The sequence below is a fragment of the Mesoplodon mirus genome (genome assembly GCF_964341445.2).
Source record: "Mesoplodon mirus genome assembly, chromosome: 4".
Classification (NCBI taxonomy): Eukaryota; Metazoa; Chordata; class Mammalia; order Artiodactyla; family Ziphiidae; genus Mesoplodon; species Mesoplodon mirus.
The window spans coordinates 67,425,546-67,667,286 of NC_138979.1; the positions used below are offsets into that span (position 1 = coordinate 67,425,546).

Here is a 241,741-nt window from a genome sequence, read left to right on the forward strand (position 1 = left end):
AAAGACAAAGCCATCAGCACAAAGATATTCATTATAGGATTATCTATAATTTTTAAAATTAAAACAGAAACAGACTAGATAATTACAAGGAAATGGTTATGTAATTTAGGGTAAATGAATTGAATGGAACACCACACAGCCCTCAAAAGTGATCACTGTGAACACTCTTTAGGGTCTCGGTGTCTATGGTTTAGTGTTCAGGAAAAAAATATCAAATTTAAAATGTTTGCTCTGCTATAACTTCTTGCTATACGTGAGCAGAGACTAGCAGGGAAACTACTTCCTCCCACAGTCTTCCCTCGCTCGATAAAATCCAGCTGCAATCTCCCAGTTGCTCAGACCACAAGACTTGAAGGTGAGCTCTATTTTCCAGATAGATCCAGAATTGGACACTTCTTCCCACCTCCACAGCTCCCATTCTGGTCCAAGCCAAAGTCATCTCTTGCCTGAATCAATGCAGTAGCCTCCAAACCCATCTCCCTGCTTCCACCCTTGCCTTCTTACAGTCCATCTCCTGCCTTAGGGATTCTGTTAAAACATAAGACAAATACATCCTCCACTGGCTCAAAATAGCCAGTGTTATCTCGTCTCCCTCCAAGTAAAAGCCGACACTCTGACAGTGGCCCACAAGGCCCTACACAGTCTGGTCTTACTACTGATGCCAACAACTCAGCCTCTGTTCACTGGTGCCAAATCAAATCTCAGAGACAGAGTTTTGGGTGAAGTAGAAAAGAATATCTTTATTAGTTTGCCAGGCAAAGGGCAACACAGCAGGTTCCTGCCCTTGAAAACTGTGTGTCGCCACCTGGGAAGATTTGGTGAGGAGTTTTATAGCAATGGTTCAAGGGTGGGGTTGCTGATAAGATTAGGGTGTGTGCAGGGCCTGCATTCCTTTAATCTGGTCTCAGGTAATTTTTTTTTTTTTTTTTTTTTGGCCATGCAGCATGCGGGATCTTCGTTCCCCAACCAGGGATCAAACCCATGCCCCCTGCAGTGGAAGCCTGGAGTCTTAACCACTGGTCCATCAGAGAAGTCCCTCAGGTAATCTTTTGATGAGTTTCTCTGGCTCCTTTACTCTGGACTCAGGTGGTCTTCTCTGGTATGAAGAATGCTGACATCTTCCATTTGTTGTGTTTTAGTTCTATAAAGAGCTCAAAGATGTTGTTATGTGTATCCTTTGAGGCAGAACCAGAACCCTGACCCAAGGGTGCACTATTGTTTCTTGGCTCCTCCTCCCTTGTCACTGCATCCCCTTCCTTCCCTGATTAGCAACTGTCTGAATCTGCCCTTTGGAACTCAGGGAAGGTCATGGAGGCTGGAGTTTGTTCCCTACAAACAAGCAACGGGGGACGCAGAAAGTCTCCCGTGCCCAGGAGCCCCACAGGGTCCTGCTCAGTTTCACTACCCCCTCTCTTTTCTCATCTCCCACCACTTTCCCCTTCATCACTCTCTTTTAGATATATGTGCCTCCTTGCTGTTCTTTGATCAGACCACACTTTGTCCCACCTCAGGGCCTTTGCACTTGCTGTTCCCAGTGCCTGGAATGCTCTTCCTCATGGCTTGCTCCCTTGGCTACTCCTCATCCCCCTACCACCCCAGACCCTGGTAACCACCAATCTACTTTATGTCTCTATGTCTTTGCCTACACTGGGCATTTCATATAAATAGAATCATATAATTTGTGCTCTCTTGTGATTGGCTTCTTTCACTTAGAAATTAAATAACGTTTTCAAGATTTATCCATGTGTATTGGAAAAACCTTGGTTCTTTTCCTCCTGTGTCTTTCCTAACTCTTACACTACTGCCACACTCACAACACTTCTGACACTTCCAGTCACCAAATGTGTGTGGGGGGGTGTGTTCCCCACCAAGCAATTCTCTGTGACACCAGCTGGGTGTCCTACAATTTAACTCAATTTTGACACTATATACCTCGAGACAGTGTCAGATCCCACAAGTTAAGGGCTCAGTCCTACAAGATTGCTCCCACCCCACTTCAGATGACAGTCACAAGTCCAGGTTGTCACCTGTGCTTCTGACCCATGGGCTTTAAATGTGAAGTTACTATGACCTTCTCCTCAGTTTTGATTAATTTGCTGGAGTGGCTTCACAGAACTCTGGAATATATTTACATTCATCTACTAGTTTATTAAAGGATATGATAAAGAATACAGATGAACAGCCAGATGAAGAGACACATAGGGTAAGGTCTGGGAGGGTCCCGAGCACAGGAGCTTCTGTCCCTGTGGATTTGGGGTGCATCATCCTCCCAGTACACAGATGTGTTCACCAACCTGGAAACTCTGTGAACACCACACTTTCAGGATTTGTATGGAGGCGTCATCACATAGGCATGATGGATCTTAATTCCATTTCCAGCCCTTCTCTCTTCCCAAGAGAATGGGGAGCAGGGCTGAAAATTCCAAGCTCTAATCATGGTGCCAAAATACAAAATTCAACTGAGGAAATTTGAAAATCTAATTGACTCTATTCAATGATTCATGAATCAGGCAGCATCCCATCTAGGAAATCCCATCTAGGAAATAGAAAGTATAGGTGTGTGTCTCCTCCACAAGAGGAGACACACACCTGTACTGTGAGCCTCTCAGCCCCTGCTGATCTGTCCATCCCACACAGAGCCACTCACAATGTTTACTGACCAAACAGATGAACTGACTGACACTCTGACTGTACTTCCCACTCTTCAGTGGCATTTGGAGAGCAGTTCTGCACAACCACTGCCCCTCAAAGTTCCAGGGCTCGCCAGGCTTCTACACTGAAAACTGAACTCATCACTCTCCCCACTAAACTGCCCTCCCTCCTCTGTTCCCCATCTCAGCCAAGGGGTCACCCTCAACCCCTTCATCATTCAGAAAAGATTCTCTGTGCAGCTACCGTATTCCTGGCCTGTGCTAGGCACAAGGGAGGAAGCGGTGGCACAGGGGAGGTGACGTCCCTGCCCTCTAAGGCTTTAGCGTGGTTCTCAACACTGCCAGCTAGGATCCCCCCACGCCCTTTAATAAATATTTTGAATATCCTCCGCTTTAAATTCATGGATATTATAACCTACTTATACATGTAATGAAAAGACAAAATCAATATAATATAACGAATATAAAAGGGAAATAAAAGGAGCATTAGAATAAAATGTGTTTCAATCTGTAAATGCTTAGGCCTAATACACCAGAGATGTAATAAAGCAGTCACGTGCTTGCACCTACTTAGGACAAAGAAATCTGGATTTAAGGGAGGTAAGACGATATTCAGGCAATACTTTATTTTTGGCATTTGAAAGTAAGAGCTTAAAAAGTAGAGTTTTATATACCATGAAACACGGCGACCGTGACATCAACAAATGCAGACGGATCCAGGCTTGTCGTATGGGGACTCATCCCATGGTCAAGCAAAATCCTCAAACAATTAGATTTGCCAGCAGGTATCTGGGTGAATTTCTTCTTTCTCTATCATGAGTCATGTTGCCATCACAGGTGTGATTTTCCAAAATGGTGATAAGTCCTTGCTAAAGCTCTTGAGCAAAGCAAAACTTGGTCTTCCCTTGATTTACACAGTAGTTGCATTCCTGGAAAAGTCAGCATATGTTAAAACCATGCCAAAAAAAAATTGAGTTTATTTGTAAAATTACTAGTTTCCAAGCTCGCTTAATTACAGGGTGTGTTACCTATAGGAGCGTCTGGTTGGACTTCTGTTTTTTGTGTGTGTGTGGTACGCGGGCCTCTCACTGTTGTGGCCTCTCCCATTGCGGAGCACAGGCTCCGGACGCGCAGGCTCAGCGGCCATGGCTCATGGGCCCAGCCGCTCTGCGGCATGTGGGATCTTCCCGTTCCGGGGCACGAACCCGTGTCCCCTGCATTGGCAGGCGGACTCCCAACCACTGCGCCACCAGGGAAGCCCTGGTTGGACTTCTTAAAGCCCTGTGAGACAAGAAACATTCTCCGCTGGGCAGGACTGTCGCTACATTGCAGGACAGCCAGCGTCCCCAGCCCCCTGTCCACCACATGGAAATAGCACCCTCCTGTCACTGCATCCACTGAAATATCCCATGCAGTTCAAAGCATTCCTTGGGAAGCGTTATCCCTTCCATGAAGAACATTGGTCTAGAGGGTCAATATTCAAACAGTTGATCCCAACCCAGTGTAACATGTGCGGCAATACAGATTCCAGGGTCTGTGGGTGCTCCAAACCTGGGGTATCTCAGGAACTGGGGGTTCAAAGTGGACAGATTACTATAAGCAGACAAGACCTAAGGGAGGCCAATTTTGTAGACAGGAAGAAGGGAAGGCAAAGGGGTGCCAGGCAGAAGGGACAGCATAAGCCAAGGCCTGGAGATGAATGACAATCCATGAGGTATGTGGGAAATGCAAGGGTTAGAGCCCAAAGGGCCAGGTGGTGAGAGGCTGGAGGAAGAGGCAGGGTCCAGACCCTCCCACGCCTATTACAGGAAGCAGCATGGACTCTGTCCTGGGAGGTAATGGGGAGCCATCTCACATACGATGCATTTACTCGTAAGTGCATTATTTTTTTAAGGGACTCTGCTCAAAAGATTTGTCCCCCTGAGGACTGTTTTGGGAGTAGTATCTTACTTCTCCAGAAGTAAAGCCTGGAAAGCAAACCAGGGATGTTGATCGAATCAAATTGACCTGATCTATTCCTATTTGCTTAGACTGTGGGGCCTGGCTGTGCTCGATCTGCCTGAGTCTATAGGTTAAGTTCAGAGAAGCTACATAAACAGTGACAAGCCTTCCCTGAAAGCAGATCATGACTCCCAGCACAGCCCTTCCCCTAGAGAAATCCAGCCTGTGGGCTGCGCAGTTAATGGCATGAGCTTTTGAAAGCCAATTCCCACAGTCCCCACAGTGGACAGAGGGGCTGAAAGGAACAATCCCCAGGCAAACCTGGTCCCCAGTCTCACCCCACAGAGGGTTCTGAAGATTTTATGATTAATATGACACCTTATAACATCTTTAAAAATGCTTGAGCAAGCAGAAGCTAACATATTGGCAAAACACCTGTTGAATCCCCCATTCTTCTGGATTAATCAAAAAGATGCAGGGAAATGAACGAAATCAGAATCTTCCCTACACAGACTTCCAAATAATCCTCCAAACACAGAAATGAATATTCAATAATTCAGGGCCTGCCTTTGAGGAATGCACACGCAGCTGGGGAGCTATACAGATAGTTCTAGGAGACAGTTTGTGTTAGGGTGATGGGGCTTGTCGGGGGGTGAGGTGTTCCCAAACAGATTCCTTTGTTCTTTTTCTGTAAATCATGATCCCAGGGCCTCTTTACGGTCACAAAAACCCCCAGCTCACCAGGGCTCTCCAAGAGGTCTTCCAGAACCATCTTTCTGTGTGATTTAACCCTCCTCCCAGTGACGGTGAAAGCCACCTGACTTTAAAAAGTATGGAATCTAAGGCATTTGAGCATCATTTTTACCCCACAGGCAACACCCTCGCCTCCCTCTCTGATGCTGAAAGCTTGGAGGGACCATAAAGTTTATTTCACTGCTGAAAAAATTGATGCTTGGAGAGGGACAATGACTTGCCCAAGGTCACAGTGAGCAAGCAGGGATTGGAAACCCAAGCCCAGGCTTACCACTTACATGCAAGACCTCATGTAAATATGTTTATGAAAGTCCTCCTCCCCAGGGCAGTGACTAATCAAACCGTCTCTAAGAGGGAGTTGTTCATACACTCACAAAATGAATGTTCTAGGCCCACGTTCAGTGCTGAAGCCACTGACCATGTGTGGCTATTAAGCACTTGAAATGTGGCAAGTTCAAACTGAGAAGGGTGTTAAGTGTGAAATGCACACCTGATTCCAAAGGCTTAGACTGAACAAAAGAATGTAAAATATCTCCTTAGTAATTTGTTATATTGATTACTTGTCGAAATAACAATGTTTTAGATATATCTGGTTAAATAAAAATATTATTAAAATGAACTTCATCTGTTTCCTCCTTCTTTTTTCACTTTTTTTGGCTACTAGAAAGTTTAACATTACATGGATCGCACTCTGTTTCCATTGGACAGAGCTTTTACAGGCATTGAGGATATGGCAGAGCACAGAACAGACAAAAATCGTGCCCTCCTGGAGTTTATCCCTTGAGGGAGGAGAGAGACAACAAATAAACAAATAAGTGAAATAAGTGCTATAGAAAAATAAAGCAGGGAAGTGGGGGAGGGGGGTAGAGAATGGAGGACGGGTTGACATTTAAAATAGGATGGGGCTTCCCTGGTGGCACAGTGGTTGAGAGTCCGCCTGCTGATGCAGGGGACACGGGTTTGTGCCCCGGTCCGGGAAGATCCCACATGCCGCGGAGCGGCTGGGCCCGTGAGCCATGGCCGCTGAGCCTGCGCGTCCGGAGCCTGTGCTCCGCAACGGGAGAGGCCACAACAGTGAGAGGCCCACGTACCGCAAAAAACAAAACAAAACAAAAAACTATTATAGGGCTTCCCTGGTGGCGCAGTGGTTGAGAGTCTGCCTGCGAATGCAGGGGACACGGGTTCGAGCCCTGGTCTGGGAGGATCCCACATGCCGTGGAGCAACTGGACCCATGGGCCACAGCTGCTGAGCCTGTGCGTCTGGAGCCTGTGCTCCACAACAAGAGGGGCCGCGGTGGTGGGAGGCCCGTGCACCGCGATGAAGAGTGGCCCCCGCTTGCCACAACTAGAGAAAGCCCTCGTACAGAAATGAAGACCCAACACAGCAAAAATAAATAATAAATAAATTACTAAAAAACTCCTACCCCCAACATCTTAAAAAAAAAAAAAAACTATTATAAAAAAAAGAAAACAAAGACTTCACTGAGAAGTGATATTTGAGCAGACATTTGAGTGAATTAATTGGCTATTTGGGGGAAGGACATTCCAGGCAGAGGAAACAGCAAGTGCAAAGGCCCTGAGGAAAGAGCAGGCTTTTTCAAGGAACAGGCTAGAGCAGAATGAGAGGGAGAGAAGAAGGAATTGAGTCAGAGGGATGGGGCAGCAGATCATGTAGGGCCTTCCAAGCCATGGGAAGGACTTTGGCTTCTCTGCTGAATAAGATAAGTCACTGGTGGCTTTAGAGCAAAGAGGCATCAGTGTGGCTGCTGTGTTGAGAATAGCCTTCAGGGGTCATGTGCAGAAACAATGAGAAAGCTGTTATATTGTCTGAACGTTTCAGTTGAACTAACATGATGTATATGCGTGTGTTATTGGTTTGAACCCCCTAGAACAGGGAGGGATTGGCAAATTGCAACCCGGGGGTCAAATCTGGCCCACCATCTATTTTTGGACAGCCTGTGAACTAAGAATTGCTTTTACATTTTTTTAAAATCATAAGAATAATACTTTGTGAGACATGAAAAATCATATGAAATTCAAATTTCAGTGTCCATAAGTAAAGTTTTACTGGAACACTTCCAGGCCCATTTGTGTGTATGGATGCTTTCACAGCAGAGGTGAGTAGATGCAACAGGGACAAGAGACTGCATGGCTCACAAAGCCTAAAATACTTCCCATTTGGCTCTCAACAGAATAAGTTTGCTGAACCATGGAACAATTCCCAAACATTTTGGTCTCAGGACTGTTTTTCATCTTAAAAACTGAGGATCTCAGGCTTCCCTGGTGGCACAGTGGTTGAGAGTCTGCCTGCCAATGCAGGGGACACGGGGTCGTGCCTGGGTCTGGGAAGATCCCATACGCCATGGAGCGGCTGGGCCCGTGAGCCATGGCCGCTGAGCCTGCACGTCCAGAGCCTGTGCTCTGCAATGGGAGAGGCCACAACAGTGAGAGGCCCGCGTACTGCAAAGAAAAAAAAAACTGAGGATCCCAGATTTTGTTAATAGAGATTATTAATATTCACCATTTAGGAATTAGAAGTGCATGTGACCCTGTGAAAGTATTTTTAAAATATGTGTTAAATAATTTTTAAAAAAATAATAAATCCACTACGTATGTTAGCTTGGTCAACAGTTTTATGAAAAATGATATATATTTTAAAAATAAATTTATTTATTTATTTATTATTTATTTTTGGCTGCATTGGGTCTTTGTTGCTGCACAGGGGCGTTCTGTAGTTGCAGTGAGCAGGGGATACTCTTCGTTGCGGTGCACGGGTTTCTTATTGCGGTGGCTTCTCTTGTTGCAGAGCACGGGCTCTAGACATGCAGGCTTCAGTAGTTGAAGCATGCGGACTCAGGACTTGTGGCTCACGGGCTCTAGAGTGCAGGCTCAGTAGTTGTGGCACATGGGCTTAGTTGCTCCAGGGCATGTGGGATCTTCCCGGACCAGGGATCAAACCCGTGTCCCTGCATTGGCAGGCGGATTCTTAACCACTTCACCACCAGGGAAGTCCTGAAAAATGATATATTTGAAAACAAAAAATATTTAGTGAGAAGAGTGGCATTGTTTTACAGTCAGCCCTCCTCTGCAGAACCCGTGGATATGGAGGGCCGACTATGGGACTCAGATTTTGGTATGAGGGCAGGTCCTGGAAGCAATCTTCTGCAGATCCTGAGAAGCCACTGTACATGTTTGTAAATGTCTTTAAAGTCTGGCTTGGACTTCCCTGGTGGTGCAGTGGTTAAGAATCCGCCTGCCAATGCAGGGGACATGGGTTCGAGCGCTGCTCTGGGAAGATCCCACATGCCACAGAGCAACTAAGCCTGTGCGCCACAACTACTGAGCCTGTGCTCTAGAGCCCGTGAGCCACAACTACTGAGCCCATGTGCCACAACTACTGAAGCCCGCGCGCCTACAGCCTGTGCTCCGCAACAAGAGAAGCCGCCTCAAAGAGAAGCCTGCGCACCGCAATGAAGAGTAGTCCCCACTCCCTGCAACTGGAGAGAACCCGTGCGCAGCAACCAGGACCCAATGCAGCCAAAAAAATAATTAATTAATTAATTAAAAAAGAAAAGTTACTTATAAGTATTTTTTTAAAAAGTCTGGCTTATTAGAAGACAGCTGCATTCTCATATCTGATTCTTCCTTCAACCTGTGGCAATACTACACATGTAACTTCTGGAAAACTCTCCTCTGTGCTTGGGAGAAAATGAGAGTGAAAAACGAAAATAATGTCCTAGTATTATTATGAAAACAATAATAGTGCTGACCTCACAGACCCTCTGAAAAGGTCCCAGGGACCACACTTTGAGAGCCGCTCCCGTGGAGGCATCAGGGACTTTACCCAGAAGCCACACTCCAGAGGCACTTCCACAAGTGCTTCAATTGTCTTAATGCCATTTCAGCAGAGGGTCTGCTCATTAGCAAACTGATGGCCAAAATAATTGTCCATTAGTCAAACAGGCAGTGTTCCAGATGTGCGATGTGCTGTCCATGTGCCTCTGCTCTTGCACCACAAGGCATAAGAATCTAGTGAGCTCCAATGGGCTCTAGGTCTTAGGAATCCGTCTGGTCTGGGGTTCAAGCTGCTGAGTAAGGATGCCATCGCTTGACCCTGAATTGAAGCTTGTTCCTCAAATATTGTTGCTTCTGCCTTGGACTTAATCTTTTCAAGAAGGAAGTTTTTTGGAACACCCAGGACATATATCTGGGCCTTCATTGAGCTCACAGAGGAGGTCATATAACTCGAGGACATGCTTGCTAATCAGTGATGGTCCGTGGCACAGAATTCAGGCTAAAACTGGCTTGCATTGCCTCAGCGCCCCCTGCTAGTAGCAAGGTACGCTCATCTACCACTCATTACTGGAGATTACTGAGATCTACAGCAACACTGAACCCAGTTGCAATGAACTGGCTTAGTCGTGTCATGATGTAGTCTACCACAGTAATCCAGGAGAGAGGTAAGGGGGACTTGGACCACAAGATAGTGATAGAGTGCTACAGAGTGGTTGGATTCTAGACATAACAGGCTGTGCTAATGAACCAAGTGTGGAGTGTGAGGAAAAGAGGGCAATCGAGGATGCCTCCAAGGATTTTAAAGGCACTTGAAAGGATGGATGGGGCAGCCTGCAGGACAAACAGGTTTGTGGGGGAGACTGACCCCTCCCTCCCTCAACAGGACAGTCACCATCAGGTTGGGGTCTCATTCTAGGCCGTCCGGGAACTTCCCACATCCAGAGTAGCTTCTGGGGAAGGGTCTAGAACAGGTCAAAAGAGGTGGTTCATGAAGGGAGAAGGTGCGTTCATTCTGTTTGCTCTGTATGAAAGGGCTTGGTCAGAAATTCCCTGGTGGTCCAGTGGTTAGGACTCTGTGCTTCCACTGCAGGGGGGAACAGGTTCAATCCCTGGTCCAGGAACTAAGAGTCTGCATGCCGTGCAATGCGGCCACAAAAAAAAAGAAGAAAGGGCTTGGTCACTCAGTCCTCCAGGAGGAAAATCTATTCCAAGTCAGAACATTTGGGGAGCTACTTGAATCAATGTGTAAACAGGTCCAGAAAATGTATTCTTTTAAAGAATGTTGATTCAGTATTTACTAAGACCTTGTCATAGAGCCTGGGGATAGAACCAAATAAAATGTGGTGCCAGCCCTCCTGAATCTTAGTATTCAAGAGGAAATAATTTCCCTCCTTCACAAAAGATAGCCCCAGGCTATGTATTCGGGCTTCCCTGGTGGCACAGTGGTTGATAGTCTGCCTGCCAATGCAGGGGACGCGGGTTCGTGCCCCGGTCTGGGAAGATCCCACATGCCGTGGAGTGGCTGGGCCCGTGAGCCATGGCCGCTGAGCCTGTGCTCCACAGGGGAGAGGCCACAACAGTGAGAGGCCCGAGTAACGCAAAAAAAAAAAAAAAAAAAGATAGCCCCAGGCTATGTATTCATTCATCCACCAAATATTCATGAAGAATCTACTATAGTAAAGTGCTGGAGATGCAGGAAAGTTACAAGACAAGCTGTTCAGTGCTAGAATATAGGCCAGATTTAAAAAGGGGTTGTGAGGTGTCTTGTGTGTATGAGATGAGGTTGACCAAGGTACAGCTCACAGAATATAAACAGCAGCTATGTCAGGGGAGCGGCCAAGATAAGTGCTCTCTAAGCAAAGATAAGACTTCAGGAGGAATGAGGTTTAAATTGCCCCTAAGATAGAGAAGACTCAGATGAGCCAAGATAGCTAGCAGGTCCTACTAGGAGGTGGTGTGAAGCTGATATAAAGTTAGAGGTAGGTTAGCAAAAGATTTGAGTGTAGGACCAGAGAGTGACTCACTGGGCACATGGGGCTGCTAGAAGGAAGATTTACTATAGATGTTCCCGCCCAGGCTTTGGGCCCAGAGCACCTTATCTCTGCCATCAAGATCCATTTAGATTCTAAGTCCTAGACTAACAACTTGCACATCAGTGACATTTCAACACAAAGAATAGCTAGTCAATGAGGAAGGACCTTGAAAAGAAGGAAAGAAATCAATGTTTTATTATATTTACTGACCCTTTATCTCCTATCAAGTTTACTCCTTGGGCATTTTGTAGTATTTATCCCCCCTGTTTTTCTTCCAAATTTTGCAAAGTGCCAGGAATCCCCAAACTACCCCTTGTTGCTACCTTCTGATGTTACATCATTTACAAAGACTGCAACTGCCTAGGAGTTGGCCCCCTTTAAACAGCAGTAACCGTATGTTCCCCTGCCCCTAGACAGTGTGATCAAGACAGCCAGGACCCAGATTTAAGTCACCAGCTGCATGCCCTTGGGCAAGTCACCTTTTCTGAGATTATTTCTTCATCTGTGAAATGGGATAATAACGCCAAACTCTACAGACTTAAGAGGTGTTCATAGAATAATCATATTCAGTAAATGTAAAGCAACCAACAATCCTGGGCGCCGAGTAGGTAATCAATGCTTCTTTCTTCTCCCTCGGTCCACTCTCCCCTCAACAAACACATACTCTTGTCTTTTTCACACCCAACAGCTGGAAGCAGCAAAAGCATGATTTGGAATCAGAGAAGGAGGTGAGAGTCACGCTTTGCCCCTTCCCAGCTGGATGGCATTGGACAGGTCACTTTGCATCTCTGAGCTGGGAATTTCTTATCTGTAACTTGTAAATTGTATGCCATGCCCCTCCTCACAGCATTGTTGTAATAGCTCAAGAGAGAGAGGGCCTCACCCTCTTAAGGCAATGGCAATAGCTATCACAAAGGATTTGTTAAGGGAATACTCTAGCCAGGTTGGTTGCTTCTATTTATCACCTGTGAGAGGAGGGACTCCCAGAACTGAAAATACGGTCCTCTTTGTAGAAGTTCTGGCTTTTCTGCCAGGAATACCTGGAATGCAAATGAGTAGCATGTTAGCAACCGTAAAGGAATGTAACAGAGCAAGATATGAGTACACAGAATTCTGGCCAATTCATGGGCAATGGGGAATCTAAGATGTTTGTTAATAGTGATTGTGTGGTTTGGAGAAGGTTTCAGTTTCCCCAACTCTAATAATGGGAGAAAGACGAATTGCAGATGGAAAGAATCTTATAAAGGCCTGTCTCTGCTCTAAAATTCCACATTCTCTGAATCTGCTTCCTTTCCCACAGCTGTCCGCTATAAATGTCCAATATAAATGAAGGATGGTGAGGCGGTCTCTGAAGGCTTGTCAGCAATCCCCTGGGCTTCTGAATTGTTTCCTGCCCGTCTGATAGCAATTGATTATGCCTCTGATGACTCTTGCAATATCATCAGGGAGACTTGTCTGTTTAGCTGATGGCTGCTATTCTCACCAGAGGGTGGCAAAATAATGTCGGAAAACCCCAACCAGGAACCTCAGGTATAAAAGGAAAATGTAAAAACACCAGGGATCATCTGCCAAACTTGGACCCCTGCTCCTCTTGGAACCCCCAACCTTCAGCCGAAGCAACGATTCTCAAAGCGTGGTCCTGGGGCCAGCAGCATCAGCATCACCTGGGAACCTGTTGGCCCCCCACATTCTTGGCCACCCAGACTTAAACCGGAAGCTCTGGAGGTGGAGGCTACCAAGTGATTCTGATGCACTGCTCTCAGTGGTTAAAGAAACAAATCACCTATTTTAAAGCATAAAGTCTTGGTCTCCTCATCAGAGTCCAGGTGTGAGCTGAGCCAGTGCTGGAGTCCAGCTCAGGTTCTGCTACCTCCCAGCTATGGAACCCTGGGCAAGTTACTAAACCACTCTCAGTCTCAGTTTCTTCACCTGTAAAATGGAGATAATACCTATAGCATCAGCGGTCCTGGGGTGAGAAATAACAAAGGTGTGAGCTGGACCCTTCAAAGGTAGTTAGCAGTGGCTCCATTTGCTGCAATGGATGGCATCTGTTTAAAAGCCCCGCGAAACCTCCTGGCATTTGTCACAGTAAGTCTCTGGACACAGTAAGTCTTTTAAATCCTCTCAAGCCTCACGTATCCAAGGGCTCAAAGAAAGGCAAGCAAGTCCCGTCCTCCTCCCCGAGGGACCCAGAGGGTCTGAGATACTCTGACCAGGCCGTGGTCAAAGACCAGATCAGCCTCCCCGGGCCTGGCCCGGGAGGGGCCTTAGAGGGCATCTCGATTGACCCCCTGCTTTTCCGCGGAGGAACGGGGCCCAAGGTCGCGCGGTGAGACGCTGGCGGAGCTGGGCCCCAGGCTGGATCCCCGCACTCACAGTTCAGGGCTCTCCCCCTGCTCCTCACTGACGCCCAGCGCCCCAGCTCAAGGGGAGCCAAGATCACCCAGTCGCCCCCACTGCACCCCTCGAATGGATCTGCCCAGGCCCCGCACCCTCAGCCCCGCGCCATCTGGGCTCCCGGCGGCCGGAAGTTCCTGGGTCCGCCCAGCCGACGCGGTCGCGGGCGCCAGACGGGCCAGACAGCGCCTCCCGCGGCCAGGCCGCCCCCTGGCGGGCCCGGGGCGCTCGGCAGCTGGGAGCCGGGTGCCCGCCCTCTCCCCGCCGCGGGGCGGAGTCGCCACGCTTGGGGTCCGCTCCCCTCCTCCCAGGCTCCCGCCCCGCCCCCGCCGGGTGGGCTGCGGGGCGCGGCGCCTTGAGGCCGGGCGGCGGGTCCGGCGGCCGTCGGAAGCTGCCCGCCGAGGGGCTGAAGAGGGCCGCGGGCGTGGGGCTCCGGCGCCCGCTGATGGGAGGCGGCCTCCGGGAGAGCAAGCGACGGCGCCGCAGCCACCATGGGGAACAAGCAGACCATCTTCACCGAAGAGCAGCTGGACAACTACCAGGTGAGCCCGCCGCCCGGCCCCCGAAGCGTCGCCCCTCAGCTCCTCCTTTCTTTTTCCCGTCGCTTGCCGCGGCCTCCCGACAGCCGTTTCACCGGGTTCAAACCTTGCCTCTGCTTTCAGCTCGACGCTTGACCTTGGGCTGGTGACTTCTCCGAGCCTCAGTTTACCTACCCGAGGAATGAGAGCGCTTTCCACTTAAAAGATTCTCGCAGGCGTCCCTCGTTCCAGCTTCCCCCCTCCCCTCTCTCTCATTCAGACTTCTTGCTCTTGGCCCCAGGCTGGACCCGAACCCCTCCCCGACTACTCCTCCCATCGCCCACCTTGGCTCAGAGATGGAGTCCTTAAACGTAGGCTGGAGGGAGGACCCTCCCCCCCCCAAAACCTGGGAAGCAGCCCAGGAGAGTGAGTCTTTGTAAAGTAGAAATTAGCTGTTAGCTGGGTAGGGAGTGAAGTGCATCAGCACCCAAATGCCATTCTAGGTTGGGGTCTCTCCGTATGGCCCCAGTATGGAAATAATTGGAGCAAAAAGGCAAGTCAGGTACCAGTCTTACGTGGTCACCTCTCCAAGCTCCTTCAGGCCCCCAGCAGCCGCCCCCTTAGACCCTCCTGAGTCCCTCTGCCTCCAGAGTCAGGGAGCTGTCCAGATCAGATCCCAATACCCTCCCACTCATGTACAAACTTTTCTGTGGTTGCAGGATGGAGGAGCCCAGCCTCCTGGCTTGCCCAGAGCCCTGGCCAGCCTGCCCAGGCCCCTTCCCTGCCTTGCGCACTGCAGCTGCGCCAGAACTATCCGCGTTCCCTTGACACGCCGAGCTCTTTCCTCCCTCTCTTTGCCCGTGCTCGGGGATGCCGCTCCCCGGTCTCCAAATGATTTCACTTACCCTCCCAGGCCCAGCTCTGATGCTTCTTTCCTGACTCTGCCAGGCAGAGGGGGCTGGACTGTGTTGTGGCCTGTGTGGAGTGTGCTTGGGGGAGATGAACACCAGCAGGGTCTCCACAGCTGCCTGTTGCCTTCGTGAATATTTATTTTGGAATCGAGCTTGAAGTGTGGGTCCTCTGATGTGGGCGCAAATAAAATAAAGGCCCTTTTCCCCCTGGAAGTGCTGGTTGTCAATAACACTGCTTTCTCAGGGACTCACGTGGAGGTGCCTTCTGTGTACCCAGCGCTATAATGGAGGCTCTCTATGCATCAACTCATCTGATCATCACAGGGAGGTGGGTTATTTAGCCCCATTTTACAGTAGAGTAAACAAAGGCTGAAGAGGCATTCGGTACCCTGCACAGTGAAGGTCCACACAAGAATTTGAACTGTGAATCCAAGGCTCACTCCTTTTGGAGGCTGGGGGCTGTGTGTGCTGTATGTCCTCAAGGCCCTCACTGTCTGCCGAGACAGCTCCTCGCCTCCAGTGAAAGGCAGGCAGTGAGTGTGCTCGAGGGGAGGGCACTAGGGGGCAGTGGGAGACCTGGAGGGAAGGGGGTCTTTGCTTCGACTGGTAGGTTCAGAAATAATGCAGCGCTTGCAGACCCTTGAAAGATCAGTAGGATTTTGCCCATCAGGGCCCTGAAGGAGGCATTCCAGGCAGAGGGGACAGCTTGGGTAAAGACTTGGAGGTGGGTCCAGGCAAGCAGGTAGACCACGCTCAGAAGAGTAGCCTCGTGGGCATGGGGAGCCTGGGTTCCCACTCAGTCCGGCCTGGCATTGAGTTACCGTTCGGAGTCAGGCCCAGTGCTGGGTTCTGATCCTTTGCCAGAGGCTGGGCCTGGTGGGAGAAACGAGAGCTGTGAAACCTGAGAGCCCCACGTCTCCCTCCCTGAGACTCTCCAGCTGGCCAGGGCCAGCGAAGGCCAGCTGGGGGTGACCCCGAGTAACAGCCACCCCCTCCCCCCAACTGATCTCCAGGGTTTCCTGCCCTCTTCCCCAGTCCCCAGGTGCCAGTGATTCCCAAAGTTCAGATTTCTTCCCAGACCACTTCTCTGCCTTCCAGATCCAGCCCCTAGACCCCTCAAACAACCGAGAGCTCACCGCCTTCCCCAGGACCCTCCACTGCTCTTTGCTCTACTGTGGCCTATGTTTTCAGTCAAGAACAAGTCCTGTAACTCTCATCCTCTTTGGGGGCTCACCTGGGGATCCCATCCTCGATGTCCATAGCCAGGGCCCCGGGCGAGGCCTCTCAGTGTCGTGTAACGGAAAATGTACGTGCTGCCTCCCCACGCCACCCCGTTCTGCACCCTCCAGCCCCCCGCGTGCTGCTGCCACAACCTCTCAGTTTCTCACTCCATCCCCTTCTCACTCCTTCCCGTTTTCTTCCAACAGACACAATGTGCGTCACCAATGTAAAACAATTGTTTCTTTAAAAAGAATCTCTGGACCAAGAGTTGCATCGTATGTGTATTAACTAATCCCCCACTGTGGTGGGAGACCCTAGGGAGTTGTCCATATATAGGTCACGAATGCCTGGAGCAGAAGTACAGAGTCAAAGATGTGAAGGATCTTTCTAAAACATGGGTGTGACCCTCTCCTCTCCCAGGAATTCCACAGTGTCTTGGGATAATAGCCTGAGCGGAGTGCAGAGCAGACCTCACCCTGGCCTGGTCTGAGCTCAGCCAGCCTCCAGCCTCATTTTTAGCCCCTCCCCTGGCACCCCAAGTTCCAGGCACACTGAAGGGCTTCTAGCCAAGCATGGCCTCACCTCTGGCCTTGTTCTCCTGGCGCCCTCCCCTCACTTCTTCATCAGCGCCGTCTGGCCTATCTTTCTGTCTGTGCCAGGCCTCACCTCTTTTGGACAGGCCCCCTGATGCCCTCCCCCAATCCTTCTTGTGGCCACAGAATGGTTTATACCCAGTCATCACTGTCTGTTTCCCCTCCGTCCCACTTCCTGTGTGTCCCCTGCTCAGGCACAGAAGAGGCAGTGGAGAATGTTGTCTGAATGAATGAATACCTGTTAAAGCACGGCTCTAAGGAGGGGAAAGGACTCCAGGGATTCTGAAGTCCTGGGTTCAAGTCATGCCTGGGCCATAGATGCTGTAGGCCTTAGTAAGCCATTGTCCTCTTCTGGGTCTCAGTGTCCCCACCTCTAAAATGGGAATGATCACTAGCCCTGCTGTGCTCATGTCACAGGGCTCTTGCAGGGATCAGCTGAGCTGTGTGATGGTCAGCTGGACGGTGCTGAGGCTTGAGCTGGCAGAGCTGGATGGACAGTCCACTCCAGCTGGGACTGGCTATGGCTCGGCTCAGGACCACTGGCACAGGCAGACCAGGCATGTGGGAGATGGGAGGCAGGGAGGCTACCTGGACAAAGTACCCTTGAGTTGAGCTTTGGAGCATGGAAAGGATTGGACAAGCTGGACAAGGTGGGGAAGGCACTCCAGGTGGGAGAACAGGATGAATATAAGCTTAGAGGAGGAACTGTAGCCTTAACTGGCATAACATCTGAACTTCTGCTATAAAAGCCCAGCCTGCCCTGTCTTCTGCTGCCAGAGTCCTGAGGGCCCATCTCTCCTGGGCTAGGCCCCCTCCCTCCCTCCCACCCCTCATGACCCTAACTTGAGCTGGGACTCTTCCCTGAAGACCTATCCCTGTGAACTCTCAGGGACCAAGCAGTGACCGGACATTGGTTCTCAGTGGAGTATAGGGAAGAGTTCCTGCAGACCTATGGCTGTAGCTCCCTGGGCAGCTGAGTAGATGGAGGGGGGCAGGGTTTTTGTTTGGTGTCTTCAGGGTGGGAACAGACACAGAGCTGCGGGCTCTGAAGGGATGCCTTTGGGACATGGGGTACTGGGTGGAGCTGTTGCACAGAACAGGGTAAGCTGTGGCCTATAGGCTTCCTGCATCTTATCTCATTTGCTCCTCTCACTGCCCCTTTCCAAGAGGCAGTATCCCCATCTTACGGATGTGGAAACTGAGGTTCCAACAGGAGACTGAACTTGCCTAAGGGTGCAAAGCAAGACGAGAATTTGCATCTGACTACTAAACCTTTTCCTCTGCCACGCTGCCGGGCTACTCAGAGCCCTGAGAAGCTTTTAAGGCACCTGCCATGTTCCTCCCCTATGAGCTGCCTCCCTGGGTTGAGTTGCAGGGAAGTAAGTCAGCAGAAGGAAAAGCAAAACATCAGTCGACGAGCAGGTTCATGGTAGCTTTATTGGTAATGTTGAAAACCTAGAAATGGCTGTGGCTAAATGTTCAGAAAGATGAGAAAGTTTAGGTTAAGCAGGGCCAATGCCTTCAGTGAGATATTCCCCAGCCAGTGAAATGATGTTAACTGCTGTGGAAGGTTTATATGGAAAAGTCTGGCCATTCATTCCACCAGTCTCTATTGAGCATGCACCATGTACCAGATATGGGAATACACAGTGGAAGCAGGACGTGGAGTGGTTGGTGTACGATGGTGCTGGGTGGACTGTGGCTGTGTTTCCACTCAGTGGGCAGTGGTCAAGAAGCACATAGGGGGCTTCCCTGGTGGCGCAGTGGTTAAGAATCTGCCTGCCAATGCAGCGGACACGGGTTCAAGCCCTGACGCAGGAAGATCCCACATGCTGCGGAGCAACGAAGCCCATGCGCCACAACTACTGAGCCTGCGCTCTAGAGCTCATGTGCCACAACTACTGAGCCCACGTGCCACAACTACTGAAGCCCACACACCTAGAGCCCGTGCTTCGCAACAAGAGAAGCCACTGCAGTGAGAAGCCTGCGCACCGCAACAAAGAGTAGCCCCCACATGCCGCAACCAGAGAAAGCCCCTGCACAGCAACAAAGACCCAATGCAGCCAAAAATAAAATTATTTATTTATTTATTTATTTATTTATTTTTTAAAAAGCACATAGGCCTGAGTTCCAGCCCAGCCCAGATCTGCGTGTGCAATTTAGGGCAAGCTGTTCAACTTTGTTGAACCTTGGTTTTCCCATCTATAAAATGGGGAGGTAATGCCTGCCCCCCCACCCCCACCCCCGCCCATAGGCTAGTGATGAGGATTAAACAAAATTGGATATTCAGAGCCCCCACGGACCAGCCCATGGTAATTATGGACTGGTTGTGGTGTGGTTCTCAGGCTGGGCTGCACATTGCAATCACCTGATGGCTCTGAAAACTGCTGATGCCTGGATCCACCCTCAGGGATTCTGATATAATTGATCTGGGGTCCATTGGTGGTGATGGGAGGGGACACAGGGAGTTTAAACAGCTCCCCAGGTGATTCTGCTCTAGAGCAGAGGCCCTCACACTTTAGCAAGCATCAGCATCTCTAGAAGGACTTTTTAAAATGCAGATTGCTGGGCCTCATCCCCAGAGTTTCTGATTGTAGTTCTGGAGAGAAGCCTGAGAATCTAAAGTTCCACTAAGTCCCCAGGTGATGGCGATGCTGCTGGTCTAGGAACCACACCTTGAGGACCACTGATGTGGACAGATGTAAGTAGTTGTGATAAGGGACTGGAGTCATGTGAGAAGCTTTCACATTTAATGCCAATAAAACCCTCAGGTCAGGACCCATATACTTCCTTTCCAACCCAGGGGATAGGAGAGAGGAGAGAAGAGAGGGGAGGGGGAAGAGGATAGGCCAGGGGGAAAGAGAGCAGAAGCCAGGACCTCTCCCCATCCCGTTATGCCAACACCCCCACCATGCTGGTTGGAAGCGCTCTCGCCCTCTCGCTGGCAGCTTCAGGCCGTAGAACCAGCTGTGGGACTGAGAGAGGTCTGTGCCTGGAAGGCCCAGCTGGGCGGCCTTTGCTGCCTGCTCCAGGTTTCTGGGGTTTGCTGAGAAATCAGCCCACACGGTCTTCAGCCCGTCTGAGTCTTAGGCCTGTGGGGCATGGAGTTCTTTGCCCATTCTGGGTGGGGAGGGGGCACTGCTTCCCCAGCCTGAGCCTCTCCGGCCCCCTACAGAGGAGCTATCACCGAAAGCAAAGTCTAGCCCCCCAGGAGAAGCCCCTCTGTTTCCAAGAAGGGCCAGACTATGCGGGTCCTTAGTCTAACTCCCACCGAGCAGCAGGTAGCTCAGGACAGACTTGTGGGGCTAACTGGGGCCTGGAAATTGCCACCAACTCTCCCCTCTTCGGCTCTCCTTCAGGCGCCCACTGGAAACCCTAGATATGCATCCTGTGGGCCTGCTTTCTTGGGTCCTCCTCAATGTGCAGTGCAATTGCCCTGGGGCCAGGGTCTCCAGGTCTCATCCAGTGCGAGCCGGGCTGTCTGCAAGCCTGTACCGTGGCCATTAGTCCCTCGTCGGAGCCAGCTCTGGTCAGCATACCTCCCCAGGAGGCCCCACCAGCTCTGGGCTCTGGGCTCCCTTGTGCTTCAACAGTAGGCCAAGGTGGAGGGGCCAAACGGCAGGGGAGGAGCACAAAAGCCCTTTACGGTTGGGCATTTTATGAAGTGCTGGGTCCTTTTCACCCCCATACTTCCCACAAGGCCTGGCATAGTAGCATCATCACCAGGCAGGCAGAGCTGTGGACAGAGGCGTGACTGTAGGAGGTGGGTTATCCAGACAAAGGCAGGATCCCCAAGATGAGTTTATAATCTGGGTGAACTCAGGATCCGAGTGCTGCCCCAACCCTGAGTCATGCCTACCTGGGGGTCCCCAGCAGCCTCCACCCTGGCCTCCGTCCAGATGCTGCCAGTTCCTCCCTGCCCACCTTCCTCCCCCGCCTCTCCTCCTCGGCCCCTTCTTTCCCTGCACCCCAGCCTCTTCACTGCCTTCTCCAACCTCATCTATTCCTGTGGCTTCAGATACCAGTTAGATGCTGGTGCTTCCCCAGTCTTTGTGCCTGGAACTCTCAGCCTCTGACCACGGGGCTGCTGCCTGCGACCACTCAGGACACACACCACCCATGACTCCACGAGGCGCCATTCTTAGGGGCTGCAGCATGGACCGTGCCCCCTGCCTCTGGGCAATGCGGTGACCCTGTCAGTCCTCACTCTTGTTTTGTCTCCCGAGTTGTCTCCCACCCACTTCCCCCCGGGTGTCCCACAGGGTATCTCCTAGCCCCTCAAATCAATGGCATCCATCTCTGAACTCTCCACCTGCCTCCCAAATGCCCTCCCCTACGCATGCCTCCCAGCCCCCCACACCACGCACTCACTTCCCTGGCTCAGGTCAAAAGCTTCAGAAGGCAGCTTCTGGACCCACTAGACTGCTCCCCGCAGTGGGCTGGGGCAGGGAGGGGTGGTAGTGACTCTGCTGCCCCCAGTCCAGAGCTGGCTGTTCCTGTGTGGCTCCGAGGGAGGAAGGACAACCAACTAAATGTGCGTTTTCCTTCCACAGGACTGCACCTTCTTCAATAAGAAGGACATCCTCAAGTAAGTGTGGCTCTTGTTCACCCCTCTGGAGCTGGGGCAGGGGCAGGGGTGGGGCCGGGGACCCCGGGGCGGAGGCAGGGGGTTGGGGGGTGCTGCACCGGCTGAGGACTAGCTTTTCCACCCCCATCAGCAGCCGAGCGCAGGCTGCTGTGGGAACTCGAGACGTCCCACCCCCGGCTCACATCCTTCTGCCAAGAATCGAACGTCTGCTTACTGCATGCCAGGCTCCGTGGTGGGCGGTTTCAGGAACATTCTCATTTAATCCTCACTGTGCCCTTGTAACAGGAGAATCCTTTTATCCTCACTTTACAGGTGGGGCTTAGCAACTTGGCCAAAGTCGCCCAGCCAGGGACTGAAGACTTGGCCTCTGACTCCAGGGTCCTCGTTATTTCATTGCACCCTGGGACCTGTCAGACTAAGGGGGGACCCTGTCTGTTAGACTAGGGATCCCTAAGAGCCTTCTGGCTCTGATGTCCTGCCACTCCTGGGAGGTCCTAAAGGCAGGGGCATGGCAGGCAGTGCCACCACCGCCCCTGAGCTGTCCACCAGGGGTCTCTTCCCTTTCTTTGGGGGTGGGGTGGGCCTAGACCGGAGAAATGAAGGGGGTTGGCAGACTCAGAGCCCCAGGACCAGATGGTGAGCAGGACTCACAGAATGCCAGGAAACCTGGCCCCACAGGCCTTGCCAGGCCCCCCTCTCTGGGCTATCAGGTGGCACTAAAAGCCAGCAAGGTCTCAGGATCACTTTCGCTGGAGGTCGATGGGCAGGCTGGGGCTAGAGCCTGTTACACTTCCCAAGGGAGCTATGGTCTGTCACTGCCATGACCACTCTGCTCAGATGGTGTCCCTCAGTCCTTCCTTTCTGCCCAGGCTGCTCTTCCAGCCTGTCTCCTGGGTGGGCAGGGATGCCCACTCCTACCACCTAGGAGAAGCAGGGTGAGGGGCAAAGCCCCCAGGCCTTGGCATCAGCAGACCTGGGCTCTACTTCCCGGCTCTGACCTTGGACAAGCTTTGAGCCTCGCTGAGCCTCTGTTTCTTTTATAAAACGGGGATAATGATACCTCCCCCGTTGCTGAGAGGCAGGAACGCCAGGGTGTGGTGTTTGATAAATTGAATTTGGTCTGTAGCTTGAGTGAGGTGTGGGGTGCGTTTCGCATTTGGACAGATGGTCCTCAGAACTGTAGTAACACAGCGGTCACCCCAGCATGCCCGAGGCACCTCTTACCTTTCAGAGTTCTTGGCCCAAATCCTCGTTGAAGCCTCACCACGTTTGGCCTCTGTAACAGGGAGCTCCCTCCACCCTGACTTCCCACCTTTGTAGACGCCGGGCCCAGACTGCTTGTCCTGGGAGGCCCACCACCATTTCTGTTCTGGCAGCAAAAGCTTGTCCCCAGGCCTTGGCACTGGATGCCCCGCTGCCTTTCTCATCTTCCCGCTGCATTCCTGCATGTCCTTCAAGACCCACTCCAGGGTCATCTACTCTGTGAGCCCCCAACTCCCTGTCCCCCAGCTCTCACACAGCCTCTTTTGCAGCCTTTTAGGGGCTCTGTGGGCTCATGGCTCAGGTGCCCAGCTCCCTCCGGACTTGCAGTCAGGCAGGACACAGGCTCCCCATGCCTGGCACTGGGCACGGCACCAGTAAGCGCTTGAAGAGTGTGTGGGTGAAGGGTGGGTAGGGTTGGCCAAGGGGAGAACATTGCAGGCTAGGAGCAGTGGGGTCAAGGGCACAGACCTGCTTCACCCTGCCCCATCCCCAGTTGCCCATGGGGGAGGAGAGTGGTTCAAAGGCCAGGCCAGAAATTGGATTCAACCTGAGGGGCCTTTGAGGGTGACCCTGGTCTCTTGGCAAATGATCAGCCCCGGGCAGGTGGGTGGTCTGAGCAGGGGTAGGGGGTCTCCTGGCTCCCCACAGCCCTGGCCTGCCCAGCTCTGGATCCTTCAGTGCCGGCCTCTGTAGTTCATCCCAGGCCTGGAGTCCACAAAGGGGGGAAAGGACCCCTTCTGGCAGCTGGACACGCTTTCTGAGTCCCCCGCTGCCTGCTCTGTCACTGGTTCCTTCAGGCTCCACCTCTGTGTTAACACTCAGTGGGCACCAGAGCCGGTGCTTTTTCTGCAGAGTGGTCATGTGGGGAGGGGGAGGGGGTAAAGCCCCACTGGGAGCAGGGGCCCTGGGATCTGGTCCCCACTGTGTAGCACCTGCCATGTCTCAGTTGCCACCTCTGCAGCATGAGGATGACAGTGCCCCCTGGGGCTGTTTTTCCACAGACTTCAGTGGCTGGGAGGGCAGGGGTGACAGTGTTGTTCAGCACAACACAGGCTGCTTGGAGTTTTGTTGCCCACCCGCCCACCCTCAGGAAGGGTCGTGAGGCCAGGCCGCCTGTGGGATTACATGTCCCTGGGGGACCAGGCGTGGCCTCGATGGCTCGACTCTAGTTTCAGCCCCCTCGATTTTCTCCAACCTTCTCTCTGGGCCCCAGCAAGAGCCAGTGTGACTGATCACCCCTGCCAGGGGAGCCCTCTCCACACTGTTCACATCTCAGGTCCAGGCGGGACGACCGAGGCCCTGAGCCCAGAGAGGGCCAGGAGCGAGGACCCGGCCGGCAACACAGAGCAGGTCAATGGCAGAGCTAGGCCCGAGGCCCAGGGCCCTCCTCCCAGGGGCCTTCCAGCACTGTTACCCCACCCCCACCCGGATGGTTTTCTGGGTGGGCTGCACCCTGAGAACTGACCAGATGGCGAGGAGGAAACGTGAGCAGCAGGTTCTTCTTTACAGCTTGGGGCCCAGCTCTCTGGTAGCCTTGGGTGAGTGATACTGAGTCACAGATACCCGTCTGGGCAGTTTTCCCCTCCCCTCCCCCGCTCCCCTCCTTCCTCTGTACTCACATACACACACACAAACCCGCGTGGATCCAGTTGCTCCCCAGGGCACAGCTCTTCCAGCCCGACGCTGAGCCTGAGTGGGCAGCCCCCCATTCAGCCACCTTCTTTGCTATAGGTAACTCCCCTGCCCCCAGTTAGCCTATGCTCCTAAGCACAGAGAGGCCCAGCTAGCACCCCGGGGTGTTTGCCTATTTGTTACTTTATCATCTATTTTATTTTCTCAACCATTTAAAAACTCTGTGTAATCTATTTTAATTACTTTTAATTTTTTATTTCACCTGTGATACATGATGACTGTAGAAAAATTAGAAAATAAAGCCAGTCAAAAGAGAAAAAAATTGTCTGTAATCCTGCCACCCAGAAATAATGGCTATTAATCTTTCGGTATTTCTAACCTCTGGGTAAATAATGTTTAAATATTTTCCCTTTGTGTGTGTTTATCGGAAATTTGGATCAGGTTCTGTAATTTGCTTTAAATTGCTTTTCCTTAGGCAACTTGTAAAAATAGATAGGATAAAAAATGATCTCACCACCTCTTCATTTGGTTGGACATTTAGATTTTCAGCTTTTCACCATTATAATTAGCACTGCAGTGCACATCCTTGGGACACCGTGACGTATAGCCCTCACGTCTGGGATTATTTCCTTAGAATACATTTCTAACAGAGATTTCTGGCCCAAAAGCCCTGGGCGTTTTTAAGGCTTTTGATTTTTATTGCTAAATTGCCCTCCAGCAGCCATGCATGAGTCTCCATTTCCCTACTTCCTCAATCACACTGGCTGTTACATCTCTTTTGTCTTCTGTCCCCAAATCGTTTATTGACTATCCCAAGGGTCTCAAACTCAGCTGTCTGTGGGGGCCAACATGCACTGCAAATAAATGAAGCCGTGTAACCCGACGGGAATGTTTTAGGACAAAATGTTTTAGGACAGAAATTGCTGTTCCTGAGCCCCAGCTGGTTGTGGCCTTGGGGAAATCCAGGTTTTTCATGTAAAATTGTTTAATTTGTAAATGTTGGCAGCTAAGTTTTAAATCATTATTTTACATGAAAGCTAGACATGAATGTGGACCACCAACCAGTCTGTGACTTCCAGAAGAATCCATCTTCTCCCCGCTGATTTCAAATGCTGTTTGTCTTGGACTAATTCTCATTTATATTTGGGTCTGCCTCTTCTACACCAATGTCTATTCCATATGGTTTTACTTAAATAGCTTTAAACTACGTTTTAACATCTGACGGGACAAACGTCTCCCCGGTGACTCTTTTTTCAGGGTTTTTCCCCCACTCTCCAATGTTTATTCTTCCAAACAAACTTTTGAATCAGGTTGGCAAGATCTCAAATAAATCTTTTGCAGATTTCAATAAAGAGTGTATTCATCTTACAGGAGAATGAAGAGAAGATTGCCATCATTACAGTAGTAAGCCTTTCCAATCAGGAAAGTTATCTAACTCCCTAAATATTTTACATCCTTTGGTAAAGCTTCATGGTTTTCTTTGTGCACATTTCATATTTATTTTATACTTCGTTGTTTGGGGGTTTTTGGAGGGGGATTTTGTGTTGTGAATTAGATCGTCTGTTATATAATATTTTTGAATAGGTGAACGCTGGTAGAAAAACTATTGTGTAGAAGAGCTACTGAGCTCTTTCTCATTCAAATAGTTTTTGGGGTTTTTTTTACTAACTTTTTTTTTTTGGCTGTGCTGCGTAGCATGTGGTATCCTAGTTCCCCAACCAGGGATCGGACCTGTGCCCCCTGCAGTGGAAGCACGGAGTCCAAACCACTGGACTGCCAGGGAAGTCCTCATTCAAATAGTTTTTAAACTGATTATTTTTGGTTTTCCAGCAAATAATAATTTGCATCCTCCTTTCCGATATTTAGATATACTATTTTATTTTTCTGACTAATTACATTGACTAGCACTCATGGGGGAAATGTTATATAATGATGGTGACGGTAGGAATCCCACTTTTATGGGAATGTCTGTAGTACTTTTATCATTTAAGTATAATGTTAGGTGTTGATTTCAGGTAGAGAGTATCCTTTTGTTTATGTTTGAATAAGGATTTTAAGTTTTTTGTTGAAAAATTAATATATACCTTAAGAATACTTTTTATTTTTATTAATAAATACTCTAAAAACTCAGTTCAGAAGTAGGTAAAGTAATAAGTGAAAGTTGGCCTTCTCTTATCACTCCTCTCCACTCCTGCCTCACAGAGACCATCAGTGTAAACACGTGGTGTACACTTTTCAGATATTTTTCTGTGTACATACAACCATCTAGTCATAAGTGCAGCTACCAAGTTGATCAAAATATTTTTTTTGCTGCCTATTAATGTGATTTATAGTCACAGATTTCCAAACATTGATCCATCCATGCATTCCTGGAATAAATCCTACTTGGTCCCAATGATTTACTCTTTCAAATGCTGTTGGACCTGATTTACTAATATGTTATTTTATAAGATATTTGCATCTGTATGTGTAAGTGCCATTGGTCCATTTTGGATGCTACCTACTAGGTTCTGGTAGCAGGGTTCTTATTAACTTCCTAGAATAAACTGGGAGGCTTTCACTTTTTTGCCCCATGCTCTGGAACAATTCAAGTAGCATAGGTATTGTTTCTGCCCCTGGAACTTATGATAGGACTAATATGTACATCTTTGTGAATTCAGTAGTGCCCTTTATTGGGAGGAGGGGTACAGGAATGCAGTTCTGTGACAGTTTTTGGAGTTTTTCCCAAAGGAATTCATCTTTCCAAATTCTCCTTGAGCTTTCCTTAAAAAACAAATTACAATATCACTATAGGCATAGAGTCAGAACACATCTCTGTCCCAGGGCAGAAGCTGGCCTTTGTACCCCAGAAGACACCTCCTCAATTCCACTAATACGCACAGGCCTTCTCCCAAATCCTCGCCCCTTGCAGGGAGCCCGTGACATGGCAGGCAAAACGCTAATAGCTACCAGTTGAGGCCAGGTGGTTTTAAATACTAACGCCATCCTTTTTAATCCTCACAAGTGTGAGGAGGGTAGGACAATCCTCATTTAACTGATAGGGAAATCTGTTCTCCAATGGGTTAACCCACTTGCCCAAGGCCACGCAGCTAGTGAGAGGTGTAGGCGGGGCTCCAACCTCAGTCTGACTCACGTCCCTGCTGCAGCCACCCCACAAAACTTCGAAGGTGTAAACACCTCAAACACCCCAACATCACATCCCAAATGTCAAAGTCAAGTGGGAAATGTAACCGTTGCAAATACTATGGTCCTGTCAAAAGCGCATGAAACCAGATGCATAAAGTGTGATATATAGTCCAGGTTCCATGTTTGGGGACAATATAAAAAAAGGGCAAATTTTTCCTCAATGCTGAAAGTAAGAGCAAAGAAAGTCCTTGAATGCCCCCTCATGGAGGGTCCCAGCTTGATCCTGTCACTCTGTTATCCACTGCCCCCCTTTGACCCAAAGGACAGGGTTTGGGTTTTCCCCTCCAGGTCTGTTTCCAAGCCTTGGAACTTCCTTGTGATTTCAGGCCCTTTTATAGGAGCATGTGACTGGCCAAGTGGGCTCATGGCATTTGCTTTGCGTTTACTGTACAGGTGCTCTGAACCAGGTGCTGATATGCTGGCCTGGGTGGCCTGACTTACAGGGAGGGCCTGGACCCACCGCTGTTGGCTCTGGAAGCTGGGGCAGACACTTAACCCCTTAGCCTCAGCTTCCTCACCGGAAAAACAGGGGTGGGGGGTACTAATAGCTACCTCTCGGGGTGATTAGGGATTAAACTGAGTAAAGCAGTGCACACGGGGTTAACCCAAAGCCCAGCACAGAGTGAGCATTTGCTAAACAGTGGCTGACATTTTGTGTGTGAGCTGGGCAAGCAGTGACCTGCTCCACTGGAGAGGGCTGGGCGGCAGGGCGACAAGAGTTGGGTGAACCCTGATGGGGGATTGGGTGGCTATGCTGAAGGGCCTGCTAAGGATGGGCCTAGGAGCATGTCACTGGGCCAGGCCACTTAGAAGAAGACCAGGGTTGATCCGGCCTTGGGGGTAGCAGGGAAGGTGGGCCCCGGAGATGTGGGGTCACCCCTCCATCCAGGCCCCAGCAGCCCTGGGCCTCATCACAGCCCCCCGTCAATACCCCTGACACCTGTCCCCCTGTCTGGCAGCACTTCCTGGACACAATTTCATCTGAACCTAATTTGTACCTGCCTGGGGTTAGGAGGGGAGGGCTGTTCTTCGGGATATCAGAGACCTGGACAACAGGACACAGGGCCGCAGAGGAATAATGGAGGAGGGGCTTGCAACTGAGACAGGGTCAGGATGTCTCACATCCTTGAGGGTCCATGCAGCATGTAGGTGGGCTTGTGTCCCAGGGCCCACCCGAGCAAGGTGGGAGGGTGAGAGGGAGCTGGGGACCTGGCACGTCAGCGAGGAGGGCCAGGCCCAGGGCTGTGGGCTCCATCCCGACCGCCCCCAGCTGGAGAGAGGTTGTGGATGGCCGTTCTCAGGGGCTTCACAGGATGTGAGGGCTTCTGGAAGCTCTTCCAGAGACCCAACCCTCAGGGCCTAGCCTGGGGGCAGGGGTAGCAAACTGGGCCAGGACTTCAGCGAGGTCAGGAGTGGGGAGCGGCAGGGGCAGCATGGGGAGGAGGGCTTAAGAGCCTCTGTTCTGTATTTCCGGTCCCGGGTTCCAGCCATGGTCCCTGAGACTTCCTAGTTGTGTGGTGTTAGACAAATCACTCTTTTAACCTCTTCAGGCCTCAGTTCGCTGAGCTGTAAGAGGTGACGTGCCTGGCACATAGAAGATTCTTAAGAGAGTCCAAAGAGGAAAAAAATAAGATCAGATGGCAAGCCCTTGTGGGTGGGGGGATGGGCAGTGGCAGCAGTGGCCGTGGTGTTGGTGGTCATGGGAATGGCCAGGACGCAATCTAGTCATCAGCATAGGGGTCTGGGCAGAACTTGCCTCCCTTACAAATCCCCCATCCTGTGGGCAGAGCAGATGGTCTCCCCAGGGCCCTGGCCAAAGTGGGTCTCCAGCGTGAGGGGCCAGGGTGCAGGCAGGGTGGCGCTAGGCCTCTGAGGGCCCGGGGACTGCATCCCCTCCAGCACTTTTTCTCTGCTTCCCTCGCAGGCTCCACGCGCGCTTCTATGAGCTGGCCCCCAACCTCGTCCCGATGGACTACAGGAAGAGCCCCATCGTCCACGTGCCCATGAGCCTCATCATCCAGATGCCGGAGCTCCGGGTACGTGAGAGGCTGCTGCTCGGCAGAGCCGGGGGGATCAGCTAGAGGAGGCCGGGCAGGGGGGCCGGGAGTTTGGGGAATATGCCCCTCTGGATGGGCAGGGCAGCAGGGGCACCCAGACCTGAGTTGAACCCCAGCTGTACCTCAGTTTCCTCATCTGCACCCTGTGAATAAATGAGCTACGTGTGTAAGTAAATGAGCTTACTCGGTAAGGGTGCCGTGATTGGTGCTGCCCTATAGTCTGCAGGGCTGTCGACCTGTGCTCACCTGCTTGCCCCTGTATTAAGTGGCCCGTCTGCTGTCCTGCTGTTTGTGTCTTCTTTTTTTTTTTTTTTGCGGTACGCGGGCCTCTCACTGTTATGGCCTCTCCCGTTGTGGAGCACAGGCTCCGGACGTGCAGGCTCAGTGGCCATGGCTCACGGGCCCAGCCGCTCCGCAGCATGTGGGATCTTCCCGGACCGGGGCACAAACCCGTGTCCCCTGCATCGGCAGGTGGACTCTCAACCACTGCGCCACCAGGGAAGCCCCTTGGCAGATCTTGTTTGTGTCTTCTTTTTAAGGTAATTTTTTTAGCCTCGTCCTCGCATGGCTGTTGTTTCTCATAGCAGGGTCATCCATAGCATCTCCTCTCACATTTTAACGTGCGCAGGAATCACCTAGGGATCTTGTCAAAATGCCGATTCAGGTTCAGCAGGTCTGGGGGTGGGTCCAAGATTCTAACAGGCTCCCAGGTGAGGCTGATGCTGTTGTCCTCAAACCATATATATCCTCGACATAAGAGTTTCATTTCCGAGTTCCTCACACATAAAATACTCCAACGGTAAGAAAGCATTTGGGTTTTCAGGGCACATTGCTGTGGGTCTTTTTTGCAAAGAGCCCCTTGCCAGACCTCAGGTGTGTGACTCTGGCGTCAGGGTGTCCACTTGGGGTCCACATGGTATCCACTTGGGGCCTGTATCCTGGTTATGACCTCAGTCCTGGGGGACAGTGAGCCAGAGGCTCAGCCCTGACAAGCGTCCAGCCTGGCCTAGAGAGGGGCTTGATTCCAGGCTCAGAGGATCACTAGAGGGTATGAAGCACTTCGGCAGGAACCATGGGATTGTCTCTCAGCCCCCCGTGCTGGCCTGAGCTGGGCACAGAGTGGTGTGGTCCAGTGCTGGCCCAGCTGGGGCGGAGGACTCCAGGAGAGGTGGGCCCTGAGTGAGTTGGGGTCAGAGGAAGGAGTCATTGGTATAATTCCCCACCTACCTGTGGGCTGGTCCCGGCCCAGTTCTCCCACCTCTGGGGCCCCACTTCTGCCCACTGTGATCTTGGTCTGAGCTGAGAGCTGCCCAGGCCCTGGGCTCTTGTTGTAATAGGGAAGAACCTTTTGTATTCTATTCCAAATTATTCACTAAAGGGATGTTTCCTCTAAGCTTAAATTATACATAATGGCCCATCTCTGGGAACCCTGCCTCCCAGGTATTGAGCGTTAAGCTAAAATACCTCTGTTTAGCTCACAGGAAACATCCTGACCAGGCCCACCTGTGGGGAAGGGAGGAAGAAATTAACACCTCCCCTCCGGAGGCTGATGGGAAACAGGAAGTGTTTGACTGAAACAGGAAGTGTTTGACTTTACTCCCTCCCCTTTTAGTATAAAAGAAACCTGAATTCTAACTCAGGCAAGATGGTTCTTTGGGGCAGGAGCCCACCATCTTCTCGGTTAGCTGGCTTTCCAAATAACATCACTGTTCCTTGCCCAAACAACTCGTTTCTCTATGTTTTGGCCTCTCGTGTGGTGAGCAGTACGAACGTGGACTCAGTAACATTGTCTTCCCTTGCATGTCAAGGCAGGAGCCTCCATGTACTCCCTGGGCAATAGGACTAATCCCTGCTCCTGCCTCAGAAGAGGTGATGCCTCCAGTGGGCACACCTTGGTTCTGCTGAGCCCTCCGTGCTGATCTGAACAATATAACAAGACATGATGCTTGCAGAGCTCTCACTGGTGCCAGGCTTTGTACCAACACCTTACATACTTTAACTTATTCAACCATCTCACAACCCAAGTAAGTAGGTGCAATTATTATCCCCATTTTACAGATGGGGAAACTGGGGCCCAGGGTGATTAGGTCACTCATTCAAGGTCACATAGGCCATAGCTGTCGGGCTCTGGGTTCCTCCCAGTGAACCTTCACCTATGGTGACTGCTGTGGTTGTTTTCTTCAGGAGAATCCCTTCAAGGAAAGGATTGTGGAGGCTTTTTCTGAGGATGGCGAGGGGAACCTCACCTTCAACGACTTTGTCGACATGTTTTCTGTGCTCTGTGAGTCGGCTCCTCGTGACCTCAAGGCAAACTACGCCTTCAAGATCTACGGTAACAAGGGCCTGGAGGAGGGGCTGTGATGCTGGGTGCGGGTGGTGGCATTCCATAGGCCATCTACGTACTGCTGGTTCCCACCGTGGGGATGCTGGGGACACCAAGAACACTCTGTAGAGTGCATGTCCAGCAGAGTGGCCAGTGGGGACAACTAGTGCATAAGAGACATCTGCAGGGTCCTGAGAGCAGAGGAGGGAGGGACCCACTCCACCTAGGGCAGGTGGTTAGCGTGAGGAGAATTCACATGTGGTGACATTTCAGCATGGCCTCGGAGGACAAGAGGAGACTTGTCAACAGGAGAATGGGGGTGGGCATACCTGGTAGAGGGAGCACCACAAAGCACAGGGCGTGGTGAGAAGATGGGGAGACGAATGTGGTGGGATGAGGGCGGTGTGATTCTGGAGAGCTAACTGGGGCTGGGCTGTGAGGAGCCAGCCAAGGAGTTTGGGGGCCACTGCAGGGTTTCAGGTGAGGCCAGGAAGCCCTGTGTTCTAGAAAGATCACTCGGCATCCTGGAGGAGCTAGACTGGCAGACGCCAGGGTTCTGGAGAGGAGGCCTCTGCTAGGTGGTGAGGCTGGGCTGAGAAGTAGGCTCCTAGGTACCCCCTCCCACCTCTGCAATTGCTGCCAGGGGTAGGGTGGCCTCATTTCACCCCAGCCCAGCCCAGGACCCACTGTCCCACTGGCCACCAGAGGGCGCCGAGTACCTGCGAAGCTTTTGGTTTCTCCTGTGGCGATAGGAGAGAACTTCATGCTGCAGAGCTCGTAGGCTCTGAGCCTGACAGCAGCTGGGGCTGGTGTCAAACCCTCAGACAGTGCTCAGATGGGAACTTTGAGGCCCAGGGAAGGTCCGTCCTGGACCAGAGGAGCCACAGACAAACCTCCTGTGCCCAGCATCTTTCATCAGCCAGGGGATCCCAAGGCAATGGGGCCCATTGGGCTGTTTTTTCATTTTGCAGTTGTCACGTTTATTTCAGGGGACTTTGGTCTACATATATCTCTGCACCCACATTGTGTTTGCACGTCAGAGGCATGGTACCAGCCTTGTCTACCCTTAACAAACTGTGCCCACAAGGTTCAAGTAAAAAGCTTCTCGAATTCCAACCATGATCCCCCTAATGTTGGACCCCATGGCATGGCTTCTGGGAAGGCTGTAGTCTGCCAGAGAGGGGAAGTGCAGGGCACACAGCCAAGCAGGTGTGGGGACAAGTGAAGGGAGAACCAGGGCTCCCCTACCACCCTGGACTGGCGGGTGGAATGGAGAAAGGCAACTGGGACCTGGGGTTTGGTGCTGGGGGTAACTGGGGCCTGACCTCTAGCAAGGATCACCCACTTCCTTGACCTTAGTTTCCCTGAAGAATGAATGGAGTCTGCTGGACAGATAAATGGGAAGGGCGCTCCAGACAGAAGAAATAGCACTTGCAAAGATCTGATAGTTGGGTTGAAAGGCAGTCAGAAGGGTGTTCGAGTTCCCTGTGATGAGCCTGTGTGTGGCTCGGCCCTCTGAGCATCTTGCTGAGCTGTGGACAGTGGTAGTGCCTTTTGCCGAGTAGACTCAAACCATGTTCCCTGCTCTTTCTTCACAAAAGCCAGCCACAGGGCCTCTCTCTGGGGGGGCTTCTGAGTCTTCTGACCTCCATGTCTGGCTTGGGACCAGAGGCAACATGGTGCAATTTAGAAAACATGGGTCTTAGCGTCGAACAGGCCCTGGTCAGCATCCCAGCTTCCCCTCCAACAGCCATCTGACCTTGATTCAGTCACTCAGCCTTGCCAGGTCTTGGTTTCCTTAGCTTTAGAGGGAACACAGGGTCCACCATGGGGCAAGGCCAGGAGAGCCGTTTAGCCTGGGCCCAAAGTTCCCAGGAGGCCTCAGATTTGGACGTTCGAAGCGTCTCAGACCAAGGCTGGGCTTGCCGTCATGGTGGGGTTTTGTGCAGATTGTGAATGCGGATTTGTTGAATGTGGTGTTAAGAGGTGCCTCGTGAGTGAGACCCCCTGGTCCCTGTCGGCTGAGGACAAGGATCCAGTGTCCCCAGAGTGTGCACAGAGGGGCCAGGGAGGTATCTGGTGTGACCAGCTCAGAGGAGAGTGGCCTGAGCGTCCCTGACACCACCCCACAGACTTCAACACCGACAACTTCATCTGCAAGGAGGACCTGGAGATGACGCTGGCCCGGCTCACCAAGTCAGAGCTGGACGAGGACGAGGTGGTGCTCGTGTGTGACAAGGTCATTGAGGAGGCCGATCTGGACGGCGATGGCAAGCTGGGCTTCTCCGACTTCGAGGACATGATCGCCAAGGCCCCCGACTTCCTCAGGTGCCTTCCCGAGGGGCTGGCATGGGCAGGGCGGGCCTGAATGGGGGCCGCAGCCAGGAGGCCCCGTGGGGCTGAGGCACTGTCACTGCCCCTGAGAGCAGTGGTCCCGGCAGGCCCTGTGTGGGCCGGGAGGCAGGTCACGTTCCAGGCCCAGCTGCCCTCAGGGTGTGACTGGGGAGTCCTCTGTCCCCAGCAGGGCCAGTCTCTGGTGAAGGATAGAGACTGGGGGCCCTTTGGTTATGTCAGGGGTTGGATGCCCTGGGCACAGCTGGTCCTCCAGGCCTTCCTTCCCTCATGCAGATTGTTTGCATCCTCCGCACCCTTCTGGAGGAACTGTCCAGGGTTAGGTGCGGGGCCTGGTTGGCTTTCTGCTGAGGACCTTTACCCACCCAGTCCAGAGCCTCTCAGCCCCTCTTGCTCTTTCTCTTTCCAGCACTTTCCACATCCGGATCTGAGGACAGTGCCGAGGTTGCAGGGGCAAGAAGCCGACCATCCAGCTCTGCTGCCTACACGAGTGTGACCTCCAGGCTCCTCAGGAGAGGAGCTGTGGCCTCTGGGGTTTACACCCATGCACATTTCCTTGGCCCTTTCAGCAAAAAATCCTTAACCAGGGAAGGGGGTATGTGAGGGGCAGGGCCTTTCCCAGCCCCCCTGTGGTCCCTCCACGGGCCTTCCCTCTCTCCCCCCAACCTTCCCCACACCCTGGTCCTCTCCCCATCAGAAATGGCCCTACTGGGAGGGGAAGACAGAACCCCTGACAGGGCAGGGGTGCTGACTTGTCCAAGTGCTGGGCAGGCACCCTGGTTGCCCAGGGCAAAGTGAAAAAAAAAGGACAAGGTTTAACGAGCTATGCAATCTTTCTCCAAAACCCACAGCTGGGCTACACCCGACCCCGCCTGTTCCTTCTCCCCTGACCCTTCCCAATGTGAAGCTGTGTGAACAGTGGGTCCAAGGGCTCTGTCCCTGTCTCTGTCCAGGACCTGAGCACCACCCCATCTTCTCTCCCCAATGACGTGGAATCCTCACTGGTGTGTGCTGTCCACAGATTTGTGAACTCCTGGTACAGTAAAACACTTTCATGTCCCCGTGTTCTCTGTGTCTGCCAAGGTTAAGAAATGTTCACTGGTCCCTTTTCTCCTTGAAATTCCACCATTAGCAATTCACGTCTCTAAGCATTGCCTTCCCACTTTAGGCACCAACTTTTATTTCAGTGCTTTAAGTCCTTGAGGGGAAGACACATCTGTGCCCCAAAGCTTCGAGTGACCACCATGAAGAGATGTTGGGTGAAAACCGTTTCCATTTCCCTCATAGTGATAGTCATTCCGGTGAAGATTTATGGAGTACGAACCATGTATCAGGTACAGGGTGACCAGATCACATAGGGATGGCCAGCAAGCGCCCACTGGCTGGCTCCAAAAACTGCCCAGCAGCGCCCAGGCTGACCCAGGCGGCCAGCCAGACTTGGGCCTGCCTTAGGAGGGGTGACCAACTGTACAGTCTTGAGCAGGCTGCTGATTTACTGTCAATCCCTACAACCCCCCCTGGGAGGTAGGGACTCTTAGAGCCCCATTTCTCAGAGGGAGACACTGCATAGCCAAGAGGCCGCTGTGGGTAGGTTTTCCCCACAAATGTGAACTGAGCCAACTCTGCCCAGGGAGGGGGCCCGAGGGGGGCTGCGGTGTTCTCTCTGTTGAGGGTTAGTTGCCTGGGGGCAGTGGGCAGGGGGCAGCAGCCCACTTGCTCACCCTTATGGAGGTGGGGACGCATGGGTGTGAGGGGGAGTGGAATCCCAAGGGAAGGGGACGGAGGAGCCAGGCTGACCTGAGAGAATGGCTGTAGTGAGAGGCCTGAGGGCCCCGTGTGGAGAGCTGATGCCTGGGCAAGGCCTAAGGGCCACCAGGTGGGGTCTGGGTCTCATGGGAGGAGTCTGAGAGCCACCCCTAAAGGCCAAGGCTGGCTGGAGGCAGAGGGCAGATGAGGGTGACCTGGTCAGATAGGGACGCCAGCAAGTACCCACTGGCTGGCTCCAGAAACGGACCAGCAATGCCCAGGCTGACTGACTGGCAGGTGGCTGCTCCTCTCCGGATCTCCATCTCCCCGATCTGCAGCAAAAAGGGTCAGACTAGGGTCTGCCCATCTTGCATTATGAGGCTGGGATGAAGGTGGGGGCAGAGAGGGGCTGAGGGGATGGTCCCTAGGAGCCCAGGTGCCCCAGGGTCAGAACCATCACCTCCGAGAACGGGGCTTTGCCGCTACTTCCTTGGTTTCTTGCCCCAACCCCCCTGGGGCAGGAGCAGGGATGTGGCCCTGGGCCCTCCCTCCTTTCTGCTGATGGAGCCACGAGGAGGGGGACTGGTTTTGGTCTCAAGAGCAACTGAATGACATCACTCAGCCAGTTAGGAAAATGTCAGCGCTGCCACAGGGCCTGCCCCACGCTCAGTAAGTGTTCAGTGGTGGGAGGTCAGCACGGTCAATCCGTCCAGGCCCAGCCTGCTCACCTTGGAAATGCGGGTGGCCTTTGGCCAGTCCCCACTCCTCTCGGGCCTTGATTTCCTCTGGATGGGTGGGAGGCACTGGGGAAGCAGGGCACAGCCCTGAGCTTCAGGCAGCTGGAAGGTCCCCTCCCATCCTGTCCCCTAGGCTGTCTCGGAGCCTTGTTCCAGAGCAGGCTGGTTCGATCTGAGGGTGCAAGGGGTGCCTTCAAGCAAGCTGAGAGCTTTCCAGTAAGCCCTGGCATAGCCCAGATACCGGGAAACCCGCTGGTGAACTTCAGAAAGCCAGGCCTCCTCAGGATTTGTGCTTCTTGTCTGTGAAGAAGAGCCTCCGGAGCTTGTCAGGCTGCAAGGAGGGAGAAGATGCTAGAGCCTGGGTCCCTGGACGGGGAGGGGAGAGCCAGGCTCAGAGCATCCCTTGGCAGCAACTGGGGGCTGGGGCTCAAGGCCGGAGAAGGGCCAGGGTGGAATACTGATAGTTGCTCCACCACCCCTTGCAGTGCCAGAAATTCCACTCCAGCCCTCTGGTTTGGATGAAGGATTCGCCCTCTCTGGCTAAGGAGGCTAGGGGAAAGGAGAGAAGAAACGCCAAGTCCCCCCTTCCCTCACTGGGTCCCCTGGGGTCCCCAGCCCCAGCACTGTCTGCCTCAGCCATGCCCTAGGTAGAATGGGGGTGGGGATGTACATGGTGCCACCAGGGACCGGAAGGACTTTGCAGCTAGAGGAAGAGCAGACATGGGTGTGGCTTCTGTGGTTCTTAGAAGGGCTGTCTGCAGGTAGGATCTGTGGTCCCGGGCATCAGGAAGGACCTCAGAGGCAGCCTTGCACCAGGCGAGCTCCCTGTCCTGGGGTGTGTGGGCACAGCCCTGCCCTGCGGGAGGAGCTGGCAGAGCTTCTGGTGAAGGCCTTTCAGCTGGGAGCTCGGGGTTTTGCTGTTCAAGCGGAAGAGGAGGTCTGCACGTGCCCGAGGCCTGAGGCTGTGCCCTCGGGGAGTGGGCTCTCCCAGCTCATTGGCTCCAGGCGTAGACAAATACACTGAGGCTGAGGGCCCAGGAGGGTTCCACTGCCTCCCTGGGAATCCTGACCACCTCCCTCTGCCCTCCTGATCCCTGCTTCCCCTTTTCTCCTTTCTTATCAGAAATCCCCAGGAATAACACCTGCTCACTGACAGCCATCTCTGGGCTGTGTCCTGAGCACATAAGGATGTCTAGCTTCACCTCCTGGGCAGCCGCCCCTGGACACAGCCACAGGACCAGCCCATTTTACAGATGAGGAAATGGAGATCCTGGGTAGATGCTAAATAAGAATACAGGATGCCCGCTTAAATTTGAACTTCAGATAAATGAGGAATAATTGCACTATTGGGGACATAGTTATGCTTAAAAAAATTACTCATTGTTTATCTGAAATTCAAATTAACTGGGCGTCTTGTATTTTATCTTGCTAAATCTGGCAATCTTAGTTGCTGGGGAAACTATCTTGCCCAAAGCCATGTGGCTAGGGAGTGGCTGAGCCATGAAAAGGGCCAAGGCAAGTCAGACCTGGAGCCAGGGCCGTTTTCCACCTCTCTGAGGCTCTGAGACGCTTGCAGTGGCCAAGAGGGAGGGACAGGAGTCCTAGTTTGCCACGGAGAAAGACATCAGAAGGGCCTGGAAGCCTCCATCTTACATCCAAACCTAACATCTGCCTCTCCCACCATCTCTAAGCAGAAGTTAGGGCTGGAAAGTTCTGGGCAGTGGCAGTGACCTGACCTGCCCATGCCTGAGGGCCACAGGTCCCTCCTACCACCCCACCCATGGAGCCCACCTTATGTGTCCGTCCAGTCTCCTTGCTCCTGGCTGCCGGGATTTGTTCATAGGTGTTCCTGGGCTCTGGGAGCTCCGGGGCCCCCAGTATCCTCTCATAGCCACAGTCTGTGGACCCTGAAAGCTTGCTATATGTGGGACTTGCTCCAGGATAGGGGGGCCTGGCTGGGCCACCCCAGCAGACTGTGATCTGCTCGTAGGTACTGCTGCCTTCTTGGTCTGGCACATCCCTGGCCTCCTCTAGGAGGTCTTCTGGCCGGATGAGCTCATAGATGTCTGCAGAACGGCTCAGTTTTGGAGACCCCTGATCCCAGGTAGCAGCTGAGGATCCTAGAGCCTCAGAACTGGGGGGCAGGAGAAGGCCCCAAGAAGTGGGAGACACTCTAGGGCCCTGGTCTGGGCTCACCCCAGAGAGGGCAGGTCCCGGGCCATCAGGCTTGTTCTGGCTTCCATCTGAGAGTCTCCTCAGGGCCTCCTTGCCTGGGGAGAAGGCCCGGCTGCTGGCTGGAACTGGCTCCTGCCTGCCAGACACATCTGTGCCCCGGTCTAGCCGTGCCTGGTTCATCTTTCTCAGGTCTGCATAGATGATGTTGTTGGGGCCTCCAAAAGACTTGTCCAGAAGGGAAGCACTCCTCTCCGGGAGGGGAGGCACCTTGACGGGGGCCTGGGGAGAGAACGACAGAACCTCTTAGAGGTTACCCTGTCACTAAGTTGCCTTCTGGTAAACTGCAGGTCTCTCAGAGAAGCTGAGGCCCCTTGTCTTGGGCTCAGTTTACCTGACTGTTACGTGCAGGGGTTGGTTGACATTCGGGGTCCCTGCCAGCTTCATGCTCTAGGACTCTGAGTATGGTCCTTATGTTGGCATTCAAGGCCAGGGGTCACGAAATCTACCTCCCACCCAAGATCATCCTGCCCTGCTCCTCTCCCCTCCAGAGTGGTGGTCCCTCAGAGCCCCTTGAGCCCACTCACTCACTGCTCCCTTCCCCTTCAGAAGGGTCCACCCCCAAGTCCATCAATTGTGTATTTATTCAACAAATATTTAGTAAGCACTGTGTAGACACCATCCTGGGTGCCAAGGGCTCAATGATGAGCAAGACCACCTCTTGGGAGTTTACATTCTAACCTGGAGATGGGCAACATACTGCTCTGTTGTATAGTTTAATGTGGTTGATGTAATATATGATACAATAATATATCACAAGATAATATACTGTCAGCTCATGATCAGTACTATGAAGAAGAACAATGGGATAGGGAGAATGGCTGGTAGGAGGGGATATTTTCTATAGTTTAGGGGGTCCTCTCTGAGGAAATGACATTTAAGCAGAGCATGGAATGCAGTGAGAGTAGAAGCCATGCAGATGTCTGGTGGGGAGAGCATTCCAGGCAGTGGGTACAGCAAGAGCAAGGGCCCTGAGGTGGGAACGAGGTTGATGTGTTCAAGGGAGACCCAAAGGCCAATAAGGTTAGAGAAAAGTGAAGAAGGGGGACAGGTGGCAGGGCACCTGGTGAGGATCTCGTGGACCCTGGTGAAGATTTCAGATTTTATTTTAAACATGAGGAGAAGCCCTCGCTGTGATCTGATACATATTAAGAAAAATCTCCATGAGTCCCTCTTGTGAGTTGCTGTGGAGGAAAATAAAGTATTGATTCACAGGCATCCCACTCTACAGTTTACAAAGGGATTTTTCTGACATTTCATATCCATTCCCTCATTCAAGCATCACAGGAACCTCAAGATTGGTAAACTGAGGCTCAGAGAGGTTATGTGACTTGCCCAAAGTCACTCAGCTAGAAAGGCCAAGCCAAGGTTTGAACCAAATCCACCGGTCAGAGGCAGGCCACAGCATGGGCGAACCACTGGGTAATTCCAAGCTGAGCTGCTCCTCTCTGGGCCTGGCACTCACCCTCCGCAGCCTGAGGGGATGGCCAGTGTGGCCTCTCCAGGCCTGATGGTGGACGTGGCACCCACATTCCTGGTCTAGCAACCCTGACTCTGGGTAGCCCAGAATCCTCCTCACCTCCATGCTTTCTTCCTTGGGGAGGTTCCAGGGACTTGCATCCAGGCTCTTCTTTTTGTAGAGGAAGGAGACCTGGGGCTTTGGAGAGGGGCAGGGGCTGGCATCCTTGTCTGGGACCACCGTGGGGGACACTGCAGCAGGCGGGTTTTCCAGGCCCAGATTGGTCTGATGGAGGTCCAGGGTGATGGCGTCATATAGATCACTGTTCTCTAGCTGGAGGTGGTGGGGACACAGCAGGTGTGTGGTCATACACCCCTGGCCAGCCTCTAGCCTGCTGCCCGAGACTGCTGGCCAGAGATTGAAACATTCCCACCAGGTCCCTGACCTCAGGTAGAATGCTTCCTCCATCTCCCCTTCTCAAATAAGGACCATGACCCTGCACTGAGTGCCCCTGGGTGGCAGGAAATAGGGAAGGCAAGGAAAGGCATGTGGTCGAGTGGTGGACACCCCTGGCCTGGGCACCCTGCCCCACCCCCCAGGGAAGAGAGGTACCTACCCGGGGGCAGGCAGCAGCCAGGGTCTCCCCGAAGGGCTCAAACTGCACCTCCTGGTAATGGCGCACGAGCTCGGCCAGGGTGCCCTGGCTCTGGGTGTCCCCTGAGATGAGGTAGCGCCGGTTTTGGAGCTGGTTGATGACAAAATGCCGGCAGCGGTCGCTGCCCCTGCAACACAAGCGCTTGTGGCCTGGGGCTGCTGACAACCGGCAGCCCTGCCTTGGCCCAGGGCCGGAGCTGACCCGGGGCCATGCTACCCACTTGGGCCTTGACGTGTTCCTCTATAAACTGGAACTTGACATCCAGCAAACACAGCCTTGCAGGTGATAGGGAGCGGTTTTTCAACGCGCACCCGCCCCTGCCCCCCCACGTCAGTCAGGGAGGAAAGGGCCAGGGCCGGGGTTAAGGGGGAGTGAGGCACTCAGCTTGGAGCATGGATGCAAATTAAAAGGGAAGCCACAAAACTCAGTAATCAAGATAACTCATAATGCAATATTTTAGAAAATCAAAATTAATACCAAAATATCCATGATGAGCAAAATATCTAAGGCTTAAAAGATGAGTTCCGAGCCCACACTTGCACAACTCAGCCTCACTCATCTCACCCAAACCCCGGCCAGGCCAAAAAGATGGAGTTCCAGCTCCCATCTCCACTCCAGCCTGTAAAGTCCCACCCTCTTCATTTTCCTTTTTTATGGAAGAGTAACGTAAACACAGTGAAGTGCACACGTCCTAAGTGTGCAGCTCGATGAACTTCCACATATGAACGTTCCCAGGTAACCACCGCTTAGAGCAGAACAAAACATTTTCCTGCTCCCCAGAAGACTCCCTCGTGGCCCCTTCCAGTCAAACGTAGCCACCACTCTGACCCCCATCACCATAGATCAGTTTTGCTTGTTATGGAATTTCACCTAAATGGAATCATACAGTATTTCTTTTTTGTGTCTGGCTTCTTTCACGCAACATATCTTTGAGATTGATTCATGTCCATGTAGAATTAGCTTCTTTTTTCCCCCCCATTGAGAGGTAGTATTCCATTTAATTAAATCCACAATTTATCCATTCTGCTGATGGACATTTAGATTATTTCCACATCTGGGCAATTATAAATAAAGCTGCTCTGAACATTCTTGTACATGGCTTTTGCTGAATATATGTATTCATTGCTATTGAGAATATCCCAGGAAGGAGAATTGGGTGAGGGATACACACGTATGTTTAGCTTTAGTAGATTATGCCGAATTGTTTTCTAAAATCATTGCCAAGTATGAGAGTTACAGTTGCTCTGAATCTTCATCAACTATTAGGTAGCCTCTGTCTTTCCACTGTAGCCATTCATTGTGGTTTTAGTTTCTATTTCCCTGATTGCTAAAGCTGCTGAACACCAGTATGCTCACTGTCCTTTTGGACCCCCTTTTAGGAAGTGCCTTTATTTTGCCTGTGTCATCTTTGTCTTATTGATTTGCAGGAGTTCTTCATATAGTCTGGATATGAGTCTTTTTATTAGGTGTATGTATTACAATACAAAACCTCTCCAGCACTGCAGCTTGTCCTTTTATTCACTGAATGGTATCTTCTGATTAACAAAAGTTCTTAATTTTAAAGAAATCCAATTTGTTAATCTTCTCTTTTATGGTCAGTACTCTTGTGTCTCGTTTAAGAAATCTTTGCCTGTCTCAAAGTCATGAAGAATATTTCCTATGTTTTCTTTTCCTATGTTTTCTTTTGCTTTTCTCACTTGGGTCTGTGAACCATCTAGAATTAATTTTTGTGTATGGTGTGAGGTGGGGGTCATTTTTTTCCATTTGGATATCCAATTGCTCCTGTACCACTTATTGAAAACACCAGCCTCCCCATACTCCTCCCTGTCCCACGACCCCCACCCTCCCCCCCGCTGAATTGCACTGGCGCCTCTGTTGCAAATCAGGTAACCAAATGTGGGGGACTGTTTCTGGATTCCACTGGGCTATTTGTATATCTTTGTGAAGCCCCACTTTGATCTCTTTAATAAGCTGGCACTCCACCTAAGATCATGTTTGAAAAAAAAAAGCCCTGATGCTTAAAATACATTTGAAAACTGCTGAGTTTGTATATTTCAAAGTGCTGAGGACCATACCTGGCACATAGAATAACAATAACTATTTTAATAATGACTAACATTTATTTATTTACTATGTTCTGGACACTGTACCAAGCAGTTTTAAAGGTATAAACTCATCAAACCCATTCAACAATCCTATGCAATATTCCCATTTTACAGATGAGGAAATGTAGGTGCGGAGAGGCAAAGTGACTTGCTCAAGATCAGAATTTGGACTGGGACAATCTGAACAGATGATAATTTTGAATCTGAATCTGAGGACTTTGAGATTTGCCCTGGAGCCCCAGCCTCCCTCCCTCCCTAACTAGGGGTGGGGGAGGGAACTTCTTCCTTTTTCTGCCTTCCCCCACCCAACCTACCCTTGGGACAGGCTCTGACGTCACCACCTCTGACTTCATCCTGGCCATCTTGTCTCTTCTTCTCCATGCCCACTGCCTTACCCTAGCCCAAGCTTCCTCATCTAGCCCAGACCTCACCCCTCAGTGGTCCCCACTGCCCCCACACCTCCAGCACCTGTCTTGAGTCCTCCTTCCATAGGCTGCCTGAAGTAGCCTTGCAAAACTTAAGTCTGACCAGATGACCCTTCATTGTCTACAGACATAGCCAGGCATCCAAGGCCATCCTGAGCTTCCCTCGGCCTTCCTCTCCAGGCATTGTTCCACTGGTACCATGTGTCCTTCTGCACCCAGCAACTTGTGGCTCCCAACACCTTAGTCTGCCCTGTCTCTGTTCTTTTGCATATGCAGTTCAATCTAATGGAAATGCCTTCCTAAACCCCAATCACACCTCCTTTTCTGCCCAGCAAGTTGCTGTTCTTCCTTCTATCCTGTGCTCAAAATCCACCTCTGTGAAGCCTTCCCCAGCCTCCCATCAGGAGGAGGTTCTCCGCTGCCCCCCACCAACTCACCCCCTTGAAGGTGGGTGCTTCATCCTAGTATATGGCTGGTGCTGTTCAGAAAATGTCTGATGGACATGGATGGATGACTGAGGGAGTGAGGGAGTCAGGGCCCAGGGAAAGCCCAACAGTGTGGGCTGGTGGGGATTCCAAGCTTATCTGCAAGTCTGGCTTGTGGAGCCAGAGCCTGCCTGCCCTTTGCAGAGGGCTTCCTTTCTTACCTGTAGGACAAGATGTAGCCGGTGGCCCGGTCGCTGAGGCGGATGAGGAAGGAGCCAAGAGCTTTGTCCCTGAGCAGCTGCTCTGTCTGCCTGGGCAGAGGACATGCCATTAGCTGAGGTTGCGTCCCCACAACAGCAGGAGCAGCCTGACTTAGACCTGCCAGCCATGCCCCAGACCCAGTGCACAGATCTCCAACCCTTTATAGAGAACTCCCTCAGACTTTCGTCTGGTTCTGTGGTCAGTCTGGGTTCATTCAAGCAAACTCAAGACTCAGTCTGGGGCTGGCTGGGTTGGAATCCTGAGGTCACACACACACACACACACACACACACACACCCCACCACACTACTGCCTCACCAGCAGGCACAATAGCCACTGACCCTCTCCACCTGAATGTCCCTGCAGCAAGAAGGAATCCATATAGCTGGAGATTTTTAAGTTTGTGGGATCCTTGCCTCAGGACTGCTGTGTACAGTTGTGCAGGATGTGTACTACACTGTAGTTTCTGCAGGGAGAAGGCGTTGGTATGTCTGGAGCCTGACCACAATGGCAACTCATGGGTTCTCATCCCCTTCCCTTGCATGTCCCCTTCAGCCTCAGGCAGCTACGGATAATTCTAAATGATGCCAAGGAGTTTGGAGGCATGGTGGAAATTCCAGCTGTCTTCTGGTTTGGCAGTACATAGACCAGATATTTCCTCACCCACTTATTCATCAAATACTTTCTGAGTGCCTGCTCTATGCGGGACCAGCTACAAATTTTGCAGGGGTCAGTACTAAATAAAAACCTGGAGCCCCTTACTCAAAAAGTAAGAATTTCAACAGAGCAGAGGGCCCTGTGTTACAGCACACGTCAATGCCTGTGAAGCTGTGCCTGCTTCAATGCTAGGTGCTGGGCCAGGAGGACCTAATGAGTGGCTGCATTTGTCATTCCTTCAGCTAGTGCTTTGGCAGCTTGGAGATCCAGCCCAATCAGAAAGCCAGCCTCCACATCTTGGCCTTTATTCCTAGAGTAACAGTATATCCAGGTTCGCCTGGGAGAGTCCCCACTTAGAACAGTTCTCCTAGTTAAGTCCTCTTACTAACAGTGCTCTGGTTTGGATGATGAATGAAACAGTCCCCCTAGTAATTCATCAGGTTATCCGGAGCTGTTCTGAACACATACTGCTCCGGCCTGCCCCTCTCTGTTTCTCTGGCAGCCTGACAGCCCCAGCCATCCCAGCCCTACACTCAGAGCCGGGGCCCGTGCCTTCGCCCACCTTGCCCACAGAAGCGGCTGTCAGAGAACTCGGCATTCCTCAGTCTGTTCCCCCACCCACTGCTTGCTGGGGTCCCCGCCTAGCCCAGGGAAAGGGGCTAGCCCCTCGGCCCTAGGGGGCTAGGGGCCACGCTGGGCACGTGGACAGGGGCAGCCTTACTTGCGGGTGATGAATCCGTGAAACCAGGGGGGCAGGGCTCCATTCTGCAGAATGAGGGGGGCCTGCGTCTCTGTGAACCACATCAGGGCCAGCTCCTGCAGCTTAGCCAGGGCCTGGCTGTCCCCGGCCCCCTCGGGCCCCCTGACCAGGTTGAGCTGCCTCAGGTGGCCCTCCATTCTGGCGAGCACTGATGTGGAAGCAGAGCCCAGACCACCCGTACGCCTCTATATCTGTGGGCACCCCGGCTCATTTGCCTGAGCCCATGCCCTCTCCAACCACCCGCCGCACACAGGAGCTCTATTGTCACTTCTGACAACATGCGGCTGGTTCTCTTCTCTGATGCTCTGAGGCGGGGCACCTTGGCTGTCTGGGGACATTGGGGGAGGGTCACATTAGCAGTCAGAGAGGGGCAGGAGAGGGATCCCTGACTTCCTGGCTAGCAGATGAGCTGCCCCACTGGGTTTGGCCCCTTCACCCAACCTCCGGTCTTTGTCTCAGCTAAAGACCAGACTCTGGCTAAAGTCCAGGCACTGCCACTGTTAGCAAAGTGGTGAATTTAAATTCTACTTATCCTTCCTTCATGGCGGCCACTTGTGTCTTGGTGAAGTTCCGTGCTGATGAATTCCTCTTTCCACTCAAGATTTATTGTCTACTGTGTGCCACGTACATCTGGGCCTTGGGAAAAAAGCAGCAACCAAAACAGCATTTTGCCTCATGGCACATATGTTCTAGTGGAAGGAAACAGATAATAAACAAATACATATATAGAATATGGGGTCAAGTGTAATAAGCACTCCAAGAAAAAGGGAGAGGAAGAAGAGGGCATGGATTGTGTTATTTAGATAGGGGGTCAGATAGGGTGTCAGGGTTGGGGGAAGCCTTGCCCAGGAGGTGCCACTGGAACAGTGAAAGAGAATGCCAGGCAGGTACCTGGGGGAAGAGATGCTGCTCCCAGTAGAGGGAAGAGCAAGTACAAAGACTGTGAGGTGGGACTCTGCTGGAGATCCTGAAAAACAACCTAGAAGCTCATGGGGCTGGAGGAAGAGCCCTTTGGAGTAGACGGATCCCCTAGAAGGGCTGCCGTAAGGCTTTTGAGAGGAAGCACTGCACCAGTTAGGGCCCAGGATATTTGTTCACGCAAACATCCCTGAATCTCTAATGTGTTTCTGAGTTTCACAGCAGAAATCCAGGCTCGGGTGACAGTGAGGCAGGGGATGTTGCAAACAGTCAACCCCAAGGATCTGGGTTAGAATTGCGCTTCCATCACACTGACACAGGCCTCAAGGCAGTTTCTAAGTGGTTGCAGACAGCTCAATTTCTTCATCTGTAGAATGGGAATAATTTTTAAAAAGCTACTTTCTAGACTCTAGGGTCATTATGACAAGTAAACGAGATAGCATAATGGTTAAGAATGAGGGAACATATATATAAATTCCAAAACAGGCAGAACTGACCAATACCAATAAAAGTTAGAATAGTGTTTACCTTGGGGAGTGTATGACCAGGAAAGGGTGAGGAGCGGCTAGGTGCTGACCATGTTCTATTTCCTGATCTGGGTGGTGTGTTAGATGAGTGTGTTCACTTTGTGAAAATTCATTGAACTCTGTGCTCATGATCTATGCATTTTTCTATGTATATGTTCTACTTCAACAAAACAGCTCATTTGTAAAAAATGAGGGCGCTACAGCCATAGTTCTTTGGTTCCAGTTCCAGCTCACCAGCTATGGGACCTTGAGCAAATGACTTCATTTTTCTGGTCTTCAGTGTCATCATCTTTGAAACAGGGAGGAAGAACATGACCTGTTGTTTGAAAGGTAAAATGCGTTCAGTCTTCAGAACAGAGTTTGGAATGTAAGCTATCAGCATTAGCTATCACTCATGGTGATGATGATGATGATGATGATGATGATGATGATGATGATGATGATGTAATGACTGAAATACAGTGGGTCCTCCCCTATTGGTAACTATTTTTGTTATTACTATTATTATTATAATTTCATCATGGTCATTCTCAAATAAAAATAAAAATACCAGTGGCAAGTGTGTGATACATATGATTTAGAGGAAAGGTCAGGGCATGACCTCAACCTGGACAGCTCATTCCCTGTTTTTGAGATTCATTTTCCACCTCTGTAGAAAGGGTTGCAGGGCAACCTTGCCTCACCTGTCGATGGAGTGAAATACTGCAGGTCATGCTCTTCACACAGGGACAGGCCCACGGGCACATAGCAAGTGTTCCCGAGGGTCAGCTACCGGGAACATCACTTTTATAAACAATTTCCAGCCTTGACAGAGAGGAATCAACTCCAGCCAGGGGACACCGAGAGGGATTCACATACTTGCGAAATGGTCTTCCTGTCACAGATGTAAGCCAGGGATACACTGGGGTCATAATGGAAATCCCAGGGCCAAACTAGAAAGGACTGGAATTTCCCAATATGGGATGGGGGAGGCGTAGGAGTGGATTACATCTTTATCTTCCCCAATCTCTAACTGAAATTCAGCATTTCCTTCCATGGGGAGTGCAGAGAACAAATCTTTTTTTTTTTTTTTTTAACATCTTTATTGGAGTATAATTGCTTAACAATGGTGTGTTAGTTTCTGCTTTATAACAAAGTGAATCAGTTATACATATACATATGTTCCCATATCCCCTCCCTCTTGCGTCTCCCTCCCACCCTCCCTATCCCACCCCTCCAGGTGGTCACAAAGCACCGAGGTGATCTCCCTGTGCTATGTGGCTGCTTCCCACCTTACGTTTGGTAGTGTATATATGTCCATGCCTCTCTTTCGCTTTGTCACAGCTTACCCTTCCCCCTCCCCATATCCTCAAGTCCATTCTCTAGTAGGTCTGTGTCTTTATTCCTGTCTTACCCCTAGGAGAACAAATCTTATTAGTGTTCGTAACACCTGTGACTTTGTCACCAAAGGAAATCACAGGTATTTTCATATCACATTACAGCTGCTGCAGACATCCTGAGATATTGATTTTGCTCATTACCCCAAAATTATAATAATTAGACCCAAAGCTGGATCTTGATATTTAACATGCTAATAAAGAAGCACATCGTATTACTACATCACAGATATTTAGATAACCTTATTTCAATATGATTGATTTCCACTGTAATTCTGTGTATTTTATTTCGTGCATTTAAAAATATTATTCTGAGAAAAAGTTCATGAGCTTTACCAGATACCAAAGAGGTCCATGGCCCAAAAAAGGCCAAGGAAGCTGGGGTCTGACCCAGAGTTGGTTTGCTGCCAACATGAGGTCTTGGAGGTATTCAAATACAAAGAAATGTGTTTCTATAATTTTCCATGAGGTGTTCTCTCTCCACCTCCTGTTTAGGTGGGGCACTTTTATGAGCAGAACCTGGCCATTTGCATAAGAAGACAAAGGCTTTGTATACTGGAAGGGGGAGCCAAGGATGGTTGCAGGACAGATGTGAAGATTCCAAGGTCAGGCAAATAAAGGAGAGTCTATTTTTATACTCAGAGGAAATGGGCTTGAGGAGGGGTTGAAGCCAGGTTTGCAGGCATCAAGAGAGCTCTGTGAAAGACTGGGGATGGGTTTTCTCTGACAGTGTTCCACATCCCACTGTTCAGTTCATCACCTGTGTTCACCTACTAAGGGCTGGGTCCTGGGACAGGGAGAGGACCCGGGAGCAGCCCCGTCCTCCTTCTCCAGCCCTGGGTGCCCAGAGGTGTCCAGAGAGGAACTAAGAGGTTTCAGGCTCTGCAGTCAGACTAAGCGACTTAAGTAAGAATCCTGGTTCCCCCTTTGCCGGCTTTGTGAGTTTGGAGGAGGTACTTCACTTTGCTGTGTCTCAGGTTCTCATCTGTATAAATGAAAGGGAGAAAAAGTACGCACCTGGTAGGGTTTGGGGATCCAGTGAGCTGACCCGATGCAAGGGAGTAGTGGGGAAGCATGGTGCACATGCAATAAACATCAGACCCAGCTCCAAGTCAATCCCCTTGCTGGTAAGTCCCCAGAATTCGAAGTCTCTGTCTGTCTCATCGAAACTTTCTTGTCCTAGGTTCTCCATCAAGGTCATGCTTCTCCTGTAGGACCAAGAGATGGTAATGGATTATCCATTAAATTACTCTCTCCCGAGGATGCTCAGTCTGGCATGCCTTCTCAGGAGGAGAGTGCTCAGATTTCTCCAGAAAGATGCTCAGGGTCAGTGTCTTTCCCGCTGTTTTGATGGAAACCCACTGAGTATGGCCAGAACCCCAGCACTAACGCTGCCACTCCTTCTTTCTTGAGCCTGTGCAGTGGGAACATAGTACGTGGCCAAGTGCTGCTGGCAGCCAGCCTCCTGGGTAGAATGACAAAGTGGGCTTTTCAGTAAATTCTAGTCATATGTTCATTTTAGTTTATGAACACTGCATTTTCGTGCCCCTTAGTTAGTTATTCCGTTAGAATTTGTTCCACAATCATAGTGAGTGGAGAATGAATGATCCTATTTCTTTTTTCTCAGGTTGTCTGCCTTATTCTCCACTGTATTCTGTCCCTAGAATAGTGCTTGGCACAGTTAAATGCTCAATAGGTATATTTTATTTTATTTTATTTTTTGATGTGGACCATTTTTGTTAGTCTTTATTGAATTTGTTACACTATTGCTTCTGTTTTATGTTTTGGTTTCTTGGTTGTGAGGCATGTGGGATCTTAGCTCCCCGACCAGGGATCGAACCGGTACCCCCTGCACTGGAAGGTGGAGTTCTAACCACTGGACCACCAGGAAAGTCCTGGTATATTTTAAATTATTCAAATTCGTGATACATCCACATGGTTTTTAAAAATAAAAAGTGTAAAAAAGGTATCAGTAAAAATGTTCTCCTTCTAGGCATTAACCCCCATCTACCAAGTTCCATCTCATTCCCACAAGGAACTGCTGTTATTCATTTCTTGAATGTTCTTCCTGGGTTTCTTTATGCATATTCAAGTAAATATGTATATTCTTATTTTCCTCCCTTTGTTATATAAGGGTAGAATCTTATGCAGTGTTCTGTACCTTGCTTTGTAAAACTATTTAGTAATATATCTTAGAGTTCCTTTCATAAGAGTACATAGAGGGATGTCATTCTTTTTGTTACAGCTGCATGGCTGCACCATAATTTTTGTAACCGGTCCCCTACTGACGATCATTTGGGTTGTTTCCAGTGTTTTTATATTTCCAACAATGCAGCAGTGGATGACCTTATACAGATTTGATTAAACATAAGAGTGAGTACATCCATGGAACACATTCCCAGAAGAGAGACTGCTCAGTCAAAAGGGTATTTGCATTTGTCATTTTGATAGATGTTACCAAATTGCGTTCTTTAGGGGTTGTAGTCATTTACGCTCAGGAAATATTGAATGAACAGATAGACGAATAAATAATATATCCAAGCTCAGACATTGGGGCCCCCCAGCTTGCAAGAGGGGGCTGATGCTGACTCAGAGAGGTCACCCATTTTATTGTGACTCTTTCGGCCCCTTGCTGTCACTGAGCAAGCTCATCTTTTCACCTATAGATCATGGCTGTTGGGGTAGGAGGGCAGTACCCAGAGATGTTCCCTACAGACGTCTTCCCACCAAACAGGCAGCTCTGTTTCGTTCACAGGACAATGGCCAGGTACTGAGAACTTTATAAGGGCTGATTAAAATGCCTGAGACCTAGGGCTTCCCTGGTGGCACAGTGGTTGAGAGTCCGCCTGCCGATGCAGGGGACGCGGGTTCATGCCCCGGTCCGGGAAGATCTCACATGCTGCGGAGCGGCTGGGCCCGTGAGCCATGGCCGCTGAGCCTGGGCGTCCGGAGCCTGTGCTCCGCAAGGGGAGAGGCCACAACGGTGAGAGGCCCGCGTGCCGCAAAAATAAATAAATAAAATGTCTGAGACCTGAAAAACAACAACAACAACAAAAAAACAACTCTACCACTATTGGCTCCAAAGTCCAAATGGAGAAAACTGCAAAATCACAACAAATGCATAATAAATGTCTATACAATATATTGTTGCATCAGCTTCATTTAGTATTCATAAAAGTTTCATCATATCTGAAAATGGTTTGGAGGTCAGATTGTCCTACCTCACAAGAATCCCCAAGTGTTCAGGAAAACTACCAACAGATTGTTACCAATTGTCAATTAAATGAATTCTCAGAGCCAAATCATTCCAAAGGAAAATCATAGAGGTTATCATTTCTAAAAAGTTCAAAGTAAAGAAAAATTATATATAGTATTATACATAAGATATCTAGAATGTTATGTCATATATAATATACATATGTAATGTTAATTAATACTATAATTATATATAATATTAATTAATATTATATTGTATATAATTTTAAAATTTCAAATGTGGATGTGTCATTAAATTTATTCATTTATTTATTTGCTACATAGTGAGTTGCAGACTCCAAAAGCAAGAGTGCCTTGGACCTACCAAGGTCTTAAGAAAACTGCCAGTCCCACCTACTCCACAGAATACCCCTGCTCTGGGACTGTGGGGTCCTGACAACCCCAGAGGAAAGGGAACCCACCCCTCAGATCAGAGGTGCTCCCTCGTCTGGTGTACCTCTCAGTTTTAGCAGCAAGAACAAGACGTAAATTTATCTCTCTATAGATTATCTGGCCTCACCAGTGAGTAGTTCTGAGTCCCATGCAAAAATGAAAATCTACAGAATTGCATGCTGTCTGCTCATGAGAACTAAAGGAGGGACGGGTATGTAGGGATCAGTTTAGGGCCCGTTGGGAAGATCAGGGGCCAAGGACCATATGTTGGAACTCTTGTTCTATAGTTTCTTGGAGGCCAGATGGCCGCCATGGGTCCTGGCACACCTGACAGCTTGGACAGCTGCGGCTGCCCCTCCCTTAGTCCTTTCCCCGTCTCCCCTCCCCTCACTTCACAGCTGTGAAATGGAGGCCCACAGTAGATCTGTTACGATGTGGAGCCCCTATCATGTGCCAAACACTTCAAATACATACATATGCTTGCCTTTCCTCTTTATAACAGGTAGACGAGGTAGCATTACTGTCTCCATTTGTCCCCATTGTAAAGCTGGGAAACTGAGACTCAGGACTGGAAATGGCCTGCTTGAGACAAAGAGTAAGTCAGTGGCAGGGCTGGGACCAGAACCTGGGTGTCCCACCCCGGTTCCTAGTAAATATGCTGCATCTGCCTTCCATGCCTTTGCTCTTGACATCTCCCCTGCCTGGGGCTCCTTTCCTTGCTACTCAAATTCTATAAGTACCTAAAAAATGCTCTGAATCAAAATTAATAAATATTTTGTCAATATATTCAAACTTCAAAATACAAAACAAATCTTAAAACATTCTCCTCTTCACTCCAAAATCGGCTCTTTCTTGATTTCCTCACTGCCCCTTATCACATCCTGACTGCCTTCTGGGACCTTCCCTCCAAGGTCTTGTCTCCTTATTGCTTTGCTTGCATGAGCACCTTTTAAACTCCTTTGGAAACCCCTTTACCCAACCAGGATGATGTCTAAACTTCTATCATTAGAACAGCATCTCTTTAAGGCTTCAATGAAAATGCTCCCACCTCCCAGGCTGGGCCTCACAGTGGAGGCTGCAGTCCTAGCGCTCGTGTGAGCAGAGGAAGAATCTGAGCTCAAGTTTGGCTGAGGGATGGGGATCCTGGGAAGGGGACGGCAAGAGGGCCCCTGGGAAAGGTGAGTGGGGAAGGCAGAAGGGCTTACAGTGTCCTGGGCACAGTGCCAGGCCCAGAAACAGGACAGTGACCAGAAAGGACAGGGCCTCTGCAGCTACAGCCCCATTGCCTCCCCTGGGGTCCAGTTCTCACCTGCTTCCTGGGCAATGTGGCTTTCCCTAACTCTTATGTGGGCCTCACACGCAGCCCCTGCAAGCCTTCCACTCCCCATCAGCTCCCAGGGGCACCTAAGCCTCTACCTATCTGAGCCCTGGCTACCTGGTCCTGGGGCTGGGAGCTTGCCCAGCACCCCAGATGCCTTCCCTCCAGGAAAGAGAACCACAGGTGTGTAGATTTGTCTGCCAATTTGGTAGGGAAATGAGGCCTCCTGGAAGCTGGAGACGAGAGGGTTCCCTTGGGGGGCTCCCCTGTCTGAAGCTCCTCCACCTGCCTAGACCAAGAGCTTCCTGCAGCAGGGGCCAGGCCCACTCCTTTTCGGAGTTTCAGTGTCACTCAACACCGGGCGGAGGCAAAGAGGAGGGGCTGGGGATGTTTGCTAAATGAATCAGCTACCATTCTGAGGCCTTACCACCCATCAGGGGCTGTGTCAGATGCTTGGCATTTGTTATCTCGTTTAAGCCTCGCAACAGCTCTAGGAGGTAAATGCTATTATTATGCCCCATTCTATAGATGAGGAGACTGAGGCGACGGGAGGCTGGGTGATCCACCTAATGTCACACAGCCCCTCCTTTATTTGGGAAACCGTCCCCCCCAGCTGCCAGAGGGCAGGCAGCGTGGTGCAGGGCTGTGTGGAAGCACGTGGACAGCCCTCTCCCTGGTGGTGGTGGGGTCTCCCTGTGGGAGCTGTTCACCCTGGTCAGTGCAGCCTCTGCTCTGAAGATGGTCTGGCTCTCCCTGTTCCCTCTGCCACCCTCCAGTGCTCCGCCCATTCACAGCTCCAGTACACCAGCCTTGCCCCATGAACTCTAGTTCCCTCCCCATCCAGGCCAACTTCCTCCAGATGTGCTCCGGGTTGAGCAAGGCCCCACCAAGGTTGCACTGTGTCCCCCCCATCCCCCCAAAACGGAGCCAGCTCTGCCAGTACTCTCTGCCTCAGGCACAGAAGGCCTCCATTGGTGCCATCTGTGTGTGGCAGTATGGTTAAGGCAGCTTCTCCAGCAGGGCTGGGGAAGATGCAAAGTGGTAATGCTTGCACTGACCAGAGTGGGCTGCCAGGCCTGCAGGATGACTTAGCACTCTGAAGGGAAGGGTTAGGTCGGTTGTAATGGCTGGAAGAATCAAGAGACCTTTGAGCATGGAGGCTCAAAAAAACAGAGCCTCTGCTGGCCTGGGGAGCTATAGGGAGAATGACCACAGACCCTCACAGCTGTGCCTCATGCCACTGATCCATTTCAGAGCAGGTGGGGCAGGGCTCTTGGAGATCACCTTGCCATGCATTCCCTTGTGGAATAGGTGGGAAACTGCAGCCCAGAGAGGGCACAGACACACGGAAGGACACACAGCATACCAGGTGGTAAGGTCTACGTTCCTCTCTGGGCTCCCCATGGGATTGTGGGCTCCTCCTGTGGCAGGTTGGTGTCTTAGCCAGTTCTGTCCCGTGGGGTCTGAGAGATGCAAAGGCAATGCGGCTGGGTGCTTCCTCAGAGGCCTCTTACCCTGTCCGTCTCTGGGGAAACTGGAGTAGGATGAGTCACTGGCTCTGTGTTCCCTGGGGTTCGCCCAGAGGCTGGCCATGTGGGACCAAGTTCACTGCTCAAATTTCCTCTTTTTAGTAAACAGCAGCCACTTCCTCCTGGGTTGGCCATTTCCTTCTGGTCGCTGGTTCCTGAGAGGCTCAAGGGGGCAGGGGCTCACATGGGCAGGCAAGGCAGACCCTCTGGCACCAAGCTCACCCATACTGGACACGGGGGAAGCATGCAGGCTGTGTAAAGCTGGTGTCTGACCACAGGACATTGACCTTTAATCTAAGAGACTTTGGAAACTGCAAAATGTCAATAAGCCATCAAAGAAGGGTGCCAAGGAATTAGGAACCACCAGGGGCAGGCCCAGAAGGTCCATGTAGGAGGGCCTGGACGGGGGTGATCTGGTTAGAAAAGGGTGGAAACTGAAGCTGCATTTGTTTAGCATTTTACATAAAATATAAAAATTTATCAAAAATAAAGTTGGAGAGAGGTGTTTAGAGAGACGAGATGAAGGTTCACTGTCCAGCCCCCTTCAGCTTGTAGCTTTAGGAGTGGGGGGTGACACAATGCAGGATTTGCTCATGAAACAACCGGCATCCCAGGGTGGCTAGGAGAGAACTGGCAGGGCAGGGGGGCCTGGGAGAAGTCTGGAGGATCCAGAGGGTGTTGGGGTCTGTCCTGGAGCCTTGGGCCTCTTCTGCTTGGCTCTGCAGAGATGTGGGGCCCTCCAGAGGCCTCTGCTGAGATGTTGCCACCGGCTTTGAGGCCTCCACACTTTGCCTTTCTCATTGGGGTCTCTGGGCTTGTGGCTGAGCAGCCTCCTCAGAATGCCACATTCTGGGCCTGGCCAGAGCCTGGCAAAGGGCCAGGAGAGTTTAGATATAGAGTTTTTATCAATAGATAGTGTAGGTCCAGGACCCGGGTCTGCCAGCTTTCAAGGGGCCTAGGAAATGTTTGTAGCCTAAGAAAAGGATATTGGCTGCAAAACCCAAGAAAAAGAGGAAAATCAAAATTAATAAATATTTCATTAAATGTCTACAAAGTGTAACATTATGTCAACTTCATAGTTATCATAAAAATGTCACTCCCTTTGAAAACAATTTATAGGTTGGGTCTTTTCTTACTCAGCCAGGATTCCCAATAGACATGATGACTGCCAAGATATGGTAGCCAAATGTAAATTAAAATGAATTCCTCGTAGTCAGATACTATCCAGAGCATAATTCTAGAAATTCCTTCAAACATTTTTAGAGCAAAAATTATGTTTATTAGGGGATGTGGAGCATTTTAATATGTTTGATATGATACGGGGTGTGGCCTCCATAAGGAAGAGGGCAGGGCCTGCAAGCATGTTAAAATGACAGGGAGAGAGTGGAAGTTCAAGTGCAGGAGGGTCAGGCTTGAGGCCAGCTTGCCCACTGAGAAGCACACACACCAGCTCTGGGAGGGACGGCAAAGGTCTCTTGTCTAGTACCATCTGCCCAGACCCGGCCAGCCAGGCCAAACTCTTGCCCAGGGTGGGGGGCTCACTCTTGCCACCCGTGAAGGATGCCTTCCTCCTGCCTAGCAGGTATCTGCCTCTACCAGATACTCCACAAGGCTTAGTTCTGTCCTCTCAGTCGACAGTCTCCGGTCACCCCTACTTTTGCACAACTCACTGACAGAGCTGAGGGCGGAGGTGGGCTGTACCCGACTCCCACCCTGCGGCCTCCCGTATACCTCCTGTGTGTAGCTGTGTACGGCAGTCTCAGTTCTCCCGGCTCTTCCCCTTTCCATAGGATTTCCCGGTCACATCCCACCCTGGCTGCCTTCCCCACAAACCAACTAATCACAGCCCCTCTTGCCCATGGCAAGGCCCAAATTAAACATGGTTCCCTCACTCCTGAGGGTGGCCCATCCCATCCCTGCAGTGCATTCTCTGGCCTCCCATGTGTTGGGGCTGCTAGAGCCCCCTCTCCGAACCTGCTGATTTCAAAGGACATCAATGCTAACTGTGTAATAATAATAATTGATATACTGAGTGCTTACTATGTAAGCACTTTTACATGATCTTGTAATCCTTACAAGAACAATGGTATGAAGTAGCTTCTTATACTGTCCCCATTTTATAGATGAAGAGACTGAGGCTCAGAGAGGTAAAATAACTTGCCCAAAGTCACACCCCTGGTTAGTGGCAGAGCTAGGAGACAAATTCCATCAGTCTGCACTCAAAGAGAACCAAAGGGCACTAAGGTAGAGGTGTCCTTGCTGTGGCCAGCCAGCCAGATTCTTGACGGACCCTGGGGAAAGGGGTGGTCATGTGGCAGCTAACATAGAGCCCGTAGCTGGTTGGCTGGTGGGGTAAGCTCACTCTTGCTACCTTACTCCAAGTAAGCAGTCTAATTTGGTATCCCTCTCCATTTCAGAAAGCTCGATTTTCCACCTGCGTCTCTTAGTGTGTCTGTGTAAAAACATGCAAAACGAAGATGAGATATTGTTTTGATTTGGTCCTTTCACAAACGTAGCTATGACCTTCCTTTTTTCTTCAAGTAAAGTGAACTTTTGTATTTGCTTCTCCCTCACATCATCCAGGTCTCTGCGCCATGTCACCTCCTCAGAGGGGCCTCCCTGACCCTCTGGAACGTAGCCTGCCACTCCTGCCCTACATCCCCCCATCCTCTTACTTTGCTTTTTTGTGAAACAATGGCACTTGCCTCTTGAAGTTATTGTGAGAATTCAAATGAGTTAATATATAAAGCACTGGTAAGTAATACATGCTATTTAAGTGGTAGTCCTTTTTAAAATTTCATCACAGCGTGTATACAACACAGTATATATTTATCTGTCTTCTTTATGTAGTTTGTATTATCTCTCTCCCTTACTAGACTATTATCTCCATGAGGGCAGAAAAACGATTGGCTTGTTCACTGCTGTGTCCTCCATTGTCTGGAACTGTACCTGGCACATAGAAGGCGTTCAGTAAATATTTGTTGAAATCGGTGAACGAACTGAGGTCTGGAGAGGTGGGAAGTGCTTTGGCTTTCATTCACGCATTCTATAAACATTTACTGAGCACCCACTCAGCGCCAAGCAATAGGCTCTCTCATTTTTGTGATGCTAGCCTGTGAACCTGGCAGGGCAAAGATTTAAAAATAAAGTTTTGTAGTGAGGTATAATTTACATAGAGTGAAATGTACAGTTTTAAGGGGACCCCTGATGAATTTTGAGAAATGCGTGTTCAAAGTAACCCACACTCCCATAAAGAAATAGAACAATGTTTCAGCCCGGCAGCGCGAGGTTTTGCGCCCCAGGTTACACAAAGGAACAGAGGGCAGGGGTGATTCTTCCGGACCAGCCGCTGGGGCTCCTGCGGGACCGCCCCGGGTGCGGGCCGGCACTCCCGGGGGCGGGCGGGGGCGGGACTACAAGTCCCAGGCTGCTTTGCGCGTCCGCCAGCCGTACGGAGCGGCGGGGTTGAAGGGAGGGGGCTCAGCGGCGGCGCCGAGGCGCTGGGGGCCGCGGCGCTGGCGGTTGCAGCGCGGGCTGGCGATGTTGGGGCCCGGGGCCCGGGCGGAGGACGGTAGCACTGGCGAGGGCGCGGCCCCGGGGGCCGCGGCGGAGCCTGGGGCAGGGCCGGGGCGGGAGCCAGCGCGGCTGTGCGGCTACCTGCAGAAGCTGTCGGGCAAGGGCCCGCTGCGCGGCTACCGCAGCCGCTGGTTCGTGTTCGACGCGCGCCGCTGCTACCTCTACTATTTCAAGAACCCGCAGGACGCGCAGCCCCTCGGCCACCTGGACATCGCGGACGCCTGCTTCAGCTACACGGGCCCCGACGAGGCGGCCGAGCCCGGCGCGGAGCCGCCCGCTCACTTCCAGGTGCACAGCGCGGGATCCGTCACGGTGCTCAAGGTGGGACAGCGCGCCCCGCAGCCCCGCACCTGCCTCCCGGGAACCCGCACACACGCCCTTCCCCTGCTCCCCCTGCTCCCCCTGCCTAGCCTCTGGGGCTGCCCCCGATGCCCAGCTCAGCCTAGCTTCTCTGACCATCGAACTTTTTGCATACCTTCCTTTCTCTAAAGCCCTTCTGCCTTTCTGTCCCCACTTCTTCCTCAGACTCTGTCCCCGTCCCCATCTCAAGCCCTTTACCTGGGTTTAGGCCAGAGTGGCTGGGGGCTACTCAGTCCCTTAACCCGTTATCTCCCTCTGTGCCTTGCCTTGGGCCCTTCTCTGTCCATCTCCCTTCCCCTCCCCACCCCTCTCCTGTGGATGTCCTGTGTAACCCTCCCAGGCATTCATTACTGTAGACTTCCTCCCCTTGGGTAAGTTATTACCCTCTTCAGCTGCCTCTTCTGTAAAATGAGGATAGCAGTAGTATCTACTTCGTGGGGGTGTTGGAATTACATGAAATATACTCTAACCTCTCCTAAGTGTTACTGCATTCAGGGCTATAGACCGAGAGAGTCAGAGTTGGCAGGGCCCTTAAAGATAATCCACTGCAGTCTCCTCCAGAGTGGGCAGAGACACTCCAGCTAAGGTCACACAGACAGTAAGTAGCAGAGACTGTTTGCTTGCTCCGTATTTTGGCTGGGAGAGGAGGGAAACATTTGCTTCAACCAGTTCTGCCTTGCTCATTTGAGGCTTCCGTAATCTTTTTTCTACACAGTGTGTAGAAGCATGGGACTAGAGTCGGAAGTCCTGATTCTGGTGCTGAGAAGCCTTCCCTGTCCTTGGGGGGTCCCATCATCTCCTAGGGGCCCTCCTGCTTCCAGCACCTGGGCGTCTGGGCCCTGGCCTGGAGTTGGGTCTCTCTCCCAGCCTCCTTCCCTGCCTGGTTCCTGTGAGCCTCCACCCTCACTCCTCTCTCTTTCGCTTCTCTTCCGTATTACAAGCTGGGCTTTCTCCAGAGCAGCAGGGCTGGGCTGGGATGTATGAAAACTCTCTGCAAAGCTGGCCAAGTGGAGAGCAGAGTGGGCTGAGCCTGACGCCCTTGGCCTTGTGAGCACAGGGCTGTTCCCAGGATCTCCGAAACCAGCAACAGTTGGAGCTGCTCCCCAGGTCGTTTTTAGAGCTTTGTCAGCTCAGTTCTTGCTGCTTCAGGCAGAGTCTGATTACTGTGTTCTTTTAGGCTCTTCCATCCCTTCTTTAAGTGGGTGCAGACAGCCTTTTTCTGCAAAGGAAGCCAAGCAGAGTTGCAGTTCAACTCGGGCTTACTTAGAAAGCATTTGTATAAACTTGGGAGTGATCTGAGCGAGTACACAGGGACTTTTGCCAAAGAAAGGCTTGTCCTCACTGTATATATGGACTGTCCCTGTGTACAAAAGAATTTCTGGTGGAATTGTTTGTTAAAACAGAAAATAGAGCATCCTGTTTCAGATTTTCACAAATGACTTTGGAGCCCTCCATCAGGTTTTTCATTAAAATCTTTTGAATGATGGAGGTATCTACCTAAGTGGGGCTGCAAGATGCAGTGTCAGGAGTGTGACTCTAGACTTGGATTGACTTGAACTTGTGGCCTGAATCTGCCACTCACAGGTGTTGAGCAAACTATACCACCTCTCTGTCCCAGTTTCCTCTTCACTCTAGTGGGAATCTTACCTTCCTCATTGGTTAGTTTTGAGAATTCTGGAAAATAGCTGGCACAGAGTAGGCACTACATGGCAGCCATATGAAACAATAAGTAGTGTCTTTGGCCAATTATGTAGTACATTCATATAATGGAATATTATGCAGCCGTGAACATAAAGGAATGGGAGCTATAGGTGTCAACATGGATGACTCATAAACATAAAATTGAGAAAGAAAAACAAAGTTACAGATTGATTGCATACAGAGGTACCATTTATGTAAAGACTAAGAAGATCATGCAAACACATATGCTGCATGGGGATTGGGAGAGCTGTGTGGGCGTGATGAGCCCTGGATTCAGGATGGTGGTTCCCACTTGGGAAGAGAGGGGAACGTGAGTGGGAATGGGTGCTCAGGGGGGTTCTAGTGTCTTTGCAGTGTTTTATTTCTAGTACTGGGTGGTGTTTGTTATATTATTCTATCTATCTTTTTGTATGTTCAGAATATTTCTTTAAAAAAAAAGGAAACTGATTTTCATGTAGGTTACTGACTGTGGAATATTTTGGTATGTAAAGTTGAATTAGTCACAGAATAAGACAGCATGCCCGAGACAAAGTGTTTGCTTTATAAAAACAATGGAAATGGAAACATAGGCAAGCCTTTTCAAAGGAAGGGAGCAGTCAGAATGTAAGGTTTCAGAGTAGGGGTGTGTTTTAAGAAGGATTTTTTAAATTTTAATTTAAATTTTTTAATTTCTAAAAAATTAATTTTATTTATTTTATTTTTGGCTGTGTTGTGTCTTCATTGTTGCATGGGGGCTTTCTCTAGTTGCGGCGAGCGGGGGATACTCTTTGTTGCGGTGTGTGGGCTTCTCATTGTGGTGGCTTCTCTTGTCGCGGAGCATGGGCTCTAGGCGCGCGGGCTTCAGTAGTTGTGGTGTGTGGGCTCAGTAGTAGTGGCTTGCGGGCTCTAGAGCGCAGGCTCAGTAGTTGTGGCACACAGGCTTAGTTGCTCCGTGACATGTGGGATCTTCCCAGACCAGGGCTCGAACCCGTGTCCCCTGCATTGGCAGGCAGATTCTTAACCACTGCTCCACCAGGGAAGCCTGAAGAAGGATGAATTTTATTGTACAGTGATTCCTTCTGAATTGTGGGAGTAAAAATTTTATGGTGGTAAAAGTGGAAATTAGCAATTTATCTTCCTTTTCACCTTTCAGATCTAAGAACTGACTCCCGTAAGCTTTAATGCTTCCCTTTAGGGCTGCTCAGCGGTAGGGCAGACCCTGATTTCTAAGGGGGATTGTAGGTTAGTGAGGATTAAACCCTGCTCAAGCTTCAGCTAGTTGTATATAATTTTATAGATACCATTTCTTTTGACGGGTTAAAAAGAAAAAAAAAATCAGCAGTTTGCTTATTGTATTATCATATGGTTCTTATTTTAAAGTGACTTTCTGCCTTCTCTGGAGGAGCTGTGGTTTTGTTGAAGTTTTCCAAAATGTTTTACTGCTTGAGTCTTAATGAAAGCTGATACTGGAATTTCTTGGTAGACTTTTCTACTCATAAACTCAGGGATGTGGGCCTGACTTTACAGATGAGGGAATGGAGACCGGAGAGGGAATGTGATTTGTCTGAGATCTTGAAGATAGACTCAGATGCTCTTGGCTAGTAGAGACTCTGAGAACAGTGAGTGTCCAAAATGCCAAGTATCTAATTCTATTATCAGTTTTGACAAGTCTCCCTTTTTTTTTTTTGCTTTGGATTTCAGTGGTTTGGGATTAGATAAGATGTAGTGGTTTTTCCCTTACTGCATTTGATTTCTGTCCTTTTCATGCAGAATGAAAGCACCAGGAACATTTTACCTACCGATTCTTTACCAGGATGTATGGTACCTGTTACTAGACATTTGGAAACTGCTACAACAGACAGAAACTGATGCTTCCTCTGTGTGTGTGTGTGCGTAGAGGTGCTGGAGGCTTCTCACTGAGCTTTCCTGGATTCTGAGGCACAGGAGACCGTTCTGGAGTGAGCTGGCACTTAGGGAAGAGAGAGCATGTGACTGACTGGGGGTAAAGCTTGAATGACCCTGCTCTGCCAGATCTCCACAGTCCCTGGAGCAAGGAGCATCATCAGACTGTCAGCAGATGCACTCCGCTCCCTCTCCTCCCTTTTCTTGAAGGCATATGGTGCACAAATGGACATGTGTGTTGGTTTCTGAGTCGCACGTAACGGAACAATCATGCATCCCTCTTCTTAACGCACTTTTGTGGGAAGGATGCACATTCTCTGGTGTTGAAACTGCTCTCAGCTTAATGACAAACATTTGCTAGCTTGGGTAATCATAGTGTGTGCAGTACAAAATAGATGTGGTGAACCAGCCTTCTTGGCTAAATGGTTCTGCTAAGCTATTCTTCCCTGGGGCGTCTGCTCAGGGGTCTTGAAATGTTATTTAAATCTTTTATCGAGACCTGACTTCCCATGGATTTTTCCTGGCTTCCCAATGTGTAAGTTCCTTAAAGGCAGGTATAGTCTCACAGGTGTGATGTCGCAGTGGCTTTCTGTCTCCCACTGTCTGTCACACAGGCCTCATGGTAGTGTGGCCTCCACACTGTTTCCTGCTCAGGAGGCCCCAAGCACTGCTGTTTGCATCCTTGCCCTCCCAGAACAGCACCTGCACAAAGTAGGTGCCCAGGCAGACGTTTGTTGAACGAATGAGTAGAAGGTCGTCACCCAATAAGCGCTGATTTTGGTGTGAGCTCCAACCCTTTAGAAGTGATCAGCCAGAATTCACAAATGTATTAAATGACATTCTCACCACACGTCATGGAGGTGCCTGCCATTCAAGGAATGCCCAGTAAATATGACAGGCATCAGGGGTTCAAAAGACGGATTACCCTCGGTCCTTAATTTTCAGGTCTCTTGTATTTCATGCCCACAGTCTTGACTCTGAGGACACTGTTGTAGCAGTGGGTGAATGTTTTATGTAAAAGGCCATGTAGTAAATATTTTAGGTCTTGCATCAGTGCCATCTCTGTGACTACTCTGCTCTGCTGTTATAGCACAGAAACAACTGTAGAATGAGTGTAGCTGTGTTCCCATAATTTTTGTTTATGGATTCTGGAATTCGAATTTCATGTAATTTTCACACGTCACAAAATACTGTTCTTTTGGGTTTTTTTTTTTCCGTCATCTGAAAATATAGAGACCATTCTTGGCTTGTAGCTGTGTAAAAATAGACAGTAGGCTGGATCTGGCCCTCAGCCTGTAGTTCACTGGCTCTGGTGTTTTAGAAAGGCCTGGACACTTCTCATTCATTCTGTCACTTACCCATTCTGTGTGCTTAGGCACTGGGGGTATAGACTGAACAAGGTGAACACAGTTCCTGTCCTTGGGGAGCTTTCTGTGTAGCCCAGAGACAGACGTTAATAAAAACAAAAGCAACACCAACCAGTGCTGTGAAGTTTAAAAGGAAAGAGATGGGATGCATGTATAATAGGGGGTCCTAATTTAGTTTGGAAGGAGGAGGGCTAGGGAAGACTTCCTGAGGAAGTGACATTTGAGCTGAGGCTGAAGGGCACATTGGTGTTGACTGGAGAAATGGAGAGGGGAGTAGAGAGTTCTAGGGAGAGGAAATGGCAGGGGCAGAGCCCCTTAGGTGTGTAGGGGACTCAAGGAATGCCCGATGGCAGCTGGGGTGGAGGGGAGGGCCTTGGGGCCCGAGTTGTAGGAATCAGCAAAGAATTTTCAGCAGGGCTTAACAAATAATTGGCGTTTTATGTTTCCTCCCCAACTGATGATTGGGTTATATCCAGTATTTTCATCTAATTATGTTGGAGGATTGTCTTGTGTTTTAAGAGTTGAAATATTAATATGTTACCCACTGGAAAACAGGTTTTAAAGTTGATAAATGCAGAGTTGAAGATCTCGTGGTCCATTGCCTCTTAAGCACCATTGTTTCTGAGCAGGGGTTGCTGGCTCGGGGGCTGTGTGGCTACAGCCTGCCCCACCCCTCTCGGTGGACTGCCTTTCCCAAAGCATTCCTCATGACCACCTTCCCTGACTTCTCTCATGTCCCACTTGCTTTGCTCATATGCGTGTTACCAGTTTCCTTCCCCTTTGGAGGAAACCGTTGCTTGAGAAATGGAGGGAGGGGTCACATGCATTCAGGGTTGAGATGTGAACACAGCTCTCGCATCTCACTGAAGCTTCTGAGGGGTGGACGGCTCTCCTTGTTCAGGTGCCTGCATCCATCATCAGCCTTCCCATCCCTGGGCAGAACAAAATATAGATAATAACCCTCCTTCCAAAGAAAGAAAAGAACCCCGTTATTGTAGAAATGACTCTCCGGTTGGTGGAGTGGAAGGGGTTTTGATTAGGAATTTTCAGTTCTTTAAGAGATTTATGTAGTAGGGTCTTAATGACATTTGAGTGGGTGTTTAGCTACATCCTGGCAGGCCCAGTCCTAAGTGGATTTTGTTCACTTTCACAGAATGAATGCAATATGGAATGTGAATTAGGAAGTAGTGATGCTTCTAACCAGCGTCCTGCTAAATACTCTTCTTGGTGAAGTGAACGTGCCGGGTGCGTGGATGTGCGAGGCCTTCAGGGGTGGGAGGCCGAGGTGGTCCCCGGAGAGGCTGCAGGTGTCATGATCACGCAATGAACAGTAGCTCACCAAGCTGCACAGGAAACCCCAAATGGACAGATTCAGGGTGGTGGTGCTCCCTGAAATGGGTCTAGTCCTGTCCTGGTTTTTGAGCATCTGATGCCGTGTCCTACTAGAGCCCAACTCCCTGAGGGCAGAGTTTTGTCCCTGGTTCACCGCTTCAGCCTTAATGCTGAGCAGAGTGTCAGGCACGGATTATATGCTCTGTATATACTATGTAGCCGAATGAATACTTCATACCCTCATGTCATCTTGGGGTGGGTGTGTGGTATGCTCTTGTTGCACGGTCAGAAGGAGATCTGCAGTGTCCATTTCTTCCTTTAGCAAATAGTTTTGAGCATCCACCATGTTGTAAGCATTATGCTTTTTCTGCATATACAGCAGTGAAATTTTTCCGTTCATTTCAGAAACTACAGTGTCAAGACTTTAAAAATAGATTAGCACCTGATAGCTTTGAAAAAAACTTTGGAGAGAAACCATTTTTGTCTGTAGTATTCAGAGTTGGGAGTAAATATCAAATGTCTGCAAGTTTTTTGATCCTGAGGGAGGTTTGGCATCTTTCCATAGTAAATAAAGAGGGGGGCAGGGAATCCTGAATGTAAAGTACTGATTTGGATATCACCCAGAGCCAGAAATCTGTGGTTTGTACGATAATTTCTATGGGCATTGTGGAATTGGGGAGATCTGTGTGATTGATCACCAAGAAGAGCTCCCTGGAGAAGTGGGCTGGGGGGTTGGTTAGGTTTTGGTATAATTGTATAGCTGTTCAAAGGTTTAGCTCCTTTTGGATCAACAAGAAGTGTTCCCAGTCTGATGGGAATCAGCATCTTTTCATGAGTTTGCATGCTTGGCCAGTGCTTAACTTCTTCTGACTGATTGTGTGGGAAAACTGGAATCTGGGGGAGAAGGGGGCACTCAGGAGCTAAGATCCTTTGGCCTCCTCTCTGGCCCTTTCCAGGGCCAGCCGTCCTGGAAAGAGCAGACTTCCTCTGAGCAGTCTGCCCTCAGGTGAGAACTTGTCTGGGTGTCGGATGGCAGGCCTGGCGGTGGACTGGAGGCGGACAGGCCAGTGTTATCAGAGATGTTGATCTTGGATTATAGGAATTATTTCTAGGCAGCGAGCCCAGTTTTCATTTCCCTTTCCAGCTCTGTGATGTCCAGGGGAGACTGTGCTTGCAGAGAAGGAGCCTGTGTTTGGAAATCTGATGCAGCCAGCCAGCCATTCACCTAACAGTCTTGGTGGGGCAAGGCCGTGATGGACATCTAGCGGGAGTCAGGTGTTGCCTCTGGCCTCTCGGAGCTGTCCTGTTCTGGGGTTTCATTAGGGCATTGTCATCAAGTGGCTCTGTGAGGTGGAGGAAGTCGTTTGGTGTTTTTGTTCCAAGGGTCATTATCCCTGAGTCAGAACTGACGAGACCCTCAGATGAGCCCGCCCTGCCCCTTGTGTGATAGAGTGAGAAACAGAGTCCCACAGCTAGTTAGCAGCAGCTCTGGCACTAAAACCTCCCCCAGACGCCTGAGTGATGTTTAGCCATTTTAAACCCAGCAGTTTGATGCTATTTGCCATCTTACTCCCTTAGTAGGAAATTAGGCTTATTCTGTTTTTAGTTGTTGTACACAGATTCTGAAATTGGACATTTACCTCTTTGGTGCTGCAGCATAGATGTAAGATGTTCAAGTCACATGAAGATTGGAAATTAACAGTATAGATGATAAGCTTCCAGTGGGGGTTGATTGATTATAGACATTAGTGATGTTTCCCTGGCAGGGACTAGACCTGCACATCCCTGTTCAGGAGCCTTCTCTTTGGAGGTGTGCAGAGGAAAACTGACCCTTGGTGTGATTTCTCTTGCTGCTCTGTAAGCCATGCCCTCTAGCTTCAGAAGTGAACCAGTTTTGGGGCTTCCCTGGTGGCGCAGTGGTTAAGAATCCGCCTGCCAATGCAGGGGACACGGGTTTGAGCCCTGGTCCTGGAAGATCCCGTGTGCCGCGGAGCAGCTAAGCCCATGCGCCACAACTACTGAGCCTGTGCTCTAGAGCCTGCGAGCCACAACTGCTGAAGCCCGTGTGCCTAGAGCCTGTGCTGTGCAACAAGAGAAGCCACCGCAATGAGAAGCCCGTGTACCACAACGAAGAATAGCCCCCGCTTGCCACAACTAGAGAAAAGCCCGCACGCAGCAACGAAGACCCAACGCAGCCAAAAATAAATAAATAAAATAAATAAATTTAAAAAAAAAAAGAAGTGAACCAGTTTTTTAAGCTTCACAGTTTACACAGCTCTCTCACATATACTATCCCAGAGGTAACATGATGATAAGGCTATCTTTCATTTCTGTCCTTTAAAGGGAAGCATCTCCTTGAGAATTGTGGTTCTCAGATTGGTGTGGGGAAGGAGCCTCCTGGGATCCTGTTAACATGCAGGTTGTGGGGTTCCCCCCTAGAGATTCTGGTTCGGTTGGTAGGCCAGGGTGGACCTCAGGAATCTGCATCTTTATCCATTGTGCCGACCCTTCTGCTGCAGACCTTTGTGGTCCTCTCTTTGAGAAACATCACTCTCCGCCAGATCATGAATTACTGCTCTCTTTGACTGTGAAGTAAAGACTGGCCCTATTTGAGGATGGTTTTTTAAGCAGACTAGAAATAACTAAACTGCGTGGGTGGAGACCAGTGAAGTGTGAGCCATTTATCCTTAGGTTGACACTCTGTGGTTTATATCTGCTACCTTCTTTGCATTCTGAGTTTCCGTGCTCCAGAGCAATGGTTTGGGCCTGTGACTCCCTCCTCCCAATGGCCCTGAAGTTTCTGTCTCCTGAGCTGATCACTCAGTCACTGGCACAGCACCACATGCCAGTGTTCCTCCAGGGCCATTCAGAGGGAAGCTCCTGGAGGGCGACAGTGTTCGCTTGCCATCCTTAGGGTGATTCTGGGAGAGTGAGTTTTGATGATTACCACCACCAAAGAGCTGATAAGGACTTTCCGAGCCCCCAGCTTTTCACCCAGAGGGGTGAATAACCGATTGATATAGGAGAACCATCTGGTACTTTCTGGAGGTACCAGCTCTATCTTAAAAGATTGTTAGAAATCAACATGCTTCCCAAACACTCTTGTAAATTCACTGAAAGCTTAGGCAGATTTCTGGTCCAGGCTCCCATGTTCCTCCTCATCTCTGATGGGCGGTGCCTGGGAATCTGCCCCTCCCAAACCCCAGTTCATAAAACTTCCTATTAAGTCAGTCATTCCTGTGTCCTACTTTTAAGTTAAAAACCATCAAGCCAAAACACTGTAGTGTTGCACGGTGTGTGGAAACCATCGCAGACAGAGGTGACGTGGGGCTCTCCACCAGTCTGCTGGCTGTTGCTGCAGGAGTTTTTATTTATCCTGAGCTCATAAAACCCTGGCGCTCTCTTATTGTGCAATGGCAGAGCTGATAGGCAGCCATAGGAATGTAGCCCTGTGGTCACTCAGAGGCCGCGTGCTCCCCTTCCCTCTGAAACAGAAAGCGTTTTGACAGGCTTCCACACTTCCTGCAGGGAAGAGCAGGCCCAGAGACTGGCCTTGTCCTTGCCCTTGCCTTGGTGAAATCTGTCATCTAGGCCAGGCCCCTCACAAGCCCAGTTATCTTTATTGTCCTCTTTTCTAGAACACGCATTTGCTTGTCCTTGTTCTGTTTGTAGTCTTCTCCTAGTTTGTAATCTTCATTAAATTGTTAGAGGTGGGTTTAAGGAGTGGCTGATCTCTCAAGGTGTGTGCTTTTTAAAAGAAGATGCATGAATATCAGAGATGGCAAAACTCCTCAGATTGCTGCCTCCCAGAATGTGGGTGAGAATTGGGGCGCCTTCCTGAGGAGAGGCTGCCCCCCACTGCCACATGCCCAGGGAAAGTGATGGCGGGGGAAGTCTAGGTTCTTGCTCAGCCTTTGAAAAGTATTTAGATTAGAATTCATGTAATTATTTTGCCAAATAAGTTATATGAAAATGCTGACTTCAGGATAGCCAGTTAAAAAGACAAAAAAATAAGAACTTATCGTGTTAGAGGAACGGAGGTCTGTACAATTGCACTCCATTTTCCGAGGCGCCAGGAGATCCAGCATTATTTCCCTTCTCAGCATCTGTCACTGGGCTGAAACAGAAGATTTCAAAACTTTCCCAAGGAAAAACTACTTTTTTTTTTTCATTGGTACTGGGCCAGATCCCTTGAGATTGTTTCCAGGCCCATGGTTTTGAAATGTTCAGAAGAATATTTGGAACCTAAAGTTATTTATCAGATATGGGGTTGTAGTCTGTTTTTCATCTGAGTTTTGTTTTGTATTATCAGGCTGTTTACAATGTTCTTGTGCTATTTATTGCTTATGGAAGAATTACCTTGGAAATCCAGATATGCTTCTTTCTTTCTTTGTTTGGCCACGCCTTGGGGCTTGTGGTGTCTTACTTCCCTGACCAGGAATTGAACCCAGGCTACAGCAGTGAAAGTACTGAGTCGTAACCACTGAGCTGCCAGGGAATCCCCCAGATATCCTTCTTTAGATTTAAGAAATGAAAATTCCTTCATTATGAACAGGCATTGCATCCTTTTAAGATATGACTGAGTCAAACCATGCATGCAGTTTAAATTGCTTTCTATGACGTGTGCAAACTTAGCCCATCTGTATTCTCTTCTCGTGGCTCTCTCGTGACCGTTGGTTATTCTGTTCTTCTGGCTTATAAACATGGTAGGCGCTGACACTTTGGGGAGGAGCCCAGAGTTCACACCCTAAGTGGGTGACTGAAGTGCTCTCTCATCACCATATAGCACGATTGGTTCTGTAAGGGATGTCGGATGGCCTCATAGATGGGGTGTTTGAACTGGGTCTTGAGGGGTGAGTAGGCGTTTGCAAATGGGTTTAATTAGTGCAGTAGGAGGAGGGGTCGTTGAAGCTGAGCTGGCTTCTGTGTGCCTGTTGTGTGGGCAAAAGGCTATGGTCCTGTGGAGTGTGGGGCAGTGTAGGCCAGGTGACCATGCCAAATTGCCCAGCACTTAGAAGCCACCAGAGAGTTTTAAGCATGGGATAAATATGGCTTAGGTGGCTATGTGTAAGAAGGGGGTTTGGGGAGGGGCGAGAGGACAGCAAGACCAGTTAAGACGCTCTTGCAAAGGCCTGAGGTTGATGAACCAGGACAGTGTCAGGGAGCGGGAATCTGAGAGACTGATAAAGGGATTCTTTGGACTTGAAGACTTGGTGATCCTATTATGCTGGAGAACGGTTCCTCTCTTCTCTACATTTGTTTATGTGTGGTCTTATTATTGCTCACTACAGTCTATTTTTAAAGAAATGTCTTTAGAGAAGAATTGTGGCTCAGAGCAGCCGGTGGGAGCACCTTATAGCCGATTGATGGTCATGCTCTCTCCAGCCCGGTGAAGCTGTGCTGAGCCCCTTTCGATGTCCTGAGGACCTTCTGTACTGTCAAAAAGACCAGCCTCTGATGTGGGAGTTGTCCTTGCCCATGAAGCCAACACACTTTAAATTGAACTTGGCTGTTGGTTGGGGTCATCAACATTTCAGTATCTGAGAAAGACCATAGAGGAACTTCTGATTCCTGCTGACATGCTGAGGGGATGGATTTTGTCTTGGACGTGCACTTCTCCGTCTTCCCATTAATAGCAAGGCACACAGACCCAGGTTTGAATTTTGATGTGCCAGCTGGCTGTGAGATCATGATAATATGGATGGTTGACGCCTAATGAGTGTGCCAGGCACTGTTTTGAGCTTAACACGCATTAACTCATTTAATCCTCATAACCACGTCACATGAAGTAGGTTCCTGTTATTCACATTTTGCCAATGAGAAGTCCGAGACACATTAAGTAACTTGCCTAATACAGCTAGCAAATGGCAGAGCTGGGATTTGAACTCAGTTAGGCTCCTGAGTCCAAGTAGGTAATACTTTGGGAAAGTGGATGATACTATCTTGTGAGATTGTTATGAGCTTTAAATGATAGCGTGTATAAAGTGTTCAGCACAATGTCTGGCAGATAGTAATTGTTTACATAATGGTATTTAATATTATTACTAATATGCACGTATACATTATGAAATAGTCTATATAATTTTATTCCATTTTTGTAAAGAAAATTGCTACATGTATTTATGGATAGAAAAGTATCTGAAAGGATGTACTCCAAAGTGCTGATTGAAGTTATTACTGGGGATGTGGTTATGTTCATTTTATTTTCTTCTTTGTTTTTCTGCATTTTTCAGATTTTCCACAGCAAACATGGGTTATTATTATTATTGAAATAGAAGTCTAAAATATGTTGTTGGGTTTTGTTTTTGTTTATTTTTTTAAAGCTGAATAGGAGCTCCCAGGCAAACAGGAGCTCCCTAAGTGCTGGCAGAGTGAGGTGCCTCTGCAAAGCTATGGAACTCCACACTATGTTTAGTGACTTAGAATTTGTTTGGTCTTTTTCTCAGTTTGTCTTTTAATTTTGTATGGTGGTTTTGGACACACATCCAGATATTTTTCTCTGCTGTCTTTCTTTTTGGGTTTAGACAGGCTTTTACATTCCAAGAGAATAGAAATGTTACAGCAGAGACTTTTTTCCGTGTTGCTGGGGTAAATAATCAATGCAGTGAAAATCAACGCCTCCCTGCCCCTCCTCAGCGTGGAGTCAGCCCCCTAGAGTTGCCCGTGCGAGAAGCAGCTCTGTGGATTACAGTCTGAAGATCTGCCCTTCGAGCCTTCAATCTGGAGCTCAGTCCTGAAAGAGCGTTGGTTTTCCTTGTCCACAGCGTCAGGACGCACAGGGCATTTGTTGTCACAGGGCATTCGTCGTGGCCGTTGATTGCACTTCAGTGTGAACTGTTCAGGAGATCTCTGCACAGACCTTCCATGTGAAGTGCTGCTATGCTGATGGTTGGATGTAAAGTCAGATCATCCCCTGTGTACATTTAAAATTTGGCAGAAATCTACGCAACTGTTGTTACAAGATGCAGAGACAGAAACTTAATTTTAATTTACATAGGCATCTTCTACTAATTTAAATGGTTTTTATCTTACATTCAAATCTTGAATCAATTTTGAATTTATTTTCTTTTATATTGTGACTTAGATTTCACACCTAGGTCGTAATTCATAATACTTTTATTTCTTTCCAAATTTTTAGCCAGTTGTCCTAATGTCATTGTTTAATAATTAATGATTTTCCCACTGATTTGATTTGAAATGCCACATAAGTATTTTGTATCTATTTAGCCCTTTTTTTTTTTTTTTTGCGGTACGCGGGCCTCTCACTGTTGCGGCCTCTCCCGTTGCGGAGCACAGGCTCCGGACGCGCAGGTTCAGCGGCCATGGCTCACGGGCCCAGCCGCTCCGCGGCATGTGGGATCTTCCTGGACCGGGGCACGAACCCGTGTCCCCTGCATCGGCAGGCGGACTCTCAACCACTGCACCACCAGGGAAGCCCGTTTAGCCCTGTATTTTGATCCTCTGGTAGTAGAGTGCTGGTTTAATTATTGTGGCTTTATAATATGCTTACTTATTTGGTAGGGCAAAGCCTCATGCCTCATTTACTTTTTCAGAATTCTCAAAGGTTAAACTTCAGATGAATTTTATAATTTCTTTGCCATGCTTTGAAGAACTTTTTAGAATTTTGGCTGGATTTTTTTGTTTCTATAATGCATACAGATTTCTTAAATGTATAACTATGCATTTTGTGTTTTATTTGTAATTGTGAACATGTTTCTAACTGTCTGTTGCTGGTATAAAGGAAACGTTTGCTCACTGGGAGGGTCTGAGAGCTGAAAATTGACCAGGTCTCACCCAGTTCTGTACCCCTAGTGTTGACTGCTGCATTGGCCTAAGTCAGGCTCTTAATAAATATTTGCCAAGTGAATGAACAAACATTTCTATGTATATGGTGTTCCTCCTTTTTCTTCTTTTGGATTACTTTAGATAGATTCCCAGGAATGGAGTTTTTGGTTAAAGGAAATGAGCATTATTATAGCTTCTAAAATGTGCTGAGTCTTTTTAGATGGAGATTCTTTACCAAAGGGCTGGAGACCCAGGGAATAAGAGTGCTTGGGTCAGTTGGTGGTATAGTGAGAATGTAGTTAGGAGATGAGGCCTGACTCCCTGTGTGTGCTGCAAGATTGTGGCTCCAGCCCCCATCCCCAGTAATGCACTTGCCTGCAAGAGTGGGCCCTTAATAAATGTGTGTTGAGATGAATTAACTTTACTGTGGGACTTTTCTGAGCACCAAGGAAAGAGCTGGTGTTGGAGAGAGGGAAGTCCCTGGGACCCAAGAGGAGGGACAGGTGTCTGGGGCCCATTTCCCCAAGAGTGGACTTGTTTTGGGCTACTAGAGGTCTGGGTGCAAAGGCTTGTGGGAACAGCTGGAGTATCGCATGGTTCTTCTCAGCCAGCTTTCAGGGGCTGAATTCCACCTCAAGCTGGATGAGGCACGGCCTGGTTTCCATTCTTTGAACTGGCACCTCACGTCATGGTGCCTAAATGCAGCAGATGTCTGTCATATCAGGACTGTGCCCACCCAGTCCTTGTCTGCCCCCAGCTCCCCAGGGCATTCATGCAGCTGTGTAGGGGACAACCAGAATGGCTTTCCAAGATGTTTGGCATGGTCTCTCATGTTGGGATTTGGTGCCATATTTGAACTATAGTTTTAGCAGTTTTGAGGCAGCAGCAGTAGCTGAACATAGGAAAGAATGAGTCAGATATATGAATGCTTAACTGCATTCCAGTCACTGTGCTGTGCATCTTGGGCCATATTGAGGCCAGCAGGTTTTGCCTTTGTCTTGAAAGAACACACCTGCTGTGGGAAGCTGTCCTGGGCTACATGGTGTTATGAGTTCCCCATTCTGAGGATGGAAAGAGCATGTAGGTCAGGAGAACCTTATTTGGGTTTTGAAGGATGAGTAGGAGTTGGAGAGAATGGTGTCATGGGAGACTCAGGATATGGTCCCAGTGAGACTTCAGACAGTAGATGCTGACACTGACCTGTTGGATGCCTGCCTGGCATCGGCTCTTACTGTCTGCTGAGCTGTGAAGCTTTGCCTTGTCTTTGCTCCTTCCAGCATGATTGGGAATGTCTGTCTGGCTTTCCAGAATGTGGGACTAAAGCATTTAAAATGGTGATTTGGGGTAGGGTGGGGCAGATATTGATTCTCTCCAGGTTATGCTGGTGGTGGTGATAAGCTTCAGCCCTGACTGGCTCATTTGTCACCAGCTGGGCTGCAGCTCAGTGGAGCGAGCTCCGGTGATAGACTCCTTGAGGTGCTGTCTGTGAAGCCAGGTCACTCGAGGGTCCTTGCCTTCCTTTGGGAGGGGGCAGTGAAGACACTGAAACTGTGAGCCATCAGCCAGACCAGCCAGACCCATTCTTTAGGGTCCCCAAATAATGTTGGCATCTCCATGGACATTAACAGAGCATGGGGTGGTTGGAGATATGGAGGTACCTAGTTAAAGAAGAAAGTTATTTGAGTCATAAAGTCCTTTGGGAGGTGAATAATGTTGGCTGCCCCACACTCTCAAGAACCCCATGCCCTTGGTCATCCCCAAGGCCATTTCCCACCCGCTGGGCTTCCCACCTAGCCAGATCTCCCACCAACCTTGGCTCTCAAAATGGAATTTGTTTGCCATCATGATCTAGACCAGCACTGTTCAATAAAGACAGTGTGAATCAGTTATATACTTTAAAAAAATTATTTATTTATTTTTGGCTGCGTTGGGTCTTCGTTGCTGCACGTGGACTTTCTCTAGTTGCGGTGAGCGGGGGCTACTCTTCATTGCGGTGCGTGGGCTTCGCATTGTGGTGGCTTCTGTTGTTGCAGAGCACAGGCTCTAGGGTGCACGGGCTTCAGTAGTTGTGGCACGCAGCGTCAGTAGTTGTGGCACGTGGGCTCAGTAGTTGTGGCTCGCGGGCTTAGTTGCTCTGCGGCATGTGGGATCTTCCCGGACCAGGGCTCAAACCTGTGTCCCCTGCACTGGCAGACGGATTCTTAACCACTGCGCCACCAGGGAAGTCCCACCAGTTATATACTTTTAAGTTTTCAGATACCCACATTAAACAGGTGAAATTAGTTTTAATAAATATATTTTATTTAACCCAATGTGTCTATAATATTTCATCATGTGGTAGTAGCCGTATTTCACGTGCTCACGAGCCATGTGTGGCTAGCGGCTACTGTGTTTGGATGGGGCAGATCTAGACTAACTTTACGTGACTAACCAGGACTGGGGCAATGAAGACACTAGTTTGTGATTCTACATCTAATTAGGACTGAACAAGACCAAATCTCAGTTCAGTCTCTGTTTAAAAGATATCAAATGGGAAACACAGAGACTTTGTGGATCGATGCTGATTGTGCTGTTCTACTTTTTTTTTTTTTTTTTTTTCGATACGCGGGCCTCTCACTGTTGTGGCCTCTCCCGTTGGGGAGCACAGGCTCCAGACGCGCAGGCTCAGCGGCCATGGCTCACGGGCCCAGCCGCTCCGCGGCATGTGGGATCCTCCCGGACCGGGGCACGAACCCGTGTCCCCTGCATCGGCAGGCGGACTCTCAACCACTGCGCCACCAGGGAAGCCCCCTGTGCTGTTCTACTTTTAATCCTGCCCTGTCTCATGGGTCTCAGCTCCCTGAGGGAAGGGCCTCTGGGGGCTTTTCCGCCTCCTTGATCATAGCACATGCCCTGGAGCCATGTGCCCCCAACAGCCTTTCACAGCTGCTTGGGGATTGAATTCGAGATGCTTTTAGTGGTTGCTAGATTTTTTTTTTTTTAAAGGAAATGAACCCCAGTTAATCATTGTCTCGAGGTAGTTTTGCCTGCCTTATTGACCAGATTTCTGTAACATGAATAATATGTCAGACTTTGAGAGCATGTGATCTAAAAGTTTTTTTGCCCGAGGAATTTAGTGAGAGATGATTAAGAAGTTACTAACTGTTCCTCAGTCAGAATTTAATACTCAGAGATTTAAAGGGAAAAGGTTTTCTTGTAACAAGCAGCTTTCTCATGGTGTTTGCATTTCAGGAAACAGCTAGAGAGGTTAGTGATGGATCTGACACAGTATGGTCTTCTCCCTGGGATGGGGACGGGGGCCAGGCAGGGGAGCTGGTGGGAGGACCAGAACACACGCACACATGTGCACACACATGCACCCACTGTCAAAACACACACTTTCCCCTAAGCTGGGGGTCGGGAGACTAGGGGCTCAGTATGGATTCTGTGAAAGGAGGAAGGAGGAGGGATTCGGTGGGCTTTGGGTTCTGATTTGGCTGTCTCCCAGCCCCTTACTCTTCCAGCCACTCTCTCCCCTCGTCTGGGAATGCTGGGGTCTCTTGTCCTGTCTCGGAGCCAGACTGAGCCCCCAGTGTCCACCCTGCAACCAAACTGCCACTCAGATGCCAGCTGTGCTTTAGGGCTCCTGGGCCTGAGCAAATCTCCTCTTCTACCTGAATCCTGCTTCCCCCGACCCCCCAACTTTCCAAGAGCAATGACTTTGTCTCATCTCATCATTGCCCTGCCAAGAATCCAGGAAGGCACTCGAGTCCCTTTGGGCATGGTCCCTGCTTATCCCAGCTCCATCCCTCCTCCACCCCACTGCCAGCCTCCCCTTTCCTGTGCTCTCTTGCCTCTGGGCCTTTGCATATACTCTTGTCTCTGCCTGGAGCTTCTTTTTTGTCTTGTCCTTCTGGCCACCACCTGCTTCCCCTTTAAGACCAAGCTCCTGCATCATTTTATGATTACTTGTTCATTCATTTCTTCACTTATTTATTCAGCCAATATGTACCTGGCACTGAGCTGGATGTTAGAAAAATGGAGACATCTCAGAGTTTATGTTTATTGAAGAAGAGAGACATTAAGCCAATACTGTGAACGTTTTGAATCCACAGGTAGCAGTTTTCCTAAACTTTCAGTACCTGACCCTTGCCCCATCTCCTCTGCACCCTCCAGTCACACCAGCCCCACTTCACCCACTCTGACCTCTGTCATAGCACTTAACACACTCTTGAAACTACTGATTTATTTTTCCTATCTTTCTCACAAGCCCTGATTCCAGGTTCCTGATAGATAAATATTAATAGTAAATGTTGGTTGAATGTATGGATGAAATGATGGCTTGGCTGATAGCTGGAGGGCTTTTCTGTAAGATACCCAGAGATCATGTAGTGAATGGTTTTCCTTACCAGGGCTGTGCCTGCAAGTGTCACTAAAAAGACTCCAGGTTGTAGCAAGAGCACTTTGCTTGTGGACAGTAGAGGTTTGGTTTCTGGCTTGTCACTTGCTGTCGGGCCTACAAAGCAGTTTTCCAGATTGCCTCTGACCCTGGGGTAGAATTTATAGGTGCTGAAACCACTGTGTCTGATGTCTATACACCTTACTGGATGCCACTGGTTCCCATAATCATGCCATGGCATCCTTCTCCTTGGGACTCCTTTTTGGGGGCAGGCTGGAGACCTGTGACCCACACCTGCCATCTAGTTTGTTTGTTTATAGCTAGGTTCATTGTTTTGGGCTCCCTCTGTATCTTGGTTGATTTTTTTTTTTTAATGTTTATAGTGAAATTCACTCTTTGTGGTATATAGTTCTTTGAGTTTGGACAGATGCGTAGAATCATGTATCTACCTCCACAGTCATGGTGCAGAATAGGTTGATTACCCAAAAATCCGCTTGTGCTGCCCCTTTGTAGTCAGTCACTCCCTTCACCCAAGCCCTGGAAACCACAGATTTGTCTTCTGTCCCTGTAATTTTGCCTTTTTAAGAATGTCACATAAATGGTATTGTACAGTATGTAGCCTTTTGGGACTGGCTTCTTTCACATATTCATGTAATATTCATCCATGTTGTGTGAATCAATCGTTGGCTCCTTTTTATTGCTGAATAGTATTTCATGGTATGGATGTGCCACAGTTTATCTGTTCACCAGATGAAGGACATTTGGCTTGTTTTCACTTTTTGGCGATTATGAATAAAGCCTCTGAACACTTGCATGCAGGTTTTTGTGTGAATGTATATTTTTATTCCTCTTCATTAAATACCTAGGAGTGGGGTTGCTGGGTCACTTGGTAAGTGTATGTTTATAAGGAACTGCCAAACTGTTTTCCAAAGAGCTGCACCATTTTACATTCCCACCAGCAATGAATGAAAGTTCCAGTTGCTCTGTATCCTTTCCAGCCTTTGGTATTATCAATTTTAAAAAATTTTAGCCATTGTAATAGATGTCCTCTCTAGTTTTTATTTTATTTTTTTAATTTATTTTATTTTATTATTATTTTTTTTTGCGGTACGCGGGCCTCTCACTGTTGTGGCCTCTCCCGTTGTGGAGCACAGGCTTCGGATGCACAGGCTCAGCGGCCATGGCTCACGGGCCCAGCCGCTCCGCGGCATGTGGGATCCTCCCGGACCAGGGCATGAGCCCGCGTCGCCTGCATCGGCAGGCGGACCCTCAACCACTGCGCCACCAGGGAAGCCTCCTCTCTAGTTTTTAATCTGCAGTTTTCTTTGCTCACTCTCCCAGTTGCTGACAGGATCTATATACCATTATTTGATTTGATTTGGCAGGGATGTTATCCATACCCATGTGAGATTTGACTTCTTAAGAGAATTTATAGGTGCTCAGAGTGAAAGGGCACTGGGGATATCAAGCCTTCCTAAAACCTTTTGAGGAAAATGTTATATTGTATCATTCTGTAATTTTAGAATTTAAAAAGATTTCTTATTATTAGGGTTAAATTCTTTATGTAAAAATTGCTATTTTCATGACCAATTGTAGTGAACAAAAGTTACTAATCTTGAAATTGAAATTTCTCTGACCTGTTCTTTTTACCTCTCCCTTTCATGTGGCAAGGTGTTCAGTCTGTCCTCACAAAACATAATTATTTTTTTAAGCTCTCTATGTTATTGGTGGCCATAACACTTTTTCCCCTTCCTTCTTTTTAGGCCCCTAATCGTCAACTCATGACTTACTGGTTACAAGAGCTTCAGCAGAAGAGATGGGAATATTGCAACAGTCTCGACATGGTAAAGTGGGACAGCAGGACCTCCCCGACTCCAGGGGATTTTTCTAAGGGTCTTGTGGCCAGAGATAACACAGGTAGGTCAGAAAGGGAGGGCACCTGTGTCAGTGCTTTGTGTATCACCGTTTGACGTAGCAAGTCAGCTTAGCAGAGGAATTGAGAATGAAAATAATGGTGATGATCCCTTATAAATGGGCTGCATCCTATAGTTATTGAGGGCTTCTGTCTCCATGTACAGAATTGTATTCAAGCCCAATGACAACCTCAGGAGTAAGGCAAGGCTGGTGCTAAGCATCCTAAAGAGATGGTACGGCTGAGAGCAGTGGGTAGTGAGTTGTGGTGCTGAAGTCCAGTCTGACTCCAGGGCCAGCCTGCTCTCTACCCTGTCTGAAGGTGAAGCACCCACACCCGCAGCCCTGTGCACAGATATGTGTGCACACTGGGAAGATGTTCTCAAAGCACTCAACGTGATTCAGTGATGCTTCTTGGGAAGATTTTAACTATCAGACGCTAATTCCATTTTATCCTGGATCTGTGGTATTTCCATAACTCATGCTAATCCCTGGCTGATTGCAGTGTGGAGATGATGTGGTTTTATATTTGAATATCAAAAATTAAAACCCTGTGATCTTCTCATGACTGTCTGGTGGTGCTGAGCCTTGTTAACTGAAAGAACAGGACTATGGTTATACACAGACCATCCCCTGACCCGGCGCCTGCAGGGGCTACTGAGGTGGGGCTGTATTTGTGGTCCCTCTCTTCACACAGGGAGAAGAGCAGGCCCAGAAAAACCTGACCCCTGGGCCTTGAAGTAAGGCATGAAAAGGCCAGGCCATCACACCAGCATTTCTTAAGGATTGAAGGAGTGCATATTGGAATTTAGCCAGCATGGGCTAGTTCTCATGCCTGTTGGTCCAAGCTTTGTAACGCCTGCGGGACCTTTGCTCAGGAGAACACAGGCTACAGTCAAGCTTCCTGTAAATGAACGGTGGCGTTGGCACGTGTGCAGCCAACTTGTTTTTGGAAACAAACGCCTTCTTGGACTTCTTAAATTATTTCTTCCCTCCAAATCCCTGTTTTCCTGCCAGCCTTGTTTTTACCAATCAGCAGGTTAACCCTCTGGTCAGTGAGAAATGACTATGTGTGCTTCATTCCTCTTCCTATGCCGTGCTGTGAGAGTTCTCAGGTCATTTTCATGGATGTCTTAACACGAATGACAGCAGGAGCTGAGAGGATGCCAGAACCCCCTCTATGTTTAGTTTGTACTTCTGCTCATTGATGACGGAGTTATTTAAAAAAACACTGTTATAGTGCTTTTGATCAAAAGAAGCTCTATAACTCAGTATCAGTCACTTGGAACGGTTGGAAACCCTGCAGGGAAACCAGCAGTATTCATGGTGGTAGCTAGTGCCTTTGGCACAGATGATATTCACTTTGCCCCTGTTCCTTCTTTCTGAGGACACCAAGCACTTCTCTCTAAGGGAGACTCAGGCATTAGACCGAGAGGAGGACCAAAGGAATGAAGCCCTGTGGTCTCTTTATAACACGCATCCTTCCTTCTTTTAAGCCAAAGTGCTGAGGCTAGGGTGCCGGCAAAAGCACCTGCAGCCTGCATTTGGTTCTCTGCATTTGGTTTTGGGACTCTAGCATGGGAATTTGGAGCTGGCACCCTCTGGTGTTTACTCATTCATTGAGCAAGTAGATGCCCGTGATGGGCTTGGATCTCTCCCCTCACAGAGTTTCTAGTCAAGCAGAGTGAAGAAAAAGCGAGATCACATGAGAGGGAAGGTACAGGGTACCAAGAGCCATGAATGGGTTGAGCACAGCTTTGGGGTGGGTGGTTTCTGTCTCTGAGATCTGAAGATGACCCGGAGTCAGGCCGGGTAAGAGGAGCGCAGCGCCCTCCAGGAGCTGGAAGGAGGGTGTGGCCAGAGGGGGCCCGGCAGTGAGCTGAGCCTCGAGGCACACCCAGGGCCAGGGTGGGAAGGGCCTGGACCTCTGGGCTTGGGGTTTTGGACTCTCCTAAGAACAGTGGAATGCCCTTGAAGATTTTATGTGCAGAACCGACTGTAATTTTGAACTTCTGCCGATTTTTATGTAGCTTCTAAGAACAAATAATGAAACTGTGGACAACCAGGCAATTTGCAAGACTATAATTATTCAGGAAGTCAGATAGTCTAAAGGGGGAAGACAAGAAGAAAAGGCTAGATTTTAGTCACTCTCCTTTTTTATCATCATTTTAGATAAAAATCTGTTAAAAGATAAAATGAGTTAAGGTATGTGGTGGTGCTCTGTTGTGTTTCTGAAGCCATGCCTGTAGTTATCTGCTCAGCTTATCCTAAATTGTGTGAACTCTAACTAGGATTGAAGACAAATATTTTTATTACTCTGATTTACATTAAAAAATAAAACTTTTCCTACTGGCCTCTCCTTGTTACCCAGTTTTTGGTAACATTTTCATTTGTTGTCTAATGGGTGTCACCCATCAGTACCCTCCTAGCCCCGAAATTCAACATGGGAAAAGATATAGGGAATTAACATTTGACAGGCAGTTGTGTCTTGGAAGGCAGCTCTGTCTGATGGAAGGATCCCTGTGGGCCTGGGTTTGAGTCTTGGCTCTGTTATTTACTATTTGTCAGACTCTGAGTGAGTCATTTTCTCTCTAGTAAAGGGTAGCAAACTGCAGCCTGTGGGAATGAAGTTTTATCAGAATAAAGCGCCACTCATTTATTTGCATATTGTCTGTGGCTGCTTTTGCACACCAGTGGTAGAGATGAATAGTTGTCACAGAGACCATTTGGCTCACCAGTCTAAAATATCTACTACTATCTGGGCCTTTAAGAAGAAGTTTGCTGACCCTTGCTGTGATGTCTTGAGCGTACCTCTCTTTTTGAGCCTCAGTTTCTTTATCCGTAAAATAGACATTGTTCATTCAGTCTTTCACTCCAGGAATTCTTGTATTCTAGGCATTGTGCCAGTGCCTGGGATGTAAAGACAAATAAGTCATGGGTCATGTTCTCAAGGAGTGTGTGGTCTAGTGAGGGACCCAGACAGGTAAAGAGGCCTGCACAATGCAGTCTGGTAAGCACAGGGCCAGAGGTGAGCACAGGAAGCTTACCTGCGTGCGGGTGTTGGAGGGTAGGGTGTTGGTGGTGTCTGAGAAGGCTTCCTGGACTAGGAGAGGGCTGAACTGAGTCCTGAAGAGCTGGCCTTGTGAAGCAGGCAAAGGAAAGGCCTGGAGACCCTAGAGACCAGGGCCTGACTTGAAGGTAGAGAGTGTGGACAGGAGTGACAAAGAGAAAGTTGGATGGATGATCAGGGACCAGACCTGGAAGGGCTTATGCATTTGAGATGATTAACCGAGTGGGAGAGAATGGATTCCTTGGCAAGACAAGAGAAAGAGAGACCAGTTAGAAGGCTGGTTGAGCCTAGAAATCATAGTGTCCTTGAGTAGGGTTGCATCAGAGAAGATGGAAAAAAGTGGGCAGAGTTGGGAGATTGTATGGTGGGAGAACTGGTGGATTAAAAGGTGGGATTAGCTTTGAGGGAGAGGGAAGGCAGACTGTGCCGTCCAGGTCCCAGGCCCAGGCAGTTGGCTGGATGGGATTGGAAGGAATACTAACAACAACTTTGTCCCCCACCCGTCCCCATCCCGCCAGTATTTCTGTTTTGAGGATCAGATGGGAAACTGCATTGTTAAGTGTAAAGTGTCAAGTGTATTATATATACACATGTATACATACATATATGATATTACCATTTTGAATCGGTTAGGATTATGTTCAGCCGCAATTAACAGGAAACCTGATAGGGACTTACAAATAGAGATTTATTTGTCTCATGATGGCAGTTCATAGCTGGCGAACCTCCTCCCCAGTGCCACTGAGGGACCCATTCTGTTCTCCAGCCTTAGAGTATTAGCTTCCCTCCTCATGCAAGCTGCCTTTGGGAGCGGCACCTATATCAAAAAGGAGAAAGCTTTCCCAGAAACCTTTGCTTTATGCCTGATTAACTAGAACTGTGTTGTGGAGACTCTGGAATGGAGTTTGAGGAGGCCAATGTTTTAGCTGAGCATGTGGCCACCATCAAAACCAGGGTCTGTAAGGAAGAGCTAGAATGGGTATCAGATAGGCAGCTGGCAGTGTCACATAATTGCCTACATTAAATTTGTTTTCAAGAGTTCATGTTTCTAGAGTAAGAATCTGTTCATCTGTGTGACTGAAATTTGCAGCTTTATATTAGTCAATCAAGTGTTAGAAAGTGAGATGAGTTTGTTTTATCTGATCTGTCTGCCTTCCATCTGCAGCCTGGCCTCTGAAAGTATGCCACGCCTCAGACACCACTCTGCTTGTCTTCCGTGTTTGGATAGATAAAGACTTAGTTTCAACACAAAGGAATAATTTGCAAAGATAAAATCAAGAGTCTGCAGACCTTCATAGCTGTTGGGAATGAGGCAGCCAGAACCCAAAGGAGGCTTGTAGCGAGCTAACAGCCTCATTACAAGCTGTGTGTCCAGCACATTCTGTTCACTTCATTTCCCATGTAAACTAATAGGCAAACAAGTCAGGGATAACAAGACTTTGTTTTTTTAAGACTTCCTGAGAGTTCAGGAGTACAAAAGCCCTCACCATCACAGGAGGAAAATGGTACAGTGAAGATGGTTTGAGGGATGACCACACCTTTCCTTCTCTGAAGCAGCCTCGAGAGTAACTGCCGCCCTCTCGGCTTGTGTGGGAGCAGGGGGAGGGGAAGGGAAGTGGCTGCTTGTTCCAGTCCTCCCCCAGTTTGAGCCGCGCTCTCTGTGCAAGTGCTGGAACTGGTGGGAGGGAAACCGTCGGGTGGGACGCAGACCCCACATTAGCAAAGCCACAGGAATTCCATGGAATCATTTCATGTCACAGTTCCCTAAAGTCATCAAAGAAGCTGTGCTTTTATGTTATCCTGTTTGTAAAATACTACAAAATGCCATGTGTTGTTTTAAAGTGTAAGTCACGGTGATTATCAGCCTTGTAGCTGAGGGGCAGCCTGATCCAGTGCAGAAAGCCGATGGAATGAAGGGCACACACCGTCTCCCCCTCTGGGAGCAAGATGCCGCCTCTGATTCCTTCTGGATGGAAGGTTCTGTGATTCCTAACGTCAGGCTGTGAAAGCGGGGGAGCCGATGAGCAGGGTCAGATTCCAGCTGTGTCTCTGGGGGAGCCTGGAGGAGCCTCCTGAAGAAGGTCCGGAGGAGACGGTCGGTGGTGGGCTGGAGTGTGGTGCCTGTGGAGGCAGGCTGGGCCTGGCTCTGGGTGGGATGTGGCGCAGTGAACGTGGTGGGGGTGGTGGTGATGTGCTGGGGTGCTGAGCCGCTGCCGGAGTGCAGGGCGGTGGGAGAGGGGAACAGAGGGAAGCCCTGGAGTCAGGTGTGCTCCCCGCCCCTAATGCAGGGGGTCTGAGAGGCGAGGTGGCAGGAGAGGGGCAGCCAGGAGGGCTGATGGGCGTCGTTCCTTAGAGAACTGCAGGGGTCTGCCGCCTCCTGCCTGATTTCCTCAGCCTCCAGAAGGCCCTCCCTGCCGCACCACGGCAGTCATTTAGTCATTCCTTCAACCATCTTACCAGCATTTATTGAGTCCCTCCCCTGTGGCTGCTGTTGGCTACGCAGCTGTTAGCAAATCAGGCTGGGGTCCAGGTCTCACAAGATGTACGTCCTTGGTGAGGCATGGGAGAGAGCAGACAGATGCGTCATTAACCAGACACGTGGACTGGCCCGCTGGGGACGCTCAGACCCGGTGGCTTGCTGCCTCTTCCTTTTGGGCTTAGATGCACACTGTGCCCTTACTTGGAAGTTAACTGTACCGCTCCTGACCACGCCTTCACAATCTGGGTTAAACTCACTTTGTTAAAGGGAAAAAAAGCTTTTTCAGGTTAACCCTGCTCTGAGTGCCCTCCACCAGCTCCCACTGGAGACTTGCAGGCTCTCTTTTGCGGTATCTTTGACAGCATGGCAATGGCCTTTTCCCAGTGCTTTTCCCTCCTTTCTTGGAGGATGCTGCATCTTGGGCACTCTGTTCTGCCCTCTGCGAGGTTGCTCGTGGTGGAGCTAGGAGCCGGAGAGGAGGGCAGACTCACGGAGGTGTCCAGATGTGAGCAGGAGCCTCCCTCTGTGGGTCCCACAGGGCCCCTGGTGTTAGAATGCGTTCAGTGGGAAGGACTCCTGGAGATCTGGGAATGGCCACGCCAGAATGATAGAGGTCGTGCTGGAATCAGAACCCAGGAAATCTGTAGTCTAAAAGTCGCTCAGAGGTGTCATTTAGGCATTGGGAAATGTTCAGAAATAACAGAGAAGGTCTGAACACCAAAACTCTTCAAGCACAGACTTTCTCTCCCCACTGCAGCTGCAAGATAAAGCACATGTTCGTGAATCCAATCCATCCTCTTAAGGATTTCAAGGAAATACTGCCCTGTCCTAGTTTGTATCCTTCTTGAGGCGGTTCCCTGAATGCTAATGTTAGGACATGTATTGAGGGGAAGCCAGCAGCTCCGCTTTTAATTAAGGAAATCTCACGTGGTCTATTAACAACAAAAAACCAGACAAAACAATCTAGCTAAAACTGGGAAATGGCTTCTTTTTCACGTCAAATGATGACTTTTAGAAACGGTTTGTTTTGCCAACATCCTCCCTGGCCTCCGGTCCCTTTTCTGCACCCCACCCCCAGGGCCTGAGTTCCTCAGGAACAGTTTCCAGTGTGGGCCCAGGGCTGCTGCCAGGCCTGGGCGTCCTGGTAACAGGTGCTTGGCTATGCGAGAGCACTTGACAGTCTCACCCGCAGAGGGGCCGCTCCTCACCTTGCTGCCAGCCCACACAGGAAGAAGGGGCTGGACTCTGCTCGAAACAGAAACAGGTGCAGTGCACTGTGTTTATTTCCTGGTTTGGTTTAGAGTTGTAATGCTTTGCCTGTGAGGGGTCTGCGGAAGACTAGCCTCCGGGAAGCCTGGGTGTCGGCTTTACCTTTGTCTGATATAGAGGCGGTGCACCCGTGTGCCCAATGACCGACACACACTCACAGATGTCGGATGCCTGCCTCTACCCGGTACAGTCACTGCACCCGCCATGAGGCTGTTGTCACTGCAGGAGCAGGTGACTGCCTTCTAGCCCCAGCTCAGGGCTTCTGTGTCAAATAAAGTAGGTAGAGGAAACTGGACCCGGTTAGTGGTGTTTGAACTTGTTTTTTGTTTGTTTATTGGAACTCTTTTTTTCCAAATGAAATCTCAAGAGGAACTCCAAGATATAAAAGAGTGAAAAGAGGAACCACCCTGGTTGAAGCTGAGAGTGGGACCCCTTCCTTCTCTCCCTCTGAAAATTCCCAAGGCATCTGCTGGACCCTAAGGCTCAGGGGAAAGTCTGGATACCAGGGACTCGATGCATTCGGTGGTGACTTGGAGCTTAACATTTTATTATTTTATATCTTTCTCCTAGATGTGTTCTCCTTTAGGACAAGAACTCTCTTATTTTTTGTTGTACCCTGAGCACCTAGTGCTTCATACACAGTGGTAGCTTGAACCAAGAATCAGGAACCAGTGGTGGTTTGTAACTTCTGGCCTTCTTGACTTAATCTTATAATCCATTGCCAAGCCTATAGTTCTTCTGTCTCCCAACACACCCTCTTGCCTTTTCTACTTAGAACGCTACTATGAGCCAGGTGTTGACTCTCCTGGGCAGGTACCAGTTCCCCTCATGGATACACAGCAGTCATTTCGTGTCACAGCCAGCATACTTTTCCCAGTGTGTTCCCGGAGCCCTTGCCATGCTGACTGTGGTCAAGTTAGTGACCTGCCAACAAAGTGTGAGCACATCATAAGGTGTTCGCGTTTGGAACATCAATTTTCAAGGGCCCCTGAGTCCAGGATTCCCTGTGCTCTGCCTTCTCTACAAGTGCTCGATGACCTTCACAGTGACCTGTTCTAAGTGAACTCATGTTGTGTGCCCTGCTCATCTGATTAGAAAGTAATTTTTTTCTTGGTTATCAGTGTTCAGTGTTCCATTCTGATTCTGTTTCCACTGAAGGAGTGACGGTTGATATTGCCAATGTAGGGATGCTTTATTCAAGGGGAGTATAGATCAAATTGATTATTGTAAAACAATGTTAAATTCTGTTTACAAACATACATATTCTCAGAGAGATTATATCATTTGGAAGAATACAAAGTATTTATTGTTGGATACATTTTATCAAAACTTTAGAAAAGTAAGTTTTTATTATGGGTCTTATGGGAAATTTTAAGCTATGCAAAGAGAGAATAACATAATATTACCCACATGTTTATTAGGTAGTTTCAACAATTAGTATTTCATGACCCATCTTGTTTCATTGATATGTTTACCCACTTAATTTTGTTATTTGGAAGCAAATAACATGTTATTTGAGGCAACTATTACTTATTTGTTAAATAACAAAATGTTATCTTTTTTCTTTTTTTGAATTTTATTTATTTTTTTATACAGCAGCTTCTTATTATCCATTTTATACATATTAATGTATATATGTCAATCCCAATCTAAAAATACAGAACGCTTCATGAATTTGCGTGTCATCCTTGTGCAGGGGCCATGCTAATCTTCTCTGTATCGTTCTAGTTTTAGTGTATGTGCTGCTGAAGCGAGCACCAAAATGTTATCTTGAAGCAAATTCTGGGCATCATATCATTGCAACCTTAAATATTTCAAGCATTTACATTTTATTTTAAGATGTTTTTGATGTGGACCATTTTTAAAGTCTTTATTGAATTTGTTGCAGTATTGCTTCTGTTTTTTAATGTTTTTTGGTTTTTTGGCCACAAGGCATGTGGGATATTAGCTCCCTGACCAGGGATCGAACCCACACACCCCCTGCATTGGAAGGCAAAGTCTTAACCACTGGACCCCCAGGGAAGTCCCTCAACCACTTAGATTTTAAAGATACATTCCGAAATTTGATAATGCTTTAGCATCAATGCATTTGTCTATGAATTTACTGAACTGCTATCCTTTATATGCAAACTTATTTTTTCAGTGTCACTATTTGCGATCAGCAAGTATATATATATATTCTATTCCTCTCACTTTCTTACAGAAAAGGGCATTAATGTAATCTGGTCTGCACTTTGCTTTTTTCACCTAACGGTTTATCCTGGAAATTGTTCCTTATCAGTATAGGTGAGTGGACCATGATCACAGCTTTATACCAGGTTTACTGATCTACAAGACAGCAGAGAAGAGCCCTAGCTTCTTCTTTCCCTGGGCCGATGCTGTTAACTTTGTGATTTGAAGCATGTACCACCTTCCTTTGAGGACCATGGGTCTACTTTAGATGAAAATGGTTGCAGAACACGCTAGCCACCTACAGATTGTGTTTTCATGTAGTACACATTAAAAATATACTATAATATATACTATATAGATTTTTTTTTTTTTTTTTTTTTTGTGGTACGCGGGCCTCTCACTGTTGTGGCCTCTCCCGTTGTGGAGCACAGGCTCCGGATGCGCAGGCTCAGCGGCCATGGCTCACAGGCCCAGCCGCTCCGCGGCATGTGGGATCTTCCCGGACCGGGGCACGAACCCATGTCACCTGCATCGGCAGACGGACTCTCAACCACTGCGCCACCAGCGAAGCCCTATATAGATTTTTATATAGTATATCAAGACAGTGAACTATGTAGGATATCAAGTTCCCTGTGGAAACTTTGAATAACTGACACTTGTTTGCCTTTCTTTCAGATTTAATTAACCCGCACCCAAATGCTTCTGCAGAAAAAGCCAGAAATGTCCTAGCTGTGGAAACTGCCCCTGGAGAGCTGGTGGGAGAGCAAGCTGCAAATCAGCCCGCCCCAGGGCATCCAAATTCCATTAACTTCTCTTTAAAACAGTGGGGCACTGAGCTCAAGTGAGTCTTTGGAAAGCAGCATGTGAAACTGAAAACGGCTTATTTCTGATAATGTATGTTATAATTTTATGTATGAAATTATAAAACCACCTGACATTTGTGAAGGCATTTATCACAAGGTACTTTTGCATATTTCGTTATTTTTTTAGCTTGTATGGAATGCCTATTATGTGCCTGTTGCTGTGAAACACTTTCACACTCATGGTTTAATTGCTTGACTCTGTGAGGTAGGTCATATGGTTGACATTTTACAGAGAGAGCAGTTGGCTCAGGAAGAGTCCTTGTCTAAGGTCACAAGTCTCCCAGGCTGCAGAGTTGAATGAGCATCACCACAATCAATTTGAGAACATTTTCATTACCCCAAAAAGAAACCCCAGTACCCGTTAGCAGTCCCTTCCCCTTTCCCCCAAACCTCTTCCTATCCGGCCCTTGGTAACCACTAATCTACTTTTTGTGTCAATGGATTTGACTGTTTGGATATTTCATATAAATGACATCATACGGTATGTGGTCCTCTGTGTCTTGCTTCTTTCACCGAGCGTAATGTTTTTAAGGTTCATCCATGTTGTAGTACATATTAGTACTTCATTTCTTTTTTTGTTGTTATAAATTTATTTTATTTATTTTTAGCTGCATTGGGTCTTCGTTGCTGCACGTGGGCTTCCTCTAGTTGTGGCGAGTGGGGGCTACTCTTCGTTGCAGTGCGCGGGCTTTTCATTGTGTTGGCTTCTCTTGTTGAGGAGCATGGGCTCTAGGCACATGGGCTTCAGTAGTTGTGGATCGTGGGCTCTAGAGTGCAGGCTCAGTAGTTGTGGCGCATGGGCTTAGTTGCTCCATGGCATGTGGGATCTTCCCAGACCAGGGCTCCAACCCGTGTCCTCTGCATTGGCAGGCAGATTCTTAACAACTGCACCACCAGGGAAGTCCCCATTTCTTTTTATTGAACAATAAGTTTCCATTATGCGGGTATACCACATTTTGTTTATCCATTCTTCAGTTAAGGGAAATTTGGGTTCTTTCCACTTTTCGGCTACTATGAATACAGCTGCTATAAATATCTTTGCAGGTTTTATGTGGACATAATTTTTCAACTTCTTTGAGTAAATACCAAGGAACACGATTGCTGGATCATATGGTAAGAGTATGTTTAGTTTTGTAAGAAACTGGCAGTCTTCTGAAATGTACCACTTTGCCTTCATTTCTACCAGCGATGAATGAGAGTTCCTGTTGCTCCACATCCTTGCCAGCATTTCGTGTTGTCAGATTTTTGTCATATCATGACATATGATGTGATGCATTTTTCATGTGCTTATTTGCCACCTCTGTATCTTCTTTGGTGGAGTGTCTGTTAAGGTCTTTGGCCATTTCTTAATTGGGTTGTTTGTTTTCTTATTATTGAGTTTTAAGAGTTCTTTGTATATTTTGGGTAGCAGTCCTTTATCAGATGTGTTTTCTGTAAATATATTTTCATAGTCTGTGGCTGTCATTTAATTCTCTTATATTGCCTTTCACAGAGCAGAAGTTTTTAATTTTAATCAAGTCCAGCTTATCAATTATTTCTTTCAAGATTGTGTCTTTGGTATTATATCTCATACCTTCACCATATGCAAGGTTGTGTAGGTTTTCTTCTGTGCTAACTTGTAGGAGTTCTGTAATTTTGAGTTTTACATTTATGTCTATGATCCATTTTGAGTGAATTTTTGTGATGTGTGTAAGGTTTGTGTCTAGATTCTTTATTTTGCATGTCGATGTCTAGTTGTTCCAGCACTGTTTCTTGAAGAGGTTATCTTTGCTCCATTGTATTGTCTTTGCTTTTTTGTCAAAGATCAGTTGACTGTATTTATATGATTCTATTTCTTGATTCTCTGTTATGTTCCATTAAGGTATTTGTCTATTCTTTTGCCAATACCACACTGGCTTGATTACCATAGCTTTATAGTAAGCCTCAAAGTAGAGTAGTGTCAGTCTTCCAGCTTTGTTATTCTTCAGTATTGTGTTGGATATTCTGGGTCTTTCCCCTCTCCATGTAAACTTTAGAATCAGTTTGTCAATAACCACAAAATAACTTGCTAGGATTTTGATTGGGGTTGCATTGAATCTATAGATAAAATTGGGACAAACTGACAATGTTGAGTCTTTCTATTCATGAGTGTGGAATATCTCTCCATTTATTCTGTTGTTCTTTGATTTCATTCATCAGAGTTTTGTGGTTTTCCTCATACAGATCATATATATATATATATATATATATATATATATATATATATATGTGTGTGTGTGTATACTTAGATTTATACTTAAGTACTTTTCTTTCTTGGGTGCTATTGTAAATGACATGGTGTTTTTAATTTCAAATTCCACTTGTTCATTGTTGGTATATAGGAAAACAGTTGAATTTTGTATATTAATCTTATATTGTGCAACCTTGATGTAATCACTTATTATTTCCAAGAGTTTTTTGGTTAATTCTTTCAGATTTTCTACATAGATGGTTGTCATCTATGAACAATTTTATGTCTTCCTTCCCAATATTTTTAATTTCTTTTCTTTGCCTTATTGCATTAGCAAGGACTTCCAGTACGGAGTTGAAAAGGAGTGGTGAGAAGGTACATCGTTGCCTTGTACCTGATCTTAGTGGAAATGCTTCAGGTTTCTTACCATTAAGTATGATGTTAGCTGTAGGCTTTTTGTAGATAGTCTTTATCAAGTTGAGAAAGTTCCCTCTATTCCGAGTTTACTGAGAGTTTTTATCATGAATGGGTGTTGGATTTTGTCAGATGCATTTTCTGCATCTGTTGATATGATTATGTGATTTTCCTTTTCTAGTCTGTGATGTGATGGATTACAATAATTGCTTTTATTTTTTAAATTTATTTATTATTTTTGGCTGTGTTGGGTCTTTGTTGCTGCACACGTGCTTTCTTTAGTTGCAGCGAGTGGGGGCTACTCTTCGTTGTGGTGCATGGGCTTCTCATCGTGGTGGCTTCTCTTGTTGCGGAGCACAGGCTCTAGAGCGCGGGGGCTTGAGTAGATGCGGCGCATAGGCTCAGTAGTTGTGGCTTGTGGGCTCTAGAGCACAGGCTCAGTAGTTGTGGCACACAGGCTTAGTTGCTCCGCGGCATGTGGGATCTTCCCGGACCAGGGCTCAACCCGTGTCCCCTGCATTGGCAGGCGGACTCTTAACCACTGCACCACCAGGGAAGCCCCCAATAATTGATTTTAGAATGTTGAATGAGTCTTGCATACCTTGGATAAATCTCACTTCATTGTGAAGTATAGTTTTTTTATACATTTTTGAATTTGATTTGCTAATACTTTGTTGAGGATTTTTGTATCTGTGTTCATACGACACATTGGTCTGTAGTTTCTTTTTTTATTCTTTTTTTGGTTTGCCATTAGGGGAATGCTGCTCTCATAGAATGAGTTAGCAAGTATTCTCTCTGTTTCTATCCCCTGAAAGAGATTGTAGATAATTAATATAACTTCTTGGGACTTCCCTGGTGGTCCAGTGGTTAAGACTCTGCGCTCCCAGTGCAGGGGCCCGGGTTCGATCCCTGGTCAGGGAACGAGATCCTGCATGCCACAACTAAAGATCCCACATGCCGCAACTAAAGGTGCCGTATGTGGCAACAAAGATCTCATGTGCTGCAACTAGGACCTGGTGCAGCCAAATAAATAAATAAATATTTTAAAAATTAGTATAATTTTTTTCTTTAATGTTTGGTAGAATTCATCAATGAACCCATTTGGGCCTGTACTTTCTGTTTTGGAAGGTTATTATTGATTCCATTTTAAAAATAGATATAGGCCTATTCAGATCTTTTATTTCTTCTTGTGTGAGTTTTGGCAGATTGTGTCTTTCAAGGGATTGGTCCATTTCATCTAAGTTATCAAATTTATGGGCATAGAGTTTGTTGTATTTCTTGCATATCCTTTTAATTTCCATGGAATCTGTAGTGATTTTCCCTCTTTAATCTCTGATATTAGTAATTAGAATCATTTCTTTTTTCCTTAGTTAGTCTGGCTAGAGGCTTACCACACTGATTGATCTTTTCAAATAACCAGCTTTGGTTTCATGTTTTTTTTTTAACATTTATTTAATTTATTTTTTGGCTGCATTGTGTCTTAGTTGCGGGACTAGGGATCTTTTGTTGTGGTGCACGGGCTCTTCGTTGCGGTGCGCGGGCTTCTCTCTAGTTGTGGCACGCAGGCTTCTCTCTAGTTGTGGCCTGCGGGCTCCAGAGCATGTGGGCTCTGTAGTTGCGGCACGTGGGCTCTTTAGTTGTGCCGTGTGGGCTCAGTAGTTGTGGCACATGGGCTCAGTAGTTGAGGTGCACGGGCTTAGTTGCCCAACGGCATGTGGATCTTAGTTCCCTGACCAGGGATCGAACAGGCATCCCCTGCATTGCAAGACGGATTCTTAAGCACTGGACCACCAGATAAGTCTCTGGTTTCATTTTTTTCTGTATTGATTTTCTGTTTTCAATTTTATTGATTTCTGCTTTACTTCTTATTATTTATTTTCTTCTGCTTACTTTGGATTTAATTTGCTCTTCTTTTTCTAGTATCCTATGGTAGAAACTTGGATTATTAATTTTAGATCTTTTTTCTTTTCTATTATATGCATTCAATGCTATAAATTTCCCTCTAAGCTCTGCTTTTGCTGCATCCCACAGATTTTGATAATTGATGTTTTCCTGTAGTTCAGAATATTTTAGACTTTCCCTTGAGATGTCTTCTTTGGCTCCTGTTCGTTGGAAATGTTGTTTGTAGTGTTAGTTGTAGTGTTGTTTAATCCCCGCATACTTGAGGATTTTCCTGTTACCTTCTGTTACTGATTTCTGGTTTAATTCCACTGTCGTCTGAAAGCAGATGTTAATTCCACTGTGGTCTGAAAGAAGATGTTGTATGATTTCTGTTCTTTAAATTTGTTAAGGTGTGTTTTATGGCCCAGAATGTGGTTTGTCTTGATGAATGGTCCATGTGAGGAAAATGTATATTCTGCTCTTGTTGGCTGAAGTAATTTATAGATATCATTTACATGAAGTTGATGGATGGTGTTGAGTTTGACTGTGTCCTTATTGATTTTTTGCCTGCTGGATTTGTCTGTTTTGGTTAGAGGGCTGTTGAAGTCTCCATCTATGATAGTGGATTCATCTATTTCTCCTTTCAGTTCTATCAGTTTTTGCCTCACATAGTTTGATGCTCTGTTGTTAGGCACATACACATTAAGAATCGTTATGTCTTCTTGGAGGATTGACTGCTTTATCATTATGTCATGCCCTTCTTTATCCCTGATAACTTCCCTTACTTTGAAGTCTACTCTATATGAATTTAATATAGCTCTCCTGCTTTCTTTTGATTAGTGTTATTTAGCACAATATATTTTTCTCTATTTACTTTAATCTATTTGTGTCTTTATTTAAAAGTGGGTTTCTTGTAGACAACATATAGTTGTGTGCTGATTTTTGATCCATTCTGACAATTTCTGTATTTTAATTGGTACATTTACACCATTGACATTCAAAGTGGTTATTGATATAGTTGGATAAATATAGACTGTATTTGTTACTGTTTTCTATTTGTTGTCCTTTTTCTTTATTGCTATTTTTGTCTTCCACTCTCTTAACTGCCTTTTGTGGTTTTAACTGAGCATTTTATATGATTCCATTTTCTCTCCTTTCTTGGCATATCAGTTATACTTTTTCTTTCTTTTTTTTTTTTTTACTTTTTTAGTGGTTGCCCTAGAGTTTCCAATATGCATTTACGACTAATCCAAGTCCACTTTGAAATAATGCTATCCACTTCACAGGTTGTGTGTGTACCTTATAACAACAAAATAATCCCAATATCCACCTCTAGACCCTTATATCATTGCTGTTATTCATTTCACTTATATATAAAGCATATATAGCACATATATACATAATATGTATACATAAGCATACATAACATATGCATAATATAAGCTTGTACATATATAAAATGTACATCAGTATACCATACATAACATGTATACATAAGCATACATTGTTGGTATTTTTATTTTGAACAAACTGTTACCTATTAGATCAATTAGAATAAGAAAAATAAAAGTTTTCATTTTACTTTCACTTATTCCTTCTTCAATAATCTTCCTTTCTTTATGTTAGATCTGAGTTTCTGACCTATATTATTTTTCTTCTCTCTAAAGAACTTAATACTTCTTGCAAGGCAAATCTACTAGCAACAGATTCCCTCAATTTTTTTTTTTTTTGGTCTGAGAAAGTCTTTATTTTTTTAATTCTCTTTTACACTTGAAGGATAATTTCACAGTTTACAGAATTCTAAGTTGGTGGGATTTTTTTTCTCTCAACACTTTACATATTTCAGTCTACTATTATTTGCATGGTTTCTGAGGAGAGGTCAGATGTAATTATCTTTGTTCCTCTATAGGTAAGGTAGTTTTTTTCCTCCGACTTCTTTCAGAATTTTTTATCTTTGATTTTCTGTAATTTGAAAATGGTATGCCAAGGTATGGCTTTTTGGCATTTATCCTGCTTGGTGTTCTATGAGCTTCCTGGAGCTGTGGTTTGGTATCTGAGGTTAATTTGGGAAATAATCCATCATTATTGTTTCAAATATTTCTTCTTTTCCCCTCTTTTTCTTCTACTTCTGATATTCCCTTTATGCATATGTTACACCTTTTGTGGTTGTCCCATAGACCTCAGATATTCTGTTCTTTGTTCTCTCCTTTTTCTTTTTTTTTCCCAGTCTTTGTTCTCTTTGCCTTTTAGTTTTGGAGGATTCTATTGAGATATCTGTATGCTCAGAGATACTTTCCTCAGCTGTGTGCAGTCTACTAATAAGCCCGTCAAAGGCATCCTTCATTTTTTCTGCAGTGTTTTTTTTCTCTGGCATTTCTTTTTGGTTCTTTCTTAGAATTTCCATCTCTGCTTACACTTCCCATCTGTTCTTGCATGCGGTCTACTTAATCCATCAGGGCCCTGAGCATATTAATCATAGATGTTTTAAATTTCCCGCTTGATACTTCCAACATCCCTGCCATGTCTGGTTCTGATGGTTGCTTGTCTCTTCAAACTGTGGAGGTTTTTGCCTTTTGGTATGCCTTGTAATTTTTTGCTGGTAGCTGAACATGATGTTCTAAGTGAAAGGTAACTGCTGTAAATAGGCTTTTAGTAATATGGTGATGAGGTGTGGGAGGTGAGGAAGTGTTGTATAGTCCTATGATGAGGGCTCAGTCTTTTTTTTTTTTTCACGTTACACCGGCCTCTCACTGCTGTGGCCTCTCTCGCTGCGGAGCACAGGCTCTGGACGTGCAGGCCCAGCAGCCATGGCTCACGGGCCCAGCCACTCCACGGCATGAGGGATCTTCCCAGACCAGGGCACAAACCCGCGTCCCCTGCATCAGCAGGCGGACTCTCAACCACTGCGCCACCAGAGAAGCCCAGGGCTCAGTCTTTTAGTGAGCTTGTGCCTCTGGAGTTTGAACTTCGCAAGTGTTTCTCCGTGTTTTTATTCCTCCCTTAGGTGGGCCAGGATGGCTAGAATGGGCTGGAGTTGAGTATTCCCCTTCCCACAGGTCAGTTAGGCTCTGATAATACACAGGTTAGGCTCTGGTTAATAGTTTTCCTGGAAGGCAGGCCTTGTTGAGAACAGAGTACTCTGGAGTATTTAAAAATTATTCCTTTTCCCCTCTCCCTGCCAGAAGTCAGAGGGAATTTTTCTCTGGTATTCACTGTGGGAACCTGGTCAAGCTCCTGGAGGTAACTCTCACAATATTGTGGGGACCCCTATGACAGGCCCCCTGGAGTTTTTAACTCGCAGTTGTCTGTACTGAGCCTCCAGCGAGTCATCAGTTACGGTGAGTTTTCCTACCCTGGCACTGGTTCCTTAGGTGATCCTCCGCTATAGGAAGCTGCGACTCCCTGTATTGGCCTGTCCTTCCAGTATTGGGGATAGCAGTTTGCCCTGTGTCCTCCCCTCTCTTATGGATCCAGGAAGTGGCTTGTTCCTTAGGTCACCATTTCCCCATATTCTCACTCCCTGAGCTGCCGTGTTCCGGCCATTCCGTACCTTGCTCCTCACCCAGGACCTTCACTCATGGTGTGTCCTTCTGCTCGGGGTGCCCCATGTCATCTGATTCAGTCCTTTGCCAGCCAGTGCCGAAGGTAAGGTGGGAGGGAGGAGGCAAGGTGGGGCTGTCTCCCTGGGTGCCTGAAACTGGAGCAGCACTGCTTTCATTGATTTCAACCTGTTGGACTTCTCCTTAAAGAAAGGGTTCTATGCTCCTAAAAATGTTGGAGAGCCACCAAGAGGTTATCCCTTTCTTTTACAGGTTAAGAAGCTGAGGCTTAAGAGAGGTAATGAAACCACAGAAATGCATCTTGGTGGGGGGCTCTGAGGAGCTCCGGTTCTTTATGTCTCAGCACAGGAAGAATTCTGTGAGAGGCAAAGTGATAGATAAGAAGTGGTTTATTAGAATAGGACACTTGTGAGGTTTACAAGTGGGTGGGCAAGAGGGTGCCCCCCCAAGAACTTAGTGGGCTACAGTTTTATAATCAAAGGAAAAGAGGGGAGGGGGAAAAGACCACCTTATTCCTCACTCTTTGAGCCTTCCATCGTTAACTCCTCCGACATGTTGGGAGGGGGAGTTTTTGACCCTATATGGCCCATCCAGGACTGTCACGGTGCTATGGAAAAATTATTTCAGGTCTCAGTATAATGAGTGTCTTTCACTTTGAAATGTCACCTTTCCCAAATTATTACTTTTTATGTGTACAGAGCACGTCCTAGGGGTCATTAACTTACTGACATCACAGGGCAGGATGTGGGTCTCATCCCACCATTGTTTTGTTTTGGGACATGTCTCATGCTTCTGTTGCATGGTTTTGTTGCTAAGCAAGCCTGCTTGGCTTTGTTGCTAGGGAGGCCTGCTTTCTTGAGTGATCATTAACTTACAGGGGTCTCCTATACTTTTTTCTTTACTTACAATCCTTTAGTGGAATTAACTATTTAATCACCTACTTTGTCCCTTTACTCTGTCCCTATCAGTAAAGTGACTTGCTCAAGACACATAGCAGGTGTATGGCAGATCTGAAAGGCACCTTGGGTGCCTCAATTGGAGCCCAGTGTTCCTTCCACCTCTCATTGTAAGAACATATTCGGGAAACTGTTGATTTGCCAGATTTTCACACCTAACTAGCCTCAACTGCCCTCAAAGTTAGATAATGGAAAGCGGGAGAGACAGACCTGTAACACTGGAGACTTTCTGATTATGGAGTGTGTCCAACCTAGGAAAGTGAGCATGTGTCACCTTTGCTTGTAACAACTGACTGTTCACTTTCAGGGTTAAAGGTCACTTGGAGATAGCTTCTGTCAGCTGTGCCTTCCCACTGTAGCCCAGTAATTAAGAGCCAGACAGCTGGTTCAATTACCAGATCTACAACTTAAAAGCTGGATAACTCAGGCAAATTACTTAAGTTTCATTTGTAAAATGGGGATAATAATCACACATACTTCGGGAGAGCAACGTGATGATGACAACTTAAGCTGACCCTCACTGAGTACTAGATGAGGGCTAGTTGTTGCCATTTTTGGGGGAGACACAGCTCATGGCAAAGCCATTCTCCACGGAGGTCCAGGGGGCCAATTCCTGTAGAAACCCTGATGTTTATGGATTGGCATATGGATCTTAGGTGTTTATGATTTTTGTTTTCTTTTTTTTACTTATGGCGTGCTTAACGAAGGTTTAAATAAGATGCTTTAGGTACGTAGAGAGATTTTAATGACCATAGAAGTATTAAAACAATATTTCTATATTATAAATTCGTGGCTCAAAAATTACATATATTTTATATAAATTTAAAATGGTGTTTTTTTTGTTTTTTTTTTTTTTTTTTTTTTTTTTTTTCTGTACGCGGGCCTCTCACTGCTGTGGCCTCTCCCGTTGCGGAGCACAGGCTCCGGACACACAGGCTCCGCGGCCATGGCTCGCGGGCCCAGCCGCTCCGCGGCATGTGGGATCTTCCGGGATCGGGGCACGAACCCGTGTCCCCTGCATCGGCAGGCGGACTCTCAACCACTGCGCCACCAGGGAAGCCCTAAAATGGTGTTTTAATTAAAGTGTAGTCATGGATTAAGGGATAATTTTTTGTTTAAGTTTTTTTTTTAAATTTATTTAATTTATTTTATTTTTGGCTGCATTGGGTCTTCACTGTTGCCCATGGGCTACTCTAGTTGCGGCGAGTGGGCTTCTCATTGCAGTGGCTTCTCTTGTTGCGGAGCACGGGCTCTAGGTGCGTCGGCTCAGTAGTTGTGGCACACGGGCTCAGTAGTTGTGGCTCATGGGCTCTAGAGAGCAGGCTCCATAGTTGTGGCACATGGGCTTAGCTGCTCCGTGGCACGTGGGATCTTCCTGGACCAGGGCTCAAACCCGTGTCCCCTGCATTGGCAGGCGGATTCTTAACCACTGTGCCTCCAGGGAAGCCCCTTAAGGGATAATTGAATGCTTGTCTGCTGTGCTTTTATTGTGTTTATCAATGCAGTTGAAACTCTCTTAACCAGATTCCATTGCACCAGCTCCCCTATTTAACTGACATTCTAAATTCCCTCTGTAGAGCTGTGGTCTGCAATGACCGCAGGAGACTAATGGGCTACTGCAGGGCACCCTGTGCCTCTGCTCCCACCAGCCACCTGCAAACTTAGCAATAATCGGCTGGCTTTGTTCCTAACTAGTTGTACTTGTTCTTGTAATTACATAATTCAGTGAAATACTTAGTAAACCCATAACATATTAACATGAAACGTTTTTTCTGTGAAAAGTAAGTTGAACGCTTGGGGGAAATTTGATAAAGGTGAGTCACTAAAAAATTGCCAGGATGTGAGTGGCACAGTTGTGAAAGATAGGAGAAAAAAAATTGTTCAAAACCTATAAAGATTCTATACTTAGATTGTTTCACAACTGTAAGTCCCCATTCTACTTTTAAAAAGAAGCAAAACAAATTTGGAAAAGTTAGATAATGTCTTATGGGTGTGATTTATCCAAAAAAGATACCAGGGAACTGTGGTCAGTAGCCTCAGACTCAGGAAGAAGCCTTGGCTGGCCTACATCAGGAGGCTGGCACACCAGCGCACACTTACTTGTGCCTTTATAGGTACATGTGTTTGTTTTAAGTTACTGTGAAATGGTTTCCTGCTTTAACCAACGTTTTCATTAATCTACTAACAGTCCAGATCACTTCAGATAAAAGAATTCAGGTAAAAGCTCTCATGTGCAGTTCTGGCTGGTCCACGTGTGAGTGTGCATGCTTGGGGCTGGGAGTGGGAGTGTGTGCCCTGGAGGCCGTGCAGAGTTTGAACAAGATGGGTAGGCGTGGGAGGTGTGCTTAGGCTGCAGCAGTGCTGCAGGTTATATGATGGCGGTGAGCATTGCCCTGTGGTTCTGTGGGCCTGGACTGCGAGTCCATTGCCAGGTGCTCAGCCATGCCTGACGTGTGGCTGGCAGCTCCCAGCGTCTAGCTCTACCTCTGCTCAGGAGTGGGGTCACGCCGTGGCTAGTGCTCTTTGTAGTCAGCCTGGGTTTTGGACTCACAGTCCTGCTACTCGTTAGCTGTGTGATGTTGAGCCAGTAACTTAACTTCTCTGAGCTTTATATTCTCCATTAGTAAATTGGCGTGTGTGTGTGTGTGTGTGTGTGTGTGTGTGTGTGAATACCCTTCCTCAGTGGGTGGGTGTGTTAAGGTTATAAATAAGAACTGCCTCGCTCAGTGTCTAACTCATTGTAAGTGCTCAGTAAAAAGTGGTCACACGATCCAGTTGCTGCCACTGTTGTTACCCTGCCTCCGTTGAGCCAGTAAGTGAAGTGGATCTTTACTTTATTATCCATAAATAAAGTAGAGGGTGCTTTTCTGGAGGATGGGTGTGAAGACCGGGGTGACTGGGAAGGTGTGCTTATCCTTCTGGGCTTGCCTCTGATAGGTCTTGTGCTAGCCGCTAACCTGCTCTGACTCTTTGTTTTTTGCTTCCCTCTTGACCCCTCAGGCCAGGTATAGTTATTTGTGTGCATGGCTGGTGTTCTCAGGAGACTGTTCTGGTTTTGCTGGCTAGGACCATGCCTGGTGGCTCATCCCCAGTTTGTAGCAGAGGGTGCGGCCCAGACCAAAGCAGGCAGATAGTTGGTGAATTGGGGGAAGTCGTTCATGGCCAGTAACTGTAACATGGTACTTATTTGTGGTTTTCCTTGTAAGGCACAGCTCTGTCTATACCAAGACAGAATTTACTCACCATTGCTACTGCCCCACGCTGATGTTTTAAAGCCAAGCCTCCTGGAGAGCGAAGCATGAAGGAAGGTGACCGGCTTCCTGGCTGGCAGAGTTTCAGTGATTGCGGGAGTTGGCTGGGCTTTCTGCGCCTTGCTGCATTAGCGCCCAGTCCTCTCCGACAGCTCCTTGGGGAGCAAGGGTCATGCTCAGCAGCTCTGTCCCAGCAGTCCTCTCCATCTCCACTGGCCACACACTTCTGGGGGCCCACGAATCAGAAGGGCCACGGTTGCGTGACACCGCTCCATGAAAACTGCTGCAGTGGTGAGAGGAGCGATGGCCGTGGCTTATAACCTTGGCTGGGATGTGTGGTCATCCTAGTCAGCATGGGAAACAGGCCCAGAGAACTTTGGTGCCTTGTTCAGGGCCACCGAGGGCGAGAGTAGTTGGCCCACGTCTGCCATTGTATTTAGAGTTGGGGGCTGGGAAGGGGAAGCTGCCTGCACCCTGTACTGTCTGCCGGTCCTGGGCCCACCTATGGCAGGGGCCCTATTCTCTCAGTGACCCGAATCAGTTCTTGCCACTAGTTCAAGCCTTTCGGGAGGCGTCTCATTGCCTTAGGCCGCAGGCTGCGCTGCTGAACGTGGCATTAGAGGGCCAGTGTGCTCATCTCCCCTATCTCAGGCCTGCTTGGCCTCTTTCAGTTCTTCAAACGCACTGTCTTCCCTATAGGCCCTGGTCAGGCTGACCTTTGCTGGGAGGGCTCTCTCCTCCTGGTGACTCCCGGTCACCCTTCAGGGGAGCCTCGTTCCGCCCACCCCCGTGCTTTTCCTTCACAGCCCTTACTACCACTTGGAATTATTCTGTTTCTTTGCATCCTTGTCTGTGGTCCACCTCCCTGGTGGGGCTGGGGGCTCCATGGGGGGGCAGGGACCCTGTCTGTCCTGGCTGGGTGTGTCCCCAGCACCTCACTTGGTACTTGGCATGTGCTGGGTGTCTGGAGCCTGCTTGAGGAAGGAATGATGAGCGAAGGGCTCGGTACCCCTCCCAGGGCAGAAGCACTCTGTTCCTGCTCCTCGGGGTTTGTCTGTCCTCACCCTGTGCACACGTGCGGGTGGCACTGTCCACACCCTCCTGCCAGGGCCTGCAGTTCCGTGGGTGCTGTCTTTGCTCTTTGGCCTCCTGGGAAGGGGTTTCCTTCTCATGAAGTGTTGTTCACCTTCTTGACTGGGAATCCACAGCAAATAATATACATTCACACATAAATGTATACTGTTTGTAAGCACACAAAACTGAAACAGAAATTTCATACAATTTTAACTGTTATATCTAGTAAAGCTGAGTACTAATTTCTCTTCCAGTGTATTAAAAAAATTCCCATCATGACCCTCGAAATTGATTTCATGGCTCTTTAATTCTATCTCCTGGCCCGCTAATGGGTTGCCACCCATAGTTTGAGAAGCACTGCTTGGAAGGCTGCCTCTGGTTGTGTAGCCTGGCTACCCCCCACCCCAGTCATCTTTGCATCTTCCTCTCCCCCCTCCTCTGTGGCCTGGGTGCTCCATTGGATAAGAGGTAGTCTCTCCCTGCCTTTGAGGTACTTAAAGTCCTCAGGGGTGACAGGCAGGTAAGGAGTCCTGTCCTAAGGCACTGTAGGGTGCAGTTGAGGGCTGAACCCAGCATGTCATGCCTCCCCGGGTGCACTGAGGGGGTGGTCGGGGAGAAGGTCGGGGAGGGCAGGCTGTGCCATGGAAGATGAGGTGGGACCTGCCAAAGGGAAAGGTAAGTACAGAGACTCACTTGTGCAAAGGTGTGGAAGTCAGAACAGGGTTTCATGAGTTCACAGATTCATGTGCTGGGAACTTAGGGTGCTGGGTGGAGGTGATGATCAAACAGTTGCTGAAGAGGCCGGGAGGCCCAGGGTGAAGGGATGGGGTAGTGTCTGTCCTTTGGGCAACAGGAAGCCAGTAGAGCTGTACCCGCCTGGAAATTCTATGATGAGATTAGTTTTACTTTGATTCTTTTTTTTTCTTTTGAGGCAATGCACATTTTATTAGATGTGTGTTCTTTAGAACAGGTGGACTCATTATCCACATTAAATATATAGGATATGGGCTTCCCTGGTGGCGCAGTGGTTGAGAGTCCACCTGCCGATGCAGGGGACACGGGTTCGTGCCCCGGTCCGGGAGGATCCCACATGCCGCGGAGCGGCTGGGCCCGTGAGCCATGGCCGCTGAGCCTGCGCGTCCGGAGCCTGTGCTCCGCAGAGGGAGAGGCCACAGCAGTGAGAGGCCTGCGTACCGCAAAAAAAAAAAAAAAAAAAATGTATAGGATATTTTGGAAAGGGCCTTTCTTTTTAAAAAATTATTTATTTATTTATTTATTTATTAAGGCTGCCCGGGTCTTAGTTGCGGCACACGGGATCTTCGTTGTGGCATGAGGGATCTTTAGTTACGGCATGAGGACTTCTTAGTTGTGGCATGCATGTAGGATCTAGTTCCCCAACCAGGGATCGAACCTGAGCCCCTTGCGTTGGGAGTGCAGAGTCTTAACCCACTGGACCATGAGGGAAGTCCCTGGAAAGGGCCTTCCTGATGACACTTCTTTCCCATTATGTCAACAATAAATATATTTTAACTTTAGATATAATGCTCCAAGCTTGAATGCCTGTTGAAATACGGACTGTAACAAAAAGTAGTCTTGCAAAGCCCATGGTTCGAAGGGCAGTAGCTTATTGGAGAGTGGTTGTGTTCATTTTCTCTGGCTGCTGTAACAAATTACCATAAACTTGGTGGGTTAAAACAACATAAATTCATTCTGTTAGAGTTCTGGAGGCCAGAAGTCCAAATCAGTCTCACTGGGCTAAAGTCAAGGTGTCAGCTGGGCTGGTTCCTTCTGGAGGCTCCAGGTGGGAACGCGTCCCTGGCCTCTTCCAGCTCCTGGTGGCTGCCAGCATTCCTCGGCCTGTGGCCGCATCACTCTAATCTGCCTCCCCAGTTACGTCACTTGCTTCCCTTCTTATAGTGATAGCTTCCTCTGCCTCTCTCTTATAAGGACACTCGTGGTGACATTTAGGGCCCTCTCAGATCATCCAGGGTCATCTCCCCATCTCAAGATCTTAATATAATCACATCTGCAAGTCCTTTTTGGTTATTTTTCCTTTTTTTTTTTTTTTAAATCATTTCAAATAACATTGTCCTGGTATCCCTGTACATACGTCTCCATGTCCTTGTGAGAATCTATCTGAAGAATTGATATGTGCGAGAGGAGATACTGCATCATCTTTATTAGGATAGCTATTGCCAATCAGAGCCCCCCCGCCCCCACTTTTTGTTTCTCTTGCCAGGGCTTGTAGTTAGGAGGGACGGAGCCGATTGGCTGCCCTGGGGGTAGCCTGCTCTCCTTCTGCCCCTGTCTTCCTGACACGTACAAGGTAGTAGCAGAGGCCAAAACTTGGCTGGGCAGGGTGTTTGTAGAGCTGTGAGCTCTTGAAGGATTTAATGGGGCATTTTCCAGCCGTTCTGTCAACTTCTAAAATTCTAGCTGATTATCAGAGTTGAAATGAATGTTGAAAAAATTATTACTGTTTTAGGTGGACATTTTAAACTGTATGAGAACGGCCTCGAGCATCAGCCAGCAGAACCCCGTTTACACTGGCAGTGAATTCTAATTAGTGCACAGGCAGGACACCTGGTCAGTGCAGAGGCCTCTGCTGACTGGAGTGGACAGGACGAGTGGTTTGAGAAGCATATACTTTACTGACCCCCATGTTGCACAGTCACAGAATTGGGTTTTACCACTAAGATCTAAAGCAGGAATTGGCTCTATAGTGTTTCAGCTTAAAGAGGTTTTCGCTTTGAGCCAGATCTGGTTTCTTCATCACCTAAGGCTTGGCAGGTGGTACCTCCCCCAACCGAGGCTCAGTCCCTCAGCCACAGGTGAGAGCATGGCATTTGTGCAGGTGGGCCTCGTGACAAGGCAGGGATGGCAAGACCATGTTGGGGAGAAGGAGGGCGTGTGGAAGTTCTGAGTCATTTAAGTTGCTGTTCTATCTCCCCAGGCATGTTCTGTTCTTCCCTGTTCTCTCATTCCTCCCTCCTGTATCCACTGTTTAAGGACCAGGGCTGAGTAGCACAGTTTGAAGGCTCTGGCAAATGGCAAGGAGAATTTAACTCCTCAAATCGATGGTGATGGTAATAACATGCCACATGTGAGTGAAGGCTGCTGTGAGACCCTGGCCATAAGTGGGGCAACTGAAATTTTATAGTGTAGTGGGTCCAGTGTACTCAGCTAACTGTATCAAAGAAATGAGCAAAAGTATATGGAGCATTTGTGAAAGTTTCTTTTTTTTCCTGAGCAACTATTCTGAAATAGCTTTCTCCACAGTTTTGTAATTTTTATAAAATCAGACTTTACTTCAACATTGCTCATTGGGTTATAGTGGGGATTTTACTAGCATTCCTCTATGCAGTTCTCTGGGAAGATGTGTAGCACGGTTGCCAGGCACTAGAAGAGACTTAGGAAATAAACAGTACATGTAACAAGTTCTACATTGTTTGTTTGCCAGTTCGCTCTTGGTCCCAGTAAATAAACCATAAGAAAACTTTTATCAGGTGTAAACATATAAGCAGGTATAATTGCCAGGTTCCTGGTGACTCCTTGTTAAAACAGAGTGATGGGAACATAAATGTTTTAGGTAATTTCTCTGCATTCTTCTAAATTCTTAAAGCACTTTTTTTTTTTTTTTTTTTTTTTTTTGCGGTACGCGAGCCTCTCACTGTTGTGGCCTCTCCCGTCGCGGAGCACAGGCTCCAGATGCGCAGGCTCAGCGGCCATGGCTCACGGGCCCAGCCACTCCGCGGCATGTGGGATCTTCCCGGACTGGGGCATGAACCCGCGTCCCCTGCATTGGCAGGTGGACTCTCAACCACTGTGCCACCAGGGAAGCCCCCTAGGTTATTTTTAATTGAAGTATAGTTGATTTACAATGTTATGTTAGTTTCAGGTATACAGCAGAGTGCTTCAGTTATATATTCTTTTTCAGATTCTTTTCTATTATAGGTTATTACAAGATATTGAATATAGTTCCCTGTGCTATATAGTAGGTCCTCATTGTTTATTTTATATATAGTAGTGTGTATATGTTAATCCCAAACTCCTAATTTAGCCCTCCCCATCCCCTTCCCCCTTTGTAACCATAAATTTGCTTACCATAAGTTTGCTTTCTATGTCTGTGAGTCTGTTTCTATTTCATAGGTAAGTTCATTTGTGTCAGTTTCTTCAATTCCACATATAAATGATATCATATGATATTTGTCTTTCTCTGCCTGACTTACTTCAGTTAGTATGATAATCTCTAGGTCCAAACATATTGCTGCTAATGGCAGTGTTTCATTCTTTTTTATGGCTGAGTAATATTCCATTGTATATATGTACCACCTCTTCTTTAACCATCCATCTGTTGACAGGCATTTAGGTTGCTTCCATGTCTTGGCTATTGTAAATAGTGCTGCAGTGAACATTGAGGTGCATGTATCTTTTCAAATTAGAGTTTTCGTCTTTTCTGGGTATATGCCCAGGAGGGGGATTGCTGGATCATATGGTAACTCTATTTTTAGTCTTTGAAGGAACCTGCATACTGTTCCCCATAGTGGCTGTACCAATTTACATTCCCATCAGCAGTGCAAGAGGGTTCCCTTTTCTCCACACCCTCTCCAGCATTTATTGGTTTTAGACTTTTTGTCGATGGCCATTCTGACTGGTGTGAGGTGATACCTCATTGTAGTTTTGATTTGCCTTGCTCTAATAATTAGCAATGTTGAGCATTTTTTCACATGCCTGTTGGCCATCTGTATGTCTTCTTTGTAGAAATGTCTTATTTAGGTCTTCTGCCCATTTTTTTGATTGTGTTGGGGTTTTTTTGTTTTTTGTTTTTAAATATTGAGCTGTGTAAGCTGTTTGTATATTTTGGAAGTTAATCTCTTGTTGGTTGTGTCGTTTGCAAATATTTTCTCCCATTCTGTAAGTTGTCTTTTCATTTTGTTTCTGGTTTCCTTTGCTGCGTAAAAGCTTTTAAGTTTAATTAGGTTCCATTTGTTTATTTTTGCTTTTGTTTCCATTACTCTAAAAAATATTGCTGTGATTTATGTCAAAGAATGTTCTGCCTGTGTTTTCCTCTATCTCTAGAAGTTTTGATTTGGATCTTTTTCTCACATCTTCCATATCTCTATTTAACATGTTCAGTCTTTATTCTAGCTTCTCAAACATGGCGAAACAGTTATAGTAACTTTTAAAATCCTTGTTTACTAATTTTATTATTTGTCATTTCTGAGTCTGTTTCTGTTTAGTGATTTTTCTCCTTAGAATGAGTTGTATTTTCCTACTTCTTTGCATGCCTGATAATTTTTTATTGCATGCCCGATATGAGTTTTACCTTTCTGGGTGCTAGATCTTCGTGTGTGTTCCTGTACATATATTCTTAAGCTTTGTTCTGGAATGTAGTTTAATTACTCAGAAACAGTTTGATACTTTTGAAGTTCACTTTTAAGCTTTTTTAGGTAGTATGAGAGCAGGCTTTAGTCTAGGGATAATGTCAGTAGCCTTTTTCCAAGTACCAGTCTACCGTACTCCATGACGTGTGAGGTTTTCCACTCTGGCCGGTGGGACTAGACACTATTGTGTGAGCAGAGGGATGGTTCCCTCTGCTCCTCTCAGGGGGTTCTTTCCCCATTCTTGGATAGCTTTCTTACACACAAGCCTGATAGTACTCTTCTGGAGACTTGGGAACCCTCTGATGTTTCTGCAGCCCTCCATACAGCTCTCTTCTCTCCAGTACTGTGCCCTGTGAACTCCACCCGCCTTGGGATTCCCAGCTCTGTCTTATCAATTCATGGGAGAGCTCCACCTGGGTTCCCCCTGCCTGCACCGTGGCCTGGAAAGTGTCTAGGCAGTAAGCTTGGGCAGGGGTGGGGCTTACCTCATTTGTTTTCCACCTCTCAGGGATCACTGCCCGGTGTAGCCTGATGTCCAATATCTGAAAGTCATTGTTTCCTGTATTTTGTTCAGTTTTTCAGTTGTTTCAGATGACTGTAAATCCAGTCCCTCTTAGTCTGTCTTCACTGGAAGTAGAAATCCCAACCTAGTTTTTAAAAGTTTAATGAAATAATTTTAGCACACAGGCAAGTGTAAAGTATAGTAAATTGATTACCTGGGTAACCGCTACTAAAGTGCATAATTTTGTCATATTTCTGCTGCACTTTTTTTTTTTTTTTTTTTTTTTTTTTGCGGTATGCGGGCCTTTCAGTGTTGTGGCCTCTCCCATTGCGGAGCACAGGCTCCGGACGCGCAGGCTCAGCAGCCATGGTTCATGGGCCCAGCCGCTCCACGGCATGTGGGATCTTCCCGGACCGGGGCACGAACCTGTGTCCCCTGCATTGGCAGGCGGACTCTCAACCACTGTGCCACCAGGGAAGCCCTGCTGCACTTTTTAAAACACAAACTAAAACATTACAGATATGGTTCAAATCCTTTCTTGTCTCCATGATGCCATTCTTTTCTTGCCCTTCACAGGAGTAACCAGTGTTCTGTATTTGGTAATTACCATTCTTGTGTGGATTTTTAAGTTTTACTACATATGTATGTATCTATAAGTGATATCTATTAATAGTATTATCTTGAAGATTTAAAAAAATATCATGTTGTACATGTCATTCTTCAGTTTTCTTTCTTTTCTTATTCAGCATTTAAAAAATATTTGTCAGGCTTCCCTGGTGGCACAGTGGTTGAGAGTCCGCTTGCTAATGCAGGGGACACGGGTTCGTGCCCCGGTCCGGGAAGATCCCACATGCCGCGGAGCGGCTGGGCCCATGAGCCATGGCCTCCGAGCCTGCGCGTCTGGAGCCTGTGCTCCGCAATGGGAGAGGCCACAACGGTGAGAGGCCCACATAGCGCGCAAAAAAAAAAAAGAAAAAAAAATTTGTCCATATGATCCATGTAGCTTTAGATAGAATGTACATTCCACAAGGACAGGAATATTTGTTCACTAGCATATCCCAAACATTTAGAACAGTGCCTGGCACATTGTAGGCACTTAATTAATATTTGTTGAATGAATGAATTCACTTTAAGTGATGTATAGTATTTGATCGTATGAATATGCTACAGTTTATTTATCTGTTCTCTTGTCAATAGATGTTTAGGTTGTTGAGGGTTTTTGCTAATATGAATAGTGCTGCAGTGGATGTTCTTGTTTGTGTCTCCTTGTGCAAATGTTGAAGAATCTAAGAAATGCTGGGTCGCTGGGTCTTAGGGCAAAAACTTCTTCACCTTATCTGTATGTTGCTGAATTGTTCTCCATGGTAATAGTTCCAATTTATACTCCCACCAGCAGTGTATGAGAGTTCTCATTTCTCCATATCCTCACCAACATTTGCTATTATCAGATTTTAGTTTTTGCCAAGCGTATGTATGTGACATTACGTTTCACGTTACCATTTTTTTAAAAAATAAAACATTTCATTTTTCCCAATAGAAATTCAATGTCTTCTTTTCGTCCTGGAAGAGGGCATAACGACAGTCGGAGGAGTGTGTTTTACACCAATGAAGAGTGGGAGCTTTTAGAGCCAAGCCCTAAGGACCTGGAGGAGTCCCTGGTACAGGAAGAAAGGAAGAAGCAGATCCCTGAAGGAAACAAAGGTATGGATGTGGTTCCTGCTGTCTTTCATTCTCTCCGCTGCCATCTGTTAACCACTGGTGATGTGGGAGACCCTTTGGTAGCAGGTATCACGGGGAGCATGAGACCCAACGGGAGTTGTATTCTCTTTGTGGGAAATAAAACATAAAGGCTTGAAAATGAAATGTCACAAGAAATAAATAACTGCCCAATCCTGTGGTTCTGAAACTTTTTCAGGAGATAGAAGATCTGGAAGTCATGGTGCTCTTTACAGAAATACTGATTTAAAAAACACTAAAACTTTTTATTTATAGAAATTTGTTAATGCACACACAAGTAGAAGCTGTAGTGTCACATTCCACAGTTTTGAACTTATGGCCTCTCTTTTTTCCTCTGTATCTCCTCTGAGCTCCTGCCCCTCCTGGCACCCACCACCAGCTGGGTTTTTTTAAAGGAAGTTCTAGATATTAATCCTTTGCATCTGTAAACATTTTAGTAGGTATCTCCAAGAGATGACTCTTTAAAAGAACCACAGCTTCATAGTTATACCTAAACACTTACAGTAAATCCTTCTTGTCTACTTCCCCAGTTGTTCCATAAATGTCTGCATGCAGTTGGCATGAGCAAATGAGGGGCTAACAGGCCCCCAAGTGTGTTTAGTTGTGTGTCTTCTTGGGTCTCTTTCAGTCTGAACAGTTCTCTGTTTGTTTTTTGTCTTCCATTTCCCTTGCCACGCCTGTTGAAGAAACAGGGTCTACATGTCAAGGAATTGCCCACATTCTGGATTTTGTTAATTATATTTTGCGGGGTCACAGTATATGCTCCTCCATCCCTGTATTTCCTATACACTTGTCGCTAGAGTAGAGGCCTGCCCAAATTCAGGGTTGACTTTTAATTATGACAAGAATATTTTGGGGTGGGGTGGGGGCTAGGGATGCTGTGTATTTCTTGTTGCATCATATCTGGAACCACATCATATCTGGTTTTCCCTCTTTTTGTGATATTAAGGTCAATCAGGATTTAGGGTGTCGGCCTGACCTGTTCATACATCTCTCCATTGGCATTTTGCCTAATGCGTTAAGCAGCCCTTCATGATCCTACATCCATTGATCCACTGAGGGAATATTGATGTTTGAAATGTAAAATAACAATAAATAATTTTGAAATTCTGCCTTATGCTTCATTCTGGCTCGAGCTGGCAGGATTAGGAGGCAGGATTTTAGGAAGTCTTTACTGAGGGCACATACTTACTGAAGGTAATATTTTTTTCTGTCCCCTGGGAAAGGACCACATGACTTACTTTGGTGGGGGGTTTACTTGTGATCCCCAGGATGGTAGCATGGAACCCTAAGGTCCAGTGTGACGTGGTGAAGATGTGGGTCACGTGCCTCGTGACCCAGCACGTGGCACAGCCAGCGGGGCACCCAGGAGAGGGGCTCATTGTCAACTGGGAAGGCCTTCTGAGGAACAGGGATTTGTGTTGGGGATTTGGATTGTTGAAGGTAAACATTGTTGGCTCTGACTTCCCCATAGAGACTCTAGGAATGAAATGGAAGGGTGAATAGTAGCAAGATTGGGAAGGAAGAATCAGTAAGGCTTAGTGACTCGGATGGGGCAAGAAACTCCCAGCACCCCTGGACAGCAGCTTCTTGTCTGGGAGCAGCCTTCTCAGCCTCTGCCCAGCCCCTGATCCCTTTGAGAGGGAGCCTGTGTGGAAGACATGGAGGGACGAGGATGTCTCTGGATTTTTATCTTGATGATTCATGGATATTTCCTGTAACGGCTCCAAGAATCAGTCTGCTAGCTTCTTGTCCATGTCATTCATGGGAAGTAAGCTAATCTTCATACACACAGAAAAGTCCCCCAATCAGAAATGTATAGCTCAATGGATTTTCACAAAGTGAACATATCCATGTAGCCAGCACTTACTTGAAGAAACAGGACAGTACCAGGAGTCACAGCCTCTATCCCCAAACCCCTTCCAGTCACTGCCTCACCTCCCACCCCCGCCCCCGAAACCACTGTCCTGACTCCTAACATCATAGATTTATTTTGCCTGTTTTCTAAAGTTATATAAATGGAATCTATATAGTATGTACTCTCCTCTTTATATTTTTAATATATATTTGAATCCATTTATACTAAAATTTATTTGGATCCCTCAATATTTTTAAATACTCGTTTTTAAGGAAGAGAATAAAATGTGTTTACAATTAAGAGAACATAAACTCGGGGTTTTTTTGGCTTGTTTTTTTAGTAAGGACAGATTAGCTAAAAATAAGCAGCCGGGGATCCCTAGTGTATCTCTAAGTCCTACCCACTAACTTTATAGATGCAGGCCCTGTCCTTACTAAGGTGCCCGGTGGAAGGGACATCTTGTGTTCAGGATGCTGTAGGAACTTGGAGCAACCATGTTCTTCCCTGGTCTGTGTCTCTGTTCTCTTTGGTCCTCAAAGTACCTGAAATAGGAAAATAATGATATGAACACATAGGCTTAGAACTGATCTTTTGGAAAATAAACTTAACATTACAAAAGAATCTTGAGAGAGTTTAGTACAGTTTTGTCATAAATTCCTCATTAGTACTAATGTATAGTCTGACATTTTTTCGTCTGTCTTAATGCAAAAATTGAGCAAATAGAGAAAGTTTTCTTTAAAAGTGATCACATGAAATATCATCTTTGATTTTAAGCTTGGTTATTATCAAGAATGAGGTAGGAGCAGAGAGTGACGCATGCAGAACTCCTTAGAGGATGATGAATGGAATGTTAATGTATTTTACTGGAATTTCCGAAAGGAAAATTTGACCTGAACTTAAACAAGTTTTGTTTTTATGTAGGAGTAACTGGCTCAGGATTTCCCTTTGATTTTGGACGTATTCCCTACAAAGGAAAACGCCCTTTGAAAGACATGATTGGATCGTATAAAAATCGCCACAGTAGTGGTGACCCTTCAGCCGAGGGGCCATCGGGCAGTGGTAGCACCAGCAAGTTGGCCTCCGAGATGCAGCTGCAGGTCCAGAACCAGCAGGAAGAGCTGGAAAGGTTAAGGAAAGACTTAGCCAGTCAGAAGGTAATTCTTCTTCCTCACATTTCTATCTCATCTCATGTCAGCAGGCCAAGGACCAGAGGAGCAGAACCCGGCTTTCATGTTTCTCTGACTCCATTATTTCCCAGAAGGTGCTTTTCCCCTAAGAGCTGTATGTTGCCACGGCCACCGACCTAGGCACTGCTGTTCTGCTTGGTCATTTGTTCATAGACAGTTGAAATTCCGAAGAGAGTGAAGACCCCTCAGAGTGGGTCGGGGAGGGTGTTGTTTGCACCTTGCCCACGCCTGCTCTGATGTCAGATCTCTCTGAGCATAGCTTCAGCCCAAGGCCCATGAACAGTTGTTAAAAGAGTTTCCACATCCTGTTAAAACAGCAGCTTCCTTTTGAGCTGATCACACCTAATTATACTTAATTCCTCAGCAGGTCAGTGAACTTAGACCTCAGATTTTTTAATACGGATGAACGTTTACTGGGAGCCATTGCTAATTGCAGTCTGCCTGTCCACTATTTCCTGTTTCCTACTATTGTTCTCTACAGACAGCCTTTATGGAATAAATATTTTTCCTTCTCTATTTTTGAGATCCTTTAAGAGGAAGTTGGTTATTAAAATATTTCCAGTAAAGTTTCTGCATTTGCTCAAATACCAATGGTTGCTCCATGCAGGGTTGCCATGATTTCTGCTTTTTCTCCCGCCCCTGCTCCCCACTCCATCCTCCCCTGGCTCCCAGGAGCTCGTGCGGCTCCTGCAGCAGACGGTGCGGTCCTCCCAGTACGACAAGTACTTCACGAGCAGCCGCCTCTGTGAGGGGGTCCTGCAGGACACGCTGGGGCTTCTGCACCAGAAGGACGACCAGATTCTGGGCCTCACTAGCCAGCTGGAGAGGTTCAACCAGGAGAAAGAGAGTCTTCAGCAGGAAGTACAGACGCTGAAGAACAAAGTGGGCGAGCTCAGTGAGCAGCTGGGGATGCTGATGGAGACCATCCAGGCCAAGGACGAGGTCATTATGAAGCTCTCCCGGCAGCTCAGCGAGTGCGAGGCCAGCGCATCCTCTCCCACCTCCATGCCCAGCTCTCCTGTGGCCCTCCCCACAGCCAGGGACCAGCTGGAACTGGACCGACTGAAAGTAAGAGCAGGGCGTGGGCCCCTGTTATTGGGACAAGAAATCCAAAACCCACTAACAGCCTGTCTGTTGATGTCACTGTAGAGCTGCTAGCCTCAGTGAGCTAATTTGATTTGGCATGACAGCAGAGCAGCTGTGCCTTTTTTTAAAAGACAAGTGTCACAGGACTTCTAGTCAGATAATTACTAGGTTTCTAAGAAGCTTCCTTAGAAAATGAAAGTCTCAGCCCGTCAGTGTCGCCATAGCTCAGAACAGTTTCAGACCTCTCCCCTCCCTTGCTTTCAGGCAGCTGCGACTTCTCTTTCTGTTTATACACCCTTAGAACTTCATTATTCCATGTAACCTACAGAGGCTGTTTCTTGCCCCCTCTGTGCGTGGATGCACACACCATCATTTGCATAGCCCGCCTCAGGACATAATGGAGGCCAGGTGAGGGAACACTGTTCCCAACAGCTAGTGTAGGGTCAGGTGGGAAAGCAGACCCTGGCTCCCAAGCACGCCGGGGAAGAGGCCCTACCCAGAGTCAGTGCCCCCCATGCCTAAGGCAGGAGGGTCCTGGCACTCAGAAGGGAGGGCAGAGCTCTCTTCCCAGTGTCCCTTTCTGGCTGGCCCTGGGGATGGGAGGCTGGTTCCTAAATGGAGGTGACTCTCCCCATCATACCCGGGGTGGTGGCCAGCTGATGAGGTAGGAAGAGCGTTACTGGGGGCATGGGCAGTCTGACTCTGTGCCCGCGGAGAAGCGTGCTGGTCCCGAGGGGAGAGCTGAATGGCCTTGGGCCACTGTCAGTCAGGCCACAGCGAGGGTCCCAAAAGTTTTGCTGCCACCAGTTCTCGATTTGGAGAAGTTTCAGGTGGAGAAGTGTCTCCTAGGACATGAGGCATTGGGTGTAGCCCAGACCCCAGCTGACCCCACACAGTTCTGCAGCTGTCAGTCCCACCTGGCTGCAAAGTCTTCCTCACCTGGCTACCCACTTTTTGCAAATAATGTGGCACTGAGGATGTTTTGCCCCCCAAATGCAGTTTATCCTTGAAGGGCAAAGGTTTGCCACTTTTGAGGTTGTTACTGAGCCTGCTTCCTGACTAGTAGTACCTGTCATGCAGTGTCAGTAGACTGGATGCCTGATGGACATGCCTGAGCCTTAAAGATAATTCCAAAATGGAAATTAAAACACTGGAATAATGGCAACTTTGTCGGAATACATATGTGGTCTCCCATGGTGACAACTTCTCAGTGACGGCACCCAGTAGATAGATGAGGCCAGAAGGATTTATTGGTGAGAAGGACCAAAAGGGCAAAAACACCACCAAAACCCTCAATCTCATTACTTTATAATTATATCTACTACAAAAATAGCCGTGTTTTAAAAAAAAAAAGGTCTTGGTTAGTGTTGCCAGTAAAAGTTGGTTTTGTTTATTTATGCAACCTAGAGTGTACGGACCCTAAATATACATCCCATCAGTGATACACGTTTTAAGACCACTTATTTAAGGTCAACTGAATTTTATATTTTGCAAGCACGTCTGTCTTTGTAGTGTTTGGAGAATGACACCAGGGCGTTCGCTTTCCAGATCCCAGTGCTCGGCAGTGGGGGACGCGTGCGGAGCATGTTTTCCCGGGGAGCTGAGCCAGGGTGTGGAGGGGAGCGTGTGGCTTTGTTGTTGTGGCTCCACACAGCTCCTTTTGGAGACGACTGATGGAGCTGATCACAACTAGACTTCTTGACCTTTTCTTTTTGCAGGGTAACGGGTGACATTTTTTTCTTTCTCCAACATTTCTCAGCTTAATTTATAAAGTCTGTGGCTTCAGAATTCCACAAGAGTGAGGTTAAGTGGTGACATAGCTTATGGAGAGGCAGAAAGGTTGTTAAGGGACTTCCCTGTGACCTGTGCGTTCTGAGTGAGTCCTGCCCGGCTTGGTGACCTCATGTTTTCTGACATTGCTCTGCCTGGGCCGGATATTGCCAGGGCATCCCCTGTGCCATGCAGAAGACTGTCACATTCATGCCTCCTCTGTGGTGGCACTGGGAGAATTGGAGTGAAGAATCTCATTGTCCTTCACTTTTAGATACCACATGGTTTCTATATTGATTTCTTCGTTTGACCCCAAATCTAGGTGGGGAAGAAATTTTGTGTGTGTTTTGGGGGGGAAGGTATCTTTTTTGTTGTTGTTACTGTTACTATTCAGTGTCTTGCTTTATAGTCAGTGTATGTGCCTGTAAAGATTTCTGCTTTGTAGAGTATGCTAACATTTCTTTTTGTGGTCTCATATGTGGTCACTTTCTGTTCCTGTAGTATTTTGAGGCAGGAGCACATATTGGTCTTAGGATTTTACCACCCTAGTGATTTAAATATTTTTCCCACACTTCCTTCCAGGCCTTTTCCATGTTTACATAATTGTTCCATTTCCTGGAGTAGATAGACTTTTGTTTCATTCAGGCTTAGAACCCAGGCACTTTCTGTATTGCTATCATTAATGATTCCAGATTGTCCATCTTTTGACTCTGTCATCATTTACTTAATCAGCCTCTGTCTTCTTTCCTGTGATTTGTTATTTTATGAATATCTTCATGCATACAGCTTTTCCTTCTTGGGACTCTTTCATTCATTCCTTCAGTCAGTCAGTCAGCCATGTGCTGGGCTTTGTACTCCACACAAAGTATACAGTCTCTGTCCTGGAGCTCAGAGTTTAGTTTATAAAGCACAAAAACAAAAAAGCTGAATCACAACTGTAATAAACATCAATGAGGAAGGGGATGTGTCCCAGTATGGGGTGGCAGTTTAGACTGAGCATGGGCTCTGGAGTCAGACCTGGCTGGGTTCAAACCCGGCTTTGCCACTCATGACCTCTGACCTTGGGCAGGCTGGTTCACCTCTCTGCCTCAGTGTTCATCTGTGAAATGGCGCTTACCTCATAGGGTCTTGTAAGGGTTAAAAGAGGTATTCCATGTAAAGTCCTCACAGGGCACCTGGCACCTCATAGAGTCTTAACTTGCTGTGATCATCATTCTAGAGAAAGAATCCTTTTTTAAAAAAAATTTTGAATTTTATTATATTTATTTTTTTATACAGCAGGTTCTTATTAGTCATCTATTTTATACACATCAGTGTATACATGTCAGTCCCAATCACGCAGTTCGTCACACACACACACCCCCAACCGCTTTCCCCCTATCTGTGTCTCAACTTCTGCCCTGCAAACCGGTTCATCTGTACCATTCTTCTAGGCTCCACATACATGCGTTAATATACGATATTTCTTTTTCTGTTTCTGACTTACTTCACTCTGTATGACAGTCTCTAGATCCATCCACTTCTCTACAAATGACCCAATTTCATTCCTTTTTATGGCTGAGTAATATTCCATTGTATATATGTACCACATCTTCTTTATCCATTCGTCTGTCGATGGGCATTTAGGTTGCTTCCATGTCCAGGCTATTGTAAATAGTGCTGCAGTGAACATTGGGGTGCATGTATCTTTTTGAATTATGGTTTTCTCTGGGTATATGCCCAGTAGTGGGATTGCTGGATCATATGGTAATTCTATTTTTAGTTTTTTAAGGAACCTCCATACTGTTCTCCATAGTGGCTGTATCAATTTACATTCCCACCAACAGTGCAAGAGGGTTCCCTTTTTAGAGAAAGAATCCTTGAGATACATTATCAGGACTTCCTTAGACTGTAATGCAAAGTTTTACTCAAAGACACAGATGACATGACACACTGTGGTGTCCTGCTCCCTCAACCCACCCTGCTCAGTCTCTGTCCGTCATGGCCCAGTGTATTCTTTAGTTGCCCTCTAGCTCACCTTCCTTCAATCAGCCTGCCTTTTAGTAACATGTTTGTTCATTGTTTCCAAATATGAGAGCTTCAAGACGCCAGGAGAAAGGAGAACATCATGATTCCGATCAGAAAAGGAAGTCTGTGGACCTCCTTTGGGGTTTGACAGCGCCTGTCTTCAATGCTTGTCATGACGTGCGGTCTTGCTGAGACTGAGAAGGTGTGATGCGTATCAGAGCTTAGGTGGGCGTCAGGGGCCAAGCACCTGGGCCAAGAGCGCAGCAGGCCTGGCTCCCAGCCCGACACTTAGTAGTTGTGCAGCCTCCCTGTGGCTCAGCCCCTCACCTAGGAAATGGAGATGACGAGAGTGGCTGCTGAAGAGTTGTGAGGTTTAAATGGGATCGAGGACCTCATGTGCCTAGCACAGGGCACCTGTAACCCATAGCAAGTGCTCCGTAGGTGTCAGCGATTAAAGGGACTGTTGGAACATTTTCAGTTCTTCTGTATTTTCAGGGGAAATTGTGTACCGCCATGGTGGTTTCTAGTTTGGAGATTGGGGCACGTCTCTGGACACATCTCTGGGGAGGGGCCATGGTCTCTGTCCTGGGACAGCACAGGAGTCAGTGCCTTTGTTGACCACCCCTGGCCTGCTCTTGGAGCTGTTGTGAACAGTTTCTCCTGTGATTGAGGGATCAGAAATTCCTTGAAAACTTCAAACAGAGTAGGGGAAAAAGACATTTGTAAAAGACTGAATTTGGTAGGGAGCATTTAGAAATCAGTGCCCCAGTTGTCTCAAAGGTTTCCTTTCGCTTGCCTTGCTCAGAGTTTTGAGGGCTGAAGGTCACGTATGGCACCCTCTTCTGCCAGGGCTGAACTTTTAGTTGGACTTGGCAGAACGTGTCACCAGCTTGTGATGTTCTCTTAAAAACAGAAAGTAAATGTGGCAAAAGTTAACAATTGGCAAATTTAGGTGAAGGGTATATTGTGTTTATTGTACTTTTCTTTCAATGTTTTCATAAGTTTGAAATTTTTTAATGTAAAAAAGTTGAGGAACATGTTCTCTTAGGTGCCTTGTACATTGTAGGTTATATGTATTCATTATTAAGTGTAATTCTTTAAGTAAGGGCATTGTGTATGTGTGTAGCCTCTTCCACATAAACTGGATAAGTAAAAATGAGAATCTACAGAAAATTTGTTCAGTTTCTCTAGTTAAAAAACAAAATGAATGTAAGGCATTACCTTTTGTACCCAATAAATGTGGGTAGATAAAATATTTGCATAGATTTAGGACATAAGTCCTACTTACTTTTCCTAAGGACAGATGAGAAAAATCACCACCATTAAATAAATTTATTTCCCCATCTCCTTCATTACAGCAGTGGTCCCTGCCTACCTTCTACTGCCAAGGGTAACCGCAAAGTTCAGTCAGAAAGTGTCTAGTAATCAGCTTTCATTTCCTTAGAACTTGTTCTAACTTAGCAGGGCTATTTGATTGGTGAGGCAGCAAAATATTAATTATATTGAACAGGGGTCCCCAATCCCTGGGCCACGGACTGGTATTGGTCCATGGCCTGTTAGGAACCAGGCCGCATAGCAGGAGGTGAGCAGTGGGCGAGCGAGTGAAGCTTCATCTGTATTTATAGCTGCTCCCCATCGCTCACACTACCGCCTGAGCTGCACCTCCTGTCAGCATTACGGTGAGTTGTGTAATTATTTCATTATATATTGCAATGTAATAATAATAGAAATAAAGTACACAATAAATGTAAAGCACTTGAATCGTCCCAAAGCCATCCTCCCACCCCCCGGTCTGTGGAAAAATTGTCCTCCATGAAACTGGTCCCCGGTGCCAAAAAGGTTGGGGACCGCCGATATAGAATAATTAATCAACATTCAACCAATGTGAATTGATGGACCTTTTTTTTGCAACAGGATAATCTACAGGGGTACAAAACGCAAAATAAATTTCTGAATAAGGAAATCTTGGAACTCTCAGCTCTACGGAGAAATGCAGAAAGAAGCGCGAGGGATCTGATGGCAAAGGTGGGTCAGGATGGTTATATTCTATTATCTGGGGGGAGGTATGATTCAGAAACCATTTAAAAATGGACATGCTTTAAAATCAGTTCAACCCCCATGCTTGGAGGGTGTGGTTATTGATAACAAATTATATTTAAAGTATATAAAGTGCATAGCCCTGTGTTTAGTTTCACTTCGTGATGAAGACAAATAGAAATGTCCTGAGAGGTGGCTTTTATTCACACATATAATGAAGTTTACAGAAAAAAAATTAAATACAATTCTAAGGTTCCCCCAAATTAAGGTTATTTGGATTTTGATTTATGCTACTGAGTTGTGTGAATCAGTTTCTTATCTATAAATGGGGATGGTGAGGGTGATGCCCCCTCTGTGAACCTGATAGGGTTGGTTTGAGAGTTAGATGTGACTGTGGTGGAAAAGGGCTTTGCAGGGTGTAGAGACATCACAGACTTTCCAGTTACAATCAAATGAAGCTCAGTGACACTGTGTCAGCAGCTGTTGTATGCCTCATACACCTTTTGAGCAGTCCTCAGAATATCTTCCCAAACCTTGTTCCTGCATGTTTTCCAGGGGTGTATTGATTTGTCTGATAAGGTAGCAGATGAGAGCTAGTTCTGGGTCACAGCATCCTAGGAAAGGATTGATGTTGCGTGGGATGGCTGCTTGGGGCTCGTGTCCAGGTGGCACTCAGCTTGACCTCAGTAATGGGTGTGTGGCCTGGTTTCTGCTGCTCACCTCAACCCTGTCCAGAAGTGATATGTGTGTTGACATGCAGAGGCCTTATTACCAGTACTTCTGTGTCATACCCCCTAGAAGGAAGACGGGGCCCATGTGGGCCATTTAAATAAGACAGGTGGCCTGTGGCATAAATTCATCTCTTGTCTTTGATACAGTCTCTTTCTGGCTCACTTGCTAGTGGTTCTTGGCTTGTCATTCTTTGATTGCTTGAGGTACTTGAGGATTGCTCTTCCTGTGTCTCTGATTGGAGGTAACTACCACATTCTCTGTAGTATTCTAGCCTGGAAGCCAAGCTCTGCCAGATAGAAAGCAAATACTTGATCCTGCTCCAAGAAATGAAGACACCAGTTTGCTCAGAAGAACAGGGGCCTTCTCGGGATGTCATAGCCCAGCTGCTGGAGGATGCTCTGCAGGTTGAGAGCCCGGAGCAAGCATTCGTTAAACCTCATCTTGTCAGGTAAAGGTGCTAGTGACCGTTGAGGAGAGTGGGACTCATTTCTCAAGTCCCTCTTTCAACAGCAGTAGCCATTCATTGAGAACTTTACACAATTCTCCGTGTCTCATTTGATGCTCATGACAAGGACCTTCCAGTCATTAGAACAGATAATGTCATCAGTCTTGCTGTAATAATCAAGTAACAGAGCTGGGGTTCAGCCTAAGTTTTCATTCCAAGACCTTGCTCCCATGTACCATGCCAACGTGGGTGGTAGCCAGTCCTGCTGCAAGAGGAGCCTGTCCTCCTATGAGTAGAACCCTCTCCAGAGACATGGCTGCACCCATGGGTGGTTTGAAAGCCAAGGGGGACCCTAAGTGGAAAATTGGGTCTTCTCTGTAAGGGAAGGACACTTGGGTAACCTGATTCAGTGGTTCAGAACTCATTGAGGGTCTGATACAAGCCGTGGACACCCTTGGCCCCAAAATGCAGTTGGACACACACACGATATTGCATCTATTTTGCAGAAAATCATGGAGTGTGGAAGCCTGTGATGGGTCTTGGATTAAGAACCTTCATATCCTAGTTTCTTAAAACTGAGATTCATGAAATACTGGCTCAAGGAGAAATCTGCAAATCCTCTCAGTCCAGTCTCCTCCTGTCTCCGCCCCCTTGCCCCTCTGGCAGCCCTGTGTCTAGGCCCTGCTTGCTGCTGTGGCTCAGCTTCACCAGCCCCACTCCTGGCCCAGGGGAAGCCTGGCTTCAGCTTGAACCACTCTTTCCCTTCTCTGTGCTTACAACACTGGCCTGCCTTGTCCATGTTACTCAGATGACAGGTAAAACTATGCTGTCAGAATGCGACCAATGCCATTGTTACAAAACTCTTACGGAGCCCTGTGTGCTGGGAGCCGTTCCAAGGTCCTTACATGCAGGCTTGTATTTAACGCAGCTCAGCCAGGCGGATGTTTTTATCCTTGCTCAGCAAATGCGGAAGCTGAGGTTAGGGAGGTGATGTAACTTGCCCAGGTCACACAGATGGTGAGTGGCAAGGACGTGGCCCCAGACTGGGCAGCCCCATTCCCAGGCCAGGAGCGCTGTCTCCATGCTGTGCGCTCCTGCTGCGTCCGCAGTGGCGGGGGGACTCCCGTGAGGGCGGCCTAGCAGTCTGCCCTGAGGGCACCACGTCTTCTTCCCACTTGTGTTTTGGGCTCTTACTATTCATGTTGTATCTTTTCAAACTTCATGTATAACTAGAACAATAGCTGTGTATATTGATTTACTTTTAACTTTTCATTATGGAAAATTTCAAACATACAAAGTAGTAGACGGAATCATATGACAACCCCCATATGCAACTGTTACCCAATAATTTAGCAATTATTAACATTTTGGTAATCCTGTTTCTTCGTACCCTTCCCCTCCAAAGTTTTTTTTTTTTTTTTCCTGGAATATTTTAAAGCAAGTACCAGACATGTCATTTCAGCTTTAAACACTTCAATATGTACCTCTAATGGAAGACACGTTTTAGTATGCTAATCCTACCATATTCATACCTTTTTGCAACTTATTTCTTTCAACATTGTTTTCTGAAATTATACAGGTTGATACATGTAGCTCCTGAGAATTTTTTTTTACCTGCCTCACAACTTCACATTTTTATTCCTTCTCTCATGGTGAACACTTAGAATGGTTCAATTTTTCCTTGTTACAAACTGTGGTGCAGGAAACATCGTGGTACATGTATCCATGTGTCTGTGTGTCTGCGTGAGAGAGTTTCTCCAGGGTGTAGGCTAGAAGTGGAATTCCTGACCTATAGGGAATGCGTATCTTCAGCTCTGCTAGATCTGATTTCCAAAGTGCTTGTACAGGTTTACACACTCAGCACCAGTGTGTGAAAGGCCTTTGTATTGGTTTTCTGTGACTGCCATAACAAATTATTGTTTTAAGCCAATAAGTTTGTGATACATATTTATTATGCAACAGTTCTGTTGGTCAAGCAGCCCAGCATGGACTCACTGGATGAAAGTAAGGGTATTAGCAGTGCTGCGTTCCTTTCTGGAGGTTCTAGGAGACAGTTTGTGTCCTTTCTTATTCAAGATGTTGGCAGAATACACTTCCTTCTGGTTGTAGGACTAGGTCTTTGTTTCCTTGCTGCCTGTCAGGTGTGGCCATTCCCAGCTTCTGGAGGCCACCTGCATTCCTTGGCTTGTGGCCGCCTTCTTCCATCTTCAAAGTCAGCAGCCATGGGTCCAGGCCCTCTCCCAGTTCACATCCTTCCTGCCTCTTCTTACATTGTTGCATCTCTGGTCCACTCTTCTGCCTTCCTCTTCCACTTTAAGGGCTCCTGTGTTTACTGTGGTCCCACCCGGCTAACCCAGGATAATCTCCCTGCCTTAAGTTCTGTAACTGTAATTCCACATGCAGTAACGTGACATATTCACAGGTTCCAGGAACATTTTGGGGGACCATTATTCTACCTACCACAGCAGAATAATTCTTTTTCTTTTTAAGAATTAAAAAGAATTCTTAATTCTTTGTCATCCCTAATGTCTTACAAATGTTTTCTCCCTTGTCTTTTCACTTTTTAAAACATTTTTCGAGCATAAGTGTTATGGATGTGTATATGTAGGCTATATAAACATACATGCACATGTATATTAATGTAGCCAAATTTATCAGCCTTGTATTTGCAGTATTGCTTGTATTTTCTTCTGTGCTTTTCACATTTAGCACCTCAGCCATCTAGAATTGACTTTTTTCCTGTATAGTATCAAGGAAAGATCTAATGTAATTTTTTCCCATATAGATAGCCAGTTATTCTCACCCTGTTTATTGAGAAGTTTATTATTTCCTCACTGAGTTGAAATGCCTGGTCATATATCAAAGTGCCATTTACACACGGGTAGATTTCTAGGTTCTCTTTTCTGTTTCATTGACCTTTTTGCCAGATTGCATCATTTAATTTTTCCTTTTGTTTTTCTCAACAGTGAATATGACATTTATGGGTTTAGGACTGTCCCAGAGGATGACGAGGAAGAGAAGTTGGTCGCCAAAGTCCGGGCATTGGACCTGAAGACTCTCTACCTCACAGAAAACCAGGAGGTTTCCACTGGCGTCAAGTGGGAAAACTATTTTGCGAGCACAGTGAACAGGGAGATGATGTGCTCTCCAGAATTAAAGAACCTGATCCGTGCGGGCATTCCACATGAGCACCGTTCCAAGGTGTGGAAGTGGTGTGTAGACCTTCACACCAGGAAATTCAAGGACAGCACTAAGCCTGGTTACTTCCAGACCTTGCTTCAGAAGGCTCTGGAGAAACAGAACCCGGCCTCCAAGCAGATCGAGCTGGACCTGCTGCGGACTCTGCCCAACAACAAACATTACTCGTGCCCCACCTCGGAAGGTATACAGAAGCTGCGCAACGTCCTGCTCGCCTTCTCCTGGCGGAATCCAGACATTGGCTACTGCCAAGGTCTAAACAGGTGGGTGCCTGGCCCACAGGGGACTCCTCTTTGCCGGTAAGATAACTTGTAGCTCCAGGTGCTGCCTGACAGCCCCCTCCCCTCCTGATGAGCCAAGAAAAACCAGTCTTTTAAGGGAAATAAATATCAATAGCTGCAGTAAGCTAGTTTTAATTATGCAGTATCCCCAATTCTAGAATAATTGAGAGAAACAGACATGCTTTTGGAAAGTATTGGGTTGGTCAAAAAAGTTCGTTCAGGTTTTCTTTTTTTCTTTTTTCTTTTTTGTGGTATGCAGGCCTCTCACTGTTGTGGCCTCTCCCACTGTGGAGCACAGGCTCCGGACACGCAGGCTCAGCAGCCGTGGCTCATGGGCCCAGCCGCTCCGCGGCATGTGGGATCTTCCCGGACCGGGGCACAAACCTGTGTCCCCTGCATCGGCAGGCGGACTCTCAGCCACTACTGCGCCACCAGGGAAGCCCCGTTCGGGTTTTCTGAATGAACTTTTTGGCCAATCCAATATTAAGAACAGCAAAGTCAAACTATTTGGAACAACTAGGTTTCTCATTTTGATTCCTTGTTGTTCTCATCACACTCAGGTTTCGATCAGAAGTTTGCTTTCATTCATTTATAGTGCTTGATGTGAAAACAGGGCCAGTCCTTGTTTATACAGGATCTTTGTCAATCAAGAGGTTGCCCCAAACAATTTTTCAGCTGTTTAAACCTAGCCCTTGAAGAGCCCAAACTTGTTTTCTTTTGTATGAGAGCCTTCTGCAGGTCTGGCTTACTTCCCTGCTTCCATAGGCAGAGGACACTGAAAAGCCTCTCACCTTCTCTAAATGATCCAGGCTCCTCATTCTGAGCTGAGCTGCACTGGGATGAGGCCACGGGAGGTACTGAGGTCTTTTCTCCATGAAGCTGCTCCCCATCACTGGACTTTGAGTGCTTGTGGCTGCTTTTTACCTCCTGTCTGTCTCTTACCTCGCTGGCGCACTTCTGCTGCTGTCATTAGAGTCCTTTTATATTCCTCTGTGTAATCAAAGTAGGTAACCAAGCTTGCTAGAAACATGGACAAAGAATGAAGAAGCTCCGTGTGCCATCTTTAGCAATTCTCCTTAAGTCAAGTGCATGCATTGAGTTTTGAATGCTGACGTTTATTCTGGCAGCTCTTGGGCCTTTTTAATCCTCATCTGTGCTGGATACTGACCTCCAGATAAGGGCTATCTATTTGCATCTGAAATGAGAGTATTGCAGGAAGAAAAGCTTTTAAACTGGAATGTTAGTTGGTTAAGACCTGAAACCAATGGTTTCCAGGAAGTCATTGCCTCTGTGGTGGTCAGGACAGGGTGCCCTCTCTGGGCCCTGAAAGTAAAAGGGACTGTGGCTGCTCCTCGATGGTCCCCATTTAAAAAAAAACGCCTGTAAATAAGTTATTGCCTAACAAAGCAGCCTTGTTTTGCATAAATGCACAGTTCACATTGTATACTCAGTCTAAAAATTCCTGGAAGCTAAAAACCTCTGAAACTTAAGGGATCTTGGCGAGGACTTGAGCATGCCTGGGTGCAGTAACACCCCATTTATCTGACATTGTCATGAATCAGCTGTTCCACACATAAGGAGACTTTCCAGAAAATTAAATCTTTCTCCGTACCATCACCATTAGGACCTCTAAATTTTAACCATTTTACTGGATTTTTTTTTCTCCACATTATTTTGTACATGAGAACAGAACTGTGAACCCAGAAATTCAGCAGAAGAATGCTAGCCTTTCCTCAGTGATTCAGGCCTGTCATCTGGAACATCATTTAACTAAAAGTGATGTCGTCAAAGGCTCTGCTGATTTCAGTCTCTCTACCCTTTCTCCTGGCTTCCGCAGGTGCTGTGCATGTCCTGTATTTCTCTCCTTGTCCATCTCTACCTGTTGTAACCTTTCTACTCTCCATCCCATTCATGCCTACTCAAGGCATCCCCTTCCCAGTTCTTTTTTTTTTAACCTTTTAATTTGAGATTTCATTATAATTTTATCTAAGGAAGAAAACAAAAACAGATTCTGAGAAGTGACTATAGGGTTTTCCGTAAGTGATGCACAGAACCTTCATGTCGCGAGCAGAGGTTCTTGGATATATAGAGGGGGGCTTTTCTCTTGCCTCTTCCTTTTCAGCCTTCTGCCCTGAATGCCCGCTCAGAGCCAAACCTGGGGTTACTGGATGAGTAACCTCTCAGTGGTGACCATGTAAATAGCCAGACCCAAGTTTCCATTGTGAGTGACATAACAGGTGATACATATGGTCCCCTTTCCCACCCCACGTGTGTGCTGTGGATGCAGTTCTTTGAGAAAGCCCCACCGCAGTGATTCATTTGTCTGAAGCCCCGTTTCAAGTAGACTGGTATCAAGAAAGTTGTTTTTAAACCATCATGTGTTCTTTTCCCCTTATATTCACCCCTGGATTTTTTGTGCATAAAAGGATTAGTTGGAACTTCTTGAACAAAAAACTCGAAGAATTAGCTGCATTAGCAAAAATCTTATCATGAAAACGTTTTAAAAAAAGGAGGCTGGCTGCTCATTGGGAAACAGTTCCATCATCTTTTTTTTTTTTTTTTTTTTTTTTTTTTGCGGTATGCGGGCCTCTCACTGTTGTGGCCTCCCCCGTTGCGGAGCACAGGCTCCGGATGCGCAGGCCCAGCGGCCATGGCTCACGGGCCCAGCCGCTCCGCGGCATGTGGGATCCTCCCAGACCGGGGCACGAACCCGTATCCCCTGCATCGGCAGGCGGACTCTCAACCACTGCGCCACCAGGGAGGCCCCAGTTCCATCATCTTTAAACAAAAACCAAATGAAGGGGAGGGTGGATGTAGCTTTGCTTCTCAAACTAGGAAATGCCACCCTCGCCAAGGAACACTCATTTAGTGTTCTTTCTTGGAGAACTAGAAGTTGCTGTGGCCGTGAGAGAGTGCAGCATACTGCAGAGGCCTCTGTGAAGACGGGCCGTGCTGCCCGGGTCTGGGCTAGGAGGCTGGCGCTCACTTTGTTCTCCGTTTGCTTGTAGATTGGTGGCAGTGGCCCTCCTATACTTGGAACAAGAAGACGCTTTCTGGTGTCTAGTCACCATAGTGGAAGTTTTCATGCCTCGAGACTATTACACAAAGACTCTTTTAGGATCCCAGGTACTTCTAAAAGTATTGTGCTTCAGTCAAAAACCTGTAGAATTAGAGCTGAAATGTGACCTGAATTAAGCCTTGGTGGGGGAGGCTCCATGTATGTGGACCCCTGAACAAGGTGCACACGGAGGCTGGGCCTGCCCTGGAGACTGGGCCGGGCTGCTTGGGAGCAAGTACCAGGTTAGGCTCACTTAGTGCCCTGGAAGCCAGCAGGGTGATTGCTACATCCAGAGAGAAACAGACCAGGCCTGCAGACCCGCTCTGTGGTCACTGCTTAGCACTGTCTACCCTGGGCTTGGCCTGCCTGGCCAGCTAAGCCACAATCCAGGGGTGCCTGGGGAGCTTGGCGTGTTAGCTTGGGTTCTCCAAGAGGCAGAGACCAAGGCAGAAGCAGATGTGCCAGAGATTCTGAGGGAAAAGACCTGTGAAGGATCTAGGGGAGGGACTGGGGAAGGCCCGGTGAACCCCTAGACCAGGGGAAGGAAGGAGGTTTGGGTAGGTGGGAAAGATCCCAGCCTATTGTGAAGTTCTGAGAAAGTTTTGGCCAGGCCTGTGTGGCGTCCTCAAGACAACGTCACCTGTTAAAGGTGCACACATCTTGGTGGGAACGGGCTGCAATAGTGCTCTCCCTGCTCACTCACTGGCTGGAAGCAGCGGGGGCGACATGGCTTCTGTAAACAAATGTGGTGATGGATCCAGAGGGGCAGTGCTGGGGCTGTCAGTACCGCCCACAGCAGGAGATCTAACCAGCACAGTTCATGCCCACCACGCCTGGAGTCTGAAGCCAGGGGGCGGGTAGGATGATGTGGGCTGGGAGAGTCCAGGGGTTCTGTCTGCACTTGGGACAGTCCCGACTCTATACCAGACCCTTGGCTGTTGCAGCCCAGGGCATCTCTTCCCTATGCTGGGCTGGGGGTGCTGCCATCACTGACTTCTGTAATGGCCTTTCCCTGCTTCCCCATTGGCAACCCTCCTCCTGTGTCTGACATTTGGTCCAGTCCTGCCCAAGAGCCTTTTTTTCTCTTGACCGCAGCTGCGCCCGTGTCTGTGCTCGTTGCATCCTCTTCTGCAGGCTTGTGCTGGTGCTCGGCCTGCCTGCCCACAGCCACTCCTCGCCCTCACTGCCGTACTCCCGGCCTGACAGCTGGCCGCAGGCTGTCTCCCAGCTCCTGTGTCGGCCAGCGGAGGAGGGCGCGGCAGCTGAAGGCAGTTTTCTCCCTCTCCATCCGGGGTACTGCCTCTGCCAGTGACTGCCTCCTCCGTGGTGCCAGCTCCTGTCTGGCGGGTTCTTCATGCCAGCGGGGACCTCCCTGCTCCAGCCTGGGGGTGGCTTCCTGCCCTGGCCTCTGGGCTGCCTCACCATCAACTGTTTGGTTTCTCAGCTTTTCCATCACCAGTGTGACCGTTGCCCTGGGTAAATCCCTGTTATAAATGTTTAGTGTGGCTTCTGTTTGCCTAGTTGAGCCCTGAATTTTACTTTCTATTTGCATTTCTGCCTCTGGAGGGATCCTCATTACTGCCCTCTGTTACCACCTATACTGCCTCCTCACCCGCTAGTTCCCCAGGCCAGGAACTCGAGTCAGCCTGCAGCACTCCTTCCTCTCTCTCTGTGTCCCTGGAGTTGCTGTTTCTGATCACTGCCACCTGCCTGGCGGCTCTCAGATTGGTTCTCTCATTCGCTTCTCACTGTTAGGTCACCATCTCCTGTCCTGCATCACTGCGGTTGCCTCATCTCCTCTCTTCCTGCCTTCACTCACCCAGCCCTTCTATCCGCCTCACTCACAGATTCAGCCATGTCCTCACCACCCCCTGCCCCGCGCCCCGCCTTCCGGGCAGAGCCCAGCCTCCTTCCACACCCTGACCTGCCTGCTTGCTGGGCTGCTGGGAGCGCAGCATGCCCTGTGATGGAGCCCTTGTCCTCTGGTGGTACGCCATTCTCTGTGTACTTTTGTACACAGTTCCACTATCTAGACCCCATTGCCCCGCTTACCTCCCTAGAAAGCTGCTGCTCAGCCTGAGCTCATGTGCCCCTTCCTCTGTGATACTTTCCCGCCTTCCCAAAGCTGACTTCAGGGCCCGCTCCCGTTCCCACTGCTCTGGCCCAGGCCTCGGTGGCAGTGGTTATTGTCCTGGGTCATCCTGCGTGCTTGCTTGTCTTCCAGCTTAAGGGCTGCAGCCCTGTCTTTCATTTTAGTGTCTCTCGCACCCAGAAGTGAGTGTCTGAATTCACATGAACTCTTTGCCCAGGGAAAGGGAGCCCCAGCCCATTGCTAGCAGCCACACAGCTGCACAAAGCCATGTGAGGTATGGAGGTATGGTTATCCCCATTTTACTTGGGAGAAATCTGAGGATCAGATCCACTAAGCATCTTGCCTGAGGTGCCACCACGGAGAGCCCAAGCTGGGGTTTGGCCTCAGACATCTGTGGCTCTGGGCCCAAGCTCTCCCCCTGCCCTGCCACTGCCTCTTGGAGTGCTGTGGGAGGACGGCAGGAGGGTGAGCTTTGCCCTTCCTACAGAGCGGGCTTTCCTTTGGGTTCCTGTCCCAGCTTCATGGATGTCACCTGATCCCGGAGAAGCCCGTCTGGTCTCCCTGTGATTGCTTCCCTTTGCTAATTAAACTAGAGATTCGTTTTTGTTAAAATAGTGGGTAAACTAGTAGGAAATGAACAGCAGTGGGAAGAGGCAGCTGGCACAGTCAGGTGCGAATAAAGAGGCCAGTAAAGAAAGTTTTATGTGTTCATGGACACCTGGAAGCTAGTAGCTTCAAAATTTCAGATGACTCAGTGTTTCTGAATGAGAAAAATGAAGCACTGATCTTTCTTAGTTCCACTGAGGGTGTGGTTGAGCACATCAGTGCTTGGTGTGCTCAGTGTGCTTGGGCTTGGGGTTACATGGCCGGGTTGGAAGACAGGCCCTGTCCTGGAGCTGTGGAGCTTGGCCACATCACTTAACATCTCTGTGCCTCAGTTTCCCTGTCTGTAAGATGAGTGTCATATTCTCTTATAGAGTGTCTGAGGTTGAATTCAGATGATGCATTAAAAGAGTTTAATATGCTTAGAACACTGTAAAAACTCAATAAAATTATTATTAATAGTGTTATTACAGGCAGAAGGGGAAGACCTATTTTAAGCATGTGAATTTAAGATAAAATTTGCCTCACATTGTCACATCAACATAAATGTAAACTCTAAAGAGACATTTTCCCCGACTTTAAGGGTTTTAAAAAAATTTTTTTGGTTGCATTGGGTCTTCGTTGCTGTGTGTGGGCTTTCTCTAGTTGTGACGAGCGGGGGCTGCTCTTGGTTGTGGTGCGAGGGCTTCGCATTGCAGTGGCTTCTCTTGTTGTGGAGCACAGGCTCTAGGTGCACGGGCTTCAGTAGTTGTGGCGTGTGGGCTTCAGTAGTTGTGGCTTGTGGGCTCTAGAGCGCAGGCTCAGTAGTTGTGGTGCACAGGCTTAGTTGCTCCGTGGCATGTGGGATCTTCCCGGACCAGGGATCGAGCCCGTGTCCCCTGCATTGGCAGGTAGATTCTTTCTTTTTTTTTTTTTTTTGCGTTACGTGGGCCTCTCACTGTTGTGGCCTCTCCCGTTGTGGAGCACAGGCTCCGGATGCGCAGGCTCAGCGGCCATGGCTCACGGGCCCAGCCGCTCCGCGGCATGTGGGATCTTCCCGGACCGGGGCATGAACCCGTGTCCCCTGCATCGGCAGGCAGACTGTCAACCACTGGGCCACCAGGGAAGCCCGGCAGGTGGATTCTTAACCACTGTGCCACCAGGGAAGTCCCTCCCCCTGACTTTAAAAGTAATAGATGCTCTCTGAAGTTAGGTAATACAGAAATATATATTAAGAAAATGAAAAATCACCTGTTATCCTACCAGCTTGAGAATCACAGCATTTTGATATATTTCCTTTTTACTTTTTCCCAATACATTTAGGTATCCAAATTGAGAGACTGATTATCTTGGCTGGTTCACATGACAGCATGAGCATTTTCTCATACAGTATATAGTTTTTAACCATCATATTTGGTGGCTGTAATATTCCATTGGGTGAATGGACTTGAGGTATTTAACCATTCTCCTATGATGGACATTGCATAAAGCCACTCTTAAAATACGGATGGTTTTGTGTGTGCAGGCAGCCCCCAGCGCTGTACTTTGCAAATCGCTGTCAGCTGCCTCCTGCCAGAGCCCAGTGCCTGAGCCCCTTAACGCTGCGCTGCAGTTCAGATGCTCAGCAGCTTCTCCGTCAGTTCAGTGCACATTGTGCACCAGGACCTCGCTGGGCGCTGAGGACACAGAGATGAATACAGTCATTCCACGTCCTCTTGAGCTGAGAGGGGCTGAACAGAGGCCCGAGCAAGTGTCCCTGGCAGCCTGCCCCACGCCAGCCGTCTGCCAAGCACCCGGCAGCCTCGAGAACAAGACACCATCTGCCACCTACCTGGGAGGAGAGGTGTATGCCTCGTTCTTCTCCCACTTCAAGGCCAGCTGACTGGTCCCTTCCTCTCAGGCACTTTCAGCCCAGTCCCTCTGGGCAGAGTATATCACATCGCCATCTTTTGGTCCAGTGGTCAACTGTCTGTGTCCCTTGCCCGTTTATAACCCCTTAAAAGTAGCACCTTGTCCTGTTGTCTCTTGTCCCCAGCACTGGCCAGTGCCAAGCATGAAGTGTGTGCAAATATGTAGTCGTTGTTTAAATGCTGAGGGATGGAATAGCACCAGCAGAAAAGAAGGCCCATCACCAGTGGGTGATGCTGACCCTGCCCAGTGGGAAGAGCTGGGCTTCCAGGGAAGCTGACTGAAGAAGACGTCCAGGAGTGGCCTGTCATCGTGGCTACCGCACATGCACGTGTTGGGATGCTTTTACAACTTGCCTTTCAGTTGTTGGTCCACCTATCAGAATTTTACAGAGGTGGGGAGTGGATGTGGGTGAGAAGGTGAGAAACTGATACTTTTTGCACACTACGGGATGGTTTTATAACTTTAAAAAAAATAAATTTATTTATTTATTTTTGGCTGCACTGGGTCTTCGTTGCTGCACGTGGGCTTTCTCTAGTTTCGGCGAGTGGGGGCTACTCTTCGTTGCAGTGCACGGGCTTCTCATTGTGTTGGCTTCTCTTGTTGCAGAGCACGGGCTCTAGGCACGCGGGCTCAGTAGTTGTGGCGCACGGGCTCTAGAGCGCAGGCTCAGTAGTTGTGGCGCACAGGCTTAGTTGCTCCGTGGCATGTGGCATCTTCCCAGACCAGGGCTCGAAGCTGTGTCCCCTGCATCAGCAGGTGGATTCTTAATCACTGCGCCACCAGGGAAGTCCTATAACTTCTTATATACTTTTGTTTTTTAAGTCTTCTAAGAAAACTTAATTATAATTCATTTCAGCAAATTTAGATCTTCAAAATTTTGTCTCTTCCAGTCAGAAAGCAAACTGGACAAAAATGTATGTTTCCAACCATGATTCCTGTATTTTATCCTCTGTGCACCCTAGGGTGACTTTACAATGCTTTGGAATCATTTCTGTAAAAAATAATGTTTTTTAGTTTTTTAAGTTACTTTGCCTTTTAAAATTTTAAATTTCAACCAATGATACCTACTTGAACCTATATAACATTCTTTAAAAAAAATTTTTTTTGACTATAATGGCTTCTATATTTTTTTAAAAAAGCAAACCTTCCCAAAAGGATAAACAATTGAGATTTTCAAAGTTTTGGATTGCCCTAAAAAAAAGGACATTTTAAAATGTCATTTTAACATTTATCTAGATTGTTTTTAGTTATTTTAGTATTCCAGTAATCCCAAGAATTATCACATCTTCTATCTTATCTTGACTGATATGCAGGTGAAAGTTTGGCAGGTTTTTCTGGGATCCATTCCTAGGAGTAGACTTGCTGTAGGGTGAGGCTTCCTGTTTCCTGGGTGTTGCCGGATTGCTCTCCTAAACGGTTGTACCGGTTCACACTCCCCTCACCATTCAGGGAACGCTAATGAGGTGATACACTTCCCTCGCAGCTGGCTCTTCCTCACTGTGCTCTCGTTCCTGGACGGCCTGCCTTTGGCCCATTGTGCATCTGTGGATTGCTTTCCTCTGCTGGTCTCTTTCTTTCTCACGGTTCCACCACTCACCTGAGGTGACCTCACTCCACCCAGGCCCTGGAGCCTCAGCCTCGGGTCTCTGGTGGGCTGCAGTTCTCCTGCTGCAGATGCCCCTCGGGCACCAGCATGTCCCAGTCTCCCCCAGCCCAGCCCTCATTCCTATGATCCGGCCTCAGGGGACCACACTCTGCCCTCTCCATGCCCCTGTGGGAAGCCTGTGTATTCTGAGCACCCCTCTTCCTGACCTCTGACAGCAGAGGGGTCTGTAGGTTCATACAGACTTTACCTCTACACAGTTCTGATCCAGGTGCCCCTCTCCTCCCACCACCTTTCCTTGGTTCAGATTTTCATCACCTCTGCCCCGGGTGTGGTGGGGCCTCCATGGGGCCTTGCTTCCCCTTCAGCTTGGCCCCCTGTTTCAGGTGGAGAGATGGATCAAATCCAACCACATCACTCTCCTGCTTAAAGCCTCTTAACGCTTCTCCTTCATTGCCTGCTGCATTTTTCAAACATGAGTAATCGGTATTGGCACTAGCTTTTTTTTGTTTTTTTCATCAAATTAAGTTGAATAGAGTAGAACTGAGGCATCAAAGTGTGTCCTACTTTGTGAGGTTAAGTACTGTTTGTGAGTTTGTTTCTCTTCTGTGCATACAGACTAGGTGATGGCTGATGTATATTTTCTTGTGGGTCACAGACAAAGGCTGGAAAAGCCCCTGGCCTGTAGGTGAGGTCTGCCCCTCAGGGACCTGGTGCTTCTGCCGGGCTGAGCTGCGTCCTTCTCACCCCTTGTGCCCAGAATCCTGTGCTCCCACCACAGGGCTCTTCTCCTCCAGGCTTGGCTGGGACCCGTCCGGGGCTCTGTAATGCTCTGTAAATACATCTTTACCAAGCCCTGGTGGCCACAGCTATCATAACAGTCCATACATCTGGCTTCCCCCCTCGTCTTTTAGCTCCTAGAGGTCAGGGCTGAACCTGATTCATCTCTCTGCCCAGCACTGGCCCCTGCTTGACACAGCATGGAGGGGTAACAGCCACCTGTTTTGATATGTGTTTACCTAAGTCTCATGTAATCTTCACAATAGCCCTGGGAGAGAGAGATCATTAACTGTTTTCCAGATGAGGCACAGAGCTGTCTAGAACATAATCTGCCCAAGGCCACCCAGCTAGAAAGTGGTAGAGTTGAGAGCCAAACTCAGGTCCAGCTGACTCTGGAGTCCTTGCTACCTCACTGCCCCACACAGCCCAGTAAATATTTGGTGAATGGATGTGGTGATATCACACTTCCTCTTTGGCCCGGGACTCAGGTATATGGCCCTTTGCAGCAGCACCCTCTGTATTTCCACGTGGATTAGCAAGACCGACTACGCCACCGGCTCTGCAGCAGCCCATTTTCATGGGGCATTTTGAGTACAGGAGTGGCTTTCAGGCCACAGAACCCACCCCCATACCCTGTGGAAAGGATGACAGTCAGGGGGCACTTGGTGAGCACCTGCAGTGTGCAAGGTCAGCTGCTTCTTGGGCTCACCCCAGAGTGGGTGCAGAGCCGTCCACTCTGGGGTCAGCCCGCCAGGCATTTGGAACAGCTGCGCTGCTGCATGTTGTGATGGGCCTGCAGCCCCTCCGGGGCCCCGGATGGCCTGCTCAGTACAGTGGCAGCCCCCATACACTTCTCCCCTTTGCTCCCTCTCCAGGTGGACCAGCGGGTGTTCAGAGACCTCATGAGTGAGAAGCTGCCTCGACTGCATGCCCACTTTGAACAGTACAAAGTCGACTACACCCTCATCACGTTCAACTGGTTTCTGGTGGTGTTTGTGGATAGCGTCGTTAGTGACATCCTCTTTAAAATATGGGACTCTTTCCTTTATGAGGGACCAAAGGTGGGTCTGCTTGCTGCGTGACTCCATGGGCAGTGGCAGTGGCAGCAGAGTGGCCGGCTTAGCTGGGACGCATGAAGGGTGCCGAGGGGCAGAGTGATCCCAGCACCAGGTGCTGCTGGAGGTTGGTCTGGGGTCACAGGAAACTGCAGTCATTTGCTCATTTATCAGAAACATTGAGTCTCTGCCAAACCCTGTGCCAGGCATGGGGGCTTTGATGGTTTGCAGTCTGAGCCTCAACGTCTGTCAAACAGATGGCGGTATTATCCCCACTGTACGGATGAGGAGGTAGAGGCCCAGAGTAAACAGAGGACTAGGGGCAGACTCAGGGGGCCAACTTCAGAGCCCTACTGCCCACAAGCCTCCCACCCAGTCTGTTTTATGTTTTAAAAAAATCAGTTTGTGAGTAACACATGATAAACTCAAATCATATAACTAAGGGCGTGCAGTAGAAAAGAGATCCCCTGTCTCCTAGCCGTTCTTCTCAATGTACTGTGTCTTTTTTTCAAGGTATTTTATGTATATCTAAAATATGTTTTTTTAATTTATTATTTATTGGTGATAGTTTCATATCAGGGCATATAGATCTGGTTCTTTTTTTTTTTTAAACTCTGTATAGTATCTCCTTCTACAGATGAACCAGAAATTTACAAAACAGTCCCCTGATGATGGACACTTACATTGTTTCCAGTCTCTTGCCACTTCAAACTGTGCTGCCATGACTCCTTATAATTGTCTTCCTATAGGTGCAAGTGCATCTATAGGTTTAGTCCTAGAAGTGGAAGTGCTAGGTCCAGGGTAAATCCAGAATCAAAGGACCCTGTAGTTTTCATCGAGAATGCCAAATTGCCCTGCAGAAGGGCCTTACCAATTTCTGCTCCCACCGGCAAAGTTTGAGTGTGTATATTACCCCACACTCTGTCCAGTACAGTACATTATCAACTTTTTAATCTAGTCTGTCATTATTGAAAAGAATTCTCAACCAGGGCTTAAACAGTGTTCCCTATTGGGCCACAGGTAGGGATGTTAAGAGAAAAATAATCTATTTAAACTCTGTAAATATTGTTTTCTGAATAAGAAAAAGTTCAGGTTGGTGCAAGCCAGCCAGTGCCCTTACATGTGGGCGAAGCAGTTTGTTCCAAAGCTGCTTGAACTTGCAGGACCACCAGGAGTCCATTCCCTCTGGCCTCAACTCAGTGACCCAGAAACAAATCAGTAGAAAAAAAAAGAAAAAAAAAAAAAGAAAAATATATTTTCTTTCACCATATTCAGAAGTCAGAAATTCAGACCCTAGTTTCAGTAGGTGAGATAAAAACTGCTTCTGGAGGTGGAGCTTTCTAAGAGTTTCAGAATCAGAGGACCCTGGTTTTGATTTAATTTAAAAATTATTTCTAGTTCTATATAGCTTATTGACTAGAAATGTGAGCTAAATGTGGAAGGATTCCACAAAGATTCTACTCCTTAAGGAAATGTTTGGTTTGGGCTGAAGTGTTGCTGAAAACCACCAAAGAGTTGAAAACTTTTTCTATTAAGAAAGGCACTGGTGGGGCTTCCCTGGTGGCGCAGTGGTTGAGAGTCCGCCTGCCGATGCAGGGGACACCGGTTTGTGCCCTGGTCTGGGAGGATCCCACATGCCACGGAGCGGCTGGGTCTGTGAGCCGTGGCCGCTGAGCCTGCGCGTCCGGAGCCTGTGCTCCGCAACTGGAGAGGCCACAACAGTGAGAGGCCCGTATACTGCAAAAAAAAAAAAAAAAAAAAAAACCCCAAAAAGGCACTGGTGGAAATTGCACCTCAGATCAAGTGTCTGCCCTAGGGCAGGCCGTGCAGGCTGCTCCCAGGGCCCAGGGAGGCTTTTCATCCCTGGAGCCAGTGCCTGGAGCCACGGTGCTTCTTTACTCATAGATTTCCCTGTCCTTTCCGCAGGTTATCTTCCGCTTTGCCCTGGCACTTTTTAAATACAAGGAAGAGGAGATCCTGAAATTGCAAGATTCAATGTCCATATTCAAGTATCTCCGTTACTTCACTCGCACTATCCTTGATGCTAGGTGAGTCCTTGGGGGAATCCCCAGACGTCCAGGCGGGCAGGGATCCTGACCTCTGCTTCCTTGAGAACAGACTGTCCCGGCCATCTCAAACCCAGAGCCTTCCCAGGTGTGCAGTGGTGAGAGAGGGCGCTTCCTCCCAGGGAAAAGGGGGAAAGAGTGGGAACACCCAGCGGCCTCCAGAGACTAGGGAGGAACTAAGATGAAAGATGCTTTTATCCTTTATTCAACAAACATAAATCCCAGCAACCAAAGCACATTATTTGTCTAGTGAGCACTTGCTGAGTATCAACCACACGCAAGCCCTCTGCCAGGCATTGAGGATGGTAGATGAGGAACAGGCCCTGTCCTTGAAGAACTTGTGGGGAAGTGTTACGGCATGGTTTGCTAAGAGCTGTGGTGGAGGAAGCCCAGCGATGGGGCAAGTGCCAGGGGAAGGCCGGGTGACCTGGGCCAGGCAGGGGTGGTGGGGAGTGGGCAGCCCGGGCAGAGGGACTCAGGAGCCGTGTGCTCGCAGGGCTGTGGGCGCACAGCGTGTTTGGGGGAACTGCTGCAGTGGCTCGGCCAGGGTGGGGCTGGCGTGGCAGGGTTCGAGGCTGGGCGGGAGCAGAGCTGGGCTGTTAAGGCCCTTGTAGACTCTGCCGAGGACCCTGTGCTTCATCCTGAGTGTTGGGAAGTCCCTGCAGGGTTAGACACCAAAAGGGCACGTCAGGTTGGAGCAGGACTGGCAGCAGGAGACTGGGGGTCCCGGTGAGAGAGGTGGTAGCCTGCAGCGAGGTGCCCCCAGAGATAGAAAAGAGGGGGCAGATTGAAGGGGGTGGAGGAGGAATTTGAACTTCGAAGTCCCCTGGCTTTCTGGCCTGGGCAGCTGAGCGTTCAGGAATCTCTTCACCCCCTCGCTCCCCAGCCACACGCTTTTTGCCTGTTCTGAGCCACCCTCGTTGTCCATGTGTCCCCTGAACTACAGTTGGCAGCTGCTCTGGCCCTGATGACCAAGGCTGGGTTCTCCAGGGGATTTCTGTGGACCTGCTGCTGATTGGGCAAGTGAGGGTGCACGTCCCTGCGAACCACTGAGGCGGCGCTAACGTTCGCTGTGCCGAGGTGCTGGGAGCTGCCCATACTGCACGGGAATGGATCCCTGCAGCAGACTTGTGGCCTCTTGAAAACCACAGGAGTCCTTTCACCGAGAAACATTTGGAGCTTATTAATGTTTTTCAAACTCTGTTGACTGCCACCCATAATAAGAACATTTTATCTCACAACCTAGGACACACATACTGGAGTGTATATAACTGAAACAAAAGAATTTGTTGAAATATTCCCAGTGCTTGCCAAAGATCTGTGCTGTACCCTCTGATATATTTTCTAAATACACTGTTTATTGCATATTTAAGATGCTCGTCATGACTCAATTGATTCCTTGATCCACTGATGGGTGACAACCTACTTGACAAACACCAGTTGCCCCCCCCCCCATGATGCTCACCTAACGGGGAGGGAAGGCTTCTCTCCTTGGCTGATGTAGGGAGAGGCGGTTGGGCAGCGTCCAGGCCTCTGGTCAGCCAGGAGGAGGGGCTGAGGGCTCCGGTGCTGCAGGAGTCTTGTGGCAGGAAAGTGTGTGGGGCCGGAGAGGGGGGAAGGAGGACCATCCCCCTGTGGTTCTCTTGAGTGAGGCCAAGGGACCAGGGAGGTGGACGCTGGGAGAAGGTGCTGGCTGAGGCCATACCTGGCTTCCTTGGATGTCACCACTATCGTTAGGATCTTTTACTTGGGAAGTGGATTTTTAAGATGTTTTCAGGCTTATTGCTATATCAACAATAATAGGATATCCAAGAATAATGTTTGCCTGTGAAAGATTGATGCTGAGTCCTGGAGTGAACCTTGAGAGCATTTGTTAATCTCACATCGGGTCAAGATGACAAGAGTGGCGTTCAGTGAACTTCACTCCAACAGCTAATGCATGTGGAGGGCATCCTGCTCAGCCCCTAACAGTTTTGTGTGGGTTGTCAGTGCTGCCGCGTGGCAGAGACGCAAGCGGTGGTGGGCCTGGCGGTAGTCCCTCTACTGTTGCAGGCAGAGCTGGGATAAGGTCTGTCCTGCGCACTCCTGCAGCGCCACCTGGTGAGTGGCTTTCGTGCAGTTTCCCGTCAGTTTGCCACAGGAAGTCTGTGTCCACTGGACCCAGAGTTCCCTGTGCGGCGGGATCACCTGTGGGTATTGTTAGGACTGCAGATGCCCTGGCCCCACCCCTGGACTGGGGCCCCAGTATTTTAATAAGCTCCCCAGACTAGCGGTTCCAAGGAGCATCAACCTGCAGCGCCCTGATTGGTTCTGTGAGGAGGAGGCAGGTGACTGAGTGAGATGTGGTCAGGGGTGCGGTGCAACAAGATTAGACCCATCTCTGAATCAGGACCTTCCGGGGCCTGTCACGCGCCAGGCGTTGTCTTCTGAACGTAGCTGACACAGGGCACTTTCTCATCTCTTGACAGCACCTTCCAGGCCCGAGGGAGAGCGGTGTGCAGTTCCCCGTGCTGCCCCAGCCTGCGCTGATGGTGGCTGCCTGACGGAGGCAGCGGACAGTATCAATCTAATTCAGTGCTTTCTGTAGCAAGGAAGGGCCTGGACACTTGGATTCCAGGTGTATGGAGCCTGTGACTAATAGCTGTTGGAGAAAAGGGGCTGGTCCTACAGGCCTGGTTCCCAGTCCCCAGCCAGCATTTTGTTTCACAGAGACCCACACTGAGCAGGCCTTTCCTGCTCATGAGTTCTAGAACATGCTCTGGGGAGCTCGGCTCTTAAAGCCAGCCTTTCTGACCCTTTACCTCCTTGCAGGAGCATCCTCTGGCTTGGAGTTAAGCATGTCTAAGGTGTGAGTGTTTAAAAATATAAGAGGGAGGGACTTCCCTGGTGGTCCAGTGGCTAAGACTCCGTGTTCCCAGTGCAGGGGGCCCAGGTTCGATCCCCGGTCAGGGAACTAGATCCCGCATGCCACAGCTAAGACCCGGTGCAGCCAAAAAAAAAAATAATAATAAATAGAATTTGAAAATGTATGTAAGAGAGAGGGATGCTAAGGGCACGTACACATGATGGGGGAGCGGCAGGAGCGAACGGTTTGTTTTCTGACAGGCGGGGAGGAAGTCCTGTGACACCGCTGTCTCATCACAGCCTCTCCTGGGTTTGCAAGAGCATCAGGCCTTAGATCCCTGCTGCTGGGGCCAGCAGAAGGGAGGTGGGGGCTTAGTGTGCGAGGAACCGGCTTCTGTGACACCACCAGACGGCTGTGGCTGCCGTGATTAGTGCTGGAAGCCCTTAGCCAGGCCTTGGGCACTTTCTAGTCCTGTTTTTATTAAACTGCTGGCCAGTGGTTCGGGGCAAGTTACCGTGATTTTAAAATATTTACTGTAGATGGGTGCCTCGACCTGGGGATAGTACGAAACCCACAAACTGCACGTCTCTCCGTAGACTGCGTCTTGACGCCTGTCACACCACTGAGTCTGACAGTTATCCCCAGGTTTGCTCGGGCATCCGTGCATCCATTCACTCCCCGTCAGTCCGTCCAGTGACAGAGCCTTTCTGAGCACACCCTGCACCAGGCCTCATGCTGGTTCCGAGGACTCAGAGGCACGCGGCCCCCACCATCGCTGAGCAAGTGCCAGACCCCGTCCTTGTGCTCACGGGCGGCAACTCGAGTAACCCCCTGCCCAGGAGGCAGCACCGCTCTTACCTGAATGTACAGATGAGGAATTGGGGGCTGGAAAGGGGGGTCACTTTCCCTGTTCTGCGTCTCACGGGGAGCATGTGGTGGAGCTGGCGTCTGGATCCAGGCCGGCATTCGGGGGCTGCCCCTGCAGCCTCTGCATGAGTGCTGGCCTCTGAGTGGTGTCCGGGGTCCGCCTCCCCACACCCCCAGGCCTCCAGGCCGGGCTGAAATGAGTGCTGTGTGAGCTCTCGCCTGAGCCCCGCTAATGCTCTGTCTCTGTGCTGTGTCCTGTCAGGAAGCTGACCGGTATCTCCTTTGGGGACCTGAACCCATTCCCCCTGCGCCAGATCCGGAACCGGCGCACCTACCACTTGGAGAAGGTCCGGCTGGAGCTGACGGAGCTGGAGGCCATCCGGGAGGACTTCCTGCGTGACCGGGACACCAGCCCTGACAAGGGCGAGCTGGTCAGCGACGAGGAGGAGGACTCCTGAGTGCCACCCCACTCCCAGCCCATGTCGCTGCTCTTCCTGCCTTCACAACCAAAGTGTGCCAAAAGGGTGAACTGCAGAGATGTTTCTGCTCGTTTCAAAGCCAGAATGTAACATCCGTGGTCTCTGGAAGTCTGCTGGGCAGATGTCTAAAGCCACACTGCACTTTCTCATTTCCACTCGGGGTGGGGGTCTAATCTGTTTACAGCCACCTTCATGCTGTGGCACGTGGTTACTCGTATCCCGTCATGCTTTCTGCCTGATCAGTGCATCACTAGGCTTATAGCTGGCAATTTTTAAGAGCCTATTTACAGCATCTGTCAGCTTTGTTGGTGACTCTGCGCTTAGAAAACCTTAAGTGGGCCATCTCCCCTTGTGGTACCTCCTGTATGTAGTGGGCCGTCGTGGGCAATGTTTTAAACAGTTGCTGTGGAGGGTGCCCACTGCACTTCACACACTCCTGGGCCAGAGTCTGACTGCTTTGGGTGGCATAATGTTGGTGTGAATAAAGGGACTTCCTTAGGAAAGCAAGCACATCCCTTTTTCCGAAACGGCCTGTAGAAAGCCCATAGACCTTCTGCTGGTGGCTTCAAGGTGCTGGCCGTGCCCCATTTCTGGGATAGCTTTTGCCCTTCCATGCACAGCCTTTCAAATAGTAACTCCCAACCTGCTGGGGGAGGGCCTGGCTCTCCAGACACCACACGCTCACTGTCCGCATGGCTCCACGAGGCTCTGTGCAAACCTCTTCTTTCCATCTGAGAGTTGACCCTTGGTTCATTCTACACATGTGGATGGGATTCCAAGGAAACTGTGGATCATCATCCTACAAAGCAGGGCCACCCTTGGGCCGGCCTTGGTTGAGGGGATGGAGGAAGCTTTTCTGGGGGTGCTTTGCAGGGCAATGGTGTAGCTGCAGAGTGAATGCTGTTGGGCAGCTGGAAACTGTGGCTTCCTCGGGAACAGCCAGTGTGTCTGGCTGGGATGGCAGGAGGCCGGCTGCGAGGGCCTGGGCTGGGAAGCCCTCACTTGAGATCAAAGCTTTGGTGAGCCCTCCCAGATGCGTCCCCTCCCCACTGCTACTCGGAGGCATCCTTGTTCTCAGCAGCTGTCCTCCCCTGTGGGGTCACCATTGCTCCCAGTATGTGAGGCTGCCTAGGTAATTCTGGGACTTAGAGCACTACCTTTTTGAAGGCCTGGAAAGAGGCTGTGTGCAAGGAAGGTTATTTTTGCTTAATCACTTTGTGGACCATCCCTGATGTGTAGATATGAGAGAATGTTTCCTGGACAGTATTACTCAAATAGGAAAGAAAATTTTAAATGGATTTTTTTACACTACCTGGAAAAAATTGGAAATAATCCTTAGTTGATACAAAACACAGACTATTGAAGCAGTGTAATTTGAAGCAGCACTTTTTTCATAAGCATTTTTTTTTTTCTGTCAACCTTCTAGCAGTATCATAGCTAGGATGGCATTTCAGCATACTAGACTAAGCTCAACTTTTCTGTCTTTGGTTAGGCTGGTTAATTTGATTTCTCACTGTGTACAGGGAGCTGGCCTCTGTATGTAGCCAAAAAGCCTTTGTCTGTTTTCAGGTGTCAACACCGTATTTTATCATCGTTTTGGCCTTTGGGAGCAGCTGTTTGAGGGCTGCCGTTTTCAGGAAGTTGCCTTGTGAGTTGGGCTGCAGCCTTGCCACACTCTGCACAGACCCCTGCAGGACCACTGGGGCTGCTGGAGACCGCCTTCCGGCCCCCGCCTCCCACACCTGCTGTCAGCCTAGCGGCCAGCAGCCCAGGAGGTGCAGTAGGAATGGGGTTGGGGCCCCACAGGTCAGCTCCAGCTTCCTTGAGACTTTAGTTTCTAAGCTGATTTCCCCCTGGAAGTGCTGTGTCCTGTGGGCTAAAATGCTGCCTTTAGGAATAAGCTTGTTTTGTCTGTTCTGCCTTGAAAAGACTCATCTTAAAAGCACCTGAATTGGGCCCAGGGACCAGCTGTGTGTGGCTGGTGTCAGCCATGCCCTGAGTGGTGGTGGCATGTTAGTATTTCCAGGCTGTTAGCATCAGTGGTCAGGCAGTGGGCATGGGAGAGCAGAGAGAGAGATCGTGGAGGAAGTGGACCAGGAACCCTTGCTAGGAGGTTCTCCTCTCTGGAATAAAGCACTAGGTGTCTAGAGGGTGGGAGAGGGAATGCTTGGCCCGATTCCAGACTGGGGACAGGATGGAGCTGATTCCTTCCTCCAGAACTGTAGGGTTTGGTCCCACTATTTTGAGCCAACGCTTCCCCTCTCCTTGTGCTGTTGAGGAAAGAGCTGCTCTATACCCTCCAGTGCCTCCCTCGCTGGTCCCATGGGGAGGGCCCTTCTGACAGGTGCTAGCCTGGGGGTGGGGCGGCCTCCAGCCTGCTTCCCAGGCGCACACACCATGGCCAAGGGGAGCCGTGCTCATCACACCAGGTGGGAATTGCCAGCTTTCATGTTGGTGAGTTGTTTTGTGTGGGTTGAACATTTGTTAATACTTTTGAATATTTTCACTACAGTTTATATTTTTATAGGCTATTTTTATCAAGGTTTTCTAGATTACGTACATCTATTTTATATAACAAGTTCTTCTGCGTGCACGACTCCTTTGTGTGTATTTATGTAAACCTGAGCCTCCGGAATCGCTCTGCACCTCTGTGCCATCTCTGACGATCACTGACTTCTCCTTAGTATGCATGGGCCCATTTCTTACCCCAGGTAGCCTCGGGGCTACTTGCAGTCATGCCTGACAGCTATCCGACAGCAGCCAAGACTGCTGAGTGCTGGGAACAATTCTGGTTTCTACATTATATTGATATAGGAAGTACTCTAGGCAAATAGCCAGTCTTTTTTTGTTTTGTTTTGTTTTAAACTAAATGTATTACTGCACAAATCCCTACTCCTCACTTTGCACGGTGTTGCCTCTCTGCCTGTGTTCTGGGCAGCTGGGCATGCCTGGGGCCGTCCTTGCAGGCAGGAGGCTGGATGCCAGCAGTGGAGGACTCGGGGCATTGCCAAGTGACTCTTTCCTTTTATGTCACAGCAGCTTCTGTGCTTATCTTCAAGTTAAATTTTGGAATTGTCATACTAAAAGGAAAAATAAACAACTAATTTGTATAACCTTCTGGTTTGAAATGCAGTTACAGTCACTTGTGATGGGACTCAGCCCCAAGGGCTCGAAGGTGCCTCAGGGCTTATGGGGGGGCGGCGGGGGGTGGGGGATGCTCTCCACCTTCCAGCTGGGTGTTTCTGCATCCGTCTTTGGTTTGCTCTGGCCAGGTGGGACAGAATGCCTGGGAGGCCCTTGAAGCCATGGCCAAGCTGCAAGTGAGGGCTGGGGGCACTGGGTTGGGCTGAGAGCCAGGAGCTGGAGTTCCCTGTGTCCGGAGTAACCCCCAGCCACAGGATGGCAGGCACCCCTCCTTCCACCAGCTGTGACGTGCCCTGCCTGAGTCATGGGTTGTTTGCCCCCTGCCTAGGCTGACAGCTCAGGCCCAGCTGCCACCTGGGACACCACTCCCCGCACCCATCATCGGAAAAACACGAAGATGATTAAGACCAAATGTCTTTCTACAGTGTGATGGCGGCGGGGGGGCGGGGGGGGGAGCTCCAGTGAGGATTCCCAGACAGAGCAGGCTGGTGAGTCTGTATTCTTCCGGGACACGGATTCAGTGAGGCTGGGGGTTCCTGAGGTCACAGCACACAGCAGTGGCACAGCTGTGACTGGGACCCGAGTGCTAGCCCTGGCTCAGTGTGTGGGTCAGAGGCCTGCAAGTAGAGGCCCTGCTCCCTGTCCCTTGTAAGGGGTTGCTCTTGTGACAGTGCAAATCCCTAGGAAGCTATTACTCACAGCATGGGTCTCCAGGGCCTCCTCTGGCCAGCTGGGCTGCTGCAGACAGACAGGAAGCAAGCCTGACACCCCTCCACTCTCGGACAGTGCGGTGACGCTTGGACTCACGCAAGCCCCAGACTGCTCTCTGTGCAAAGCTACCGTGGGGCCTGCTCAGGCCATCTTCCTACCTGGTCAGAGGGGTCAGCTGCTGGAGGTGGCCCAGAGCTCAGAGCAGGAGATGATGGGAGCTTGAGGCCTGTGTAGTCAGGACATATGCCCTTGTGCCAGTCACCTCCCTCTCAGAGCCTTGGGCTTCTCATCTGAAAATGGGGTACTCACTCCAGCCCCATGGAGTGTGTTGATGATTAAATAGGGTGTGACGTGTGATCAGAGAATGGGAAATAGGAGAGCTGGGCACTCCAGCACCCTTCTGACCCTTGGAGGGGCCAGCCCTGGGACAGACACTTGCTGACTGCTTCAGCCTCTGATACTGTTTCTTGGTCTCAATCCCCAAGGAGTGATTTTCATTCCCCCCTCCCCGCCCCCAGCACACACACCCAAGCTGTGAGTAGCCACCACACGCAGAGCTCCAGAACCACCATTCACATCACAGGCTGTGAACGGCGGACGCCGTAGAATAGAATGAGAGTGGTGGTCCCCCATTTGGAGAAAAGGGATAAACCCCTTCCAGGAGTAGGACTTGTGAGCAGATTGTAAAACGGTCCAGTCCAAGGCTCATGGCCAGAGGTAAGGGCTGGCGCCTGCACAGGTCACTTCCTGGAGACAGTGTCTAGCCTTCTCCGGCCTCCTCACCCCTCACCAGGGCCCAGGACACCTTCAAAGCACCTCACACGCATCTGCTCCCTGGTGTGTTCACCACCGTCTGACTCCATGGTACTAAGTGTGGCAGGCAGGGAAGGGCTGGCGTGGCAGGTGCCGGGGAGCCGGACCACATGTCAACGTAGCAAGAGCCCAGCGCCTGGGATTGTCAGTGAGGAAGAAGCCACCATACGTCCTGGCCTCAACCGGCCCAGCCCCACCGCTGAGTACAGAGAAGATGAAAGAAAGGGACAAGTGGGGGCCAAGCCAGACTGCCCCTCCCTCCACCCCTTTGGTGCAGATAAAGAGTTAAGAGTTAACAGATGAAGCAGAGGGGGCCGGGATGTGTCCACAGGGTTCACTCCAGGGGGCAGTCCCTGCTGGTGACCAGGCGGTCCTTGCTCCTCTAAGGGCGTGTGGCTCAATCCCTGTGAAACACAAGTCTCTGGTGAAGACCACAGAGTGGGGACATGGGGGAAAGGGCTGGGGGGGCCTGGGCAGGGGGCATGAAGTGGAGGTGTGGAAGGATTGTGAGCAGGGACCAGCACCCCCAGGCCTCTGCCCGGCTGCGCCTGCTGCCGCCTGAAGCCCTGCACACACCGCCTCTGGGAAGCCCTCCGCTCTGCCCCCTCAGGCCTTCCTGCCCCCACGGGCTCCGCTCCCTCCTCCCCTGTGGGCCTCCCAGAGGGGCAGATGGAAAGATGCTGTCTGCTGCAGCACCGGTGTAGTTTCTGACTGGAAATTCCCCCAATCCAAGAGGAAGCCAAGCTGTACTTCGAAACGGCAGATGCCTGTTTATGTATAACAATAACAATAATAATAAATGTTAGGCAAACTGTTAGAATAAAAAAATACCTTTTCTGAGGGGGAAGGGTCCCCAGCCTGCCACTGTCGGGGGGCCAGGTTAGCACCATTAGGGCGCGAGGGGCGGGGCTCCACTGCAGCCCGTGCTGGGCACTGAGGTCCTGCTGGGCGCTGAGGTCCGTGCATCGGTCTGTCTGTGCATCCTGGCCGCGGGGGGCCGGGGTGTGGGTCAGCGGCGGGCGACCCGCTGACGGCCGCGGGAGGGGGCGCTACGGCCGGGTGGGGGACAGGAGCGGCAGCACTGGGTGCGGACGGTGGGCAGCTGGCAGCGGCCCAGCAGGCGCAGCGTCTCGCAGAAGCCGAAGGACAGGCGATCGCGCTCACAGCCTAGGGCTGGAGGGGGCGGATCAGGACCAGCAGGCGGGCACCGGAACCGCCCCCCTCCTCCCACCTGCACCCAGGGTGGAGGGGCCTCCCTGAGATTTTAGCTGGGCCGTCTCCCTGCCCCCCAACAGCCTTAAGGAGACCTGCAGCCACCCCCAGAGCATCAGCCTCCTGTTTCTGGAGGGGCTCCCCTAGGCCTGAGTTACAGATCTCCAGCTGTAGTCCTGTCCCACCTGCCCTTGGCCTAGGCCCCCACCTCCAGGACTGGAGAACTGGCCCTGCTGGGCTCAGGTTTCCAGAGGAAAGGCCCCGAGACCCCAGTCCTGACCGCCTCCGGTGCTCACGAGAAGCCAAAGAGCCTGCCACCCCTCTCGGTCCCTGACCCTGCGAGACCTGACAGCACCTGGCACACAATGGAAGTCCCAGGTGCCTCCTGCCAGCCTACAGTGGCCTCTGCCCCACACCCCCTGCCCAAATGCACCTGTCCTGCCAGACCTCCCTGCCCCCTGCAGCCATGGGCTGTACTCAGCTTCAGCTTCCGGGTCACACACCAGAACAGTCCCATCAGCCAGGCCAGGCACCGAGGCCCTGAGAGAGCAGGTGTGGCCTGGGCCATCAGCCCGTCAGCAGAACCCAGGCCTCTTGAGGAGGGACAAAGGGAAGCTGCCTGCCCGGGGCTGAGGCCTGGTGGGCCCTCCTGCCCTGTGCTTATCAGAGTTATTTTGGGAAGTGGCTTGCTTCCAGCCTCCTGGCCTTGCTCCCGCTGCCTGTGACAGCACCCAGCTGCTGCCTGGCCCTCTCACTTCAGCAGACATCCCAGGGGAGGAGAAGCAGGAAGGCAACTGGCAGCCCTGTCCCTGGGACATCCCTGGGGCCCGGCAGAAGGCATGAGGCAGCGGGCAGCCTCCTCCACCCTGGCTCTCAGCAGCAGCTCTAACCTACGTGTCTACAGACCTGCATCCTGTTCCCACTGTGTGACCTCAGGCAAGCTTCTTAACTTCTCAAGGGGCCCCAGTTCCCTCCTCTGCCAGTAACCCCACCTCCACAGGCAAACGGATGTGGCCGTGCTATGTCAGCTGCCTCACCGTGATGACCAAGTTTCCAGGCTTTCCAAACGTCCTGCCACACAGCTCCACAGATCATCAAAACATCCTGGGGACTCCAGGGTCTCGGCATGCAATCACTTCCTTGGCTGGCCTCTACCCTTAAACTCCTCGCCTGGGTGCCAGCAGCTACCTTGGGGCTGTGTGCAGGAGGCTCGGAGGTGCTTGCTGGATGAATGCTGAGGGCTGGGTGCTTGGGGTGGGTGGAATTTCTGCTGGGCCTTGAGGTAATGGGATTTGGGGCAGGAAGCCTATCCCTCCCAGTGGTATGGCCAGCAAGGCATGGCAGTGGCTAGTCTGGGCTTGCCCAAGGGCTACCAAGGAGCCAGTCACTGGTACAGAATGCAGACTGGGGCAGGTGCCTGGAGGCCCTGGATGCCAGCTGAGGGCCAAGGACTCTGTCCTAGGGCGGCTCTGTCCTAGGGGCAGGAGTCAGACAGCTGATAGGCATGGGAGCTGCTGGATTCTCTTGACTGACAAAGGCAGCCTTAGGCATTCTTCCTGACCTCATGATGGGGGATGACAGTGTCCACGAGGGAGAGGAAGAAGCCAGCCTTCCCTGAGCACTTCCTGGGCTCTTCACCCCAAGACCTCATTTACGAGGATGGGGGTTGTCTGCCCCTTTATGCGTAAGACAGGGAAGTGGAGCCCAAGACCACAGAGCTGGTGAGGGGAGGCCAGGTGTGACTCCAGGGCCAGTTTCCTGTGCTCAGCACTGCTGGGGGTGGCTGGGCTGCAGGAAGGAAGCGTGTGTGTGTGCATGCACGTGCGTGCGTATGTGTGTGTGCGTGTACATGTGTGCGCGCGTATGCGTGTGTCTATGTCCAGAGCCACCTCTGCCACAAGCTCTTCCTCTAGGACCCAGCTGGCCAGGAAGCCACCAGCTGCTGGGAGCTAGCAGGACCCTAGGCGGGAGGCCCCTTCATGCGGTTACACTGCTCCCTCTGGGCAGCCCTCCTCTGGCCAGGAGATGGATGGGCCAGAGCTGGGGATGGGGGCTCACTCAGGCCTGAGCTCCACACAGTCTCAGGAACATCCCTGGCCTCACTCTGGGAACGGGGTGGGGGGTGGGGGGTGGTGGTAACCGAGACCCAGAGGAAAAAAGAGCTTGCCCGAGGTCACACAGCAGCCTGGGGACTGAAGCTGCTGCGTCCACTCCTCCCCTGAACTAAAGAAAGCTGCCTGCGGGGCTGGACTCCCCTTGGCTCTGACCCCAGCACAGCCGCAGCCTCTGCGTGGCTCCCTGTCAGTCAGCCAGTGCTGTAGGGGGACGGTTCCATGACTCTCCATCTCCCCACCGTCCACCCTGCCCACCCCCCGCCCAGCAGACAGCCGGCTGGGGCACTCACGCGGTGGCTCAGTGAGCTCACAGTCCTGGGTGCCGCACGGCTGGGAGCTCTCGGGCCAGGCCTCGTGGCCACACTGGTCGCTGTCTTCCTCAGGCAGCCCAGTCTGGGTGTTGACGCACTTGACCAGGCGCCGCTGGACGCCGCCGCCGCAGGGGGCTGAGCACTGTGGCGAGCACAGGAGGGGTGAGCATCCTCTTACCAGCCCTGCAGGGGTGCATCCCAGGGGCGTCCCCAGGGCAGCTGCTGCCTTCTCCAGGAAGCCTAGCTCATGGTTCCCAGCCCCATCTCTCCAGCCTCCTCAGAGGGTCGGTCCTGTCCCCAGAGGCCACTAGGTGTTCGCTTGCAGGAACTGCATCTGCAGAGCGGAGGGGAAAGATGCCAGCCCCTCACACAGGATGGGACATGCCTGAGAGGCCTGGGCAGTGGCTCCGGGGCTGGAGGACCTGCTGCAGCCCATGGGCAGTGGAAGGTAGGGAGAGAAAGTTTCTCAAACAGGGCCCACCATCCCAAGTCAGGCTTTGTTCTAATCAGTTGGGGTCTGATGTTTTTAAAAAGTCGTAAAAATAAATTTAACCTGTGCCAACATCGTGCCAGGCCCTGTGCTAAGTGCCTCACTTCATCTAATGCTCACAACCCCACTTTACAGATGAGAAGACAGAGGTCTGGCGTGGTAAAGCAACCTGCCCAGGGTCCTTCAGCAGCCAGTGGGACAAGGACTGAGATTCCCAAACAGGCCTGGTGGCAAGAGTCCTGCCCAGCTGAGGCCTCACTGGCCACTCCCGTACCCCCTCCGCCAGTCTGGTCTTTGCTTAGTCTCCTGAGCACCCTGTGTCTGTCACTCCTGCCCCAGGACTTTGCATTTGCTGCTCCCCGTATGCCTCTCCTTCACATCACAAACCCCTCCAGTCTCACTCTGAAGTCCCCTCCCCAGAAGGCCTTCCCTGACATCACAGCGCACGTCCCTTTTTTTTTAAGTCTGTCTCCCTGGCGGGCTGTAAGCTTCAGCAGGGCGGGGACCTCATCTGACCACCACTGTATCCGCAGGGACCACAGAGAGCCTGGCATACAGGACACACTCAACAGCTCCCTGCGTGAACAAAGGTCTGACGGACGCCTGCTGACACGAGACCTCCCTCCGCATGTCCTCCCCGCACGAAACCCCGCGCCTGCTCACCTGGCCCCAGGGCCCCACCACCCACTGCGTACAGGGGTGGGTGTTGCAAGGCCGCGTGCTGTGGGGTCTCAGCGCCTCCTCACAGAGCCCCGGCTCTGGGCACGTCACCAGACGCTGCTGCTCACCGCCGCCGCAGGCCTCGGAGCACTAGGAGGGCCGGGGAAGGGGTCTGGGCACTGCTGGGCTCTGAGGACACCCCCGCTCCCATCCCAGTCCCCCAGGCCTCACCTCCCTCCAGGAAGAGATGTACCAGCTGAGGCAGGGCTGGGCCCCGCACGGCCGGCGGGCAGGCGGCTTGGCAGGCCCCGGCTGGCAGTGGAAGGGCCGCAGCGGCTGGAGGTCCCGTGTGTCCACACACTGCACGTCCCGCACGGAGGAACCCCCGCCACAGCTGCGGGAGCACTGGAGGCCGAGGGTCCCGCGTGTGGACACACCACCACCACGTGCATGCACACGAGGATGCGGTGAGGGCTGTGGCAGGGCGCGCGTTGGGCACTCTCACCCCCACCCGCGGCAAGTCCCTTAAGGGCCCCGGGGAGAAGCCATGGCTGACCAGCCTTGGGCGGCGGGTGGCGTGGCCAGGGGCTGCCCCGGAATGGGATAGATGGGAAAAAGTGGAACAAAGAAGAAAGTGAAATCCCGAGGGTGACAGAAAGGAGAGAAAAGGATACAGCCAGTGAGAGAAGGCGAGTGACTCAGGCTGAACCACACACAGATGGAATGATCCCAGAAGCTAGAAATTAGAGTACAAAGATGTGCAGCACAGAGCCCCCCCCGCCCAGTGGCTATGGCTGACCCCAAACACAGGCCACGGGCCCCAGAGCCCCACTCTGTGCCCCGACGCTGCCCGCCTTCTCCCTCACGCACCTTACTCCAGCTGCCCATGTGCCAGGCAGCACAGGGCCGCAGGTGGCAGCGGCGGGCAGGCTGGGGCCGGGCTGCGGGAGTGCAGTCCTCCTCTCGGCCGGAGCTGCAGCGCACGGGCCTCCAGACGGCACCCAGACCGCAGGTGGTGGAGCACTGGGGGCAGGGACGCAGTGCCCATGAGGGCCGGGCAGATCCCTGCACCCTCCAGCCCCCCAGCCAGGTGAGAGGGACCCGCCAGTGCCTCAGTTAACTCGTCTGCAAAATGGGCTCCTCCATCCACCTCCCAAGGAGACCATGAAGATGAAAAGTCAAATCCCCTGGCAACCAACTGTCCCTGCTACAGGAGACACGTGTGAGGTGGCCCGGCTGTGCTGACAAGGCTCAATGCTTCCCAGAATCACTTGGGAAGGAAGTCTGGGTTCCTCACTGGGCCTCAACCTGTCCCTCCCACACCAAAACTAGGGATCTGAACAGAAGCAGCTCACTTCCCCTACAGTGACAACCTGGGGACGTTGGGGTGGGGGTGGGGGACACAGGACAGCTTCTTGCCATGCAGTTCAGGCCCTCACAGGCCCGACAAAGCAGGTGGAGCCCTGAGGGGAGAACCAGGTGGCAAGGAACTGCGCTACACCTGGAGGAACCAGGCTGAGCCCCGCTGGGCCTGGGGACCATGGGAGGAGGCTTCCCCACTGACACAGCTGCCTGGGGTGAGCTCCCTGTCCCTGGAAGCATGCAAGCCAGAGTATGAGAGGGCCGTTCCCCCTGGCTGCCCCTCATTTGTGCCTGCCCTGCCCTCCCAGCGGCCCCCTGTGCTACTCAGGAATGAGCCTCTGGGGACCCCAGGGATACAGGCTCCCTTGCCCCACCCTACTGTTCAGAAGAGAAACTGAGGCCCAATGGGGCAGACCAGCCCCAGGGGCACATGGAGGGCAGTATGACTGAGCTGGGGCAAAGTTCCTCCCACCTCACAGAGCCTCCACCCACCACGGCTGTCAGTTCCCTAATCCCCACGCACCCAGGAGGCTGGACAGACAAGGCTTATACCCTGCTCTGCTCACTTTCAGATGAAGAGACCAAGTTAGTGAGGTCCTGCTCAACCCCCCGGCCCATCCCGACCCCTGCACCACTTGCCTCACTCCAGTTCCCCACTTGCCAGCTGGCATTCCTGACGGGTGGGAGGTCTACGGGGGGCCCCTCCTCTGCTGGGCTGGGGTCCAGAGGCCCAGGGGCTCGGCTGCCATTGGCCAGACTGTCCTGAGCTGGTATGGACAGCAGCACAGGGCTTGGGGGCGTCTCAGGGCTGGGGGACTCAGGCTGGCCCAAGGGCCCCAGGCTCAGGGCAGTCACCCAAGGCGCGTGCCCTAGGCCGGTCGGAGCCTTCAGAAGGAAGGTTCCCGGCATCGCCAGGGTCTGCAGGTCCCGTAGAGCCAGGCCTGGGGTTGGAAGGGTGGGAGTCCCGGGCTCCAGGGCGCTGCCTGTACCCTGAGTGTCTGGCAGATTGGCGGTGGGAGGAGCGCCCCCAACGGTGGGCCACAGCTCACTGTCCACAGGCCCCAGGCCACCCTCCAGTGCTGGTTCCCAGGCCAAGGTACCACTCGTCCACAGCTCTACTGTGTCGGGACTAGGAGAGGAGTGGGAGGTGCTGATGGGGGACGAGGGGGGCAGCGTGGGGCTGGGTCTTTGGGGCGCTCTGCGGCCCAAGGCTTCCTCGCTGTCCTCGGAAACCTCATTGGTGCTCTCCCACCAGGGAGGCGGCGGCTGGCTGTGGCTGTCCTCCCCTCCCAGGAGTTTGTTCTGGCTCCCAGGGGCGGCAGGCGTCTCCACGCTGACTGAAGTCGGGGGCCAAGGCAAGCTGGGGAGCCCAAGGTCTGGGGCTCCAATGGGGACATCTTCCTCAAATAAGAAATTGACCAAGGAGTTCCCAGGGGTCTGCTCCGAGGGTGGGGGTGGGGAATGGCCAGCCTGGCTGGGCCAAGGAGCAGGGGACCAATCTCCCAGTGCCCCCTCATCCTCAGGCCCAGAAGGCTCTGTGGTAGGCATGGGGGTGCCCACAGGAGGCTCAGCAGGACTGCTGAGGGGTGGGGGCATCCAATCCCCTGTGCCCGCCAGGTCTGCGTCAGGCTCCTCGAAGGGCCCGTAGGACAGGTTCTCATGGAAGTTAATGAAATTGTAGTCGTAGTAGAAGTCGTCAACGAACACGGGCCCCGGCGGGCCCAGCTCAGGGTCCTCCTCCCCGATGGCATTGCCCATGCCAGCCGGCTTGGGTGATGAGGGGGGCGGAGGGCGTGGGGCTGGGTGGTGAGGAATGAAGTCGACCTCATTGAAGAGCTCGCGGCTGGAGGAGCCGCTGCCTGAGCCTTCGGGGCCCAGCACGTCCAGGGCCCTCGGGCAGGGCGGCAGAAGGCAGGTGGCCTCGCTTGCTGGCTGCTGGTCCTCGGCGCAGGGGACACCAGTGTCATTGGTGCAGAGGATGCTTCGGTGCTGAGTGCCTGGGCCGCATGTCACAGAGCACTAAAGAGAAGGCCAGGGTGAGGGGCTCAGGGCCAGGGGAAGCTGGGGCCTGGCAAGGTACCCTGCTCACTGCTCAATGTCAGTTTACAGGGCCCCAGCCAGCCCTCTCTCGCCCTGATCAGCTCGAGACCATGACTTGTGGCCATGGCTGGCCAGGGCATCCCAGCCCCTGAGGCTTTGGGGATGGGGCAGGACCTAGAATGCCCCAGGCCCCTCCCACCACGGTGCCCGGCAGTAAGGGCTCCCCAAAGGTTGTCTCTGCCTCCCTGTAGCTCAAGACCGACGGCAGAGCTGGGGGTGGGCCCCCCCGGGGCGCCCCCCACCCCCATCATGCTGCTCACCTCAGACCAGTTCCCCACAGCCCAGGTGGCCGGACAGGGCACATCGCGGTTGCAAGGGGTTTCGGCAGGGGGCCGGGGCAGGTGTTCACAGGCAGGTGGCTCGAGGGCGCTCTGCTCATCCAGCCCCACGCTGTGGATGCAGAGCACGGCACGGCGGGAGAGCCCCCCAGGCCCGCAGGAGCTGGAGCATAGCTGCCACTCACCTGCCCACCACCTGTGGGGGGCACAAGGGCAGCATCAGTGTGCAGCCACCTGGACTCCCAGGCACTCGGGGTTCAGGGAGGGTCGGGCCTAAGCCCAGGGGACGATTCCCCAGAGCCCCAAGCCTGGGATGGCCCCTGGACCCCAAAGCCCAGTGACAGGGCACAGTCCCCTTTGCTCCTGCCACCTTCACCCCTGGGGGACCTGGGCAAGACCCAAGGCCCGTGTCCACATCCAGGGACCCAAGCGCGAGCGATCAGGCATGTCCCTGGCTGATGCTGGCTATTGAGGGGGAACCCAGGCCCAGGCTGAGGTCGCGGGCAACCAGGGGCCGGGGCTTCAGCCTTGGGAAGGAAGGCTAAGAGCCCAGCTCCCTCTGCTCCTCCCAGGGGCGCCCTGATGAGGGACACCTGGGAGTCAGGCGCCTGGTGGGCTCACCGGGCGGGGCAGGGCTCCTCGCTGCACTTCCTCTGACGGTCATCGGGCCGGCCCAGGGGCTCACAGTGCCTCTCGTCCACGGGCCCCGCCTGCCGCTCCATGCAGCGCACGCTCTGCCTCTGCATCCCTGGGAGGCCATGGGGGCTCAGCCTGGGCCCGGCGCTCAGGGCGCCCCCTGCCTGAGCCACGCTGCACCCAGAGACACAGCTATACCCCACCCTGCTCAGATCCCTTCCAGAACAGGGCCTCACTGCCTGTGTCAGGATGAAGGCGGGCCCCCCCTCCTCACTGTCCTCCTGGCCTTCACCCCCACCCCTGGGGAGGCAGCAGAGTGTGCAGGCTCAGTGGGCGGGGCTGTAGCCCCACCGCTTCCCAGCTGGGGGGCCTGGGCAGCTCACTCGGCCTCTCTGAACCTCGCTGTCTTCATCTGTTAGTGGGAGTAACGGTAATACCTGCCTTGAAGGCCAGGTGTGAGGATAACGTGCTCACGGACGTGCAGGCTCAGCCCATGCCTGGCACATGGCAAGAGCGCATCCAGTGCCAAATCCAACCACGGCCTAGCACCACCTCCAGTGTCTACACTCCTCCCAACAGGATCAGCGCCCAGACATTCTGGAGAAGAAATCCGTCAGGCCTCCCAGTCAGGCATTCCTCTCCAGCCTCACAGCCCTCCCCACGCCCTGCCCGCACTCGCTTTGTCGCTGTTCCTGTCCTTCACTCGCCCTGCCATTGCCTGTCTCTGCGCCCTTGCAGAGCCGTGCTCTTCCCTTTCCACGCGCACCCCACACCGCCTGCTGAGGCCCAACGGCAGGACCGACTCCAACAGGCTCTGCCTTCACCCTGCTCCCCCTATGGCACAGAAGGGGGGCTCACCCCTGCCCTGAGCCTCCAGTCTCCCCTCCACCCGCCTCCTTCCTTCCTAATAGAATGCAGGGCTCGTTCAAGGTAACAATGGGACCTGCTGAAAACACTCCCCACTGTAATTCCCGTGCAGCTAGGGGGTCTGGGACACAGTCGTGCCAGGGAGAAGACACAAGTCCTTTCCGAGAGTCAGCCCTTTGCCCCTTCTTCTTCTTGCCAGCAAGAAGCCTGGGCAAAGGGTGCCGACACACATGAGGGGAAGGTGGGGCTGAGAGTGGTCCCTAAAAACATGGCAGGCCATGCAGCCAGCTTGGACCATGCACCCTCCCTGGGGGTTCTTACTGCCGAAGACGAGTAAACCCTTATCTGCTCCAGCTACCACTCATCAGGGTCCTGTCACTTGCCACTCAACACATGCCTATTCTGTCCACGTGGGAAGCCACCGATTTGCTGAGAGACAATTCCCCAGTGTCTGGTTCATCAAATGTATTTGTTTTCACATTTGTAAATTTAACTCATAACCGGGTAGGATGCTTTTAATAGCTTTTGAAGATTCCTGTCCAGCTTTAGTGGGTCAGTGTTCATTTGTCATCAAAATAGCAGTTCAAGGAATGTTCAAATGTCTCTGTCCCAGATTCCTGATACTGAGACCCTGGACACTGAGGGGGAGGGGGAGGGGAAGGGAGACTGAAGAAGCCACAGGGAGGGGAGAGTGAGAGTTAGTCAAATTGTTACACGTTTTATAGAGTTTAAAGGAATAAGTAAATGTGGTGACTAGGCCATTGGGCTACGAGGCTCAGAGTCTGGGTGGGGAGATCCTTGTCACGTCCCAGCTCCCTCCTCCCTGCCCCTGTCCTACTCCATCCTTCTCCCCACGCTTCTTTCTCTCCCTTCCCCCTCCCCCTTCTCTCCCTTCCCCCTCCCCCTTCTCACTGGGGAAGCCCTCCTGGGCCAGCAGCCCAGGAGTGCCAGGCTCTGGGCCTCCCAGGAAGGGTGGGAGGGCACCGAGGAGGAGGGGGCCCCGGGGAAGCCTGTCTGTGGCAGGAGCTAGAGGAGAGGAAGGAGCTTATCCTGACGGAGACGCAGGTAAGGCTCTGGGAGGATGAAGGGGTCAGATCCCAGGTACAGGGCAGAACCACGGGCACAGGACCTGCCAGAGCTGAGCAGTGAGAAGAGGGAGAGGCAGCTGGTGCCTCTCTGGGGGAGACACACTGAGCGCTCGCCAAGCGCCACGTGCTGTGCCTGCCTCACCTTGTTTACTCTCCCAGTGGACCTGAGATGGGGCCATTGCTAGCCCCATTATACAGATGGGGGAACTGAGGCCCAGAAACAGCATTCCAAGTTCACAGCAGCCCAGCAAATAAGCAATGAGCCAGAGGCTAAAGCCAGGCATCGGTGCCCAGAGACAAAGGCCCTGCTGGGCAGTAGCTGTGCCCACTGCTCTCCTCACCTGTGCCACAGGTGACTGTGCACTTGGTCCAGGGCCCATAGTGCCAGGAGAACTCAGGCGGCTGGATCTGGCTATGGCCATCCGCCTCCCTGTGGATGATGTACTCGTAGCGCACCCCAGGGTTGCTCTCCTGGAACAGGAGCTGGGGCAGGCAGACGGGGGGGCCCCGTGAGCATGAGGTGTCCTTTCCCTCTGCCCAGACCTGCCACCCATCTTAAAGAAGCCAACCTCAGCCACCTCTGGGACCTGGGGCTATACCATGGAGCCATTCTAGAGATGGGGAAACCAAGGCAGAGGCCCCAGCAGTAGGGCCAGGCCCGGAGCTGGGCTCTGTGACTGCCCCAGGGCTCGCTCCTGCCATGCGGCTGGGAGCCACGGATTCCACCTCTGCTCCTCCCCAGCCTGGGCCCCAGGAGGCAGTCACCTGGATCCAGATAGGCTCGTCGGTGGGACCAGGGGACGTGAGGTTCTCCCAGTTGCCTGTGCGTGCATACGTGAAGGTGGTCCCCGCCACCTGGTAGTCCCCGTTCCACTGGATGATCCACCCACCGTTGAGGAAGTACTTATCCGGGTCCTCACTGCGTAGGGCCAGGAAGTTGGCGGCCTCGGCCACCTCCTCGATGCGGATCTCGCGAGCACCGGCTGGGATCAGCCCCACGTCCACATATCCTGTTGGCCAGGGATTGTGCACAAGTTGTGAAAAGAGGTAAGGGGGTTAGCTGTTGCCCGCCCTCACCTCTCTTTCCACTTGCCCCTACCTGCCGATGCCAAAGATTCCATCGTTAAGATTCTGGGTTCCCCACTTAGATCTGTCCCAGATCACCAAAGCCTCAGAAGGGCTCAAATCCTACCCCCTGACTCATGCCTCACCACCCTTCTCTGGGAAACTTTAGCTGGTCTCCCTGTCACAAGGCTGGGCCTATCCCCTATACCTGGGGCCAGCATGACCTTTCTAAAAACCTCAATTGACTGGGCCTTTCCCCTGGGATATCCTCCTCATACCTATACAGCCTGTTTTTGTTCTTTCACTAAGTAGTACCCATGATGTGCCTGGCATTACCCTGAGGACTCTACAGGTGTAACAACCCTATGACATAGGTACTACTGTTATCCCCATTTTACACATGAGGACACTGAGGCACAGAGAGGTTACATAACCTGCACCAGGGTTCTGCTGGGATGTGAATCAAGCTCTGAGGTCTGAGCTTTAACCACCACGCTGGACTGCATCTCTGGGGCTAAAATCTAAGCTTCTTGGCCTAGCATTCAAAGCCTTATGGCATCCCCGCCTTTTTTATAGATAGGTCCCCAGACAGAACGTGCTCTTTCTTGCCTCCAGGCTTTGTTGGGCACAAGCTCTTTCCTCCATGTGTAATGCTTTCCCCATCTCGTCTGAGTCTTTTATGATTCAGCTCAACTTCCACTTCCTACAGGAAGTCTTCCCTGACCTCTCCATGTCAGGACCTTCTTCCTCAGGGCTCTCACAGCCCTCTGGGCCTCCTTCCACTGCATCTGTCACACTAAAAGGTGAGACTGTAAGCTCTTCACCTCTTTGTCTCCCTCACCTAGCACACAGTTGGCACTTAAGCAATGTATGCAAAACAGGCCCTGAGGTGAGTGAGTGGAGCTGGGGGGGGTCTCTAGCTTCATAAGGCCACTCATAAGCCTGATAAGCCCAGGCTGGGGTCCCTGGGGCAGGAGGACTCCCTGTGAAGGAAGGTCTCTGCACTTGGGCCTGGGTGCCCTGACTCCTGCCAGGATCCTAGACCCAGCAAGGCAGCTTGCCTGCTTCCCATCTCTGGCCATGGGGGCTGTGGGCAGGGCTCAAGGGAGACAAGGAAGGGTCACCAGGTCAAGAGTGCCCTGCCCCCCACCAATGGTCCCACCCATACCCAGGCCCTCAGCCTCCTCGAAGGTCCCGCTCACGGTGTGACAGGTGGAGCCGTTGCCGTGGCACACGCCGCAGCGGTCCTCGATGGCACCCGAGTCAATCTCGAAGTCGCAGCCCACATTCTGCAACACATGGGGAGGGGAGACCCCTGGTGCTGGGCCACTGGCGGCGAGCCCTCTCTGGCACCAGACTCAGGGGCCTGCCAGGGTGGGGAGGAGAGAGCTCGGAGCAGGGAGCGGGGGCCCCACCACAGCTGTGCCCTCTGACCCCAGGTAAACCCCTCGACCTCTCTGAGCCTCAGCTTCCTCAGATGTGACACAGGGAGAACCACCCGCACCATGAAGGTGTGCCGTGAGACTGCATGAGACAAGAGACGGGAGAAGCTTTGTAAAAGGCCACAGCAGGCAGGGGGAGCTGCACACCCGCGCTCCTGACCAGCGTGGACAGGAATTCCCCCGAAACGGGAATCAGTGTTCCCTGCTGGTCCTCCCCAGAGCCCAGGCCTCTACGCCCAGGGGCTTCCCTTCCCAGGAGCAGGGGAAAGAAAGTGCTGAGGACATGGGCAGGGGGAGTGGCACTGATACCGCTGGAAATAAGTCTAAGTATTGTCAGCAAACACTGACACTTTCTCTGCCAGGCCCTGAGGCCTGCATGGCCCTGTAATGCCCTGTTAAATGACTGCATTTAACCTTGTGACGTGGCTACATGGACGGACAGTCCCCTTTCTACTATCGCATAGGAAACCACTGCTGGGGGTCATCCAGCCAGCAGGAGGTCGAGCTACCACCTGAGCTCTGGTTTCCGGGCCGGGGCTGGGCCGGTACAGAAGCCAGCATTCAGAAGCCATGGCGGGCAGGCCGTGGTGCCGAGGCAGAGCCTGGGGGTGAGGCCCGATGATATGGGGGCTCCAGTTCCAGGAGGAGCAGGGAGGCTTTGCTGAGAGGCTATGGCAGATCATCAGAGGGCTTCACTGGCAGAGCGGGGAAGCCCAGTGGTACAGCCTGGGGAGGGTGGCCAGAGGGAAGCAGGAGGAAGCCAGAGGAGACCTGTCAGGGGGTTGGGGAGGGCAGTGCTGGAGACTCTCTCCCTAGCTGGGCACACCTTGCAGATGCCGTTGATGCAGAGGTCACGGCTGGCCTGGTCCTGGTAGCAGGGGGTGCCATCGACCACAGCGTCCCGCAGCTTCTCAGCAAAGTACTCATTCGAGGGCCGGCAGTGCAGCTCGCAGGGGTTTACTGGGGGCCCAAGCAGAGGAGCCATGAGGGACAGCCAGGGCAGGAGTCACAGAGGCCACCGGGAAGACTGCCTCCACGATACCCATCAGTGGCGGGCTGGGGGCTCCACTGGGCTGGTAGTATCTGCAAGGCTGTCCACGGGAGCCAGGAGGGAGCAGCGGCCCCAGCAGACAGTGCCTGTATCACTGGGCAACCTTGGCCCTTGGATCTCTGCCCTTCCAGGCCTCAGTGTCCCTGTGGGCAATAGGACTCACCGTCATTGACCACGGGCACCCACGTGTGCAGCTGGCCCTTGTAGAGCATAGCGTCAAAGTGGCTGCACTGGACTTGGCGGAAAGAGGGGCGGCCGGCGGGGCAGGCCTGCAGGTTGCACAGGCGAAAGCGCTTCCGTTCACCCACGCAGTATTTGCCCTTGTACTTGGGCCTGTGGGGAGAGTGGGGTGGGGGGCAGTGAGTGCCGACCGCACATCTGGATCCAGAAGTGGGCCCTCGGAGCGAGCAGCTCCTCCTGCACCCCTAACACCCAGAGATTCCCGCCGTCACCTCCGTTCACGCTGCTCTCCCTGTGGGTCGCCCACACTCTGCTCTAGACACAGGCTCTCTGTTTGAAAGCATCTCAGGGGAGGTGGCAGCAGGAAGCCTGGGCTCTGCCCCTAACCTGCTGTGTGACCTTGGCCAAGTCTCTGGGCCCCTCTGGGCCTCAGTATCCTCATCTATAAAATGGGACTGGGGCTGCCTCTGCAGAGGGTTGTTCAGAGGCTGGGCCAAGCTGCAGACATGACTGGCACTAGCTGAAGGGGCTACTCCAAGTCTCCAGCCCGTGGGACCCAGAGTCCTGACGGCCCATGTGTCAGCAGACGTGTTCCTGGTGGCAGTACCCCAGCCCAGGTCAAAAGGAAGCCCCCTTGGCCCTGGCCCAGCTGAGAGGCATGCCCCCAGCATAGAGCCTGAACCCTAACCCCACCCTGTCTGCCCCCAACTAAGCTCAGACCTAGAGGCCGGGAGGCAGGGTGGGGTATAAGCACGGGGCCCTAGAAGGACCTGGCTCTGAATCCCACGCCCACCCTGGGGCAGCCTAGTGAAATGGGCTCATCCAAAGGTGCCGGGCAGCCCCTCCGTCTACAGTACAGCTGGCCTCTCTGCATCTCCCTGATCTTCACCTCACCACCCTTAGATGGGGAAACTGAGGCCCAGAGAGATGAAGTTACTCACCCCAGGTCACAAAGCACCCCTCCCAGGCTGACCAATTCTCCCAGCTGTCCCCAGTCTCATCTTGGACCCACTTGTACCTCAAATGCCACTAAGTGGGTCTATTTACTGAGCGCTTACTACGAGCTAGCTGCAGGGCTTTACCTGCATTTCTCCTCTACCAGATGGGCACTGCTGCTGCCCATCACATGCTTTCTCTGGAAACTGAGGCCCAGAGAAGGGGTGGAGAGGGAATTTGAACCCTGATCCGTCTAAGGTTCAGGGTCTAAGCTCTTAGCCTGTCCTCCTTGCTTCCCTCCCGCCAGCTGCTGCTTTGTTGTGTGGCCTCCGATGAGTCCCTCCAGTCTCTGGGCCTTGGTGTTTCCCTCTCTGCAATGGGGTCAGCAGTGGCGACTCAATCAGCCTCCGGGGCACCCCTAGAAGTGACCCGAGGTGGCTCTGGACACTCCAGGCTTGGCCTCCATGGGGATACTTCTGCGAGTGGGAGGCTGGGACAGAGCCAGTGTCCCTGCAATCACCGACTCTGCTCAGGGTGCCCCATCCCACCTGCCCCGGGAGCCCCGGCCCCGCACTCACGCAGGCTGTGTGCACTGCCGCTCGGCACTCTGCACGCCCACGCCACAGCTCCGGGAGCAGACGGACCAGGCGCTCCAGCCAGACCAGCCACCGTCCACGGCCTCGGGCCGGAAGCCCATGGGAACGCACTCCCCATTCAGACACCACTACCGAGACAGACAGAGGTAGAGCCAGCCCATGCCAAGCTCCTCACCCTAGTGGGAACAAGGTGGGTAGAAGGCCTGGAAAGGCCCAGAGGGGAAGGACCTAAGGGCTGGGGGAGGCCCCCTTCCAGTCGCCCAACACCTGGGCCCCATGGTGGAGCTGAGCAAGGAATAAAATAAGAGTCCACATGCTGACTCTTCTGAGCTGAAGGCACTTTGGAGAACTGCCCAGTCAAGCTCTGCCCCAAAGCCTCCATTCTGCAGCTGGGGACTTGGGCCAGAGAGGGCTGGGGTTCTGCTAAGGGCATGAGCAAGTCTGTGAGCCAAGGCCGACCCCAGAGCACGGACACAGCAGGGAGTCTCACCTCTCACCCCCTCCGCAGATGGACTGGCGAACCCCTACCTTGCTCTCCCCACACCTGGTACCATCCACAGCTGCATCCAGCTTGGAGTGACAGGTGGTCCCCACGGAGCACCAGAGCGTGTGGCAGACATTCTGCAAGGAGGAGGGCAAGGGCCATACCCTCACCTCCTCCTCGGTGCCACCACCTGCCCTGCCCCCTTACCACCCCCATGAGTCCCCTGGGAATCCCTCCTTGGGGCTGGCACATGGTGGGGGTCTATAGCTGGAACCCCCTCTTGTCTTGCCGGACCACGTGGTGTGGGGGGCCCTGGGCTGGGGCCCCAGGCTCGGGTTTGTGGCTCAGGGCAGTCCCCAGCTCGCCCACACCTCTCCCAGCCCCAGCCTACCCCTCTGGAAACACCCTGGTTAGAAGCTGCAGGGTCTCTGACATGCCCATGGCCATCACTTCAGGCGATCTTTCCCAGGACCCCGCAGGAGACGTTTTATTTTACCTCTTATGATCCAGCTCCAGCAGGTGAGGGCCTTGCCCAAAGTCCCATGGTTGGTAAATGGTCCACCCAGAATGCAGACCTGGGTCTATGGCCGCCCAACCCTAGGCCTCTCCCATAGGCCACTTTATGTCTCGTGGGCATCACGTGTGGGCCGAGCCCAGGCTGGGTGGGGTCTGCAGCCTGCTGAGGGCTGCCCTCCTCCCCCGCGTCCACACAGGCCCCACACTCACGTCCATGTCATCGCAGAAGGCAGAGTAGGCCCCATACTGGAGGCGACACTGGTGGCCCACGTCATAGAGGACGCCAGGTGGTATCGAAGGGAAGTCAATGACATCCTTGGTGGGAGAGTCATCCAGGCAGAGGCCCCACCCACGGCTGCAGAGATGGGACAGGAGTATGAAGTGAGGGGCCACCTGTCCTCTGGGGCAGAGGGGGCAGCCTGAGAGACCCATCAGGGAGGCCGCACCACATCACTTGTGCAGGGAAGGTGGGAAGGGGCTTAAAGCCCTAAGCTTACAGGAAAACTCCAGCCTCCTTGCTCACCCATCCTATTCTTTGACCTAAGCTAGCATGAAAGACCCTCCCAGCCTGTCCCATCCATCTCCAGGGCACTCCAGCTGGCTAAACAACTCATCCCCGCTCCCCAGTGCCAGGCCTCTCCACAAACTATTCCCTCCACCCACGACACTCTCCCCATTCCTCCACTGGTGAAGCCTCTCTCCCCAAGATCCAGCCGAAAGGCCCTTCCCTCTGAAGCCTCCTGGACCACTAAGCCCTCATGTGACCCTGCTCGGAGCTCCTGCAGCCTCCACCCCTCAGTCCATGATCTGGAGAGCATCACATCACAGCTGATACAATAGCAGGCCTCTGATGGCCCCGCCCTGGGCTGAGACCTAGTGTCATCTGTGGGAGGACCAAGGCCTGAAGGCTGCCCCCTGTCCGGCCACCAACCTGGGAGAGAGCCCAGTGCCTGCCAGCCTGTGTCATTCCCTTATTTACTCCTGTCCATCTCCTGCCAGGACTCCCTGGCAGCGGCAGGAGGGAGGCAGGACCTGTGGGACTTGGGGTCCCAGGCTAAGCAGGGTAGGGGGAGGCAGAAACCCCCCAGTTTTCCAGTCTGGGAGGCTTGAGGGTGGCTGGTGCCAGGTCGGGGAGCCAGGATAAGCAAAGGGTCCTGGTTAGGACTGAGGGAGGCACAGGAAAGAAAGGCAGAGGTGATGGATGCTGGGGTCTGGCCGGGAGGGAAGGAGGAGACACCACGGGCCACGGAGAGGCCGAGAAATAGGCCAATTTGTAGGCCCGTGTGAGGAAAGGCTGGGGGCAGTCAGCCACTGGGATCTGGGAGTCCAAATTTCAGAGGCAGAGGTCTGGGAGCTGCGAGCCTAGGCCAGGGTGGGTGGTCCATGTGGTCTCCCAAGTTCCCTGGCTGGTGGCAGGGCCCGGGCTCCACCAGAGCTTCAGGGAACAAAGCCTCAGTGACCAGACGCCTGCTGAAGACCCTGTGGGCCCCTCCCCACCCAGAATCACCTGGCCCACCTGTGTTAGCTAGAAACGGACCCTGTAAAATGGGCATTGGGCGAATGAGCAGGTGTGGGACCCAGCCGTCTGTCCCGGATCGCCGCAGGCCAGGCTGGCCCTGGGTGCTGAGAGGGCGCTCTCTCATCTGCTGCTCACAACCCCTCAAACAGAAAACTCTACCACCATCTCCTTCCACTTTCAGGGCCCAGGGCAGTGCGTCACTTGCCCTGGGTCATGTGGGAGAGCAGTGATGGTCAGGCTGTGATGCCAGGCCAGGCTGCCAGCACCCACGTGTCCACTTGCTAGGCTGCCCTTGGTGCAGAGCTCCTCCCATCCGATCGCGAGCCTGCCTCAAACACTTCATCCCAAACAGAAGTTCTAAATCATGGCAGCTGAGGCCTGGCAGGGAGAAAGGAGTCTTCTGACTGCCGGCTTAAGCCTGGGGGCTCCCTGGGCCTGCACCCTGGGGCAGAGCATTGGCTGAGATGGGGAGGAAGCGGGTGAAGGGTCAATCTGGCCCCGGGGCTCCTCCTTTTTGCCTGGCAGGACACAACTCAAGATGTAGCTGGGGGGTTCACCCACTCCGCTGACTCAGACCCAGCCAGGGAGCTCCTCTGACTGGGGTCCAATGTGCCTCAGCCCCACACCAAGAGGTCCCAGGCCACATCCAGCCCTTCAGTTTTCCGGCCAGGACCCGGTGCTGACGTGCCACGAATCAAGCTTCTGTGGCCTGCTGCTGGGCAGCCAGAGCAACAACAACCTCTCAGGGCCATCCTAGATGTGTGTGAGAGGTTGGGGGCCCTGAAGGGTCCTCGTAGGACCCACCACCAGAATCAGAGCCACATTCAGGCCCAGATGCTGACTGGAAACCCAAATTCTGCCCCGTTACAGATGCTGTGTGGCCTTGAGCCATCCCTTACCCTCTCTGGGCCTTCACATCCTCATCTACAAGAGGCTGAGGCAGCCTATGTGACCCCAAGCAACAGAGGTATAAATAGCAGCATCTACTTGGGAAAAGTCACACGGGCAGCCGGCAGCTGGCCCTTCCTTCCTCTGGTCGGCTGACTGCCAGGCTCCCCATGCTGCTGACATACGTCAGCCCTTCCCCTCAGGGCCCCTCCTCGCTCTAATTATAGTGGGCTGGGCAACCCCACATGGGGTCAGAGCAGACAGCGGGTGGCTCTAGGCGGAAGTATCACTCCCACCTCAAGGACTGCGAAGAGCTGCCCATCACCTGGGAGAGGCCTGTGTGCCCCCTCCCCTCACCACCCCTGGGGGCCTAGTCATGGAGTCACCAGATGGTGGGGGCAAGGGCCCGACACACGATCAGGCCCGCCTCTCTCCTTGCAGAAATCCTGGCTGCGAAGGCATGAGAGAACAGGGCCTTCCCTCCCTGGCCCCAGGTCCAAGTAGTAGCTGAAGAAACGAGAGGTCCCTTATGAAACAGCAGGGTCCCTTAAAGCAGCTCTCAGCCCAGAAAGGCTCTTCAAGTTCTTCAGGCTGACGTCTTGGACTGGCCAATGACCGCAGGCTCCAGAAGCTTTCCTCTAGCCCCACCACCACCTCTTGAAGATTCTCCATCCCACCCCATGCTCCCGCACTGCCAGCCCTGGACCACGCTGTGCACCCCACCTAGAGCATCCTTCTTCCTCAGGGCGCTGCATCAGTCCTTAGAGGGCAGCTCCGCGGCTCCTTCTCAGAGGTGATGTCCCTGCCCCTCTTCTCCAGATTCCTACAAACCCCACAGGCCTGTCTGCCACAGTGCTAATTACCCAGAATTGTCACATGTCTGTGCCCCCCAGATGGTGAGGGTCTTGAGGACAGGGACACTACCTCCTCTACCACTGTCCCCCTGAGCACAGTTTGAGACCAAGTGCGATTCGTCAATGTCTGGGTCTGTGTGGCCTAATAAACATCTACTTGCAGGGAGCCGAGGAGTGTCGTATCCAGTGGGGAATGGGGGGTGGTCTGAGTGCCTCTAAGACACCCTCAAGCCCTGGAAGCACTGCCTGACTCCACCTGGCGTCTTCCTTCTGTGAATCTTGCTCATTCTGGCCTCCATCCTGTCTAGGTGGGACTTGTCCTGTCTTCTGTCCCACCCCCAGCAAGGAGACGGAGGGCGGAGGGGCTAGAGGACAGGTTGGTACCACATTCTCCGTCTGAGCACCGCACCCCCCCCGCCCCCGCCCCTGTCCTGGGCCTTGTGATCTCCTCCTGCCTGACCCTCCAGGATGGAGAGGGGAGAGTGCGACCACCTTTGGGGAGATGAACTTCTCCTGCCTCCCCAGCTCCCCTCCATCTGCCGCGCCTGTATCTCTCCTTCCGCCTCCTTCCAGCTCTTCTTGGTGCCAAGGCTCCGGGAGGCCCTGGCTGGCTCAGGGTTTCGCCCTCTCCTCCCACCCTCACCCCAGGCCCCAAGCCAAGTCCCTCACGCATTCCAGCAGCTGAATGAAGACAGAGACGCATCTGTCTGTCTGTCTGTCCTGACAGAAGTCAAGCTGGGCGGCACCCTGGGTGGGGGCAGCTGGGAAAAGCCCTCAGGGTACTGCAGGGGCGGCTACTCTTCTGATTTCCCAGCCCTTCTCTCACTCTTGACTCCCATGTCGGGGAGGTGACAGACCATTGGGATAGGTTTCTACCCAGCTCTCCCTGCCCGGGCCACTTCTCTGCTTCAGCTCCTCATCACTTATCACTTGGTAGCAGTGATAACAGTCACCAGGCACTGAACGCTAACCATGTGGCCAGCGTTGTGTTACACACTTCACATGTGTGCTCACTGAATCCTCAGAGCAACCCAGGCGGCTGTCCCATCATTATCCCCAGTCTTTGAAGCTTAAGGCTAATGTAACTTGTCTGCCAACACGGGTAGAAACCTGGTCCAGTGTCCAGGATCTTAACATCAAACTCAGCTCTTCTCTGCTTCTAGTCCCACTCTCCACCCAGTAATCCCTCTTCTATCAGAGGCCAGAGCCCTTGCTCTCACAACCATAATGAACCTGGCCCCAGTGAATGGACTTCTAGAAAAATATGGCTCATTGAACAGACACAGATTTATTTCCACTCCCTTCCAGAGCCCCACTAAGATGATAGGAAAGGAATAAACAAGGCATAAATCCACAAGGACAAAGGGCAAGAGAGAGGTGATGATGGCAGATGAAAGATGTCGGCAAAAATTCTAAAAGCTGGAAAGCAGATGATCGAGTAGCAGCTGACTTACCACAACAGTGAATGCTGAGAGCCAGTCCTGCAGGGAGAAACTACCCAGAAGTGGGACACTGGAAGGGCTCAGGAATCAGGGTCCCAGGGACCCCTGGAGGCCTGTGCACCAGGAAGACTGAGGACAAGAGCCTGGCTGAAAGTCTGTAAGACCCACTAGATCCCCTTCCCAACCCTATGTAGCCAGGCAATGGCCACCTCCCTGCCTGGCAGAGGGCTGCGGTCACTCTCGGGGTGATCCGGGAGATCTGGTCCAGGAACACCAGGCACAGTGGAAGGCCTGAGGCAGAGGGACCTACAGAGAAAAGTCTACTTGAGGAAGGCTGAGATAACCGCCAAGCTCCTTCCCCATTTGGATGCCAGAACACTGTAGCCAGACTTACACCTTCCCAGGAAAAGACTAGAAAATGCCTCTCTGGGGCAACAATCACTCAGAAAAATGACCCTAGATACTGACATTTAAAGATCTCCCAAAGAAACAGCCCCATCCCCACCAGTCCCTCAGTGGTGATGTGGAAAAGTGCGGCCCAGTCCACAGACCTCCCAACTGCCAGCCCAGTGCCTCCTTCCACGGAGGGAATACAGCCATGCCATCTTAAGAAAACCTATAACATGACAGAAAGATTTAAAAAAATAACTCAAAGGAAAGAAAGATATTGCAGGGAGCAAAAGAAAAAAAATCCACATAAATAATAACCTCAGAAAGATAAGATACTCTACCCATGGAACTAGAACAGGATAATAAAAAGGAGTATAAGAAAGTTCAGGAAAGTAGGACAATAGGAAAAAAAATTTTTAATGTAATAGAAGGGTTATAAGTAAAGATAAGGATGTCTTCCAGTAAACAGAAAGAGATGAAAAAAGTAAAAAAAAAAATGTAAAAATAAGAAAGGGAGAGAATAGCTGAATATGAAGGGTTCCAGAAGGAGAAAATAAAAGCAAGATGACTATCAAATAAATAATATAAGAACATTTCCAAGAACTGAAGGACATGAATTTTTAGATTAAAAGGGACTACCAAGTGTCCTCCCAAAATAAAAGTAGACCAAGGCACATAATTGCAAAAGTTCAAATCACCAAGAGAAAAAAAGAGAGAGGGAGACACAGACAGAATGTTCTCTATATTAAGAGAGAGACAGAAAAAATCCTAAAAGTTTCCAGACTTTTTGAAAGGTCACATACAAAGGTTTGGGAATTAGACTGGTATGAGACTTGTCAACAGCAGTGTTGGAAGCTAGAAGACAAAGGAAAGACACCTTTGAAATTCTGAGGGAGAAAGACTTCTAACTTAGAAGTTGCTATCAAATGATCAGTCAGGTATGAGGGAAGAATAAAGACAAGCAAACATTTTAAGACAAGCAAACCATTCACCTCCATATACCCCTTCTCAGAAGGCTACTTGAGAATATGCTCCACCAAAAAAAAGAAGTAAACTCCTCTAAAAAAGGTAAGCAAGAGATCCAGGAAACAGAAAGACCATGCATGACAACTTTAGGGGAGAAACAGAAAGCATCCAGTTTAGACTGGAGCAGAAGGACAAAGGGAAGTTTTGGGGGGTGTCCAGGAAAGAAGGAAACTGTTAGACGATGGGGCAGGGATTGCCTTCTGGAAAACTGGATTAAGAGACATTTAGTAGAACTGTTGGAGGATACGGAAGACTTAGAGAAGCAAAGAAAACTAGGCAAATAAAAAAGTGGTTCTTAAAAAGAGAACATCATTTTGTTACAACACTTGGTTCGGCATTATCTATACAACCCTAATAATGAAAACACTAAACGTCGATTTAATCAAGATATGCTAACAGGGGCTTCCCTGGTGGCGCAGTAGTTGAGAGTACGCCTGCCGATGCAGGGGACATGGGTTCGTGCCCCGGTCCGGGAAGATCCCACATGCCGTGGAGCGGCTGGGCCTGTGAGCCATGGCCGCTGAGCCTGCGTGTCCAGAGCCTGTGCTCTGCGACGGGAGAGGCCACAACAGTGAGAGGCCTGCGTACCACAAAAAGAAAAAAAAAAATGCTAACGCGATATTGGGATGTGATGGCAGGGGCAAATGTGTGCAGAAAGTGACACAAGGGGTTAAATCCCAACCTTCCATTGTACAAGTCATCTGATAATATCTAAATTGAAAAATCAAGAAACAGCACTCTAGGAAGGCTTTTTGGAAATATGCAAGTAAATAAGGTAAGAAAAAGCTAAAAAGGATGAAAGGTGAAAGTCGCTGCCCAAAGAATGGAGGGTGGGGAAGAGTGCAGCAGGTGATTTAAAGCTCTGCTACTGCCGTCTTGAACTCTTAATATTTTTGAACTTGTGTTCTGTTAAGCGAGTTCTGATGGAACAAGAAGCATGTGCGTGAGCAGGGGAGATACGCGATGTCTCTGTCCTCTGCTCCTTGCCACCCCATGAGCACAGCATCCCAGCGGACCCATGATGTGGAGGAATTCAGTGAGACTCTAAGCAAATGGAAGATAAGCATGCTATGTCTAGGACAGCCCCAGAGGCCATACTTTGCACTAGAACCAGAACTTGCTTCAAATGCAGAAAGAAGGCAATGATGTTTTAAGAAACAGAAATGACCAGGGAACTCTATAATCCTTTGTTATTTGTGTTACTTCCTTGTATCAGCCAACTACTGCACTGAAAATGATGGGCTGGAAGGAAATGTAAAGATAGTTCCATTTCCTGTCAGTTCTTCCTCACTCATCAGTAAGTCAAGGCAGAGAGTATTGGGAGAATGTGTGCGTGTTATGAAGTGAAATAAAACCAGTCAAATTAGTTTTGTGCAGTATGTCCACCGTTGTGGTAAATATGAGCTATGAAATATGAATTGCATCATTTTGGTGATTCCACATATGAGTTCAATGTGCCTATATTTGCATTTAAAAATTGGCACTGCATAAAGATGAATGGTAAAATTTACGCTAATCATTTAGAAATAAAGACTAAAAAAAAATAGAAAAAAAAACAATAAAAAAGATCAATAAGAGCTGGACCCTCACCCCATATAAGGAACAAGCTCGCCGCCCCCCTCAGGGAGTGAGCAAGCAAGGGAACCTTTTGTTTGTTCATGCTCCCCCCTGCTGCAGCAGGGGCCCCCATAAAGCCTTGCCTGAAAAAAAAAAGAAAAGATAAACAAAATTGATAAACCTTTAGCCAGGCTTATCAAGAAAAAAAGAGAGAGGGCCAAAATCAGAAATGAAAAACAAGTTATAACTGACACCATGGAAGTACAAAGGAACATAAGAGACTACTATGAACAACTATATGCCAATAAAATGAACAATCTAGAAGAAATAGACAAATTCCTAGAAATATATAATCTCCTAAGACTAAACCAGGAAGAAACAGAAAATAGGAACAGACCAATTACCAGGAATGACATTGAAGTAATTAAAAAATAGAAACAAACAAAAAAACTCCCAACAAACAAAAGTCCAGGACCAGATGGCTTCACAGGTGAATTCCACCAAATATTTAGAGAAGAGTTAACACCTATTCTTCTCAAACTATTCCAAAAATTTCAGAGGAAAGAACACTTCCAAACTCATTCTATGAAGCATCACCCTGATACCAAAACCAGACAAAGATATCACAAAAAAAGAAAATTACACACCAATATCACTGATGAACATAGATGCAAAAATCTTCAACAAAAGATTCGCAAACAGAATCCAACAATACACCATGATGTAGTGGGATTTATCCCAGGGATGCAAGGATGATTCAATATCGGCAAATCAATCAATGTGATACACCATATTAACAAACTGAAGAATAAAAACCATATGATCACCTCAATAGATGCAGAAAAAGCTTTTGGCAAAATTCAACATCTATTTATGACAAAAACCCTCCAGAAAGTGGGAATAGAAGGAACATACCTCAACATAATAAAGGCCATATATGACAAACCCACTGCTAACATCATACACAATGGTGAAAAAACATCACACACAATGGTGAAAAGCTGAATGCATTCCCTCCAGGATCAGGAACAAGACAAGGATGCCCATTCTCACCACTTTTATTCAACATAGCATTGGAAGTCCTAGACACAGCAATCAGACAAGAAAAGAAATCCAAATTGAAAAGGAAGAAGTAAAACTGTCACTGTTTTCAGATGACATGACACTATACATAGAAAAATCCTGAAGATGCCACCAAAAAACCACTAGAACTCATCAATAAATTCGGTAAAGTTGCAAGATACAAAATTTTTTTTTTAAATGAATTTATTTATTTATTTTTGGCTGCGTTGGGTCTTCATTGCTGTGCACAGGCTTTCTCTAGTTGCGGCGAGAGGGGGCTACTCTTTGTTGCAGTGTGTGGGCTTCTCACTGCAGTAGTTTCTCTTGTTGCAGAGCACAGGTTCTAGGCGCGTGGGCTTCAGTAGTTGTGGCACGTGGGCTCTAGAGCGCAGACTCACTAGTTGTGGTGCATGGGCTTAGTTGCTCCACGGCATGTGGGATCTTCCCAGAGCAGGGCTCAAACCTTTGTCCCCTGCATTGCCAGGCAGATTCTTAACCACTGCGCCACCAGGGAAGTCCCGCAAGATACAAAATTAACATACAGAAATCTGCTGCATTTCTATACACTAACAGTGAATTATCAGAAAGAAAATTAAGGAAACAATCCAATTGACCATCGCATTGAAAAGAATAAAATACCTAGGAATGAACCTACCTAAGGAGGTAAAAGACCTGTACCCAGAAAACTGTAAGACACTGATGAAAGAAATTGAAGATGACATAAACAGACGGAAAGACACACCATGTTCATGGATTGGAAGAATCAATATTGTTAAAATGACCGTACTACCCAAGGCAATCTACAGATTCAATGCAATCCCTACCAAAATACCAATGGCATTTTTCACAGAACTAGAATAATTTTAGAATTTGTATGGAAACACAAAGACCTCGAATAGCCAAAATAATCTTGAGAAAGAACAGAGCTGGAGATTTCATGCTCCCTAACTTCAGACTATACTACAAAGCTACAATAATCAAAACAGTATGGTACTGGGAGAGGAATCAAGATGGTAGAGTAGAAGGATGTAAAACTCACCTCCTCCCCCAAATACATCAAAAATACATCTACAAATGGAATAATTCTCACAGAATACCTACTAAACACTAGCAGAAGACCTCAAACACCTGAAAGGACAGGAAAGACCTTCGCATAACTGGGCAGGATGAAAGAGGTGGGGGGAAGGAAGCAGGATGGGACCTGCGCCCCTGGGAGGGAGAGGTAAAAGAGGAAATGTTCCTGCACCCTGGGAAGCCCCCTCACTGGGAGATCAACTGGGACAGACAGGGAGCTACAGAGGCTTAGAGAAGAGCAAAACAACTGGTTTGTGGCAGGCAGAACAGAGAGAGACCTGCACAGATAGTCCACACCACCACCCTGCATGCCGCAGCCTGAGACAAGAATCTGCTGGTACAGGAGGGGTCTCAGTGCTGAAACTTGGGGTTTAGAGGAGACCTGGAGAGAGAACTGGTGTTGCCTGTGTGGAGACAGCCTGAAGGGGCTGGAATGTGGTATGGCTGCAACCAGGGCTGTTTACAGAAGAAGCCTGGGCCTGCCATAGAAGTGATGTACCATTGTTGAGTGGTGAGCAAAGGGAGGGGTGGGGCCGCCATAGCAGCCTCTTTCTCCATGCCCCAGCTGCCGCCTGGGTGGGCCCACATACCCCAGCCACGGCCTTGGTGGGCTCCCATGCCAGCCACTGCCTTGGCAGGCTCCAGGAGCAGGTGCCAGTGGATTGCCCATGTGCAGAGGTGGGGCTGAAATCACAACTGAGCCCCAGTGACCACATGACTTATGAAGCAGGGCTGAAATCTTTCCCCAGCTGTGTGAACTGCGGATTTATACCTCTGCTGCCAGCTTTGTAAATTCAGCACCTGTGGGACATCCGAGCAGACAATGGGTGCTCCTGCGGCTGGTATGGGTCTGGCCTTAGGAGCTGTGGGCTTTGTGGGCACTTGCATGCAGGGGCTGGGCCAGGCCAGGATCTGAGCTGCCTCACTCCCACAGCAAGTCCAGGTGCATGACTACTGCAGTCCTGGGACCTGACTTCAGTGGATCTGCGCTGGTGGCCTTGTAAAAACAATGCCTGAAAAACACCAGGGTTTACTGACATCATTCCCACGGTTGAGGCAGGGCCAAGGGCAGTGACAACAACAGTGGACTTTGTGATCCCACACAATGGGTGACAGGTGACACAACAGAGCACGCACACCAGTGGATGACTCTGGCGGAGGAATACTCAGTGGCTCCTCTCCCAGTGGGAATGCTCTAGTCCTGCCTACCTTACACCTCAGCTCAGAAACAGATCTGGGGGCTTCTATTCCAACAACTAGGGAACAGTTGGACAAGACAGTGACAACCACAGAGCAAAAATGAAGGCCCTGCTCAACATCCAGTGCAGGCTCTAGTCACACCTACTATCAAGGGGATAATGGCCAGCATACACTGAAGAAAGAGGTGGTGGGCATTCATACTAAAAACAGCCCTTGCACCAAAAACTTATTAAACCCACACAGGCTACACAGGGCCTCTCCCACACAAAAACAGCCCTCCAAGACCACAGTAGATAATTGTTTCTCCTAAACTGAGAGCAAGAGAAATATAAGTAAAATAAAGAAGGAGAGGAACTGCTCCCAATTAAAAGATCAAGAGAATTGCCCTGAAAGAACAATGAAACAGATCTCTTCAGTCTAACAGACACCGAGTTCTGAAAATAAGAGACCTATGGGATAAAGCCAATCTACATATAATATGGCTCCCAGAAGGAGAAGAAAGAGAAAAAGGGATTGAAAATGTATTAAGAAATTATGGCTGAAAACTTCTCAAACCTAAAGAAGGAAATAGATAACCAGGTACAGAAAGCACAGAGGGTTCCAAACAAGATGAACCCAAACAGAACCACACCAAGACATATTATAATTAAAATGGCAAAAGTTAAAGAGAGGATTCTAAAAGCATCAAGAGAAAAAGAGTTGGGGAGGGGGAAGGGTAAGCTGGGACAAAGTGAGAGAGTGGCATGGACATATATACAGTACCAAATGTAAAAACGATAGCTAGTGGGAAGCAGCCGCATAGCACAGGGAGATCAGCTCGGTGCTTTGTGACCACCTAGAGGGGTGGGATAGGGAGGGTGGGAGGGAGGGAGATGCAAGAGGGAAGAGATATGGGGATATATGTATATGTATAGCTGATTCACTTTGTTAGTTTCTGTTAAGCAGAAACTAACACACCATTGTAAAGCAATTATACTCCAATAAAGATGTTAAAAAAAAAGAGAAAAAGAGTTAATTACAAAAGAACCCCCATAAGGCTATCAGCTGATTTCTCTACAGAAACGTTGCAGGCCAGAAGAGAGTGGCAAGATATATTCGAAGTCCTGAAAGGGAAAAATCTGCAACCTAGCATACTCTACCCAGCAAAATTATCATTTTTAAAATTTTCAATTATCACAAGCAAAAACTAGAAGAATATAGCAATACTAAACCTATCATAAAGAAAATATTGAAAGGTCTTCTCTAAATAGAAAGAAGACTCCTAAGAAAGAGAAAATCACAATTGGAAAGTAAATCACTTAAATAAGTCAGTACATAGATTTTAAAAAATATCAAAAATTTCTGTGAGAGATGATAACCACAATGAACAATAAAAGGATGAACATGAAGATGCAAAAGAGGATATCAAAATCATAAAATGTGGGTGAGGAGAGTAAGAAAATGTAGGGTTTTTTCCCTAGAATGTGTTTGAGCCTATATGACTACCAGTCTAAAACAAGTAGATATAGGAAGAGATAACATACTTGAAGAACAGGGTGACCACAAATCAAAAACATACAATAGATTCACAAAAACCAAAAAGAAGAGAACCAAAAAGAAGTATAATACAAAAGAAAATCATCAAACCACAAAAGGAAAAACAAAAAGCAGAAGAAAGGGGCAAAGAAGAAATATAAAATCAATGGAAAAACAAGGTTTAAAACGGCAATAAATACAAATCTGTCAATAATTACCTTAAATGTCAATGGACTAAATGCTCCAATCAAAAGACACAGAGCAGCAGACTGGATTATAAGACAAGAGCCTACAATATGCTGCCTACAAGAGACCCACTTTAGGGCAAAGGACACACACAGATTGAAAGTGAAGGGATGGACAAAGATATTCCTTCATGCAAAAGGAAATGTCAAGGAAGTACGGGTCACAACACTCACATCAGACAAAATAGACTTTAAAACAAAGGCTATAAACAAGACACGGAAGCAACCTAAATGTCCATCGACAGATGAATGGATAAAGAAGATGTGGGGTGTGTGTGTGTGTGTGTGTATCTGAATCACTTTGCTGTACACCTGAACTAACACATTGTAAATCAACTATACTTCATTAAAAAAATAAACATTAAAAAAACACAAAGGCTATAAAGAAAGATAAAGAAGGACACTATATAATGATAAAAGGATTAATACAAGGAGGAGATACTACACTTGTCAACATATATGCACCTAATATAGGAGTACCCAAATACATAAAACAAATACTAACAGACATAAAGGAAGAAACTGATGGGAACACAAGAATAGTGGGAGACCTTAACACCCCACTCACATCAATGGACAGATCTTCAAGATGGAAAATCAATAAGGCAACAGAGATTCTAAATGATACAATAGAACAGTTAGACTTAATTCATATTTTCAGTACATTACATCAAAAAAAAGCAGAATACACATTCTTTTCAAGTGCATATGGAACATTCTCTAGGACTGACCACATACTAGGGCACAAAACAAATGTCAAAAAATTTAAGAGTATAGAAATTATTTCAAGCATCTTTTCTGACCACAATGGCATAAAACTAGAAATCAACCACAGAAAAAGAAACAAGAGAAAACAATTACAAAGGGCTTCCCTGGTGGCCCAGTGGTTAAGAATCCACCTCCCAAAGCAGGGGACATGGGTTCGAGCCCTGCTCCAGGAAGATCCCACATGCTGCGGAGAAACTAAGCCCATGCGCCACAACTACTGAGCCTGCACTCTAGAGCCTGCGAGCCACAACTACTGAAGTCCGCGTGCCTAGAGCCTGTGCTCTGCAACAGAGAAGCCGCTGCAATGACAAGCCTGTGCAGTGCAACAAAGAGTAACCTCGGCTCACCGCAACAAGAGAAAGCCCAGTGCAGCAATGAAGACCCAACACAGCCAAAAATAAATAAACTAATTAATTTTTAAAAACACAATTACCTGGAGAATAAACAACATACTACTAAAAAACCAATGGGTCAACAATGAAATCAAAGAAGAAATCAAAAAATACTTGAGGCAAATGACAATGAGAACACAACCATACAAAAATCTATGGGATGCAGCCAAAGCAATCCTTAGAGAGAAGTTCATAGCGATACAGGTCTTTTTTATGAAACAAGAAAAATCTCAAATAAACAACTTAACCATCTAAAAGAATTAGGAAAAGAAGAACAAACAAAATCTAAAGTCAGCAGAAGGAAGGAAATAATAAAGATCAGAGAGGAAATAAATAAAACAATTTAAAAAACAATAGAAAAAAAATCAATAAAACCAAGATCTGGTTCTTTGAAAGGGCAAACAAAATTGACAAACCCCTGGCCAGGCTCACCAAGAAGAAAAGAGAGAAGACCCAAATAAACAGAATAAGAAATGAAACAGGAGAAATCACAACTGATACTGCAGAGATATAAAAAACCATGAGAGAATATGATGAACTATTATATGCCAACAAATTCGACAACCTAGAAGAAATGGACAACTTTCTAGAAACATACAGCCCACCAAAACTAAATCAAGAAGAAATAGATAACTTGAACAGACCAATCACTAGAAGTGGAATAGCATCTCTAATCTGGAATAAAAAAAACAAAAAACAAACAAAAAACCTCCCTACAAACAAAAGCCCAGGACCAGATGGTTTCACAGGCAAATTCTACCAAACACACAAAGAAGAACTTACACCGATCCTTCTCAAACTCTTCCAAGAGACTGAAGAGGAAGAAAAACTCCCAAAGACATTCTATGACATCATCCTGATACCAAAACCAGACAAACACACTACCAAAAAAGAAAATTACAGGCCAGTATCTTTGATGAATATAGATGCAAAAATTCTCAACAAAATATTAGCAAACCGAAACCAACAACACATAAAAAACGCCATACACCAGGACCAAGTTGGATTCAACCCAGGGTCACAGTGATGTTTCAACATATGCAAATCAACCAATGTGATACACCACATCAACAAAAGACAAAATCCACATGATCATCTCAATAGATGCAGAAAAAGCATTTGATAAAATTCAACATCCATTCATGATAAAAAAAAAACCCTTGCGAAAGTGGGTTTAGAAGGAACATATCTCGATGTAATAAAAGCTATTTATGACAAACCCACAGCCAATATAATACTCAATGGTGAAAAGGTGAAAGCCTTCCCACTAAAATCTGGAACAAGACAAGGATATCTACTCTCACCACTTCTATTCAATGTAGTACTGGAAGTCCTAGCCACAGCAATCAGACAAGAAAAATAAATAAAAGGTACTCAAATTCAGAGGGAAGAGGTAAATCTGTCATTATCTGCAGATTATATGATATTATATATAGAAAACCCAAAAGACTCCACACAAAAACTACTAGAACTGATAAATGAATTCAGCAAGGTAGCAGGATACAAGACTAACATACAGAAATTGGTTGCATTTCTTTACACTAACAATGAAATATCAAAAAGGGAATGTAAACAAACAATTCCTTTTAAAACCACATCAAGGGGCTTCCCTGGTGGCGCAGTGGTTGAGAATCTGCCTGCCAATGCAGGGACACGGGTTCGAGCCCTGGTCTGGGAAGATCCCATATGCTGCAGAGCAACTAGGTCCATGAGCCACAATTACTGAGCCTGCGCGTCTGGAGCCTGTGCCTGCAACAGAGACCGATAGTGAGAGGCCTGCACACCACGATGAAGAGTGGCCCCCGCTTGCCACAACTAGAGAAAGCCCACGCACAGAAACGAAGACCCAACACAGCCATAAATAAATAAATTTAAAACCACATCAAAAAAATAAAATACTTAAGAATAAACCTCACCAAGGAGGTGAAAGACTTATATGCTGAAAACTACAAAACATTAGTAAAGGAAATTGAAGATGATTCAAAGAAATGGAAAGACAGCCCATGCTCTTGGATTGGAAGAATATTGTTAAAATGGCCAGTCTAATACCCAAAGCAATCTACAGATTTAATGTGATACTTATCAAATTACCCATGACATTCTTCACAGAACTAGAACAAAAAATCCCAAAACTGATGTGGAACCATAAAAGACCCAAAATTGCCAAAGCAATACTGAGGAAAAAGAACAAAGCTGAAGGGACTTCCCTGGTGGTCCAGTGGTTAAGACTTCGCCTTCCAATGCAGGGGGTGCGGGTGGGGAGCTAAGATCCCACATGCCTCATGGCCAAAAAACCAGAACATAAAACAGAAGCAATACTGTAACAAATTCAATAAAGACTTTAAAAATGGTCTACATAAAAAAAAAAAAAAATCATAAAAAAAAAAAAAAAAGAACAAAGCTGGAAGCATAACCCTCCCAGGCTCCAGACAATACTACAAAGCTACAGTAATCAAAACAGCATGGGGGCTTCCCTGATGGCGCAGTGGTTGAGAGTCCGCCTGCCGATGCAGGGGACACGGGTTCATGCCCCGGTCTGGGAGGATCCCACATGCTGCGGAGCGGATGGGCCCGTGGGCCGTGGCTGCTGGGCCTGCGTGTCCGGAGCCTGTGCTCCGCAACGGGAGAGGCCACAACAGTGAGAGGCCCACATACCGCAAAAAAAAAAAAAAAAAAAAAAAAAAACCCAGAATGGTATTGGCACAAAAACAGACATATGGATCAATGGAACAGAGAGCCCAGAAATAAACCCACACACCTAAGTTCAGTTAATCTTCAACAAAGGAGGCAAGAATATACAATGGGGAAAAGACAGTCTCTTCAGCAAGTGCTGTTGGAAAAGTTGGACAGCCACATGCAAATCAATGAAATTAGAACGTACCTTCTCCCCATACATAAAAATAAACTCAAAATGGCTTAAATACTGAAATATAAGACATGACACCATAAAACTCCTAGAAGAGAACATAGGCAAAACATTCTCTGACATAAATTATACCAATGTTTTCTTAGGTCAGTCTCCAAGGTAATAGAAATAAAAGCAAAAATAAACAAATGAATGAAATAATGCCATTTGTAGCAACATGGATGTACCTAGAGATTATTATACTAAGCAAAGTAAGTCAGGAAAAGAAAGACAAATACCATATGATACCACTTATATGTGGAATCTAAAATACAACACAAATGAACATATCTACAAAACAGAAACAAACTCACAGACATGGAGAACAGACTTGTGATTGCCAAGGGGGAGGGGGCATGGGGAGGGAAAGATTGGGAGTTTGGGATTAGCAGATGCAAACTATTACATATAAAATGGATAAACAACAAGGTCCTATTGTATAGCACAGGGAACTATATTCAATATCCTATGATAAACCATAAGGGAAAAGAATATGAAAAAGAATATATATATGTATAACTGAATCACTTTGCTGTACAGCAGAAATGAACACACTTTAAATCAACTATACTTTAATAACATTAAAAAAAACAGTACGGTACTGGCACAAAAACAGACACACAGAGCAATGGAACAGAATAGAGAGCCTAGAAATAAACCCACACACTTACGGTCAATTAATCTATGACAAAGGAGGCAAGAATATACAATGGAAAAAAGACAGTCTCTTCAATAAGTGGTGCTGGGAAAACTGGAGAGCTACATGTAAAAAAATGAAATTAGACCATTTTTCTCAAGCCATATACAAAAAATAAACTCAAAATGGATTAAGGACCTAAACATAATACCGGAAACCATAAAACTCCCAGAAGAAAACATAGGCAGAATACTCTTTGACATAAATTGTAGCATATTTTTTGGATCCATCTCCTAAAGCAAAGGAAATAAAAATAAACAAATGGGACCTAATTAGATTTAAAAGCTTTTGCACAGTGAAGGAAACTATCAACAAAATGAAGAGACAACCTACTGAATGGGAGAAAATATTTGCAAGATATGACTGACAAGGAGTTAATATCCAAAATATTTAAACAGCTCATACAACTCAACATCAAAAAAAAATATAACCGGATTAAAAAATGGGCCAAAGACCTGAACAGACATTTTTCCAAAGAAGACATACAGATGCCCAGCAGGCACATGAAAAGATGCTGAACATCATTAATCATCAGAGAAATGCAAATCAAAACTATGAGATATCACCTCCCACATGTCAGAATGTCTATCATCAAAAAGAACACAAATAACAAATGTTGGTATAGACATGGAGAAAAGAGAACCCTTGTACAGTGTTGGTGGGAATGTAAATTGGTGCAGCCACTGTGGAAAACAGTATGGCTCAAAAAAAGAAAAACAGAACTACTATGTGACCCAGCAATTCCACTCCTGGGTATATATGAGAAAAAAATGAAAACACTAATTTGAAAAGATACATGCAAACCAATGTTCACAGCAGCATTGTTTACAACAGCCAAGATACAGAAACAACCTAAGTGTCCATCAATAGATGAATGGATAAAGAAAATGCATATATATATGTATATGTATATATATACAATGGAATACTACTCAGCCACAAAAAAGAATGAAATAATGTCATTTGCAGCAACATGGATGGACTTGAAGAATATAATGCTTAGAGAAATAAGTCAGACAAAGAAAGACAAATACTGTATGATATCACTCATATGTGGAATCTAAAAAATAAAACAAACTAGTGAATACAACAAAAAAGAATCAGACTCACAGATACAGAGAACAAACTAGTGGTTACCAATGGGAAGAGGGAAGGGAGGAGGGGCAAGATAGGGACAGGGGATTAAGAAGTACAAACTACTATGTACAAAATAAATAAACTACAAGGATATATTGCACAGCACAGGAAATATAGCCAATATTTTATAACTATAAATGGAATGTAACTTTAAAAATTGTGAATCACTGTTGTATACCTGAAACTTATATAATACGGTACCATCAGCTACATCTCAATTAAAAAAAAAAAACTTGTGCTAATCATTTAAATTTTTAAGTTTGTCTTTACTTAGAACATTAACTAGCAAATAGAAAAATAACATAGCAAATCAAGAGGACAAGAAAGAAAGGAAAAGCTTTGTATTTTGGTGCCTTTAAGGGCACTTGCTTCCCTGCTTTTCACTGGACCCTTCCAGTCACATGGCCAGCCCTGTACCTCCTCCAGCTTCCTTTGCTATTCTGCTTTGGCTCCTGTAGCATCACTTAATATCCTGCCGTTCCCTGAAAATCATCCCACACTCCTCATGTCCTCGTGCCTTTGCCCACGCCTCCTCTACCAGGAATACCACTCGTCTCCCTTCTATACATCTGTGAACTCCTGCTCATCCTCCAAGGTGCTGTCTGCATCTCCCCAGTCACACCCTGACCTCAGGGGATCAGACAAGGCCCAGGGCTGGGGGAGGGACTTACTCAAGGAACCTGGTGATGTACTCGCGGCTGCAGCGGGACCAGGTGAGAGGCGCAGCGTCGTACAGGAGCTGTGGAGACATGATGAAAGGCCGTTTCCCAACGGGCTCACAGTCATTGCCGCTTCCGTCATGCTGAATGCCAAAACTGTGTGAGAGCACAGGCCCCAGGGGCGAGTGAGCCGGTGGGAAGCCACCAGGCCGCCCTTCCCTCGGAGGTCTGCAAGGTGCTGGATCCTGGCTCCCAGGGCTGGCTCTGCCACCAAACCACTGTGTGGCCTGGGGAAAGTCATATCCCGTCTCTGAGACTCAGTTTCCTTAAGGTAAAATGTGGGTGTGCTAACTAGTGTCCCACAGGGCCCTCTGCCAGGTGCACCAGCCTGAGCCTGAACTAAGCACCAGGGATGTGGAGCAGCCTGGCTCCTGTAATGAGCTGGCCAACAACGGCAAGCCAGGTGGCATGCGTGGGGCCCACTGTGGCCCTCGCAACCTCACTGGTGCCAAGAACAGTCTGACAGGGTTCCTGCCACCCCTCAGGTCCTGTCCCAAGGCTGTGCAGTGGAGTGAGGGAGTCTGAGCTCCTGCGCCACAGTTAAAGTCTCAAGACCATCCTTGGGAAAGACATGAGAAAAATTACCTTTGCTGAGCACTTACTATGTGCCAGGCACCATACTAAGCACTTTGAGAAACACTATCTCTCTCAGCCCTCAGGGATGACCCAACACCTCGGACCAACAGAGCTCTCTGTGAGCCTGCCCTCACTGGCTCCCAGACATCTAAGACTGCCATATTCACAGCTAAACAGTCTGGGCACAGAGGGCCAAGGGCACGGGCCATGCCTAGGCATAATAGCCTCATATGGAGATGTCCAACAGAGGGAGCCTTGGACATCACTGAATCCAACCCCCTCAATCAACAGGGAAGACACAGAGGCCCAGAGAGGGCAGGGAACTTGCCTAGGGTCACAGAGCGATTAGGAACAGGGGGCTGGCAGGGACTAAGATTAAGAAATGCAAAGCACTGAGGGCAACAGGGAGGGACAAAGACCTATGGTGACTTTCTGGCCCATCTCAACCCCACTTCAAATAAGACTCACCCCTCTCCTAACAGGGAAGCGGCCTGTCTATGGGGTGGGGACAGTGCCAGGGATAGCATGTGGCCAGGATGGGCTCATTCCTCAAGGCAGGGCTCCCTTCCCTGGGATTGTGTGGGCCATTGGCTTGTGCCCACAGGTTGGGAGGTGAGGTCGGGTTCTTAGTGTGGCAGTGGGGTTGGCAGGGTACCTGTGCCCGAGCTCGTGGGCCACAGTGAAGGCCAGGGGCAGGCCCGTGTCCTCGTTGATGCTGCAGCTGCGGTGAGGCTGACACATGCCCGCCACGTGGGACAGGCCCAGGGTCTCGCAGGGCTGGTTCATGGCGGCACACAGGTCCTTCCTGCACAGGCAGAGAGAAGGGGCCCTCAGGCTGACTTGGCCCGGAGCCAGGCCCACCCAAGCTGACCCTGAGGGAGGTTGGGAGTGAAAAGGATGCCCCTGTCATCGCTCCGAGACCCGCGCAGGAGCCATTTGGGAAGCAGGTGCCTTCGTTCACCCAGGACACCTATCTGGGCCTGGGGAGTAGACCCATGCACAGACAATTTGGGTTACTACCCCAGCGAGGATGCTGACAGAAGCTGCCGGAGCTCAGCAAAGGGAAATAACTCCACTTCAAGTTCAAAAACACTGCCTCGGAACAGATAAAGAGTTGTCAGAGGTTGGGGTCATGTTGAAGGGGGGTGGCGTGTGAGTAAGATTTTCTGGTTATAAAAGAGTTGCACAAGAGATCCTTCTAATAGAACCATTCTATATCTAGACTGTGGCAGTGGATACAGGAACTTACACATGTGATAAAATTGCATAGGACTTAATACACACACACACACACACACACACACAAACAAGTAAGTGCATGTAAAACTAATGAAACCTGAATAAGTCTGTGGATCATATCAGCGTCAATTTCCTGGTTGGGATATAACTACAGTTATGCCAGATGTTACCACTGTGGGGAACTGGATGAAGTATAAATGGTACTTCCCTGTATTATTTCTGACAACTGCATGGAATCCACAATTATTCCAAAATAAAAAGATCTCTCCCAGTACTGCTAGAATCCAGTCTTGGGTCAAAGGTGAGCAAACCCTCCTCAAAATGAGGCTCCCTCCCCCGCTGAGGGTCAGGTAGCACCTCCCGCCCATGCAAGCTCTACCGGCCGCACCCACGGTCCAGCCCCTCACAGTGGCGGTACCTGGTGAGCAGGATGGCGGTGTCGTGGTGCAGCGGGTGGGCGTCCCTTTTCATGTTGATATTTTTCTGCCACTTGCAGAAGCTCCTCAGGGTGTTGTCTGCGTGGTGAGTGATCTTTAGGTCCTCCTGGGGGCAGAGAGCGTGGCCACTCAAGCCTCTCCCTGAGCTCTGAAGGGTCAGGCCAAATTCTCCTTCACATGAAGGCGGGAGACAGAGGCCCAGAGGTGGCAGTGGGCAGACAAGCAGGCAGGTCCCCAGTCCAGCCTCCAGTCTGACAACCCCGCCCACAGGCACATGCCAGATGGGACCTAAGAGAGGGTCAGCCAGGGACTGGGGGTGACAGATGACACTGCTTGGGCCAAGGAGGCCCTCGCTGTGCCCTTCCACATGAGGCAGCTCAGGTAAGTGGCAGGAGGGCCCTGGCAGACGATGCCCATCCCAGGGGGCAGTGTGGGGCCACGTGACTTCTCACCTCCTCATCTTCCAGCAGGACCAAGCGCACGACGGTGATGTGGATGGGGTTCCCGATGCTGGGGTCATGAAACAGGCCGGCCACCTGCCCAAGAGATAAGGGTCAGGCTGTCACCTTGGATACAGGATATGGGCAGCCTCTGCCCACCTCAAGGGATGCACACCCAAGTTCACACAATGGGGAGCTCACCAGTGCATGCATCCCATACATGAACGTGCCCACACCTGTACACACACTTCCCCAACCAGCAACAGCAGAACCTGGGGAGGACGAGAGGGCCTCCCAGCACCTGGCCATTCCTGAGCACCAGTTTGGGATCCTATTCCCCAGCTCACACCTCCAAATGCTGGCTTGTTGGCCCATCTCAGGGCCCTAAGCTGCCCTGGCTAGGACAGCCCTGCAGCCCCCTCCTGCCCTGAGGACGCCAGGACCAGCATCCCAGGAGAGAGCCCTCCCATGAGGCATGACCTGGACACGGCCTGGGAGAGGGGTGGAGGCAGGCAGAGGCCCATCTTCCCTGGGGCTGAGAGACATGGGGCCAAGAGGGCAGGTGTGTGTGCCTCTCAGAGGCCCCCGTAGCTAAAAGGGCGGCTCCACATTCAGCCCCAAGGTGCTGGGAAATGGGGGTTAAAGCTATCTGCTCTTTGAAAGCTCCCTCAGAACAAGAAAGGGGCCAGCCCACAACTGGGGACAGTTGTCAAGGTCCCAGCAGGCAGAGATGTCAGGACACACCAGTTGTGTGTTGGCTTCTAGCAATTCCATCAAGAAAAATAATATTCAAATAGGAATGGACAAAACACACACTGTTAAGAGGGCAGGAAGCCCCTGATAATGGGGATGAATTACACCGTCAGAGCCCAAGGTCAGGAATGGTGAAGACAGTGATGCAACGTGTTTCTGTGCCCTCCATGCACATGCTAGAGCTGGGAGCACCTCTGCACTGCCTTCTTCCACCACATCAGCCAGTTCTGCCTCCTAAATTTTGTCCTCTAGCCCACCTGCAGCCTTGCACCCCAGTCATCTGTCTCTGAAATGCAAACCCAATCACCCTATGCCCTTGCTTAAAGCAATGAGTGGGTCTTCACTACCCACACATAAGGAAAAAGTCCTAGACCTGGCATACAGGCCTGTGTGGTCTGGCCCCTGCCCACCTCTACGGCCTCACTCCCCTCCTCAAACCCCCTCACTCCTGGCTCCAACCACTCTGGCTTTCTCTCAGAATCCCATGATCCTTCCTACCACAGGGCCTTTGCAGATGCTGTGCCCTCAGCCTGGAACACCTTCCCAAGTTATCTCTCACCCTCTCTGAGCTCTCACCCCTCCATCATGTCTTTTGGGGAGCCTTTCTTCTACCCGACACTCCCAAACCACCATGAACTTGTCCTTACTAGTACCCCCTCCATCACACCTTCATATTCATCAGGGTGACGGCTTCATTAACGTCTCTCTCCCATTCCAGACCATAAGCTCCATGAGGGCAATGTCTGTGCGGACTCCCTCTTACAGCCCCAGTGATCTGTCCAGTACCTGGCACATGATGGACTCAAGAAACAGTTGCTGAATGAATGAATCTTGAGCACTTGCTAAGTTTTTGCAACGCGTTATTTCATTAAAAAAAAAAAACAGTGAAAAATGAAAAGAGTACCCGGAGAAAGTCAGATTAAAAGAACAAGTCTTTCCTAGTTGACATGCAGGTGAACTCAGCAGCAGCACCCAACAAAATGGCTCCAGAGGAGCCCCTGAGGGTCTGCTAAGACCTGCCCCAACAACTAGCCTACCCCATATCCTGAGTTAGCGCTGGGATAGCTTCCTGTCACCACAAAGCCCCACCCCCAGCGGATATAACACCTCTCACTGTCCCCCAAGAAGTATGGAGGTGAAACAGACGCTGGGAGGGACTGGAGGGTGGCAGAGTCATTACTTGTTGACCAGATCAACCAATGAGTGTCTGTTTATGGCCTGAGGTCAGTGTGGTTGTCTGGATAAAACGATACCCAGGGAAGACGAGTCCTGCTCTGGTGCAGGCCTGGAGAGCAATCCAGGGTGGGCAGTATTCATGAGAGTAAGATCTGGGGGTTACAGGTGACCACAAGCTCCCAATGAGCTGACAGTATGACATGAGCCACTCAAAAAGGGCCTGTGACCTCAGAGGACATGAATAGAATTGAGGGCGCAAAATTGGGTGGGGGGATCTCTCTTGCTATGCTTGGAAGAGACCCACCTGAGCTCCCGGGCTCAGACCTGGGTCTGGCACAGAGAGGACACTGACGGAATGGAACCTGCAGGAGGCCCTGGTAAAGAGGAGTGAGCTGTCCTGAAGGTGGCTGTGGGGCCGAAGGGCAGACGCTAAAGCAGCCACAACCGCAGCAGTAACACTGACCGAGCCTAGCACACAGTCCTCACGCTGGGGGCGTCACAGGCCTTATCTCACGTAACCTTCTTACTTCTCAGGCAGGCATAACCATCCCCACCTTACAGATGGAGTAACGAGGCTCAAAGAGAGGCTGAATAGGGGATCAGAACCCAGGTCTGACTGCATCAAAGTTTCTGCTCTTACTTCTTAAGTTTGGAAAGTGCTGCCTGCCTCCTCTCTGAGGGATTCTCAATGCCTATAGCTTTGGAGGCTCTGAGAAGTCCTGCAGTAAAGTCTGTGTTCCTTTTTTTTGAACCCTGTGTTGCCAAACTTTTTCAACAGCGCCATCTTTCTTCACAGAACACTTAGTAGCATCCCTTGGAACAAGTACTCCCTGGAATATTCTTTGAGAAATGCTACAGTGAGGTACAGCTTCCCCAGCATGGGATCCTATTCTTATGCATCCATCACCTCATCCTTGGTACAGAGCTGGCACTCATCACATCAGCGTTACAGAACTGCTCCAGAGGGAAAAGAGAGTAAGTTCTCCCCATGCCCACCACCCTGTTCCCCCATCCTTCCAGCACACTCTGGCCACCACAGCGACCCAGCTGTGGGCAGGCTGAGGGGCAGAGAGGACAGAGTGGGACTTTGGAAGCAGATAAATCTGACCTCCGGTCCCAGCTCTGCCACTCACTAGCTGTGTGACCTTGAGCAAGCCCCTTGGCCTCGCTGAACCTTTGTTCCTTCAACTATGTAATGGGGCTGAGGCTTAGATGAGGCAGTGAGTGTGGAGCACTGGACAAGCAGCAGGTGTTCAGAAGGCTCCAGCCCTAACACACGGTCCAGCCCTCCTCGGAGGCTGGCTGCATGCCACCCCATGCCCCTGCCATCTCCTGGAGTCTCCCTGTCAGGTATCCAGCACTGTTAGGCTCATAGGTGCCCCGACTCTGTCCCGACCAATGCTGGACTCGCCAGCTTGGGAAAACCTGATACTGTCCAGAGCAGGTGACTGTGAGAGCCAGACCCTCACTCCTCCAGGGTGGGGCTCACAATGTAAATGTGTGCGTCCTGTGAGCCTGGACAGGGAGGCAAGAAGGGGCCCCGCTTTGGGGCCAGATCCTTGACAGGGGATGTCACGGGGGAGCCTGGAGGGCTCAGTACCTGCCCACATGGAACACTCAGAAAAAATGAGGCAAATAAACCCAGCTAACCATTGGTGGCTCCAGCCAAGCTCCTGGGCCTCCTTCAGGCTGAGGCCCTGAGTGGAGGATCTCATGGCCTGGGAAACTGACCTTGCCCACCCCGAGTCCAGAAGCCAGGCCCCGCTGTCCAGCAATGGTCCCTCCTGAACCCTGGCCTTTAGTGGTTTTCTCCCTGGGCAGACAAGGCTAAATAGAAGCTTGGCTGGGTCTTAGAGCCCTCAAGTGCCAGGCAGAAGGCTATGACCTTTATTCCATAAGGAGGAGGGAGCCAACATGGGTGGCCAAGTCGGGCAGGAACTGGCCCAGAGCTGAGCTTGCCAATGCAGACTGAAGTAGTGGGGGCATGGTGGCCACAGATGGCACCCCTTTCTTTCTCTGACCCCAGGCTTCATGGTAATAAAAGGGGTGGCCAGACCTTCGATGATCCGGAGCGCACTTCCTTTAGTGTTGCAGGGGGTATAAGGCTGGCACGGGCGGAAGTCACAGCACATGACACTGGCCACATCAGCTGCAGAGCACACACCCCCCGGCCCTGTTCTCAGTCACCCAGCCCAAGAGGAAAACAGTGTTGTTCAGTGGGTGGCCTGCTAAGAATGCCACAGGCAGAGATCTTTTCTCCCAGGGGCCGAAGGAAGCAGCTTGGCTGCCTGAGGCCCCCCACCTGCACACCCAGGGCAGCAGCAGGGAGGGACTGGCTGGCACTATAGGAGCAGGAATCACCAGCTCCAACCTGCCACAGTGCCCCAGGTGGGACCTGGGAGACCTGGGCTCCTGTTCGGCTCTGTCTTGCCTCGCTTGTGACCTGGGCAAGTCACTCACCCTCCTGGGGCCTAGTTATCTCAACTGTCCCGTGGCGTCAAGAGCAGTATGACAACGCTGTAAGGTACTATTGTCATCCCGTTCATAGGTGAGCAAGCTGAGGCTAAGGTAGGTAATGTGGCTTGCCCAAGGTCACCAGCTAGTAGAACACAGAACCGTACAGATCCTTCTAACTCTGCTGCTTGCTGATGTCTCAGGCAGGGGCTGGTCTGATCGGTCATTTCCGTGTCCCCAGCGACCAGCACAGGTCCCGGCACAGAGGAGGGAGGTTTGTTCAGAGTGGTGTGGATGGGTCAACCAGTCTACGAGCTCCCTCAGCCTCCCCTCTCCCAGCTCTGGGCCTGGCAGCGGGTGGAGGCTGCTGAGCCAATGGGGTGGAACGACACTCAGTGGTGTCCTCACAGCAGCCCCAAAGGCCCCACCTCTGCCCAGGCTCTCTCCTAGTGACTCCCTGCAGGGCCTCCCATCCCCTCCTGGACTTAGGAGCTGGAAGCTTGTACCTCCTGCTTGGGGCCTGGGGTACACCCACCCTTTGTACCTCAACACCACCATCCCCTGGCAGCCCTCACCACCCCCCACGCACCGCCCGCAGCAGCCTCACCATGTTCATGATGGTCAGCACGTAGCTCTCGACATTTGGCTGCCCGTGGTACTCCACCATTTTAGCATCGGCTACCACCAGGGTCTCCACCCACTTCTCTTTGCTGACCGAGCGCTGGTGTAGACGCCTCGGCCGCTGCCGCCGCCACTGCTGTCGCTGCTCCCAACGCTCCCGCCGGGGCTCCAGCTCTGGGGACTCTGTGGGCCCCAGATGGGCTGTGGGTTAGCTGCCAGTAGATTGGCCCAGGGCACACGTCTCAAGGGCCTTTCCCCAGTGAGCTCTCTCTGGGTCAGTGGGAACAGTGCTGGGATCAGAGGCAAAAGGCCTGGACTCCCATCATGGCTTTGCCCCAGACCTGTGCTGTGTGACCCTGACCTGGTCACTTCCCTTCTCTGATCCTGGGGGATGCCTGACTATAAATAGATAAGTTGATCAGCCTCACAGAGTGACTTCGGGGGGCTAATGAAATGGTGGATGTGAACACAATAAAGCACTGTGTCCGTGAGGCGAGCTCCTAAGCCCCTATCTCCCCACGCTGATCCCTCCCTCACTGGGGGGTAAGTACATCCCAACACATGCAGATCCCCCGGCCTAACCCCCAGCCTGGGGAGGCTGACCAAGACCCCAACCAGCTGACCCCACTGGGGACCTGCCCCACTGACCCAGGCTGCCCCCAGATCAGAAGAGGAAGCACATCTATGAAGCTGGGGAAACTGAGGGCGAGAAGCATGCCTCTTTGGATATCTGTTCCAGCAAAGAGAGTCCCTGAGCTGTGGGCAGCTTGTGAAGTTGGAGCAGTCCCAAAACCCCAGCAGCCCTTAGCAGGCAGCTCCTTACAGAGACTGGCCAGCACTTACTGTGGTCACTCTGCAGAAGAGGTGCTGGGTGCCACACTTTAGGTCTCCAAAATGGAAGTTAGTTATCCTGGAGTGGGACCAGAGTGGGGAGGGGAGGGAGGTTCCTGGCTAGCTGTCCTGCTGGGGTTGGGTATGGCCCGGCCTCGCCTGGACACTCGAAGAATAGTTGGCACAGCTGGAGGTGCCCCAGGCAGTGAGTGGGGAGGGGCAGGGAGAGATGGAGACGGAGCCCTGAGGTGGGGAGATGGATGAGCTGACAGTGAGAGAAGCCAGTCCAGGGCATGAGTGGGGGCAGGCCTGACAGGCAGAGGCCTCAGGCCCGTGGCACATTTGGAGGGCACAGGCTTTGATGATGTGCCTGTCGGTCTGTGTCCCTTTGGTCTAACAGGAGCTGGGCATGGAGGTGTTGACAGAGGTTTCTAGAAGGCCCCTCCATGCCCCCAGACCCATCCCCTACCCCAGAGCTGGTAGCAGAGAAGCATACCTTTTACCCCACAGGTGCCTGGAGCCCTGGGGTCCCCCAGCTCTGCCCACCTCTCAGGGGCTTGGCGCTTGTATACCACGTGCGGCTGGGCACGGCCAGGGCGGGCTGGGACACCCTCCAGGGGCTCAATGAAGTAGTCCTCGTTGGAGAGCTGGAACACACCTTTCTGGGAAAGAAGCACCAGGGTCACTTGGGGAGGACTGGCACTCAGCTGCTCTTCCCACCCATCCCAGAGGCCTGTCCTGCCCAGCGGAGCCCACCATCCCAACTGACCCCGACACACTGTGCTTTCCTCCCTCTGGGCCTTTGTTCACTTTGTACCCTCTGCCTGGAATGTCCTTCCTTACAGCTTCACCCAGCCAAAGGCTTCTAGGCTAAGCTCAGAAGCCACCAGCCTAGCAAGCTGCTCCATACACCCACCCTACCCCTTAGCCCATAAGAAGCAAGAAGTGGGTCTGCATCTCCTGCATCCCCAAAGAAAAGCAGGAATTACAATTAAAAGCTTAACATCAAGAAGAAAAAAAAAAGGCCTGGGGATGTAACGTACAGCATGGTGACTATAGTTAATAATACTGTATTTGGAAGTTGCTAAGAAAGATCTTAAAAGTTCTCATCACAAGAAAAAAAACTATATGTACATTAATTTGTAACTAGACTTATTGTGTTCATTTCACAACACATAGGTGTCAAATTGTTGTCTGAAACAGTGCATTATCAGCTCTAGGGGCTGGAGGCCTGGGTTGAATGCAGACTCCACCACTGGATAACTGGGTGACCTTGGGCAAGTTCTTCTCTGAGCCTGCTTCCTCATTTGTAAAATGGGAATGATGCACCTGTCGCTCAGGCTCAACAAGATTAATTAACTATACGGAAAGGGAGGAGCACAGGCTGCGTAAATGAGAGACTTTCAAAGGCCCAGATACCCTAGAGCCTGTGAGGTGGGCTGTATTAGGCCTTGCCCTGCCAGAGCCCATGGCTTTTCCTGAGCAATCTGAGCTGAGGCTCCCCCCACCAACAGTGGATGGCTGAGAATGTGCAACCCCCCAACTCCTCCCACACTCCACGCTTGGGAGCTGGGAACAGAAAGGGGCCCTATCCTGCTTGGACTGGAGCTGCTCTAACTGGGCACTCAAGCAGAGGGAGGCAATTAGGGCTGCAGGCAGTAGCCAGCATTACCTCAACCCAGAAAAACCTGGAGGATGAGGCCTGCTCTCCAGCGAGGCTGCCTCATCACCGCCTGAGGCAAGGTAAAGGTGAGGAAGCCTGTCCTGGAGAAGAGCAGCCTAAAGGGGGGGGGGGCGGAGGGAAACAAACTCATAACTGATCCCCCAAAGAAGAGGGATTCAGCTGCTTTCTAAGTTAGTCTACACACACCACAAACAGTGGTTCTCAAAGTGGGGTGTCTGGACCTGCAGCTTCAACACTATCTGAGAAATTGCCAGAAATTCAGATTTTGCTACCCGCGCCCCGCCCCCCCCCACCATGGTACACTGGGTTTTTAACAAGGCCTGGGTGACTCTGGCTCGCATTAAAGTTTGAGAATCGCTAGAGAACAATGAGGCCTGCGTTGTCCACCCCGTTTTACAGGTGTGAATACTGAGGCTGGGAGAGGAAAAGCCAACAGGCCGAAGTTAGCAGGCAGGTCCGTGGCCAGGCCGGGGGCAGCCCTGCGTCCCGCCAGAGCACCCTGTGCACACTCACCAGGCCGTCGCAGGCGCTGATGGCTGCCAGGCCGCCCTCGAGCTCAGGGTCCTGCACCTCGCCGAGCAGGTGGCAGGCGGGGGCGCGGGCCCGGATGTGCGCCCGGCCCAGGCCGCCGCGCCGCCGAGTCTCGCTCACGAAGCCGGGTGCCAGCAGGTGCGAATTGGCTGTCAGGTTGAAGCGCAGCTCGCGGCCGCGGTACTGCAGCTCGTAGAAGGCGGGCGCGGCGGGGCGCGTGGACACGTCCCTCTTACGCAGCGTGCGCGGCCACAGCTCGTAGGACAGGAAGGAGCCCCCCGCGTCCACGCGCACCGGGTGCACGATGTCCAACGCTGCCCGGCCCTCGGCGGCGTGCTCTGCAGAGAGAAGAGCCGGACTGGAGTGGGGAGCGGCCGAGAGGGCAGCTGAAGTCTCAGTGTCGGGACTCATACACCCACCACCTGTGCTATTTCAACTCTCTTTGCCTCGATGGCTCCATCTAGGTTATCGGGATAACCTCTTAACAGCTTTCCCTAATTCCACGATTGCCCGTGTGGCATCCCTCTCCCCTAGTCTTCTTTCAGCGTAGCAGTCACAGGGCTTCGTTCCAAATCAGTCAGATCATGGCCCTCCTCCGCTCCAAACCCTGCAGTGGCTTCCAGCTCACACACAGCAGGAGATAGAGTTATGGCGATGGCCTGTGAGGCTTTAGGCAAGGTTACCGCTCCAATCTCATCTCTGCTACACTTCCCGAGTTCCCTCCGCTCGGCCACTGGCCTCCTTGCTGTTCCTCAAAGTCAGACATGCTCCTGCCTCAGGATTTCGCTTTGCTATTCCCTCCACCGGGAACACGCTTCCCTCAGTGTTCCACCTGACTAAACCCCTCACTTCTTTTCAAGTCCTTCCTCAAAGCTCTCCTCGCTTTATTTTAAAATTGCAACTCCCTGGCTCTCCCTATTCCCCCTTCTCTGCTTTATTTTCCCCCAGAGCACTTCTGACATACTGTATCACTTAACATCTTCATTCTTTTTCCTATTTTTCTTTCTCCATCTCCTCCCAGTGTGAACTCTAGGAGGGCAAGAATCTTCATAGTCTTTGCTGAAGAGTTTAAGTGCCAGAGTATCTGGAAACTAGTAGTTTCTCAGTAAACGTTTGTGTAAAATCTGTAGAATGGGGATAATTGCTTACACTTTGGGAGCTGTGGATTAAATGAACTGAACTGCTTCACATATAGCGGTGCCTGGCCCACTGACTGAACATGATGGCAAGTATTATTAGTATGACTATTAGCCTAATGGATTTTTTTTTAAGTGCCTGAGGGTTCTGCACACATCTCCAGGTCTCCTGAGATGGGGAGTCAGAGAAGGACCACCCAGGTAGGGCTCCCTAGCCCCTCATCACTACCACTTCAGCGGAGCAGCTCTAGTTTATTTCTTTCACATTTAAGAGTTTGAATGAAAATGTTCCAGGGCTGCAAAACTTCTGCAGACTTCCGCTCAGGCCCTTGCCATTTGCAGAATCCTCTCCTAGTCATTCTGTCTGCTTGGATTTCCCAGTAAGCTTCATTCTTGACCTTTTTTTGCCATGGACTCCTTCTCAGAAAAATGTTTTTAAATGTATAAGATTAAATATACCAAGGAATACCAAGGAAATTGATCATATTGAAATACAGTTGTCAAAATAATTTAAAAAGTAGATGTGAAATTATGTGCTCCTTTACTAATGCACTAAACAAGATCTAATGGCAAATTTAACAACTATGGTGATTTAGAAGTAGTGATAAATGTCAACCTTATTTCAAGATACCTGCAACTGTATTGAGATAAAATATTTTGCTTTTCCTATTGGTAGCAAAATCACAGATACTGCCAACACTATGTGATTTGTTGCTAATATTTATAATTGAAGGAAATGCTACATTTCACTTCAAGGTTACAAAAATTAAAGATGTAATATATTCCCATCCAAGGTCATGAATCCTCTGAATTCTACCCAGGTCTCTATGGCTGCAGATCCAGGTTAGAACACCTGCCGTAGAGTCCCCAGATTGCTTCTGGAGAAAGCAAAGAGACATTCAGAGAAGTGCAGAGACTTGCTTAAAGCCACACAGCGAGAGTAATAAAATCTCCCAAATGGCTTCAATCTCTCAGTAACATGGTTCTACATTCAGCAGTCCGTCCCTTGCTGGGCCTCAGTTTCCCCTTCGCCAACATAAGGAGTTGGACCAGATCAAGTTTTTCAAACTATTTTGGCCACCAGACCTAGTCTTCAAAAGAAATCTCATGTGGACACATACACACATAAGAGCACCACTGCTGGGGGTGGGCAGGAACCCCAGGGCTCATGCTCTTGTTCCCCCTTTTCCTTCTCTGCAGTTCCCAGGCTCTGAGGTACAGGTAGGAAACTGGCCCATGTGAGGTGTCTCCCAGCTTCAGGTCCTGCCCAGATCAACTGGCTTTATGCTCAGCTCCTGGGATCCTGGCTGCTCGTGACAATAACCCCTCGAGGCCACAAGGATGCCTGAGTGCCCTGCAGCTGTCCCACAGGGCTCTCTGTGTGGCCACTGCTGGGGCTGGAAGGGAAGCCAAGCCCAGCCTGAAGCTCCATCCAGGCCAGGCCGCAGAAACCCAAACTGCCCTCCAATCTGTCTCCTGTCAAACCACGTGTAAAGTGCCCTGCACACGCCAGTGGTGTGCCCCCCTGCCCATAACTGCCCCAGCAGGCCAGTCATCAGGGCATGGTCCTCTAAGAGCATGCTCCGAGCGAGGCAGTGTGGGCTGGGGTGACTTGCCGTGTGGCTCTGGACAAATTTTTCCTGTCTCTGAGTTTCAGGAGGGCACCAGTGCAAGGATTTTCCAGACATCTCAGATGAGAATTTGTTAAAAACAAATTCCCAGGCCCTGCCCAGACCCACTGAACCAGCATCTCCAGGAAACAGGACTGGGAAGCTGTGGGGTATTTTTAAATTTTATTTTAACATATTTATTGGAGCATAATTGCTTTACATTGTTGTGTTAGTTTCTGCTGTATAATAAAGTGAATCAGTTATACGTATACATATATCCCCATATCTCCTCCCTCTTGCGTCTCCCTCCCACCCTCCCTATCCCACCCCTCTAGGTGGTCACAAAGCACGGAGCTGATCTCCCTGTGCTATGCGGCTGCTTCCCACTAGCTATCTATTTTACATTTCGTAGTGTATATATGTCCATGCCACTCTCTCACTTCGTCCCAGCTTCCCCTTCCCCCTCCCTGTGTCCTCAAGTCCATTGGAAGCTGTGTTTTTACCAAGAGTCTCAGGGGACTGTGATCATCAGGGAAGCTAGGAAATTCCTCACTGGAAGTGAACCTGGCTGAATGAACATCAGCAGTACCTGGAGAGCTCTGATAAACTGCAGCTGTCCAGGACCCAGCCCAGAGATTCTGATTCCATAGATCCAGGGCTCTGAGGCCCCAGAATCTGTATTTTTTCCTGTATTTTTCTAAACCTTCTGGGGATTCTGTTGTAACCATTTCAGGGCTGGCATTTGAAAGCCACTGGGCTGGATAATTGAAGGAGACTTCTTGCTCTGACATCCTAATAAGGGCATTTGGGATGGCAACTCCACAACCACAGCCGACAGACTTGTTTTTTGTTTGTCAGTGTATTGATTTGCGGGGGTGGCGTGGTTTGTTGGGCTAGCAAAAATGTTGGAAAGTATTTAATCAGTTGCTAGTGTTTAAAAAAAATCACATAATTTTGTATAAAAATCTCCATTTTCAGCTTAAAGTCTCATCATCCATCCATGTCAGGCCTAAATTCACACTTGTCAAAAGTGGCCCTTTAGAGAGGGTCTGTGCTCCCCCATCTGCCTCAGTCTCTACCACTCCCTATGGTGTTCTCAACACTGTAGCTACATATAGGTTGCCTTCAGCTTCATACTTGTATTGTCTTTCATTCAGTAAAGAACTGAATCTCTAACAAAAATGGGAAAACAAGAGATGGGCCAAGAAGCCCCATGTTTCGAGAAAAATGTCTTCCCACCAGCCTTGTTATGTTACCTGCCTGGTCCATCCCTCAGAATGGAGAAATGGGTGCAGGGCACTCATGATGCTTACCCCTGGCACAGTGCCGAGGAGGTCCAAGAGAGGGGAGGGGATACCCCACAGATGGACGGGGATGAAGAAAATCTTCATTAAAGGGGCACACGTGAAATGTCCCTTGACATACAGGTACGTATTTAAGCGTGAAGATAAGGAGGGCATCTTGGTGGTGGACACCATGTGGTAGAGCCCCAGAGAAGTAGGAAAAAGCCAGGGGTGAGGGGAACAAGCAGTAAGAAGCTTGGCCCAGGTGTGTGTTTTGTGAAATGAGAGACAATGGAGTGACAAAATAATGCACTGTCAAAAGTATGGGCTTTAAACATAGGAAGACCCAGGTTCAGGTGCCAACTTGGCCACTTAATAGTTGTGTGGCCTAGACAGTCACTTAATCTTGCTGGGCCTCAGTTTCCTCATCTGCTCAGAGAATCCAGGTCAGAAAATTTAATGAGGGTCACAGGGCAAATAGACGGAGAATAAGACAACAGCCACACCCCAAGGCTTTGTTTTAAATGAGTATTAACAGCAGTTCCCAGGGCATGAACCATCACAGCCAAGGCTGCTAAAGACAAGCGCAAGGTCTGGGGGTGCTGACGCTAACCAGCCATGAAGTGCTCAGTATACCAGAAAAACGAATTCTACATGGCATACTTCTAGGCAACAGCAGTGTCCTCAAACGTGTGTGGGTGGGAGAGGGTAGGATGTATGTGGCTGGGGAATTGGAACCACTGGGGAGAAATGGCTCCAAGAGCTCAACAGTGTCCCTGGGGAGGGATCCATGACCTCGGGGTTATGCGGTCCTGTTGACAATCCCTGCTCTAGACCTTGGGAAATTATTGCAAGACAGAAATTCAAGTGAGTTATAAAGAAGCATCCTCTTAAGTTCAAAAATGTAATGGGACTAAGTAGAAATATGCTGCAGGTGAAAGGCATTAGAATTAATGTGCTCTAGAGACAGAGTGCCTGGGTTTGAATTTGCAGCTCTGCCACCTACAGCTGTGAGGCCATGGGTAAATTACTCAGCCACACAGTCTCAGTCCTTCCATCTGTAAAATGGGTATGATAATAATCGTACCTTAGGTTGTGTAAGAATTCAATGAATTAATACGTAAGTGCTTAGTACAGTAGATAACATATAGCAAATGTGAACTAAGTTATGATTGAAAATTAGCAAGAGAAGTTCTAAAGTATACTTAGCTATTTCTTTAAAAACCTGTTTTATCTCTTTGCCTAATGGTGTAATAAAATATTTTTTAATCAAAAATTTAAAAATACTTACAGGATGTTACCACTTTTACTGCAATAAATTTCATCTTCTTTTGTTCTGCATTCATTTTCAATAGTCAATTTGTATTGTTTTGCCATTAAAATATTTTTAAATGAGGACAGAGTGAGTTAAAAAATAAACAACTCTGGGGCTTCCTTGGTGGCGCAGTGGTTGAGAGTCCGCCTGCCGATGCGGGGGACACGGGTTCGTGCCCCGGTCTGGGAGGATCCCACATGCCGCGGAGCGGCTGGGCCTGTGAGCCATGGCTGCTGAGCCTGCGCGTCTGGAGCCTGTGCTCCGCAACGGGAGAGGCCACAACAGTGAGAGGCCCGCGTGCCGCAAAAAAAACAAAAAACAAACAAACAAACGAAAAAAAACTCTTTCAACGTCTCCGATAGCTGACCCCTGGAAGAGACAGTGGTGGCTGAACCTACCACCACCCAGTGCCAGCAAAGGGTAATTTCAGGTTCCAGTCTCTGGTTTGTGGGTGCATCAGAGCTGAGCTAGCAGAGCTAAAGCTACAGTAGGATGGGAGCAGGGACTACTAGTGGTTTATGTCTGAGACTGTCCCACCAGGGTGTGATTGGACTGAGTTCCTGCCACAATGGGTGTTGAATACTTTGAATATCACCCCTAGGTGACAGAACTGTCACTTTGGAGCTTTTTCCAAAGAAATGCCAACATGGTGTTTACCCTCACCTCCTTATCGAGTACCTGAGTTACAATCCAGCCCTTCAAACGACCCACAGTTCATGCCAAAGAGAAAAAATAACCAGGGTGTGTGTGTGTGTGTGTGTGACACACACACCCTCCTCCTTGAGTCTGTCCTCACTTGCCTGCAAGCACATGTGTGCACACACACATAGAGCTCACATGTGTGATACAGTGTTTTGATGGCCCCTGCCCCAGTCCCAGCAATCCCAACAAGACCTTAGTTTGTCACATTTTCCTAAAAGTGAGCCCAAGATAAGTTCTCTGGCCTGAAAGAAGGTAGCATTCAGTGGGCAGGGGCCCCGGTCTACATCCCCCAGGCAAGTCCAAAGAAAATGACAGAGCTCAGCAGCCTCAGGATCAGGGATCCTGAGCTGGAGCAGACTGGGGAGAGCCCCATGCTACGTATCAATGGGAGTACTAGAGACAGACACTCACCTTGAAGGGGGACCCAGATTAGATAGGAGGGGTGCCTGCCTCAGCTCCACCCCAGATGGCAGGTTCAATTATAGGACACACCAAGGACTCCCTGATCTTACTGGGTCTGCCTGGCAGATTAATAAAAATCATGGCCACCACGTGGTAGTCTCTCTGCTCTGTGCAAAACAATTACATTTAGCATCTCACTTAATTCTCACAAAAACCCTTGGAGGTAGATACCATCACCCCCATTTAACAAAATGGGCAAGCTCATACATGTGTCTGGTCTGCAGTAGAAGTAAAGGGGACCCTGACCTCAGGGGACTCCCTCCCCCACGTTTCTCCCACAGCTGCCAGGGGGCCTGGACCCAAGTTCAGGCTCAGGGGCAGTTCCTTGGGGTAACCACTTTCCTGCTCCCTCATCCCCATCACCTGGTTCTTCCTCATGGGTCCCCAGCTCTGGACAGAAGGAAAACACAGGCTTCACCCAAGTAGCCCAGGAGTCCAAACCAGCGGGTCCCTCTCCTCTCTGAACCTCTTCCCTCATTTATAGAAGGACTTTCCATCACACACCTTACAAGGCTGTTGTGGAGCTGATGAGAAATAAGAACTAGGGAGGCTGGCACATGGTATTTCTCATTAGATGTTTGCTCTATGCCCTACACATTGCTGCTAGATAGGGAGCCTCCTCCCTAAAACACTGCCTTTATCAGCTGCTCCCCTCAACGGCTCCCCCAACCTCTAAGATCTGGTTTAAATGTCCCCTACGTTCCGGCCCATATGCTTTTCTGGCCTCACAACCACAATCCCTCTGCTGGGAAGGCAGGTCTCCCCCAGGCCCAGCACGCAGGCCTAATCTAGCCACCCTCCTCCACCAAGCCCGGCCGGGATGCGCCCCCACCCCCCACACGCACCCTTCCAGCCCATCCAAAGTTCATCCATCCTTCCAGTCCCTCCAAGCTCAGGCCCCTCCTCTCCTACAAAGCCTTCCCGTCTGCCTCGCCAGAACGGCTCTCCCCACTACTCGACCCGCCCCCATCAGACCAGGAGCTCCCTGAGGGGCAGGCCAGGGGTCCTCTACACCCTCTGTTCCTAAATTCCGAGGCCGGCTACTCCGGACGCTCCAGGAGCTCCGCGGCCCGGCGGTCGGCGGCGGACGGCGGCGGAGCAAGATTCTGGACACGGGCCAGAGGCTCGTCGGAGGCCAGCCGGCCGGGGCGGGGAGAGCCAAGCCCAGGGCTGGGGAAAGAAGCTCCTTCTCCCCGCTCCACTCCAGGCGCCTTCACACTTGGGGGAGGGGGAGGCAGGAAGCGCAAGGACCGCGCGAGACCCGGCCCGGGGAGCCGCCGAGGGCCGGCAGGCACCTAGAGGCGGTGGGTAGGGGCCGGGGCGGGAGCGCGGCGGGGGACCGCGTAGACCTGCGACCCCGAGCCCTCGTCCGCAGCGCCCTGGCCAGCCTGCTTTTCAGACGAGGCGCACTGAGGAGGGCGAGAAGCTGAATCCATAGCGTGTAAGCCACGCTCCGTCCAGTTCCTCCGACGAGAGATCCCCAGGAGAGACAGACGCGCTCTGCGGTACCCGAGGTGGGGAAGCTGGAGCCCGAAGAGCGTCTAAGAGGCTCTTTCCGGCTACAGGCAAGGTGGGTAGCGGAGTCGGGGTCTAGGGAAGGCTCCCTGGAGGCGCGGTTTCGCGGCCCCAACCCCACCCCTGTCCCTAACACCAGGGGGCGCGACAGCTCCAGGCAGAGCCTGGCGGGCACAGGGTCTAGCAGAGGTGAGAAGGGGCTAAACCGAGGCTGGGGAAGCGGGGAGGGGTGGCAGGGCCGGCCGGCCGGGGCGGGGCGGCCACCCACCTGGTGCAAATCCGTGGGCGCCGGGCGCCAGAGCGCAGAGGAACAGGAGGAGTGGGCGCAGCAGCGGCGCGGGGCTGCGGGGATTCGGGCCGCCGGGCATGGCCGGTGCCGGGCGGCCGCCGGGCGATCCCGCGCGCACACTCTCGTCTCGTCCGCTCGCTGCCCGGTCCCGGGTCCGGCTCAGGACATGCCCGATCCGCGTGCAGCTCCCGGCGTCCCGGGCCCGGACTCCGGCCCGGCGGGCGGCTACGCTCGGTCCGCTGGCAACAAAGGCTGCAGAGCCCGCCCCCTCGGCCGGCAGCGGAGGCAAAGAAAAGACCGGAGAGTGAGAAAGAGAGAAAGAAAGAAAGGGAGGGAGGGAGAGAAGTCGCCGGCCCCCGCCCCGCCCCTCGGGCTCCTTCCCCCGCCCCCGGCCCGCCCCCCAGCCCCGGCTCGGCCTCGCCCCGCCCTGGCCCCGCCCTCGCGGGCTACTCGGGGCCGGTGCCGGCGGCCCACCGCTCTAGGGCGGAGCTGGGGCAGGGAGCTAGTAGCGCCCCCAGACGGCCGCTTGGCCGCCCACCGGGCCGAGGGCGCCCTCTGGCGGTGGAGCCGAGTAGGCCCCTCCCGACCTGAGCCCCCCAAGGCCCCCCAAAGAATCTGGAATTTCTGGAATTTCTTCCTTGTCCCTAAACTGTGCTTGAGGAGGCGCCCTTCGGTGTGCTCCCTGGGCTAGGCAGGCCTGCCCTTCTAAGGAAAAGGGACACGGAGGCCTCCCGAGGGTCCAGGGTCTCCAAAGCCAGGTGGGGAGAGAGGCCCAGACTCTTCCCAAGTGGGCAGCTGTTTCCCACGCGGGGCGGGGTCCCTCAGTTCCTCATGTCCAGACTCCTTTCCAAGTGTGTTTGCCTGGAGGGAAGCAAAGCATTCGGCCCAAGGGCTGGAGCCCACAGACTCTCAGCAGGGGCCCCCTGGGAGCTTGGAGGCCAGCCAACCCCAGCCTCACATCCTCCGTTGCAAACACAGGCCATCTGTCCTTCCGTGGCCGCAGCCCTGATTCTGGCTTCCTGCTCCCTCCCCCGATGCTCCCAGGAGCCCCCGCCCCTGTCAAGGAGCACTCCCACCCTCCACCTCCTGCTTCACTAAACCTGGTCGACCTCTTGTCCTCAGGACAGTGGTGGTCCGCTTTCTTCCCCTGGCCAGCCTTTGTGTAGCTATCCCCCTGCCTTCTGCTGCCCACATACCTCCTCCCTGTTCAATCTCACATGCACTTTCCCTCATTCCTGGAAGCTCCCTTCTGGCTCCTTCACCCCAAGCCCTGCTGCCCTCCTGGGGGACCCATGTAGCATGTGGCTACAGAGTTCCTTGACCTCCTCATCTCTAATGACCCTTCCCTGCACTTTAACCACCAGCCCTCACTGCCACAGCCTAGGCTACGTCATCCCCAACTGCCCACTCTGAAATCTGAAGATCAGATGCCCCACTCTCACACCACACCCTGATGTCTTTCCCACCCTCCCTGAATGTTCACAATCACACTACGTATTTTCCTTACTCGACTCTTGTCACCTGCCTCTTCCCCCCACCTACCTGCCCCTCCTGGCCTTACCTACTTCCCCCCCTAGCTATACTCACTGCTCGACCCCCGGGCCCTACCCAACCACTTTCCATTTCTCCCCTGCTCCTAACAGCAGTTGGCCTTGCTGCCAGTGACAGGGACAGTTCAGACCACCACATCCTGTCCCCCACACCCCCATCCTGTGCACCAAGCATCTGTAACTGGCACCTATGCATTTCCCCTCCCTCTGAATGCAATGGAGCAGGCACCTTCCAGCAGTCAGAGACAAAGGCTTCCACCAGGCCTCTGTGCTCCCCTTCTCTCTCCTTGTCCTCCTCACCTAGGACCTTGCTCTAGGTGTTCCCCTCTTTCCTTGGTCTCCATTGGTTCCTGACCCTTAGTCTAAAAACATTCTGGTCTCCCTCCTATTAAAGATAGTGATTATACCCGTCCATGGACAAGTGGTCCCTCTGGTTCCCACTGCACATCTCTGCTCCCTTTCTCAGTGTAACTTCTCCAGGGCGTTATCTAGATTTCTCCTCCTCCCATCTGCACCTCAGACTCACCCCCTCCACCATCTTCCACCCTGGTGCCAGAGCCATAGGACCCTTTTCAGTCCTTGTCACCTTGACCTGCCCGATGCATTCTAGAGGTGCCCTCCCCTTCCCCACTCCTCAACTCTACCCTTGTCTGCCTGGCAAACCTCCTCTTCACCCCACAGGTGTTGGGTATTCATGGGGGCCACAGCAGTGAATGAGAGGGTCACGGTCTCTGGAACTCTCACTCTGGAGGAGAGCCACAGGCCACAAGCTAGTAGACAGAGGTATAAACAAGACCAGCTGCTGAGAGGGGCTATGAAGAAAATAAAACTGGGAGGCTAGAGGGTCTACTTTCCAAGGGGTCAGTCAAGGAGGGCCTTCCTGAAGAGGTGACATTTACCAGGCATGTGAAGGTAAAAGGGAAGAGATGGGCACACACTTGGTGCACCTGAGGCCTGTCCTTTCAGGCTCAGCTTATATGTCACCTCTCCCAGCAAGTCTTCCCCCACTCCCTTCTCAGGGTCCCCAGAGCACCCTTTGCCACCCCCATCATGGCACAAATCACACTGCACTGCTGTTGTCTGTTTATGTGTCTGTCCACCCCACCACACTGTGAGACTCTCAGGCCATGTCTTCTTTGTTTTGTGATCCCAGCCCCCAGCACAGTAAGCCCCAGAGATGGAGAGGATCTGGGGAGGGGACACACAGTCCTCCCCGGCCAGCACCACAACCTGCTGTCCTCGATCCTTTGGTGAGCCGCCAGGGCCAAACACAGATTAGAGGATTTTTCTGAAAGGCAGCCTAGAAGTTTGTGTTTTCAAACGCATCAGCTGACAACAGTCCTCACCTGTTTCCATTTGTGTCCCAGGTCCTGGCCTTTACTCTGTTCACACCCTGCTGGGCTGCCTTCATTTTAAGCCTCCTTGGGAGCCATGCTGGACACGACAGGATACAAAAGAATGCGAGGTTTAGTCCTGCCCTCATGACACAAATAACAATCCAACCGGAAAAATAAGGCCAGCCAACTCCAAATTTGGGGGGTAAAGTGTACATTTTGAACAAAGCAAGAGATTTGATATTTCAACATGTAGTTATCCAGAATGTCAGGTATCCAATTAGAGTTTCCCCCTGCCAAATCTTGTTAGAATTATTTTGTTTAATTTTTAAATGATTGTTATGCTACGTAGCTCAACATCTCCAGTAAGATTTAACTTAGCTAAAACACTCCAGAAACTGATCAAACTAAATTAGAAACTAAATTCATTCTACTTCTATATATCCACTTATGTATTAATAGATTGCTTAAAAAGAAACAAATACAGTAGAGCACAGTATATTTAAAATCATAAATGAATAGATAACAATGAAAAAATGAGGTATATAATTTTTTTAAATACTATAAAACCTCTTTGGGCCTCAACTTTCTTATCTGTCTAATGGAGACAGTGATTCCCACTCCCCCATTTCACAGTTTTCTAGAGCAGTGGTTCTCAACCAGGGGTGATTTTGCCTCCACGGAATTTTGCAATGTCTGGAGGCATTTTTTTGGTTATCACATCTAGGGGAAGAGTGCTATTGGCAACGGGTGGGTAGAGGCCAGGGATGCTGCTAAACATCCTACAGTGGACAAGTCAGCTCCCCGCAACAACAAAGAATTATCCAGCCCCAAATGTCAATAGTGCCAAGGTTGAGAAACTCTGGTCTAGACGATTAAATAGTCTGAAGACAGGCACTTGGCAGAGTAAAAGGCCTTTTGTTTTAGTATTTTATTTTGCGTTTTTTGGTAAGGCAAGCACGGGATAAACATTCAAACTTTATAAACAGTGAAAAGTAACTCTTCCCTCCCAAAGCTGACCCCTAGTCCCTCAGTGCTCCTTCCCAGGGGCCATCACTGTTTCTGTTTCTCCTGAATCCTTCTAGAAAAATTCTATGCAAACACAAAGTTACATTGTACACACATGGTGGCACATATACACTCTGTACCTGGCTTTTTTCATTTAACAGTATAGCTCAGAGATGGAAGCTGGGCCAGCATCCTTACTTATGGACCTGCTGCGGTCTTTTAATAGCATGTGGCACATCAACCAGAATGTAAGCTCCACGGGGACAGGAAATCTTTGTTTTGCTCACTAATATATCCTAGGCACTTAGAACAATAGCTGGCATATAATACACGTTCAGTAGATATTTTCAATTATTCATATAAATGTTGGATGGTTGACATTCCATTATGTGTATACGCCATTATACCCATCTCCTACTGGTGGGTATTTAGATTGTTTCTAATCTCTTGCTGTAACTATCCTCTGTGCATATGGGTGAGTACATCTGTAGGATAAAGTCCTGGAACTGGGATTGCTGTCAAGGGCATGTGCATTTGTAACTTTGATGGATAAGTATTGCCAGATTAAGAGCATTATTTTTTTAAATTTTTTTGTTTTTTGCGGTATGCGGGCCTCTCACTGTTGTGGCCTCTCCCGTTGCGGAGCACAGGCTCCAGATGCACAGGCTCAGCGGCCATGGCTCACGGGCCCAGCTGCTCCGCGGCATGTGGGATCTTCCCAGACCGGGGCACGAACCCGTGTTCCCTGCATCGGCAGGCGGACTCTCAACCACTGCGCCACCAGGGAAGCCCTAAGGGCATTATTTTTGATGGGTCCCTTCCACCCCGGCAAATTCCAAGAACTGCAAAAATAATTTTAAATGCTAAGTTAGGGTACAGATTGCTAAACAAGGATGCCCCCAAAAAAGCTCCCTCTGTGGGACAGGAACTGGGCTAAGAGCTGGCCTTGGAAATGCGTAAGATGATTGACTTGGAAGGGGATGATGAGCTGCCACCATGGGCCTGATTAGCCATTGTTCTGGAAGCCCTGGAGACATGGGTGTTCTCAATATATTCCCATACTTTGAAACACTGCGGCCTTTGCCTGCCAACTACCCAGCCTTAGGAGGGGTGCCTGCCCCTACAGCGCCATGAGGGACAACACCACAGGAGTCATGGACATCATCCACATGGAGATTTCAGAGCTGTCAGTCAGCTCAGGGGATAAAGGTCCAAGATTGGCTTCCACTGTCTCACCAGTAGCCATCTGGGCAGTGAGAATGATTAGACAGAGGTGAATTGTGACATTGAATGAGCGCTGTATCCCATGTGTTCGCACTGTGCTTTACACGCAATGTCTCACGTAATCCTCCTCCCAACATAAAGTGGACACTATTATGATCTTCATTTTACAGGTGGAGAAACTGAAGAACGGAGAGGTTAGGTAGTTTGCTGAAGGTCCCAGCACCCAAGTCCCTGAGCACTACACACCTCTGCCTCCCACATTGCCAGTTTCAGCTTCTATGCATCAAAGGATCTGTTCCTTCCCGGCTCCTCCTTTGGGAGTTGTTTCTAAGTCTGTCGGACAGCTAGATGTGTGGGAAATGGGCCACTTCCCCTTCACTAGGGATTCACCATGGCTTTCATTTAGGAACACCTCCCAAGTGACAAGTGCCAAGAGCCATGCTGATTTCCAAAGGGACCCTTAAGAATGCCCATCACATTATTCCCTGCAGTCAAATCTTGTCTTCACATCTAGTCCACGAACTCCCGGAGGGCCAGGGTCCTAAGGGGCTGAAGACGAGTAGATCTCAGGGGAAGACTGTTGTGTGGGAGGCTGTGTCCCCAGCCTGACCCTGGCACAACCCTACCCATCCTTAGATCTCTTAATGCCCCATACTCGGTAGCCTGATGATTGCCTTGGTGGTTTGTTTAATATTTTTTAAATTTATTTTATTTTATGGCTGTGTTGGGTCTTCGTCGCTGCACACAGGCTTTCTCTAGTTGTGAGCAGGGGCTACTCTTCATTGCGGTGAGCGGGCTTCTCAGTTTGGTGGCTTCTCTTGTTGCGGAGCACGGGCTCTAGGCGTGTGGACTTCAGTAGTTGTGGCTCACGGCCTCTAGAGTTCAGGGTCCGTAGTTGTGGCGCACAACTGTGGGCTTAGTTGCTCCACGGCATGTGGGATCTTCGCGGACCAGGGCTCAAACCCATGTCCCCTGCATTGGCAGGTGGATTCTTAACCACTGAGCCACCAAGGAAGTCCACCCCCCCTTTTTTTTCTTTAATTGTGTTTTTTTTCTTCTTCATGCTCTTGTTTCAGCAATGAGTGTTCCATATCTTTGTGTCTGGAAATAATTTGAAAACGTTTTATGCTTTTCTACTGTATTTATTGAGTGTTTGGGAGCTCTTTCTGTTCATTATTTATCCTGTAACAATTTTTTCCACATATTTTTATTAACTTTTGTAAAGAAAATACTTGTTTCAACATCTAAAAATCAGAATCTTTGCTGGTAATAAGATCCTGGATAAAATAAATTACATGGGTCATTTTTCTTTTTCTCTTTTTTAATCAATAAATCACTTCACTCCTTTATTTATCCAACAAATTCTCACTTGTGCTGCCTGAAGTGGAGTTTGAATGAATGAAAACAGCATGAAACTTATTCTGAAATTGCTATTGCCAACATTAAAAATGGAATTGGTTATATAATTTGGGGGTTGGGAAGGATATTTTAAAGATGAAATCAATAGCAAAATATGTAGGAAAAAAAGTTAATAGATGTGCCTACATGAAAAGCAAACGTTTCTCCATATTGTAAAATTCCCTAAATCCAACATCAAAAATTAAGAGACCTAGCGAGATCAGAGAAAATTATCAAATAAATGATACAAGAATCTTTCTCAGAACTGAAGCACATGAGTTTCTAGATTGAAAGAGTTTACTGGCATCCACCACAATGGATTAAAAAGACCCACACCAAGACACAACATCTTGACGTACCAGAACTTGTAGGAACTAGAGAAAATTGTTTCCAGAGTTTCCAGAGACAGGGAGAAAATGGCCACAAAGACTCTATAATCAGAATGGCACCAGAACTCTCTACAGCAACCCTATAAGCTAGAAGCCAACAGACCAATGCCTTCAAAATTCTGAGGAAAGTGGTTTCCAATATAGAACTCAATTCTCAGACTCTCGATCAAGTGTGAAGGTAGAATAAGGTCATTTTAAGATATGGAAGGTCTCAAAACATTTACCTTCTATGCTGTTTTTCTCAGAAAGTTACTGGAGGATGTGCCCCACCAAAATGAGGAGGCAAGCTATAAGGAAGACCTGGGAACTAGAAAACAGGTGATCCAACACAAATGTAAGGTAAAGGGAGTCTCAAAAATAATAGTAGAGGAAAATTTCATAATCACAACTGTTTAGAAGGCCAAGAAAGCCACCAGTCCACAGTGGAAGTCAGAGATCCAGAAGGGAGGTCTCAAAAGAAATGAACAAAAACTGAAGAAATATAAGTTACCTGATGTATGTACAAGAACCCACAAAGGCCTAATTGCTAACTATCTGAATGACCGATTCCAACACTCAGTGGTAAAGATAAGACCCACAGGCTTGGCTAAGCTTAGCTACCACTCTGGGCTGCCTGGGTTCAGGATCTAGAGATGTTTTCAAGGTGAGCTGCACACAGTGATGGAGTGGGTGACAGACTCTGCAGTCGGCTTGGTTGGGTTTAAGTCCCAGCTCTGCCTAGAACTAGCTGCATGACTTTGGGCAAATTGCTCGATCCTTCTGAGCTTTATAACCTTAGTAAATAAGAGATTTAAACAATGATCCATGATATTGTGAAGATTTATTAAGATGATACACGTGAAAGTGCTTTGTAAACTGGTATTCGTCACAGTGGAAGTTATCCAGCAACTGCTGCCAACCCAACTCACTAAAACTTTGCCATTGCTATGAATGTTTGTGTCCCTCCAAAATTCATGTTTTGAAATCCTAACCCCCAAAGGTGATGGTGTTAGGAGGTAGGGCCTTTGGGAGGTCATTAGGTCATGAGATTGGAGCCCTCATGAATGGGCTTCATAAAAGAGGTCCCAGAGAGCTCCCTCGCCCCTTCCACCACGTGAAGATACAATCACAATGGGAAGTCTGCCACCTGGAAGAAGGTTCTCACCTGACCATGTTAGCACCTTGATCTTAGGCTTCTAGCTTCCAGAGCTGTGAGAAATAAATTTCTGTTGTTTATAAGCCACCCAGTCTGTGATATTTTGTTTTAGCAGCTCCACTGGACAAAGACAGCCAATCTCCTGGGAAAATATACAGACCACTGCCCAAGGCATGCTGATCTCTTGCTACTGGTAAAGTACAATTTCCCACCCTATATCAAGTGTGGTCCTTTGGACCAACAACACAGGCATCACCTGAGAGCTTGTGAGAAATGCAACGTCTCAGCCTGCCCCAAACCTGCTGAATCAGAATCTGCGTTTTTCACCAAATCCCCAGGGAATGGGTGGGCACCTTAAACACTGGTCTAGCAGGCCCCAAACATTTCTCTTCCCACCAAATAAGCTGCAGGCTTCCCAAGAGCTGCTTGGATTTTGTTCCCAAACCAGTTTATACCGTTGCTTCTGCTATTATATTATGAAACATAATTAAATAGGTAAACCCAAACCTGAGTACAAAGGGAGAGTTGTTGTTTCTATGACAACTAGGTTGGATGTTTTAGGAAGACATGATAAAGGTGAGTGGCCTAGAATTATAGTTCAGTACAGGAGGCTTCTGGGAAGGGTTTGATACCTGGAGCTATTGCCTGCCGGTGTACCGTACCTCAGGGGCCAGGCCTGAGGACAGCAAGTCCTCCCCGTTTACCCTGAGTCAGCCCTGTACCTCTCCCACTACCACCACCCCGGCATTATAGCTATTCCTATCCAATCCAAGCGTTCTTTATACCTGAACTAACATTGGCGTACTTACGTGAGGGATGCTTTATGTGAATTTTCTATTAACCCTGGAGCCACCCTATGAGGGAAGCTATTACTATCCAATTTATAGGCAAGAAAAACGGGGATTAAGTCACTTGTGTGAGGTTACACAGTCACTGGCAGAGCAGGACTTGAAAGGAGGTCTGCCCTCAAGTGCCAGGTTCCAACCATGCCACTGTTCCTGGCAGCAGACACCAAGAGTTTAGGGAAAACACAGATAGAGCAGAAACATTTGAGAAATGTACATCCCTGCCAGTAATTAAAGGGATGTAGATCCAAGCAACTGCAGAGCACTTCTCACCTGTCAAATGTGCAAAGATTTTTGTTCTTTTACAATTTCATTTGCATTTGTATCAGCGTAATACGTGTTCATGGTTTACAAGAGTCAAACGGTACTACAGCCATACACGCTGAAAAACAGCCACTCTGCGGGAGGAGGGGATGCAATTCCAAGAGGGCGCTCCTGAGCCAGGCTAGTCCCGCCATGGCCTCCACCTTCTGTCCCCTGCTTTCCAACCTCCGCACTTCCTCTGGGCTCTCCAGGGCTTCCAGGAATGTTGCCCTGATGTTCCTGTGATCTTCCTAGCACAGCAAAGCAGGGGCTGAGTGGCCCAGACTGGGCGTGGAAATGGGAAACCAGAGGTGGGTACACAGCAAGAATCCAAAATGACCCACGCCCCTTGACATTGCCATCTGTAATCTCACTTGGGGGGGGGGGGCGGGGGGAATCATCCCCAAAGGGAAAAACCAACATTGGCCATGTCATTTGTAGAAAACTCTCTGTGGAAGTGCTACTTTTTCACTGTAACAATAGTAAAGAGATTTTTTTTTTTTTTTTTTAGAAAAAGAAAATATATCCCCAACCTGTCACCCTCTTCCACCAATAACTACTTTTTCTTGGGTGGATCCCCAAACATGCAGGTTTTCTGAGAGTTGTCATTAGAGCACCACAGGGAAAAAGACAGGCTCTACAGAGGGAGGCTTGGGGTCAACTCCTGGTTCTGCTGTGGGACATAGGGCAAGCCCCCTCTCTGAGCCTCAGTTCCCTCCTGTGCGAATGAGGATCACACTTCCTGCCTCACAGAGGAGTCGGAGGATTGGAGAGATGATACTTGTAAAAAGTCTGGCACTGGGCCTGACACATAGTAGCTGCTCAACAAAGGGGATGGCAGCTGCCTCCCAGAAAGCATCTCAGCGCCCTGGCCTCAGAGCTATCCCCTCCCCTGGCTCCAACTGCCCTCTCTGGAACACTCCCTGGGTCCCTGTCCTGGTGAATCCACTTTCTAGCACTTGTCACTCACTGCCCCTCTAGCTCTGGCCTTCCTGAAGGCCCAGACAAGGCCTCCCCATAACCAGAACCCTTCCTACAAGGTGTGCTCACAAGTGCTCATGGAATGAATCCTTACAGCTCAGCTCAGAGCTCAGTCCCCAACCCTCCCTGCCTGCCCCTGCAAGAGACTTCTGCCCCCAACACTGTCTCAGTGGCCCTCATTCAGCGCTGGCCCTCCCTGCCTGAATTCTCCTGTGACCTGTGAGCTCAGGGGTAGGACTGATGCTGGTCCAGCTCTGTCTCCATCACAGTGCCCACCAAATGCCGAGCCAGCTGGGCAGTGTCCTGCAGGCCTTCATCCCATGGTTCTTTACTGACCTCCCACCATGTGGGATGAACATGACAAGGACAGTCCCTGCTTTCATGGAACTAACTTTCTGGTGGGGGCAGATTTTAAAAATGCCAACAAATACATAAATTCTGATTGTGACAAGTGCTGTGAATAACACAGAGTGATCATACAGCAGTGAGGATGAATGATCTACTGCTACACTCTGCAATATGAATGAACTTCACAGACCCACACAGCCAGACACTAAAGTGTATGCACATATGTTTCCATTCATATAAAATACAAAAACAGGCCAAACTAACCTGTGCTATTAAAAAGGAGGATAGGGCTTCCCTGGTGGCGCAGTGGTTGAGAGTCCGCCTGCCGATGCAGGGGACACGGGTTCGTGCCCCGATCCCGGAAGATCCCACATGCCGCGGAGCGGCTGGGCCCGCGAGCCATGGCCGCGGAGCCTGTGTGTCCGGAGCCTGTGCTCCGCAACGGGAGAGGCCACAGCAGTGAGAGGCCCGCGTACAGCAAAAAAAAAAAAAAAAAAAGGAGGATAGTGATTACCCTGGGAGGAAGCAGGGGGTCTAAAGAAACATGAGGGGGCTTCTAGGGATGCTGTTCATGTTCTTTTTCTTGAATGTGGGTGCTGGTTACATGGGTGTGTTTGGTATGTGAAAATACATGATACGTATTTGCTTATGATACGTGAGCATGTGCATATGGATATTACACTTCATTTAAAAGTTGATTTTTTTTAATTCTAAGGGGATGAGAGGGAGACTTGGGGGTAGAGGTGGGACTTGGTGATATGGGTAGGATGGTCAGGGAGGACTTCTTGGAGGAGGTAACATTTGATCTGAGACCTATGGGTTAAGAGTCAGTCTTGAGAAAAGATAGTCTCTTCAATAAGTGGTGCTGGAAAAACTGGACAGCTGCATGTAAAAGAATGAAATTAGAACATTCCCTAACACCATATACAAAAATGAACTCAAAATGGGTTAAAGACCTAAATGTAAGGTCAGATACTACGAAATTCCTAGAGGAAAACAAAGGCAGAACACTCTTTGACATAAATCATAACAATATTTTTTTTTGGATTCACCTCCTAGAATAATGGAAACAAAAGCAAAAATAAACAAATGGGAACTAATTAAACTTAAAAGCTTTTGCACAGCAAAGGAAACCGTAAACAAAATGAAAAACAACCTATGGAATGGGAGAAAATATTTGCAAATTATGCTACCGACAAGGGATTAATTTCCAAAATATACAAACAGCTGGTACAGCTCAATAAAACAAACAAACAAACAGCAACTCAATCACAAGATGGGCAGAAAGGACTTCCCTGGTGCTCCAGTGGTAAAGAATCTGCCTTCCAATTCAGGGGACGTGGGTTCAAGCCCTGATCAGGGAACTAAGATCCCACGTGCCACAAGGCAACTAAGCCCACACACCACAACTACTGAGCTCATACGCCTCAATGAGAGAGCCTGCGTGCCGCAAACTACACAGCCCACATGCTCTGGAGCCCGAGGGCCACAACTAGAGAGAGAAAACCTGCAAGCCACGACTAGAGAAAAGCCCACGCACTGCAATGAAAGATCCCACATGCCTCAACAACCTGACACAGCCAGAAAAAAAAAAAAAAAAAAGATGGGCAGAAGACCTAAGTAGAGATTTCTCCAAAGAAGACATATAAATGGCCAACAGGTTAATGAAAAGATGCTCAACATCGCTAATTATTAGAGAATGCAAATCAAAACTACAGTGAGGTATCACCTCACACCAGTGAGAATGGCCATCATCAAAAAGTCTACAAATAATAAATGCTAGAGAGGGTGTGGAGAAAAGGGAACCCTCCTATACTGTTGGTGGGAATGTAAATGGGTGCAGCCAGTATGGAGAACACTATAGAGGTTCCTTCAAAAGCTAAAAAAAGAGTTACCATATGATCCAGCAATCCCCTTCCTGGGCATATAACCAGAAAAGATGAAAACTCTAACTCAGAAGGCTACATACATCTACCTCAGTTTTCATAGAAGTACTATTTACAATAGCCAAGGCATAGAAGCAACGTAAATGTCCATTGACAGATGAATGGATAAAGATATGGTGTATACACACACAATGGAATATTACTCAGCCATAAAAAAGAATGAAATAATGCTATTCGTAGCAATATGGATGGACCTAGAGATTACCATACTAAGTGAAATCAGACAGAAAGAGACAAATATCCTATGATATCACTTATATGTGGAATCTAAGAAATTGTTACAAATGAACTTATCTATGAAACAGAAACAGACTCACAGACATAGAAAGCAAACTTATGGTTGCCAAAGGGGAAAGGGAGTGGGGAGGGATAAATTAGGAGTTTGGGATTAACAGATACACACTACTATATACAAAATAGATAAACAACAAGGACCTACTGTATAGCACAGGGAACTATATTCAATATCTTGTAATATCCTATAATGGGAAAGAATCTGTAAAGGAAAATACACACACACACACACACACACATATATATATATAAAATTGAATCACCTTGCTGTATACCTGAAACATTGTAAATCAACTATACTTCAATAAAAATACATTAATTAACTTTCAAAAATATAAATAAATAAAAGTCAGTCTTGGGACAAACTTGGGGAAAGCACCCCAAGCAGAGGGCTTGGCAAATGCAAAGTCCCGGAGGCAGGAAAAAATTTGGCACCCTGGAGGGACAGCAGAGGCCAATGCAGGTGGAGCCCAGCACAGAGTGGGTTGGAGGGCTACTAGATGAGATCAGAGAGGTGACCTGACACCAGATCAGGCAAGGCCTTATGGTCAGGGAAGGAGTGAGGATTTTATTCTAAATAAGATAATATGTCATGGAGGGTTTTATTCAGGGGCATGCTGTGATCTGACTCACCTTCTGACTGCTGAGGGGAGAAGAGATCCTGGGCTGTAGCACCCCAAAAGTCATACATGAATGAATGAAAACAAGACATACATAGAGAACTCTTAGCATGTGAGAACCACAAGGGGACTTACCGACCATTTTACAGGTGAGAAAACTGAGGCCAGAGAGGCCAAGTCATTTTCCCCAAGTCACACAGCAAGCTAGTGGTCAGGGCACAGAGACTAGCAATCCAGGCTACCTGACGCTCAGTGATAACTCCCATCAGAGGAAGAAAAATTCCTAGGCCCCCAGGGCCCCCAGGGAAAGTATAATCTAATTTTGCAAACTTTCTATCAGATTACCAGTTCATCTGGGTTCTGGCCCAGACTAGAGCTGGGTAATTGGGTTAATTCCCTCTTTTGTGACCACTGGGCAGAGAATCCCACTTGCGGCAGATTCTCTGTCTCCTGGGCAAGGGAGGCCTGGGAGTGAATCTGCCTTAGGTCACTGATCAAGGATAGGAGACATGGGGAAGACCTGCCCTCTGGGGACCACCTCCCAGCTCCTGGTCGTATTCTGTCCCAATGTTCCTGAGGAGGGTAGGAAAGAAGGAAAGGGCTCTTGAGAATGGGAGCAACAGACTAAAACCAATGGGGGACTGGCCACCACAGAGAGGGCCTTCAGCAAAACAGGAGGTCGGCCAGGCCTCTCCATAAGAATAAGAACAAGAATGAGAAGGAGAATGAGAATGGGGTGGGGAAGGCTCCATAGCAGGTAGAGCTAAGAGCTTTCCCTCATTAGCTTGATTAATTCTCCCATGACCCTCATAAGAGGTTATCATTATCCTCCTTTACAGATGGGCAAGGTTAATCAATTAGCCCCAGGACACACAGCTGGTAAGTAACATAATAGGGACTATGGTCTCCTCCTTCCTGGGAACTCTCCCATCCTTAAACCCAACCCCCCTTCCTTGAGCCTCCTGCCCTAACACCCACTGAGTTATTACCCTGTTTTTGTTTTTGTTTTTTTTAATTTGTTGCACTTTCCCCTATATGAGTTCATCCCATTTTTTTGTCTTTATCCCCCAGCAGAAAATATGTTCCATGTGCATTGCTGCATCCCCAGTGCTTAGCAAGGTGCCTAGCACATAGAAGGTATGCAATAAATATTTTTGGAAGTACAGAAGGAGATGGTTGAGGGAAGGCTTTTCTGAGGAGGTGACATTTGAGCCTAAGTGCTGAGAAAGAGCAAGCCATAAGAAAATCTGGCCATGGGAAGGAGGTCTCAGCCACTTAGAGAACAGAACAAAATGGGAGTGGGGATGAGGAGAACCCAGAGCTAAAGCACAGTTAGAGAAATGCCTTTATCAAGAGAATTCAGAGATTGGTTCAAGATGGCGGAGTAGAAGGACGTGCGCTCAATCCCTCTTCTGAGAACACCGGAATCACAACTAACTGCTGAACAATCATCAACAGGAAGACACTGAAACTCACCAAAAAATATACCCCACATGCAAAGACAAAGGAGAAGCCGCAATGGGACGGTAAGAGGGGCGCTATCACAATAAAATCAAATCCCATAACTGCTGGGTGGGTGACTCACAAACTGGAGAACACTTATACCACAGAAGTCCACCCACTGGAGTGAAGGTTCTGAGCCCCACGTCAGGCTTCCGAACCTGGGGGTCCGGCAACAGGAGGAGGAATTCCTAGAGAATCAGACTTTGAAGGCTAGCAGGATTTGATTGCAGCACTTCGACAAGACTGGGGGAAACAGAGACTCCACTCTTGGAGGGCACACACAAAGTAGTGTGCACGTTGGGGCCCAGTGGAAGGAGCAGTGACCCATAGGAGACTGAACCAGACCCATCTGCTGGTGTTGGGGGGTCTCCTGCAGAGGCGGGGGGCAGCTGTGGCTCACCAAGGGACAAGAACACTGGCAGCGGAAGTTTTGGGAAGTACTCCTTGGCGTGAGCCCTCCCAGAGTCTGCCATTAGCCCCACCAAAGAGCCCAGTAGGCTCCAGTGTTGGGTCGCCTCAGGCCAAACAACCAGCAGGGAGGGGACCCAGGCCCACCCATCAGCAGCCAAGCGGATTAAAGTTTTACTGAGCTCTGCCCACCAGAGCAAGAGCCACCAGTCCCTCCCATCAGGAAACTTGCACAAGCTTCTTAGACTCATCCACCAGAGGGCAGACAGCAGAAGCAAGAAGACCTACAATCCTGCAGCCTGTGGAACAAAAACCACATTCACAGAAGATAGACAAGATGAAAAGGCAGAGGGCTATGTACCAGATGAAGGAACAAGATAAAACCCCAGAAAAATAACTAAATGAAATGGAGATAGGCAATCTTCCAGAAAAAGAATTCAGAAAAATGATAGTGAAGATGATCCAGGACCTCGGAAAAACAATGGAGGCAAAGATGGAGAAGATGCAAGAAATGTTTAACAAAGATCTACAAGAACTAAAGAACAAACAAACAGAGATAACCAATACAATAACTGAAATGAAAAAATACACTAGAAGGAATGAATAGCAGAATAACTGAGGTAGAAGAAGGATAAGTGATCTGGAAGACAGAATAGTGGAATTCACTGCTGTGGAACAGAATAAAGAAAAAAGAATGAAAAGAAATGAAAACAGCCTAAGAGACCTCTGGGACAACATTAAAGCAACAACATTTGAATTATAGGGGTCCCAGAAGGAGAAGAGAGAGAGAAAGCATCCGAGAAGATATTTGAAGAGATTACAGTAGAAAACTTCCCTAACATGGGAAAGGAAATAGCCACCCACGTCCAGGAAGCGCAGCGAGTCCCATACAGGATAAACCCAAGGAGAAACACGCCGAGACACATAGTAATCAAATTGGAAAGAATTAAAGACAAAGAAAAATTATTGAAAGCAGCAAGGGAAAAATGACAAATAACATACAAGGGAACTCCCTTAAGGCTAACAGCTGATTTCTCAGCAGAAACTCTACACGCCAGAAGGGAGTGGCATGATATACTTAAAGTGATGAAAGGGAAGAACCTACAACCAAGATTACTCTACTGAGGAAGGATCTCATTCAGATTTGATGGAGAAATCAAAAGCTTTACAGACAAGCAAAAGCTAAGAGAATTCAGCACCACCAAACCAGCTCTACAACAAATGCTAAAGGAATTTCTCTAAGTGGGAAACACAAGAGAAGAAAAGGACCTACAAAAACAAACCCCCCAAAATTAAGAAAATGGTCATAGGAACATACATATCAATAATTACCTTAAACATGAATGGATGAAACGCTCCAACCAAAAGACACAGGCTTGCTGAATGGATACAAAAACAAGACCCATATATATGCTGTCTACAAGAGACCCACTTCAGACCTAGAGACACATAAAGACTGAAAGAGAGGGGATGGCAAAACATATTCCATGCAAATGGAAATCAAAAGAAAGCTGGAGTAGCAATACTCATATCAGATAAAATAGACTTTAAAATAAAGAATGTTACAAGAGACAAGGAAGGACACTATGTAATGATCAAGAGTTCACTCCAAGAAGAAAATATAACAATTATAAATATATATGCACCCAACATAGCAGCACCTCAATACATAAGGCAACTACTAACAACTCTAAAAGAGGAAATCGACAGTAACACAATCATAGTGGGGGACTTTAACACCTCACTTACACCAGTGGACAGATCATCCAAACAGGAAATGAATAAGAAAACACAAGCTTTAAATGACACAATAGACCAGATAGATTTAATCGATATTTATAGGACATTCCATCCAAAAACAGCAGATTACACTTTCTTCTCAAGTGTGCATGGAACATTCTCCAGGATAGATCACATCTTGGGTCACAAATCAAGCCTCAGTAAATTTAAGAAAATTGAAATCATATCAAGCGCCTTTTCTGACCACAACTCTATGAGATTAGAAATCAATTACAGGGAAAAAAACCTAAAAAACACAAACACTTGAAGGCTAAACAATACATTACTAAATAACCAAAAGATCACTGAAGAAATCAAAGAGGAAATCAAAAAATACCTAGAGACAAATGACAATGAAAACACGATGATCCAAAATGTATGGGATGCAGCAAAAGCAGTTCTAAGAGGGAAGTTTATAGCTATACAAGCCTACCTCAAGAAACAAGAAAAATCTCAAATAAACAATCTAACGTTACACCTAAAGGAACTAGAGAAAGAAGAACAAACAAAACCCAAAGTAAGCAGAAGGAAAGAAATCATAAATATCAGAGCAGAAATAAATGAAATAGAAACAAAGAAAACAATAGCAAAGATCAATAAAACTAAAAGCTGGTTCTTTGAGAAGATAAACAAAATTGATAAACCATTAGCCAGACTCATCAAGAAAAAGAGGGAGAGGACTCAAATCAATAAAATTAGAAACGAAAAAGGAGAAGTTACAACAGACACTGCAGAAATACAAAGCATCCTAAGAGACTACTACAAGCAACTGTATGCCAATATAATGGGCAACCTGGAAGAAATGGACAAATTCTTAGAAAGGTATAACCTTCCAAGATTGAACCAGGAAGAAATAGAAAATATGAAGAGACCAATCACAAGTAATGAAATTGAAACTGTGATTAAAAATCTTCCAACAGGGCTTCCCTGGTGGCTCAGTGGTTGAGAGTCCACCTGCCAATGCAGGGGACATGGGTTTGTGCCCCGGTCCAGGAAGATCCCACATGCCACAGAGCGCCTGGGCCTGTGAGCCATGGCCGTTGAGCCTGCGCATCTGAAGCCTGTGCTCTGCAACAGGAGAGGCCACAACAGTGAGAGGCCCACATACCACAAAAAAAAAAAAAAAAAAAAAAATTCTTCCAACAAACAAAAGTCCAGGACCAGACAGCTTCACAGGTGAATTCTACCAAACACTTAGAGAAGAGCTAACACCCATCCTTCTCAAACTCTTCCAAAAAATTGCAGAGGAAGGAAAACTTTCAAACTCATTCTATGAGGCCACCATCACCCTGATACCAAAACCAGACAAAGATACTACAAAAAAAGAAAATTACAGACCAATATCACTGATGAATATAGATGCAAAAGTCCTCAAAAAAATACTAGCAAACAGAATCCAACAACGCATTAAAAGGATCATACACCATGACCAAGTGGGATTTATCCCAGAGATGCAAGGATTTTTCAATATATGCAAATCAATCAATATGATACACCATATTAACAAATTGAAGAATAAAAACCATATGATCATCTCAATAGATGCAGAGAAAGCTTTTGACCAAATTCAACACCATTTATGATAAAAAACTCTCCAGAAAGTGGGCATACAGGGAACCTACTTCAACATAATAAAGGCCATATACGACAAATCCACAGCAAACATCATTCTCAATGGTGAAAACCTGAAATGATTTCCTCTAAGATCAGGAACAAAACAAGGATGTCCACTCTCACCACTATTATTCAACATAGATTTGGAAGTTCTAGCCATGGCAGTCAGAGAAGAGAAAGAAATAAAAGGAATACAAATTGGAAAAGAAGTAAAACTGTCACTGTTTGCAGATGACATGATACTATACATAGAGAATCCTAAAGATGCCACCATAAAGCTACTAGAGCTAATCAATGAATTTGGTAAAGTTGCAGAATACAAAATTAATGCACAGAAATCTCTTGCATTCCTATACACTAATGATGAAAAATCTGAAAGAGAAATTAAGGAAACACTCCCATTTACCATTGCAATAAAAAGAATAAAACACCTAGGAATAAACCTACCTAGGGAGACAAAAGACCTGTATGCAGAAAACTATAAGACACTGATGAAATAAATTAAAGATGATACCAATAGATGGAGAGATATACCATGTTCTTGAATTGGAAGAGTCAATATTGTGAAAATGACTATACTACCCAAAGCAATGTACAGATTCAGTGCAATCCCTATCAAATTACCAATGGCACTTTTTACAGAACTGGAACAAAAAATCTTAAAATTTGTATGGAGACACAAAACACCCCAAATAGCCAAAGCAGTCTTGAGTCTAAAAAACAGAGCTGGAGGAATCAGACTCCCTGACTTCAGACTACACTATAAAGCTACAGTAATCAAGACAATATGGTACTGGAACAAAAACAGAAACATAGATCAATGGAACAGGATAGAAAGCCCAGAGATAAACCCACACACCTATGGTCAACTAATCTATGACAAAGGAGGCAAGGATATACAATGGAGAAAAGACAGTCTCTTCAATAAGTGGTGCTGGGAAAATTGGACAGCTACATGTAAAAGAATGAAATTAGAACACTCCCTAACACCATACACAAAAATAAACTCAAAATGGATTAGAGACCTAAATGTAAGACATGGCACTATAAAACTCTTAGAGGAAAACATGGGAAGAACACTCTTTGACATAAATCACAACAAGATCTTTTTTGATCCACCTCCTAGAGTAATGGAAATAAAAACAAAAATAAACAAATGGGACCTAATGAAACTTAAAAGCTTTTTCACAGCAAAGGAAACCATAAACAAGACGAAAAGACAACCCTCAGAATGGGAGAAAATATTTGTAAATGAATCTTCGGACAAAGGATTAATCTCCAAAATATATAAACAGCTCATGAAGCTCAATATTAAAAAAACAAACAACCCAATCCAAAAATGGGCAGAAAACCTAAATAGACATTTCTTCAAAGAAGACATACAGATGGCCAAGAAGCACATGAAAAGCTGCTCAACATCACTAATTATTAGAGAAATGCAAATCAAAACTACAATGAGGTATCACTTCACACCAGTTCAAATGGGCATCATCAGAAAATCTACAGACAACAAATGTTGGAGAGGGTGTGGAGAAAAGGGAACCCTCTTTAGTGGGAATGTAAATTGATACAGCCACTCTGGAGGAGAACAGTATGGAGGTTCCTTAAAAAACTAAAAATAGAATTACCATATGACCCAGCAATCCCACTACTGGGCATATACCCAGAGAAAGCCATAATTCAAAAAGACATATGCACCCCAATGTTCATTGCAGCACTATTTACAATAGCCAGGTCATGGAAGCAACCTAAATGCCCATCGACAGAGGAATGGATAAAGAAGATGTGGTACATATATACAATGGAATATTACTCAGCCATAAAAAGGAACGAACTTGGGTCATTTGTAGAGACGTGGATGCATCTAGAGACTGTCATACAGAGTGAAGTAAGTCAGAAAGAGAAAAACAAATATCGTATATTAACGCATATATGTGGGACCTAGAAAATGGTTCAGATGAAGTGGTTTGCAGAGTAGAAATTGAGATACATCTAGAAACTGTCATACATGCATCTAGAGACTGTCATACAGAGTGAAGTAAGTCAGAAAGAGAAAAACAAATCTCGTATATTAACGCATATATGTGGAACCTAGAAAATGGTACAGATGAACTGGTTTGCAGAGCAGAAATTGAGACACAGAAGTAGAGAACAAACGTATGGACACCAAGGGGGGAAACCGGTGGGATGGGGGTGGGGTGGGGGTGGGATGAATTGGGAGATTGGGATTGACATGTATACACTGATGTGTATAAAATGGATGACTAATAAGAATAAATAAATAAACATTAAAAAAAAGAATTCGGAGGGGGGAGGGATAGTTAGGGGGTTTGGGATTGACATGTACACACTGCTATATTTAAAATGGATAACCAACAAGTACCTACTGTATAGCACAGGGAACTCTGCTCAATATTATGTAACAACTTAAATGGGAAAATAATTTGAAAAAGAATAGATACATATATATGTATAACTGAATCACTTTGCTGTACACCTGAAACTAACATAACATTGTTAATCACCTATACTCCAATATAAAATAAAAACTTTAAAAAGGAGGGGAAGAGGGGGAGGTGGGAGAGGGAGAGGGAGAGGGAATTCCCTGGCGGTCCAGTGGCTGGGAATCTGCGCTTCCACTGCTGGGGCTCCAGGTTCCATCCCCGGTCGGTCGGGGAACCCGCAACCCGCAAGATCCTGCAAGCCGCATGGCGCTGCCAAAAAAAAAAAAAAAAAAAAAAAAGTCGGGCGTTGGGGGACCGTTCAGAGGATCAGGGCTGGAGGGCAGATGGGCTGCCATGCCCTGCTGTCTGGTCTTGAGCAACCCTCCGCGGTCTCCCGTTGAATATCTCCAGACCCGCACACGCTGAAGGTGAAGGGGTATGCTGCCTCCCGAGGCGAAATTTGTCTGAAACCGTCTCCTTCAGTCCCGAGTGTCGGAACCGCTGCGGGAGAAGCTCTGTTGCTGGCGTTGCGTCTTCACGCAGCGACCCAAGCCGCGATCCTGCGCCCAAGTGAATCGCAGAAGCCATATCCCCGGTCCTGACTTGCCGGCCCCCAGGTCGCAGTTCCCGGCCTCCACCCAGGCGGCGTGTCCGCAGTTCCTGAGGAAATTGAAGGTGAAGCAGTAGCCAATAGAAATACAGCTTGGAAGCTCTTAGGGAGGGGCACGGGTGCAACTGGCCAATCGGGGCTGCCTTCATCCCTTTAAAAGTTCTGCGGCGCGCTACGGAACACAGGTACTTCTCGAAGGCCGGCCGCTGTTCTCCGAGGGGACCTGAGCGGACCCCTGCGCGCCACCAACGGTGATGGCGTCAGCCAGAGGCAGCTGTCGCATCGCCCGCGCCATCGGGGCCGTGCTCCCCCTGAACTGGCTTGGAGACGCATCGTCGGGGCAGCCCCCTAACAGTTCCGTGGGCAACGGATCTGAGAGCACTCACCCGACCTGGGGTCCCCGCAGACCTGGACGGCCTGGAGGGTGTGGCGGAGGCCGGCGCGGCGCTGGCGATGCGTGCGCTGATCGCTGGCGCCCAGCTGGCCCTGTGCACTTTCGGGCTGGTGGGCAACGTTCTGGTGCTGGTCCTGGTGCGGTCCCAGCAACGGCGCCACCGCTCGCTGCTCAACTGCTTCCTCCTCAGCCTTGCAGCCACCGACCTGCAGTTCGTGCTGACACTGCCCTTCTGGGCCGTTGACCTGGTGCGTGACTTCAGCTGGCCCTTCGGGAATGCCATGTGCAAGGTGGTGTTCACGGTGCTCAACATGTAAGCCAGCAGTCTATCCCTCAGCGCCATCAGCGTGGCGCGCTACTGCGTGGTGGCGAGCGCACTGCGCCCCAGCCGGCCTGGCACCCCATGGGCTGTCTGCGTGTGCTGCTTGCTCTGGGCCACTGCAGTCCTGGCCACTGCGCCCACCTCCCTGTTCGCCACAGTGGCCAGCGTCGGGGGCAAACGCTAGTGCCTGCTGCGCTTCCCCGACGGCGGTCCCGACTGGCTGGCCTTCTACCATCTGCAAAAGATCGCCGTGGCCTTTGTGCTGTGGCTGGCCACGCTGGGCACCTGCTCGCTGCTGTTCCTGCCTTTCTGCGTCGGCGGCGGGCATGCTGGCCGCCTGGGGTCCGGCTCCGACGACGCTCCCGGGTTACCCGCGTGCTGGCCTGCGGGCTGCTGGCCTTCGTGCTCTGCTGGCTGCCCAACCAAGCGCTTATGCTCTGGGGGGTGCTAGTCAAGCTGAACGTCGTGCCCTGGGACTGCGCCTACTTCCTGGCTCAGGCCTACCTCTTCCCACTGTGCATCTGCCTGGCGCACTCCAACAACTGACTCAATCCGATGCTCTACTGCCTGCTGCTCTGCGACTTCCTCCAGGGCCTGCGAGAGCTCTGCGGCTGGGCCAAGTGCCCCGTGGACCTCCGACCGTTCTCCGACTGCCCTGCCCCAGCTACCGCGCTCTCTGATTAGGCCTGAACCCGCAGAACCACACCTCTCAGTAAGGACCACCCGCCGCCCCGTCGGTACCAAGAGTGATGCGGCAGATTATGCCACTTGGGTTTGGAGTGATGATGTCAAGGAGCAGTGGCTGATTTTAGGGCCCGTGTTCTGGGTTCCAATGGAGAAGCAGGCCCTTTGGCCGGGGAGATTACTTAAGACCGGGAGTTCACCACTAACCTGTGTGACCCAGGGTGAGTCCCTTCCTCCCTGGCCTCAGTTCCCTCATCCGTACAAGGAGAGGTAAGGGTTAGATGAACCCTGGGGGACTCTGCCACGTCTAGCCCTTTGAGGCTCCTGGCACAACCCCTGCAAACAGTGTGAGCTCCATTCATCGCCCTCTAAGGCACTTAATCTGACTCCTGCTTTATGTTCCCTTTTGTTGTTATAAGGGAGCTGTGAGAGAGGCGTGTGGGCTATTTTTGGAAACCTAGAGTGGAGGGACTTCAGGGATGTCAGGTAGCCCTTGATGGCTCAAGATTTCTGAGCTTTCATCTGCAAGGCCTGCCTGCTACTTGTCCTCCCTGGATCCTGGGGGCTTGGCTGACCCCACCATCACTCATCCAGCAGTATGCTATGACCCTGAGCATGCTAGCTGTTGCATGAAAGGTGGCTACAAGGAGCAGCCAGAAGGCCTGGAGCCATGCAGCTTGGGGTGGGGGGAGCAGTGAGGGAGAGTAGCAGTGACCTGAGTGGCTCACATAGGACAGAACTGGGACCTGTGGGAGAGAAGTCATGGGAAGCAGGTTTCCATCCCTCGTTAGGGCAGACCTTTCCCATTTTTGAGCACCTGAGCTTCATGATGTAGTGAGCCCCCTGTCCTTGGAGTTATTACAACAGAGACTGTTGGAGACAGAATTGATGCATCAGATGGGGGTGTGCAGTTGCTAGGTGATTTCGGCAATCCCTTTGAGCCTGGAGGCCTGTAACTGATATGGGACAGGTGGGAGTGTTTGCATGATATAGGTCTTAACAACAATCTCCTCCCCCTGCTCTCCAAATGCACCACTGAAGGTAAATCAAAAGGCAACTGATTTAAATCCCTTCTCTGGTGGACAGCACTTGATCCTCATATTGATGCAGAGCCACCATAAAGCATTCTCAGCACAGTTGAAGGGATTAGGTCATCAGAGGTCAGAATTTGTATTTGCATCCTTGAAAATACTTGCTCATAAATTTCATGCCTGATACTTCTGCCAGAGGAAGACTTGATGCTTGAAGGTAGAGGAAAAAACCTATTACCCACTGCCTGGTGTCCAAGTCAGGAGCCCAGGAAGGACCTTGGGTCAACTCAAATGTCTACAGATTTGTCATCCCAGAGCAGCTGGAGTGGGGGGGGGTGAGGCCCACAGCTAGCCCTTGATGGAATGAGAGTCCCTGTGCCTCATGGTGTGGGTGATACCATTGTTCCTCTAAAGTACCACAGTACAGAAGAATCTGTATTCCTTGGAGTACTTGTCTGCTTAAAAAGAAAATAATGTTTTACAAAGTAAAGAACTGTAGTGATTCACTGGTAGCTCCAAGCCTTGATTATTTTTCTCAGTGTTATTTTAAAAATGGATCTCTTGCAGCTCATTTCTCCCTCATGTGCAGAGAAATGTGCTTTGTGGAAGCAACAGCAGGGATAAGGAGCCACTACTGCAGTTCTCACCTGTCTTCCTGCAGCCCATTCCCTGTTGTCCATGGGACCAGCCATAAGAACTAAAAGGGTGGGATATGGGGTGCTCTCCCAAGAGAACATGAGACCTGTGTGGGAGCTGCAAGTGCTCTAAATAAGAAATAATAACTTATTAAATAAAACCTGAGGGCAGTGATCATTTCTAAAATCATTCTGTTTAAAGAATATTGTAGAAAGTTACACTAATGACTCCATAAATACCATATAGTGGGCCCTAGGGTATGGGAGGCAAAGACATTCAACTTGGAGCCAGTCTGATCAGAAGCCCTTGCTCCGCCATGATTTGTACCTTAAGCAAGTCACTCTGCCTGTCTGAGCCTCGGTTTCTTATCTATAAAATGAGTGGGTTGATAATTCCCTGTAATAATTTCCAGATAAATGATTAATTTTTTACCCCCTCTGTGTTCTTTTCTAATCACTCTTTACTTGCAAACTGTTTTTAGGGTCATTTCTTGCCACAACGCTGTTCATTTAACTCTTAGTTCTTGTGAACTGTTTCCTTTATCAAGGTTAGGGTGAACTTTTACTGACTCATGTCATAAAAGCATCATGTTGCCCAGAAAAGGACTATGGCTCCTGTGGAAGGTCAGATCAAATACCTGTATTGGTAGTCTCAAACCGTGGGCTCAGCTCTGAGCCAGCACTCTTGAGGCTTCCCTTGCAACTGCCTTGTGTGTGGAAATAGGACCCAGGTGTGCCCCACAAGGACAGCCCCCAGTCAGGGGTGCATTCAGCATGGTCCTGACCCCAGCATTGAGGGTATAGTGAGGAGGAAGGCACGGGGGACGGGGCACTCTGAGAAGACTGTCTGGAAAGGTGATCTAGAAGAGTGCATCGTCACTAGATGTTAAGAGGGGCATGAGGGAAATGCACATGCAGAAGTGCAGAATAAATGAGATTTCTGAGGGAAAGAATAAACACCAAAACTTGTTGAGCAAGAAGAGCAGTGAGCTGGCATTTGTTGAGCACTGGGCAATGAGACAGGTACAGGGCTTGTGTATGCTTGGTCCTCGAAAAGGATTTTGAGGTGTGTAGTATTATTCACATTGTAAGGAGGAAACGAAGGCTCAGAGAAGTGAGGGAATTGCCCAAGGTCACACAGCTTGTGAGGCGGCATAGCAAGCATTTCAAACTGAAGTTCCCTGATTCGAAAGCCCACACTGTTTTGTTTTTGTTTTTTTTGCAGTACGCGGGCCTCTCACTGTTGTGGCCTCTCCCGTTGTGGAGCACAGGCTCTGGACGCGCAGGCTCAGCGGCCGTGGCTCACGGGCCCAGCCGCTCCACGGCATGTGGGATCCTCCTGGACCGGGGCACGAACCCATGTCCCCTGCATCGGCAGGCGGACTCTCAACCACTGCGCCACCAGGGAAGCCCCCAAAGCCCAAACTCTTAATTGCTTTTGGCTCATCTGCCAGATGCCAAGAATGGGGGTAAAATGCTCAAAGAGGCCAAAGGACAACTTGTGTCCCGGGCATAGAGGCAACAAAGGAGCCAGGTGCCTGCAAAAGAATAGGTGCTCTGAATGAGTGAATGGACCCTAGGTCGGCTGTGGTGTCAGGTGCTGCAGTGGAGGGGAGAAGAGTGGGGAGTGATGGCCTGAATGAATTGCAAGGACATCTTATATTGTCACTAACCCAGCACATCCCAGCCTCCTCAGTAGCATGTAGGGGAGAGGCATGAGGGGATGCTCAGACTTCTGAAGCCCCTCCAAGTGGGCGGAGGTATAGAGCCGTGGACCCTGTGCCAGGAGGTGCGTGAGTGGCTGGCTTAAGGACATTTTCAGCTTGCAGAGATGACCCCCTGGCCCCTTGTAGCAACCAGGCCCCAGTGCCTCAGGCTTGGCAAGCTTACTCTGCTGAATTCTTCCCTGAAGAGGACAGGACGCGTCCCTGCACCCCTACCCTGAGTCACACAGCCCGGGAGTCCCTCCCGACCCTGGCCACCTTTCTCTTTTCCCTTCAGGACAGGGGCAGCTGAGCCTTTCTTCCTCTTCCAAGTCACCTCACTCCCAGGTCCTCCATTGAGCATTTCAAGTGTTGGAACCCCAGGCGGATGTTCTAGACCTTTCCTCAACCCCAGCCGCTCTCTGTGAACATTTTTGGGGCCCTCGTGTCCTGCTTTGCACCCCTTCATTGTGTGCCTCGAGTCTTTTCTCTGTTTTGGCTCTTGGCTTTCCACTCTGCTGGCATCCCTGCAGTTCCTCTGCCCACCTTGGAGGACAAGGGCAGACACACAGGTCTTCTTGGTCCCCTGTGCAATGCTCTGCCTGTGAAGGATAACAAACTGGATGCTGAGTATGTTTCCATTTCTTCTTCAGTTATAAACTGTAAATATCTGTGTCTGAGTCTTGCTTGTATTGCTTATACGGTAGGCTCTCAATAAATGTTTGATGAATGAGTGAACACTGCTCTGTATGTCCTCACTCTCCTGTTTGCCTGTGTATGATGTGGTCTTTCGTCTCTTTCCCCCTTCCCTCAGCCTGAGCAGGGTCTTCCAAAGCCTCCCCGGGGTTCCAGAAGACTGCTCCTAAAATCCAGGCTTCTGTGAACTGGGCCAACTGGCCTGGACCTTCTCTGGAACCCACCTTCATTCAGCCTATTACATTCTCCAGACCTCCTTTATATCATCACCTCCATTCATCCTCATAGCATCCTTGGGAACCAGGTGGCATTATTCCCATTTCATGGAGGAGCAAACTGAGGCTCCAAGTACAGAAGTGGCATATAGGCAACTGGCAACAGCTGATACCATCCCAGGCCCGCCATCCTGCCTGCCTCTAATATGAGTTGTCAGAGTGGAGTTCATCAAGACAGAAATGATGTGAATGAATGTGGAGACGGCTCATGGCTCCCTACCTTCCACAATTGTTTTAATTTAATAGGAGCTCAGAGGGTAAATGTTCCAGAGGCCCTTGCAGATGTGGGGGTTGCAAGAGGAGGGTGGCCTTGGGCTAAAGCAGAGACATCAAGACACTGTCTGATGTCTGGAGTCTGACCATTATACCTCCTGGGAAAAAATGGGAGAGGCCGGATGGGGAAAGTCAGATTCTAGCAACTGGAGGACAGGAGGGGAGGGGAGAAGCTAGAGATTGCAAATGTAGACAGCTCTTTCAAAGTGGCCCGTGATGGAGGCGAGAGAGTGAGAGGTCACAAAGGGCTGTGAGGGAAGGTGGTGACCCTTTAGATGCTGGTGGGAAGGAGCAGAACGGTGGAGGTTGAACATTGAGGAGAGAGGGGGTGATGGAGGAGTGACAGCTTGTGGGGACGAGAAGATCCAGAGTCTCTGTGGGTTGGGGGTCAGTTATAGACAACATGATCCTCAGGTTGACAACTATATTTGAAAGCAGATGTTGCTATGAACTGAGTTGTGTCCTCCCAAAAGGTACACTGAAATCCAACCCCAGGTACCTGTTAAGATAAAGTAATAATGGATGAGGCTTGGCCCCAAATCCAATGACTGGTGTCCTTATAAGAAGTTCACATGAAGACAGACACACAGACAGGAGAGTGGTGTATGAAGATGGAAACAGAGACTGGAGTGATGCATCTACAAGCCAAGGATTGCCAGCAACCCACCGGAAGCTGGAAGTGGCAAGGAAGGATTCTTCCCTAGAGCCTTCCAAAGGAGCGTGGCCCTGCTGACACCTTGATCTCAGACTTCTAGCCTCCAGAGAACTGTGAGAGAATAAATTTCTGTTAAGCCACCCCATTTGTGCTAATTTGTTATGGCAGCCCTAGGGAACTAATGCAGACATCCTATGGGCTGAGCTTGCCTGTGGAGGAGGGTTGGGGAGGGGTGCTCACCTCTGGCTAAAGTCTGTAGCTCCCACTCATTCCTTCCAGCCTCCCTGGTGACCAGCAGCCTGGGGAGGTTAGAAGCATGAACTCACCCCACGTGGTCTAACATGGAGCTGCAATAGAGGGTTTGGGCTCAGGGAGGCTGGCATTGAGTGGGGGAGGGTAGGCGGCACAAAGGCAAAGGGGGAGTGCTCACAGTAGAGGTAGTGGCCTTGGAGGAGAAAGCACAGGCCCTGAGGCGCTTCTGGGCTGTGTGACCCTTGAGCAGATCATCTGACCTCCCTGGACCTCAACCGCCCCCACTTGTAGTTGAGACCATGCTGTCTGCAGCATTGGCACTGGGCCTCCCGAATAGTACAGCCCCAATACATGATAGCTAGCACTCATTACCGTATGTTTTCATTCTAGCCATGGGGATCAATTTCACAGTCAGCAAGCATTTCTTTTTTTTAAAAAATTATTTATTTATTTATTTATTTATTTAGTTTTGCCATGTTGGGTCTTCATTTCTGTGCGAGGGCTTTCTCTAGTTGTGGCAAGCGGGGGCCACTCTTCATCACGGTGCACAGGCCTCTCACTATAGCCTGTTGCAGAGCACAGGCTCCAGACGTGCAGGCTCAGTAGTTGTGGCTCACGGGCCTAGTTGCTCCGCGGCCTGTGAGATCCTCCCAGACCAGGGCTCGAACCTGCGTCCCCTGCATTGGCAGGCAGATTCTCAACCACTGCACCGCCAGGGAAGCCCCAGCAAACATTCTTGAAGGCTGACTGTGTGTCAGGCCCTGTGCTGGCTCCGGGGACAAGGACACACACACACGCACACCACACACACACAAGCAATTTATGGCCAGAGATCGTCAGACTGGATTTAAAAAAAAAACCATAATCCTACTTTATGCTCTTTACACAGACACACCTAAACATAAGGGCAAAAACAGATTGAAAGTAAAAAGGATGGAAAATGGGGCTTTCCTGGTGGCGCAGTGGTTGAGAGTCCGCCTGCCGATGCAGGGGACACGGGTTCGTGCCCCGGTCCAGAGGATCCCACATGCCGCGGAGCGGCTGGGCCTGTGAGCCATGGCCGCTGAGACTGCGTGTCCGGAGCCTGTGCTCCGCAACGGGAGAGGCCACAACGGTGAGAGGCCCGCGTACCGCAAAAAAAAAAAAAAAAAAAAAGGATGGAAAATGGCACACCTAGCAAATACGAATCCAAGCAAATACAAATGGCGGTACTATTCCATCGGTATAGCACTGTTAACATCTATAACAATGCTGAAGGCATTAAGGCATTAAAAGCATTATTAAGGATAAAGAAGACCATTATATAATGATATAAAGTAACAATTCTCCAGTAAGATATGTGAAAAAGTTTAGCTTATATTCATATAACAACAACTGGTAGAATTGCAAGGGAGAAATGGATAAATCCATGATCATGGTGGCAGATTTTTAACATACCTCTCTCAGTAACTGAGAGCTCGACAGGTTAAAAACAATTAGGGTCTAGAAAATTTCAACAACCCAATTAACAAGCTTGATCAAATGGATAAGTATAAAACCCTGCACCCAACAGTTAGAGAATATACATTCTTTCCAGTGTTCATGAAATACTTAAAAAAAATTAACCACGAACTAGCCATAGAACAACTTTCAACAAAAACTAATAAATCCCTACTATACAGACATTCAGTTTCCAATCGCAGTCCATTGAAGTTGGAAATCAATAACAACAAAATTAAGAAAACAAAATCCTATGTTTGAGAAAAAGCTTCTAAATGCAAAAACTAAATCATAATGGAAATTAGAAAACATTCGAAACTGAGTAATGAAAATATGAAGAGGTAAAATTTATTGAGTGTTTGCTGAGTCAGGCCTGTTCCAAATGCCTTGTTGTTTATAGATCCCATTTCCTACATGAGAAAAATGAGGCATGGAGTAGGTGAATAAATTGTGCAAGGTTCCACTGTAGCTAACTGGCAGAGCTGAGATTCAAATCTGGTCTGGAGTTCAAGTTCATAACTACATATCAAAACCCTGATGTATTCTTAGCTGATGTGTTCTTAGCTGGCGTGACTGTGTGGCCTTCTTAGAAAGGAAGTATAGGCCTTGCCTACACCCAGGACATGGCAATCAACTCCCAGCACCCCACTGTCCCAGGCTGTCATTCCAGCGTCAGCAGCCTCACGTGTCCCCCACCCAGGAACCCCTCCCAGCCCCATCTTTCCCTGTCGAAATCCCAGCCTACATCAAGGCCCAGCTCAAAGGACCCTTTTCTGTAGCCTTCCTACCCTCCTCTGACACTCCTGCAGGCCATAAACTGGAAAGCTGACCTTGCCAGTTCTCTGCTTTAAACCCTTCTCTGGGTGCCTGCTGCCTGGCAGTGCTCCCCCAGACTTCTCCACTGAAGTACTCTGAAAGGCTCTGCATTCAGCTGTGAGTGAAGTGTTCCTTAAAACCTTGAGTTTTATCTTCAAAATTTATCCAGTTTTCAGTCTGCTTCATACTATATCCATGTTTATTCCACTATAAAAATAATGTCCCCATCCTCAAGTGACTGATGCTCCAAATACACCCTGTGTTAGCACCACGGAGAACCCCAGTATGAAAAGCAGGAACTTACAAGGTGAAGCCCAGAATCCTGTGCCCACACCATGGGCTCCCTCTCCAGCCATCTCTGGACCCTGGACCCCGTGCAAATACACTCACTCTGTCCCCTCTACCTGGGGTGTCAAGCCTGCTATATGGGACACTGGCTTGTGTCCCACATTCCCTGCTTATTTTGTGCTGTGCTGCTCTGCTGGCCTGGCAGCTGCCCCCTGGCCTTCCGGCATCCTCAATCTGAATCCCCTTTCCTGCCCCTGCCCTCCCCACCTCTTAAAGCATTTTCAGCTATCTCTTTTAAAGCACTCAGGGACCACAAACAGTGGCTTGGGCCTGACTGAAAGAACGTTTCTGGCCTCCCAGTTATGGCAGGTTTGCACTGATAAAGTCATGCCCTCCAGCCACCATTTGTTTGGGCTTCCCCCACTTCCTGGGGACCCTCAGGGCACCTGCCACAGGGCACCCCGGGTTCAGTCCCTATGAGTACAACCCCCTCCCTGGGCTGAGCAGGTGGTCCTCCAAGACAGGGACCTTGATTCTCCAATATGTTTGTCTCACCCTCACGATAGTCTCTGGGCTGATGTGGGTGCTGGAAGATTCCTTGCTGAAATGGAAATGTGTGTGGCCCTGACTCTTGACCCTTCCACTTAAAGTTTTTCTGCTCTTAGCTCGCTGATTAAAATGTCAAGTAAACAGGAATCTGTAAACCCACTTTCACTTCCCCAAAGGTGGAGTGGGCTCCATTTTAAATGCCCTTCTGTAGTTAGGATGAATAATCACCTCCTAATTGACACACTTAATGAATGGACAAAGGAAGGGTATGGGGGGCAGGACAGGGGAGGGGGCGTGGGGTACGAAGGGTCATTCCTGAAGGAATCCAGTTGTCACCTTGGATTATTGTAGAGGGAGACGGCAATATGGGGACAGAAAGATACCATTAATTTGGTCAGCAAGATATAGACTTATAAACCAAGGAATGTGTAAGCTAGAAGCACCCTCCTCAGAGGTCCTAGCCAAGCCCCTGTTTTAGAGATGAGGAAACTGGGGTCCAGGAAGAGGAGGGCACTATCCAAGGTAACACAGGGAGCCCATGTCACAGCCTGGATTTCTCAGTTTGACAAGGTCCCAGGAGGAAAGCAGGCCACCCTGACACAGGGTGAGCAACCATTTGCCTGGGACTGGTTTCCAAGCAGCTGGAACTTTCAGTGTTAAGACTGGGCAAACCTGGATGGTGATCACCCTAACCCCTGTGGGTCATGGTTTCTCTCTCTTCTCTGTCTATATGTCTCCAAGAGAGGTTCTAGGAAAAATATGAAAAAAGCAAAGATATCTGATGCAGCCAGTCACTTGGACCCATCAGGACAAATGGCTTAGCCTGGGAGCAGGGTGGGCACGGGGGCCCAAAGTGGCTGGGACTCTTAACACTGCCCAGGCCCTGCTTGCTCTGAGCACTTCGCCTGAGTCTCCAGCTTGGCCAGTCTTTGACTTCTTTGCTCTATTGTACAAAGGACAATCTAAAAGCTCTCTCGGAGCTGTTTAACTTTGATCTCTTTAAACATTTCTTTTGGTATATGCCAGGATCCACATGGCATGTATTTTGAGAGACTGTTTAGCAATGTGCCGGCATGTCTTCTGTTGCTTTGTAGTTTGGGTGAGGATCCGGACAGCTCTGTCCCTAACTTTCCGTGTGACCTTGAGCAAATCTACGTATCTTTCTGAGCCTTGATTTCCCCATATGTGGGAAATTCTTATCTGACTTGCTCTGAAATTTGACTAGAAATTATCTATCATATATATAGTAAGCACTCAATAAAAGGTTGCTGTTTTTACCTCCGGTCCCTGATGGCTCTGGGTCCAGTCTATCCCTTCCTCCAAGGTTTGGGGGAGGTAGCTAGGGGTCAGTGAAGACATTGGGATTCTCTGTGGATGAAAATTTAAGATTTCTCTCTCTTGGCCCCTGCCAGTCCAGAACTCAAATCTGCTGTTAAATATTTAACAGTTTCCACACAGAGGCTTTTCACCAGGGCATCTTTTCTCCTTAAATTATCAGAACAGAGTTGAAGTTCTGAAGGGTGCTCATGTTTTCCACATAGAGAGCTACAATTACATAACAAGGGAGGGATTTGGATGTGTCTGGGTGGAGGTGGAGTGGATGAAAGGGCTGGGGGCTGGTAGAAAGGGCACTGGCCTGGGCATCAGGAGACCTAGGACTCTGTCCCAAGTCTGCTCCTCATTTGCTTTTTGGCAAAAGCAAGGCCCTTTTCTCTCTGGGCCTCTCTGGCTCCCTATCCATGAGATAAGCAGGTTAGAGTCAGTGATCTCCAAGGCTCTATCTAGCTCTTAATTTTTTGAGAATAGTTTTTTGGACCTGATTGTGCTAGCTACACAGTAGGCATTAATAAATGTGGCATTTAATGAATGTTTGTTTAATGAATGAATATATGGGGGAGGGTACGGACACCGGTTGAGGACATTGACCCATGCCATTCTCTTCTGGGAGAAGGGCCTGGCCCCAGTGTGGTATTCACTGGTCTGCTGGTTAGCCCCCAGCAGCACAGTCCTGAGGAAAACAAGAAGGGTTGAGGGCCAGGATGTCTGTCTCCCTTCCTGGGGTCCTAACACTGACTTCTTCCTTACACTGCAGCAAATTTCTCTTCCAATTCAACTCCTACCTGGAAGTAGCCAAAAGACCCAGCTCTGGGCTTCCCTGGTGGCGCAGTGGTTGAGAGTCCGCCTGCCAATGCAGCGGACACGGGTTCGTGCCCCGGTCTGGGAAGATCCCACATGCCGTGGAGCGGCTGGGCCCGTGAGCCATGGCCGCTGAGCCTGCGCGTCCAGAGCCTGTGCTCCGCAACGGGAGAGGCCACAACAGTGGGAGGCCCGCGTACTGCAAAAAAAAAAAAAAAAAAAAAGACCCAGCTCCATATACCATTTATATGTGGAATCTAAAATATGACACAAATAAACCTATCTACAAAACAGAAACAGACTCACAGACATAGAGAACAGACTTGTGGTTGCCAAGGGGGAAAGGCAGTGGGAGAGTGAAGGATTGGGAGTTTGGGATTAGCAGATGCAAACTATTATATATAGGATGGATAAACAAGGTCCTCCTGTATAGCACAGGGAACTATATTCAGTGTCAAGCCATAATGGAGAAGAATATGAAAAAGAATATAGATATGTATAACTAAATCACTTTGCTGTACAGCAGAAATTAACACGACACTGTAAATCAACTATACTTCAATAAAATAAAATTAAAAAAAAAGAAAAGTGCATTTGCATGAGGGGGCTCTGAATTCTAGTCCTAGATCTGCCCAGTCCAAACTTCTGGGGGAAATGTGGGCAGTTTCCATCCCTTCTCCAGACCAGGGACATTTTTTCCTTCAGACACAGTGTCAAGGGCTTGCAAGAATGCTTTTAAAAAAAGAAACTTATGAATGAATGCATGAGTACATAAATGTCTAAAGGCATAACACTACATCAATTCAACTCAGATAGGACTTTTGATAAACTTTTGTATTCAAGTATAACGTTACTATTTTAAAAAGCACAAATGTCATAAATGTTTAACTCAAATTTTCACAAAGTGAACACACTCAGGTAAACAGCACCCAAATCAAGAAAGAGACCATGACCAACATCCCTGGAGGCCCTCTCACACCCTCTTCCATTACTACTTTCCCAAAATGTAACCACTCTTCTGTCTTCTGTCTCAGCTGCTTTTTGTATTTTATCCAGCTTTCCTAGTAGATCTTGGCAGGATAGTTGGTCTGCTACAAGCTAGTACAACATAGCCAGAAGCAGAAATCCTTGCCTTCCTAAACTCATACAGCTTTCTAAAATGTTAATATGTTTGATATGGTGTTTGGGTGGTGACTCCAATAATGAGTGTAACTGAGGGCTTCGGATATTTTTTATTGTGGTAAAATATAACATTTATAACCATTTGTAAGTATACAATTCAGTGGCAATAAATATATTCACAGTGTTGTATAACTATTACAACTGTCTATACCTGAAACTTTTTCATCATCCTCAACCAAAACTCCATACTCATTTCACAATACCTCTCCCTTCCTTGCTTTTCCCAGACCCTGGTAACCTCTATTCTACTTTCTGTCTCTATGAATTTGATTATTCTAGGTACCTCATATAAGTGGAACAATATTTACAATGTTGCTTCTGTGCTTGGCTTATTTCACTTAGCATAATTTTTTAAGGTCCATCTATGCTGTAGCATATGTCAAAATTTCATTCCTTTTTATGACTGAATACTATTCCACTGTATGCATATACTATATTTTGTTTATCCACTGATCTGTTGCTAGGCAATTAAGTTGTTTCCATCTTTTGGCTATTATGAACATTGGTGTACAAATATCTGTTCAAGTCTGAGATTTTAAAATGGCCCTATGGGGACTTATTTCCTACTTTGTAAATGAGCAATTGGGCGACTTCCAGCTCTAAGACTCCATGCAATGAACTGGCTCCCAAATGGACTAAGAGGGCTGGGAGGTCAAAGGTACATACATGCCAGTGACTTGCCCCTCCCCAGGAACGTAGAGGCTTCTCGTGTGCCCACTGTGTGTGGCAAGACTGAACAACGGGGGCTTCCCTGGTGGTGCAGTGGTTAAGAATCCGCCTGCCAATGCAGGGGACATGGGTTCAGTCCCTGGTCTGGGAAGATCCCACATGCTGTGGAGCAACTAAGCCTGTGCGCCACAACTACTGAAGCCCCCTGTGGGCCTAGAGCCCATGCTCCGCAAGAGAAGCCACCGCAGTGAGAAGCCCATGCACCGCAACTAGAGAAAGTTCGTGCGCAGCAACAAAGGCCCAATGCATCCAAAAATAAAATAAATTAATTTAAAAAACCCTCTCTTTCCTTTCTCCTACAAAACTTGATAGTACTTTAAAAAAAAAAGACTGGACAACGGCATGGCTGGAGCAGCCCCTGCCTCCACAGCTGCAGTCCTAGGGAGACAAAGGAGAGTCTCCAGGTAAGAAGTGTTCAAATTGAGCCTGGCATCCTGGCCTGACCCACCAGATCAGGTGCTAATTCCCTGAGGACTGGGGGTCTCAGGGTGGGGGGTTCTGGCCCAGGAGGGGATGTCTTTGGTAGTGAGGCATGGGGTCTCTTCTCTAACCCTTGGTGGCAGGAGCCTCTCCCCATCATGTCTGAGATGGCAGGAGGGCAGGGAGGCCTGTCTCCACCACCGAACCAATCCTGGAAGGTTCAGGGACTGACTGACTCAGTCTACTCCAGAGGTGAAGACTGGCAGCCTGCAGGTTACAAGTGACCCATGGGTAGGTTTTGTTCAGCCAGCACATTTTGGCATTTAAAAAAAGTTAGTTGTCAACATTTGAAAATCAGGAATCTTTGCTTAAAATCCAGATTTCTGGTTCCCTTTAAAATAAAGTCAGAAGAGATGGTGGTCCTGGGCCTGCCTGCCCGGCAGTGGCTGCCCCTTTAGATCAGACCTCTACTCTCACAGGCAGCCCTGGCCCCTTCACTCATCTGCCTAGCCCTGTAACACCAGAGCCCTTTTGACTATATTTTAACTCCTTTTCAACCAACCAAGAAATGCTTCATAAACCCCAGGAAATGAAAGGTCAGATTTAAGAATTTGTTAGCTGACTGGTGCATAATGACCAAAGCATGGGTGCTGGAGCCAGACTGCCTTATCCAAGTTCCAACTCTAGGATTCGTTGCATTGTACCCAATAGGCCTGCAAGCCTTGTAATTGCCCAGCTGCAAGACCAAAGAAAAAGCCCGTAGACAGTAACAGAGACATCAACAATATGGAATCTTACACATCTGAAGCAAAAGGTCCTGGAGCAACACCCCACAGTGTATGGCAGATAGGACATGGCAGCCATCTTCATTACTCGCGGGGAGAAGGAAGCTACCATATATAGGGGGAGGGGGGACTGACAATAGGTTGGGGCTCATCAGTTACCAGGGAAACCAGAAACTGGGGCAGGGGGCAAGCACCTAGGTAGTTACTGATTAAGCCCTATGAGTAAGGGGATTGGACAGTCCTGTAAGTAAGCAGGGACTGGTCAAGCAGGGGATGTACGGAGAGCAAGAGAACAGCCATCTTGAGCAGCCTGACCATACAGATTCATGAGCTGTGTGTCCTTGAGCAAGTTACTTAACCACTCCATGTCTCAGTTTCCTTATCCTTATGATGACAATAACAGCAACACTTTCCTCCTAGGATTGTTATGAGGCTGAAGTGAATGAACACATATACAGTACAGTACCTTGGAAAGTGCCTGGGTCATGGAAAAGGAGAAGGGGTACAAGAAGAAGTGGTTATGGCATTGGAGGCCTTGAGGGTGCCCCAGCACCAGCTTGACAGGGGTGTGTCAAGCCCAGCTCTGCTGTCTGTTAGCTGTATAGTCTTGGACAAGTCATTTGATCCATCTGAAGGTCCTTTGAGAACATGGAGGCACTTCACAGAGTGGAAACTCCACAATTGGCAGCTATTAGTATTAAGTGCTTGCTGAATGCTCTTGGCTTGCTTCCACATGAGCCCTGCTGCCCACCACTTTCAGGGCTGGGGAATGGATATTGACCTGGAAGACTGGGAGATTGAGCTGAAAAGAACAAAGAGCCTATGCTGGGTACAAAGGCACCATTGTGAGCATGTGGTCTCACAATTTCCTTTCTGTCCTTTCAACCTGCAGGGATGCCATTTGGGACCTGAGTGGGAAGGGCGTGGGAGCCCGTCCAGAGTTTACCAGCTGGTCTCAGGGAAGGTCAAAGAAGCACACGACGCCAGAGGAGAGACAGCCCTGCAAGGTCCTTGTGTGTCAGTCTCCTTGTTATGTCGGTGAAAAATCTGGGGACCAGAGTGGGAAAGAGCATCTGACATCACATTTCCTCTGACATCACAGAGCAAATCAAGGGTGGGAACCAGAGCCTCACACAGGGGACAGCAGGAAGTCCTACTGCTCCAGGTCTTCTATTCACAGGGGCATTTGAGGTATTGTTCAGACATTTGACCCTTTTTCCAAATGAAGTTGTATATTCTATCATTAAACACACTGAGAAGATGGCAAAAGTAAATACTTATCTTGCAACTTAAATATTGAGAAGTGCACTTGGCATCCTGCAAGCTGGAAAGTCCATGGCTTTGCTCTTTCTAGCCCAGTAGGGTTGGAGCATCTAGTATAGGTAGGGGTGGGTAATCGAAGCCAGAGAGGTAAGGTGATCTTGATCAGGCAAGACCAGACAGGCTTCATTGAGGAGTTTGTAATTTGGGCTTCATCCTGAGGCAGTGGATGACCTTGGAGAGATTTAAGGGAAATAGCAGAAAGATCGTGCTGGTTGCAAAGATCTCCCCAGACCACTGAGGAGTGTGGTTTAGCTTCAGTTGGTACCCAGAGGGAGGAGGGAAAGAGACAGGAGTACCAGGGTCTTCATAGTGCTCATCTCAGCCGTCTCCATGGTGACACTGGAAGATGGTACAGTTCCTTTCAAGGAAATTTCCCTAGTAGAGTTTCAAGTGTTTTTGTGTTTCAGGCTGGCCTAGACCCTGGCTTCATCCCCTTCTCTCTGAACACAAACAGGCAAACTGAGAAGTTGAGGGAGTAGAGATGAAATGCTGGGTTGAGATGGTATGGGGCAGACCGGTCCCAGCAGTGCCACCAGCCTGTGCAACCTTGGCCACCCATCCTCCATCCTCCACCTCTAGGCCTCCCCAGGCCCAACATCTAGTGGAAATCAAGTTGTGCCTCTTCCGAATAAGAAAAGCTTTTCTTCTTACACTCACTCAGTGAAACTCAAGGGAAACGACCAGCACTTCTGTCCAGGGGTCTATGTGGTCATGAATTCATGAGCTCCTTAGAGACCTCCTTAAGCCATCCCTTTTCTTAGCCTTCCCTCTCTCACTCTCATCCCTTCTCTCCCCACCTCCCCATATTTTGTAGATGAAGAAACAGAGGCCCGCATTA

The 241,741-nt window shown here is 49.3% G+C and overlaps 4 protein-coding genes and 1 pseudogene across 8 annotated transcripts; 3 read left to right on the forward strand and 2 right to left on the reverse strand.

Moving 5' to 3' along the window:
• The first annotated feature begins 13,849 nt into the window (after nt 1-13,849).
• On the forward strand, nt 13,850-35,272 carry CIB2 (calcium and integrin binding family member 2). Of its 2 annotated transcripts, XM_082618094.1 has the most exons (6): nt 13,855-14,112; nt 21,367-21,401; nt 29,407-29,518; nt 31,724-31,871; nt 33,995-34,190; nt 34,624-35,272. In XM_082618094.1, exons 1-6 carry the CDS (start codon nt 14,062-14,064, stop codon nt 34,643-34,645), a joined length of 564 nt encoding a protein of 187 aa, XP_082474220.1. In that variant the 5' UTR covers nt 13,855-14,061; the 3' UTR covers nt 34,646-35,272. The 2 variants fall into 2 exon arrangements, with proteins under 2 accessions (XP_082474219.1, XP_082474220.1); XM_082618093.1 differs by having other exon boundaries at nt 13,850-14,112; nt 33,995-35,272.
• Nucleotides 35,273-36,977: 1,705 nt separating this feature from the next.
• Nucleotides 36,978-45,998, reverse strand: SH2D7 (SH2 domain containing 7; the record flags this gene model as incomplete). Its single annotated transcript, XM_082618013.1, has 6 exons — nt 45,638-45,998; nt 44,220-44,309; nt 41,005-41,170; nt 40,509-40,721; nt 38,489-39,151; nt 36,978-37,028 (listed from the first exon to the last, which is right to left on the reverse strand). The coding sequence occupies exons 1-6, from the start codon at nt 45,811-45,813 to the stop codon at nt 36,978-36,980; spliced, it is 1,359 nt and encodes a 452-aa protein (XP_082474139.1). The 5' UTR covers nt 45,814-45,998.
• Nucleotides 45,999-58,433: 12,435 nt separating this feature from the next.
• On the forward strand, nt 58,434-145,593 carry TBC1D2B (TBC1 domain family member 2B). Of its 3 annotated transcripts, none has more exons than XM_082619654.1 (13): nt 58,434-58,889; nt 79,136-79,289; nt 88,949-89,114; nt 109,905-110,068; nt 112,884-113,116; nt 113,822-114,217; nt 119,927-120,037; nt 121,045-121,229; nt 124,193-124,687; nt 127,714-127,831; nt 135,607-135,792; nt 137,713-137,834; nt 138,799-141,801. In XM_082619654.1, the coding sequence occupies exons 1-13, from the start codon at nt 58,533-58,535 to the stop codon at nt 138,818-138,820; spliced, it is 2,709 nt and encodes a 902-aa protein (XP_082475780.1). In that variant the 5' UTR covers nt 58,434-58,532; the 3' UTR covers nt 138,821-141,801. The 3 variants fall into 3 exon arrangements, with proteins under 3 accessions (XP_082475780.1, XP_082475779.1, XP_082475781.1); XM_082619653.1 differs by lacking the exon at nt 138,799-141,801 and adding an exon at nt 141,827-145,593 and having other exon boundaries at nt 58,435-58,889; XM_082619655.1 differs by lacking the exon at nt 138,799-141,801 and adding an exon at nt 141,827-145,593 and having other exon boundaries at nt 58,801-58,889; nt 79,136-79,216.
• Nucleotides 145,594-147,456: 1,863 nt separating this feature from the next.
• ADAMTS7 (ADAM metallopeptidase with thrombospondin type 1 motif 7) lies at nt 147,457-202,866 on the reverse strand. The gene is made up of 24 exons (XM_082618095.1): nt 202,523-202,866; nt 194,214-194,569; nt 192,513-192,678; nt 191,172-191,368; nt 186,194-186,277; nt 185,723-185,847; nt 184,721-184,870; nt 183,442-183,585; nt 164,310-164,454; nt 163,628-163,720; nt 163,082-163,227; nt 161,551-161,720; nt 161,163-161,296; nt 160,063-160,183; nt 158,595-158,839; nt 158,171-158,312; nt 155,860-155,986; nt 155,221-155,434; nt 153,500-154,879; nt 152,369-152,521; nt 151,730-151,903; nt 151,502-151,648; nt 150,328-150,490; nt 147,457-147,884 (listed from the first exon to the last, which is right to left on the reverse strand). Exons 1-24 carry the CDS (start codon nt 202,620-202,622, stop codon nt 147,721-147,723), a joined length of 5,040 nt encoding a protein of 1,679 aa, XP_082474221.1. The 5' UTR covers nt 202,623-202,866; the 3' UTR covers nt 147,457-147,720.
• Nucleotides 202,867-224,454: 21,588 nt separating this feature from the next.
• Nucleotides 224,455-227,482, forward strand: LOC309802992 (relaxin-3 receptor 2-like; annotated as a pseudogene). The gene has a single exon. The product of its transcript is annotated as a relaxin-3 receptor 2-like (transcript).
• Nucleotides 227,483-241,741: the final 14,259 nt, after the last annotated feature.

Coding starts and splice junctions, on each gene's coding strand:
- CIB2 (XM_082618093.1), top strand. CDS start 14,062: ATGGGGAACAAGCAGACCATCTTCACCGAAGAGCAGCTGGACAACTAC. Junction 21,402..29,406: donor AATAAGAAGGACATCCTCAA/GTAAGTGTGGCT, acceptor CTTCCCTCGCAG/GCTCCACGCGCGCTTCTATG. Junction 29,519..31,723: donor TCCAGATGCCGGAGCTCCGG/GTACGTGAGAGG, acceptor TGTTTTCTTCAG/GAGAATCCCTTCAAGGAAAG.
- TBC1D2B (XM_082619653.1), top strand. CDS start 58,533: ATGTTGGGGCCCGGGGCCCGGGCGGAGGACGGTAGCACTGGCGAGGGC. Junction 121,230..124,192: donor GTTAAACCTCATCTTGTCAG/GTAAAGGTGCTA, acceptor TTTTCTCAACAG/TGAATATGACATTTATGGGT. Junction 135,793..137,712: donor TCCTTTATGAGGGACCAAAG/GTGGGTCTGCTT, acceptor TCCTTTCCGCAG/GTTATCTTCCGCTTTGCCCT.
- ADAMTS7 (XM_082618095.1), bottom strand. CDS start 202,622: ATGCCCGGCGGCCCGAATCCCCGCAGCCCCGCGCCGCTGCTGCGCCCA. Junction 191,369..192,512: donor AGGCACCTGTGGGGTAAAAG/GTATGCTTCTCT, acceptor TGGGGCCCACAG/AGTCCCCAGAGCTGGAGCCC. Junction 163,721..164,309: donor CCTTCTGCGATGACATGGAC/GTGAGTGTGGGG, acceptor TCCTCCTTGCAG/AATGTCTGCCACACGCTCTG.